Here is a 244,587-nt window from a genome sequence, read left to right as displayed (position 1 = left end):
AAAATATGTCATTTTTCACTTTAACTATCAGATTATTTTAGGCGGCAAATATAGCCACATATTAACTCAAAGGGTTCATATACAGCACGTTAATGACTGACTTTGGCGGGTTATTTTCAAGTGCATTTTTATAGACTCCGTAGCTAAGAATAACGGATCATGCATTGAACGCTACACATCATGAAGAGTGCCTAGATATAAAGTATCATGGCTAGTACTTCAAAAGGAAAATGAAACTCGAACAACTTTGTTAAGACTATGTCATAATAGAGTGACTCTAGTGACTGGTAACTGGGATCGAATCGACGAATCAAGTTAAGTATATATATATATATATATATATATATATATATATATATATGGTCAACCTAGCACAAATCTCGATAATAAAAAAATTGAAAACACCACAGACTTTAACTTATACATCTATTTACCAAAATTGATACAAAAAGAACGACATGTTTCGAAACATGCTCAGAACAAAGTTAGACAGTTGATCAAATCGCATTGTACAGACATTGATGTCAAATTAGTGTTTATCTCATTTAAAGTTCGAAATATGTGTGTAGTAAAAGACATGATTCCATCATACCTTAAATCTCGTGTGGTCTATAAATTCATCTGCACAAGCTGTAATGCTTGCAATATAGGGGAAACTCATAGGCACCTTTCTACACGGATTTCTGAGCATTTAAAAACCGATAAGAATTCACATATTTACAAACACTTAGCTAAATTTCCCAACTGTAAGCGGTTATGTGGCAACAACTCATTCAAAATTATCGACTCCGCTCCCACTAAACTCCAGCTTAGGATCAAAGAAAGTCTACATATCAATTGGGATAAACCTAATCTTGACTGTCCAGTGTTTTCTTTGTTGAGTTAATCTACTTTTCCTTGTGTGTTATTGCTAATGTACATTTGTCTGCTATTACTTGTTCATTTTGCGTCTGTAACCTGATGATGAAAGTCGCTACTTTCGAAACATGTCGTTCTTTTTGTATCAATTTTGGTAAATAGATGTATAAGTTAAAGTCTGTGGTGTTTTCAATTTTTTTAATATCGAGATTTGTGCTAGGTAGACCATTTGGAAATATATATATATATATATATATATATATATATATATATATATATATATATATGTATGTATATATATATATATATATATATATATATATATATATATATTTACGAGCGTACTATAATTTTGAAAAGATTGTCTGAAAAATGCATATATCAATTGAACAGAATTATTGGGAGGCTGATACTATGAATGTTGGAAGCGAATTACGATCACTACAACGTAAATCAGTATCTGATGTTTACAGAGACATTTGATTGATTGGAATCTAGGTTAAACATTGTCTGTGTTTGGCAACTACTTTCTGTCCCTTTATCAAACACATAAATTTTATACAAATACTGGTATTAATATATTAATACAATTGATCAAACATCTCTGTTAGATATTTTCAACATGTCAATTTTAGGTATAGTGAGCCTTCCATTTTCAATTCTGAACATTTTATTTTCGCTCAGAATCTTTCTTCGTAGAATAACTCACATATTTTGATTTGTCACAAAACACAACAAAAAAGTATACAGGTCGTCGTTCAGTTTTTTTCAAGCTTTCATCTTTTAAATTGCTTTAACGTCTCGAAATTGCTCCTTTTGCATTGCTCATCGAAATGGCCTAAAATTGTCTGGAGCTGTGTATGGGCTAAAATCCACATCCTCATAGCGTTTTGCATCGCTATGATATGATTTTTTTGCTTAAAATGTTGTGATATTTTGTAAATACATCTGGCAACAACAGAATGGATGATGTGACACTCTTTCCCTCCCTCCAACCCTCTTTATTTCTTTATGAATGTCTTCATGACTTGATATGTTTTGTAACGTTAACCGAAAACTGTTCGAACAGCCACTAATCTTTTAAAAATTTATTCTATTACATCTTCCAAAAAGTTTTGGTTCCAATTGTTGGCTTCTTGGACAATTTGAAACTCTCTCTTGGGAATATCTTTTCTCCAGGGAGTTGAAATTGACATTTAAAACAAACAAGTAGAGACTGTGTCAGACTATACTTCTTATACAACATTTCATCTATAGAAATGTTACGAGCTGAATAATCAGATCGGACAGTTTTATGTCACAGATCTGTCAAAATTAAACCCACGCAACAATTGAACAAGCCATGCTGTTAACAATTACCTAGTATATATAACATTTGATATAATTCAGTGCTTGGAACATTGATGTTTGATTATGCAATGAGATCGGGAGCCGAAAAATACAAGAAAACGAAGTTAATCAGTCTCTGGGTGCCAGTCATCGAATTTAATATACCTGGAACACTCATTCCACAGTAGGTAAACGTAACAACCACGGAGGGTCATATGACGTGCTCCCATGTGCTACTAACATATTATTTAACCCTTTGCAGTCAGTTCGGAGAGATAAGCATTCAGTGGACACGGAACTACACTATATATAACGGGCATTTACATAAAATTTGAGAACAATTGTTTAGGTTTGGATGATAGCGTTGTTGAGGTTCCTTTCCGTCTTATAAAATCTTGATCTGCATGGACCCTTGGCCCGGGCCCCACGTAAATCGTACGCGGCTGTATACAAACATATGCGTCATTAAAAAAAGTTTTATTTTTCTTGCAGTTGGCCCACACCTATACAGTTTACAATTCCAAATATGATTGTTTTTGCTAAACACTGGACATCCTTACAGATTTCTTCATCAAATGAACGGTAATGAACAATTATTATCTCATCTCTCTACAATGTAATGTATATAGGGAGATGAGATATGGTACTTCGCCCCACATCAGAAATGCGAGGAAGTGTATGGTGCGTCTAGTGTGCCACAAATCCTTAAATTGACATATGTTGACTTAAATTGTCGATTTCTTCCAATCAGTGCCCTAATTAATAACATGTGACATGGTCGTCCAATGAGAGCAAAAGATACCGACATATGTCAATTTAATTTGACATATGTCGATTTTCGGACTTTATGGCACACTATTGGCGTCGATTTCATCCAATTAGAGCACGAGAAACTTACACATGTCAATTTAATTCTACAAATGTCGATTTCAGGACAATGACCGTAGAAGTGTGTGAGCAATAAAGTGTGTCTAGAACGCCTCCTACACCCTAGTCCTATCTAGTTCAAACTTTGTGGGTAGGTGTCTGACCATGAAAACTCGTACCTGCGTGATTGGTGACTTCATAACTCAGATATCAAAGGTCAAAGCTCAAGAAACCTAAACTTGGTTGTAGGGAAAATAACTTAATTCAAGATATGTAAAGAATAATGAGACGAATTTTAAAATATCACAGATTTATGTGCTTAGGGGGGGGGGGGTGTCAAAAGGTAAATTCAGGTCAAAGGTCAAAATGGTTGTCACATTAGAATAGTATAATTTAGTTAATTTGTATTTGTATGACAGAAGAAGTCAATCTGTCAGCTGTTTATTTTAGAAAGTTTTTTTTTAGTAACTTTTACTTTAGTCAATGCTGGTTGTTGTTGATGTTGGAAAGTAGTATCCAAGGATGTAGGACAATTTACATAAACCCTAATCCCTCTATTCACTACAAAAATACATGGTAGCATAATTGAGTATGTATACAAAAGAAACATCACCAGGTCAGGGCATAGTATAATAATACAAAGGTACAGGGTAGCATAGCATAGCTAGTGCACACAAAAGAAACCTACCAGGGCAGGACATAGTCAAGATGACAATGTATTGTATTGCCAAGTTATGCAAATTGATACACTATTAATTATGTGTGACATCACATCCAGCCAGTGAAGTGAGTGTTGGATAAGATTTTTATTCACTCTCCAAAATACCATCATCGGTTTGAGTCCTGCTATATCTCTTAGCTGAAAAAGACGGAGCTACAATATTGTGATTTTCATATCATGGGGCACAGGATCCTATATGTAGGATACCTGTATTGAAGCCTGGGCTAGTATATTGTAATTTATAACTGGCATTTAACTGTGAAATCTGAAAACACAATTATTTCCTGGAGACTCCAGATTCACTCAATATGTAGTGTTCTGGATAGGGCAGCTTGTCGGCAGAGTTGGGATGGAAGTACATCACCTGACCGGAAAAAAATAAAGCTGTATTGCAGAGCTCGTCTGACAGTTTAAGAACTGGAACCATTGTAAGTAGAAACTTGTTATATTAATCTGTTCTGTATATGTAATATTTGGGAGGCAACCACTTTAAAGTTTGTATACTTTTGGAGGTGAATATGCATACAAAAGTCAGTTTAATTTTGTGTAGTAATTTTTCATTATGTTGGATAGTAAAAGTCACGCCTTAATTGACTTTCCTTAAGAAAGTGGATGTTTGCTATGATTGTAATAGTGATGGTAACTTTTATAGCATTACAAATTAATTCAAGTGATTTTGGCAGAGAGGGGTTATATGTTTAGTGGAGTGAACATGAGGTTAGTGTGCATAAGGGAGAGTTATGATGTGCTCACCATAGCTTTGGAGTAGGAATGTATATATGTTTGAGTTTAACCAATTTTTTGTTTGTATGTGGAACAAACTAAACTTTGTTCAAGATTCATATATGGCTTATTGTTACAAATTTTGTATTATAAATTTATGCAACATATTTAGTATATTGTATTTGGACAAAGTATTATCAGAGAATCTGATTGTGTATTTTGTTCCGATACAGTGCCACTTTCCTCTCACATTGGGTCGAAGACCGGAAGCTTTTGAGGATAGTTTTATCACCGACTATAACACCTACCACAACCTGAGATCAGCAACCACGTGTCAACAAGTATTGTCAACACCTTTAGGCAATATTCGTCATAGTGACAACTCAGAACTCATTTTTTTTTTAGATAAATGTTAAATCAGAATTTCATGATGTAAAGGGGGGAAAGCTCTTCAGAGTAGAAGAGGTAATCTCATTCTTTTATAGAGAAAAGAATATCCAATTAATATATATTAAGACTAAATTTATACGTGCCAGTTTGCTCTCTCGCAATTGAAAAAGATCCAGGGGTATCAAAACTTTGGAAAGTCTTAACCTTTTCAGTAGTTAAGCTAAATCTAGTATATGTTATCCTCTGGTAAAGATTGCGCCAAAGCAATCTGTTATCTCTAAGTATTCAGGAGTCCTACGTGTTCCTAAGCAGTATTACAGAACGCTGTAACCTTTATTTTGCATGTTCCTTTTTTTTTTATTATTTTAAGGAGAAAGTTCCTCCTCAATAAATACCTATTCACTTAAGAAGTTGAATTTATAAAACTTGTTCTGCATCATTAGTTGGTTGGAGTATTTCTTTTTTACATTGCATATTGATTTTGGATAGCCGCTAGGCGAATGTGTCGCATTGCCACGTGCATTCTTTTTGTGGGTGACAATTAAATGGGGGCCTATCCAGGAATTCTATCCAAGATTTAAGCATAAGCATTTTCTTTGACAGAAGTGAAAAATACATAACTGGTTGGTGTCATAAAATTCAACCTGTGAATTATATGTATATTAATTGTTTGTATTTACTTGTATTCGCAGACGAATTCCGCAAGAGCAGCTCTTATTTGGTCGGTCTACCTGTGTACTTCCATTCTAGCGTCTTACTGGCGGTCCCGACGAGAACTGAAGCAACATCTAACGTAATGTTGGTTGGCAAGTAGTTAATTGGGTTTTGTATTTTACATGTTTTATGCCAGACGTGAAATCCACTTACACAATTAGTGTATCATTGTTGTTTAATCGTACAACTGTGTTACCTATGATATGAAATTACATTGTTGTCGGATGTAACTATAAATTGCGCGCACTCTAAACTAAACTGCAGGCATCAGTAATTGGTTTCAATACATTGTCATTGTTATACATTAGTCATGACTAGTCAACTAGAGTTAGAAAAACTTGTGTCAATCGGAGAAAAGTTAGGCCTCAAAGGTGTAGAACTAAAACAATTCTTAGATGATGAAAGGGACAAGCTTAAGCAAGAACGAGATGAAGAAAGAGATCGAAGAGCTAAGCAAAGGGCGATTGATGCACACGAACAAGAAGAAGATAGGCAGAGACAAGAAAAGATAGAAAGAGAAAAGGCAAAGCAGTTAGAAATACAACTCAAGATAGAAGAAGCAAAGCAAGCCCAAGCTGAGGCACAAGCACAGATAGGCAATGGAGGTTATCATGGTAATGGTAGTGCAGCAAGAAGTAGACCACCTAAACTGCCACCATTCAACCAAGAGAAAGACGACATTGATGCATATATCAATAGATTTGAACGTTATGCCACATTGCAAGGTTGGGATAGGGATACTGTATGGGCCACAAGTCTTTCAGCACTTATTCAAGGTTGTGGATTGTTTGAATATTCATCACTTTCACTTGAGGATTCCAAAGATTACGACAAGGTAAAGCAAGCCTTATTACGTGCATACCACCTTACAGCCGATGGTTTTAGGAAGAAATTTCGTGATATTAGACCTGCACATGAAGATACAGGAACCAAGTATGTCACAAAATTAAAGAATTATCTCCATAGATGGATGGAATTAGAGGAAGTAACTACTTATGAACAACTCCAAGACATAATATTGAGAGAGCAGTTCTTGAACTCATGTAGCAAAGATTTGGAAACATTTCTGAAAGAAAGAAAGCCGAAGAACATCACAACAATGGGTGAATTTACCGATCAATATGTAGAAGCACATGGAGGTTGGTATCCTGGTCACTCCAAGAATAGTAGAAGTACTCAAAACAGTAATTCCACGAGGAACCAGAATCGTAACAACGGAAGATTCCACCATCACAATCAGAAGTTCCAGCAACAAAATCAGAAAGGGAAAACGTATTCTGGGCAGAGAAGTGAACCCAGGAAATGCTATATTTGTGATAAACCAGGCCACTTTGCAAGAGACTGTAGGACAAAGCGAATGCAAACCATGGCTCTTATGACAGATGTATTTAGTGACATGATGGAGAAACGCGCCTCAACTTTGACCGAACAGAACCTTCCAGACAAAAAGGAAACTGGCGGTGCATGTACAGACATTGGGGCATTCATGATGGTAAAGCCAGATCCTCATCTATTCCAAGCAAGTAAGAAGGGATTCTTCACATTAGATTGTGGTCACAAGTTAACTGTATTGACTCAAGTTACAGCCGCATGTAAAGATCAGAATTTATCGTCGATGCCTGTTCAAATGGGTAAGATAGGGAATCAAAGTGTTAAAGTATTACGGGACAGTGGATGCAGTGGTGTAGTTGTAAGATCTCAGTACGTCAAGCCCAGCCAAATGACAGGTGACGTTAAAACTTGCATCCTGATTGACGGTACGGTACGACAATATCCCGTTGCCAACATACTCGTGGATACTCCATACTTCTCAGGTTCAGTTTCGGCCTTGTGTATGAATGATCCAGTCTATGATTTAATTCTAGGGAATGTCCCAGGTGTACGAGAACCTACCAATCCAGACCCGAATTGGGAAGAGTCACAGACACAGGATCAACCAGTACAACCACCACCAAATGTAACCAAGCCTATGGCAATAAGGAATGATGATGACCCAAATACAGTTGCCGCAGCACAGACAAGGAGTCAGAGCAAAGCAAAAGAGAAGCCCTTTAAAAAGTTAAAGGTATCGTCCCCGATTGGTGAAGAGGTTACTGCAGACATGCTACGTGAAAAGCAACAACAGGACCCCACCTTGGAAAAAATCAGACAGTTAGCCGAAACAGGAGATGATAAAGTGAGTAAAAATGGGAGTACTCATAAATATGTGAAGTCCAGTGGCATTCTCTACAGAGAATTTAGTTCTCCTCGAGTGGAATTTGGAAACAGATTTAGGCAGGTAGTAGTTCCAGTTGACTACAGAGATCATGTATTAAAGGTAGCACACGAATCGATTCTAGGGGGTCATCAAGGATCCAAAAAGACGCGTGATAAAGTAATGAGTGACTTTACATGGCCTGGAATGCAAGCAGACGTTACCAGGTATTGTCAGTCGTGTGATGTATGCCAAAGAACCCTCCCTAAAGGTCGTGTTACTAAAGTGCCATTAGGAAGTATGCCGCTGATTGAAGAACCATTTCAAAGGGTAGCAGTAGACTTAGTAGGACCGATCAAGCCAGCCACAGAGCGTGGACATCGATACATATTGGTTTTAGTTGACTACGCAACTAGATACCCAGAAGCAGTACCAATGAAAACCATTGAAGCTGAGTCAGTAGCTGAGGAACTCCTTGGAATTTATTCAAGATTAGGCTTCCCAAAAGAAGTATTAACTGACCAAGGATCTCAGTTTGTCTCTGGCGTCATGAAAGAAGTTAGCCGATTATTGTCAATTCGCCGATTAACCACGACTCCGTACCATGCCATGTGCAATGGGTTGGTAGAGAAATTTAATGGCACATTGAAAGCAATGTTAAAGAAGATGTGCGATGAAAGGCCTAAAGATTGGGACAGATATATAGATCCCCTACTGTTTGCGTACAGGGAAACGCCACAGGAAAGCACAGGCTTCTCGCCATTTGAACTGCTATATGGGCGGACCGTGCGTGGTCCTATGCGGATTCTTAAGGAATTATGGACCGGCGAATCAGAAGTAAGTGAGACGAAGACTGTGTACCAGTACGTGTTGGACTTACAGGAACGTTTGGAGCAAACATGTCAACTAGCACGTGAGGAGCTCAAGAAGTCTAGACAAAGGTACAAAACGTACTACAACAAGAAAGCAAGAGTAAGAAACATGAAAGTAGGAGAAGAAGTCCTCCTCCTTCTCCCCACTGATAAGAACAAGCTACTTATGCAGTGGAAGGGACCATTTCCAATAGTGGAGAAAGTTGGTACGATGAACTACAAAATAGACTTTGGCCATAGGGTCAAAACATTTCACGCCAACCTGCTAAAGAAATATAACAGACGTGAAGTGGCAGCTACTATGTTCGAGATGCCAATACAAAGTATGTATGAAGTTGTCTGCACATCGGTTCTAGAAGATGAACCACAAGAGGAATCTGGTATATCTGAACTCAAATCATTTTCCACAGATGATCTTATACATCTTCCACCTATGTTTCAGAAGGAGCGAAGTACTGATGTGAATATCAGCGGACAATTAGGAAAAACAAAAACTCAACAGGTACAACAAATATTGACAGAGTTTAAAGACAGTTTGACTGACCTACCGGGGAAGACAAAGCTCGGTGAACATGTCATCAAAGTCAGCGATACAACACCTATAAGGAGTAAACCTTATCCAATACCACATGCTCTTCGAGATGATATCCGCAAGGAGATCCAAAGTATGCTGAGGATGGGCGTAATATCGCACAGCAAAAGTCCATACGCTTGTCCGTTGGTAGCATTAAAGAAGCCGGATGGATCTTTGAGGGCCTGTTGCGACACACGCAAAATTAACATGATCACGGAGTTTGATGCTGAGCCTGTTCCAGACCAGGAAGAGATTTTTGCAAAGTTATCCAAGGATTGCTACTTCAGTAAAATCGATCTGAGCAAAGGTTACTGGCAAATCCCAATGGCAAAAGAGTCGAAGCCATTAACAGCATTTGTGACTCATGATGGGTTATACGAGTTCAATATGATGCCATTTGGTCTTGTGAATTCTGGTGCTACATTCAACAGAGTGATGAGGAAGCTTCTTAAAGGAATTGAGAATGTCCATAGTTATGTAGATGATATCCTGATACACACTCAGACATGGGAGGAACATCTCCAGAGAGTAAAAGAAGTCTTCACAAGAATCAAGAAAGCCAACTTGACGGCTAGACCTACAAAATGTTTCATTGGGTACAATGAGGTGGAATTTTTAGGACATATTATAGGAGAAGGTAGAGTAAAGCCCAAACCTGACAAAATTAAAGCCATTCAGCAAGCAGAGAGACCAACTACAAAGACTCAAGTGAGATCATTCTTAGGGTTGGTAGGTTACTACAGGAAGTTTGTACCAAACTTCGCAGCCGTGGCAGTACCACTGACTAACTGTACGAAGAAAGGTGAACCAAACGTGATTAGATGGGGCGAGAGCCAGGAACAGGCGTTCCAAACACTGAAGAGTAAGCTTGCAAGCTCACCGATACTTCAGCTCCCCGACCTCCACAGAGAATTCACACTTCGGACAGACGCTTCGGATACAGGAGTTGGTGCGATCCTTCTTCAGGAGTTTGCAGGTGAAAAATTTCCAGTAGCCTATGCTAGCAAAAAGCTGAACAAGAGTCAAATGAGATACTCAGTGATGGAGAGAGAATGCTTGGCCGTAGTCTGGGCTGTACTCAAGTTTGAGCCATATCTCTATGGCAAGGAATTTGTAATAGAGACAGACCATCAACCATTGACATGCATTCGGAAGTCGAAAGTGGCAAATGGAAGGATAATGAGGTGGGCACTGGCATTACAGCCATATCGTTACCGCATCCAAGTGATAAAGGGAGCCGATAATGTAGGGGCTGACTACTTGAGTAGAAGTACAGAAATAATGCAAGCCAATTTCTTATCCTTCATCAGCAAAGAGCTGTAAGAAATTCATTTCCAATAGTGTATGGAAATGTGTGATTTCAGGAAGCTTAGGGAGAAGCAGAGGAAATTGAAGGAGATTTCAGTGCAGGATAGGCTGAAACAAATATCCTAATGTGAGATGTGTATAAATGTGTTAGACACATTTTATTAAAGGAGGGAGTTAATTGTCACATTAGAATAGTATAATTTAGTTAATTTGTATTTGTATGACAGAAGAAGTCAATCTGTCAGCTGTTTATTTTAGAAAGTTTTTTTTTAGTAACTTTTACTTTAGTCAATGCTGGTTGTTGTTGATGTTGGAAAGTAGTATCCAAGGATGTAGGACAATTTACATAAACCCTAATCCCTCTATTCACTACAAAAATACATGGTAGCATAATTGAGTATGTATACAAAAGAAACATCACCAGGTCAGGGCATAGTATAATAATACAAAGGTACAGGGTAGCATAGCATAGCTAGTGCACACAAAAGAAACCTACCAGGGCAGGACATAGTCAAGATGACAATGTATTGTATTGCCAAGTTATGCAAATTGATACACTATTAATTATGTGTGACATCACATCCAGCCAGTGAAGTGAGTGTTGGATAAGATTTTTATTCACTCTCCAAAATACCATCATCGGTTTGAGTCCTGCTATATCTCTTAGCTGAAAAAGACGGAGCTACAATATTGTGATTTTCATATCATGGGGCACAGGATCCTATATGTAGGATACCTGTATTGAAGCCTGGGCTAGTATATTGTAATTTATAACTGGCATTTAACTGTGAAATCTGAAAACACAATTATTTCCTGGAGACTCCAGATTCACTCAATATGTAGTGTTCTGGATAGGGCAGCTTGTCGGCAGAGTTGGGATGGAAGTACATCACCTGACCGGAAAAAAATAAAGCTGTATTGCAGAGCTCGTCTGACAGTTTAAGAACTGGAACCATTGTAAGTAGAAACTTGTTATATTAATCTGTTCTGTATATGTAATATTTGGGAGGCAACCACTTTAAAGTTTGTATACTTTTGGAGGTGAATATGCATACAAAAGTCAGTTTAATTTTGTGTAGTAATTTTTCATTATGTTGGATAGTAAAAGTCACGCCTTAATTGACTTTCCTTAAGAAAGTGGATGTTTGCTATGATTGTAATAGTGATGGTAACTTTTATAGCATTACAAATTAATTCAAGTGATTTTGGCAGAGAGGGGTTATATGTTTAGTGGAGTGAACATGAGGTTAGTGTGCATAAGGGAGAGTTATGATGTGCTCACCATAGCTTTGGAGTAGGAATGTATATATGTTTGAGTTTAACCAATTTTTTGTTTGTATGTGGAACAAACTAAACTTTGTTCAAGATTCATATATGGCTTATTGTTACAAATTTTGTATTATAAATTTATGCAACATATTTAGTATATTGTATTTGGACAAAGTATTATCAGAGAATCTGATTGTGTATTTTGTTCCGATACAGTGCCACTTTCCTCTCACATTGGGTCGAAGACCGGAAGCTTTTGAGGATAGTTTTATCACCGACTATAACACCTACCACAACCTGAGATCAGCAACCACGTGTCAACAAGTATTGTCAACACCTTTAGGCAATATTCGTCATAGTGACAACTCAGAACTCATTTTTTTTTTAGATAAATGTTAAATCAGAATTTCATGATGTAAAGGGGGGAAAGCTCTTCAGAGTAGAAGAGGTAATCTCATTCTTTTATAGAGAAAAGAATATCCAATTAATATATATTAAGACTAAATTTATACGTGCCAGTTTGCTCTCTCGCAATTGAAAAAGATCCAGGGGTATCAAAACTTTGGAAAGTCTTAACCTTTTCAGTAGTTAAGCTAAATCTAGTATATGTTATCCTCTGGTAAAGATTGCGCCAAAGCAATCTGTTATCTCTAAGTATTCAGGAGTCCTACGTGTTCCTAAGCAGTATTACAGAACGCTGTAACCTTTATTTTGCATGTTCCTTTTTTTTTTATTATTTTAAGGAGAAAGTTCCTCCTCAATAAATACCTATTCACTTAAGAAGTTGAATTTATAAAACTTGTTCTGCATCATTAGTTGGTTGGAGTATTTCTTTTTTACATTGCATATTGATTTTGGATAGCCGCTAGGCGAATGTGTCGCATTGCCACGTGCATTCTTTTTGTGGGTGACAATGGTCTAAATTGTGCGAAAAGTGTGTCGCGAACTCCTCCTAGACCGTAACTCCCAATCAAGTTCAAACTTGGTGTAGGTGCCTGACCATGTAAACTCATGCCTGTGTGATTGGTGATGTCATAGGTTAAAGGTCAAAAGTCAACAACCCAAATCTGTGTTAGCCATTTTCTGCGTGTCAACATCTAGGAAAAGGGCCTTAACCACACAATATGAAGAGAGTGATGGACAAATATGAAAATAGGACAGATTTAGCTTTTAGGGGTCAATGGTCACTATTGAGGTCAAAGGTAAATCGGCCTAAAATTGTGCGGCAAAGTTTGTCGCAAACTCCTCCTAGACATAAATTCCTATCACGCTGAAACATATTGGGAAGGCTGCTGACATGTAAATTGTGCCTGCGTAATTTATGTCATTGGTCAAATAGCAGAAGTCAAATACCTCAAAACTTTAGCCCTTATACTTGCTTGTCAGTACGTTGGAAAAGTTATAAAACCACAAGATATGTAGAAAATAAAGGGACAAATTGTACAATAGTACTTATGTGGTTGTAAAGGGTCGAAGTTGAAGGTCAATGGAGGCCAAAGGTCAAATTGGTCTAAATTGTGCGAGAAAGTGTTTCGCGAACTCCTAGATCGTAAGTCGGATCAAGTTCAAAACTTGGTGGATATGTGCCTGACCTTGTAGCACTGTGCCTACGTGATTGGTGACGTAATATGTTTATACGCTGTGATCGACACGAGATGTGTATGCTTGTATGTATTTTAGATCCTCCTGTAAGCAGGAACTCGCGAAGAAGCCTCATTGTCTTATCAAAGCCGCAAGCTGACCGAAATCAGTCTCTTACATTCATATTTAACGTCCATGATTATGAATTGTCAATTGTCAACAACTCTGTAACTGGACGACATATACATTAATCTGGGAGTGACTCGAACCGGGGACCTTATGATTGAAAGGCATCGGCGTTAACCACTGAGCTAACACTCCAAACTGAGCTAACACTCCAACACTCCAAAGATTGAACCTTGAATCTCCCTATTAACAGTTCCCTACATGTGTTGTGCTCATTCATTCCGAGTAGCCTACGGGAAAACTCGCAGACAATATACCACTGAGAAAAGCCATTTTCACCCGCCGTTTATGAGTTCTTACATGACAAAGGGAACAAATTACTAACATTGAGTGACCCTATCCTACCAATATGCTTAAATCACTGAACTAAAGCAAAGTGTAAATTCATCAGTGTAATACAAAAGGAGGTCCCAAATAATAGAAAATACGGTATTGATTTTGAACTTGATTGTACAGTAGTCTTCGTGGCATAGTATATACGTAAGATGATCATCGAGTACTTCATTGTATAGTGAGGTAAAATGTATAGTCACTGCTCATCGACGACGTATTCATAAATCTACGTAGGCTTATAGCGACTTTGACAAGTCATGCATCCATGTTTACAGTGATCGCGGTTATTTACGATGTATTGTCACAATTGGTCACAATAACATGCCGAACTACTGTGTGTTTTCTATCTTTGGAATATTAGACATGCCTATACAAGGCCCCTTTGTAACATACTAACTGGAGGAAGGAGGGCTTGGCCCATTCAAACCAACATAGAACCGAATACAGGAATCTTGAACCTTCATTTAAGCCCAGTTAGCTCTCAGAATTCTCTGTCATTCAAACCAACATAGAACAGAATACAGGAAATTTTCGACCTTCATTCAAACCAACATAGAGCTGAATACAGGAAATCTTCAACTTTCATTTAACCCCATTTACATTGTATCGTCCTATAGCTCTCAGAATTCTCTGTCCATTCAACCAAAATAGAACAGAATACAGGAAATCTTCGACCTACATTCAAACCAACATAGAGCTGAATACATGAAATCTTCCACCTCCATTTAACCCCATTTACATATCTTCCTATAGCAGTCAGAATTCTCTGTCCATTGAAACCAACATAAAACTGAATACAGGGCTCCGTCAAATGAACTGACTATTAAGTCGCTAACTTATGGGTAAAAAAGGTAAAAAAATCCGCTTATGTAGATCAATTCAGAGATTATTGCATCACAAGATAGTGATATTTAATTCAGGTGAAAAGAAGAATGAATTTTTCCAAACTACCTGATACATAAAATGAAAATTGCGAGAAAGGTTTCTGCGTTAGGACTGCTTGGGACAACACTGGTAAACGCATACCTTCATATTTTTTTCTTTTGTTTTTTCTCTAGCCCGAAGCGGATCAAGTTGATGAGTGAGGAGTGGGGTATGGCGGGGGAGTGGGGGTAAACACTCCCTTATCACCGTCGCAACAACAATAAAAAAAGCACATCAGTTAATATTGTAAGAGGAATTCTCAGGAATTTACAGCTGTTAATATTTCTTTTTGTTATGTAAATTAGTTGAACAGTATAGTGTCCTCTGTGATCCCTGTAATTCCTTTTCCTCTTTTCCTCAGATATCACTCGCCTGTGCTCTATAACAAGTTGAGATTATTATCTTACCAACAACTTCCCTGGTACCGAGTGACATTGCCACGGCACGGTGAAAGACCTACAGAGAACTGCCATGTAGTTTTGTGTGTACATATTTCACTCTTTTATTTGCCTGCAGTTATCCAAAGAGGGAAAGAAATTGCCAGCGATTTATTTGCTGAGCCATAGTGAACGCGTATTTAGGCCTATGTAGCAAACTGGATCCCCATCTAACAAGATTTTGATGAATTCCAGAACTCTTACACCCAAATTGATTAAATTGTTGTCTATTGCGACGTCATAGTGACGTTTAGGCTAATTTAAACCCTCTTTTCCAATTGGCAGAACAGAGATTGTTTAAATGCCTTGCGTTGTGTAGATCAGTGAACGGTTCATAAATCATTCATGTTATAGAGTAAGATGAAATGTGACAACTTTTCCTTTGAGCAAGAAACAAAAATGAGAATACTCTTACAAAGTCACTACTTGAGCATAAATTCCCAACTTAAATTGGGGTGAATGGAAAGGTCATTGGTTTGTTAAATTAATCTTTCCAATCGAAAACGGCCAAAAACAGGTTGGTCAGCTGATTATTGCCAACATAAAATGGGAGGAACTAATGTAATTGGCTTTGGCTGAAAAAAAATAATAAAAAAAAAACCTCACAGGCTCGACGACTGAACACTGGCCTGCAGATTCATCGTTGGTTGAAGAGATAATATGTAAAAACCCAAAATAGTGGAACTGGTACTCATTGGTTATATAAGTGAATGACCAGTGCCAACCTATATTGAATGGAACTGATGCAATTGATCGAATTTTATGTGCCACCCATATCATGAACGAAGCTAATGTCACTGGCTGTGTAAATGATTTTTAACAACCTACAAAGCGGGCGGATACTTCGCTGGGGGGGGGGGGGCAAACGTTCTGTGACAAACATAAAATAGCGAAACTAATGTAATGGAGGGGGCGGCGGAGGGGGGGGGGTTGTTAATGATCTGTGATATTATTTTCTTCAGTACTGTTAGTAAATGGAGCTGTATTGCCCAATCAATTGCAAGTATTACTGTGACGTGCGTATCGCATATTCATTAACAACATGTTAACATAATTCGTGTTGAATATACTTGCACAAACCAGGGAACAACTCCCTGCACAAACCATGTACATACATACACACGTATGTACTTACTGTACATTGTTAAACCACTGCTGGAACTACTTCATTGATTTGACAAAAATGAACTGTGCCATATTAATGGTGTCGATATAAAGCCTTTTTTTATTCAAACCCAGCCTCTATTCAATATATATATTTATATAATGCATGAATTGAAGTTCACACCATAGTATAGTTGTTTACAACTTGAAACCGTTGAACGAAAAATGTGAGGATCTTTGATCACCGGTAAACAATATTAACAAAATATGGCACAGAAAAAAATGATTCCAAGCTATAAACACCATTCACTGTCTTGTCTGACACGTTTGCTTTTAATATAAAGCAAGATGAACCAACATATGGCGGTACCTGACATTTGGTAGAAGCTGTCCTACATAGTTTGTACGCTAATAACTTTCTGGATCTCACCATGGTATATACTCGTGAAGTCGTGAAAAACCCAAGCAAACTGTAGATTAAATGTTAAACTAAATAATACAAGAATGTATATAGAACATGCTGAAAAGTGAAATCTATTTTTGTGAAACTTTTTTTCGGGCATTTTGTGTGTCACTATATATAATTGGAGATATTTGTTGCTAAAAGCTTTTTTTCCTCCTTTTGACAAGAAAAAACATGCTCTTCACTCTAGTAATGAATACTTGGTTAGTGATATGTTGACTTTATTTGAAACACGTGTCTTTATTTCGTTATTACTGTAACTGTTTAGTCCTTGAAAAGATTCGAACTACCAACCTTTGTTGATTATCATATGAATTTATAACAGTCCAGTCTTCATGCATACGAAAACTCATAGTGACCTACTTTCATCTCAACCCCTTCAATAGGGAGGATGAGATATTGCAGTTCCTTTGTCAGTTGGGCCATATACAGCTATGTCAGTTGCCATCGCAACAGTTCCCATGGTAATGGTTATTTTTCCTGAGAAGCTACCCTCGGGGGGGGGGGGGTCACCCATGGCGGGGTACCAGCTAGGGAGATCGGAAGTCCATGATTGAGGGAGGGGTCAAAACGTGTCTGTGTGTGCGTGTGTGTGTGTCTCTCTAGGTGTGTGTGTCGAATGCTGTGTCAAGCCTTGAACTCCAAACGGCTTAGGCGATTTTCTACAAACTTGTTGGGAAGGTACCCCAGGGTGAACCCTTGTCTCGCGGGCCCCGGAACCAAACGTCAGAGGTCAAATAAAACGATTTTATTTGTGTGTTTGTGTGTGCTATAACTCCATGGGGAAACATTGAGTTGACATGGAAACTTAACAGGTCATGGTAATGTCAAGTACTATCAACATCACTGGTTGCCATGGGAACCGAGGTGAAAAAGTAAGTTGGTCAAAGGTCAGATGTTTATATTAATCGCAAGGTTTGTGTCAAAAACTCCTTAACAGCTGGGCCGATTTTGTTCAAACTTGGTTGGAATGTACCCCAGGGTGGGCCCTTGTCTCACAGACCCCCGGAAACAAAGGTCAAATTTAGTTTAAAGGTCACTGTATATTTTTAGAGCAATACACTGTAAAAAAAAAAAACGGTTTGACGGCGATGAGATTGCAACCCCATGGATTGCCCTCTTGTAGTTTTCCAATTTGGAACATTTTGTGCGAATTAAGCCCTTTTGGAGCTCAAATGACGTTCTCAATTGAATGCTGCAAGATTAATTTATCAAGCTAGATTCTAGTAAAATGAATATCATTGAAACTAGGATGCTATAGTAAGACGTTGCTTGAAAGTATTGTAAACCCGAAGTAAGATGTGAGAAAATAAGTTACCTCTAGGGATAGGGGTTGGGGTCAGGGATACATACATACATAGAGATAATTAGGGGCCGGTTATCCACCCCTCCGTTTCTAACACAATGTAATTTATCTTCTAACAGCACATTCACTATGTATGAAGGTTTGATGTCAAATACAACTTACTTTTAAGATTTTTTATGAAGCCACCCAAGATATTGTTCGGGCACAACAAATCCGCTCTTTAACTCCATCCTTCTTAAATACCGCACATTGCGATTGTGCCCAAATATAATCATGACGGTGTTATTTGCAGCCAAGTGATATATCACCAAGGTCAGTATACCGGAGAAAGAAAATGGGTTGACTTTTTGAAACAGCTACAATTATATTATTTTTTATAGAGGATATTGTGCAGAAACTTGTAAAGTCCCAGAAAGCCAAAACAAATATGTAACCACTGTGGAAATCAAGGCCTTTTGTGATCACGTTAGTATGCACAGGGTGTGTGTACTTTTTAAGGTCGCTAATCTAGGAAAGAACCTAGGCACGAATCACCGAACGACTGATCAGCTCTCAACCCCAGTCTTCTTGCATCGAGACAGTGACTGTGTGATCATCGTCAGGTGTGTATCACGATTCCACTGGAAGGGAAACAGATACTACACATGATCTTAGCCAAATGGCTGAGAAGCCTCCGTCTGTGTGTAGGCCTGTAGCCTACCTTTTGTTGACAAGTCCTCCTTTCCCAATTTTCAATAGCTATGGCATCAAACAATATTGTTGACATACTAAGAAATGTCTGACAAAACTAGCCTTTTCATACCGAGCTGGAGCCAAATATGGTATAGAAGTTGATGTCTTGACGTTTATGCAGTGTGTCCGCATTTCATCTTGGCACGTAAACGTTCTCTAAGTGTTAGTCGCACGAATTGTCGCTTTTTGAAAACAACAGTCTGCGCAATAACTAGTCTTCAAATAAAGTCTATGAATAAAATTTGCATAAAATATTCCTTTTCGTAAAACGGGGAAAATCTTGTTTTGAAGATGATTCTTTTAATACGAATCTAAATGAATCGAAACAGTACGGTATACATTTTTATAAAAAAATATACCTTTTGCATACGAACGAGAATTGCAAATATATGCAGGTTGCGAACGAGAGGAGTAGGCGTATCAATTAAATATTAAAAAAATAAAGTTTAAAAAAAAAATTCTACATATAGGCCTACTACAAACAAACAAAAAGTGAAATTTGGCATATTGTTCTGACAAATGCAAATTAGTTTTATATTCGACAACACTATACCCATATTAAATCCATCCAACTCGTGGCTTTTGACTGCAACCAAAGAAACTATATTTATTACAGTTTCGAATAACATACCTTAGCTGACCAAAAGTAAACAACGTCCATTAGTGTAGCTGTAATATTTCATTTAAAAAAAAAAAAAAAAAATCATAATTTAAAAGAGAAAATCCGCTACTGTAGCAGGGGACGGATCCAGGTAGGAAAAGTCGGTCACTTGCCCTCCCCTCTCCACCCCCCCCCCCCCACTTCTGATTAAAAAACAGGGTTGTTATGTTTATTGCGAGACCACTAAAAGAAGGCAGTTTCCAACCTGTATAATTAATTCGGTGACATCTTTTCCACTGGGCTTGTCAGCAAAAGAGGCCATGTCTTAGAACAGACAGGGGAGTAAGGCAAACTCCAAAATGGATTAGCATTCACCAATCGAAGTGGGATATTTTTATAAACTTAGTATAATGAATTGCAGTAAATTAATACCTTTTATTGATTTCTACTAAACCAATTACCGTCACAGAAACAAAACAATAAGAAAACACGCAATTAATTGATGTCATGGCTTGTACGTCTTGTTATTGTCTTTATACAATATGAAAACAAACTCAAAATAACAACAAAATCATATATAATGAGGAATGCCACAATGACCTACAAGTAATCATAAAATTCATGTGCATATGAGACCATCGTAGATACATGATTCATGAGATAAGGGTTCAGAGAAACAGAATTGAAAACTTTAATTACCCTCTGCTAACCTTTGACCTGAAACAATACACATTACAGGCTCACCCAAATATGACTTCAATGACACCTCTTTGAGACGTTTACTGAACAAAAGGTGCAGGTGGTGGGGGGTGGGGGGGGGGTCATACATACTGATTTCATATACCAGTGTGATACTTTTTTAGAAAAGTCACCCAAGATAGAACCTGGGCACAAAACTCAAATTATTTAACTGAACCACTGATCCCCACGGCCCTTGCATTGAGACTGTGTGATCCTCTTCAAATGTGTATTACATGTCCGTTGGGATTGAATGCTTTGACTAACAATGGATAACCCGAAATCTTAAAAAATCCAAGATAAATAGACTCAATCCTATTAATCCATCTTTGAGAGTCACACACACTTGGGCAAAGAATTTCATATCGAGAAATAACGTTTCTTTTGACAAATTTATGAATGGACATTTGTTTTAACGCATAACAGCCTTTTTCCGCAATACACAAAATCATGTAATGCAACATAATTTATCAGACAAACCTTCTTATTCTCATATTTTTCAACTGTGAAGTGATGAGAATCCACCTCAAACTGCACAGAGAGTGAAACTAGAGAGCAAAATGAACAGCAAACATTCAACTAAAATGCATTAACACAACAAGTATTGACAGCTTCTCACTTCCGTGATGAAATGTTAATCACGAAAGCATTCATTCAGTGCAGCGAATGACGACCACCTCAGAAATCTCCTGTAGGTTTTTGGACGATAATTTGCTTTCAACTGATACAAAGATCTGTTCCATACCAGGTTATTACTGATCCCTCTGCATGCAAGGTTTCCAAGAGAAAGTATCTTTCAACGAGAGACCAAGATAAATCCCTTCTTCGGGAAATTCTTGCAGTCGATAACGACTTAAAAAAGGATGAATTTAGGCACAAAATTAATTCTGATATGTTGAAGACCGTTAAGTATGAAAAACTACTCTCAGTGCAGGTTATATTTCTATACCTCTTTTAATTTTTGAAAAAAGGAACCTTAAAATATGTGAGGTTCATCAATTAAAGTGACTGGATTATATAGCCTAATTCACAAACCATACAGTCAATTCCTCAATTACAACCATCAAAACATCGATGGGAAAACAATTCTATCCTCTAAAATGGCTTCTTTAAAAAATGCATTTCAAAATTATCAAGGATGAATGGTGTCGAATGTCATCCAAGGGGGTGATCTAGTCGATTATATGAACTTAAGAGAATTTGTGAAACAATTGCAGAAAACAAAATAGGAAAACTGTAGGAGGGTAGGCCCTTATAAAGGAGTATTCTTTTCTTGATATTTCAAGTCACATTTTTTCACACACTGACTCTGTTGCAAGTTGACTTTGCACAGTCACAGTTTGAACATACGTTAAGTCCATTGAGTAATGCAATGTCAGCCCATGCTGTATAGTGTTGGATGGACAGCTACCATTACCAGTCGTTCCATGTTGGCCTTGTACTACATTAAGTGACCGCTGCGTCTGACCACGACGCCACCAGACTCTAGAATGTAGAATCTATGATTCTCATGTGTGTGAAATAATCAGAGTGCTTCTGTAACATGCACCCTTCAGCTGTTCTTAACAGCCACTAATGGATCACATGCTAGACTGTGGTATTGGAACTCAGAGAATCATTTATCCAGCATCGCATAGCAAAATGCTATTCAGTTTGGTCAAGTTGCTATACAAGTGTAGAGATGTGTAGCAGTTTACTATGCAGGAACTATTCAAGGAGAGGTAAAGTTCAGAGACTTCGAAAATGCTACGCAGATTTTATTGATCACTAAATCGTTCCCTGACACTGTAAACTCAATCTGTTCACCATAATGATGTCATAATGACATCATAACTCACCACTGTTGGAATATGGTGTCATGACAGACAAAAGTCAGACAGGATAGGAAACAATGACACAGTTGTTATCTAAAATTGTTATATGGTGTGCTTCTACAAACTTTAATTAAGGCTAATTTAAAAAAAAAGGAATCACCACAATCAATCTGTTTTCCTTTGGTTCGATGAAACACATATAAAGAAGAAACCAAAGTTCTGAATGTCATCAAAAATACCTGGTACCCTAGATGAAAATGTTAACACATATACAGTATCTCACAGCTAATCATGTTTGACCCTTTGGCCAGAGTTTAGTTCAGTGGACGTTACTGTAAATCCAAACTTCAGATTCCATTCCAGAGCGCTGTTAATTCCTTGAGCAGTTCCACATCTCATTCATAGCCCCTATAAATGAAACCAAAATTTAAAAAAAATTAAAATAAATTCATAATTAACAGCTTTGTTTAAACAAGATACCAGCACAACATGAAGTTATAATACATGTCACTAATTAAAATTAACTTTACTCAGACAAAATATATCTAGATCTAGCATTACTATAGGAGATTTGACATCTTACTTTTCAGCAACTATTACTTCAAAGTTTAGGTACATCAATTTAGAATTTAATTCAAAGTTATTGTCAAATTTTCAATATAGCTTTATTTGTTAGTATGAAACAAACAGTTTGACACAGGTTCATGTGTTTAAACGTCAGTATTTACCTTCTTTTTCCACAAGAAGTATTACCTATATCCAATGTAAAGTTTTCATGGTAACATTTTAAGCCTGGAAATTTGATTTGTTCAGATAAATATAGACCTGAATATTAAAGTGATTTCTATCACCATGTTCCCGAGTTTGAAAAAATTGGTTCTCACATGTAAGCTGAAATATGGAGTACTAACTGCAGAATTACAATTCCAAAGTTTTATAGTAAATTTGCCTGGCTATATTTGAAAGTTTGAAGCTAGAAACAATTTGTGAAATTATACAAATTCCTTGTTAAGCAAGTAAGTGGGAGTTGTTCTTGCTTTAGGTCTTATTTCAAGAAAAAACCGAGGAGAGAATAAGCTGACAAAACTACTAATCAAATTACAAAGCCCTAAGATGATGGTATTGTTAGCAGACCGGACCATTTTCATCCTGTAAATCTTCAATGAGGGCCAAGATTGAAGTAAAGGCTCACAGTTGCACTCTCCATTATGAAAACGACCTTATCCCTAACTGTACAACTATTTTTTATTGGGGGGGGGGGGCACTATTGTGTAGTAAATAATCATGCCATTTGAGGTTATTACTAAATTTTGGGTCAATTCACAGAGATTGAGTTAACCAAAGTTCAAACAAAACCAAGTGTGTCCTGTCTTTTATAAACAAAACAGTGAATAAAGTCTTGGGATGCGTATGCGAGCAGACACAGACATTTATGTAACGGTGCTAGGCATAGTGATTGCTGGATTCTGATATCCCTAACTGTACAACTTTTTTTTATTGGGGGGGGGGGGGGGGCACTATTGTGTAGTAAATAATCATGCCATTTGAGGTTATTACTAAATTTTGGGTCAATTCACAGAGATTGAGTTAACCAAAGTTCAAACAAAACCAAGTGTGTCCTGTCTTTTATAAACAAAACAGTGAATAAAGTCTTGGGATGCGTATGCGAGCAGACACAGACATTTATGTAACGGTGCTAGGCATAGTGATTGCTGGATTCTGATTTGACAGTACAATAACTGTTACACAATCAAGGCAAATCTGTTTAATTGAAGTTTTTCATTATTTACTACACAACAGCACCAAGAAAAGATGGTTCAGACCATTTAGGTTGGATGCTTCATTCTACTTACTCAACCATGTGTGCTAGATCCCAACTGGTCTCTGACGATACGGGCGGCTCCACTCTTACACCGTCCTTATTAATGACAACTACTTCATACTGTAAAAAAGCAAGAACATCACAATGTGATATAACACAATCTAATAATAACTCTGACGTAAGTCAATCTTTTAATTTGTCGAACGAGGTGAAACACGGGACACCAGAAGAAATGTCATATCACACCAAATTGATCCAACGGGGTGGGGGGGGGGGCAGGGTGGGGTGAATCTCACAAGTTGTGCTGAAGCTGAATCTAATGACTTGACAGGCCCCAAATCAACTCATTATAATGTGAGTAACACTAGTGAAAACACAGTTGTTTTTCAGAATTTTTGATGGTACTGTACTCTTGTTAAGTCATTCAGAAGTCTGTGCAAAATGCAGCCTACAGAACAGAGTAGAGCCGCACTACAAAAGGAAAAAAATTAATCAGTAAATACAAATCATTAAATACGAAACAGCTGAATTTTTTTAAAGAATTAATATCTAGAGTATTTAACAGCATAACGTTGCATCTAGAGCTATTTTATTGATTAGCTAATTGAAAGTCTAAATATGCTTCAGAATTCTACATCATGGCACCTCTTTTTGTCTGGGGGAGGTCCCCATATTCTCCTACATGGGAGTCAGCTTCTACAAACCCAGGGCCATTGCCTTCCTTTATAAAATCCTGTATATCGACTCTGGCCCTTCCATGAGGGTTCCTGCCCTGACCTAAATTAGTCGGGAATCCTATAATTCATTTAATTCCAATGCGCACCGATGGACTGATGCTGTACACAACTTCAGACATTCTATAAATATCAAACAGCTCTTGCATGGATTTTGATATATATGATATTTTCCATATAATGTCATTTCCGGTTCTCTCAATAAATGGTAACATGCTATATCATTTGAAATGCCATGCCCTGACTTTTCAATTCAACTAACTCCAGTCACAATGGGAAGTCCCACACTACATGCCGCACAATTTAACTTAGTCGTATAACCAGTGCCAATATTACATGTATTTGACCTTTCTGAAATTCATTTTCAATCCAACTTCAACAGGAAAAAACACAAGGAACAAACATCACCAGAAATAGAAATGAAATTACAATGCAATCTTACAACTTCGGCAATACCAAACTAATTTTAGTTGCCAGCAAAAGCTGTCATTTATGGCATGAATCAGTCCAAAATTGCTTTTGAGTTTATTCGTAAAAATGCTGTTCTGTGTCCATGATCATCACTCTATCATCTATGGTTTAGTCTGGTTTGGCAAACAGTTTGCCAAAGCTCACATTGGTAGGTTTGTATCACAGAAGAGGGAATATTGCAACAACACTCATTCTCACAGTGGGCTGCTACCACACAACAACAGCACAATGTCTTTCTGCCCATGTATTTGTGTGCATAGTTCAGGATGTTAGGAGTAGCCACTTGCCAGAGTTGAACAGCTGTGTATTGTCTATTGTAGATAAACAAACCAAACCAAACTAGATAGCAACAGTAACCACCTGCTAGTTTTCCTTTCATGTCCAAGTATAGAACATTCCTGAAGTCACAAACCATGCAGCAAGTGACCACAGGTCACTAATTGCTTTATAAACTATAGACATCGTCTGTTCACATCAAATCAACATTTACCATTGTTACATTAAAGGCACTGTATCAATAGTCAGATGCTGAGGGGGCTGCAGCATTATGGGAAGCCTAGCTGTGTAGGGCACAATAGGCACTGCTGGTTGACAGAGATAATCTCTATAAGATATTGTATCAATAGTCAGATGCTGAGGGGGCTGCAGCATTATGGGAAGCCTAGCTGTGTAGGACACAGACACTAGACACTGCTGGTTAACAGATAATCTCTATTGATATTGGTTCAGACTTATTGCAGCTACTGCAAGCTTCTATTTTTGACTCTGTGCCAAACATACCTTAACTTGCATGTAGCAAAATGATATCAATCTGGCTGGTTCTTTACATACAGTAGGTTAGCATTGACAATTAACCTGTATATATGTACACTTCGATTCACAACAACATTCCTCATTTTCAAATGGACTCTTTTCTACAGGCGACCAATGTAGGACAGGCTACATCATGTGACCTACCTTGTTAAATGATCGGGCATCGCGGTAAAAGAGAACTCTCATGCAATGGCTTATTAAGTCCTTAGCTTCGTCCTCTGTCATGTTAGGGTTCTTTTCGACTGCATCTCTCATCATAGGCTAAAATGAAATGAAACAATACCAGTGACTGACTGTGGTCAAGAGCAACCGTTAGGGCTTGCAAATATGACCAGAATAAAAGAAGATCAGAATGAGATAAAAAGCAAAGCTCAAGTGAAATAATGTACTGTAAACCAAAACAGGGCGGTTGTCTTGTTGACTTCTTGAAAGATCACAGGAAGGAAGTTTGTGACCATATTGTACATATACAAAACTGCTGTGGCATGCCTTGATTGTACATACCTACCACCAGGTACTACTGGGATAACTGATCCAGTGTAGCATGGCAACATGATATTCAAGTTTAGCACATTTAGCAAGTACAGCACCTTTCATATTTGTCAATTTAAAAATATCTCAATTAAATACCAAACTTAGAAAAGTTACTTTAAAATTAAATGAACTAAAAACAAAACTACAAACAGTAGTCAAAATCCAAAAGGATGGTTGAAAGAAACTTGTGAGGCTGGAAATGCTTGGAATTTAAAACGGTCAAAGATAACATTTTAAGAAACAGAACAAAGGATGCTGGGAGGAGGATAATACTGAGCAGTAATCATATCAGAAGCAGTACACTGAGGAAAGTCAAGGTGTCATCCCAAACAGTTTTCTTTTTCCTTTCGACTATAGAATTTGCTCTCTCTCACAAGGATGTCTCATTTACAGATTTCATATCTAAACAGTCTTAGAATTTGCCTCAATCATTTTATCTCACTACTTGTTCTGTTCTAATTTCCTTGTGAATTCAAATTTATTTACTGTTTGTTATTCTTGTGTGGTTACATTTCTTTGCTATCGAAATGATCGCAATAAATTTGAAAATGAATGAACTGAAATAAAGAAATCTGCCATTAAAGTGTTGTTGGCCTATACTAGGTGTTGTAATCTGACTTAAATGGAATACAAAAAAAAAATTCAAACAATGTAATTTGGCAATTTAGCGTACTTGCTTAGCCAAGGATTACAGACAAAATTAGGACATTTTGATGTATGTTATATGAGCAAACACCATTTGACATTACATGTAACTTACCAGGGCTATGTATGCTCCAAACCCGTTTGCAACTGTGGCTGACTCATAAGCTGATCCTATTTTGTCAACATAACCTAAAAAGCTGAAACAAGGAAGGAAGAGGCTATGTGTTAGTCACTTTCACAGAGACACAAAGGCACAGAACCACAGACTTGATTCAAATGAGATGCGAAGAACCGCATTTCTGCATACACGATATTGTTTAGCATTAGTTTTTATATTGATCATCACAAAACACCTTCCAAAATGTCAGTAAAATAGCCTTTAACAAATGGTTGAAATTAAAATTAAAAATCTGTGTGACCAATAGGGTAACTTAGCTGTTTAAGTATGTTACTGCTATATTGTGCTAACTTTATTATCCATGTATGGAGTTGTTCACTTCTTACTATAGCACTAACTTCACAAACATGTCAGTTCTGTAATTATTAGCTCTGGGTCCAGGCACTAACCTTTCTCCTTTGTAGAATCCACCGATGGCTACAACATTCCAGAGGGGGTTGAACTTTGACCTTCTATTGTACATGACCCTTGTGAGCCAAGAGAATAAAGACTTAGGTGAGTATCCATGACCGTCATCCAGACACTCGTCCTCGATGCTGTGAAGATAAACAACGAATAAACTCATAACTTTATGTATGAACTCTTCTGTTAGTAATACTGTAGTCCATACAGACAGAATATGACACCCAATAAAATGAACAAATTTCAGAAGTGTTACGGCTCTGGGAGTGGACAGGCAAAAAAGTCGGGAGCAACTGCAAACCAATTTTGCGGACATTGCTATTCTCTGAACTGGACTCGCTGAACCTGAGATATCTGAATTCCTTAATGAGCTACTGTACATCTTCCATGCCTTAACTGAATAAGTTGTGTATAAATGGTAAAATAATGTATACATTGGTCTACAATGGAATCAGAAATATTTCTAGTCAGTTGAATAGTCAGTCAAATATACAGTGGTAAAGCTTGTTAACTATGATACCACACTTTCTTCAGACATAGAATTTACCCTAACAACTCAAAACAAAATTTTGGTACAAACTCAATGTTCTTCAATTAACTTTTCAACCCTAATACACCAAGAAAAGAGAGAGGAAAATAGAGAGAGTTGGATTCTTAATAAGTAATGAGTTGGATTCTTAATAATGTGTCCATCCAAATGTTTATTGTATCATATCTGACTGAATTTCCTCTCTTGATATATGTATTTACGTTGTTTCATATTTTTACCTTTGATCTCCATTCACAATGACTAATATTTTAATTAATTAAAATGTTTCCACATACTGACTTTTAACAATTGGCATCAAGGTATCCTTATCAAATGTGAAAAGTATCCAAAATGACTTCCTTTATGGTGTTTATCTGTAAGTTTTCCATATCTTGAAAGATCATTACTGGGACCTGCTGAACAGTTGAAAAACATACAGTTTAAACCTTAAGTGCTATGTTTACTCACATTTTCTGTTCAAGGACGTCATTTAAGAACTGATAGTCTGCATAATCTCCTGCGACAGCTATGCCTGTGCTATTGTTTACCGCTTTTACTCTGGACAAGTTGCGAAACCTTGCTAGAGAACCATAAGATCCCAGCATATCAGCTGCAAGAATGACTCCATCGTTGTATTTTACACCAAGGACAGAAGTACCAGTCACAGATGGGTATCTGTTGATATAGTTGAAATAATATACATTGTAAGTTAAAACAAACTAAGAGCGAACTAATGTAAGTACTAGTTCCAACTATATTTCCTTACCCCAAGATTACATTTATTTCTACTATGCATCAGCTGCAATATCGTCTGATTATGGAATAAAAAAAACACCTGTCTAAGAATTTGGTCTGTAAACATTTGACCAGTAACAAGGAAAATCAGAAAAGATCAACAAGATTTGGTAAACTTGAAATGATCTAAATATGACAAAGCAAGAAAAAGGGTTCAAAAACATGTTGCCTGACGATGTATACTTTGATAAGAATATTTTTGGTTATTACATTTATCTGTGATAGCATATTTTAACTCATATGTGTATTCAATATTGATTTCAAAGGAATTGGTCTTGATACCATATTTTTAACGCAGCAGATGTTGCAGTGCAATTTGAAAATTGTTATGAATGTACCATAGCAGTATTCAAAGTAAGCCAAGCTAGAACTAACAGACAAGTCTGACATGTCTTTCACAACACTTCCTAAGAGGATGCACACAGTCAATTTCAGATGTATTCCATCATTTCAGTGAACTATGCTATTAGTGGCAAGGATACAGTAATAGGCTGGTAAGGTAGGGAATGCCCAATCTAACCTAGTGATCTACAGTAATGGTAGGTCAAGACTAGTTTGACCAAGTTCTATTAACCTACGGTAGGCCTAGCAGTTATAAATTCTTTTACTATTGACTATAAGAAAAAAATATATATATTTTTTACTAAATGATGCTGCATATTACATAGAAAAACAGGCATGTTTTAGTATGACATTGCTTCCGGCAATTTTTTTTTCATGTAAAGTTTAATGTTGTCGCGGAACCGGTCTGTCACTGGTTCCTACTGCACACAACAAATAGGTTAGGCCTAGTCAAAGTTATGCTGCTCTAGTTGTCTGTAAAATTCTCGCTCCTCTTCTGAAGTTATATTAATTTCGTACGGTGGTATGTTAATACCGCTTCTTGGTCTTTTTCTATTACCATGCGTCCTGCAAAAGAAATATAACAACCCGGTCTTACGATTCTGATTACCTTAGGCTAGGCCTAACATTAGTGTTTGTGCTGACTAATGACGTTAGGCCTTACGTTAACTTAGCATATTAAATTGCTTAGGCCTACATTCGGACGTTGGCTAGGCTCTACATAGCATAATTTCAAAGCATCGCTTACAAAGTGCGTTTGACTGGGTCCTTTTGATAGGTCGTGTTACTACCAGGAGGATCATAAAAAGCTCCCGGTGATGGTCCGTGAGACCATATTTTAGTAGAGAACCCGGAAAACGAATCGAACGACATCTTTTCACAGCCTACGTTAAATGACAATGACTACGCGTGAAACAACTCTCTGTGCTAAACTTGAAGCTAATATACTTGGAACGCCAAAAGAATAAAAAGAAAAAATAATCTACATATAGCAGATATACATAACTATGCTGTCATTTCTCTCATGGTAGCAGTTCCTTTGTTCAAAGGAACTTTGAAACTATAGCCTATTCGTCTCAGAATCAGTTCTTGACGCGTCTACTAAAAATAAGTGTCTCGTTTCAGGATGCAGAAATGGTTTCATTATAATAACTTGCTGCTGATAATCTAAACTGAGAAGTGAACGAAAACAGGCACTGAGTGGGTTCATTTTGCAAGAATCGTTTGCGTGTGTACAGAATACAGATTTTCGCACGTTCATCAAACTTTGCATAAATAATATTCCGTTGGCAGAAGTTTATCTAAATGCTGAATATTATATGCATCTTAACGTTAAAGAACAACCTCTACTTATTTGGTGTGGCGAAGATATAGTTATTTTTCAAATATAGTGGTATTTGTTTAATGCATCTGGCAAAAGCAAAGTGTATCATGTTATCACAGCAATTCATCCGAAAATGCTTTAGTATGCCTTTACTATTTAACTGCCTTCTTCACAGAGGGAAATAATATTTCTACCAAAATGTTGCAGTCTGACGAATCTCTAAATACAGAGAATCTTGGCAGCTAAGCAAACATTCCTAATGTACCATGTTTTAAAGTTAATTCATCAAGAAGATTGTTATAGGACAGTAAAGTATTTGAAGAATATTTACCGTTCAATCATCGACTAACTACTGTGATACACTCCGGGGAAGAATCGATGGCATAGCCAGTCAAAATAGGTTACTTTAAATCAACCATATCTTGAGTTACGTACACTAACAGTGTGGATTTTTCCTTTCCATATAAGTACCACACTTTCTGCCAAATTCATTTCAGTGAAACGTCAATGTTGGACAAATATGTAGTAAGAGTGCAATAGAACAGTACACGTATAATGTCGCATGGTATGAGTACGAGAGCGAACGAATTCAAGGTCCTAAGCACGAGTACATAACGGTACGTACTTTTGCATTAGTGTCAAACAGCATTTTCAAATTGCTTCGAGTAAGAGAAAGAGTAGATCTACAAATCTAAGACTAGGCATCTAGGCGAACAGAATAGGGAAAATACAAATGTGTGCTCGGACGTTAGTAGAAAAGGATTGTAAGCACTAATAATTAAGTTTGCTGTCTGACGAATCTTTCTGTAACTCTAACCACCGGCTGTTCATTGGTGCTAAAGAACTTTCCCTATATTTTCGCTTAAGTGAGTGCTTTAACATGCACCCCACCCATCCGCATGTAAACAATGAAACACACTAATCTATGCAACTAATTAAATACCTGACTGAATTATATGGTAGGTACTTGTTACATTATGTCATGCTTATATGACGTTTATATACTTTCGTTGCAGCGGTCAAAAAGTCTTCATATTTGATGGATGTGCATTGTTTTTTTAATGCTGCGATGGACATAGCTTAATCCGTTTATCTCTTTCTCACTGATGGCCGTACATGTATCGGATTCCCATACATATATATCATTCAATTCACAAAACCCTAGTAGTAAGTAGTAAGTTTCCGGTTTTAATTAAATATCAAGTTTAATTTCAATTAAAAGACACTTATGTGCAGATTCCTTTTTTTCTTCCTCTTCCTTTCTCCTGTATTGTTTTTAACTTTGTTTTTACTTTTTGTAATATATGTGTTAATTGTTTGCTTATCTGCTGTAAGAGACGATGCATGTTTATTGCAGCAAGTTCATACGAATTAATTCCAATTGAAGTCCTAAAATATTATCTGTTAAATAAGAACAAAACTCAGCTAACAGCCTTCATCACCGGGCATGATGATAGAGATGCCCTGATTAAAAACTCCCTATCAGGTTAGAATAAAGTTAATGCAAGTTGGTGATATCAAAATGTTTGAACGAAATTTTAATGAAAAGTCACTCAAGAAAGAACCTGGCCACGAACAACCTAAGAAAACAGAATGACTGATCCGCTCCCAACCCCAGTCCCCTTGTCGAGACTGTGACTGTGTGATCATCGTCAGGTGTGTATCACGATTCCCCTACATAGGGAACCTAATGCTACACATGATCTTAGCCAAAAGATCGAGAATAAGTTTAAAAGCATCATAGCGCCACTAATATAGCGCCACCAATTTTGATTTATTTGAACCAGGATAGTTGCCAAACGGTACAAAATGTTGTTTCTATCGTGTAAGATGAAGATAACGGTTTAATATATCTGAATGAAAAATGGGAGAGAAATTTAATCGGTGCTTTTTGGGAACGTAACTTTTAATTTTTGTTACACAAAATATCTACTAAGTGATGTTAACATTTTTACGAAACCGTGTTTGAAAGACACAATTTTACCCTACTTTCAGTCGAAGTATAAATGATTTTTGTATTCAATATTTACCTCGTTGTCTGTCTCATATTACTGCATATGCTTCCCTATTATTCCATGCTATACACTAGGCATTCTCAATAAATGTTCTGTAATAGGGTCAGCGGAGAGAAAAACTGGTTGAAGCAACGTACGCGCAGAGAGAGAACCTAAATAAACGGGATGCATATTGATTACCCAGTTAAGCTAATATGGAGTTAGTAAGGTTTGGAAAATTCCCTTTAAAGGCATTGAAGACTCGCCCCAAAACTCGTGCGGCCATCTGAAAAAGTTAACTTTTCGTTGCTTGCAAGTGACGTATTGTTCGTGTCGCTACAAAAAGTAGACAGTACAGTAATGAAACGTGATACCTTGTTATCTTTAGCTAGACCTGAGATGTCCATCGCTGTTTTGTTTGTACACTGTGCTGTGCGTATTGACCGCAGCTGTATGTACTGACTGTACACTAGTGTTTAATTACCGATGGTAGCAAGCTGTGTGTGTGTATTTTCTGGGATCGATGGTGGTGTCTAACACCTCTGATACACCTCATTCGAAACTAGGCCAGATTACCGGCATTAGACGTTTCTGTTTGCTCTAGTTTTCACGCCCTTTAATGAATAAAAACCGTTTTCTTCTGTCTGAACCTACATATGATGTATAGTTTAACAAAGGATTGGAAGACAATGCTTAGATGGTTACTCTTCTATACGTAATACGAACTATCTCCATGTCCTTCTGGACTTGAACCCTGTGAATACAAAAAAGCGTTAGTGATGTTGAGGATTGCGTCTATGAATATTATACAATACGATAGAGTCATTGTTGCGAGATTGACAGACGAATGTTTGACCTGTTTAATCGAATGACTTTAAACAGAATTAGTCTTGATATGGTTAAGCTTGAGAATAACGAAATATTTGACTGCTATATAGTTATGTCCCTATTGCAGCTATTCTGGCGTCTGTTCCTCGGCGGAGGCCGAAATGTTAATGTTAATCTATTGTTTTAGATATGCTACTAACACAGCCACATTTTTTATCTGTGAACTTCATATTTAATAACAGAGCACCATCGGATGGCATTTAACATCATTTGTCCTTGGTAATGTTGTACTATTTTTTTAATAGGTTATCTAAATCCGTAACAGTCTTATATTTTCTCATTGTTTTCTTTCTGTTGCATCTGAGGGATTTGACATATATAATTGACAAAGTATTAGACTATATACCAGCTAATTAAAGAGTCATTTTTCAAACATTATAAGTGATAGAGAAATGTAATCTGGACTGAAAGCAGCGTTTGTTTTATCGATCCAAAACATATCAAACTTAATTTTGCGACCAAAGTCAACCTTTAAATGACATTTGAATGTAAACAGATCTATTTAAGTACCCGAGGCGCTCCGATTGAAGTGTTTACGAGTATCCCTATAGTAAAAGTCAAATGTTGCAAATTTCGGTTGTCCCAAGGAAGCGTAATTGAATGAACTACTGATAACTGATTACTGGTAAAGATTTTTTTTTATCGGAGTCTCGAAGTTGTCATGAAATCGTACTAACTGGTATCATATTATGATTCAGAATGTGGTGAATATATTGAATTGTTTACTAATGATTATCTGTCGCTAAGGAATAATGGCCATTAACTTAGTTGATCAAATATGGAACATGGTTTCTATGCAACACTGAACTCAACAAAAATATGAATGTCACTGAACTAGATATTAAATAATAGAGATATGAGCAAGCTGAAGTTTTGAGGTAAACTGTAATATCTTCACATTAAAGGTGTACCGTAATGTTCATATGCCTCTCTGTTTGAGAGTTCCTTGGTATAGTGTGGATCACTGTTGAACAGGGTGGATACGGACGGGTTTTTTTTGTGATAATAAAGAAAATTGATAAACATGACAATGGACAATTATATATGATACCTTTTATTAATTATACTGATGTAAGCCATTTTACATTTCTAGTTTTGCTACAGTGAGAAAGCTTGCAACTCACTGGCGTCATTATATCAGTTGATAAAGATAGGATTTAATTATTGTTTCTTTATCTGCAAATCAGATCAAATGTTAGAACATCTTCTGATGACTAACGTTCTAAGGGCACCGAAGATTATTAAATTTTCAATAAAAATTCAATATTGAGTGAAATCATCCCACATGTAAGTTAAATTAACACATCAACTGACATTAATTTATTGAAGTCATTAAATGGAAGGAGACAGTTAATGTACTCTTGTTCGCGGTTCTTCTTTGACAAAAACAAAACAAAAACAGTATTGATGTATCCGTATATGTATGTTTAATTTGATGTAATCAGAGCTTGGGGTTCGAATCGTAATTTTATCGTGGTCCTGGTATTATGAAACTATTCTGAGGGATGTTTAAACCTTACTTCCTCCTGCTTTGTATGTGTTATGTATATGTACATGTAATTTGATGTAAATCGTAATTGTATCGTGTTCCTGGTATGATTAATTCAATGTGAGGGATGTTTAAACCTTACTTCCTCCTGCTATATATGTGTTATGTATTTGTTATTTGATGTAATCAGAGCTTGGGATTCAAATCGTAATTGTATCGTGGTCCTGGTATTATTAAACAATCTGACGTATGTTTCAACCCAACTTCCTTCTTCTATGCTATATTACCTCTCTCTTCTCTCTACCTTCCTAAATTAATTTACTGAAGTCGTTAAATGGAGGGAGACTATTGTCCGCGATTCTTCTTTGACAAAAATAAAAACAGTATAGATGTGTCCGTACATATGTGTAATTTGATGTAATCAGAGCTTGGAGTTCAAATAGTAATTGTATCGTGGTCTTGGTATTATTAATTCAATGTGAGGGATGTTTAAACCATTATCTCATTCTTCTCTATTGTATTATCTCGCTCCTCTCTCAACCCATCTAAGCAGGTATGAATGAAGAATGCTCCCATCTGGACCCCAACAGGTATTTTACAGATACTCACCCCCCCCCCCCCCCCTAAGTGAAGTTAAGGACCAAACAGTTTCGCAAATTTCCCCCAATTTGATGAAAGAAACTACAATGAGTTGGGATAACTTAGGTGAGTTCATGCATGTGGGTAATGAACCTTACTATATGTGAGGTCTAATTTCACCTAAAGTCACTGAGACCAGGGAGTTGTTATGGCTGAGACATCAAAATGTGAAAAATATCAATATCGACAGATTTCCGACATATGTCTCATTTCACGAAATTTGCGAGTGATGTAACTCTGATTTTGCCATATGAAGAAGCTCAATCGGAAAACATGAAATGCGGAAAATAAGTAAATTAAGGTTTGAGATTTTAATCAAAACAGATGAAGCCGCAATGATGCTTTTGAAAAGGAATCTGCATGTCACCATCCTTTAATTTAATTAGAATCATTTGAAAAAAATCTTGACGTCGATCGATGTTTCTATGTAATTGATCATAAAGTGACGACGAAAAGACACTTGATCGAAACGAGACAGTCGGCATATATGGGTAAATGGTTAGTCAGTAGAGTAACAGTGGGTATATGTGGTAAATGGTTAGTCAGTAGAGTAACAGTGGGTATATGTGGTAAATGGTTAGTCAGTAGAGTAACAGTGGGTATATGTGGTAAATGGTTAGTCAGTAGAGTAACAGTGGGAATATGTGCTAAATGGTTAGTCAGTAGAGTAACAGTGGGTATATGTGGTAAATGGTTAGTCAGTAGAGTAACAGTGGGTATATGTGGTAAATGGTTAGTCAGTAGAGTAACAGTGGGTATATGTGGTAAATGGTTAGTCAGTAGAGTAACAGTGGGTATATGTGGTAAATGGTTAGTCAGTAGAGTAACAGTGGGTATATGTGGTAAATGGTTAGTCAGTAGAGTAACAGTGGGTATATGTGGTAAATGGTTAGTCAGTCGAGTAGCAGTGGGTATATGTGGTAAATGGTTAGTCAGTAGAGTAACAGTGGGTATATGTGGTAAATGGTTAGACAGTAGAGTAACAGTGGGTATATATGATAAATGGTAAGCCAGTAGAGTGGCAGTGGGTAGATATGTGGTAAATGGTTAGTCAGTAGAGTAGCATTGGGTTTATGTGGTAAATGGTTAGACAGTAGAGTAGCAGTGGGTATATGTTGTCAATGGTTAGTCGGTAGAGTAGCAGTGGGTATATGTGGTAAATGGTTAGTCAGTAGAGTATAAGTGGGTGTATTTGCAGTTTAGTTTCGCTCATCATAATCTGATACTCGTGGCCAGAACTAATTGGTTAGTTACGGGTAGCTGCGTTTATGAAAAAAAGCAAATGTCAAATGGAAGAAGAAGCACGATGTAAAAAGTGTTAATTGAAAATACTTGACGGTACAATGGTCTTGACCAACCCCATTTCATAGCAGAGATACCCATCCAGCAATCTTCCTTGCATCTAAAAGCTTTGTTGAATACTACCGGTCCAGGATGTCACACCGGCATACAGTAAGGAGTACTGATAACCACTATTCACGGTAACGATTACCGGTAAACCGTCTGGCCTGAACTCTGGGGACCATATCAGCTCTGTCAAGAGTATTTGTACGTAAGTAGAAGAATGTTGATGGAGATGTTGGTTGTAAAATATAAATTCCGTCGCAGTGGCTTGCCAATGCAGGAATGATATATACAACGAATTAAGTAAAACTTTAAGAGCTTAAACTTAAGAGCTAAAATAAATATTTAAAATCTCCAACTTTAGACTGACGGGTATCGAAGTTCGGTTATTAATGTTGTTTGTATGTCTTCTTTTGCATATCCAGATATTTTCGTACTATTAACAAACGCTGGCTACAAAAAATGTTTTGATCACACTTGTGTTTACATAGTCAAGATTTAATGGCCTTGATAACTATCGCAGACAACGTTAGGCATTGCCTAGTAAGTGTAGACCTATGTTTGGTACTAATGGCGTCGTGAGACAAGAAATCGGTTTTAGTGTCAGCGTCAACCTTATGGGAATATCCTTCGTTCGATATATCCTTCTAACTAATACATTCTTGTGCAAAGTCACCCATTTTCTCTACATCTCAGGTTACATGCCAACATGTAGCCTATAAATGTAATAAGGATACAGCCTAACTACATTACAAGAGGCAACGTACCAGCAACTAAGAAACCAGTGTTATGTTCCATAAATATTTTGTGTATCCGAAGTGTGTGTGTGGGTGTATGTGTGTGTGTGTGCGTATGTGCAAGGGCGTAGGAACCGGGGGCTGGGGGCGCCAGCCCCCCCCCCAGTGAAAAATATGGAGGGCGGAAGTATCATTCCGCCCCCCGCTTCGCAAGTCAGAAAACCCCTTTTTCATTTCCAAATGAGAAAAAAATCTCATTTGGAGCACCAAATTGCATCTAAGGCCAGGTGAAAATGCAAAATTATTTACAAAATGGAGTGGGTGTTGAAGTGTGCTATATTGCACCAAATTGCATCTGAGGCCACCTGGAAATGCAAAAGATTCCAAAGGGGAGGGGGACACCCCTCCCCTTAGACCCCTCCCCCAGGCCGGCCGTCAGTCTTCAGCCCCCCACTCAAAAGTACCTTCCTACGTCACTGCGTATGCGTGTATGTGTATGTGTGCGTATGTGAGTGGGTGTATGTATGTATAATTGTGATGCTCAATATTACATGAAAATACCTACTAATTACATCGTACATGTCATAACCAATTAAGACGAATCCTCATATTAATTCTCACGTGACATGCATACCAAAATCTCAAGCGGTAACTTCAAAACACTAACTATTCCCGTCGATTTAAATATTTAATTTAAACATCAGCCCTAATTTATGACAACGAAAACAAAGTAAATAGACTTTCAATCCTTTCCATATGGTGGCCAATGACTGTGATCAAACGAAGTTCAACAAGAGTTTAAACTTGATATCATGGAAACAAGTTATGAAGATGTTGACATAATTATATCTTGTAAGGTACAAAAAAAAAAAACATCTGCCGGCAGGCCAACATGTTATCAAACTCAATAGTATAGTTAACAAAAGGAAGGGGAAAAAACAAAGGCAAATCTCTCAGATTTCTTCGAAATTATAGATCACATTTTATAAGAGCAGGTACCAATGGGAATCAAATGAAACAAAATGAAACTGGGTATATGTTACATGTTGCTAGGCAACCATATATTGTGACGGGCATAAACCGAACAAGCTGTCCTGCGGACGTGTCTCATCAATGGCAAAGGGTAACAAGAAGCCAAGGATCGTATTCCAGGAAAGCAAATTTAATATTTGCCTGTTTAGCTCTCATATGTATACATACATGTATATAGTTTATAGTATATCCGTTGTTTCTTCCCGTGTATTATGAACGATCATAACCATGGCATACTTATATTTTTAATCGGAAGTATTTCGGAAGGAAGGAACGTGAACAAAAAACCCGGTATAACGCGTATAGAGAGGATCGCCTAGTGCCATTCAACAGGCATGACCGAGTTGCTTTTTGTGTATATAATTCTATAGTTGATACTTGTAGTTTATTTAAACCAGTCAGGGCATGTTGGGTGCATCGAATCGGCGAGAGTTGTATCCGATCATCTCATCTCAAAATAACAATGACCGTTTTCTTTTTCATTAATTCTGTATAGAGAGGATTAGGCTTTTGTGCTAAACTTCGTGAAATTAATCTGTTGCGTTCATATATTTTTGGAACTAGATTTGACAGCATATTGACTGGAATTGGATTATCTACGAGCAGGACTAACAAATCGTTGACCTAGTCATCGTAAGTCTCAGAAAGTGTTGGTTCTGTGTGTCATACCGAATTAGCTATATAGAACATCCAGTTCAGGCTTGTTTGTTGCAAAAGCGAAATATTTCTTCGGAATGCCGTGCTTCTTTGACTTTCTTTGGCTTGCACGCATCTTACATGCAAAGAAAGCAAAGAAATGTGTAGTAAAATAACTCAATAACTACGGAAAGTATATGAATATAGTGTCATAATAAAATAATCTGCGTTCGCCACCAATTAATTTTCCAAATAAGTGATGAAGGATTCTCTGACGGACACATGGAAGACATTACCCAATTAAATTAACTGATATAAAAGAGGGTATGTTCTATTGTTATCGAGTTTTCTTATAGGATATCTGAAGAATTACGAAAGTTATCAAGAGACTGTACTTTCGCGTCCTAACGTTATATACAAAACAGTTCAACTGTTGATTGAGTACTCCTTATATACGATGGTTTGATCGGTTAGGCTATTCGAGTATATCGTTATAAAGTTGATAGTGAAATCAGTTAAGACAGTGTTAGTCTCAAGGAGCATTGAATGTATTTTATTGTTCTTTTTTATTAATATCTATACGTTTAATATCATCAACTATATACACTACGCCAGCTCAGATTTTCAACATCGTCATTTTTAATGGGACTATAATATATGAACTGAACAAATATTGATCTCCATTTGAGTCACTTTGAAACTTTAAAGAAACATCAAACTTTACTGATAATTTGACAAGATGGTGGATAACGTGTTTAGTAACCTGACGGGACCTCACGTCGCGGAACAGGACAGTGGGTGGTCAGTCAGTGACATCGAGCGAAGTGCGTATGTGAGGGTGACGTACGCTATTATATCTCTCTTTGGACTGACTGGTAATGCTCTCGTTATATTCGTGCTTGTCCGGATCCCCTCGCTTCGAAACCGAACTAGTCAGTTCATCATCCATTTGGCCTTTACAGATTTCCTTACCTGTGTATGGATCATAGTGTTTAACCTTTTCCCGGGCTCACCGGCTATGCCGCCCGGTTTCCTTGGCGACCTCATCTGTCGTATTTTTATCAATAAATTTCCATTATGGGCGACTATTTTTGCCTCCGTTTACAGCCTCGTCTCTGTACATTTAGAGCGTTTCGTCGCCGTGGTTTACCCGTTTAAGTACAAAAGATTATTTACGCCTTCCAAAAGCGCCCTTATCATGCTTGGATGTTGGTTGGTTGGTGTTATCTCAAACAGTTACTTTTGGTTTGTTTATGAAAATGAGGATGGAATGTGTAGCATACAACCATACCCTCATTTTATCATAAAACGGCTGGTTGGAGTCTACACATTCTCGGTTGTGTACATCATCCCGATTACGTTTAACTTTGTGGTTCATAAGAAAATGATATCAGTTTTAAAGGACAAAGCGGCGATTCTGGAAAGTAAGGAAGTCACACTTGCGAATTTAGATAAAGGTAAGACAATAACAAAATGTTTGTTTTTTTGTTCAGTTGGTTGCATGGTTTAAAAGTCTCAGTACTTGTTTGCCAAATTTAAACTTCGACCTTTCGAATTTACTGCACTAAAGCTCAGTGAAAATGACACCATTTTATGCAATTTTATTGTCAATATTCATTATTTTTATTGAGTTATCTGTCGTTTTAAAACTTGAGCTGAATAAAATTTGCCAGATTTTTTAACGACCAAAATTTACAAGCCCCGCCCAACAGATCATGCGCCAATCAAATCTCTCTGTTTGGATTACGACCGTTAAGCCTAGGATTAATTTCCCCTTCGTGTCTAGCCTGTCTTAGGTCCCTTCTCTTGAATAGTATCTTTCTCTCGGTCTTAACGATGTAGCTTGCGAAATTATATCATTTTCTTCCTTTGCAATAAATAAACAGGTGTTTTCAGACTTTTCCTCCGTGGAATTGTAAATAGTGAACGATACGAGTATAGAACTGAATATAAATTTCTTTCGATTGCAACAGCTTTTCTCTATCAAACCCACCTGGGCAGAGTGCATTTAGAATACTTTTTAAGAAAAGTCGCCCAGGAAAGAACCTGGGCACGAAAACCAAACTACCGAACGACTGATCCGCTCTCAACCCCAGTCCCCTTTCATCGGGACTGTGACTGTGTGATCATCGTCGGGTGTGCATCACCATTCCCCTCGAAAGGGAACAGATACTACACATGATCTTAGCCAAAAGGCCGAGAAGCGAGTGCATATAGAATAAGAAACATTGAGTTTTTCGGAAGTTTTTATTCGAAATTCATCAGCAAACAGGCATTGAGACTTCAAGTCTTAACTACCCTACGTAATGCATTGCGCTGTATACGTGTACAACTGCATGTACACACGTTTTGTTGTTGAATAAGTGTCACGACTTGTGGAGGTCATATGAACTGCCACTAAGCAATTGTTAATAAGTAAAATGACCGTGCAACATTGCAGGTGTGCTTGAAATTTAATAAAGCAATAAACAGGCCCACCGGAAGCAATCTGAGCAAACTTTAAAATTAAAGGAGAATGGGCCGTGGAAATTTCGGGGAAAAACTGTCATATATTTTTTAAATAAATGAAAGAAACTAACTTGATCATGCTCTCCCGTTTATATACATCGACTATATGATCGACATATACATCCATATCAAATTTGTTTACCAGGCTTGACTAAGTTTGCATAAATTAACATCTTTCGGGAAGAATGAAACAAGTCCTCATATATATAGGCAACACGTATATCAAGGAAATTACGTCAAGTTTAGAAATAACTTTTCATGTCACATCTTATTCATGTCTCTTTCCTGTTTCTCTCTCCAACTCGTATAGTCCCTGGAGCGAAATCAGCCCGAAAGAGAGAAGCCTGGCAGGTGAAGGCGGCCCAAGAATTAAGCCAAACCCTTCTGGTTGTCGTCATAACATTCGCTATTTGCTGGGCGCCAAACCAGATTTTCTTTTTCATTTACAATATGGGTGTAAATCTGCCGTTCGACACCCCCATCTATCACGTTACGGTTATTATGTCTCTATGTAATTCCTGTATCAACCCTTTCATATATTTCTTTAGAAACAACCATTACCGAGTAGGTCTCATGAAGGCACTCAGCCCCATTTGCTGTTCAAATAAAATGAAACAAAAGTGGGGCTCCGTGAGGGCGGGTCCTCCTCCTACTAATAGTACCCCAACTAACTCAGTCAATAGTGTCGCAACTGTTAGCAGAAATAACTCAATCCGTGACACCAACGTCTAGGGGTCTGGATGGTATACACGACAGGGGGCCTTTAATTAATTACGACAGGGCCATTAATTAATTACGACAGGGGCCATTAATTAATTAATTTCATACGAGGGGAGCAGAGAGACTGAGAAACGTTGGTTATATGAAGGAAAGAACGAGAGAGAAATATATTCTTACTATATACAAATACCGTTTATCGAGTTATGTGCGGGCTAGGCCGGTAGGGTTCCGAAGTCAATTGAGGCCCACATACACGAATAGTGCAAAATTACCACGATGGGCAGAATTGCTTGTTTGCCGGGGTGAGATCTTTCGCGGGTCACCGAATGCGAACACTGTGTTTAGCATAGATGTGGACCACCCCGATATGTAAAGCATGGCTACAGTATTATGAAAGGTATCGTGGTGTATAAAAATGGTCTTCACCTAAAAGCGAACGAACTTGGGAATTGATAAAGGCTATCGTATGTATATAATGACGTTAGATTCAGTATACGGTATGTACACTCTATGCATGCTGTGAAATCCAACCATTATGTATAACACTTCCCCGTACTATTTGCCTAATTACTACCAAGTGCGGCGAGGATATTAGCAGTGTCCGCTTTCAGCTGAAGTGTAATTTATCCGTTTAGACGTTATTTATCTTTCAACTTGGTGTCAATTTAGTTAAGAATTTTGAATTTAAAACTTGTGTCTATAATATCCATAACTGCTTAAACACACAAAACGACTGACATGTCGTTATCGTTATCGTAATTATTTATTATGTAGTAAGAAATTATTAGTTGATTTGATGGTATTAGTCATAAATTCTTAAAGTTGCTCTGAACTATTTATAGATACCAATGACTCAATGGATGGTAGCTATATTGTACAGCAACAAAAAAAACCCTTTGTTATTTCAATCTATCGTACGATAAGACGTTTCATATACTTAAATGGAAAATAACAGATATCAACTTCAATGCCGGTCGATATATTTCTGAAGTAGATTTTCGTGAATTACGCTACGGAAAGAGATTTCTTCTCATCATTAAAGCCACTAACAGATCCTGGGGTCACCACTGTTCTGTTTCTCTTGATCCCACGGCTTTGGAATAAATTACTTGAATCCATCTAGCTCTCTCCTTCTATCGTGTCCCTCAAATCTACTCGGAAGGCTCATCTGTTTTCGTGCACTCAAACAACTTCTATATTTTAATAGACTGTATAATGTTTTTTATTGTTATCTTATTCTTTGTCTGTTACTTGTTTTGCCTATTCTCACTGTTAGGTCACTGCACCATGAGTATCTTGTTATAGGATGAAGATATATATATACTATTGTAGATGGGTTATGTTTTTAATAAAAGGTCAAGTTCTTGTTATCTACTAGCCATTGTTATCGATTAGTTTTGTTTTCGTATTTCATTATTCACAACACGGGAGATGGATGAGAGTGCAATTTGGGTGGGAGGGGAGTGGGTTGGTACATCATAAATATCGAGGGACAATGGGATGCGTGACTTTGATTTCAGAAACCAAACCACAACTTTATACCACAAAACATCCCATCAACATTACTCATTCCTCTTTGCATGTTTTATCAGATTCCAGTATATTAGTGATTTTCAACAAATGCGGCATTTTTTAATTATAGGCCTTTCATGTAACACATCTCAAAGGGGATAGTTTATTTGCAAAGAGAGTATAGTCCTAAATTTTATTTTCAAAAAGGGGCATTTTTAATTTTGGAAGAAAGGCACTTTTTTTTGTTTTTAAAAAACTTTGCTCCCGGCTACCGGCTTCACCGCTCCCGATTGATAGTATGTTAATATATACACATCAATCAGTATGATGGTCATAATGAATGTACTTTTATAATTAAGCCATGCGTATAATTAAAACAAGAAAGATACGTTTAGTCTCGAGCAATGAAACTACGGAGTCGTTATATTCCGTCGGTTTAATTAAACGTAGGAGAAAACGTATGGGATAAAATAGACTATAACTTTGATCAAATAAAGGGCCTATGGAAAGAAATGCTGAAGCTGTGACTTTATTAGATAGGCCTAGTTAATAATCTGTAAATAATAATAACTAATTAAAGATACTAAGATGTCTACGTTTGGAATTTATATATATTTTACGGTTTGTCTGTTATTTTAATCCATGCACGTAGGGGATTATACTAATTTAATAGAATATATTTTACATTGTATCACAAGACGAGCTCGGTTGAAACATGTACACAAAAGAACAACTCAACACATTTGTAACGATCTGTACCATAATATGCCTTGTTGTGTTGGATGGCATGCAATCAAGTGAAATTAAAGAGTGAAATTATGAGGACCAAAGTAAAGATAAGATCTTTCTTTTTTTAATAATTTGTTTAAATGTTTCTTTAATTATCATCGCATTGTTTTAAATTATTTTGTTAGTCTTTCGTGATATATCTTCCCTTTATGTTGTATGAAAGCGTTAAATCTTTGCAATGATCAACTGACATATTATATATATATTTATAACATCTCGCTCCCATTCTTACTTCTTTCTCCTATTGTAATGTAGCCTATATATCTTTAAAGTATATTGTTTCACGGTGAACGAACAGATGTCAATTGTTTTTTATTCTTTGGAGCATTTGAAAGAAAATAATGTGACGTCACTTCATGATGGTCATCAGTAATCGTTCAGTTACCTCCTTTAACAAGTGGAAGGCAAAATATGCAAATTTGTTCTGTTTTCTTTTCTTTTCTTTCCCCTCCCCACCTCCCCCTCCTACAGCCTGCAATACTAACGGAATAACAGCTAATGTCGCGACCACGGCCGTACAGGACTTACATAAAATCTAAAGTGATAGATTATAGGGAACTTAACAAATTTCCTCAATTGCCAAATTAAAGAAAACAACATACAAATATGGTTGAGGAAACATTGAAAAGAACGACTGTTGGAAAGCACGAGAGACTAAACACACTCCTATAAATTGACAATGCACAAGAAGAAGTAGAATTCAACTTCCGATTATTGAGCAACTAATGAGCGTAAAGTGTATGGACCAGTTCCACGACTTAATGAAATGTGATATATAGATACATAGTGTGGATATTATTAACATCCGTTCGACCCGGATCTTACCTCGCAGTTCATGCTTATCAATCCGGGTTGCGGTTTGGCAGTTTCCTTATTTCCAAAAAATATATGAGGTGAACATGTTAGCAGAATGTGCCAAGCTAAACAATAATGTTGTAGTTAGTCATTAAAACTACCGAGAATTACCCATCATCCGGACATGACATCTTAGTTGTCATTTATAGATGATAGGCCGCATTAATCCGGTTGTACTCTCATCCATAGTCATGTATGATTCATAGAAACAGTTCGTCTATATTTGTGAACCTGTACGGATGCTAAAAACCCACAATCCCGTCGGAATAAAAAATCAACTTTCATGACACTTATATTGTTGTACAAAATCATGTACTTCTTTCTTCATATGTTATTGACCCCTTCACATATATGGAGTAAATGATAAAATCAAAATGTAACATATTTAGGCCTACTTCAAGACCGTGTCCCTGCCTCTGTCTACGATTTTCAAACTATTACTCAAACGCATGCGCAAGAAAATGGCATGACTTAATGCTTAATACTCTTAAGAAAAACAGCAATGTGAACAAGAAAAACATCAAGTCCGTTGCAGAAACGGAAAAGGAAGGGCACCAGTTGATCCGAATTAGAAAGCTATATGTAAAATCAGGGTCATACGTGTATGGTACAGACATGCCAGCAACAGATTATCAAATGAATCGAGTCTGGACGAGCTAAAGGTACCATACCACAATCACAGAACTGCACGTCCGCGCGAAAGGTTAACAAAGACGTTAAATGTCCTAATGCAATGCTTGGTTTGGCATATTTGATTTGGCATATTTGATTTGGCAGATTTTGAGGCACCATAATCGTCCCCCCCCCCCTCCACCCTCCCCATTTTTATGTGAAAGAGCACAATCAAAGTTCAGATGGTGTGCAAATATGGAGGATTGAAAAATGATGTATTGCAGTTTAGAAATTATTTTGTTAAATGTTGATACTATTCCAAGCAGCATATTGAAAGGTTGGGCTTCAGTACGCTACACACTCTCCTCTTCCAGCTCAAAATGTATAAAGTCATGATATGGAAATTTGCAAGTGCCATGACAGGCCATGTCCTCAGCTATCATGTGGTCACGGAGTAGCATATGACAGTTCGGAAACCTCTATGCTTTAGTGGGCCCTGAAAGTGAAGAAGTTAGTCTATAAGTCGATTAAGAACGATTAATTGTGGTACGACAGCTGCAAAGGTATATTTCAACGCGCTGATAGTGTGTGCAGCTATTTAGATTAAATGTCTGTTCCTTGTCTCAGCTACATAGGAATATCCTCCCTTCCCCATATTTTTAACATCACCTTTCTCTTTCGAGAAAGCTTAAAGCTTTCTAGTGAAGTTCCAATAAATGTGGTTTATAATTAACGCAATTGTTACGTACACTTCAACGCTATATAGATACTTATCAACAGGATATATATATATATATATATATATATATATATATATATATATATATATATATATATATATATATATATATGTATATATATGTATATATATGTATATATATGTATATATGTATATATGTATATATATATATATATATATATATATATAAAGTGCGGTATGTTATGGATTCAGGTAATCACAAATATCACACATTTTGACGTTGATTTTTCGCATTATGTATTTTATCCGACAATTCGTAAATACAATATATATCAATTAAGCTTTGATGTAATAAATTTAATAAAAGTACACAATAAATCACGCGTCTGAATAGAGCAATTGATGTTATAGGTTAAACATAAATGGACGTGACTAGCGCCGTACCTAGGGGACGAGGGTGGGGTGGGTGGGATGGGTTAAAGATAGGAAGTGGAGGAGGATCACAGCTTTTCAGATATATAACAACGGGTTTCCTACATTTTTCTCATTGGTCAGTTAATAATTGAGATTAAGTTGAAGTGTTGTTACATTCAATGCTGGCCACAAGAGACATCAGACCCCATGGAAAACGCCACAAGTCACTAGTCGAAAAAGGTATCGCACTATAGCTACTACAAAAGCCGAAATTATGGTCACCAATTATCAACATGTTGTAAACTTCTTTTACTGTATATACGATATGGGCTGTTGGAATATTATAAATTAATGTTATAAATGAAAATATCTCCATCTATCTTTGATAATAATTTGATTGCAAGATTAACAGGTCAGCAGTGTTGCCTCCAACAATGCTAGATATTACAAATAATGGTCACGCATGATCAAACATCACAAAAGTATTTTGGTGCAAGCACTCAGCACTGAGAAAGCTCATCGTCCCAAATTACTGGGAAATGTTTTTAAAAAAAAATTTTTTTAGCAAGTTTAGTCAGCTTTTTGGAGAGATTGCATAGATGACTTGTAACATACAGACCTTATGCATTCCTTGCACGAAGCTTGGTTATTCACATAGTTAGGCATATTTGCGTAATAAATCGCCGTAGCCTATGTTTTTGTTTTAATATGGTATGCATAGACATTTTAAGCCACCATGTAGTACATAATGTATACCAGATATGCAAAGGAATACTAGATATGCAAAGGAATACCAGATATGCAAATGAATACCAGATATGCAAAGGAATACCAGATATGCAGAAACAAATACTTTGTCAATATTAAACTCGTTTCGCTTATAAATTGCACACGTATATTTCGTAATATTTTTTTTTTATATTATTTTCAAATGTATTGTATAAGTTTCGGTGAATTATAGACAGGTTGTTGTTATCTATGCATTTATATAATCTTCCATGACAATAAGGCTGTTAGGATGAAAAATGTTAAGTGGGAACAAAATGAATACAACAATCATATTTATAACCATCGGAGTTACTGCAATGAGCCTTTCCTGTGCAGCGTAAAAGTTACAAGACAATCGTAAAACATTGATTGTGTGTTATCACTTCCTGATCGGACATGATTCGGTGAGATCTATAAGAAACCTGCATGATGCACAACGTTATAAAGGTATCACAATTAGTTCTCATCGTTTAATAATCTTCAAATCACATCCAATTAATTATTAATAAGATTCAAGACAGATTCAAAATTAATCTTGAAATTCAATTTGAAAACAGAAATAAGCGATAGAGATTTTATACTCATTTCAAATGTTGATAATCATATAGTAAAATTGTAAATTCAAATCTTTAAATGCACTCGTTATTATCTATAAAAGACTGAGATACAATATCGGCATAGTTCTCCATCCAAGCGATATTTGTTTTCGTCTGGTCAATCGCCTGTTGGTAAGTTCTCGCGGCAGACCCGAAATCCCGACCCTCTCCGAACTTTTCAAGCTGCAAATTTAATCAAATATAACGGTTTCGTTACTCCAGTGAAATTTGGCGAAGTGACCATTATCGCAGTATCAAAAAGTGTAGAGGAGGGTTAAACAACTGTCGGCATTATATTTAAGAAATATAATGTACAAAGATAGTGGATTATTTAATCATACCATAACCGTACCAGGAAACAGTTAATTAAACATGGAACGTCAGGTTTCGAATAAAAATATTTTGCACTGGACGGTTCATTACCCGCTAATAAAGAGTTTACCACAAAACTGAGAGGGCATTTCCTCATACGTGAATATTTCATGACTCGATGAAAACCATAAAAAGTTACAAGTCAGCGCAAAATATAGCTTTACACGAAACCAAATTTAACCACGCGAGAAACCTTAAACAATATACCACGAATATGGTGTAAAGTATGAGTACCATATAAGAAAGAAAAAATAAATAAATACAGAGCACATGAAAGAAATTGTCAAAACTGATCTCACCTCTTCAAGATCAAAGTTAGTATTGAAATGGGCGGTAAGATCTCGAATGATGTAATCGAATGTAAAACTTGAACCCCCAAAGCTGCAGAAAATTAGAAATATGTATATGAATCAATATCAATAAGAATATTGTATAGATCAAAATCAATATCAATCACAATCAACATCAAACGACAATATATATGAAGGAAAGTGAAGATCCATCACTCTGAAAGGAATTGTTTACTTAAGGGCGGAGCAAGGATTTATAAAGGAGGGGTGTGTGGCCCTGGGGTCCTTGAAGCGGAGTCCCATGTAAGGAGGTCTGGTGCCCCTTCCAACCACTCCCTCCCTCCCCTAGAAAAATACAATTTAGATAATAAATTGTGCTTTCTGAGGCATATTTAGACTATATCGGTAGGTCGATAATTAGGTCTAAACACAAGGTTCTTTTAATATACTGTAACTATTTTTATATTTCTGTGTAAGGTTGAGACGGGGTGGGGTGTGGCTACCCCTACACTCTCTGGATCATTTACTCTGTTCTGTAATTTTCATAAAGGTAATTCGAACCTCAGTACGATCTTTAAAATATATATGTATATATATGTAATTGAGATTATTGTCCCAAAATGGTTCGATACCACCCGATTCACACCATAGTATCATAAAATAATATTGTATCATAATATATTATAAAACATCCGTGCACAATAATATTGTTGCATATAGTATTACATGATACATGGCTATATTATGATAACAATTATATGGTTATATTTATTTCATATTGCAATACAATATTACTATATACTAGCATGTTTGAATCGGCTGCCGGTACAATCAAGCAACGTTACATGTTGCATCACTTTACAGTCCTTAAAATGTATTGTGTATATATATAGTATCATAACAAAACAACCTAGATTGAAATAAACATTCCTCACTTTATGGGAAGAACTGATATTCAGACCCTCTTGAGAGTTAAAAGCTCAGTATCTCTAATAAATAAATATTCTTGCAAAAACTCGAAGTATTTGTAGCACGTTAAAATTGACGACTCTTAAGTTTCCCGCAATAAACATGTTTCATATACCCACCCGTAAATAAGAATAATGGCGCATATGTGAGGGGGTGTGCAATAAGAGTCACATGAGGGCAATTAATTTCATTCTGCAGACTACGGGACACTCGTAAAATGCAAACCGTGTCCCGTCTTTCTATATATACGGTCGAAACCGTAGCGTCAATCGGACGCATGCGCGGGCAGATGTATTGAACTCAGTTTCTCCTATAACTGTACATAATACCATACTTTAAGGCTACGTCTTTGACGCAATCGATTGGCCTATAGCACGTAAATGTCCATCTCTCTAACTCTAAAAAAATGTCTGTAGCAGAGAGCTGTTCCAAAGACACATTTAACAAATACCCTTTTACAATGCTAGTTTATCTATAACTGTACTGAGTCCAGCGAAATTATTTTCACTACATAGTCAACATTGTTTATCAAGTAAGTACAAGTCATTTGCTCGCGCATGCGTACGATTAAATGTTGTGGACGAGAACCGTTACTTTGTTGGTAAACAAAGGTGATGCATACATTAAACTATATTATACGCTTGATCTGTAATACAAATGGAGGAGATATTTTTTTGCAACGAGTACATCGACATAAGGGTCTTATTATTTATAACATATTAGTTCAAACTAAGGCTTCTCGGCCTTTTGGCTAAGATCATGTGTAGTATCTGTTCCCTTAGGGAATGGTGATACACACCTGACGATGATCACACAGTCACAGTCCCGATGCAAGGGGACTGGGGCTGAGAGCGGATCAGTCGTTTGGTAGTTTGGTTTTCGTGCCCAGGTTCTTTCCTGGGTGACTTTTTCTTAAAAAGTATTAGTTCAAACAAGACCGCCTATACATGAATACAGTTTGGCGTTGTATATAATTGGCATGCACAATTCGGCCTTAATTATACTTGGTATACAATTGTGTATATAGGGACGAAATCAGAGACAAATCAAATAAATTATTTATGCGATTTCATGGGTTGGCATTGGAACACTATGTGTGTATGGATTAATGTGGGTGCGTTAGTGTGTGAATGTGGAATATGGAGGCGACGTTTTGCAAGAGAGAGTGCTCCCCTATCGGTCCGTCACTCACTATAGCGATATTTATAACATAGCTGCAGGTTGCAACCAATGTTCAATTGCAGAAATATCTTCAGTATGATAAACGGACAAAACTTTAATAGAGAAAGGTATACGTGAAGTCTCATAGATATTGAAAAGAAAAAAAAAATAAGAAAAATAGGAAATACAAATTTACGTAAGATCGTATTTACTTTTCAAAGATATAATCCCATTCACTACGGAGGAAGTCCCAGGCCAATGCGCGTCCCACGTAATTCCGAGCAGTATAACGTAGAACGTAAGCAGCGTCTTGTGTACGTACAACGTTACTATCCTTTATATAGCCCAAGAATCTTGAAAACAAAAGAAACAAAGTTTGGTCATATCTGTTCACAACGTGAACGTTTCCCGGCGATGAGAAAGTCAGACTGGGTAAGGTTTTCTGGTAGCGTGGGAGTTACGTTTGCTTTGACTTTGTAAAAGGAGAAATAGGCCTATTATGATAACACCCAGTTGGAACAATTCTTTCTATACTGCATGTCATTTCCCGCTTTCAAAGCACTCGTAGTGTCAGTATGAGCAGTATGAATATCATGTTGCTATCAGATAAAGGGTTTGGGACTGTTTGTACTGTCACTCCGAGTGCTTTGAAGCATGTTGTGGGAGGACAGTTTAGAGAGGCATTAGAAATTGTCCCAACTGGCTGCATACATGATGAACTTTTAATTGGACATCTGGCTCAAGACAGCGACATGTTTAGTTAAGATTTTGTACCAATAAGTGAATTTGAATAAAATATACAGTGATGGGGAAGTTATATATATATATATATATATATATATATATATATATATATATATATATATATGTATATATATATATTTTAATTCCGGCGGCTTACCTACTAAGGATCCATGGTTCCGTACTGCATGAGAGGGCGTACAACCACTTTGATTTTTCTGAAGGATCGGTAGATTCTTGGTATTTCTTTAAGCCAAATTCCCATTCCAATGCACTGCCCACTCTTATGCCGTTACAATACACCGACGTTCGCAGGTTTGGTGAAACCCTTTGGAAAAAAAGAAAAGAAAAGTGTAACTGAGGGTTATTAATCAACCGAATCAGTTCGTGCCATATTACCCTGACAGGGTAATATTGCTTTGACCAAACTTATTTTGTCGTAGCACATGCAACTCCAAAAGACTTCCAAAGATTTAGCACCTGGCACTTCATTGGAGACATAGGTGGCGGAAGAGGGATCAATCCCGATCGGGGGGGGGGGGGGGGGAGGGTGCACAAACGTTCAAGGGCAGATTTTGATCCGAGAGAAAGACCAACAAAAAAAATCACATGCAAATGCCACGACAAAATGGAACCATCTGTGCCACCACGTGTACCACAAATAACTGTATTTTAATATTTTTGTGAAACTTTCCAATTACCATTCTTCAACAAAAGGGGCTTACAAACACTTTCTTATTATATTTCTAATTTCTAATATATTGCTAATTTCTAATATATTGCTAATTTCTAATATATTGCTAATTTCTAATTATATTTTGCTTACATTTTAAGAAATTGTTTTTTTTTTTTTGTAGGAGGCACGTGTTCCCCTAACCTACAACCCCGCCCCATTTACGTCGCCTCTGTTTGGAAGTCTCTGGCCTCAGATGTATTTTTTTGGTTTATGCTTGTTTGTCCATTTCTAAAGAAGCGAGGGTTTGGGGCGGAGGGTGGCCGTGGCGAGGAGGTCTACATGTTAAAGATAAAGAGAAAAGGATTTTTACTTGTCTGTGTCGTCCATAATATATTCATTGAGTTCACGAGAGGCATTAGCCAAACATCCACCGTGACCATAGTAACAAGCTGTATCAATGGCGTTGATTCTGTTATACCTGCAAACAAATTAACCGATGAAATTGTTAATTATGAAACATATAGGTGCATTTGAAAGCAGCTTTCTGACCCTGAACATAAAGTTTTATGCTACAAAATGATTTTGAAAGAAAGATTACGATTGGTCAAACCAAGACAAACTGATTTGTTTTTCATCAAATACCGGTAACTGTTGATAACGTTGCTTTAGTTCCCCGGCCTTTTGTTTCAGTTTCTACTCTTTATGTCATATGCTGTATAAACCTTGTAGCTGTGACTAAAATTACGTCACACCAGTGAGGACGCATGCAATGACGTCATGTAACACTAATGGAATCATTGTAGACATTACAAAACGGAAGTTATGCCAAGATATTATAAATGAATTGGATGTCCAAGCCCAAAAACGACGATTAGGAGATTCACGTGTTCTGAAAGAAATAAGCATATCCGTCCTTGCTAAATGAGACAAAAATTCATTACACAGTCTCCATGCTACATAAAGCATCACTTTCCACACTTTTTTCACACCCCGGGCCCTCTACCCTCGCCCTCCTCCACCCCCTCCCCCTACCAATGATTCCCCGAATTACGGTTTCACTTACTGCTCGAGAATGTTGTCCATAGGATCATCTTCAAAGCCAACTGCTTTGTAAAGGCTGTCGATTTGACATAACATGTATTTCTATATAGGAGTAAGAAAGAGAGAGGTGGGGAGAGAGGTTGAGAGAGAAATCATCTCTATACAAGAGTAAAATAAGCATCGAGATGCCTGTACGGTGAATTGAGGACGCATCTATATATGCAAATCTAAAGATTTCTATAGGCCAAATATGAAACTAAACCGCTTGTTAATGTGGTATAAGTGCTGCACATTGGAATTTTAGTGCGACACACGGATAATCACATTCAAGGTGAGCATATTTTATGATAAGCTTTTTACTGAAAATTGTACCTAAATTATCGATCTTTCTTAAAAAAGAAAGAAATAAAGAAATGATAACAATTTGACCCCCGTCTATATCTTTTCAGCACATGAATGTTTCTGATAAAGGGTACCGTATACTTTTTATGTTTTTTAATTTCTCTTCATGTTTGGAATACAACTTCACTATTCAAGACATCACATGTGCTCAGCTCTTTATTATAAGTTTCAGTCGAAAGTTAACAAAATTAAACACATATTTGAGCTGTGTTGATATAAAAAATTATTAAAATTAGTATTTATTAAAATGCATTGGTTTTGTTATTGTATGGCTATAACAGAACAATCTTGATAATTGTACCTCTAAGTTTCCGTAGCCTGAATACCGACTGAACATATTTCGGATGTATGTGAAGCTAGTCAACGCCGCCTCCCATGGAATATAATCTAGCTCGTCCTTGAGGTACTTGGTCAAGTCTAGAGCCGTATCGTAGGAGATGGTCCCTCGTCTGGCTAAAGTAAACGCATCATCTATGAGAGCAGCTCGATTCTCCGCGGGTATCATCTGTGAGAAAATGTTACTTGCACTTAATTCTTTGATCGCTATTATGACATAAATCAATCACGTGATCCGAAATACCACGACAACCTCCGAGTGAATGTTCAAAAGTTGGAAACAGTTTTGTAATCTCATCTTGTGTTCTCTTAAAATTTAAACGTTATAAAAAAGACTTCCCTCCCGGCCCCTCTCTTAACAATCCTCCCCCATTTCATGGTGTCACATTACACCCTCCCCCTTCCCACGCCCTCTCTTATCATAACAATAATGACGAGTAAAAAAATACTTTTCGGAATGTTATATCAAACGTATTCCCATATATCTAAGGAAGATGAAATCGGATCATCTTTAATGCCTAATTGTTGAAATATGTTCGTAGTGAAAGTAAAAACCAACCCCCCCCCCACCTCCCCTCCACTCCCAGTACTGTTTCTATCAGATTTTCTTTGATAATCGGTTACAATCTGTACAGCATACCTGTATACCATATTTCAATTAACTAATATGTTGAACTGTGTAACAAGGATGGTAATTAGCCTAATTGGCCTTTTTATAACTTGATTAATTTGCGCAGTATAAACTTCACACTATGTACTCGCGAAATATATGCACACACGATGATAAATTTTAACAAAGGAATATATATATATATATATATATATATATATATATATGTATATATATATATATATATATATATATATATATATATATATATATATATATATATATATTTATATTTACACTTTTATCCATGCTTAATTGATCGGCTAATCTTTGCCAGTTTTCAGCGTCATAGTTGACTCGGTAATATCCTAATTGTTTGGTGTTAATGATATACCAATCGGTTGACACAGCGCTCGCTTCAAGAGGAAACGTCACTAAAATGAAGAAAAAACATACATACATAAATACATACACACATACATACAGTGACACTGATATATAAGAAGACGACGAACAAACATGTTTGATGTACAGATAAAGATAGAGTAAGAAACATGTATATTTTCAAGCTCGTAACTATATTTGGCCAACATTTTACCTCTTTAAATTTCTAAAATGTTTCAAATATAATCCTGGGCTCTGATCCCACATATTTCTTAGCCATGCATCGAGGCATGTTAACTTATGCAAATCAATCACTCAATAAAACGGATGGGCTGAGAGGGGGAGAGGGGGAATGGAGAGGGGTGGGGAGGGGAGAGAGAGGGAATGGCGACAGCGTAATATTTGTATAAATTTGAAACATGGGTGACAATTATTTGATTTTTTAGCATATTTACGAGGGGGTAATACTGAAATCGCTATGTACTTCTTTGCCCAGGAGTCTCGAGCAGACAATTGATGTACTCCTTGGGCAGAAATGATTGTACTATACGAACAAGCAATAAGAAACTGTACAATCTGTCACAATGCACAGCCCGCGATTTCTATGTTTATTTTATTTTTATACGGTATAGATATGGTGGTTAAGGGTGGGTGAAAGGTAAATAACAACAAATGTTCAATTGCAATTACAATTCCAACTAAATGTATGCCATTTTGTATAAATATTAGTACAATTTCGATACCTCTTGCTTTAATTACGGGTAATGCATTTTTTTCACCATCAGTGATAAAAACAAAGTCAACACTTTTGATTATAATCATCGGTTCGTGTCACTTAGCATTTACTTGGCAATTAGAACATTGTGGTATGTCGCCATTCGGACGCAACACGCGATAGTAAATAATTCCTTTTTCTTTATCACAAATAAGGCTTGAGTCAGTAAAAAAGTAAATAAACTGCAGTAGGCTTTGTAGAAATTTAGAAATAGGTCAAGGTATAGGGGGTGGGGGTTGGGGTGGGGGATATGCTTGAAGGTGAAATCAAATCATGTTTACTTACACATTTCACCCTCTGTTCCGTTCATCCAATCATATGACGGATTCGTGAATTCCCGCTCTGTTTTATGCGTGTGAGTTAGCTGGACATACCATAAGTATCTATCTCAGACAAAGAATAGAAATAAAATAAAATAAAAAAATGAAAAGCAACAGGAAATGTTGCTTTGCTTACTACTTGTACTTGGTTTCCTTTTATAGAAATATTGACGGTTATTATTTCAAAAAAGAACTATGGACAATACAATATTAAAAGTTTAGAAAACTAAGAAAGTTACGAACACATATATAGAACTTTTAAGAAAATGTTACATTCTGCTTTCGTCTCTTATAGACTTGTTTCCCAGTGCTGAGCAACCGTTTGCATGCATATTGGTTAGTTACAGCTATAGATATTTATCTTATTTAAATATGATTATAATATAATATATATAGCTATTATAGATTTGAAGTAAGACAGTGTTCTGGATCATTGTGAACGTAGACAGTAACTTTTACAAAAACGAATGAAAATGTTTTACCCTTTAAACATTAATTTGTCAAACTTAGTTTATACTCCACAACCAAGAACACCATATTTGTTCTGTATTGGACTAAATGTTAAACGACTCTATGACATTGAAATTGGTAAATATTTGGTCCCCCATAAATCTCTCAGTTGCATAAAGGATATCCATTTTTTTTTAATTGATACTATATAGTTATTAATAATGGGTCGTGTACATAACTTACCCAAGGTCTCCATATTTGTCATCGACAGGACTGTTTGGATCTATCAGGAAATGTTCTTGCCTAGCCTCCAACATGTTATTACTACGGGTCATATGGACCAGAGGGTACCCCATCTGAAGTGTCCACGTGTCCATTATCTTCTTGACGTCGTATTTATCTTGGACCTATAGCAGCAACATGTCAGATTTAATGTTAGAGTGGATATAAGAAAGATGAGCTCGAAAATCGAACACGTTGCAATAATTAACCAATCTCTTATGTATAAAACCAAATATATTACCATATAGTGGACATGCAGGTATAGTATTACATGTAGGTTTAGTAGTCCCGTGCAGGTAGGTAGTCAATGCAGGTTTAGTAGTCTCCCGTTCAGGTATACGGTAATCCAAGCAGGTATAGAAGTATATGCAGATATAGTAGTCCATTCAGCTATATATGGAGGAATATTTTATTCCGTGCAGGTGTAGTAGCCAATGCAGGTTTAGAAGTCCCGTGCAGGTATACGGTAGTCTAATCAGGTATATAAGTCCATGCAGGTATGGTAGTCCATGTATGTATGGAGGAATATATTATTCCGTGCAGGTGTAGTAGTCCAAGAAAGTATGGTAGTCAATGCAGGTAGGCCTATAGTACATGCAGGCCTCATAGTTCATGTAGGTATTGTAGTCCATGTAGGTATAATATGCCATGAAGGTATAATATTCCAGGATGTAGAATAATCCATGCAGGCAAAGTCTTCCATGCAGGCATATTATTCCAATGCAAGTATGTATGGAAGCCCATATAAGTATATATCTTGTATAGGTGCAGCTATACAAAGTAGTACAAATGTGTGGAGGACATGTAAGGTATTGAACGTTATCAAACGGTGTTCTCCTGTTTATTAGAAGTTAAAAGATCTTAGTCATTAATCAATGTAGCCTTAAAGGATCATTCCAGAGTTTTAACAAATTTTAAAGTTGAATACATTGAAAGCCATTATACATACATTACTAGTATATTCATGTGCTATATATTAATCAACTTGAGCTCCTCTCATCTTTCTTTATTTGAATTTAGCGGTATCAACTGATTTACCTGGTTAAGAGAATCCCAAAGCTTGTCAGAATTTGCATTGCCTTCAGAGTAATGCGTAAGATAACGGAACAGTCCATCTCGGAATACTTTTTCAGTTAGTATACCATTCAGCATCCTCAGAATAGAGCCGCCCTTAAACAAAGTAAAATATATATATATATATATAATAAATATAATAATATATAAAAATATAATAAGTTTATTCTTGTCTGCGTTGACAGCTTATCGATGCATTTACTATAGAATATGCTGCAAATAATTTACCAAATTGCGCTTCTTTATACTAACATTAAGTCCCCTTTTGGGGGGTATAAAATGTACAACATTTATTTCCATGCATGTAAATATATATTCTGGGGGAAAAATAATTGTTGAGAACATTCTCGGAAGTAGAACATATTGTTGTGTACATATGATTTGAAATAAGCCAGTGAGTGGATGGGAGACAGAGAATGAATGTTGGTTAAGAATTTTAAACACAATTATCATTATAAAGAGAAATATATATGCTCGACTTAGTTCCACTTGCGCGGGTAAGTACAGCTACTATACGTGTACTTATATACTTCAGTGTTCAATGTAACGTACGTCTCTTCGTACAGTATAGGAACTTGTGAAACAAATTAAACTTAAAAATAAATCTAATCAATAGATACGACAGTTGATGGATTAGATACAACAACCGATGCTTTAGTCAGGCCTATAACCAGGCTGGGAAACGGGGTCTCCCACACACACCCGCCCGTGCAGAGTAAGGTGCCCCCATGTTTGCACAATGTGTACACAAAGTTCACAAGTCACACGGCTCAAATATTTTGCTCCTGCTAATGGCCCCGCCAACTAAAAATTGTTGCCTCTATATGTTTGGCTTTAGTGGAGAGGGCGTTGTGTAGGTACACGGTCAATGATTTCCACCCAGGATAGGCTCCTTATTAGTCCTCGTCGTCAAGTATTCCTCAACTCTATACCCTGGAGGAACTTTGATACTCTAAGCGTTACAGATCGTGCCAGACATATCTTTTCTTCTTTGTTACATGGAATAGTACACGTTCTAATAGTAAACATATGATTTTAGGCATATAATTATGAATATTACCTTAGAATATGAAATTCTGTCGAATATTTCATTAATTTCTTCTGGCGAACCTACGGGTACCCTGACAGGATGTGATGAACCCAAGGCGTCCAAAGTGAAAACACTTTGGACGTCAATGACCACGAACTGTTCCATCTGACGAGGGCAAACATTTCAAGAAAAGCATGAGTTCTCTTATACATTTGGCTTTACCTTTTCTAAAGTATCTACGTTACTGTGAGAGAACCCTCCCCCAAAAAATTATATATATATAAATAAATAAATAAAAAACAACAAACTACAAACTACAACAAAAACAACACCCAAAACAAACAAAAAACAATAAGAACCATAAAAACCAAAACAAAACAAAACAAAAAACAAAACAAACAAAAAAACAAAAACCAAAAAACGAAAAACATGGTTTTGTTTGTTTGTTTCAAGACCACTTGAAGTATTTTAAGTATACTAATTCATACTTATCTACAGTATTCTATTTTGACGTATTTGCAGTATAGAGTTAATCATATCTACCATTTTGAAGCATTTGTTGTATACGAGTAATACATACCATTTTCCAATCTGGCTCTGTAAAATCCACTCCGAGATACTCTACGTATGAAGCGAACCCTTCGTTCAACCAGAGGTCATCCCACCATTCAGGGGTGACCAGGTTTCCAAACCACTGAAAGACCAAAGAAATATATTATATGTTCATATATATATATATATATATATATATATATATATATATATATATATATATATATATATTATGCTCATTTTAAAGCAGGCCTACTTAAGAAGAAATTAAAAACAGAGTTAAACGGGAATGTAAAGCTGTTAAAGAATATTTCCCGATGATGTTACAGACATCCGCTACTTTTCAAGTGCTTGAGTCACATAGAGATTAAAATCAGATTGGAATGTGAAAGATCCATTCTTGACAAATATTGCAAAAAAGTGTTTTGCTCACACCAGTGTTGACTTTGTATAATTATTACAGTAGATCCCAAATTGGTCAATAAGACAGAACTGTTAATCTGTGATGTGTCTATTCCTTTCAAAATATGCGAGAAATTCAAATAATTGTCCACCTATATATATGCAAACCCGTCAGACCTTCGAGATTAATTTCACGCTGCATTTATAGGCATTACATAATTCCATATTACTTTGGAAAACGCTTGGGAGAATCTAAACTCCCAGAAAGGCAGTTTTGAGCAGTTTAGTATAATTTAGCACTCTGTAATATGGAGGCGATCCTGGTGGCGTTTGAATGACCTTTGACATCTTTGAATGCATTACGTACCTGATGGGCCAATTCATGAGAGACCACTACAGCAACGCGCTGCTTGTTGGCGGCTGAATTCTCTTCCGGGTTGTATAGCAAAGCTGTCTCTCGATAAATAATCAATCCCCAATTCTCCATAGCTCCAGCAGAAAAGTCAGGGACAGCCACCATGTCTAAAAATAGTAGTGTTGTTAACCCTTTAGTAATGTATCGTTTTAATGTTAAAGCATATTCGAAGTAAATCTTCGTATAATAGACGATGGCTATACACTAGTATTATATAGACTACATCTGAGAGCTTACATTGTTAACCGATTAGAAAAGTTGCATAATCAGTTAAATGTATGCATACATTGGGAAATATATCTACGTGACCTCGTTTTAAAAGGATGAATTTTAGGCTCAAGTTTAATTTTGATATGTCATAGACCAAGGAAAATTAGTGCTAGTAAGATCTCTGTAGCTAAGCATGGTTTTCAGTGTATTCACCTTTAAAATATGCTAATCTCTGGATTGCTCCTTTAAAGCCGAATTGCAGACGAAGCTGGCTGCTCAGGGCAGGCCTAATTTGTATTATAAGTTCTTATAACTCAACCAAAACATGTTCTGTTAGCTTCACATAAAAACAGCCATTTGTTAGGGGGGGGGGGTGGGGTGGTTGGGGGAACGGAGGGGAGAGCTGGTCTTTCAAATGTGCGCGTACACATTCGCTTTCTAAGTGTTCCGTGTGAGGCTTTTTGTGATTACTGGCTGAATTTGTTGTTGAATGTGATGACAACGTTGTTGGCGGTTGTAAGTAAATGTAATATTGTGCAACCATTAGTCTAATACACACATACGTCATAAAGTTGAATATAAGTAGAACTCAAGAGTTACTTGTTGCATTCATTACAAGTTACCAGTGTACCAACAGGTGAACGAGATGAGGAGAATGAGGAGAAGGAGGAGAAGGAAGAGAAGGAGAACGAAGGGAAGAAGAAGGAGGAAGAGGAGGAAAAGGAGATATTTACCTTGTTTCTCGAGTGGAAATTCTGTCTGAAAGTAGTCCTCGAAATAAGTCAAAATCCTATCACCTTGATCTAGAGCATAATCTGTCGTGTTGATAGCTTCTGGTCGAGACCACACTCGAAACTAAAGAAAGTAAATGTAACGGCGCTTGATTGTGGTTTATATAGAACGCAAGATCGTTCACTGGGGGTTACCTTATAAGCAAACTCACCCAAGATGGAGTCTGGGTACGAAAACCAAATGACACCATGGTCTGACATCCAGGTATGTCCATGTTGTTAAAGATAATACTCAAACTTCAAAAAAGTGATGTAAACAACCGTCGGTGAGGTTAAGAACAGGAGAATACTTACTATGAGACGGAGGGTATAGCAATGTAATAGATATTCCGAAAGTAATTAAACGGTGGTGGTTGCATTTCCAGCTTATGTCTGGAAGTGTACAGGCGCGGCACTGGTGGCTATAAGCTTTGCATGGTATATAATATATCTATAATATAATATCATATCATATAATATCATATCATATCATATATCTTACTATGAGAGGGAGGGTATAGCAATGTAATAGATATTCCGAAAGTAATTAAACGGTGGTGGTTGCATTTCCAGCTTATGTCTAGAAGTGTACAGGCGCGGCACTGGTGGCTATAAGCTTTGCATGGTATATAATATATACTATCAACTGTCAACTATTCAAATGCATCATCATTAGTGCGTGAGATATACAGATTCTAGTAATTGTGGCTTCGAAGGTACATTTCAGCAATCGATTAATTAATGCCCGCTTTACGAAACAACGTCCTTGGCAGACAGCCAGGGTACCCGTTTTGTTATGGAACGCAAATGGGGCATTAATTCGGCAAGAACTCAGCATTGGGGTGTGTACACTTTTATACACGATACAGACCGTATCCACGTATGGCTAGTTACTATCGTTACTACAACAGGCAAAAGGCATCATATGAAACATGTACGGTATAGTATTCGGTATCTCTTCCAATCGATAATGGATCACGGTAACCATAGTAACCGAGCTATGGGATAATCTTTATGAAACGATATATAGTACCCTTAAGTTCCTATAATGAAAACATTTCCGGTGATCATCTCCTTGCTTTCAAAGTTTAAGATTACGAATTCTAAGAGATTGGTCAGTAGGTTGTATGGAGCAATCTTTTCACATCTATAAGATATCGTTACCATAGTAAGCGAACTATAGGATATTCTTCATAAATGAAAAGGACATAGTATCCTTAAATTCCTTACTCTGACACCATTAACTGTGAATCTCTCCTTGTATGCAAAGTTTGAGACAATGAATGCTAAGAGATAGGTGGGCATTTTGGGAGTTGTCTTAAACGTTGTTTTCATCCAGCCTTCACCGGCTTCTTCGTGGGTTTCCGTTCGGAGCTCGATACCATTGGATAACGCTGTCATGTTCTGCATATGTATGATGCTAGTGTCGAAATAGGATCGGAAACCAGGCTCATCCCAGCATGGAAGTCCACGCCGTGCGTCTGTGGGCTGCATTTGTGACGTAGCGAGCCACCTGCAATTATGTAATAATTATGAGCATATCCGCATTAAAATTATGAACCAAGTGCGCGTTTGTGCAAATAATAATAGATAATCGTCATCGTAATCCTAGTCGTCGTCTTCGTCGTCATCGTCATCGTCATAATCATAATCACAATCACAATCACAATCACAACCACAATCACAACCACAATCACAATCACAATCACAATCACAATTATAATCATAATCATAATCATGATATTAATATTAATATCATTAATGGTAATTATGCATCAAAGAGAATATTCAAGTAATAAGTCCTTGTTGATGCTTTAGTTTCAGTGCAATTTGGAGCAATCTTTCATACGAATCATTCTTTATCATATATGTTTACCATATAAGGCAGCCATGACTTAACATCTGCTCGTGGATGATGTGCATGGGGGAAATAGTTTGTGCAAATTAAAGTTCCTGTACCTGGCACAAGTTTATACTGGTGTTGTGTAATGTAGCCTGCGGAACTATAGAGAAAAACAAAATAAAAACAACAACAAGAAACGCTCGAAGCTCAACTTACACCGTTTCACCGTCTTCGTTGATGTAGGAGCTGCGATAGAAACCGGACAAACCGTCTGAGAGCTCACCGACGTACTTGATTGTGACCCGGTAATCGGTTCCTTTCAGCAGCTTCTCCTTGCAATTGATGATCAGAAACTCATACTTTTCATCTTCTTCGTAATTGTCATAGATGTCGACGTTGCTTCCCACCGTTTTCTTGACGGTTATTGCTTTAACTTCGATATCCTTCATATGCATGACAATTTGGTCGATACCGTCTTCTTGTATGACGATATCGATAGCCACATTACCGTAGAACTTAAACCGCATACCGTCAGGACATTCGTTATACAGACACGGCTGTAATTCCAGTTTGTAGGATCGTGGGTACATAATATCGGGATTTAATCGTCCGTCCCAAATTCCATCGTCAGATGGGCTAAGCGTTGACCGCATTGTCGTTGCTTTCGATGTTCCACTCGATGACGGCTCTTGTGGATGTGTAGGCGTCGGGCTTTTCGGTTCTTCGGTTTCTACCGGTTTTGGTTCCGTGGTCGGCATAGTCGGGCGAATAGTTCCTCCAATGGGCTCGGACGAAGGACACGTCCTCTCGGGTACAAAATATGCAATTAAACCGACACCGACAATCAAACCGATAGCTGCAATACCGCAAAAGAGAAGAGTACCCGTGGTACAGTAGATTCCATCATCAGAATCTTTACTGGTGTCAGAAGAACTAGAGCCCTCTATCTCAAACTTTGATTTCCCGGCCATTGTTATAACCCTTGCTCAAGGGTCCTGTCTGTAGAAAGAAAAATATTTCAAAGGCTATTCCTGTGACAGACAATTGAAACTTATCTGAAAGAGAAATATATTCCATACCCATTAGTAGAAAAATACATGTTATTATCTTGTCTCTAACTCGAGATATGGTTGATTGATTGTAACCTATTAAGAGGGCTAAGTCGTCTAAAGGAGGGGTCTAATGGGGGGGGGGGTGGCGGGGGAGGGTACCACCCCTTTGAGAAATGTTGGTAAAATGGAGGTTGCTTACATGCAAAGTGGTGTTATATTTTGCAAGTTTTGAAAAAAAATTGAAGGATGCTTGAAAGAGCATTTTTTATTTTCAGCTTTATTTTACTATTTTAGTCTTCTTGTTGATTTATCCTGGATATATGCTACAGTTGGATTGTTTGTTTAGCTGGCAGTGTTCCCTGTACTCAGAATTGGATTTTAACATGCAATTTTTTTTGTAGAAATATTATTTTTCTCTGCGGATAAACGACTGTTAATTGTTACAAAAAAAACACAAACACATATACAGTTCAATTGTCATGCATGGCACTCTGTTGATAGATGCATGAAATTTGATCAATTTATTTATCTTACCCATGCAAACATTTATGACGATGTGTTGTAAACTTAATATGTAGAAAATGTCCGTCAATTTGGTTAAGCAATCAACTTTAGCCACCGGAAATACCCCTCTCAATTTCATTCTCTAAAATATGCATCCAGATATAGTGGCAACGAATGTTCTACCTTCGCATATATAGCGCTGTCTATCACTTTGTACACTAATAATTGACCTAAAAAGTTAGCCGAAGATACGCAACTCACCGATGTCAGACAAAAAAAAAACCTTTTCGGGGTTTCTGAGATTTTTTTTATAGTGCTAATCGGGGCCAGGAGAGGGAGAGGGAGAATGTAGGGACCACATTGCCGCCATTTCCGCATTCTCACGCAAAATGATGAGGGCAAATTTCCTACAATTCGGAACTTTATGTATCCGGAATATACTTGCAATTTTTTTGTGAATTAAGTCAATTCGTAACATAGTTTGCAGTTGGATTAGTACGGTCACCTTATAAATACCCGTTCAATGGTAACTTAATAACATTATAATCAGTGGCGGAGCTAGGGGTAGTGGTCGGGGGGCGAGAATGGTCTGTGGGGGCGAGAATGGTCTGTGGGGGCGCTTTCGACACTAAATTAAAACTTTTTAACTTTTTTGTGTGCGTAGATGTATCTTCAGCTTATAATAGGAACCATTTATAACTGAGTCACGTATATATATATTACTTAACGCTTATCGTCTTGATATTTTTAAGCTACCCCTACCTCGAATTCTCTGTACCTCTACTCTCAGCCAACATGAAGTTATGTTGTATTTTTTGCATGCATGGGAAAGATTAACAATCGCCAGTATTGTCGATTTAGCGTTGTCAAAAAGAATCTTTTTTCTTTTCTTCTAAAGGACACATTCTTTGAGATTTTAACCTTCCATAATATTTCCATACATAGAGATGGATTACAATAGACAGTAACAATATGTATCGATCAAGAATCGTCCTTTTAGGGACTATCAAGAATGTTTCAAGATGAGTGGCATCTATATTGAAATTTGATAATAATTATTATTATTATGGGGGAATACTGCATGGAGACCTTTAAAACTTTGTAATTTGGCCCATTTTTGCAAATATGATATGAAAATTACTTACGGATGTCTTTGATAGTGAAAAACAAAAATGACTCCGGGTATAAGAAATAATCCAGTTGTTTCGTAAGAGGACGAAATTTGTCAAATGAGCGCAGTAGGATATTTGTACCAGACTGCTCAGTAGGTGCAGTATGAGGATCGACTTTGATAAGCCTTTTTGACCTTTATGCCTCTATTATTTTCTATTTATGGTGTGTGTATATGCTAATTAATTCACATCCCCCCAGTTTACAAAGTTATACCAAGCATTTACTTTATTGTCAGTACACCAGGGACAAGAAAGATTGTATGGTAAATATGGTTTGTACTCGAGCTGATGTTGACTCTGCATTGGTTGTCGAAGGGAGTCGACTTTATGACGGAGGTGGTAAAAATTGATAGTATGAACGATAAGATGTACAAGTTGTGTATTGCATCATAAAGTGAATAGGACTGCATTTATACCTGGTGACGGACCTGCTCCTTGATCAGACAGATTTCTCGCTGTTTTATTTTTATTTTTATACATTTTGGAGAAATGAAAGCAATTGTTATCTTGTAATTTTGTAAAAATGCAACATTCATTGGCAATTCCAAAATTGCAACTCAAATTTTTGTTCCAAAATATACTAAAAAATTAAAATTACGAAGATAGGGCAATGTTTTAGGGGGTGGATGAATGTGTGTGGGGGTTGTGATTGGGGTGGGGTGGGGGGGTGGGGTGGGGTTAGCGTATGGCAAATGGCAATTGTTATATCGAATGGAGTGGATCATAGTTTTAATGTCACGGCGGACTCGCTGAGCTGTAACCTATTCGTAGATCATTTTGAAGAAACAAATTGATACAATGGAAATAAAACCATTACCCCCTCGGCGCCTCCACCCCACCCCCATTGGACAAAAAAAGAAGAAACATTGTTTATCATTTGCATTTATTATTGAATCAATCTTTGAGTGTAACATGTCGTGGTCAGACGCTAATGCTATATGTTCCCTAAGCTCATCTTGCGAATGACCTTTCTGAGATACATATATCCTATATCATTGCTTTTGATTGAAAAGTGAGCGGCGTACCAATCTCCACACATCTTAGACTTAAATGCGTTTTACATTATTTCTTTCCATATCTCATCAGTTTAAAAAAAAAAAGATAACTTTTACCCTTACACAGAATAACTGTGTTGGTTTTGAGCAGAACTCGGATCAGCAACATAGAAAAACATGCGATTATATTTGCACTGTGTCTATCAATAAAAACAGACAATTTATGATAACATTTGACCTTGAAGTAAACATATGTTACATGCAATTCTATAGTCATCAGATTATCAAACGTACGAAGAATTAAAGAGAATTAAAGAGAGAGAAAGAGAAAGAAAGAATGATTAATCGGTGATATTACAAATTGATTAATTATACCGTATAATGATCTTTAATATATTCCTACGAAACTGGATAGAACATCATCGGACAATTTGGATTTCTTGTTAAAGTATTTCATTGTAGAATATGTATAATAATAAAAAAGAATCATCAAAGTATACTTATATAAAACAATTATTTATGGTAAGACGAATGTTAAACCCAAAGAAGAAGATGGCTTGTAGTCTGTGATGACACTGTTATATTTCTGTAAAATTACCTTGTATAGATAAAGAAGTTAGGACTATACTGATATGCCTTTTTACTGTAACTATAAATCAAAAGGTAACGTACTAAAAAGAGGATGGGAAAAAACACACGAGGGTTTCGTGTACATATCAAAAAAAAAGTTATTCTTCAGCTTATTCTTGAAATTGATACTTTTATACTGATTCTTTAGATAGAAAATCCTCCTAAAACTGTATTAATTAGAATCGCAACCTGGAATTTTACTTTCCTATGTCTAGTTTTCTTGCCAGCTTCTTGGGTGGTGTGAGAGGCGGGTCAAGAGGTGGTTATAAGGGGGTGATACTGAGTTGATGTTAATTGGTAAATAATTATGTCATTTACATAGTGACATGGATTTCAAGAATGATTGGCCAGTATATACACAACAATAGTACTTTTAGCAACCCAGGTCCGCGACACTCGCAGCCAGCGTCTCTGCGACTGTTACTGCGTTTCGTTCCATCCAGGCGATGTTAGATTTAGTTTGATCAATAGCCTGCTCGTACGCTCTAACAGCAGAACCGAAGTTTCGTCCTTCACCAAATTTCATGAGCTGTTTAAAAAACACAAACGAAGACATGCATATTTTAGTCAGAATGTTATAGTTAATGTTTAACGTCTGGAAGGAACGCAGAAAGTTTGGGGGAATCGAAGGGGGGGGGGGGGGTTAGAAATTGAAACGAGGTAAGTATTACCTATGGCTTAATGTAGCCTTTAACAATATCCAAAATACCTTATATACCCCACCCCACAACCTACCCCACAATCCACTTGATAATCACGTACACTCCCAAACGAAACCTAATCCAGATGTGTTTAGAATGAACTGCTATGTTAAAAAAAAATCAGCTTCATAACTTAATGGTGTTAGGCAAAAGTTCGCAAGGGTTCAACTCAATGTTGAATCCTTTAAGCTCTGACACGGTTTAAGGTAGCTAGCTAGTCGGGTTTCTTCTTGCAAACACGTTTTGTTTAAGCATCCTCTGGATTTTTGGAACACAGAAATAGTACAGAAATAATAGGCAGTTCGCCCTGTATTAATTTATGTTATAATGCTTAACAGACTTTCTTTCCTTACCTCTTCCAGATCAAATTCGGTATTGAATTGTTCCGTGACGTCAGTTATGATGTTAGAAAATGAAAAACTTGAGTCCCCGTAACTATTTGAAAACAAACACAAAGAAATTGAGAAGGTGATTTCGTTGATAAAAGTTGTTACTGTTACACAACAGAATCGGCATACGTGTCAATTTAAATATTGCATTCGCGCAATGCGCCTCATTATGAGTAGCAATATGCATTATCATTTATATATACCGAATCAAAACGTGTAAAATGACAACAACAACAACAACAGACAAAAAAGATGCAGTTATTAGTCAGCTTTTATATCCAAATTTCATTAATATGCTCAGGATTTGATAAGAAGAGAACAACTTACAAATCGAAGATAGTATCCCATTCACTCCTAAGGAAGTCCCAGGCTAGAGCACGGCCCACGTAGTTACGAGCAACGTAACGGATTACGTAAGAGGCATCTTGTTTACGCACAACAGTCTCATCCAACATGTAGTTGAGATACCTGTATAGTTTAGTGAAAATAAAATAAATCCATCCATCAAGAGAAGCATCGAGGACCAGTTTAGGCCCCCGTTTTGCATAAGTTCTTCATTTCTCCCTTTACGAAAATACAAATTCACTATATTTAACTCCCCTTTTCTTCTAGGTCCCTAATGGACCCGAACTACCCGGGTGATGTCTCCAATGTTGCATCAAGCATTTGAGACACGTGAAGGACTGTGACAGTCCCTCCCCTTGCCCCCCCCCGCCCCCTGCTCAAAGAAACACATTTTTTTATCCCGTGGATAATAACCTCTCCTCTTGTGTCATGCACATGACCCTTGTAACATTGGATTACTTATCTCTGTCACATGGCAACAATTTGAAGAAAACAAGTTCACCTGCTTAGAATCCATGGTTCACTACTGCAAGAAAGAGCAAACAACCATTTGGACTTCTCAGCCGAGTCAGTTGAATTAATATACTTCTCCAGGCCAAATTCCCACTCTTCCGCACCGCCCTCGCGTATACCGTAGCAGTAAACTTGTGTACGAAGATTTGGCGAAACCCTGGCAACAAAGAACATTGCAATGCGGATAAAACATAAAAATGGTCATTTCGTCTCAAAAAAAGAAAGCTCCAACACCTAACAGCTGAATGTCGCTTATAAGAAGATGCTGCTTAATAAAAAAAATACTGCCATTTCATACATGCCTGCCACAGAAAAGAGCCTGTTACTTTTTAGAGCTACTCTCAAGCTGAAATAATATCAGATCATGATAATCAAGATTATCTATACCACTACCATTTCCTTCGTTCTGGAGGGGTGGGGGGGTGGTTTTTAAAATGTTTTTAGTGGAAGAAATGCAGCATGTACATAAACAAATAAATCTTGAATGAACTCGAATGACCTCGAAAAGTGATAATGATTCAGTTGAAGGAAAGCGAGACTCATATTGCTTTTAATAATGTGCTTTGATTTCAGTTAGCTCGACCATGCAGGAAGATATATATTATATAGCTCCCTCGCACGACATCTGACAATAGGTGATACTGTATTGGGAATTAATGAAATGTAATGACAATATGATACTGACTTCCCGAATTCGTATAGAGTTAATTACAATGTGTTTTACTTCAGAATGTCAGATTCGGAAGGAATAAGCAGTTATTTCAAGTATGTGTCTACTCTCTACGTGACGGAGAAATCTATAAAGATGGGAAAACACACATGTGTGTTTGATAACATTGGATTGTAGGTGCGTTTCTAATACTAGTTGTACTGATGAATCGCGCCGGTAATTGGGCCGCATTGTTTTAAAGCTTTATTGCCTTACGCTATACTGTATATGTAGTCTATGGACCGTTCTTCGTTTAGATTACTGAGTTTGAACGTGTGCACAAAATTGGCATATCCATAGATTAATCGCCTTCGAGGATGGAATCATTTATACCTTACGTCCAGAATATCATATGAAAATTAGACTATAGACCTTTCCATATAGGCTATGGGAACCTTTGTTTTCTGCTTTGAAAGGAAACAGATTCTTGTAGTCGTATTAAACCTTATAACTGCGTGTTGTAAACCCAAGAAGCAATTCGACTAGAACAATTTCGCGCCATTGTGTATTTGCGTAACAGACCGTCTGCGTTACTTCCCAAACCGCAAACCGACTGCTTTAAACTTGATCGTTTGTTAGTTACTTTTCATTGATGTCATCAGACATATATTCATTGTACTCTCTGGTAGCGTTTGCGAGACAGTCCTCGTTTCCATAGTAACAGGCTGTATCTACGGCGTTGATTCTGTTATACCTGTGATAATAGAAATAGAAATATTCATTATAAATCAAAGGAGCACGTTTGGTCGTGTCTTCACAACTGAGAGAAGAAGGTTCTTTTAGAGACTCGCCGTCCTTTTCAGATACACCGTATTTGCGTGTGTGGATAGCTCATAAACATTTAACCAAGATCACGTGATACTTCACTTGACGTAAATCCACCAACATAAATGCTATGCTACCAATCTCGATGTAACGGGACAGGAGTTTAGAGTGGATCGGGTTGAATTGGATGCTGTATTAATTTTTTTAAATCCTAAATTTTATTTGTAATTTTTTATTTATTTTTTGAGCCAAGGCTCTATATTTTGGTTGCATTTTCTTAAAACGTATTAAGAGCCATATCATTGTATAATAATGCTATGTATTGCATTAAATGTTTCAGGGAATACGCTTTATATAGAAAAGGCACCCAAGAGCCTTGGCACAAAAACCAAAGCACTTTCTCTTATAGGCCTACCTGACTGAAGTGATGTGGTGCAAATAAAAACAAACTGAAACTAAGCTGAAACTGAAACTTGACCCCCTCTCAATACCAGTTACCTTAATAATACAACGGGACTGTAACCAGTGTAATCGTTATCAAACAGAGGGGAATAAACTATCAGTTCAGATATGAGAAACTGTTACTCTTCCAACTGGGACTGACATTATGGCTTCAATAGTAAAGTAGAAACATATGCACAACAACATCAACATCAACAAAGACAGCAATTGTCTTTAATTTCGATTAAGAGATGAGTGTTATATAAGTCAAATGAACACTTTAACATAAGCTTGAAAAATAAAAACTCATGCCGCAATGTAAAAGTCCATGATAATGACAAACTGGTAGAACTAATGTTATATTTGCATACATGTACATGTATATGATGTATTACATAGAAAACGACTGTTCCATTTCCCGCAACGAGGAAAAAAATTACTCACTGATCTAAATGGGCATCATTTGGGTCATCCTCAAAGCCTACTGCAGTATAAAGGGTATTGATCTGGCATAACATATATTTCTGTTGGAAGAATTATTAAGAGAATACTATTAATACGTATATCAGATATAGATGAAATAACTCACAATTTAAAGATGGGGTAATTTACGGACGTTTTAGAGACATCTGTGACAAATTTCTCGTTCTCAATAAACAAACAAACATGCAGTATAGAAAAAAAAAAAAATTGGCTCCCCTTTGTCGCTTCTCCGATTATGAAATGAGGTCAACTTTAATTCTGCTAGAAAACTCTTAAATTCAGCATTGGATGTTTTATTTCCTATTACTCACTGAAATAATTATGGTTCTTCTTTTGTATTTGTGTCAACAAAGGTACGCATGGAGTTGTAGCGCGAGTACCATCAGCGTGGATGAGGGTACAAGTAGAATTACCCTAGCAGGTACGAATACGAGTCCCAGCACGAGTAAAGTACTTCAATTTTACACAACACATATTCTTATATCACCAAGCTTCACACCGATCCCGTGAAAATAGCATATCTCGGCGAGTTCTGGCTACCAGTTATGGTCAGTGAAGTTGCTAGAATATGACGAGTAGGCCTACAAAAAGACGCACTACAAGTCAAGTGTAGATTCAACATTGATATACACTGCGGCCAATATACAACTGCAGGAATGCAACATCGTTACTGTATTTACCTCCAAGTCACCGAAGCCAGCGTTTCGGCTAAACATGTCCCGGATGTAAGCGAAGACGGTTAGAGTGGCCTCCCATGGAATGAAATCGAGTTCATTCTTCAGGTACTTGGTCATGTCTAAGGCTATGTCATAGGTCAATTGTCCTCCTCTGGCCAGGTTAAATGCGTCATCAATGAGCGCCGCGCGGTTTTCTGGTGGCATTTTCTATAAAATGTAATTGTTACGGTACATGAAAGTTAACAAAATGCGGAAAATCATGTAGATATTTTTTTATTTGCATTCCAATATGCATTCCAATATCGAACGGAAGAGTTACTTTATCGGATATAACGGATACATAAATCTGGGGATGGGCTGGGGGTGGGGGGTAGGGTGGGGGTTGAGAGTGAGAGGTACATGTAGCATTGTAAGCATATTAGAAAGCTCTATAACATATTATAAGTGTTTAACATCGATATCGTTAAAATAGAATGTGAAGTTTTACCGTGTGATCGGCTTCGAGTTGAGCGGCAAGTTGTTCCCAGTTACTAGTTTCGTAATTCACTCTGTAGTAATTGTATTGTTTGATGTTAATAAGGTACCAGTCGCCATCGTTATAGCTTCCTTCCAAGTCAAACGATCCTGATGAGGAAATAAAAATAGGATAACTAACTACCTGAGTGTGGTTACAGAATTATACTAATAATTATACGAATAATATATAATAATAATAATCGTAATACTACTACTACTATACTACTAATACTACTACTACTACTACTACTACTACTACTACTACTACTACTACTACTACTACTACTACTACTACTATTAATACTACTACTACTACTACTACTACTACCACTACTACCACTACTACTACTACTACTACTACCACTACTACCACTACTACCACTACTACCACTACTACTACTACCACTACTACTACTACTACTACTACTACTACTACTACTACCACTACTACCACTACTACTACTACTACTACTACCACTACTACCACTACTACCACTACTACCACTACTACTACTACCACTACTACTACTACTACTACTGCTACTACTACTACTTCTACTACTACTACTACTAATAATAATAATAATCATCATCATCATCATAATAATAATTATACAAATAATAATAATAATAAGGTTCCTTCATGAATCCAAAACGAACGACTATACGTACAATGACAAGACACAGTATCCAATATATTATTTATTCACTGTTAAAACCTCAGAAACTGACAACTATAGTCCATTCGATCCTTTTCCTCAATAAGTACGTCCATTCGGTTGACGTGAATTTATAAATAGCAAATTTAATTATCTAGGTCATTGCCGGCAAGTCGTTTAGAGGAAAGCTGCGAACTAATTGGCATTACAACAGGTTTAGAAATGTCTGAAGTGACATCAAAAACATATCGACTTGTGGCTGTGTGGGGGGGGGGGGGTTGCGGGAGGGCGGAGGATACGCAGAGTATAATATAAGTGAAATGTCCTCACCAATCTCGCCCTCTGTACCGTTCAACCAATAATAAAGTGGATTATCATACTCCGCTTCCAACTTATGGGTGTGCGTCAATTGACAATACCAAAGGTATCTGTACAACGAAAAATAGAGAGAGAGAAAGTATAGAAAGATATGATATATAAGTCATAGATTTCCACCTATTTCTACCAATTTCATTATACTCTGCAGATGATACAAGAATTGGTTTCAATGACGTCATTCTGGTGTCGGGAAATATTCACTGGAGTGCTCCTTTAATTCTACACTGATTGTAATACAATGTAAACATGTCATTTCAGGTCATACATGATTTCCATTGAGTTTTGTGTTGCATGTGATGAACTGACCTAAGGGTCTGTGTATTAGACTTAATCGTCCAGTCACTTTCATTGATAAACCTCAGTTGTTAAAAGAGTTATTTCTAAACGAATAATAGTTGTATCGAAAGACAATCAGGACTACAAATCGCAAAGTTCTGTAACGGTCTACATCAGTTTAAAATTACGTTTGTGTCTAAATTCACCTTTTAATAACTAATATTCCCTTCGTGAAGAGCATTGCTCGAGTAATCTTACTGAATAACCTGGAGAGAATATGATTACTAACAGACAACCAGTCACAATCATGAACAAAATTGGTCTTTATGTGATGTTGTAATCATTGTTATGACTTCTTCTATTAGTATTGGTTACATTTCAACAACACTGATATATATTTTAATCGACTCCTGTGATTTAAAGAGTTGTCATCATTTCTAAAACAATGGATTAATATTAACAATTAGACATGGACTGGTTCATGTGTTCTTAAAGGAGCAGTTCAGACATTTAAATTGTAAACTGATTTCTTTTAAAATTTAAACCCAAAGCATAAAGATGACAGATATTCGAAGTAATCTCGAATCGAATCCAATGAAACACTAATTAACGTTCATTACCTAACGGTCCATTAATTAAATTTGGCTCTATAACTTCCATTTGATAGACAAACTGTAGGGTATGTAAGTTGCTGCATAAACTGCAATATTATATTTTCGGAAATGCTTTTGATAAAAGTGTCGAAACTTGGTGACTGCAACGTCATATAAGCTGCTGCCTAAATTACCCCCCCCCCATTCTCCCCCTCCCCCTTCTCTCCCCTTCCTCTGTCTCCTCTCATTATTTGTGATTATTTTGGGTGATATAGAACCCGAAGGAGAGGATACTTTTGGGAATTTGAGGCTATATTAATAGAGTAAATTCAGAGTTCGTGCTACATTGACCTTTACCATGCTTAAAGATTATCTTTAGATTATATCACAGAGATATTTGTGATGACCCCGCCAAACGGCTAAGAAAAATCTTGCTGTGGTTTATCTAACAGTTTTAAAAGTCGTGTCTGTGACGCCATATAGTGCCACAAGGATATGAACAGTTTATACTTTCTCTTTGTTGATTCTGTTTGTTCTATTTTCAAGATAGAATGTTAACGCTGAAGCCTATTCCTTCATTACGTCATGAATGGAACTTCAATATGTTAGATTCAGCATTTAACCAACATTGTGATAAATACGGGAAAAGTGAAGCATATGTGGCTCGTTGATGCCATATTTAGACTTGATCAAGTCCTCGGCCTTGTGTGTGAAGGAACATCTAAACCTGTGATATCTCCCAATGGAATGAGATGTTTCTTATTCCTGCTTAGGGATGTTGCTCATGACAATTATCTCTATCACATTGATCAAGACTGATTTGTTGGATTTGTGGCTTATTTAGGTTATTTACAGTTATTTCATAGCGTTTGTGGAGATTTACCATGTAAAGTCACAATCGTGAGCATTAGCAACTTTACAGACATGGTCCTGTATATATGGTTAATCCTTGATCAGACGACACTGCATTGCTTTAGGTAATAAAACAAAAGGTGATAACTATAGCTGACATATATAACGAGAGAGGTTCATAAAGGCGTATAACTGTAACATATAAATACGGAGTTTGCCCCCGAACTAATGATAAATCTCAAAGTCAATATTCAAGCTTGATAAAGATCCGCCATCTTTACTTATCAAACTAAGGCGATGTATGGGCAGCTCTTTATAATGAGATAAGAAGATAAAGCTATTTGACTTGTAAGTTATGATCTTTGAACCGAATAGATCGACGTGCCTTCATGACCCTTCGAATATATGATACCAAATAAAGTAGTTTTGTAACAGTCTTGAAACATCAGTGCATTATAAGTAAGATTCATTGTAGACCAGTGGCGTAGGAAGGTACTTTTGAGTGGGGGGCTGAAGACTGATGGACGGCCTGGGGGAGGGGTCTAAGGGGAGGGGGTGTCCCCCTCCCCTTTGGAATTTTTTTTGCATTTCCAAGTGACCTCAGATGCAATTTGGTGCAATATAGCACACTTCAACACCCACTCCATTTTGTAAAGAATTTTGCATTTTCACCTGGCCTTAGATGTAAATTGGTGCTTCAAATGAGATTTTTTTCTCATTTGGAAATGAAAAAGGGGAATTCTGACTTGCGGAGCGGGGGGCGGAACGATACTTCCGCCCCCCATATTTTTCACTGGGGGGCTGGCGCCCCCCAGCCCCCGGTTCCTACGCCCTTGTTGTAGACTATATACAGCTACAAATAAATGTCATATATTTTAATTTAATGTCCCAACTCCATTTGTTTTCTTTGTTCGTTATTTTTGTTCTTTTTACGTAGAGATATCAAGATAGGAAAGATATCCTTGCTGTACCGGTGTTTATTGGGTATATAATATGTATATGTTACCCTTGTATTTGACAGAGCTGCGCCTATATCTGTTACTCGTATACAAGTATACAAGTTGAGGTGCAGGCCATGTGCGGTTTAGATGTAGTACAGTCGTTTTCATTAATAACTTATTAATTAACTGGTAGTCCCAGCATATAAAATGATATTGATCAGTTGGTAGAAGACACGATTTGCATTCCTCAGACCAACAGGCCATGTTCTTATGATATCTACAAATACATATCCTGTATGAATATATACCTGTATTTACATATATCATTTTACAAGTCGATATTCCTTTATCCACATAGTGTCCCTTTCGTCACATACCGTATATCCCTATACACATTCACAGGATCTACAAATAGCCCTTTCTATTCATATTGTTATATTATAGCATCACATAGTTTAGTATTTGGAGATAGTTTTTTAGTTTTCTCACCCAAGGTCTATGTATTTGTCATCAACCTCGCTTTCAGGATCAATCAAGAAATGCGACTGCTGGACGTTTAGCGTTGACCCACTTCTAGTAACAGTGATCACAGGGTAGCCCATCTGCAGGGTCCACGTATCCATGATTTTCTTTACGTCGTATTGGTCTTGGACCTGTATTGTTGAAACAAAATACACACAGACTTTCATTGTTTTGGTTCCTAAGTGATCTTTTTACGGGTAAATTTAAGAACTAGTTGCAGACGGCAGTGCACAATAACGTCGTTATATAATATGTTGGCCAACTTCATCGTCGTCATCGTCGTCGTCACCATCATCATCATCATCATCATCACGAACACCACCATCGTCACCATCATCATCATCATCATCATCATCATCATCATCATCATCATCATCATCATCATCATCATCATCATCATCATCATCATCATCATCATCATCATCATCATCATCATCATCATCATCATCATCATCATCATCATCATCATCATCATCATCATCATCATCATCATCATCATCATCATCATCATCATCATCACGAACACCACCATCGTCACCATCATCGTCATCATCATCATCGACATCGTCATCACCGTCATAGTCATCGTCATCCTCATCGTCACCATCATCATCATCGTCATCGTCATAGTCATCGTTGTTATTATCACTTAAATAGTTACACCGGACAGTCTTGCGAATAGCTCAAATGACTAAATGTGTTTGTTTGTTTTTCAGAGAGACAGAGAGAGCGTTCTACGTTAACAAGTAGCCAGATTCAAGTATGACACCCTCCTTGACACCCTCAAATACTAAATGTTCAGCTTTATCAAAGATAACAGCGATTCTCCCAATATATATCGTATTTGTATGTATATAGGTCTATAAATACCATGTTCTTTAACAATAAATATGAAGTCAAACCTGATTGAGGGCATCCCATAATTTGTCTGAATTTGCGTTTCCTTCACTGTAATGGGTGAGATATCTGTTCAACCCTCTTCTGAAAGTTTCCTCGGATAAAATATTATTCAGCATCCTTAAAATGGAGGCTCCCTTTAAGAACAGAAAACTAGGTATTAATATACCATTGATATAGGTTAAAAATATAGAAGATAATGTTCACCTTCATTATCACAGTTAGGCATACATGTTAAAGGTATATATATATATATATATATATATATAGGAATAACGGAAAAACTGTTAAACAACTATGCTGCATTTAGAGAAAGGCTGGATCTCGAGTGAGATACAATAATTGAATTAGGTAAGTGATTGGAAGTAAAACAGCCAATGTTTGGTTTTTGCAGAGCTTTCGAGCAAAACTAGCTCTTCTTCAGTGCATGATCACCGAAAGTGACAAGGAGTAGCAGGAATTGAAACTGTTTTATAGAGAAGATGTCGGCATGGTTGTAAAGGCAAAGCGACTTACTGATTTCTGCTGAATAGAGCAGAAGTTTTAGAAATTCGGATTATTTTAATCGGATTATTTTATATATATATATATATATATATATATATATATATATATATATATATATATATATATATATATATATATATATATATATATATATATATATATATATATATATATATAGTCATGAGTGAACAGTTTTCTACTTTAATCACAATGCCATGATCTTGTGTACTGCATATTCTGTAAGTTTATGTTACCGTCTCTAACACCATGTAGAAGATATAAAGAGCAATAAACATATAACAATATTTGTCATCGTTTCGTCTATGTATAGTGTTTTACACCTCTATATGACGACATAAAGAGAAATACACAGAACGTGACAGAGATAATTTTGACAATTTCAATTCATCGTGACATATTCATGTATCAAGTTATTGGTGTCTGTGTGAAGATTTGCTTTGATTTTCAAACGTGCATGTGTATAGGGTGTGTGTCTTTAATTGTAATTTATTTAAATTAAATTAATTATCAAATATATAACGAAGTAAAAAAAATTATTATTTCGAGTTTTACATCTTTTAGACTTAGATTTTTTTAACTGTTGAAGAGTAATGCCAAAACATCACTATAAATAGCTTCATTTTTTTCATCGAGAGATTACATACCTTAGCGTACGAGATGGTGTCAAAGATTTCACTAATCTCCGCTGGGGAATTAACCGGAACTCTTACGGGATGAGAGGAGCCCAATGCGTCGAGTGCGAATACTCTATGGAGATCTTCTGCCAAAAATTGTTCCATCTAAAGGGAGAGAAATAAAATGGTATCGTTCTTGACTTGTCTTGAAAGAGTATGCATCTTTCAAAATTAATTCAAACTACTGAATATTCATTGCACCTCTTGTGCATTACGTCATTGCTGGTGGGTTGTTGAGATGTGTAACCCAGATGTGTTAGGTGAAGCCTACTACTAATCGGACTACTTTCATTGTATTCCCTGATCAGTATATGTACTACATCATCAACCAGGATAGGAGTGTGGCCGGGGACTGTCGGGTGACCGGGGTGGTCAGGGAGGATGGGGTGTCCGGGGTGGTCGGGGAGGGTGGGGTGCGAAGAATGGGAGATATATATCAACTGGAATATGTTATCTAGATATCTTGAAAAGAGTTATGAACAAACAGCCACTTGCTTTGAAGACGACTTAACAAATTGAATAATCCTTGCAACTATATTTTGGATAGGCCAGTAAGAAGACGAAAGTTTGTTATGTAAACTTATCCTCTGTGGTAAAGACACTTGTATTTATCACTTTTGGCTGCATGAGTTATACTTAGTGGAGATGCATAACCACGGTAACCAACCATACGTGTATAAGTGTATAGCTGCTTGCAAATGCTGTTCGCCAAGAGCAAAAAAAAAAAAATCATTAGAGAAATGGTCAGATTGTGGATTGAGGTTTGCTTGTTAATTACACTGACGATATTACTTACCATTTTCCATGTGGGTTCGGTAAAATCTACCCCTAGGTATTCCACAAAGGAAGCGAAACCTTCATTTAACCAAAGGTCATCCCACCACTCTGGTGTAACCAGATTACCAAACCACTAAACGAGGAGAGAGAGAAAGGAATATTGAAGTGACATTTTCAAAGCCATGTTACCAATAAATATTAAGGAGAAAAGGAGGAGAAAATTACAAGATAAAGGCTTGTTTCATATTGTTTCAATAACAAGGTAGCAGATTTCTTTGGTGAACGTGAGATTTGTAAACGTTTAAAGAAGTTTTGTTTTACTGTGGTAGTGGTATTCTATTCAGTAACAATACTGTTTTTTCTCCACATGAAAACGTCACAACGCAAACATGTATATGTGTCACTACAACACCAGCTTCATTTACAAAATGGCAGCTGCTTGACAACCGTTGTCAAACATGATATTTGACAAACGGAGGAAATGTATTTAGCTTCTTGTGTATAGCGGCTATTTCATATTTGACCTGTTTCACCTACAACCAGCAAGTTGAACACTATTTGTTAGTTTACCAGTAAGATGCCATTAGCTCGATATTATAGCTTTACTACTTTAACAAATTCATCAGATCAAGTTCGCATATGCAAAATAATCTAGGAATGCGATAACAGCCATTTTGGAACAATTTCCCTATGTTAAATATTGGTATATAAAAAAGTAAAAAATATAATATAATATAAAATAAGAAATATTTAAAAACATAAATAGAAATATGTTCAATTCTCATAAATGTCTATGCTGTTTGCCCATAACATGGTTTGTATCACTCACATGCTGAGAGCATTACTAGTTACTAAGCTTTATCAAATAGAACACATTGTGTTCACACATCTCATATCGGCAGTACTACTGCTTTTTGAAGCAGATCATGAGGAATGAAAAGTATGGAAAGAAATTGTCCCAATCGGCTTGCGATAACTTACATCTACTATGGAAGTGGTAAGTTTGCTTTCTGTTTTTTCTTTGGTCTCTTTCTTCCTCTTTTTATTTATCTATCTAATTTATTTTTTGGTAAATTACCTTTTTCACGATTTTTAAACTTTTCATGTAACATAAATATAACGGGGAAAAAAACCTTGAGAAAGAAAGTTTGTAGTGGCCCACTTTATGCAAAGAGAACTTACATATAATATAAAGCGACCTTCAGGGTTGTTAAGTATAAAGTAAGAGGAACGTATAAACAGGTTTAAGACTCTTTAGAAGTATATGAATTACCTGATGGGCCAACTCGTGAGATACAACCACAGCTACTCTCTGTTTATTTGCAGCTGAATTTTCGGCAGGATCATAGAGTAGAGCAGTTTCCCGGTACAGGATTAAACCCCAGTTCTCCATAGCACCAGCTGAGAAATCAGGCACCGCTACCATATCTGTTACAGAAAAGGTCATACAAAGCTCAAAACGAGATGGGAACATATCCCCCACTAACCCAAGACTCGCAAACATATATCTGTTACAGAAAAGGACATACAAAGCTCAAAACGAGATGAGAACAAATCCCCCACTATCCCAAGACCTTCGTCCTGCCCTTTTCTTCGTTATGACCTTTTTTAATTTTACCAAAATATTGTTTGTTTGTTGCTATAATATCATAATAACATTGCGTTTTTTATATTGATTTATCGATTAACCGGGAAAAGTGGCCGAATTACCTTGCTTATCCATGGGAAAGGGCACATCGAAGTAGTTTTCAAAGTATGTAAGAATCTCGACTCCTTGTTCGAGGCCATAATTAGCAGAACCAAGAGCGTCCTTTCTGCACCATACTCGGAACTTTGGAATGAAAAAAAGAAACGAGAAAACAAATTATTATTATTATTTTTTTAATGGATAATGTTGTATTTGAATCTCTATACACTAATTAGGATTTGGCAATTGTTTCTCTTACTATTTTTATATTCAAAGACATATTCCAAAAATGAAGAAATAATAAAGAACTGTCTTAATTTTGTTTTATATATCATAATACACTATCACGCAAGGTAAAGCCAAACTGAATTGATTTTAAAAATGATGAAGGCATTTTGTTATACGCAGATTAAGATGTTTAACAGTAGCATTTTGTTGCAACTCTTTATAATTCTACATGCAGAAAACATTAAAAACCAAGAAAACATTTCAAATGTACCATGAAGAACATTCCAATACAATAGAATGTAGGACACGGTGACATTATTAGTTACTGACTATAGTAATATACCTCCACATAACAGTAAGCTCGCCATACATAGTTATAGCCATATTTATGTTCTCAGCCACATTCAGTAAAATGACTTTAGTTTAATATATTTCAACATTTCTAGATGCAAATTTTACAGGCTGGCAGCAATACGACAAAGCATTCACATAATACTATCCTGTTCAAGAAGGCCCGTGTTTTATACAAAGTTATAAGGCGCGCCGTTTAGATCACTTACCCGGACGCCATTAGTGGTATTTTTTTCGACATAATCAAAATCTGAGACCACAAAGGCTAAGAGATACGTCGGCATTTTGGGGGTAGTCTTGAATGCGGTAATTTTCCACCCCTCTTCGTAGTCGACGGTTCCTAATTCGATACCGTTTGATAACGCTGTCATATTTTCCATATGGATGATGCTGGTTTCAAAAGTAGACCTAAATCCTGGCTCATCCCAGCAAGGAAGTGCGCGTCGAGCGTCTGTAGCTTGCATCTGAGATGTGGCAAGCCATCTACAAATGCAATGAATATTCATAAATATGTAAACTACTTTGCATACCGTTTAAGAAACTGTGACATGCATGTCATAGCTTTTAATCTATACAGTCCACACCAGATGTAAACTCAATTTTCAGTAGAGCATTACCTACTGTATTATCCTAGTGAGTATAGTGATATTGATAGATTCAGCCCCGATTCTTGTATGCAAAGTAGGCTTGGCTACGTTAAATACAGCTGTTATGGATGTTTTTAAGATTAGACTATGTGTTAGACTATTGTGAACTGCAACAGAGCATCTCCATAGACAAACGCATGCATGGCCAACCTTCGTGGTGTGAGCAGGCGGCATATTTTGTCTCCATTTTAAGAGTCAGAAAATGTAAGTTTAAATTGACGCAATTATTGATATAATTTTCCTGACGTCATATACACGCTTATGCTGTAGCCCTATCTCCTATTAAGCCGCAGGAATTTTAATGACAATTTGGATTCAAATGCATGATAATGCACATCCTTCACCCTAGAAATCAGCCTGGTAGGTTCAAAACACCGCTCCTTCTATATGCTTATCAATAACAATTTTACTACCATTATGTAGTACAATGTTATATGTTGCTACTGTATACGATTTTGTGTTCGTCTCTTACAATATGTAAGCCACTTGGAATAAAGCTTAGGGGAAGGAAGGGTAGGTAGGGTAGGGAGGGTAGGGGGTTTAGGTAGGGTAGGGAGGGTAGGGAGGATATATAGAGAGAGGGTCGCGCTTCATGACGTCTGTGGCTAACAGCCCTGTTTGTATTACCGGTATCAAACATTTAAAAATACACAATAGTACGGGGTCTCTGCAAGTACACGCAGATGGCTTCTGTCAGTGTATTTAGTAGACCCAAATGGAGATGTAGTCTTTTTCATGAAAGACGAAGACCTTCAAAGAAACCTCATTCTACGCTTAGCATGTCAAACTAGAGAAACCTAAATGGCAGATCACACCATTTTATATATAAAAACAAGTAGCCTTTCGAGTATAATAAATAGTACGGCTAATGTTTTTTTGCGGGCTTCCCCGTTTCTCCCCCCCCCCCCCCTGCACACCCCTGCCTCCACACCCTCTCGCTACGCCACTGTCATGACGTATTGCGTGGTTGAAACAGAGCCTACTGTTACGATCACTCAAAATAAAGATAACTTACACTGTTTCGCCGTTGGCGTTTTTATATGAACTTCTGTAGAAACCGGCTAAACCGTCTTGGAGTATCCCGATATATTCTATGGACACACGGTAATCGGTACGCTTCATAAGAGTTTGAGTATGGATAATCAAGAACTCGTACAAGGTATCGTTACTCCAGTCCATATATAACTCTGTGTCGTCTCCGACCAACTTTTTCACCGATATGGATTTAATCTCGATGTCCACCATGTGCATTACAACCTGGTCAGTATCTTCATCCACCTCTATGACGATATCGACCCAACCGTAAAATCGGAACCGCATAGCTTCGCCACATTCGTAATACAGACACGGTTGCAGGGTCAAATCGTACGATCGCGGTGTCATAATATCGGGATTCAATCGTCCGTCCCACACAAACGCTTCAGTAGGGGTAGGACTTGGATTTTCAGTAGAGGACATATGGTGAGGGGTAGAACTTCTTTGCGGTTCTGTGATCATATCTGATGGCTTCATGGTTGGAGAACCCTCCAAGGGGTTCTCTGTGGGTAATTCATCGAAAGTGCATGTACGGTCTGGGACATAATAGGAGATCAAACCGACACCGGCTATCAAACAGCAAGCTACTAAGCCACAAAAGAAGAGCGTCCCGGTAGAGCAATAGACGCCATCTTTCTTCTTCTCGATCGAATAGTTCGACTCTGTGTCTTCTACTTCAAATTTATTGTCCGCCATCTTCTGCGTGAGAGCAACGTCTGCTAAGAATGGTGGAAAAACAGAAACAAGGTTCAAAGAATGTATTCGTATTTAAATTCTGACTTCATGGTGATCCAGTTGCTGGATAGATTGTTCTTAATGATGCGTTAGTAATTAACGATACTAATATTCTATTTTGTATAGATACCTAATATGGATTGTGTGTGTGTTTTCTTTTACAGTGTATATATATGCCACTTGATCAATTACGAAACTTTTTACTATCCTACAACCGATTCAATTTGGAGGCTGAGCAAGTTTGTCAAACGTCATTACATTTGTGGCAAAGTTATCATTAATTATATTAATTTCGAAAGAATACGGAAATAGAGGTATATTTAAATGCTCTATCTTCTTATTCTTCCTCCTCTCATGATAATGAAATCTTATGCACCGATAAACCTATATATATACCTTGATATAATAGTTCAATTACAGTGTAACTGTTAGTATCAAAAAGATAGTCAACTTTAAAATATGCTACATCTATGGAATGCTCCTTTCAGGCTTAATTGACGATGACTCCCGTTCCCCGGAACGTGCGTATGTGCGAATGTTAAACCATTGTTTTATAAATGCTATATAACCTATCCGAAACATGTTCTTTTAGCTTCATGTAAACAACAGAACATCATTGAATGACATCTGTACCGTGTGTCTCTGACAAATATCTAAATGCACCGAAAACATGTCACTATAGAGAGGAGATGTAAGTCTAATGTTCTCCTGTGGACTATTTTCGTTGCTTCTGTTGAACTGACCTAACGGTCAGTGTGTTAGACTAAGCTGTTCATCCGTTTTAATCGATGAGCCTCAGATGCTTAAAGGGTCCCTTCTTAAAATTAAATATATTATATTAAATAATATAGAAATTCAACCTGGACTGATAGCTGCAGTGTTGTTATTAACTGTCTACAACTTATCATAATATTGTATCTAAAGTCAAATTTAAAAAATAATTCCGATATTTATCAAATACAAAATGAGTATTCGGGTTCATTTCCTATACTTCTCGAGTTGTGAAAACTGGAATCATAGAAATACATAAAATTCACAACTCGAAATGTTCAAGAATTGAATAATCATAATAATATTAAAAAGTGATTTAAATTAAATTAAACAAGTGATGAGAAAAGTATCAAAATAAAGAATATAGTGTAAGGTAACTTATTGCAATGTGTAAAGATAAAATCAATTGTGTCTTAACAGTTATTTCAGTTATTGTTTAATCTGTATAAGTTACATCTATATAAACTGTGAAGAAGAAAAAACTACAAAAATATAAATATCTATAAAATTAGAACCAATTTATACAAAGAAAGATAAAAAAAAAAAGTTATGAAGAACTTGTCAAAACACAAACTTACGTTTTGTTACTTTAGGATCTCTCAGTAGCGAGTGTGAGACCAGTATAAGAAGCGAGAGACGAATGAGGAACTAGAACTGAAATAGTTCGAGTAAGACCGTATCAAGATACGAAGACTTGGTAATCAAGATAAGTTTTAGTTGTCTTACTCAATGTAAACAGTATAACTTCTTGGACTTTGAACTGCCGTTGTTTTACAATTAAAAATTAACTAATTAATTCGTGATAGGAAAGAAGGTGGGGATGGTTTGGTAACCTAATGGTAAATCTTCAGAGTAATGCAATTTTGCTTTTATGTTTTATGGAGAGAGGGAAAAAAATTCCTCTAAGCGACTGATCATGACTTTTGAAGTTGTCGTAGAAAAGCGAGAAAAGACCAACTCACATTATCTTCAGTTAGAGTACTGTCAATATTACATAATTATTGGATTGGTTTGTTTGTTCTGAGTTGTAACTGGTTCACGTTGTCAGCTAAATAGTGAGTATTGAGGTATTTGCGGAGCAACTTTAGCACAGTAGCAAGCCAAGACCAAGTGATTCAGGTGCCCTTGGTAATCCATCATGCTTTTGTGCTGGTAGTGAACACGATTTGGTTCCCCACCCTCCTTCCCCCATTCTCCTTCTCCCATTCTCCTCCCCCCCCCATCTTCTTATCTTCAGATCTTACATTGGGAACGTCACACCAACAGGCCCGGCGGGGTGTGGGCGAAAAAATGTTGGCTGATGTCCGTCCTGCGAAAAGGTCCCCCACCCTTGTGAGTAATTCGGTTTTTTGAGGGGGAAATGGTGTGATGAGTTCCATTATTATAATTTCATGCATTTGTGTAGAGCGTATGTTTGTTAAGCATATGCTATACAATATATGTCATTTGCATGAATTTTTTTTTTTTGGGGGGGGGGGAGGGGGGACGTGGCTTCGTCCCTGTGCACGGATTCCTTCACCACATAATATCGTCAACATGTCGCAACTTTGGATAGTTTCGTATAACGTAAACTAATGTATGTACGTATGTGTCTATGTATGTATGTATCTCAAATATTAAACGCGTGAAAGACATTTGACTTCAGTATAGCTAAAATATTACACTTTGTACTTCTAGGTTTTCTTCTCAAATTTTAAAAGTTTGTAAACAAGTCTCAGTTGCGCACTTCATGTAGTCCTCAATGTTATAAGACGTTATTACTTCGTAAATCCAAAAATCACCACGTTCGTTATCACAAGAGGATTGAAAGTATAAATCATTTGGTGCAAGGGTTCATGCGTTCGGTAGGCCTACATAACATATCTGTGATAAGTTCTAAGTGGAATGTTAACCAAGGTAGGTGTGGGCTCAAATTATGCGTTCACCCCGGTGTTCCCAGTATTCTCCTCACTGTATCCGATAAGCATGCCCTTTGTGGGCTCGTATAGCAAGGTAAAAATTTAATACAAATCTCTAGAAGACATTGACATCCTTCATGTACCCCTGCCAAAAACTACTGCCAAACTAGTCATACTCCAGCCACCCCTATTGTTCCTCAGTAATTGTACTACCCGCCCCCCCCCCCCTCACATCATCTTTGATCTTCAGTTATACTCAGTGGCGGACTGGCCACACGGGCATTTGGGCAATGCCCGGTGGCCCGGTGGGCTGGGGAGCCTGGTGAAAATTATAGCCCATTTTCACAGTAGTTAATAGAATACAGACGGGCTGTGTAGAAATTTATTTTTAACTCTGGGAATCAGCTCATGAAATCACCATGTTAGTTAGTCTGTTAGTTCGTAACAAAAGAACGTGCTCTTGGCAACCCGTCTTTGCTAATATTTTTACGACAAGATATACAATTACGGTGACCAATGCATTCTGACATATACATAGCATTGGCAGAGAATACAGATTTTATTAATCTGCATGTCGTCCTCCAGAAAACGAGGTAAAAAAAGGTTAAATCTTGCATATTATTTGGATATCACTCAGTAGCTAAGTCCTGAGAGATTATGTATGAATAAAAATGACCCACATACAGTAGGGTGTTTCGTTAACAAATTAGACGAATGTTAGTCGACGACTTTGAGTATTTGTCCCCGGTTTACCGATTTCGCGAAATAGATCCCCACACTAATTGAATAGGGCGACAACGATGTGTGTAAGTATAGGGGACTATCCTACAGAAAATCATGATTTCCTAGTATAGAATGTGACATAAAGAGACTCAAGAGAGGGACATGAAGAGAGGGACACGGAGGGAGAGACGCGGAGAAAGGGGCGCGGAGAGAGTGATGTGGAGACTGGAGAGGAACGTGTAGAGAGGGACGTGTAGAGAGGGACGTGTAGAGAGGGACGTGTAGAGAGGGACGTGTAGAGAGGGACGTGTAGAGAGGGACGTGTAGAGAGGGACGTGTAGAGAGGGACGTGTAGAGAGGGACGTGTAGAGAGGGACGTGTAGAGAGGGACGTGTAGAGAGGGACGTGTAGAGAGGGACGTGTAGAGAGGGACGTGTAGAGAGGGACGTGTAGAGAGGGACGTGTAGAGAGGGACGTGTAGAGAGGGACGGGTAGAGAGGGACGGGTAGAGAGGGACGGGTAGAGAGGGACGTGTAGAGAGGGACGTGTAGAGAGGGACGTGTAGAGAGGGACGTGTAGAGAGGGACGTGTAGAGAGGGACGTGTAGAGAGGGACGTGTAGAGAGGGACGTGTAGAGAGGGACGTGTAGAGAGGGACGTGTAGAGAGGGACGTGTAGAGAGGGACGTGTAGAGAGGGACGTGTAGAGAGGGACGTGTAGAGAGGGACGTGTAGAGAGGGACGTGTAGAGAGGGACGTGTAGAGAGGGACGTGTAGAGAGGGACGTGTAGAGAGGGACGTGTAGAGAGGGACGTGTAGAGAGGGACGTGTAGAGAGGGACGTGTAGAGAGGGACGTGTAGAGAGGGACGTGTAGAGAGGGACGTCTAGTCATTCTATGCTGATCTTACACTTTTTCACCCAAGGAACTTTGGTCAAGTGCCATCGGGCGCTATGGAAGAGCTGCATAGATATTTGCTGAGATTTGATGATGCTGTCACTGCGGAACAACTACGAACAGAACTGTGAAACCTTGGAGAACAGTGGTCAACGCTGAAACAATCAGTAGCAGATGCTTATACATTGCAGGAGGACAGTGACGGTGAATCTGAACAGGACAGAGAGAGCTTATCAAGTGATTCATGTAAAGACTGTCCTCTCTGCTGCTACAAGCTGCTACAAGGTGCTCATGTAAAGACTGTCCTCTCTGTTGCTACAAGGTGCTCCTCAAGTTGAACCATTTCAGTGACCGATGCTTACAAGAGCATTCGGCTTGCCTAAAGGTGTTGCTAACGCTACCTGTTTCACAGGTGACAAGTGAACGTTCTTTTCTCTGCCTTGAAGAGAATCAAAAACCGTTTGAGAAGTACAATGACACAAGAACATCTTGAGGCGTTCGTGTTGATGACTGTGGAATAAAGGATCTTGGCCAAACTTGAAACTAAAATTATAATTGATGGTGTGGCTGCCAGAGGCAGCGAACTGCGTAGGCTCTTACTCTCATGGATATGACATGTGCTCGTGTTATTGAACATATATGTTTCAGTGTATTTTTTTTTAAGCATGTTGTCTCAAAATGTTTGAATAACTAAATAAAATCCGGTCTAAAACATATATTTTTGTCTATTTTTGTTTACGTGTTTAACTCATCTCAGTTTAATCAAGCGTTGCTTCTGGAAAATAATTTTGGGGTCTTTTTTTGACGGATTATTGTAAACTACAAAATACAAAAATATAGCACCATTTTGCATCTTGGCATTCCTTAACTTCCAAAAAAAATCGCAATGTGGAGGGAAACACCCCTCCCATTAGACCCCTCCCCCACCTAGACGGGGAACACTATGTAAGTAGCATATCAATGAATAATGGCCCGGTCTAGGTAAAACATGTCCGGGCCGGTTTTAAGACCCAATCCGCCCCTGGTTATACTACTACCAGCACAACCCTACCCCCACCCCAACGGTATCTTTGTTCTCCAGTCATTATACTACCAAGTGCTTAAATATTCACGCAGAGGGATTGGTTATAACAGTTTGACCATATATTCTCCTTAAAACCCTTCCTTTATATCCCCCTCCACCCCAACCCACCTCTTGATTCCAACACCATCTATGTCTTTGCGAACTTCAGTGAAACATTCAAACGTATAGAAGTAAATTCATGTTCTTTGTCTCCTGTTGTTGGTTTCAGCCAAGCCCAGCAATCTTATATCATCACAAGTCCTATCTTTATCTTGACTAAAATCGTTAAAGCGGAATGTAAACGATCTGTTTCTTTTATTACCTATTAAAACAGTAGATGAATATCAAAGGTTGGAATCACAAGGGTAGGGAGATCAGAAAAAGAGAACGACTATAACTTCATGGTCATGCCAAAACGACATTTTTGCATAATCATCTTTTGGAGTCAATCTGCTCTCTAACTGTTATCGTTTATGACGATAAACTAAACAAGTCTCTAGCCCCAAACTTAAACAAAATATTGATCCAGCAGCTTATCTTATTTTGTGTAAATATTTGCCCAGTTTGACTGTTGTGAGGTACTAAGTGTTACCCCGTTTATATTGATACGGTTAGAGGCGGCATGGTCCCGGGAATGAAGTAGAAGAGTGTATAAGCTTTATCTGATTGATACCAAGAGGAACGTGTACAAAGTAAACTCCATCAATCTTGGGACTTTACGGACTTTGAGACCAGCAACATGCACCCCTTTTATAATATCATTTTCAGTTCAGTCTCATGTGGAGACTGTGTGCAGAGGTTTTTCGTAATTTATACCAGATGCACGAAAAAAACACCCCGGCATATCTATATTTCTACATTGTATAACAAGTTGCTGTTGCATATGTCATGGCAAAACCACGGGAATAGTTATCAACAGAGTAAAATAATGCATTGCATGGTTTGGAAACCGTCTATACCATTATTTGTGTCATATCACATGTAGTTGGAAGAGTAAACCCGCGAAAAATGATTTCGTAGTCATGAATGAAATTCCGCTGACAGGCAATGTAACATTATTCAGGGTGTGGCGACGTATATTTCGTATACTTGGCACATTTTTCCACACACACACATTCGTGTATGTATGTAAATATATGTTTATATATATGTTTACATATATATATGTTTATATATATATATATATATATATATATATATATATATATATATATATATATACATATATACATATACATACATGGACATGGAACTAACCTTTACAGTGGTTAATAAATTAAGACTAGAGCACAAACATTAGTAAAATTGTCCCAACTCCTTTGAACTATTTCGCTCTTAGCCCGAGTTAGGCCTACACCTAAGGTTTCGGATGCACTTTGTCGCTAACAGCTCACTGCGTCATAATCTTCACAAATAGCTGATGAGATGGCTATACATTAACTTTGATAAGGAAGGTAAACAAGAACCAATGCACTCTAGCCTATGATGGAAGCTTAAGTCATTCAGCATCATGGTTATTAAAAGCAGGTATTCGCTTAGCCCCTCCACCCCTTCCACAAGGTATTACGGGTAAACTATCATGGTAAAAAGTGGCAGTTAACCTATCCGCTTACGGGTGCGGTAAACTCACTGATTGAAACGATTATAATGCAAAACACAACCTAATGTTATATAAAACTAAGAATGAATGTTAGGACTCAGTTTAGGAAACTCATTGTTCTTTCCGAAGCAATTTTCTCCTTGGGCTCTATTGGCTACTACATCTTTAGATAAGATTTTGCAACTTTTGACACTATAGTGGGGGGTGATTCCCACCCCTTTAATTCATTATGGTGAATTCAACCCCTAGAAGCAAAACGTGATCACGCTACTGTAGCAAAATAAAGAAATACACCCCCTCCTTTACCCCCTTCCTTCCCCTCACGGCAACCCATTCGGTTTGTATGTCTCAGAGATTTTGTAACATTGCAAGATCTTCTTTAAAGGCATTGAATACTCGCCCCAAACCGCGTGCCGCCCTCTGAAAAAAGTTAACTTTCCGTTGCTTGCAAGTGAAGTGTTTTTCTTGTCGCTACAAAATGCAGACAGAAATGAAACGTGATACCTTGTTATCTTTTATCTAGACCTGAGATGTCCATCGCTGCTATGTACACTGTGCATGCTGTGGGTATTGACCGTATAGCCGTATGCATTGACTGTACACTAATGTCTTATTACCGGCGGTATAGCAAGCTGACCTAGTTTCGAATGAGGTGTAACAGAAGTGTTAGACACCACCATCGATCCCAGAAAATACACACACAGCTTGCTACCGTCGGTAATTAGACACTAGTGTACAGTCAATACATGCAGCAACGGTCATTACCCACAAAACAGTGTACATAGCAGCGATGGAAATCTCAGCAGGGAGTTGTTATGGAACTCCCTGATCTCAAGTCCAGATAAAAGATAACAAGGTATTACGTTTCATTACTGTATGCATTTTGTGGCAACAAGAAAAAAACTTCGCTTGAAAGCAACGGAAAGTTAACTTTTTCACAGGGCGGCACGCGGTTTGGGGCGAGTCTTCCATGCCTTTAATGTTTTTGTTCTTACCCTCTTCTTACATGTTTATACGTACCACGATACGCAGTTGTGATTAGATATGACATTACAACTTAAGAAATGCAACGTTCGTTGGTTTTTACATCAAGTTATACCCCCAATACGGCAAATAGTAGATTCAAGTAAGAGTATGAGGCCGTGGTACTGAAGTTTGGATATTTACATAGCCTATATATACTTGAAGAATTCCTCAATAGTATTTCATGTCAGTTTACCTTCTTGTTTTGGACCCGATGATAAGAATTTTCAATGCATATCTGTTGGCGATGAATATTACTATTACTTCATACAGAATAAGTATATTCGTTATGTTATATCCATAGATTAATTAATCTGTGGTTATATCTGATAATTACGCCCTCTAATATTTCCAGCCTTGCATAGCGTCTCCGACCTTTTTTTTGTGCTTGCTCGCGATTAGACAAAATGAGGGCGTTTTACAAAAATGAATAAACTGACTTGTAGTGATTCATACATTAATACATCCATGAACAACTCACTGGTGATACGATACTGTGGGAAGTCTAACACCTTCCTGATTAATTGCGAGGGGGAATAATGGAGGGGGGGGGGGAGGACCGATGAGGTGTATGTGGAACTGAGGCAGGTGATATAGTAATTGACGAGGTAAAGCGTCATTCTTAAGTTCCAGCGTTATTCCAGAGGTCATTTTGTTATTTATTGTTTGTTCAATTTATTTAGTGTGAGATTTTGGTGTGAGTTTACGACAGTAATTGACAGTGAAAACAAATAAAAGTTAATGCTGCCCCCACTTGTAAGTTCACAATAACGTCACTTAGCGGAAGCGAGTTTAAAGGGTAACACTAATATCATTAACCGACAGTGTCGCTTGTAGGCTATAGAGTGCAAGGGTCCTCTGATATTTTACGAGGGCCAGAAGAAACCAAAGAAATACATGACAAAGCAATTTATGACACAATGTACAGCGTGCGCAAGGAGAGGGGTGGTAATTCTCCCACCTCTGATTAAGGGAGGGGGGGGGGAATGGTTCAGTCGGAGGATTTGTATTCAGCCGGGGAAGAATTGGATCACTTCTACGGGTGGACCGTTCCCCACCACCTTTCCTTTCTTTTTCACCCATATACAATGTATTTATTACCAAACCCTTGCGTTTCAAGGCTTCTTACATATATACCTAATTTATAGTCTACAATGTCTCAGAATGTACCATTTGATGATAAATGTTTCATCTCTGTGGAAAGACCCTCAGGACTCCCCCACCCCCACCCCCCCCCTTTACATAGGAGCCTGGTTCAAAGACCCCAGTGCAGCCTTCCTCCTTCATGAAATCCTTCATTCACCTCTGGCCATTCCACAAAAGTCCATTTTCCTTCATCAGTAGAGGGGAATTTTGACTCCCCCCCCGCACCTTCTCTCCCACCTTATAAATCCTGTCCACGTTATCGCAGATATATGCAATTTTTAGCATGAAATTACTCTTTATGCTCTACATTCTAGAACATTTTATTTGGGCCTTTAGGGCAACTTAAAACACATTTTAAGTTGGAGTCAATGTGTACGGACAACACATCATTCAAAGGACAAATATACAAAATAAATCAGAATCGATAAAGTATACTTTCAGCTTATACAGGTGACATTTGATGACGCATATATATATATATATATATATAGTTTATTATATATATATAAGTATATTATGTAATATATATAAGTATATTATGAAAATGAGAAATGCATATTTCGTTATCCCTAATAATGCCCGGGCCACCTATGACCCTGGTTAGTTTTAGCCCTCTGACTACCCCTCCCCCTCCCTGTCCCCGCTCTTCCTGCATGCTGCTAGTAGGTAGATAGCCACGACAGGGCTGCGTCCCTACTCCACCAGACTCCTACGCCATCCACCCCCCCCCCCTCCCCCTCGCCTTCTCACTCCACCAGACTACCACGCCTTAGAATCGAAGCTCAGAATTCATGAAATCTAACTTGGTATATGTGGGAAAGTCTAGTATATACTTTTTATGAAAAGGTCGCCCGGGAAAGAACCTGAGCAAACTACCGAACGACTGATCCGCTTCCAACCCCAGTCCCCTTGCATCGGGACTGTGACTGTGTGATCATCGTCAGGTGTGCATCACCATTCCCCTCGAAAGGGAACAGATACTACACATGATCTTAGCCAAAAGGCCGAGAAGCTAGTATATATGGATAGAATAATCTTAACTTATTTGAGTGATCTAGAGAAATGCTATCAAGAAAATGTAAATTGGCCAATGAAGTTTATTTCCTTTCGTATCGCATTGATTTCATTCTGTCAGAAAAAAGAAGTTTGTGAACGAGTTATTTCGAAACAGTTTAAATGCAAGGGCGTAGGAACCGGGGGGCTGGGGCGCCAGCCCCCCAGTGAAAAATATGGGGGGGGGGGGGCGGAACTATCATTCCGCCCCCCCCCCCGCTCCGCAAGTCAGAAAACCCCTTTTTCATTTCCAAATGAGAAAAAAATCTCATTTGGAGCACCAAATTGCATTTAAGGCCAGGTGAAAATGCAAAATTCTTTACAAAATGGAGTGGGAGTTGAAGTGTGCTATATTGCACCAAATTGCATCTGAGGCCACCTGGAAATGCAAAAAAAATCCAAAGGGGAGGGGACACCCCCTCCCCTTAGACCCCTCCCCCAGGCCGGCCATCAGTCTTCAGCCCCCCCCCCCCCACTCAAAAGTACCTTCCTACGCCACTGTTTAAATGTATAAGAAATGGCTCTCTCCTTTGCAAAATGTATTGAACTTTTCCACGTTACCTAAAATCATCAGTTTTACTTCATTGCCTATAGTTTGATGCGCAAATTAAGTAATACAAAACATTTAAATGAAATCTCTTGCAGGATGCTCTTCTCAAAACTATTCTCATACATTTAGAGAGTATTTAAATGAGCCGATACGAGATGTTCAAGGCAAATGAATTGGTCCTGAGGGCGGTCATTCCTGCAGTGGTGGCGTGTTTAAATACAGTGAATGCTAGTTGAAGTGTGGACACGAGAGGTTTGATTCTCTGTCATATTTTCAGGCAGTAACCTCAAAAGTATTACCTTTTTTTTCTACAGATGCTTCTCTGCCCCGAGGATTGTTTTAATGCATACATTATAGGTTATTATCATCTTCAGTAAATGATGAGTTTAAAGAAACTTGCTCACATCAATATTAAGTTAGTGAGGTTATCTTTTTCTGCAAGGCAAACAGGCAAAGATACAGTTGTATAAATATAGTTATACTGTATAACTAAACATTAATACCAGTGTCACTGTGTTTATGATGACAAACAATATATTTTTTTTAAATTGTCTGGAGATGATTACACTGTAAAAACAAAAGACTGACATTTTAACTCAAAAGGAGCGGAAATTCACTCCATTATAGACGACAGAAATCTTCGTATTTCAAAGCAAAAGTACTTAATATTCACTCTTTACAAAGGAGTGACCAAATGAGTCAATCACATGCTAAGAACGCTCACTCTTTCTTGGAATTAAGGATCAACCAATCAGTATGCGTTTCTTCGAATTCAGAAATATTTGTATTTACGCCATTTTTTATTCGTTTGCCTTCCCTCGTTCTTGTCGTTTTTGGTTCCTTGCTTTTTGCAAAGCAAGGAACATAATATATGCATTCAACTTGGCGCGTGTGTGTGTGCGTGTGTGTGACGGTTGGCTTGTGTACACGATATCTCAATAAGGAAATGATGTGAGTCATGACCAAACTGGATAGGTGGATAGCACATAGTAAGAGAAAGATCCCTATTGTTTTTGGTGCCCGCAAAGGTCTCCAAAGGTCAGTTAGGGTAAAAGGAATGCAAAATATTAAAAATGCAACAACTCCCAGTGCAAAAATCTGATGCAGTTGATGTTTTACGACAATCTGTGCATGGGGTAAGGGATCGTTTGCAAACATAACGGACATGTGATCAAAGGTCAACAAAGGTCAATTAAGGGTTAAAAAATAGTATTTTGCAATAACTTGAGAACAAAATGTCCGTCAAGGTTGGGAGTTACGCTATTGTAATCCAGTAGTCGACCCGCATATTGGTGACCTTTGACCTCAGGTTGACCTCCGGTGACCAATATTAGTTTCTTTGGTTTTTTGAATTTCCGTGGCCATAATCGGATGTCAAAGTACCTTCCTTACGATCAAAATTGTCCATAGGTTTACCCCTGTGCGACCTTCGTGTGTGAAGTTATCAGAGGTCAAGGTTGTGTTTTTAATAATTACAGTTAGGATGGTCGTATACTTGTTATGTAGCTTTCTGGAATCAGCGTGTCAAACTACATCTGTCCTTGAGGTCAAAAGGTCAAAGACCAAATCTTCAAAAATATGCTCATTTTAGGAGATACGTCGGAGCAACAAAAAACATTTGGTCAATATTTTGATATATGAAAGAGCTCTTTGTGCTCTATAGAGGAAACCAACTCCCGCTTCAATCGGACACCCGGTGCTCAAATTATAAGGGGGCCAAAGGTTGGTTTTGATACCTTATTATAGCAATAACATTGTGTGTGTGCATTGGAGCACATAACAATTTTTGACGACAGATTTCACATCATCGAGGGGAACATTTATGATAAAAATCACATAACAAGTTTAAGACAGTTCTGCTCCCTTGCAAATATAGGCTTATAAGCAAGGAACCATAATGCCCTTGGGCTCTTGTTAATCTTAAAACATGTCAGTTTCTCAGTGGCTTGAAGAAAGCGGATTTGGGATGTGATGGTATTCATTTGTTTGGAGGTAAGTTTATCAAAAAAATGTTGAAAGAACGTCCAATTGTATAGAATTTAGAAGGTCGCCTTGGCCGCAGGTCGTCGTTGCTAACAGTCGATTGGTTAGGCTCTTAAACGTTACCGGAAACATTTAACATTAGGCTTGACACGTACTATGCACATTAGCAAATTGGCTAGTTGTTTGGAGGTAAGGACTATGCCTAATGTTAGGCCTACAAGTAATTTGCCAGAAGTTAATGCAGCTAAGGTCCAGGAATTGTGTTTTTTCTTCATGAGCGTTTTTCTTTATTATTTTTTGTTATTTCACGTATCAAGATGTAACGTCACAAACTGAAACAGAGACAGCAGAATTACCAGGTTGTTTTTGGATACATATTTATTCACAGGTGGGAAATTCGGAATAAGGGGATATTTCCTGAAAGAAAATTACAAAATAATAATAGAAACAATCAACTTCGAACGACAAACAATTGCAATATTCAATCATAACTATCATGAATAGCAATAGCAGATAATAGATATGTATGTCACTTTAAGCAAAGTTCAATATATCAATTTAACTGCAATATACGGGAGAACAAACCTATACGGCTTTAAGATTTAGCGTTGACAGTACAGACAGCAATGGGTAATACTGTAGAAAACCAGTCAGAGCCTTAAAGGAATACTAAAATTAAACAAACTTGCCTTTTACCAGTTACCGTACTACAACAAAGATTAACCACTTTCACTATGTAATTCACAAGGGAATGCAAATATGGACAGAAAATCCAATTAAACTTTGACCTGTGTTGGAATATCCGAATCATTGATTACAATTCAGGTATGTTAATGATCCTACGCAGCAGAGAAAGAAGCTAACGCCAAAAGATTGCATGACCTTCTAACCCCTAAAAGGGAATATCCTGAGAGAGTTACAAATGCCTACTACACAGTGTATGGACATGCATAGCAAATGATACACCCTCCAAAGCAAACACAAGATTCATCTACTTTAAGATGGGGTACTATTTGTGAAGTTGAGTAACTTCTTCATTCACAGTACAGACAGCAATGAGTAATAATGTACAAAACCAGTCAGGGCCTTAAAGGAATATCAATAATTAACAATGTTGCCTTTTACCAGTTAATAATACAACAAAGATTTAACTCCTTTCGCTATTTAATTCATAGGGAATACAAAATTAATATGGACAGAAAATAAAATTAATCTATCAACTGTGTTGTAAAATCGGAATGATTGCTTACAACATGGATGTTGTTGGTCCTATATGCAGCAGAGAGAGAAACTTATGCCAAAAGATTGATTGGACTTGTAACCCCTAAAAGGGAATGTCCTAAGAGCGTTACAAATGCCTACACACAGTGTATGGTCCCGTTAGTCCAATACAAGAAGTAATGACCACATGTTGTGTTTGGTGTTAAGGTTATTATATTATCCTTCATGATTCAATTGTTGGATAGTTTTTAATACACAAAATTGACGGTGATGTAAAGACGTTATTTTTGTCAACTATAAAGTGTACCACAGAATTATAAACTTAACGAAATCTGTCCATTTTATCCATAACCACACATTTTAAACTGGGTAATAATGTTTTGAAATAACTTTGTCATTTCAGGTAGGCTGTGGGCACCAACGTTGGCCAATTTGTTAAGGAGAAGCCCCTGAAGTGTACCCAACCTTTTCTGTTGGGCCTAGGTCCAGACAGGAGGCCAACCCAATTCTTTTTCATTTTTGATTCAACAAGCTCACCAGTTTGGGACTCCATCACAGTTGCAATTGGCAGGATTTTTAAGTTTCATTTGTTTTAATCTTCATTTTGCCCTTCCGTTAACAGGGGTTAGTACATACGGAAACACGATGGAAGTTCAGACATAAAAGGATATATATAGGTCAGAAGAAAGATGATTTTTTACTGAAGACATTGTGTTGTCGAGATATTAATATTTTAAATTGACACATATTGTATTGCAAAAATGAACTTGAAGCAAACAGGTGCGATGTCATACATGTTGCATGCTCACTGACAGCATATAAGTAGCCCACTGGAAATGTTTAGAAACGACAGAAGCTGAAGCATGCATAGACAATCCTCGGACATATGGTAACTAGCCATAATTGAACTTGCAGGCAAGTAGGCCTACATCTAAGCCAAGTTATGATGTAAGGCCTATATAGGGTATCAGTAAGCTTAAAATTGCCCCTTAGTGACGTCGTTGTTGGAATGCTGTAATTGTTCAGGCAGTTTTGGCAGTCACACAGGGTAATATACTTTTAAGATTCATCCGATTTGAAATTTTCGATAGTAGGTGGCGGCAGCAGATACGCGATTCCCGTGGTCGTACAGCGTTAGAGGGATTATAAAGGGGTGCGGTATATTGAACCAGGGTGCATGTGTTATATAAATAAACATCTCTGTTTGAACACAGCCAGCCAACATGCATGTGCAAAGTGAGCCGGTTAAATGTTCATCTGTTTGTCCCGAGTCACTCTTTAAGAAACCTCACTGCATCATTTTTACAGTATGTATCGTGTGAATTAATAATATAGTTGGTTAGAGGAACTAAATTGTTCAGATTTAAGGTTGATTAATTATGCGAGATTTTTTTCCGGCATGAGATTAATTATAAAGATAGGTCTATGTCACTTGTTGTTTGGGGTGGTGGGCGGGGGATGAGGAGGGGGGAGGTTGGGATTATTGATGGGACTGGTCCTAAAAATTGGAACCGGGTACGCGTCCCCGCGGTTCGGTCGGTCTCCCAACTCGTCCTATATATACTAATGGTACTACGCATATAGGCTATGCGGGCCTTCAGTCACATAATGGTAAGACGCAGGGCCGGATTAAGCTGGTGGGAGGCCCGGAGCAAACATTTTGTGGGAGGCCCCGGACCTATATTTCAATGAAATATATTGGTACTGGATAACGCCGGATGAACTCACAGAAGACGTCAATTTTCACAAGGTGATAATGATAGAATAAGTAACTGAAACAACACACATAAAAACCAACAACATTTTCCTTTTTTGGGGGGGGGGGGGGTATATTTGCATAAAATTGCTAAAATTAATCAAGGGAGACAACAGTAACAGTAGGCCTATATTTTGCAACCAAAACTGTTTTACAAGAAAGTTAAGGCAACGCGATATTATACTTGTGCAAGGCCTATCCAACCTGTTCTTTCATTGCTCTGCACTAAGGGTGCTTTTATACATTACATATATATGAATCTGCTCTCCTGCTCAGGATCAGATCCTGTGCTCGAGGTCAAGGAGTTAATGCAGATCAGATCCGGATCCAATTGTGATCTTGACAATGGGGAGGATCATACCCCGAGCACAGCGGGGCCAGGGGCGGGAGCCCCCCCCCCCCCCAATCAAATGTTTTCCCATCCCAATTCCCCCCCCCCCTCCAAATGACATTGGTGGACAAAACAGTTTTGGACGAGATATTGGAAAGACACATCAGCCTTCTCTGTTGCTACTGCAGACGTATTCCCTGGCACCATATAAGGATATTTTCGCGGAACTATTTCGTCTCTGCAAAATCGCGATTGCAATTCCAGTATCAAGTGCGAACACTACATGAACATTAATGATGACAGCCTTGTTCCGAGCTGTGCCATCCAGTAGTACCTGCATTTCTTGTAGTACAAGTCAATCACATTGCTTTGTTGAACGACACGTTCGTGACAAACTATGAAAATAACTTCGTCGAATTAAGAATTGACAAAGAACCAAGTTTGGTTATTCGAATGAAGAGATGTGCGTACGCATTAGCAACATTACATTTTTAACCATCGTTCGATTCAGATCATCATCGAACGAATATATCTTCCCTACTAGTGTGTAATTAATGGTCATAATATCATCCATTTAGACTGAAACTTTTCATTTTGAATGTATTCTCATGCATGCACACGGATTTTTCATGATGGTGGCCATTTTGACAGATAAGTGATCATATGTATACTGGCAAACTTATTCCGAAATTACAGAGTGGTCACACTGCATATAGTAATGCACGATCCAATGAAGAAAACGTTTCTTTGTGTACTTTTCTTGATTGCCAGATGCCAGGAAATTGCATCTAATAGTGTTAAATTTCACAATTTTCCTGGGGAAGACCCCCAGACGCCCGCTTTGAGGCTCCACGCTTTTGGCGCTCTCATGTTCCGGCGCATATCAGGCGCGTATCCAGGATTTTCAAACCCGGGGGGCGCGAATTACTATCTAAGCGGAGCGCCACCATCGGTTGGCGCGCAGCGTACAAGAAAATTTCTTATTTTGATACCCCCCAGATCACCGGAAACGGCACTTCTCGGGCTTGAAATGACCAACCAGATGTACACTTTTTGCCTGAGAACCAAGTATTTCCTAATAGTTTTTTTTTTCCATCCATAACCTTTTTGAAGATTGTCAACCCGGCACACATCATGTTCGACCTGATCGCATCTCCTGTGGGTCTTTGCTTTTGTAGGTGATTCTACGTCACGGCCAACAATACCCGTCAGCCCCACTTTTCAAGGTTTTAAGCCCCATATTTGTTCAGAATTTGAAAATTCACATTTCTCGTGAATAAACTCACTTGAAAACAGACCCATAATGTTGTACAAAATTTCATCTATGGACAACCAATATAGAAAAACTTCCTTGAACCCCTAACAGACTGGTCAAAATTGCACGAGTAGAGGGAAGTGTGATGCAGAATGTTGGTCAGAAATTTTGGAAAATTCAGACACAGTTAATTTATTGGTGTAGAAATATTAAAACCTGTTATAACGGCTATTATAATACTTGGTTGAAGGAAATGAAAAAATAGCAGATATTTCCGAAACCGAACACTATACACATAGGCGTAGGAGACGCGGCGGAAGTGGCGGAGCTAGGGGTATTGGTCAGAAGGGGCGAGAATGGTCTGTAGGGGCGCTTTCAACAATATCTAAGCGGAGCGCCACCACTGGTTGGCGCGTAGCGTACAGAAAATTTTTGAGTAAAGATACTCCCTAGATCGCCGGAAATGACCTTTTCCGGGCCTGGCTAATTTGCAGATAAACGAAGAATAAATAGGTGTCATCTCCAAATTACACCAACAAAATGTGAGAAATGTCAATAAGTAGATGAGAGCGCAATAAAAAAGTCAATAATCTAGAATAAGTAAAAAGTGGTAAAGAGCTGAAAAAGGCGCCAGCAGTCCATTTGAGTCCGTCAGGGGGGGGGGGCATGCGCCCCCCTGACCGTATAGACGCTCCGCCACTGCGCGGCGGGGGTGAAGCCCCTAATTCGCCATTACTAATGTAAAAGAGAGTTTTGACATAATTGGACCTCCATGCTTTTTATACATCTACATGAGACATGTCGTTGTTTACATTAGCATCCCGCGGTATACTGCGCAATTTGAACGGACCGTACGGTACATGATGGCATGCGATGTATTAACCGATGCTTGCTTATATGATATTGACATTAACACGTTGAACGCGCGCGAAGCGCGCGGAAATTTTGGGTTGATTTTTTAGGCAAGTCGGACAGTTTTGAGGCTTTTCATCCTGGAACGCCATTTTCATGCTCACTGATATGATGTGATATCTGCTGTTTGCGTCACAAATTCGAACAGGCGCGTAGCGAGGAATTTGCCAAGGGAGGGCGAAGCCTGTAGGCAAATTATCTCAGCGTAGCGCCACCACAGGTTGGCGCGAAGCGTACAAGAAAATTTTGGCCGAAAATGCCTCCCAGATCGCTGGAAATGGCACTACACAGGACCATTTGTTAGCGCGAAGCGTACAAGCAAATTTTGGCCGAAAATGTCTCCCAGATCGCTGGAAATGACACTTCCCAGGCCTTGTAAGTTGCATCTAAGCACTTTCTTTTTTGAAATTACTTAGCGATATCATTTAAAACAATGCTGAATGGGGGGGGGGGCGGGCGGTCGCCCCCATCCCAAAAATCGTCATGTTCCCCAACGACACGATCGAGTTCGAGACCAGCCACAGTTGGTTTGTTAGCACAATTCTACACACGCGTTATGATAGACCATATATAGTATATATATAGATCATTAGTGAGAGAGGAAAATGGAAACGTCAAAAAATGGAGTTGTCGGTGTAAGGGGTAGGGTGAGTCAAACTTTTACGAAATCATTGATCCGTCACTGGCTACCCTTCAGCGCTGTAATGATGTCACTGTTCCTCTTTCTCTTCCCGGTGTCTTCGCGTTTTTCTTTTACTCCCTCTTTTTCTCCTTTTTCTCTCTTTCTTCTTTTTCTTTTCTCTTCCTTCCTCTCCTCCTCTTCTTTTTTCCCCTCTTTTTTCCTTTTTTTTTTTTTTTTTTCTCTCCTCTTTTTCTTACCCGGGGGGCGCGCGCCCCCAACGCCCCCCCTGGATACGCACCTGCATATCATGTTCATATTTTTGGTTGCAACTGTTCTCTTCAACAGGAACTCAGGCATTAAGCACCTGTTCAATTTAGGTAACGGAAACCGTAACGTTACTGTAGTAACAATTGTTTGGCGTGCGTAGTGTGTAGCTACCTAACAACGCTTCTAATGCCAAAGTAGTATAGTAGGTGAATACGTGCCAGACGCAATCGTATCGAATATGACCTGTCAAAACTGCAATATATACAAAAGACCGTTATCATATAGTTTCGCTTTTTGGCAAGTACACCTAGCGCTCCAGGAGGTCCCGAATATTTATAGATCAGTTGGCACCTCCGTAGCATAAATGTGTCAGCGCTGTGTCGTTACAGCCAATCAGATGTTACAAACACTTACTTACTGATGAATTACAAGGTATTAAGGAATTTTAATTAACACTTAAAGGCATTGAAGACTCGCCCCAAACCGCGTGCCGCCCTCTGAAAAGTTAACTTTCCGCAGCTATGTACACTGTGTTGTAGGTATTGACCGTAGCTGCATGTATTGACTGTACACTAGTGTCTAATTACCGACGGTAGCAAGCTGTGTGTGTATTTTCTGGGATCCATAGTGGTGTCTAACACTTCTGTTACACCTCATTCGAAACACGGTCAGATTACCGTCATCAGACGTTTCTTTGTGAGCGAGTCTTCAATCCCTTTAATAGAATGGTTGACCCGTGCTGCGTTACAGTTAATCATTCTTCGCACAAAACCGTAGTAGCTACACAAAAGTAACCATCATAGCGTATTGAAACACAGTAATGGAAATGGAGGGCAAAATCCAAAAATGACTACGGTTCTTAATGAAATAATCAAGTTAACTGCGTTGTATCTGTTCAAGTGTGCGAATATACGTTCATAATTTGAGCGTGTGTAAGTGCAATTAGAGCATGGGATCTTAATTGTTATATTCATACGCGAGCCACATAAGACGGCGAAAATCACGTAACAAAATATGCAATTCCTACAATCGAAGATGAGGGTTTCGATTAATTATGGAACGCGAAATGTGCAAACATATTCTGCTCTTAAAAAGTTAACTCTGTGTTAGCTTATAGTTCATCGATTTATATAGCTACCACTTTTAGCATGCTTAAAATTAACATTCTAAAAGTGTAACTTTTCCAGTGGTTGTACATCTCCTTCCTCAAACTGCTGATCCACATGGAAAACCCTAACCTCATGCCCACCCCACATCAAATTATATCTAGACATTGCGGAGATTTTAATTTGATAATCATATGTCGTATATTGAGGGGAAATGTTTTGAAGTTGGCAGTAAAATGCGTGTTGAAGTTTAAACATGGGTGACCATTATACTTGATATCTGGGATATTTAACGATCAGTAGTTAGCTATGATGGTGAGTTTTACCTCATTGCTGTTTCCTGTTTCATGTTTCCTGTTGTCTGTTTATATGATTACAGTTCCAGGTTGTTACGAGGTACTTATAACTCGGGAGGTCGAGTCAAATAGTATTTTGTATGATCTCATACGATCTTGTATGACTTGATGCAACACTGTTAACTAATCGCAGCGCTGCAGGGTCCACTGCAATTCTTAATTTTAGAATAGTGTTCACCTGGACACCCAAAGGGTAGAGAAGGTTAGGACGCACCGGTGTGAAGTTAGATACTTCCCCGTTCCTCGTTCGACATTCGCGAATGAGTAACTGCTACCGATTCTGTTACGTATTCGACAATGGTATCGACGTAACACTTCTGGCATGACGTAAGCTTTCTTACAAGATATTCAACATTTGGTCGTGGTAAGAGGTTTATCTATGGGTCATATACTCTAATGAATATTTAAAAGGATACCATGATGCATCTTTTCCGGTCCGAATAGTTCTTGACCAACTAATATGACCAGTACTTCACCAGTTTCTAAATTAATGTAACGGGACCTGAAAAAAATCACTCTAGGCCCTAATCAAGACTAGCACGCCTTGGACCACCTAACCAATGGGTCATAGGAATTCTTAACGCATTGTAGAAGGATACCATAATGCGTCTTGACCGGTCCAAAGCGTGTTTGACCAATTAAAATGACCACTAAATCAACAATTTGTTACATAAATGTAACAGGAACTGAAATAAAAACATTTGGGCCCTAATCAAAACCAGCACGCCTTGGATCACCAAACCGATGGTTAACATGAACTCTAAGGACATTGTAGAAGGATACCATAATGCGTCTTGCCCGGTCCAAAGCGTGTTTGACCAATTTAAATGACCATTAAATCATTACTCTTTTAATGACTGAAAAGGGACCACGAAAAAGCTTTGGGCCCTAATCCATGCAGCACCCCTTGGATCACCAAACCGATGGATAACATGAACTCTAAGGACATTGTAGAAGGGTACCATAATGCGTCTTGCCCGGTCCAAAGCGTGCTTGACCAATTTAAATGACCACTAAATCATTACCTTTTCAATCAGTGAAACGGGACCACGAAAAGCTTTGGGCCCTAATCCATGCAGCACGCCTTGGACCACCAAACCGATGGTTAACATGAACTCCAAGGACATTATAGAAGAGTACCACAATGCGTCTTGCCCGGTCCAAAGAGTGCTTGACCAATTTAAATGACCACTAAATCATTACCTTTTCAATCAGTGAAACAGGACCACGAAAAAGCTTTGGGCCCTAATCCATGCAGCACGCCTTGGACCACCAAACCGATGGTTAACATGAACTCTTAGGACATTGTAGAAGGGTACCATAATGCGTCTTGCCCGGTCCAAAGCGTGCTTGACCAATTCAAATGACCACTACATAATTACTTCTTTAATGAGTGTAACGGGACCACAAAAAAAGCCTTGGGCCCTAATCCATGCAGCACGCCTTGGATCACCAAACCGATGGTTAACATGAACTCTTAGGACATTGTAGAAGGGTACCATAATGCGTCTTGCCTGGTCCAAAGCGTGCTTGACCAATTTAAATGACCATTAAATCATTACTTTTTTTAATGACTGAAAAGTGACCACGAAAAAGCTTTGGGCCCTAATCCATGCAGCACGCCTTGGGTCACCAAACCGATGGTTAACATGAACTCTAAGGACATTGTAGAAGAGTACCATAATGCGCCTTGCCCGGTCCAAAGAGTTCTTGACCAATTAAACTGACCACTAAATCATCAATACGTTAATGTATGTAAATGGACCTGCAAAAATCTTTAGGCACATATCAAGGCTAGCACGCCTTGGACCACTGAACCGTTGGGTCATATGAATTCTTATTTATGGCTGCATGCAGGGACGTGGCTAAGTCCAGATGATTGGGGAGGGGGGGATTGTAGTGGCTGAAATTCCAACTGGATGGGTTTTGGAGCCGGAAAATTCCGACTGCTGCCTTGTAACCCCCCCCCCCCCCCCAGCACTTCTCGCCAACGATACGGTCACTGTCAGTCAGGCACCCTATCTTTCGCGACTGCACTTTTGTTCCGAACTTTTTTTCGGTACTGTTGTTACCACTTGCCCTCACTTCACAAAGTTATTAATCACTCTGGTTAAGCGAGTAAGTAACTGAGTTATCTGCTTGATAGGCTACATAGACTACTTACTACAAAAGCTATGTTAATGTAACAAAGAGGAAAACAACAAATTTTCAACAAATTATATTCGATGACATAGTGAAATTACCCCAAAATACAGTGCTTTTTCCTAGCGCGCTTAATATTATTTTCTTGGGGGTGGGGGAGGGGAGGGGTGAGACTATTTATCACTCACATGAAAAAAGGATTTGGATTTAGAGCATTTGGAATGAAGTGAACAATTCAAAATTTTGCAGAAAAATGTTGAGTTGACGAGATACGATAAGTTGTCAATTAAACATTTTGCCCAAAAAATATTTCAATTGCTCAGTTGGAATGAAGTGAACAATTGAACATTTTGCCAAAAAATGTCCATTTGACGAGATAAGGTAAGTTGTCAATTAAACATTTTGCAGAAAACTTTTCAATTGCTCAATTAAAGCAACTGAGCAATCCAACATTTTTCTGTTTTTGATAAGATTTTATCTTGTACTCTACACAATTTACTGAAAAATTTCACCTTATATGGCAAAGTGTTTCTTATGTTGATGGCACTTTTAAACTTCCGTAGATTATCATTGAGCGTTTTAACTGTATACGATGTACAGTAGTTCTATTAAGGATTTTTTTTACAGTATTCAAAATCGTACGAAGTTTTGTATGGTGGAGTATAAGAATCACGAGATACAATTTCTCAATGTGACAAGGAAAACGTGGTAAATATGACTGATTAAAGGTCAATTTTGACCGAAAATTTTAGGTCGCTCACAAATTACAAGAATATATGAAACTTAGAGTACGACAGTCGGAAAATTCCGATTGTCGCACTCAAATTTTACAACTATCGTCAGTTTTACCAAGATTGGGGGGTGAGACACTGTAGGAAAGCTTTTACAATTTTAGAACGTTACCTTTAAATGACTTCCGAATTCATTGATATGTCAGCATTTATAACACTTTAACTTGCGCAAATCACTTACGAAATTTCAGGCCTAATCAAAGAGGAAAATTGCAATGTGGGAGTTATTTGAACACAGTGGCATAAAGCGACAGTATCTTTCCAGGGCTAAAGCAAGGCTGTAACAGGCTTGTAGCAGGCTTGTAACAGGCTTGTGGCAGGCTTGTGGCAGGCTTGTGGCAGGCTTGTAGCAGGCATGCACTGTCATAAAAGCTCAACTGAAGCTTACAGCCGGACAAACAATCAAAGTAATGAACAATCCCGTAGGCCTACCATACATTAATGGCACATGCAGTAACGTTCAAACAAGGAACGAATAAAATTGTGACTATTTCCGATATTTAATTCATTTGGGAATACAAATGCGAAAATGCAGTTAAAATTTCAACATGCTGCAGTTTCTTTCATTTATCTGTCACTTAAGAATGTTAATGGTTCGACACAAGGGAGCAATCACGCTATGATAAATATGAACTCTCGGTCTTTTAAAGGTAATTCCATGGACAAGGTAGGCAGTCAGTTCGTACATAGGTATCAATTAGTTCGAGCCTAATGGTCAAGCGCTCTTTAACGAGAGAAAACTTCTAGGAAACATCCTGAATGAATTATTCAATCACAATCAGAACGCATGGTCCTTTATTCCGCTCCTTCACATTTATCTTATGAAGTATTGAGTAATATAGTGATATGGAACATCTTTGCACATAGATTGGTAAAATGTATCAATTGTACCAAATTAAAGTAATGTTTGCATGAAAATTTCTCTTCTACAAGTACATCTCAATCCAACTAGAGAATAAATGAGGAGGGTGGGGGGGGGGGGGGAGGGGTGGATATTAAGCATGTTACATATCTCCTGACTTCTATATTTCCATAATTGACTCAGCATATAGCCTAATTTATATTAACGGAAGAATTAATACATTAAATACAATTGTAAGTGATTAAAAAAGTGTAATTTTGACTAAACGCGAAATTGGCCTAAAATCTGGCACTTTTGTTAATGGATTGAATATATCTTGTGTATTTAGTAAAATGTGTGTAGCTAGATTATGGAAGTTATAATTAATATTTAGGTAAAACTGAATAAAAGGAAATTTGCTAAAAACTCACACTAACTCTGGTCTATGTTTGGTTGGAATAAACCCAGTGAAACTTCTTATGGTGGATCTGCCTTCTATACACTTCAACAGAAACTCCAACGATAAACTGAAAAATGCATAGAATGGCAGTACATTGGGTAACTTGGATTGATTCATTACCAACTATGACTAATGGAGATCATCAATAAATCAGAAAGGAACTTCGGCATAAAAAAACATGTCTGGGTAGAACTATTTCACTTGAAGACTGTTTTGCTAAATATACTATTAAAGTATGTTTATCTCCGCTTGACCCGAGATGACTGATTGCCTTAGTCAGCTCTATATAGAATGTAGCAGTGGAATCTTTCAGAACCTACGAAGGGGGGGGGGGGGGGGTAACAGCGTTCACAAACACTTTCATGGAGCGAGGCAAGAAAACTTCTCTGTTCTTTCAATCTGTAAATCTGTGACGTGTGAAACGAATAAAAGAAATGAAATTAAGTTCTATGAACGAATAATAAAAAAACGGTTTTCATTGCGTTGCCAGTCTTCATTAATCACTTCATTCTGAGAAATGGAGTTGCGCTAAGGTGCGTGCACGCCCCCCCCCCCCCCCCCAAAAAAAAGAGTGCTCTCTTAAAATGAGAGACTGAAATTTCAGTCTAATCGACTGAAATTTCAGTCTAACGATGGATGGGATAAGGGATCAGACTACTTAGACTGAATTCCAGTCTGAAATGTAAAGACTGAAGGTCAGTCTTAATTAGACTGAATACTCTTCAGTCTAATAGACTGAAAATCAAACCACTTTAGACTGAACAGTCAGCAGTTTAGACTGATTTATTGCAGCACCAGTCTTAATAAGATTGAATACTTTCAGTCTATTAGACTGATATCAGACTGAACAGTCGGTCCTTTAGACTGGATTATTACACATCACAGCTATACTGTCAATCTCATAAACTGCAAATTCTGGTTTGAACAAGCTTTTCTATTGATCCTCCGTGTTGGCTAAGTGCTGGAATTCTTCAATATAGTTGCATTTAAGGTCATCAAAGACAACATTCAATGATCTGTTAATGCAGGGGAATTTACTGAAAGGTGCTACTTCATGGAGTGACTTCGCTTTCACATCAAATCATGTTAGGCTATAAAGACCAGAAAATCGTTGTGACAGTCACACACAAAGTACATTAAAAATGGTATTCCATCAAGAAATATAATTGTCAATATCCACCGAACAGTAATTTTATTTCCACTAACCCACTTATATATTCTTATTTAATTTTCGTTATCATATTAAAAAAAAAACTACAATATTCTGAGGGATGTTCAACAAAACATGTTATCTTTCCAACAAACGTTCAAATTATAAAGATACTTTACATAACAGTGACATATTTTCAGTTCAATATTAATCTGTCAAATTTCTGCTTGAATTTGGCCATCTAAAATGTTCTTTAATTTTTTTTTGAAAAGGATTAGGTGAGCTGAGAACAGATCAGTGGTGTCGCCAATGGGTGGCCTGGGGAACCCCTCCCCCGAGAGGGAATTCACAAATAGACATATCACCAACCAAGATTCAAATGTTTGGCAACACCACTGCAACAGAAAGCACTTTAAATTCTTTGTATGTCACCGCCAGGTGGTAATACCCTGGAATTCATTGACAACACAGCTGTAAATTCGTCGTTATATACCCAGCTGATCCCATCTCTCGATCTCACTGAACTTTAAATTTTCCACTGTAAAGGATATAGTAACTATACGATCCTGCCTTTACAAAGGGATAGGATGGAAACACGACGATAGTACAATTGATCTGGTACATTGCCTTTTTTCCAGTTGTGAATCATTAATGTATAGTAGCAACAATTTCTTAGAATGATTTCAAAATGGGGAAAACATATGACAAATTTTCAGCAGGTTATTTATAAAATATTATGAATGGTTAAACTATATATCAGTGCGGTCAACATTTAGTACTTTGTGTTTCAATGATATAGATTGGCGATTGCTGAAAGTCATTATCCAGCACACACAAAACAAAATATTACAAGCAGTTGACAGAATGGCACTAACTTCATAATGGCTATTAGATAAACATGAATTATTATATACTGCATTCACGATTTCATGATATGGCATTCATATAAAGCAAATTTGTATGCAAAAACAGTACATGTGACTATTATACCACCCTCAATTATTTCTTAACTTTCTGATAGTAATCATATAGTGATTGTGATTGGGATTTCAATCAAATTTTGAAGTTTTATAAATTATCTGACGTGAATCATTTAATGTCGGCCTCTAGCTGAAAAAGAAATGTCACTCGAGAGTCGACTAAAAAATTGAAACAGTTTTGACTCATTACAATCACTCAAATTAAAAAAAAAAATTGGGGGGGGAATAATGAGGAAAGGATATTCTCAAATGGAATTTTCTACAGTTACTGACTTTATAATAATCAGGTTACTTGCTTTTCATGGAACAAATTATGGAATATTGTGCACAATAAATAATATTAGCTTAATTAATTGCTTAATTAAATAAACCTTCAACATAGTGAGTGCAGTGAAATGTGGGAATATTAAAGTAAACATTAAAATAACATGCTCGAAAAATCATACAACAAAGTTTTTTGGCAACTAGGTGTTTGTTTAATTACATTCATAATTAGATCAGTATCATTAAAAAACATTTTTAAAAACCAAAAATCAATTAAATATTTATTTCTGGAGCCCTCCCTTTTTATATAAAACTGTTGGTAAACTCTGGGTTATCAATTTAACGTTTTAGGGTATGTGTTAGTTACTCCTTAACCCCTCTCCCCCACACGACTTTACACCTTAAAGGTATTGAAAACTTGTCCCAAACAGCATGCAGGCATCTGAAAAAGTTAACTTTCTGTTACTTGCAAGTGATGTTTGTTCGTGTCGCTAAAAAAGACAGACAGTAATGAAACGTGATACCTTGATATCTTTAGCTGGACCTGAGATGTTCATCGCTGTATCATTTATACACTGTCATGTGGGTATTGACCGCAGCTGTATGTACTGACTGTACACTAGTGTCTAATTACCGACGGTAGCAAGCTGTGTTTGTATTTTCTGGGATCGATGGCAGTGTCTAACACTTCTGTTACACCTCATTCGAAACTAGGTCAGATTACCGGCATTAGACGTTCTTTTTGCGCGAGTCTTCACACCCTTTTAAAGCTACTCCATGCTGACACACGTGGTTCCGGACTACAGAGCAATAAAAAAGTAACATTCACTCCTTGAAGTTACTCCATGCTGGCTGCCCTTATAGATGTGGCAAGGATTCGGACGAGAGACTTCACTTCAGCATGGAACTCACAAAACTAGTGTTGTAGAGGGGGAGCATAGTCTATGTTAAATGTATGTTCTATGCCTCTGTCCCTGCTGGAATGGCCAGTTTATCTGCCACAATGAAGAATTGTTTGGGGTTCAATGCTGGCCCGAGAGATAGGATGAAAGGCTGCCAATATTGTCCTTGTCTGCCCTGTGCTGCGCTCTCAATATCTGTGCCCTCCTGTTTGGTGAAGATAAAAATAAACGTGATAAAGGACAAGCAATATGATATAAATCAAAACATTCTTAAAAAAAGATATGTTGAGAGGTAGAGTTCGATGTGGACTAGACTAATATTTGGGAGAGAATGGAGAAACAAGAACATGACTGGCATTGTACGAAGGAGATACATCAATTCACGATAGGCAGCAATATGTCATCCATGGCGGGTGAGATGTGTTATGTGAAGGTGGATTCAAATTCAACCTAACATTTATGGGTTATCATGTTGATTTTGGCAGGTACATGGTTACCAAGCAAGGTTTTTTGTTAGTTGTTTTCAGAAATTTCTCTTTTTAAGGATAAATTGTTCATGACATCTCCTGATTCCATTACATCAGCATAGAAAACCAGTGAACAAGGAATATGATTTACATTTTAGCCTACTGATTTCACTAATATGTCTATCTGCTTGTAAAAGAAACTGATTTCATAAGATTAGTGAATGGTAATATTAGTGTAAAATCTTATAATAAAGACTGATGGCCCACTATATGTTTTATAAAATAACAAAAGCATACCAATTCTTTTCCAGTTTCCACATGATTTAAATACAATGGTAATGGTTTAACAGAATCGTGTTAGCTTCATGCTGTAACGGCTGTAGCAGTAACTACATTTTCAAATAATTAGGTGCTTACAATCTATGCATAATAGTACTGTTTTGCAATTTCTTGAGCATTATTATGTTCAAGTATTTGTAATGAGGTTAACCTAGCCTAGATTCATTTGGGACGATTGAGTACATATGCAGGACAGGCGGGCTAATTTGCCCGATGATCTGGTACCGTGATAGCTTCATGCTGTTATGGCTGTAGCAGTAACTACATTTTGCAAATAATTAAGGGTGCTTACAATCTACGCATAATAGTACTGTGTTTTGCAATTTCTTGAGCATTATTATGTTCAAGTATTTGTTATGAGGTTAACCTAGCCTAGATTCATTTGGGACGATCGAGTACATATTGCAGTCCTGACAAGCGTGCTTATTCGCCCGACGATTGGGTACATATGCAGGACAGGCGGGCTAATTTGCCTGACTATCTGGTACCGTGATAGCTTCATGCTATAATGGCTGTAGCAGTCACAACATTTTTTCAAATAATTAAGGGTGCTTACAATCTAGGCCTATGCATAATAGTACTGTGTTTTGCAATTTCTTGAGCATTATTATGTTCAAGTATTTGTAATGAGGTTAACCTAGCCTAGATTCATTTGGGACGATCGAGTACATATTGCAGTCCTGACAAGCGTGCTTATTCGCCCGACGATTGAGTACATATGCAGGACATGCGGGATAATTTGCCCGACGATCTGGTACCGTGATAGCTTCATGCTGTAATGGCTGTAGCAGTAACTACATTTTGCAAATAATTAAGGGTGCTTACAATCTATGCATAATAGTACTGTGTTTTGCAATTTCTTGAGCATTATTATGTTCAAGTATTTGTTATGAGGTTAACCTAGCCTAGGCCTAGGCTAGATTCATTTTGGGACGATCGAGTACATATTGCAGGACAAGCGTGCATATTCGCCCGACGATCGGGTACATATGCAGGACAGGCGGGCTGATTTGCCCGACGATCGGGTACATATGCAGGACCGGCGTGCTTATTCGCCCGACGATCGTGTAAATAGGCCCCACCAATTATAACAATAGCCTAGGCTAGGCCCTATTTGCTATAGTACAGCCTAGCTAGGCCTACCTCGCGCACAAGCCTAGAAAAACCAACGTTACGAACTGCCAAGCTTTTATTCTGTATTAATTGGAAAACAACAAAAAACATACATACATACCCTCGAACACTGTTATCACTTCTTCGTGGAAACCTTTATTTGTAAGAAAAGTTCTTAAAGACTCAGCCATTGCTAATTTATAACCTTTACTCTAGCTTAGACATACGGTCGTCTGTCTCGTTCATGCCTAGCTGTGTGTACGGCGTGCGTACGTACAGTACAGCGAGTACCTGGCTAAGCGAAGAATATAGTAGTATATATGTACACAAATGGTAGCGCTCGTTGTCACTTATTTCTGTGCGGCGTAGTTGCAATTTTTCGGATGACGTAGGTGCATTTCTATTCTCTGATTGGATACATTTTTCAGTGGAATACAGAGACTGAAAATGGTAAGATGCCATGCCACATGTGATTAGCTGATTGGTTAATACAGTCAGTCCAAAACAGCGACTGAACGGTGTAACTGATAATATAGTCTAAGTAGGTGTTTCTCAGTCTAAGCTCAGTGTATAACACTGAAAAAAATTTCAGTCTCACAGAAGACTGAATTCTTCAGTCTATCATTTTAAGAGAGTGCGCGTGTGTTTCTCCTGGGTGGGAAGGAAACTTCGTATGCTGATGATCGTAAAGCACCAATTAGCATTAATCTTGCGCGCCAAAGGTGTTGCTTTTGTTTTGTATTACCACCCTGGTACACACAAAGAGTAAAACTTCAAAAAAGAAAATATTGATGAATCTACTGGATAATGATTGTGCATTAGTCATTTGTATTAGTGAAGCACTCTTTGGACCGGGTTAGACGCATAATGGTACCCCTCAACAATGTCAATAGAATTCATATGACCCATTGATTGGGTGGTCCAAGGCGTGCTGGTCTTGATTAAAGCCGTATAATTGTATCCTTCTACAATGTGTTAAGAATTCATCTGACCCATTGGTAAGGTGGTCCAAGGCGTGCTAGTCTTGATTAGGGCCTAAAGTATATTTTTTACATTAATTTAAGAACTGATGAAGTACTGGTCATTTTAGTTGGTCAAGAACTATTTGGACCGGGCAAGATGCATTATGGTACCCTTCTACATAGTCATTAGAGTTCATATGACCCATGGGCCATAGATAAACCTCTTTCCACGACCAAATGTTGAACATCTTGTAAGAAAGCTTTTGTCTTGCCAGAGGTGCTACGTCGATACCATTGTCGAATACGTAACCGAATAGGTAGCTCAGTTACTCATTCGCGAATATCGAACGAGGAACGGGGAATAAGTATCTAACTTCACACCGGTTTAGGACGCCCCAAAATGATGCAATAATGATGCAAGGGAGATAGACTTGGACATATAACTGATTGGCGGAAGATCATTGCAGCTTTATGGGTCACGCGGCCCTCGATGAGGATAGCTGAGGTGTGAAGTGAGAGGACAATATCTGATTTAAGAGCTATCGGTTCAGCAGCAACTTAGTACAGTTGTATAGACACGGAACAACTCATGTTATGATGTGACGAAGTTACGTCGCTTTCACTCCGAGTTCAAACGTCATCAGTATTCCCCGCCAAATATGCTATAAAATTTAGAAAATGGCCATCTATATATATACTCAAATGTTAACAAGAATTTTACTTCCACTCTAAATGTATACGAGACAATGAGACATTTATTGTCTATTTCAACCCTCCTCTAGGGCTGGCATGAATGTTGACGACCGAGACTTTCAGGAAAGTACTATGGCAATTTCAAGCACTTTGTTTTAACGTAATACCTATGGTCACGTGGTGCAACCCCTGGCGCATGAACACCACCAATGTCACCGTTAGCGGGCAGCAATACACACACACGCACACAGGTTAGCCAAGTTGAGACTAGTGGAACACTAGTAGTTGCAATTGTTACTCAGAGTTTCACGCGTATATATATATATATATAAATATATATATATATATAAATATATATATATATATATATATATATATATATATATATATATATATATATATATATATATATATATATATATATGAAAATCGTAATGAGTTGGAAAATCAAGAACAGTGAAAAAACTTTCAGCCTCCACCGGGATTCGAACCACGGGCCTCCCGCTCTGTACGCGGACACCCTAACCACTAGGCTATGGACGCTGATTGTATGTCCAGAGGTTCGAAACCGGTAAGGAAGATCGTAATTCCACTGTAGGCGTTTGTCACCTATATCGAACAATACTAGTTCTGTTTTTGGTGACATATTTTGCCCTACTCTAGAGATCAAACATGATGCTATCCAACTCGAAAATCATTTGTGATATATATATATATATATATATATATATATATATATATATATATATATATATATATATATATATATATATATATATATATATATATATATATATACACATATATATATATATATATATATATATATATATATATATATATATATATATATATATATATATATATATATATATATATATATATATATATATATATGAAGTGAACTTACCTTGTGCTTCCGCCATTAAATGTTATTTTGCCTTGAGTTTTATCCTGTGATGAAGAGTTTCCCAAAACTGTTACATACTTAACGACACTGACCAAACTCCAACAGTATTCAAAGTGATTATACTTCCAAGTCTTTATAACTCCGCCATTTTGAGGTAATTGTCTCCGTTATTAAACCCAGAAGTGTTCTAGTGATACCAAGATTCGTCTACTCTTAACTATGCGCCTTTTTTTGAAATTGTCCTATACAAGTTTGTTGGTATCAGAAACAGTGATGAAGTTGCTTCCAAAGTTCTGCTAAAACGGTTCCTATACAAGTGTGGAAGCGGTATGTACATACAAATGTTCTGTACATGTAAGCCGAAACACATTGTACTGTGCTTGATCTTTGAAGAAAAAAAACAGATATTTTAACTCCGATGCTTGTCTTCACTTTGCCTCTTAAACTTTGACTCTTTCACTATCTGTTCTTGTCAAGACTACAGCAGAGGTATACTTTTCAATGTTCCCTACGGGCTTATCCAAATCCCGACTCAAAGTATTGATAAGAATAATAGTATTATAGCAAAGGATTTTAATGCCGGCGCACATCAATTCCAAGGAGAACTATTTGACCTGTGCCCTTGAAGTTTGGAATTATTCAATCGATTTTCAATATATGCATTTGATTCTATCCACAAAAATACTTTATATAGTATCAAATTTCAAGATTTTTAATTCATAATGCTACCTTGTAGTCTATGAATCATATATGGGGTTTCGTTTTCCTCACATAAACTGAGTGGAGCCCCTGGAAGTGGCTACAAAAGGTACTTATAGAAAACAAATCCACAACAACAACAAAACCCACAACGGTATACATTGGAAGCCTGGAAAGAACCACGCTAACTTGCGTGATTGTGTGTGTGGGTGGGTGTGCGTGTGTGTGTGTGAATGAAGTTTCTTAGTACGCAAAGATTTTCTCACAGACGGTAGTACCTCGATATTGATACTATGAGCACATAACTTTTTACTTCATTGATAATGAATATTGTCAAGTTTGATTTCAGTTTACATTCAGTCACCATTTTTGATATTTGGTTTCTTGCCGGTCGTTGTCATGATATGAACACATTTATAGTCTATGCAACGAAATGTCTAGTAGAAGGTTTTCGATGCCGGTTAATCATTCATTTCACACTATAATTAACGTACATTTGTGGATATAAAGGAGAAAAGGTATGACCACTTTGCAACTCTAGAAACTGTCTAGAAAACCCAGAATGCAAAATGAATTGAGGTTTCGATGACTTCATTACGCTGCAGAAATATCTCCTGTAATATAAATGTCCTGCACAGGGGCGTAGCGAAGGTTTTTTTTTGTTTGGGGGGGGGGGTGTGGAGAATTTGATTTGCCGACGGATCTGGAAGTGGTGGATGAAATGGGGGAGGCGTCTAAGGGTAGGGGGTCTACCCCTCCCATTTGGAAAATTATTAGTTTTGAAACGCCCTTAGATGCAATCTGGTGCATATTTTAAGTCAAATTTGGCACGGAAGAAGCTCCCGTTCTCCTTTTCTCTATTCAGCTTTCCTTCTTTCTTCCCCTTCCGCTCTCTTCACCTTTTCTCCTTTTGCCGACAGACCCAAAATTTGCCGACAGCGACCAAATTATTGGGGGGGGGGTGGTGTGACACCCCCACACCCCCCGCTCGCTACGCCCCCTGGTCCTGCACCACGATGTACAATTACACTATGGCATGATAAACACAGGTCAGTTATCTGTACTTGACAATACACACCTACACCAAAAACAATAGAGGTCTTGTACTCAATGTTATGAATCCACACACAAAGTATGAGAAGTATCAGCCATGCCTTGAGGTATAATGTTTAACGGTTTTCAGAGTTTGACCGCTGGTGACCGCAAATCAGCTACAAATGACCTACACCAACGTTAACAATAACATGATTCTTGTATTCAGTATGGAAAATCCATATACATTGTATGATAAGTATCCATGATATTCATGAGATATCGTTTTTACGAGGTTCTCAATATTTGACCTCTCGTGACCTCAAATAATCTTTTACCTCCATTAAAACACAAGAGAGTTATTTTGCTCAATATAACACATCCACAGTAGGAGAAGTATCCATGCCTCCAGTCTTGAGATATACTGATGCCTAAAGTGTAGTCGCCTCACAATAAAGAATAATAACACGGAATTATAATGCACAGTGCAAGTATCCACCTAGAAAAAGGCTCTCAATGCTAAAAGCTTGTCGCATAAGGTGAGACACTCTTAGTCGTGTTAACATGTTCCACAATCGCGGTGCAGTAAACTGAAAAGAACTACCCACCCCCCCTCCTCCCCAGAGAATGGTTGGATGTTGATCCCCTGAGAAGTAACTGATCATTTGAAACAAGATTACGGTTCGGAATGTATTCTTGAAAGCACATCAGAGATGTACCACATTGTGAAGAGACTTGTATATAGACAATCAGCATTAGCTTGGAAGCAATCGTGTAACAGCGGAAGCCAATGCATGCAGTTCTTTACAGGATTGCTGTAATATTATGGTTTAATATTAGACTTTTTCGACAAAGTTAAAGTGCGAGCTGCGGTGTTCTGGTTGAAGACGAGACAGTTACATTGTTGGTTAAGATGGTATGCATAACAACGCAGAGTGCTTGACCTACGTTTGAACGTAAATGACAGTCCATCGTCGGATAGTTCAGACGCCCTCTAAAGTCACAGTTCATAACGTTCCAAGGAGTATCGCTATAATACAAACACAGGCCTGCATATATGGCAAGCCATGTGGGACAAACACTGCATAATATATCCGCGTATTAATTAGAATATATACGCGTATTAATTCGAATATATGTGTTGTAGCCTACATGTGTAAAGTTTCGCTTTTTGAAGTGATCTCGCGAGCCCGCCAAAACATTTATCGTTGGTATATGTACACAGCAAGAGCGGAAATGTTTTTTCGTGTATATTCTAATTAATCCGTGCATATATTGGATTTAATCCCCATATGTATTTTATTTAATACGTGTATATATTCGAATTAATACGTGTATATATTCGAATTAATACGTGTATATATTCGAATTAATACGCGGATATATTTAAGCCATATGATTGGCTAATAATATATACGCGTATATATTCCAATTAATACGGGGATATATTATGCAGTGTTTGTCCCACATGGCTTGCCATATGCATAGCGCCATATCACATATTGTATATGTGTATGGAAGCTGCACAGACCAAATGAGGTGGGGTGGGTGGGGGCATTTCCAAACTTGGGTCAATTGCTATGGCAACACTCTCGAAATAATAAACAGTTGGAAGTGTTTACAAATAGAAGTATGTATCACATGTGACTATGTGAACTCGACGCCAGTGAGAGTTTATTGAAGGCTTTGACATCATAATAACTATACACATCGTCAAACTTACACCAATGACTTAGAGATGTTCGTCCACACACTATACTTCCTTACTCCTGGTAATATCACGGTTTGTATAAATACTTATGCGTGACGGCAAGCGGACTTCTCTCTTAGTATGTCACTCAGTTTGCGCATGTGCGGAGGTTTGAATGGTGAAATATCTCGCTGTCTGGAGATTGAAAGTGTATATGACACAGGTATGCGTCCCAATTAACAATCGATACTTTATTATAGACCCTACACGAAACGGAAAAATGATAATAAAATAGAGGCAGGGTCCTGTGCTGGATTTCTTTTATTCCAGGAACATGCACGTAAGATTTCTGTATAATTGATATAATTTATGAAGAATATATGTTCTGAAATTTTAATATAAAAATCAATCACAATAGCTGCTTTATCAGTGATTCTTATAGCCTACAAACTCTGAGTTCAGCTTTAAACATAATAATCACAAAAATAGCCATTTAGACGTAACGAGAACACGCGTCCCTCCATCTTAGCATATAGTCTCAATTAACATGTCCACCAAACAATGGTGTGTTACATTCAAAAGATAAAAAGAAGAGAAAACTTGAATTGATTCCGTAAAGAGGATTTGTCCAATTTCCTCTCGAAAGAAGACAGCAGCCCCAAAAGGCCCCAGGGCACCAAACATATTATTCATCCGAAGAGAAACAAGAATAGATTTAACTGAATATCATTAGTCATGTATATAGTAGAACACTAAGACAATGACGACAGCAACTGTCCGGTACGGGGCCGCACACAGCAGCCCCAAAAGGACCAACCAAAATATGGTGTTATCAAAGCGAAAAGAGACAAGAATGATTCTTTCTGCGTTGGAACTATTACACAATAGGATTGACAAAAATACCTATGACAACAAATTTCGCCGATACGAGGCCTCAGACAGCAAAAGGGCCCGAAAATGGTTTATTCATCCGAAGAGAGACAAGGATAGAACTATATACTAACTGAGAATCACTATAACAGCAACTTCTTCCAGTACGAGGCCCCAGATAGCAACCCCAAATGACCCACTAAAATTGTAGGCCTACTCATACAGAAGTTTACAATACAGAAGTTTACAATACAATACAACACAATATACAATACAATACAATTACAATACAATGCAATACATTACAATACAATACATTACAATACATTTCAATACAATTAATCAGAAATACGATAGACATATGTGTACATGGGCGACATACCATGTTACACTGGTTACACAAGGTTACACTGAAGACATCTGATACAAAACATTGGGACGTGCCTGAAGGTATATCGTGAGCCGTTGCTGAAAAATGCAAAGGAAAGAGCATCTTGTATTCCTTATATATATGGAGGAAAGTGGTATCACACCCCTTTCGTTTATTACTTGAGTCTCTCTCAGTCCCTTAAGACCAACATATTTCATTGTATTCCGTTGTTTACCAATTGAAAGAAACACTTACTGTCCCCGTGAACTTTCCGTGATACCTTCGAGCGAAACCATAATAACCAGTTTCTGGGAATCTACGCTGTACAAACGGTAATTCATATGGGAAATACCCGATTTGCGGAAATTTTTACTTGTAAGCTTTACAGAATATATTTTTTGGCTCATAACTGTTTGACCTTGCTATTGATGTAAAATGATCACCATGAGAAAGTCCTGTCTTTTGTGTCACGTATATAACTGTATCCACTTGTGGCTTTAAAGATGTTCAGTAGGTTATATAGAGTCGAATAATCTTTACTAGTGCCAGGCAAGTTTCAAGCGAGCGTAACCAAGTCTCAATGAGCATCACATCGTCTCTCGTATCATTTCCCCATTGTGAGACATGCTTATTGCGCTTAAAGGTGCACTCGCTCGTAGATTCTGTCCGTCACACCACCCGATCCAAAACTAATATCAATACTGCCCTCCACTGATTCATCGACTAATCTCGGTTGTTTTGAGTTCACATTATGCGCATCGGATAGAAATGAGTACGGCTTCAAATTAATGTGTTGTCTTGACGACGTCGTTTTGGCGAATCAAGTAAACCGTGTTGCGATACAAAACATTTGCAACTCGGATGGGTACCGTAATTTGTTCACTTGGTAAAAACATTTGAGTTTTTTAATTTTTTGTCGTAACAGTTTTCCTCATTTGACCTACATACTGTTGCAGAGAGTGAGGTAAACTAACAAATTTAGTGTTAGTTTCGGTGATGTTTATTTCTTTAAACCTCTGATCGCCCAAGTTAATGTATTTGCAGTACATAAGGATTCTGAATATAAAAATATATAAATATAATAGAAACAGCCAATGCTCAGATATGTAAGTTTTCACAGAGAAAATAAAACAGAGTTCGGTAGATTAAAATCAGATCCATAAGTAAGTAGATTTCTCTGCAGCACACCCGCCGCTCTCTCGGGCAAACTAACCGACAAAACATTCCCTTCATGTTCCATTGTGTTAGACCTCTCAGTACAGCTAGTATATATTGTCGATAGTTGGTGAAACTTTCTGTAAGTCTTCATGATGTGCACCCTGTTGGTTTAAGAAAGAAATATTAATTAATCCGTAGCCTGGCACTTCACAAGTGCAGTGTCTCATCCGTATAGTCTAATTCATTTCTACATAAATCCACTCCATCATATCACTTGCTATGTACGATTCCTTAATAAAATATAACATCTAACTTCGTTTATACTTCATTATAGTACTTTATAAGTGAAGTATTCCGCATTATAGAATTTTCAGTTCATTGAGGGATAATTCATATATAACATGCTTATGAACCTCATCCCAGCTTCACTGACTTTAAGTTTGGAGTTAACGTGTTTATAAGATTAAAGACTGTCACCTGTATCGATCTCATGTGACCTTTGGCCTCTACAAATAATGCTAGGGTTCAAAGCACGGAAGTAACATGGTTCAACCAGGGAGTTGTTATGGAACAACTCCCTGGTTCAACATGATTCAACATGGTTTCCGTGGTTCAAAGTCTCAATAAAGTGGCCGACTAAATACGTATGGAGTCTATTCAAGCTCTTGTTGAATTTTCAGACTTTGACTTCTATTGACCTTGGCATTTGCCCTTTCAAAAAACCAAATGGACCAAATGAATTTCATGCCAGCTTTACAGTTGGGTGTATAATGTTTACAATGTTTTCACAGTAATACCGCTTTTGACCCCAAATGACCTTTGACCTCTACCAAACAACATATGGCTCTTCTACTCACCAAGGTGGATCGACTAATGAAAGAAGATGCACTTTTGGAGCTGCCGTGGGAAGAGTCTTCACGCTTTCAACTCATGTGAACTCAAATGACATTTGACCTAAACAAAAGCAACATGATCTGTGGTACTAAAACTAAAATGTGTCTACCTAGCAAGTATAAAGTTATACCACCGCCACGCACTTTTTGAATCGGGTCTACAAGACAATGCGAACCTCACACACACGTACGCACACACATGTTTGTATTACATTCAGACCGTGGACCCCATGCATTGTATTTTCCATTGTTCAAATCCACGTACCCTAACCTTAACAATACCCCATACAATAGAATTCTTCCGAGGACGTGGTGATTCTTTAACAATCACAACCGAGGACCTGAAATTCTTTTGTTCATGTCCTCGGTCAGATAGCAAAACAAACGCACCAAAACCATCGCATCAATTAATTTTCCTTCAGCAATTAAGGAATCACAAACAATCGAAAGAAGTAACAAGAAGATTAGTATGTATATAATTCTGAAAAGCAGTAGGCCTAATACATACACGTATTAACCAAAATCGCAGGATTAATGATATTAATAATAAACAGCCTTTCGGCTATCACCCTCGTACCAGCATGACAAAATAACCGAAACAGAGTCAAGCCCATGAAGGAAATTAGACTCTGCAAGTTGACAGTGCATAAATAATGTGAAGAATCCAAGGTCACGACCTCTTTGGAAATCAAGGGTCAAATTTAGCCCAATTCGTGCGAAAAGTGTGCAATCTACTCATATACCGTTAGTTAAACCGACTTTTATACTGGGTGTTAAATTTAATAAATTTCGATGGGTGTATGATGATCGATGTACCTCCTGACTGATCACATGATAATGGTCATTTGGGTGAGATTTGGATCCGTGAATTACCTACTTGTTTTATTTGCGAATTTCAGATGAAAACGGGAATTATGGCTTACGTGAACAATTGACGCGTTATATTTAATAGAGGGAAGCAAATAAATATACAAAAGGCAGCCTGAAATTTGTCCGCGACTTGTGTGGGTCTCGTTCCCAGTCCTCGAACCCTGACTGTCCGAGTACAATGCATCTTTCAAATATTGGTTACTTTACGGATTCGCGTCCTACATAAATATAAAAAACAAAAAACAAGAAAGCTACAGTGTGGTTTCGATGATGCATGCTAAATGAATAATACTATATGAATGTGACACGTACACTAGGCTGTAGGGTATAGGCCTACTAGCCAGGATGAACTTACATACTAAGTAGTACAGCAAAAAGCATTGAGATATGACTATTCACACTGGCAGCTGATGACCGAGATGGAAAATGTTCTTGTACTCAGCATACTGATTGATCTCTACCAAACTTTAGACAACAGGCTTTTATTACTCAATGTGGTACACCCAGTGCCGCAGGAAGGTACTTTTGAGTGGGGGCTGAAGACTGATGGCCGGCTTGGGGGAGGGGTCTAAGGGGAGGGGGTGTCCCCCTCCCCTTTGGAATTTTTTGCATTTCCAGGTGGCCTCAGATGCAATTTGGTGCAATATAGCACACTTCAACACCCACTCCATTTTGTAAACTTAATTTTGTATTTTCACCTGGCCTTAGATGCAATTTGGTGCTCCAAATGAGATTTTTTTTCTCATTTGGAAATGAAAAAGGGGTTTTCTGACTTGCGAAGCGGGGGGGGGGGGCGGAATGATACTTCCGCCCCTCCACATTTTTCACTGGGGGGGGGGGGCTGGCGCCCCCAGCCCCCCGGTTCCTACGCCCTTGGGTACACCTATACATTCCGTACATTAAACAAGCAGGCGCCGGGCGATTTTTACCCACTGGTCACCAAGATGTTGCGTCTGGTTTGCCTAGAAAACATCTCACTACACAACTTTACTACATACAAACCTGAGGTTTTCATTTTGCACTGAATCTCGACAATTGCGAAATACGAGGGAAAACTTCAACAACGGAAGCAAAGATATAATACCGATGATTCAAAAAGACGTATGTACAAACAGTTCTTGCCGTTTATAACACACCTTTTGTGCACAGGCATGTATGCAGTGACGTATGCAATTACCGACGCACTTAAGTCAATGGAGATTTGGTCGAGGCTTCTGATTTCTTATTTATGGATGCCCTTAAGCTAATTTCCAATTGCCAATGGCCTCTCTTATTCTTATGAGGTGTTACGCACATGTTATCTAATAAACTGGTCGGTGGGAGATATGGTAGAATATAAAAGGTTTCCACAATTTGAGCCCTGGTGACTCCCAATGACCATTGACCTCCACCAAAAACAATAGGCTTCTTGAACATAACATGCACAACGACATACTAAATATGATATTGGTCCAACCATCCCTTTCATTGCGTTTGCAAGGTTTCATAATTTGAGGAATTAATTTGAATGCGTGAAAGTAAGTTGGCCTGACGGTTCGATCCTAGCAGGATCTTCGTCAAAGGCTAAATGACAAGTAACAGTAACACAAAAACACGCACAGAACACAGACAGGTTAATGAGCATTGTGAACACAAAGAGATAGATGTAAGAGGATTAGTAGACAAGGGATGGAGAGAAGAAAGACAGAAAGAAACCAACATGGGAAGAGGAGAGGTAGGAGATAAACAGTGGAGGGACAAAGAGAGGATAAAGGGAAGGGGGTGGGGAATACACTGGAGAAGGACAAAGACAGAAAGGTATGGAGAAAAAGGGGTGGAAGAGAGCTATGAGAAGAGGAGTGATTGGGGGGGGGGGGCAAGGGGAGAAGGAGGGGGGACAGAAGAAAAGTTTGTCATGTCCTTAGAGCCCATGAGGTTGAATGGTGCGAAGACGTTGCATCCACATCCTCTCTCTGCTGATTCGTACCTAAGGATTCAATCCCCTTTAGGGACATGTCGTTAATGGTATGGTTGGGATGGTTAAAGTGTTCTCCAGCTGGGGTCTTAGTCTTCATGGTGTTGACTTTGGATCTGTGACCATAGAATCGCTTCTTGGGGGTTGTTTTGGTTTCGCCAACATACTGGATGCCGCAAACTCTACAAGAGATCAGTTATATGACATTAGTGGTAGTGTGCAAGTGATGTGACCCTTAGTCTTGTGTGTGAGTTGCATGCTGTGGCTGGTGATGGAATTGGATTCAACAATGATGCAGATGATGCATCTCGAAGTACGATCACATTTGAAAGTACCATGCTGAATGGATGTAGGCTTAGAAGTTAGAGGTGGAACAGCAGCTCGTACAAGAAGGTCTCGTAGGTTGCGGGGTCGTCTGTAGGCGATGATGGGTTTTTCAGGGACGGCTTGTTGGAGTCTATCTGATTGGAGGAGAATTTTGTGGTTGTTAGAGCTAGGTGATTTGCTGAAGAGGAGGAAGATTTGGGTGGAAAGTAACAACCAGGGAGAGCTTATTGTCGCAATCTCGTCCCTCTTTGTTCTTTACTGCCAAAGTAGATGATCTTGAAAGGGAGCGGACTCTCTGGTTAGCTTCACGCACCCTTCTGGCACTATGGCCCCTGGCAGTAAGGTGTTTTCCCAAAGCATCTGTGTGGCGAATGAAAGAGGAATTGTTAGAGCAAATGCGACGAAGACGAAGTGCTTGACTGTAGGCAATTCCAGACTTGCAGTGACGGGGATGGCAGCTTGAAGTATGGAGATACTGGTGTGTGTCTGTGGGCTTGGTGTATAAGTCTGTAGAGAGAGAACCGTGTTCCTTGCGAACAGTCACATCGAGAAAGTTAACCTGTTGGTGAGAATTATCAGAGGTGAATTTAATGGTGCTGTGGAAAGAATTGATGTGATTGATGAAGGTGAGCAGGCTATTCTCATCACTGGTCCAAACGAAAAAGATGTCATCAATGTTGCGCCACCAGATAAAAGGACGGCAGGGAGCTGTACTGAGCATGCGTTCTTCGAGGCTAGACATAAACAGGCAAGCAAAGGAAGGAGCCATCCTGGTACCCATGGCATTTCCGTGTCTTTGAAGGTAATGCTTGTCCATGAACGTGAAGTTGTTTTTGGTGAGAACCTGTTGCATGAGAACTTTGATGTCAGAGATGGGTGGACAAGGGTGGATCTTCTTAGACAGGGCTGCACACGTGGCTGCGATACCTTCAGCATGAGGGATGTTAGTGTAAAGAGAAGTGACGTCGAAAGTACCGATGATGGCTGTACTAGGGAATTGGTTCTTGATATATTCAAGTTTCCTGAGGAAATCTGGAGTGTCATGGATGTAAGAGTTAATCTGAGGAACTAACGTTTGCGACGGTTGCGCTTTTTTGTTTTAGGGAATAAATTTAGCCAACACAAGAAGCAAAGGGAAAATTATGATATAAAATAAACACGTGAAACACCGACGGTCATACTATCGCAATAGAGACCCTATAGGGTCTCTATATCGCAAGAGTAAAGAAGAAGCTACTCTAGAAAGTTCTAACGTGAAACATGTGTAAACATTGGACTAGTCCATTATTTTGATTCATCATTTCGGGCGACTTCAGTCCTACGGAGGCCTAGGTTGGTCGCCCAACCTGCTACGTTTGGAAGACCATCTAGCCTTCATTTATCAACTTTAACGTGAATATTGAATAAAGAATTGATAAAATTAGCATCTTAACCGGGGTAAACGTTTTTGAATCACATATTGGTAGACATGGGTTAGGTTTGCTACTTACACATTACAAGTATTTATGGTATTTACAAGGCTCGGTATAATTCTTTTTCCTGACGTAAACAAAACTCGCAGTCTAGTTCTAAACTAAAGATTAGTTGTGAAATTTGGCACGTTGTGTTCAATTCCACACATCTTCACGTAGTAAATATACCAAACACAAGTACAACCAAGGTTACAACAATCAGCTCGCTACTATACGTTATTGGAGCATTAACTAATTTCAGTTCCGCGCTTTAGAAACCGAGCGTTGATGTTAATAACTTCTGCTGTAATCTGAAAAAAAGATCATCCTAGGTTGTACTTGTCGAATGAAAACTTTAGTGGCGAATATCTGGAAGAATCATCCTTACAGAGAGATTATTTAATTACTACGAACGGAGGAGACAGATGACTTGAAGAAGTAAGCGTCCACGACGGCAACGTTCTGTTACTCGACTGATTAGGCCTAACATTACAACTAAGTTACAGTACAGTCTATCATTGATGGTAACCTATGCCTGTAGACTGTCTGCACTTTAGTCTCATCTCAATCCTATGTCTTCATAGCTAAACTTTTCATCATTCATTGCCAGTTTTTGAAGCCTTGGTGTCTGGTGAGCAATGCGATCTATCTGAATGTAGACGAGTTACACTAAACTGTTATCTAATAACTTATAATCGGTCATACTTTGTAGCGCTCGGTTGGCGTTTATGTCCTAGTACTTTTTAGTAGGATTTTTTGCCGACTTAACCCATAAAGATTCACAGGCCAATACTACTTACACTAGATCTAGGCCTAACCACTGCCTAAGCCTATCTACTGTACAGTACTACAGCAAGTTGTGCTGTTCAGATTCAGCAGGGTTCCTAATTACTAGCTTAGCATCAAATGTTTTTCAGTCACATTTTGTAAGGATATAGCCTTACCAAAAGAACAATCTAGGCCTACAGTAGGCTAGTTGATATTAGTTCCTGAAAGTTCCAAAAAAACGGAAATGATGTAGCCTAGTTACATAAGGCTACTGTAAACCAACATGTTTACCAAGTAATTGTCTGATCTAGGCTAAATGTTAGTTGATGTTTACATCACACTTGAACGTTTACCTCTGGTGATTATGTAGCTCACATTTTGACAAACTTTCAAAGGTGTTGCGAATGGGCTAGTCATAGAGAAGTACAGTATGGCACCTGTCTATAGGCTAGTTGATATTAGTTCCTGAAATTTCCAAAAAACTGAAATGATGTAGCCTAGTTACAGAAGGCTACTGTAAACCAACATGTTTACCAAGTAATTGTCTGATCTAAATGTTAGTTGTTGTTTACACCACACTTCAAAGTTTACCTCTGGTGATTAAGTAGCTCACATTTTGACAAACTTTCAAAGGCGTTGTGAATGGGCTAGTCATAGAGAAGTACAGTATGGCACCTGTTGCTTTTTTATCCCTTTTCTTGTCTGCTGTGTTTGATAACTATGTTAGAAAAACATAACAACAACTTAAAGGGTGTGAAGACTGGCACACAAAGAAACGTCTCACGCCGTTAATCTGATCTAGTTTCGAATGAGGTGTAACGGAACTGTTAGACACCACCATCGATCCCAGAAAATACACACACAGCTTGCTTCCGTCGGTAATTAGACACTAGTGTACAGTAATACAGGTACGGTCGATACCCACAACACATGTATAGCAGTGATGGACATCTCAGGTCTAGATAAAAGATAACAACGTATCATGTTTCATTACTGCCTGCATTTTGTAGCGACAAGAAAAAAAACTTAACTTGCAGGCAACGGAAAGTTAACTTTTTCAGAGGGCGGCACGCGGTTTGGGGCGAGTCTTCAATGCCTTTAAGTGCAATAGTGTATTTCTGTAATCTGTAGCTCGATCATTTATTAATTTGGTACAACCACAGCTTGGTATCAGAACATATTCAGGCAAGTGAAAATCCTAATAAGATCTAGATAAGATCTAGACCAGATAAGTATCAAAAAGGACATATTGTATATATTTAAAGCAACTTGCAGAGCTGTTAAAGTTTTCATACAATTTGGAAACATTTATAGCTCACTGGTGTTGTTAGTTGGACAAAGGCCTAATTGCATACTGTAATAAACAATTTAAATTGTAAGAAAGAAGAAGAAAGTGCTTGATGCTCATTTGGATTTTCACAGTAAATTTGGTATTGCAAAGTAGTACTAGATATGTACAGTATACAGTAGCCTTTTGTGTTGGCCTATGGTAGTCTACTTATAGACAGTAACTTTGGCTACATGCAGGCAATCAAGAATGTTAAAGACCTATATATTAGGCTTTAACCTTTTTTGGGCACAGTTACTTTAGACATTCATTTCATTTTGCTGTGATATGCCAACTTGTATGTTTATGAATATTTAATCGTAAGATAATTTTGTGCAAATTACTAGGGATACTGTATTATGAAAGTGAACCCAACCTTTATCTTCACAGTACCGTACAGTAGGTTACATGAGTTAATAAATCTTTGTGAAGAACAACTGCTCCCCCCCCCCCAACCCACACCAAACATCTTAGGATACTCTTGCTCTGTTGGGACGATATCTGGGTTTAAAAGTCATGTGGGTGGTTGGGGGAGGGTCGGGAGCCTGTGATGTCATGGAGCCAGTTGGTGCACATACTTGCCATTTTGATGTGAAACCTTTCCCTTTGTTTTACTTGTCATATTAAGAAGCAATAACACCATTGCCAATATGAGGTCATAGTATGTTTATCACTTGGGCAATTCCATGAGAAAGTGGACATGATACCCAAAAAATTAAAAGTGTGTGACAATAGTAAATTTGGTGTCAAATGAAAGCTAAGAGTCCATATTTTCCAGAATCAGGTTCAGAAATGCAATTTTCATGCATTTTGGAATGCAAATATATGGGTGATGAAAATTCAGGAGTTGATACAGAAAATTGAATGATGATTGGTAATAAAAACTATTCGTCACTGCTAATTGATAGCGAGTATATAAATGATATCAGCCACTACCATGTGAGAGTATAGATCATGGAAAACTGAATGGATAATATTTTCGCCCCTTCTCCTCATTGGTTCTGCTTCAATGGCCTTCGGTATTTTTGCCACTTGAAATGTCCTTCCGTTACCGAAAATACAACTTTTTTTAGTTTTACAGGAAAAGTTGCAGCATGATTAAACTGAAAGTTCATCTTCAAAGCAAGTTTAGATTGGCCAACAAAATGAAATAATTAGTTTCACCCTGGTCCTCTTCGTTTGTTCATTATGATTGATTAAAACCTGTTTTTCCGTTACCATTTTGGTAAATTCACATGTTGACACAATAATAAAATTGTCAGAACCAACATTCCAATGTGAACTATAACAATGTATAGACCATCAAAAGCAAAAATATGGAAGTTATTTCTAACTATCAACTAATCACATTATGTTAATTAACTGTATGTCAATAACTGAAAAAGCGAAACTGAAAAAGTTGAAGCAACTATCACTATATATATATTCAACTGAATTTATTCTAAAATGATAATCAACTGAAGCTGAAGTCCTACTACTTTAGGAATAATCACCTGCTAATTAATGGGAAGTGATTGTACTGTATCTAAAAGTACAAACAAACATGTGATATTCTTCTTTGCACACTGTAACTGAGTGGACCTTTTGTCCTTCCGTTACCGTCCTTCCGTTACCAAATTTAACTTTAATTAGCACAATATTTCTAGAAAACCAAAGCAATAATTTCAGAATGGAAAGTGGTACAGTATAGGAAACAGTATTGGGATAACATTTCTCACCTCTAAAATAAGATTACTCCATAGAATTCACAGAGTTTTACAATAAACTCAAGACGTGTGAAAACCCTTGTCCGTTTGCTGTCCTTTCGTTACCGACCTCATTAATATTCATATTTCAAAAATGGGAAGGGTTTGTGTTAAATAAAATATGTGAAAATTGAAGTACGTACAGTAGTTGTAGCTAGTCAATGATGACAATTATTTGTTGTAATTAATGGGGATATTCATGATATACTTGTTCAAATGTCAGAAAATTAGTCCCAATGTCCTTCCGTTACCATGGAATTGCCCACTTCATTAATTGAGACTCAAGGGCACTAAAATAAGAACACTATATTTTTTTGTATTAATGTTTGATATATTTATTAATTTAAACAGCTCATGCATATTTATACTGTTGATCATGATATTCTACTGCACAAACTATTGTACATTACAGGGCTTTATTGACTGAATTACAGTAAGAAATATTTTAGAAATCATCTTCAGTACTGTACTGTATGTTAACATTAATTCCATCAGTTTCTATTTTAAAGAATACTTTTTTTGGTGAAGGTCTGCAAGGATCCATCCTTTGCCCTCTCTTTTATTTATTATATCGATTAAAGTAATCAAATGTTATGGTCCATGCGACCATGCAACACATGCAGTAACATGCCATATTTTACTGTACAATGTTTGTTGAAATACAGTACATTCATGCTGACGAAAGTAAACTCCTGGGAGAAGCCCAGGCAACATTGGTGAACAATGAATGACCTCTGTTCTGTTTCCATGGCTGTGCAGTAACAACTGGCCTTAGAAATACTGTAAATAATAAAGTCTGATGCTATTGTACAGCAATGGTATTTAATTTCTTACCAAGATGAAAATTCTGATCAAGGGATGTCGGAACTGTGTAGAAATCAATCGCGTCACACTAGAAAGGTCTTCAAGAGTGTATGAAAATCTACACAATATGGCACGTACAGTAATATTACTGTAGACAAGGTTTTCAGTGATTTTAAATTATCTGAATTTTGAATAAAGTATTAAAGGGTTTCAATTTTTTTTTCTTTTGTGTATGCCAGTATACAGTGAGTTTGAAGTTTTTTAAAATCCAGTAGAAATATTATATATTTATAAATAGTACCACAACATGTAAAACAATGTCATTCAACAGAAAGTATAAAATAATACAGAAGAACATACAAAACATTGTAAATGTATATATATACATAAAATATGTATAAGTAGGATTGTAAAACAGTATCATTAATTAGAAATTGTAAAAAGAATAAAAAGAGCTGCACTATAAACAAAAGAAAGCAAAGTCTAAAATGACTGTAAGTAATATTATACTTTTCTCCCTACTACCATGGTTTCCCTTAAATGTTAGTTACAGTACAGTGCGAATGTCCCCCTACTGTACAAGTCATTGGCATAGCGATTGTCCACGTAAAGACTGTAATGGAACTGAATTGATGATTTTTATGTTTCGCAGGTACTGTAGCACTGTGGGTCGCTACATATTTTCTTCTCAACGGCACACCATCCAAACCAGGTCATTCAGTCAAATTAGTTTGAGGTGAGAAGAAGATGTCGAAGACGTACGTGAAATGTCCCAGTTCTTTGGAGGAGCTGATAGCCAGTCTTCACATTTTATTTGAAGAGGATAATGTCAACATCGAAGAAGTCCAAGAAGTCATGGAGAATTATAAGAGTAACGTAGATGACTGGGGAAAGTTTGCAATCTATGACAATCACAGGTGAGCATGTTACTAAACTGTACTAGTTAGTCTTGTAGGAAAGGGGAGAAATGGGGAGGTTGGGGAATTAAAGGTAATATTGCAGGAGAAAAAAAATGATGTAGAACTCCACAAAAATACTGACCAGTGTGTGTCCATGGGTGTTCATGAAAGCACAAGTTGATGAACACATGCTACGACAAGAACACGTTTTCAGAGCGTCAATTACTGTACAGTACAGTATATAATGTATACGTGTGGCGGTGGTTGATGAATGAGAATAAACATCTGTACAGACACTCTATACAGATTGGCATGTAGACCGAGCTACAGTAAAGTACATGAAAACCTTGTTGCAAGGTCTTGAATAATTAACAGCACAGCATGTTCATATATACGGTGTTGCATTGCCGTTCTGGTCTGAGGTCTAACAGCTACAGACCAGTGCTGTGTGTTTTCAAACAAACCTATGTCCATGTTAATGACATTGACAAGCAAAATGTTAGCTTGAAATTTATCTGCCAAAGGCCAGAACGCTACGAAAAAATGTACCTCATCATGGTGGCAATGTGATTGTAGGAAGCCTGCCAAAAGGGAGGAGAACCTGAAGGAGATTTTCTGTCATCTACGCTGTCAGGATATTATATGCCCGAGCTGTATCATGTGTGTGTTCATTATGGCATATAGAATTATAAGGATATACAATAATGCAGACATTGTGGCTGGAATTCATGAATGTCTGCGTATGATGCCAGACACGCCTACAGTACCTGCTCTGTTTTATTTGACTTCAGCATAGAAAAGTACACAGACTATCTACCAATATTATCTTCAGCAACAGACATTGTTCAAAAGACTGATTTTTTTTAGATTTTTTTTTTCCACCTTCTTTATTGCACCTGAGTGTACAGTATGGTATGTTGTCAACTAGGAATATCATTTGGATTGTTTGCACTGTACATCAGCTCTTAATTGATCATTCACGATCTAGGTTTGCTTGTTTACACTGCTAATGTTTCGCATATTTATAATGCAACTGTGCAGGTACAGCACTAATGGTAGCATTTTGTGGGTCAGCGTGCACTGGGAGGATCTATTGACGGTTTGCCAATATGCGTACGTGTACACTTAGCGTTATTACAGCTCCGTTTTAGGATAAATTTTGTCAAGATACAGTCTGTGGAGACTACTGTAAGTGATATTTCACTGGATATTGAAACCATTCCCAGTGTAGAAGTTATAAAAAGTGATCTTGCTTGTACAGTAGCTAATAGGAAACCACTTTAGACACTTGTAAAGCATTTAATGTGAGAAGTCAGGGAGAGGATTAAATCCTGTCAATCAGGGAACCTTCTCCTCGCCATCACTTTTGGTGCTTCTGAAAGTTTCTTTCCACACGTGCCTTGACTATACAGTAACTGCATGACATATGAATAACAAAAAACTTCAACTTAATGCACTTTATACTGCTGTATAATACACTGCCAGGTTTAATCTAGAAACTGGACTTTAATAAAAAGGTACTTTGTTGTTATATGTCTAGATGCTTTGTGCTGTTAGATCAATACATTTACTGTATCAATAGGGTAGACAGTGAAGGTCATTGTGAATGGAGCAGCCTAGTCAAAACCTGGTTAGGGCTACTGTACAGTATATATGCACAAGATTTTAATGTACATACAGAACCCAACTTATATCTAGGTATTGATATGGTCCTGTAAGTTTGACACTTGATCTTGATCTATTTTAACTTGCATACAGTATACATTTGTGCGCAATGGCATCGGGAAAACATTTGAGTTGATCAAATCTGCTGTAGTTTCAAAACGAATTTGAAGCATAGATTATACAGATTTAGTAAAATTGCAATATATATTTGATTTATTTGCCATAAAGGAGTGTATTGCCCCAAGATTTGAGGATGCCATTAAATTACCATGAATTTAAACAATTACAAAACTATTTCTCTGATTCTCCAAATTACTTCCAGGCCTTTACGGATATTCAATTATATATGTAATAAAATGGCTTAGTGAGATCAAATGCTTCAAATGAAGTGAGCAGTACAAATGGTGAAAATGATTGACCATTATTTTTAAGTTAGCATATTACATATTTGGTATCAATACGTACCAGTGATAACATGTACAAATGGCAGTGTCATGTGTACATATTTATTTGTATGATAAAGTAGTGATAATATTGCGGATTTAGGTCATTCCGCTCTAACCTGTCTCCTACAGTATACTGTACATACAGTATACTGTACATGTTGACACTCCTACATAGCTTACAGTGTATCAACTCATAACACTGTCACACTGCCCTGAGTGCCCTCCTTCTAAATCTTAGCTTTCTGTGCTCAATATCCCAGAGATAGTACATGTGGCATTTAAAATCTTTATTGCTGTTTCAACAAGCTTTAATGTACTGTAAGTACAGGTGGTGTGGTTGTTGTCACATGACATATTATCATAAAACTCATAACTTTGAATGTTTGGCATTCAATGTACTATTGTGGTATTAAGGGCAACAAGTCAGCATTTGGTGGAGGTCAAAGGTGGCGATATTGGAAATCATCCTACTGTATGTTCACTGATCTGTTTAACCAAGTTAGTTTGACATTCTACAATCTTGAGTGCTCAAGTACTCACTGATGAGAGAAGATAAAGTGCTTTGGAGTTCTCAGAAAACTTAACATCCTTTTGCCATCTGCTCCAGTTGTACACGCCATCAACAGCAACGTACATTATGTGCCTACAGTATGATATGTAGATATGTGAAGTGCTATCTACAGTAGGTATCATTCCAACAGAAATACATTACAGTATGAATGTTAGAAGGATCTAGACATGAGAGCACTCTATGCAGCATAGCCAAATATGCTGGTTCATATAATACTAAATCCTTTGTGAACTATTCCCACTTGTACAAACCATTTTAAATTCTAGAAAAACAAAGTTTGAATGGATTGTAACTTGATTTACTGTAGTCACATGTACTCCTACAGTATCATGCAAACTGAGAATTATAATTTCAAAGTTTTGCTTTTTGACTGTACAGCACTGTTTAAATTGAAACTTTGATAAGTTAAGGTATTAATGTACTCTTTTAATGTACAATTTTAGTATGCAAGAACAACAAAAATATTTACCAATTTTAATCAACTCAAAAGTTGCTTTTACACTTTAGATCCTTCCAACACATGGTACATTGTATGTATAGTACATGTGCTAGCCTGCTTTACTATAGGGCGAACTGCTGTACTGTACTGGAAGTGCCTGAGCTACTGTACAGTAAAAATTGAAAACTTGCTATTTCACAACAATTTGCCAAACTGTTGAAACATTAATATTTCAGAACCATATAAAGTAGCATACTCTGACAGATAATGTACAGTAACTTCTCCATTGGCTAAATAAATTGTCTAAAGCCTTGTTAAAGTTTTCTCTATGGTGAAAGGACATGGTGGCTATTCATGACATCCGTCATCTTTCGGTTTCTATGATCATTGACGTTTTAGAAATGAAAGCCCAAATGATTCCATCAATGTCTGAGTCACGGAAGCCTCTTTTTAACACATCAAGTAAATAGATTGTTGTGCTGCTCTTTGATGGCATTTACGTTCTAAAATTGCTGAACAGGTTGCCCTCAATTTCACACCACATGTAGAAATTTCAGTTACTGCAATCAACAGCCAACCGATATATAAAACAAGAAACCTTTGAGAACTAATTAATTATGACATTTATAGTTTATATTCACATAATATTATTAATGTAATTGGAAATTTTGAAAGTAAATATTTCAAGTTGAAATAGCTTGCAGCTAACACTATTGGAGCTAATAAAGGATTATATACAAGGTTTCATTGGAGGTAATGAAAGGTACCTACATGCACTGTACGTATGATCTAAGGTTTAATAATTATAATGTCAGCTTTGTCATATAGTCCTTAACCACCTGTACAGTACCATACATTACTGTCAACTCCTAAAGTAACTTGAGAATTATCCCAAATTACTACGTTATATTTGAAACAAGGGATGGGAAATTACTACTTACGTATGTGAGGAGCGTTTCATAGATAAACCCCCAGTGGAAAGACATCGACTAGCCCTTTCGTAATTCAAGAATAGCAAAGCACCCCGAGATGAATCGAGGATAGAACAGTATCCATGCCAGTTTAATTTCTACAGTTGTATGTGTTGATAATTAAATACCTTAGCTTACAGTTGATAACATCAATTAGGGAGGGATTAGATATCTATCTCATCGTCAAGAAAACTGTAACTTGGTACTTACAGTACACAGTACTAGGTCTTTTGGGAATGGTAAGGAAAGTCCCAGACTGGAATATTTGGCAAACTTCTAATACACCAGGCAGCCACTTATAAATTAAAATGGCCTCACAAATGTACAAACATGCTGGTTGAAGCTACAGTACTGTACTTCACCCAATTTCTCCTTCGTTTGAAAGGAGGCTGAGAGTTGACAACAGCAGACAAATCAAACTGGTTATAATTGGTGCTTCAAGTGTGATACACTTCAAATGAAGATGTAACTACAGCCACTGTACAGTAGTGCAATGATTGACAGTGGTTGCTCACAATACTAGGCATAAAACCTAAAATATAGGCAATATATACATCTATGTACAGTAGCAACACAACTTGAATCATAGGGGCCTATGGAGTAAGTACTAGTAAGGTGATGGATTCAGTAAATGTACAATAGCGTTTAATAATATGGAGGCGATACTGTCAGTAGTTTAAAGGGTGTGAAGACTCGCGCAAAAAGAAACGTCTAATGCTGGCAGTAATGTTATTAGTGAAAAAAAGTTTGCGTCCCAGGGACGCAAGCCCCCGAAAAAGTTTGCGTCCCATAAAAAAAGCTTGCGTCCCAATCGAAAACCAATTACGTTTATTGTATGACCTTATGTTACTAATACTAGTGTAGTATCACAGCTAGATACTTTGTGAATGTTTTACACAATATAGGGCAGAAATGCTCAGTGCCTTAACTTCGCTATTTTTCAGGGGCGGCCCTTTTTTCGACCACCCTGCCGTTTCAACCCATTTTCACCCCCAGTCCCCCTCCTCCATCCGTCCTTCTACTTCCCTACTCCCCAACTCCGTAGTAGACCCGTGCTTTGACCTTGCAGCGATTCCAACAAACAACTCTTCAAAAATCCCAGTTCCTACAGTGTGCATATCTTTCGCTAAATTCCAGTTCACTGGACATACTACTGCATGTACATGCCTGTTCGAGCTTCATTTTCAAATACACATGCACAAATCCTTAAAATCTGATCCAACATTTATCCTAGCTCTTTGCAAGCAATAATCTATACGAAAATTACAGTAGGTCTATGTGAATAGTTTTTTACGCAGTGTACATTTAAAAAAAAATCAGTTCAATGTTTTAAAGTACAGTAGTTGTTTACACACGAATGTTGCGCCAAATAACATTTACTGAAGCACGTGGTTGATTGGACCGCGAAATTTTTTTGCAACCGAAACTACTGATGGTAAGAATGCACATTTTACATAGCAACTATTAATACAGAGAGAAGAAACATACTGTGAACTGAAATATCCTGTTCAGGATCAGAGATGTTAGCTTCCCACAAAATTCATAGATTGTCTCCACATATTGAACATTTTCTGATCAAAACAACGATTAAAATATTACGAAGCCTCTTCGTTGTCAAAAGGTATACGTACTGTATGTGACAAGGCCTAATGTTATGATATTGGAGTGCAAACACATGATAGCCTATACCGCACAAAACTTCACTACAGTATCTCTACACAGTTGCAAGTAATTGTTGTTAAACAACATACTCTGTGTTCACTGAGCACTACAGGTGCAAGAATTTTCACAGACAATGGATGGGGACTTATAACCAATCAAATCACGGGAATTTTGGAAAAGCATCAGTCTATTTTTAGAGTGAAAATCTCCATAGTGGGGTGTTGTTAACCCTGTACCTTGCGGTTGATTGTTATGATATATTTATTTTCAAACAAATTCAATGATCTGTTGGAGTTGGAGAAATTTTGCTTCTTGTAAAAAAGAAGTTGTGGTTTTTGAAAAGAAATAATGTTCATTCCAAAATGTGTTTTGACAGTTTTGTTATGTTTTTCGTTGACCTAGTTGTGAGTGTGTATACTTGGGGTATGTTTCTCAAAATAAAAAGTTTGCGTCCGCGGGACACAAGCAATTTGAAGATTTTGCGTCCCTGGCCAAAACATTGCGTCCCGGACGCAGAATCCTGCGTTCGTAACAATGCTGGCTGGTAATTTGACCTAGTTTCGAATGAGGTGTAACAGAAGTGTTAAACACTACCATCGATCCCAGCAAATACACACACAGCTTGCTAACGTCGGTAATTAGACAGTAGTGTACAGTCAGTACATACAGCTGCGATCAATACACACAGCACAGTATACAAACGATACAGCGATGGACATCTCAGGTCCAGCTAAAGATAACAATTAATTCAAATTCAAAAATTCAAAAAAAAAATTCAAATAAACTTTATTAAGCACCAAAAATGGGCAATTAAATGCTCGCAATAAGACAATACAATGATAAGATGGAATAAGAATAATACAAATAGTATACATGAAAATACACTAAAAGGATACCATACAATGAATTGCACATATTAATTTAATAGGATAATAAGATTCAAACTATTAAGAAAAATAAGAATTGCAACTGACAGAAGGAATAAGAATCAAAACTCTCGAAAATGGTCAAACTATAAGAATCGAAACTAATAGGAATTTAAACCTAAAACTAAAAGATTGAAAAACCTATACGACAGTCTAACGGATCAAAAACGAAAGGATCAAAAATCAATTTTGAAAACAATGAAACTTTAAAAGGCACCTATAAAGCAATATACTGCTCCTAAACAGATAAAAAAAAAAAAAAATAATAATAATGATAATATGCATAAGAGAAAAGAGACTATAGTCTAGTACCCTAAAAAGGTGACCCTAAAAACATTGCACAAAGCCTAGTGTATTAAGAATGAAATAATCAAACATAAGAATCGAATTATGAATATTGCACAATGAATCTAACGAAACGCTGCCTATCTGGTGTAAGTATTATTAAAATGTGTGACAGCCATCGGAACGAAGGAATGTTTGTAGCGGTTTGTACCAGCAGCTGGGGGTCTCATCCTACCACTCCGCCCAGTGAATCGTCCAACGAGATCACTGTGTAACGGGTGATCGGTGTCATCAAGCACGGTGCGGAGCTTACGTTGAAGGCAGGAATTATAGAAAGAATCGAGCGACTGCTGATGATTCCCAATCAGACGTTCAGATTTCCTTATTATGCTATTGATTCTCTTCTTGTCCTGTTCAGTAATGCTACCATCCCAACACACAATACAATAAGTGAAAATGCTGGTAATGACGGAACGGTAGAATAATGACAGAAGGGTATGTTCAACATGAAATAATTTCAATTTCCTCAAACAGTATAGACGAGAATTTAACTTTGACATAATTAGATCTATATTATCTGACCAGCTAAGTTTGTCATTAACAACAACCCCTAAGTATTTATAAGTATGAACCCGTTCAACTGGAGAGTCAGAAATTACAATAGGATCGGATATACACTTGTTTAAGGTATCACGTTGCATTACTGTCTGCATTTTGTAGTGACACAAACCAAACGTCACGTGCAAGCAACAGAAAGTTAACTTTTTCAGATGGCAGCACACGGTTTGGGGTGAGTCTTCAGTGTGGCAAGAACAAATCAATGACGGAAATTCTATGGACGAATGGTTCTATTTCGTGGTTTGTAACCTTTGCTGCTGTACATGATCCATTACTGTATAGAGACTGCATTATAGGGTAGAGATTATTAACAAAAGAAAGATGGCCTACGGTACTCTTCCACTTTGAGTGACTTGACTGCTTCAACTATGTATGCACAGTATGTATTGTGTACAGTACAACACTGTACTGTACTGTATACACATTATGTATTGTACATGATACAACACTGTACTATACTGTTACTGTATACAATTTATGTGTTACGTAGAACACTGTACTGTACTGTATGCACAGTATGTATTACGTACAGTATGTCCAGTACAATACTGTACTGAACTGTTTGTGCAGCTGTATAGTAAATCCTACTGTATTTATGAAAGAAATTGCTGGTTAGGTTTGTACAGACTCTACATTATCTGAGGCTTTGATCTGGAGATGGGCCATGCACCACATCCAGTGACAGCATGACATGCAGTGTAACCAGCGGCAACAAGAGAATTGGAATGGTACAGGTTAGAGAACTCCCATACTGTACTATTGGATAATCTTTGATGACTACTGGTACACTTTACGTTATACACTAATTGGTATTGTACTGTAAGCTTTATTATCAGTTTGCCATTTTGTCATACAGAACTGTAGCTTTGGAAATTATAACTGCTACAAGTGCGACTCTTTGTACTGTACTAGTGGTTTGATACAGTTTTATTGTAAATAGTGGTTCAGCGCAGTATAACCTTACTTTTTACCTAAAGTACAGTATACTGTACAATGCCAGAAATGGCAAACTTAAAAAGTTCTCTAACTTGTGGGTCAATCAGTAATTATCACTCTGAGAGTCACAAGTATGATCACCATGCCTGTTATATCATATCTAAAGTTAATACATACAGTTGTTACTTCATTCCTCTCTTTACCTGTCTCGTATGCATACTGTACGTATGTATACTCAGACCTACAGACTGGTAAAACTCTTGCAGTGCGCCCTCAATGAGGTCACTGCCCTCTTTCTTCCAAATCAACCATTTTGAAGTTGTATAGCACAGTAGGTATATATAGAGATATATATGAAAGCTAGGTCATACAGTACTTAGTTTGTCATAGTTTGTTTAAATTTCTTTCTTCCTGCAGCTTAGTTTGAAAAGGTCAGAAACTAACATCCCCTGGCCCTGTCAAGGCTAGTAATTTTGACGTTGTCTGCACACGTACTGTAGTACAAACCCCAAGTGTATTCAGTCAATATCATGTCAGTTCTAATTATAGCACGGTCACTTGGCAGAATATTGTTCTATTGCCAAGTTTCAAGACCGTAGATGCATTGTTTGCTGTTCATTCTTTCTATATATTACAAATTCTTTGACTAGAGACACTAAATGTGCGATTTTTTTATGACCCTGCAGCATTTCCACTACCCATAGTGTACACAGAGATTGTTTACAGTAGATGGTTTAGTATTAGGTTAATTCTTCCATGTTGTGGATTTTGTGCAATTATACAGAATTGTCCTCGTCTCAATACATTCATAATATATATCTGCATTTTGATATTTGTGTTAATGTTACAAAGTCTGTAGTGTACTTAAACTTCTGCGGTATTTAAGATTCATTTATGCAACAACGTATATAATACTGTACTTTAGTATGAAGATCTACTTCTTTTCATCTTCTGCAGGTACACAAGAAACTTAGTGGACGAAGGGAACGGCAAATTTAATTTGATGCTCCTCTGTTGGGGTGAAAGTCAAGGCAGGTGAGAATTCAAAGTACTGCACAAGGAAGACACCAGTGTTTAAAGCCTTCTCATACATTGACCCCTAGGGACAAGGAAGAAATATTCACAACCCTCCCCCTTCCATCAACTAAGGATTTGTTACCAATGACCTCAGCCCAACTATGGTTGGGACAGAGGTCAGGAAAATTGCTATTTTCTTTGCCCCAAAATGGCACTCTGGGGCCTTTTCTGCCATTGTGACAATTTGTATTTAAGGTAGTAAACCTTTTGATGATCCCATTTGATTTTTACAAGCCCCAATTTCTCCCCAGCTCTTTAAGTCTTTCTCTGGACATCTACAGGTTTTAGAAGATCTGGATCATTTATGAGTATTGGAGGAGAAAATCAAAATTAATTGGTGTTGCCTTATGTGTCTGATGAATGATTGGCCAGTACTCTTTCATCTACAAGAATACCAGGCTTGGAATACCCTCTCACTCTGCAGGAAATTTTGTAGTACTTTTCAGTTTCCCAATAATTTACTTTACACATATAATACATCTCTTTAAAACAAAACAATCAACCAAAGCTTTCCATCCAAACATCCCTTCAGAGTGATTATTTCTTCATTTTAAGTAATCTATGCATCCCTAACCTGTAGAGGAAATTTATGCCAACCCATTCCATCCATCCATCCATCCCCTCCCCTTCCCATCCCTCTCGTTCCCATCTCTCCCCTTCCCATACCATCCCTCCCCTTTCCAGTGTAGCATATACAGTGTCGCACACTGTAAGGCATACTTCATTCATCTCAGATTCAAACCTCATGTCTGTTTCTGTAGACTTGGTGTGCAGTACTGCTTCTTGTCCCACCCTCCCCTTCTCATCCCTCCCCTTCTCATCCCTCCCCTTCTCATCCCTCCCCTTCTCATCCCTCCCCTTCTCATCCCTCCCCTTCTCATCTCTCCCCTTCTCATCCCTCCCCTTCCCATCCCTCCCCTTCCCACCTTACTGTAAACAGTATAGCATACTGTGTAAGGCATACTTCGTTCATCTCAGATGCAAACCCCAAGTCAGTCTCTGTACAACTTCATGTTCAAGTTGTTTCTCATGTCCAAGAACTTGGCTTCAGCTACATTAACTGAAGGCTGATGCAACATACTGTACATATATATGGCCTACATATAGAAAGGAAATGACTTAAGGTTCAGGATATTGTCTGTGGATGGTATTACAGGGTACCAAACAACTTCTAGAACATTCATTTGACCTTGAACAGCTGTGCCAATGATGTGGCATCTAGGTCCTAGCTCAGATGATTAAATTCCTTTCCATTTAGCTGGAAATATACAGCACCTGAAGTGTATCATCTTTTCTACCTGATGTTTTCTTTGGCTTGTGTTCAATTCTTCTATGGTATGATGGTGCTTGATTTGAACTTTGATACTGTATTTTTATCTTTTTTTTGGGCTTCACCATGGAAAGGTTATATGGGTTTAAGGTGTGCAAATAGTTTAAGAATAAATAATAAATAATATATTAATAAATAAAGTAGCAGAACTTAGTAACAGTCAACAGTAAATTAACCTGTCAACAGGGTGTTGGAATAATGGCTATAAAGCACTTACAGCGTCACATACTACAAGAATGTAGTGAAATGATGGTTATGAAAGCTTGATTTTCATGCAACACCCCCCTACCCCCCTTACTATTAACATAAACTGTCATCCCTTCCCTAAGACCCTGCCCTAGACCATTTCCCACAAGGGGGATGTATCAGTCATTAGATGAACCCTGCACCCCCCCCCCCCTCTTCCTCAAATTCAACTCTGAATACTGTAGGGGCCCAAACAGCTACAGTATACTGTACAGATACAGTACTACAGTAGGATAAGTGCTAGCTAAACTACAGGTACTAGGATAAGTGCTAGCTATACTACAGGTACAGTACTAGGATAAGTGCTACAGTAGCTGTACTACAGTAACAGTACTAGGATAAGTGCTAGTTATATTGTACAGTACTAGGATAAGTGCTAGCTATACTACAGGTACAGTACTAGGATAAGTGCTAGTTATACTGTACAATACTAGGATAAGTGCTAGCTATACTACAGGTACTAGGATAAGTGCTAGCTATACTACAGGTACTAGGATAAGTGCTAGCTATACTACAGGTACAGTACTAGGATAAGTGCTAGCTATACTACAGTACTAGGATAAGTGCTAGTTATACTACAGGTACAGTACTAGGATAAGTGCTAGTTATACTACAGGTACAGTACTAGGATAAGTGCTAGCTATACTACAGTACTAGGATAAGTGCTAGTTATACTACAGGTACAGTACTAGGATAAGTGCTAGTTATACTACAGGTACAGTACTAGGATAAGTGCTAGCTATACTACAGGTACAGTACTAGGATAATTGGTAGTTAAACTGTACAGTACTAGGATAAGTGCTAGTTATACTGTACAGTACTAGGATAAGTGCTAGTTACAGTATACAGTACTAGGATAAGTGCTAGTTATACTGTACAGTACTAGGATAAGTGCTAACTTTACTACAGGTACAGTACTAGGATAAGTGCTAGTTCAGTAGGCCAGACTCGAATTATCCAAGCTCAACTAAGATCTGAATGTAGTTTAATTGTTGGACAGCCCTTGTGTGATATAGTGCAGTACTTCTAACTGCATCGATGTGATATACAGTACATTGTTTAGTAGTACTATACTGCTGGACAATTATACTGCTAACATGGCATCTCTGTTTGAATTAAGTGAAAAAGCTGTTTAGCTAAGGCACCATTTGTATTGATTTGTACAAACAGTTGTGCTAGATCTGGAACTAAATTAACATCTATGTCACGTTTCGTTGGATATCATGAAGGCATATTCTAAGGGGAATCAGCTTTTGGTTGTCAGTGATCATTGTCACATGGCATAAAATGTCTGTGTTACAAACTTGTCAGAATGACATTAAAAATGACTTCATTTTGTTCATTTGTTGCTTTGATGTGGTTTAAAATTTATATTTGTATTTGGCTGGCTACGGAAGCATTTTTGTTTGCCACAGCTTCACCACAATGTTGTTAAATACAACATAAATCCCTAATATATATAATGCTCTCTGTTGATAAAGCATAAGTGTATACTTGGACGGTGAATCATCGTTTAAGATGGGGACAATGAGGCAGGCTCAGCTAATAGAACTGCAATGGGAACGGGAGCAGCAGACGTTGACACGTTTGCCTCAAAAGTTCTCACAACTGTCCATCCTTAAACTTATAATTAAAATAAGTTTCACTCTATTAACACTAAAACAGAACTAATTCCCAGCAAACTTATTATTTTTTTAAATTCTCGTTTGTTTTTATGTTTTCTTGCTTATAGCTCAATTCACAGCCATTCTGATGCTCATTGCTTTATGAAAATGCTGGATGGCACTTTAACAGAGACGCTATATCACTGGCCAGAGAAGGCATCGAAAAAGAGACCCATGGAACAGTTTGCTGCTAACGATTATCACGAAAATCAAGTCGCCTACATCTGTGGTGAGTGTTGGCTGCCAGAAAAAGGCTATATAGCGAACCAAGCATGTACAATATGAACAAGAACATTTCGAAAAGTTAAAGAAATTAATTGAAAGTATGTTTTGTCCTTTAGCTTGTTCAAGTCTCAAATACAAGTTATTGGACAGAATTCTATGTATGCAGATCCATAGCTGGGATATCAACGCTTACAAAAGTCTAAAGATACTTTCACAGGTTTACGTACAGTACAGACTGGAGTTTTATATCACACAGACCGACTCTCTGACATACAAAATAATCTACCTAAGGTAGATTAGATGTTGACTATTCTGATTACAGCTTTGGAATCGCCTTGTCCAGGCTGATACAGTATTTGCCAAACAGTATCTACATGAGATAAAGGACATTCACTTTGTTTGCTGAAGTTGACAGAATATAATTTGAGTGGAAATTTTGTTAATAAAATAACCCATTTTACTAAATTTTCTGCTTAAAATTGTCTAAAAACTAGTTGTTTTCCTTCATGTGTTCTTGTATTAAGCTAACAGCTTTTCAAACGCTCGAAATTGGAAGTCAAATACAGTACAATTGTTTGCTATCTGTGTATAAACAGTGCCTATTTCAGCGTTTGATTTTCGCGGTATACCAAACATGACGTCACACGGTGACCAGAGGCTCCTTTAGGTCAATCTCTGTTTTCAGACATACCAGAGGTGCATGTCACATGACTCCCCAAAATTTCCATTTTCGTGGTCGTTTTTTGATGGTTTATAGTAGGTTTTCGAACATTATTTTTTACACATGTTGATTATGGGTATGTAAACTCCCAAATTAATGGAAAATCCCCCCAAAAAATGTTGTCTCCTTAGTTGGTCTTTAAACAGAAGATGCATTCAGCAAGATGACCAAAATCTAGGAAGATTTAAAAATTTCAATGGAGTACAGGGATTAGTTTAGTAGTCAATTTTAAGTGGCAAAAGTTGAACTTTTGTGTCATATGAAAGACTAAATATTTCCTTATGATGAAAACTGCTATATGTACATCATCACACTTGCATCTATCGTAGCAATTTGAATTTGCCCATTTTGTATAGCATTTCTTAATATATGATACAGTAACTGACTATTTTTAATTATACCCTGAGAATTCTATACATTATTAACTGTTAAATAGAATACAGCAAGCTTGGGAAAGCCTGTTGTACTAAAGCTAAAAATGAGTGAACATGTACAGAATCAATGCACTACTGCATGGGGTGGTAATACTGCAATACTCCAGCAGATGACATGAGCAGTGAATTTTTACTGTTGGACCTATAAAATGTGGAGGTCGACATGGTAGTAAATTCTTTTTTTATTATAGAAGAAAGGGAAAAAGATGAGCAAAACAAGGGTTGTAGCTAACGTACAGTACAGTATCCAAGTGTTTGTTTTTTTTTGCATCCTTTTCAACGAAAGACATTTTTGCTTCCATCTACCGCACTTACTTTCAACCCAGAACAGTTTTAGCTTTGAAACCCTACGACCAGTGAATTTAAATTTGTGAGGTCAATAGGTGATTTTTGGGTCTGCTTCCCAATCAGTGAAGAGCAATCAGTCGTATACAATTTTATAAGTTTATTGGAGCAGGATGTATAAAGATGTTTGTATAAATCTAAAAAAAGAGGGCAAATTTTGTTATTTAGAAATTTTGATAATTGTTAAAGTGCCTAACTAGATTCATATAACTGTTAAAGGACGAAGACTACTGTATTACCCCTAGAAGTTTAAATACTGTAGACATTGGAAATATTTTACACTATACTGTACAGTGTATCGATTGTAAACCTGTCATTTAGTGTTTTAGTGAAACCAACTGTAAGTACAGCAGTTCAAATGTGAGACTTTGCAGTTTACTGTTTTAATATCATATCAGTGACCTCCTCCTACAGTACAGTGTAATAACCTTATAACCAGCTGGAAAATTATGTACTGTACATTTTGTTAGTCTGTGGTACCTAGAGGGTCAGTTTTGTATGTACAGTAGCTGAGTCCTGCGTTAAACTGCTCTTACAGTAGGCGACCGAGAGAGAGAAATATAGAGCTCTCCTCTGCTAAATACATTGTCCATTTCAATGTTGCGTGCCTGTATTGTCCCTAGTTTTGGGAAGAAGATGTAAGCTTCAGTACTGTAAGGGATGTTTTATCTTTGACTTTTTGCCTACAGTAGTCCACAATGATATCTTGATTTCTGCGAGGAGAAAATTGTGATACAGTAGCTGTGAAAAATATGACATCGCCTGTATTAACTGACCCTATTCTGTAATTTATACAAAGGGCAGTGGAAGCAAACGATTGTTAGTGTTATTGAGTCTACGGTAGTTACAGTATATGACTTCAAGATGTTTTTGTAGATAGTGATCACCAAAAGACAAGACTTATTTCAGGGAATAAGTAAGTGTTTAAAGTTGGTGCAAACTTTGGAAAGCTCTGAAGTTTGTAATAATTAAGACAATCATGTCAGTGTGTAAGGAACTTGCTATATCAATCTTTGCAATTGAATGGCAATATGACCATTTTGCATAATAATCATTTTGCCATATAAATGCGATACCTTATACATAAATATTTGCTGTATTTAGGATTTGTTATGTGAAGATATTGGTTTGTACTGTACTTAGGTTGCTTTTATTAACTACTGTTAGGGTGGTGGAATGAGGAAGAAGGTTGATAGACTTTTTGACATGTTACCAATTAAGTTATATGATCAGTTGGCCTACTGTACTGTACATAACTACAGTATTTAGTATTTTCTACAGGGCACAGTTATATATGACAGTAGGTCAAAGTGCAGTTACTAAGCAGTTTAGAGACAGATTATTAATAGTTCAAAAACTGTAAGTGATTCAACTTACGGGTTTGCTTTGAGTGACTAATTGCGAAATTTAATCAATATTTTAATTAAACGTTTGCTACTGTACGAACGCCTAAAATATCTTTCCTCATTAAAACCGCAGAAGTTCCTGGTATTTCCTCTCACTAGACTGTGATACTTGACTATTTCCAGATCATTCTTGTATGTGTACATGCAGTAGTACTGTACTAGGCTATGTACTCTAGAGGCTATTTACAGGGTATATGTATATAGTACTGTACAATGAAACTTCTTGTTAAACATACATTTTATGCGTATGTTATGGTTTGCTTTACACAGTTTAAGACTTTCAACTGTTGATGATAGTTAAATGCTCATTGTCAGATTTGAGGTTACTGTTTTGAAGTGTTTGCGATTTGTTCATTTGTTCATTGATGTAACCTTTGGAAAAGTGGCCTACTATCTATAGTGAAGAGGAGTGAATGATAGCACGCTGTAAGACTTTCAAAGTCTGGCAATTATGACTCCTTACCAAATTAATTCCTCAACTTTCATAACTGTGTTACTACACCAACCTGTACATCTCAAATTTCTGATAAAGGAAAGAATATTATGAAAATCTGGGCAATTTCTGTAGGCGTACTGTATCTCATTTTGTGATTACCCCCACATTTAACTTTGTACTTCATTCACCATCTATTTATTGCAAACTATGAGAGTACTCTCCCATTTTGTAATTTTACCATAAGATTCGATAAGGAAAATTTAGGAGCAAGTCCTCTTTAGTGTTTAATGTTCTACAATTAATACATTATTTCTGAACAACAGCATTCAGCAGATTGTGTATGTTATGTTCAGAAATTCATTGACAAGAAATTACAGTTTGAGGATTTGATATTAGTTTAACGTTAAGACATCACTTTGAAAAATTTACTGTATCAAGTACAGGAAATATGAGAAGTTTGGTTTTCTTTTGAATAGATGAAAAAGGCCTTCACAGAGTGGAAAATAAAAGCCATACAGAAACTGCCTGCAGCCTTCACCTGTATTCACCTCCCTTTGATACCTGCAAGTGTTTTGATCAGAGGACAGGAAAGACTTTCAGTACCAAAGTGACTTTCTGGTCCAGGTTTGGAAAGCGGACACCTTTCGTAAGTGACATAATGTAAATTGAATATTTAACTTTGATCATAACTTAATAATAGTTACGGGACATAATAGTGGTACCTGTACATACTCTCCCCCATCTTGAGTAGTCAAGTTAATGATCTGCATGCATGGTTATTAAAGTCTATTAGTATCCAAGGCTATTAAAATGTCCCACATGTCTAACGCTACTGTATGTGAAGATGTAACATGTTATGCTGTTTGGACTGGATTGTGCAAAACTGTTGTTGAACTGAATCCACTGTAGTCTGCATTATTTGAAGTAGCCTCTCAGTTTTCTTTTAATAGATGTCTGTATTATATTATACTACAATATATACAGCATCTAACCAGTATATCTTGTCTATACACTCCTCAAGGCTCTCCACCAATATTGTGAATTCATGAAACTGGAGTTGTCTGTAAACAGACTTCCATGGTCATGTGGTTAAGCTTTTGACTGTATTACTTGATTTAAATTTAATCTCAGTATCATAGGATGGGATAGACACACTAGTAATTAGCCATTGCATGATTATAAAGTTATCTTTGCAGCACACACACAGAGCTGAAAGTTCTTTAACCTCTAGCACTATGAAACAATCCAAGAGGTACATATTATGCTGTGATAGTCAAACTGTTCTCTTTATAGAATAGCTTGTACTTTAGATGATGAATGTGACACTGGGATAAGATAAGACTCAAAGCTCTCAGTTACATTGGATTAGAAGGATATTACAATGCTATCTTTGTTGTTTTTCCTTTTTCTGCTAATAAGATGACACACGATAAAGACCTTACCTCCTGTTCAGTTTGAAAATGTAAATATCAGAGAAAAAGCACCCGTGTATAATTAACCCAACAATTAAGATTAGCATAGACAGATGTGCTGAGATTAGATGAGAACAATGGAGTTAAGAGATGAACGTTCCGGCATATTAATGATTTATAGCTAAAATGTCACTCCCATGTTTAAGTTCCAAGGAACCAAAATGATAAAGATTAGAAATGCTATCTTTGTTGTTTTTTTTTGCTAATAAGCTGACATATGATAATGACCGTATCTCTTGTTCAGTTTGAAAATGTAAATATCAGAGAAAAAGCACCCGTGTATCATTAACCCAAAAATTAAGATAACATATACGGACGTGCTGAAATTAAATGAGAACAATGGAGTTAAGAGATGAATGTTCCGGCATATTAATGATTTATGGCTATAATGTCACTCCCATGTTTAAGTTCCAAGGAACCAAAATGATAAAGATTAGAAATGCTATCTTTTTTGTTTTTTTGCTAATAAGCTGACATATGATAATGACCGTATCTCTTGTTCAGTTTGAAAATGTAAATATCAGAGAAAAAGCACCCGTGTATCATTAACCCAACAATTAAAATAACATATATACGGACGTGCTGAGATTAAATAAGAACAATGGAGTTAAGAGATGAATGTTCCGGCATATTAATGATTTATGGCTATAATGTCACTCCCATGTTTAAGTTCCAAGGAACCAAACTGATAAAGATTAGAAATATTAAAGATTGCTGTAAGCGTCGTTGTAGGTATGTTGACGATGTCTAATCGACCAGAATTACAGTACTTCAGTTATACGTAACATTCTGAGGTTTTTTAACTTGTATACAAATATCATGAAACTGTGTCTACCATGCTGTTTACACTTTTCTAGTTTTTCTTCTGTTTTGATGACATATTGTAGACTTTGTAAATGTTTTATTCAGAACGCAATGAGCTTTTATCTGAAAAATTGTGTTTGCTTTAGCATCACAAATCAGATTCATGAAGATAAATCCTATTCTGTCATCAAATCCAATGAAAAGAAAAAGAATTATAGTTAAAAGCTTTATACAACAAATCTATTATTACAAGGATTTGCAAATATAGGCCCGTACAAAGTGGATTGGAGCAGGTGTAAAATATTAATTACTCTCTAAGATAACACTTTACTACAAACACGCCACTATTTTCGCATCAGTAAATACTGCAGTAGTTGTATCACATGAGCCTGTGTGTTGTTGTATACTCATAACAATTTATTTTGTTTTGTTATTTTTAACAGAATGTGAACGGCTGTCAGTCAGCGTGCATCACAGCAGAAGGTGACTAACCAACGTACAGTGGACTACTCCAAAACCAGCAGCTAATTGATCGATCAGTTCATTGACAAAAGACTAAAAAACAAAACAAGAAAGGCTTCAAGGAAAAGCGAGAAAGCAAAAAATAAATAAAAGTTGACAATTTTGAGCTTTTAGCAAGCTTTTGAATTACTTTAATAGCTTCAGTTGTGACGGGAGAGGAAGGAACTACTGTATTACACATTGAAGATTTCTGCTTGGAAGAGTTTAGTTAATGTTTAGTGTCCAGACTTATTTACTCAAAGTTATCTCAAAATTTGCTTCATGATGATTTGTCTTCCATGTAATTTGAGATTAATAATGTTCGAATTTTATGTACATCTGTATATAAATAATATTTTCAATCTGAAATGGCATTTTAGAATGCATGAGGGTGTATTAAAATCTATGTGACCTGTCTTCCATTACGTTTCAAGTTTTTTTCTTTAATTTTCATGTGATCATAAGAAGTTTATATTTAGTTAAATTAAAATAACTACCATTATAATATTCACATAAAAATAACAAGGTATGTTGGGTATAGCAAAGAAATATTGCAACAGGGTTTTATTCCATTCCTAATTTATGATACTTTTAACAATCCTGCCAAGTTATGATCAAATAAGAAAAACATGAATAGTGAATTATTGAAATTGTTCTGCCTTTTTCATAATTTAGCTGAAGTAGATTCTTGATTTTTCATATAATGGTCTCTGTTCTGCATTATGGGGTAAATACTGCTGGGAAAGTGTCTTGGTGCAGATACATTGAGTAGTGTATAAAATTAATTATTCATGGATTTACCAAGTTGACCTTTCCCTTGGTGAAAAAGATTAAGAAAGTTGTTTAGTTTCATCTATTACAATCTTAGTTTGAATAATACTTGGTAATAGTTCTTTTTGGCTTTATCCATAATGTGGTATATTTCATCAAAATTAATCATTATTTGGGACATCAAGTCATCATGTTGCAAGTCATGATGTACAGTATGCAATGTTGCATACATTTTCAGGGTTAACAATGGTCATATGGTAATGTAAAAAGAGAGCAAAACATTTTCAATTATTACCTTTGGCTGTTAATCATTCCTCAATCAAAAAGCAGGTCAATTTTTTGGAACACATCTCCTCACCAGCCTGATATATTTGAACATGAAAAAATGAGATAAGCTTGTTGAACAATACAGAAAAAAAGACAGATGTTACTGCAAACCTTCAAGAATGTTTATACAACCTGTTAAAAGTACATACATTTATGTTGCCTAGTTGACTGATGTGGTGGCATATAGCATGTGTTTGATTCCAGACAATGTTATCTGCTTGCCTGATACACTAACCTGACTTTTGCTTCTGCTAAATGAGTCTCTGAATGCTGATGATATTTATTTAACTTCTACAACAGCAGCAGTATCAGGATATTACTTAAACTAGTTTATGTGTCATTCCATGAATTTTGAACAAACATGAATTAGTTACTGTACTAGCCGTCAGCTCAGTAAAAACGATTGAAAAGTTGGTTAACAATCATCTTTGACTAACTTGTACCTTTGACATTATTTTCAGTATTTACCGATTTTACAGTCCCGTTCTTGGAATGTTTAATTGCTCACTATAGTGGAGGTAGATTGTGTAGAAGTTAATTGCTTGTATGCTTCTTGTGGCGTTTTCAATTCATGGTACTGCCCAAGTTTCAAGTGCGACAAAACACTAGACATAGGGTGTGGATCCTATGATCTGCCTGCAGTTCCATTCCAATTGTCTTTCACACTTATGCATTCTTGAAATCTATGTTAATGTTTTAGTAAAAATCATTTCATGTCATAATTTGTCCACAACTGGTTACATTTTCATTGTTTAAAGTTGAAGAATATCAAGTGATCATACTGGTTTTTAGCCTTTATTCATTGTGTACTTAGACTGTTGAAGCTCAAAGAGTTCTAACCATTTCTATCCTTCCACCAAATGTCTGTATCTAGAGAAGTTGCTTTAATCAGTTGAACAGAGTTCGTAGCTTGGATTTGAGGCTTCTTTTATCAAGCAAGACAGTGATTGAAAACTAAGCAGATATTAATATCCTGCCAGATAAGCATTCGATGGGATGTGAGTTCTATTTTGACAACAACAACAAATCCAAACAAACAGCCACCCGTTCTGTGAACCATTGACAATCCTGTTTATAAAGTAATTCAATCTCTGTCGGCTGAGACAAACAATGATTGTAAGAAACATTTTCAAAGTGAGATACTTAGTTTTACAACTCTGCATCTCTTAGGAATGAGTAATGTAGAAAGAAAAGCTGAAGTAATGGCTGCACAGGTTGCGATTATAACAAACTGGAAAATGTGACTATTTTAAAATAATACTTCATTATATATTGACTTTAAGTGCATGTAATATTTTAGAACTATCAGAACAAGATATAATTATGACCATTTGGGGATTTGTGGCAGTAGGTTTAACAAAACAACTACAATATGTTTGAAAAGAGGTACAGGTGGCTTTGTATATAATAAATATAAACACCCACTGAACAAGCACTTGAGGTGCCTTTCAATCATAAGGTCCCGAGTTCGAGTCACTCCAAGATTAATGTATGTAATCCAGTTACAGAGTTGTTGACAATTCATAATCATGGACGTTAAATATGAATCTAAGAGACTGACTTCGGTCAGCTTGCGGCTTTGATAAGCCAATGAGGCTTCTTCGCGAGTTCCTGCTTGCAGGAGGATCTAAAATACATACATACATATATTAACTTCGTCATCTTCAAAAATATTGCCAAGTAGAATTAATTATCACTTAACTATTGAGATTACTTGTGATTTTTAATAGCGATGGTGTCCATTATACTTCACAATGTACATTTCTTGTAGTAGAAGTAAAACTGTATCATGCTTGTCTGCTCTGCCCAAAAGTGGAAGTACTACATTTGAAGCTGTCCTTACAGATATTATCATTCAAAGTACCAGTTAATCGCAACATTAAAAGTTGAAAACGTGCATGGGCTGAGACTACACTGTCATATATTGTAGGTATTGGACCGTTATGAAAGCTGTCATGTTTTGCAAAATTAAAGTATGGTGTTTGAATTTGTCTACTGTTCCTTAATACTTGTTAAGTGTATGGTGTCTGTAAGGCACTGCTCAAAGATCACTTAAACCAAATGGTCTTTGAAAGTATATTTGTCTGATGAATTTTTTGTTGTACACAAAACAAGTAAATTAAATGCAAGGGACAATGATCGCACATGTATTGCAGCAATATGATTAACCTCTTTCGTGAATCAAGCAGCTGATCCTTAGATGTCTTGTTAAGTATTGTTTGCCAGATGTGTAAAGGCATTTACCCTGGAGTATCCCCATCTCATCATCTGTTTTCTTCTCGCCTCTCATACTTTTAACTCGAGGAGAGAACATGATTCCTAATCACTGCCAGTTATTTGCTTAAGATTGCTTGCTGTTATTACAAACACATAATTTGCAGGCGGCGGTTATTAAAAGGTCATTTGCAATTAAAGTAGTATATAGTTTTATTTTATTATAATTTGTTTATTTATTGTTTTCTCTTTGTGATTCATGCATTTGTTCGGAATACATATGTGATTTAAAGTGAGATCCACAGTTTCCACAATTGGAATCAGTGGCATGCCATTTTATGTAAAGAAAGTTCTGTTATAAATACTGATACAGGTAGGTTTTATTTTTGGTTAAGTTCAACAACTACTGTTACCCATTGTAGTGTTATCAAAGATATTTTGCTACCATATTTGCTGCTACCGTGGACAAGGCCGTTTTAGACCTTTATGTTCGATTGCAGTCACCTCTTTCCCCTAAAATGAATTTTTCTAATGTCCACTGTATGAAAAACTTCATATCATCATGTATAATCTAAGATTCAGTTCTGCCTTATTGCATATGTAACAAGTTAACACCATACATTTGTGTTTTGTATATTAAGAACACATAACAACATTGTAGTTGAAATCGTTTCACCACACACAGTGAAGGAGATCCGGCAAAAGAAGTCCATGCATTGTTTCCGATAAGGCAGAAAACACAACGGAGTAGCTTCTTCTGTAGTTCTTCAAATTGGTTTGGAAATATGCACACATTCCGTCTAGTGAATTCCATTGTATACATTTTTATTCCAGTGAAATTATTTCTGTTCATCTTTTGGTGTACAACAGATGGTAACACTTGTTTCGTCTCATGTTAAAAATTAACATTTGTTGCATTCTGATGATTATAAGATTACCTAACATGTTAAAAATAGGCCAATAATCAGCCTAGTGTTATTTCTTTGTCATGGTTGCTGCTCTTTTGATTATCAACACTATATTAGTGTGCATCATCGCGCAGTATGAAGTAGTGTCTTCCCTCCTTTAATATAATATATCTTATTTAGCAATTGTTAATCATTTAAGTTTTAGGCAATAAAATTGCTTTTACTGTGTACTAACTATGTCGCTTCACATCAATACTGTAGATATTTTAATTACGATTCCATATCATTTTGGCTAAGTTTTGGCACATTTTCGGAATCAAATTCTCATTAGGATAGAATAGGAATTGCTGGCATTGGCATTATTGGTAAAAAAAAAATTTTTTCCCTTAGCATGTGAATATCTTAAAGGCGAAGCAAGCACAACCAGCTTCCTCCAAACAACAAAGAAAACGTGTTCCAATTGCAAATACTATGGCCTTAGTGACAAACTTTGAGACTTGATTAGCCTGTGATTGGCACTGTTGTCATTAACAACACAACGTTTTTCTTAAATCCTTTCCTTAAATAAAGGGCAAATAAAATGCAAAACCTCTCAATGGCAATGTGACAACACATATTGACAATATGGTATTTCCTTGATATGATTTTAACAATGGTATCTCCAAACAGGGCAGGATATGTCTTTGCTTTTAAGATTATTTATTTATCGCCAGTATCTCATTCACGTAGGTTGGGTTTACTTCTCCTCTTAGGTTGATATAGTCTACGATTATATTTATATGTAAATGTCGGCATCAAATTAAAACTTATTAAAACAAAAATTGCCAGTTAATTGAACTGGTTGCTATACTTATTCTCATTTTCAACGTGTTTAATACAAAGTAACAGCTTTGCGATAGAATAATATGCTCGTGTTTCAAGCGTATATTGGTTAATATTTGATATGAGGAATCTAATTATCTAATAGTTGCTGGTAGCAGTATACATCGTGTAAATTTCATTATCAAATAAAAGGAAATATTAAAACATCTGTAAAGAAGAAAAAAACAATAAAGGGGCAACATTTTCAAGTCGTCAACTGGTTCGTGTTGATTGGGTGTTTTTATTTTGTATATGTCTGTCTTCCACAATTTCAGTGTACTTTGTATATAGTTACTGAATATGTTATTACACTACAGGTATCACCACATGAAGTGGCATGCTCAAGATTTCAGAAGTGGTTCAAATTCTGAAACTCAATTCAGTTATAGTGGCTGAACGTACATCGAAGGACCAGAGGCAAATAAAAGGATTTTAAAAAGAAGGGACTGGGCTTGGAGTCGTTGATGACGATCACATGTAGGCGGATCTGAGGGGAGGAAATTCAAGATGAAAAATGATGGATTCTGAGCCCAATGAAGACTATAAATTAGGTCTTTTATTAGGTCTGTTATTAGCTTAAATGCAACTTTGTTCCAATTATAAAAGTGGGTTTGTATGTGTGGTGTACACCAGTAGGAGTAATTGAATTCGTCTCCGGCTAAATGTAAGCACTTCTCGACTGAACCATTTTCTCTCGACCGACGATGGATGTGTTTGGGAAGGAGTACATTATTGACACGTAGATCTTTGATTGTGACATTGGACACGATCAATGTAGGCTGCAACAGTGAAGTATAGGCTATACAGTCCTTGGGGGAAATGAGACGAAAAGTTAAAACAACAATATATGCTTAAAATGTCATGACAAGGTAAAAACTAAATTCTATTAGACTTACACAAAGGCCATGCGACATCGAGTTTGATAAATTAAGAAATTTATTTTTAGAAATTATCGATATTTTATTGGTTAAAAATTTGGGTTTGAATAGTAAACTAATTATTCACTGGCAAATTAGATTAAGTACATAACAAGTCTCTCGGTCTGCGTTATATCGTCATTTACTACACGTGTCTTTGAGATGTGTCGTTAATAAACGCTATATTGGCCTACTATATAGTTTATGTACAGTTTATTCAGCCTATAACTCTCCTCGTACGTGTCAAGGATTCTGGTCGAGGGAAGTAGAAGTTGAGTGGGCGGAGAAGGGGTAGACGGTGTTTTTCTGTGTAAAATAATTGTTCCCTTATCGAATACTATGCATCAGCCCTCACACGAATGACGTCACAATTCCCTATCTCTTAAAGGTAGTAATCAACGTTTGTATAATAAAAGTGTAATACAGATACACATCACAAAAATAATTATGCAGAAAAATCACTCACATTGATAAATTTGACAGTGGATTGGGAATCCGGTACGTGCCTGGGCTTGGCACTTGTGTTCCTAACATGACGTCATCATTGTCTTGTTTTGAAATCGCATTTTCAGATATCCATATTCAGATGCGAATATTAAAACGTTAATTTCTAATTAGTCCTTGAGGTTTTCAAGGTGATGAGGATAGTTTTGTACATAGATTTTCTCATAGATTCAGAGGAAGTTACTCTTGATAAGTTGGATTTTTCGTGTCATGGCCTCTTTAAGAAAAGTAGGCTTCATGTCTGTATCAATGGAAACAGGCTGTTGATTGTTCTGTCAGAAACATATGGAACGCCCAAAAGTCTGGTACGCCTTTTACGATACTTGTAATAAACACAGACCACCCAACCGACCCCAGAAATATCCATTTGGGGTTGTTTTGGTATGAAGGTCATGATATTGGCTGTCATTTTATTCATATGTTATCGCAGATTAATTAATTGAAAGATTCCAGTTTAATCCTGTTCTTTAATGCTTTCAATTTATTTTCATCAGTTTTCATACATCAATGATAACATTCAACCATGTGTTCATAAAAACAATGTGAACTGTCACAAAACAAAAATTCAAATACAATTCAGCGACCGGTGCAAACATCTATCTTCATTACAGACATAGACAGATTTTAGAATAAATAGATTTTCTATTGAACTCAGTATAGTTAAAATGCATAACCGCCTCTATACTAACATGGAAGTTAATGGAGATGTTTGTGTAAGCCCTGTTGTCAACACTGTCCAAAAATTCGTGTACCGTAGTATAGGCCTACTTAACATATATCAACCAGAGGCTATCAAGTGGAACGGTAATTAAAATACAGAACAAACAAGCTTCAAACCTCTTTCTCGTAGAAAATGATAGAATAAAAAAATTAAAAAAACTTTCATCCCAACATTTCCTACGAAAGAAATATGCCGCCGGGTCGGCGGGATTCCCATTTCAACGTCCATAGGCTATGATCCTCAAGTGGGTGAGAGCTTCCGCTACAGACATGGCCGGTAAACATTCGTACCTCTTCATATTAAAGGTTTCAAAATATAGACATAGACCATGCACTGACGGTAGATTATGCATCACATGTTTACGCCTGCTTTTTTTTGGGGGGGAGGGGGGGGGGGGGTTGTCGATAACCCGTTTCATATACCTCCTGAGCATGTGTATCCTCATGGTTGTGTGTATAAGATCAAATTATCCAAAACACATATCCCACACACCTACACGCATATCATTGAAGTATATCTATATAATATTTCCGTTGTGCACGAAACTTCTTAGTCAAACCATGAAGCTATGTACTCTTCACACATTAATAAACATTAGTAATCTAACTAAAAAATCAATGTACATGACTATGGTCATTTATTCAGACCATGCAGCTATGTAATATTCACACATTAATGTATAAACATTAGTAATCTAACTAAAACAGAAATGTGATGGCTATGATCATTTATTCAGACCATGCATCTATGTACTATTCACTTATTAATGTATAAACATTAGTAGTCTAACTAAAACAGAAATGTGATGGCCATGATCATTTATTCAGACCATGCATGAACCTATGAACTATTCACACATTAATGTATAAACATTAGTAATCTAACTAAAAAATCAATGTACATGACTATGGTCATTTATTCAGACCATGTATCTATGTACAATTCACACATTAATGTATAAAACATTAGTAATCTCACTAAATTTTCTATGTGATGTCTTTGCTCATTTATTCAGACCATGCAGCTTCTTTTTTCATAATAGCGAGTTACAACAAAAGGAAATGTCGATGTCTTATAATTCATTGTAATGCAATGTCAACATTGGAAGGCAAATATCTAATTTAATCATTCCAGTTCGATATTAATTGAGTAATATTTTTCATGAGAAATTTAGAGTGAAAAGAAAATTTTAACATTCCTCATTTTTCGTGAATTATTTTTTATTAGTCGTTATTATCGAACTTTATATCACCAGGGGTATAACTAGTAACTTTCACATTATTATCTCTATTGTTTAGTCATCTCTTCATACTATAGGCGATGTAGGCCGAGTTAGGTTGATGTAGACCGAGCGAGGCCGGCTTATTAATTCCGAAAAAGATTCGGGAACTGACGGATCCCGATGTTTCTCTGGGAGCGGTCAAAGGTACAGAAAAAACCGCCCAAGAAAAGCAGATTTCTGGCGAATAAATTAATACTAGGATTTAAACAATATGAGATACTTCATACTTAATAGGTTAAAATGCGTATATTAATTAAGTTAGACATTGTACGACATTTGAAGAAACAAAAATTCCGGCCACAAATTTATGGAGGTATTTTAGGTAATTTAGTACTAAAAAAGGTCTCACTATATACCAACCCAGCTAGACAACATATTTTCCACGTATGTTGATTCCGTAACTAGTTCTCATCGTTGTTTTTTTTTTTTTTTTTTGTAAAGAGGAAGTTGTGACGTCATGCAAAGTCCAGCATGAAAAACTGTTGGATTCCGCTGAGACATCTTTAACTTCCATGCAGGGTTTACTTGCCGTCTGAATTAGATCAAATAGAACCAAATCGTCATCTTTATCCTCAACAATTATTGAGATACCTACCAAAACACATGAGAAAAGCTAAGAACAACCTTGTACTGTTTGGGAGATATCAACGGTTAAAAACCGTTTTAACCGTTAACGTGTGATGCCACCGGTGTATTTATCCACACCGGTGGTGATGGGGACTTGAAGAAGGGGCGCTTTCTCGCCCCTGGCGAAACTAGTACCTTTTTCGACCAACATGAAACGGCGCCTATGTCATCTGAATCTGAGAGGGGGGGGGGGGGGGTGCTTCTGACCTAACATCACACCGCTGTTGAGCCATTTAACCGGCATATGCCAATGTGTCCCCTGCACCCGGGATGGGGGGGGGGGGACGGGTGTGGGATGAAATCTTTTTTTCCCTTGTGTTTCTCTGTTCAGATGTTCACTGTGAGGTGCTGTTCATGGAAACAATGTCAGTGGTATCATAAACTTCAACATTTTGGAATCGGCATTGTCAAAGCCCATATCTATCCCCGCAACTTATTTAAAAAAAAAACACATTACATTAGAGAAACATAATAACTTAGTAGTATATTGATCGGTGATTCCATATAGAGCTGTCATCGTCTCTTCATTAAAACAATGATACAGTACAGATGGCATATGATTTCTATTTAGGGAAAATATTCAAACTGGGGATCGCGAAGCTTTTCAGGGTTGCCAAAATGTTTTGAAGGGTCGCCAAGAAATTCCGAAGATAAACAATTGCCGATTCTTGTGAGGAAAAAAAAGGTGGAAAATGGTGAACATAACTTACTTAAAAAGTTGCTAAAATATTAAACCATCTTGTCGCTCAACACTCTTAATCATATACAAATATCTCAATAGGGAAGGTGATACCCCCTCCCCGTAAATTCCTTCCATATGCCACTAGAGGGTCTTCAGTGATAATGACAGTGAAATTTGTAGGGAGATAGACCACGGATGACGATTGAGTTTACCCCTCCTTTAACCTTTAACTACATAAAGAGAGACAGAATTGGAGAGAAACAGATACCCCAACATTTTACTCAGGTGTACTAAGCTTTGGAACCAGACTGTACCTATATAAACACGTACCTGGAACCTATACTTTCCACGTTTAGTAATCAAAAAGGGCAGTTGCCTCCGTCAATTGCCAACGACTAGGTTTAGGTCAAGACAAATACTACAAAGTGTCTCTGTGGAATATTCCACTCATTTACGTAGTACGTGAATTGTCAGTAAAGTAAAGTATTAAAGGCTAAACTACATTCTGCTCTAGTTCGCAAGTTTCTCCTTTGTTTTGTAGTTTGATGGAATCTTAAATATATCTTCGGAGGTACCCGCATCATACCAATATTTTTAACTCCAGAGACATAGACAGTCTTAGAAAACTTCGATTCAAACCCTTGAAATTTGTTAGTCAATCTTGGCAATTACTGTCCATTGAACACTGTTACTTCGGTTGTGTAAAATATTATACAACTTGTATAAACTTTTACACAACCGCTGTTTACTATATGAACCTACCAACTGTTGTGTAGTCAGTGTACACAATTCTAATTGTGTCAAGTTGAAGCAACAGTTGTGTTCTCGTTTTACACATTGGCTTTTTAATTTTTTTTAACATAAAGTTGTGTAATCGATTTTTACAACAGTTGTGAACCCCTTTAAGCAATAGTTGTTCAATATCAAATTTACTAATCACTTGGGTCACAGTTGATCACCCATGCAGATTTAAATGCCTTGATACAAATCTCGCACTTCCTCCTAATATATTGTGCAGCATGCCTGTAAAATGGAACTGAAAAGATAAGAAAATCATATTCGCAGGTCCAAAACATACTGAGACAGTGATTTCAATGAACCATGTAAGCAATGGTAATACCTTTATTTACTGAAATATGGATCATACAATTATGACCTTTCAGTACTTAAAAAAATACAACTATTGCATTAAGATTTCACTATCTTCTTTGCTCATGAGCAGAGGAGTATGTGGCTGTTAAATTTCAAGCTAGCGGTCACGACTGTTCATGAAGTGAGTTTATATGCCTCATCCTCATATGGTGATATATACTTTAGTTGCAATAAGGTGAGGCACCATTGGCACTACAGCCTCAGTTACTTGAAAATGCATATAGCAACCTTACATGAAGTACAGTAAATTTATATCATTGAAAGCAATCCATTTTAAATGCGGTCATATGTTGTATGTAGGAAGCCAGAGAGGTTAACCACCCTCAGCAATATAAGCATGCCAAATGGCGCATGAGACAAAAGTGCTTCATATTGAAAAATGAATTCCTTGCTTGATCTGTAATGACAACATGTAGACAATCAATTGTTCAAACATTTTATTAACGTAACTTGAGCTACAATATTTCACTCATTGGTTTAATGCAGTTTATGCATGACAAGCTCATCATGAAAAGTTGAGACAGAAGGTAGCAATGTATTATGTTAATAAACAGTTCAAGTATAAAGTTCTATACATTGAATAACCAGAGAGCAAAGCTTTGCAGGTTTGTTACATTACAACCAACTAGTAGGCCTATACAAATTATGCAACTGATCTCATTAACATGTAAATAACGACCCGAAATATACAATATAATCCACAATAACCTACCAAATAAGAAATTTATGAGCAGAGTTACTTATGTTTGATAAATAAATTGATCATTTTTTCTAGTAAATAAGGATATGTGAATTATAAAATTAATTGTAAATAAATATTGAAAAGAATTATTCATACATAAAATAGGTGTGATGTTACTGCATTAAAGCCACTCACATTTCCTCAAAACTTATGTCATCTATGCAGTAATGCACACCTAGCCACTTTGTGCAGGCCAAGGAATTTTCAGTGAAAAGTTGTCAATATTACTGGTGAGATTTAAAAGAATTATCTGAAAGGTGAAATTTTCCTAGCAGGAGTTCAAATCTAGTGTATTCCTGTAAACTTGAGTTCATTCTTGGTTCACTTCACCCACCTTTACTTTGAAGAATGAATCAATTGTTTCTTTCACCTTCCTAATGCAACACTTAAAAATTAAACCTACCATGCATTCATACCTGTGTATAGATACATCTACACTTGCCCACAAAGTGGACCAAAATACATCCACTGTTGAAATTCAGTCAAAAGTTTGAGTAATGTTAGAAAATTATGTAATGCAGAATTCTTGCGAAAACAAACAGACCCATGAGGTCAAAGCTTGGCATGGAATTACATTTAGTTCCATTTTGATGAACTTCTTTCTCAAGGTGTAACAACATTCTCTAGAAATAATACCAACACTGAAATAGAATGTTTCATCACTGACACTGAAGTTAAGTGCTACAGTTTACGTCCCATAAATAGTCCTCCATGGAAGAAGTCACCGTCCTATTAAGATTTTAACATCCCTGTATCTCCATCAATCACTGCATTTACTTCATTATAGGACTTATGAGCACTCTCTGAGGTCAGGTCTCCCCACGGGTTTTTAATTGAACTGTCCAACGACCCTAATGCTTTTTGTAAATAGCTCATGATTCAAAAGATCTATCTTCCCAGTATTTATGTATCGTGTTAACCTTCTTTTGAGAATGACCCACAGTATAGCAGCTATCAACTCTTGAACATTCTCTGTTTTCAAGAGTTAATAGATATGTTCAAGAGTTGATAGATGACCTTAATATAGATGATGTTGGTATATAGGTTTATATTTTAAACTGGCCAAACAATCTCCTCTCTTTTGTAAGTCTTACAATGAGCAAACACTAATTGGCATTCAGGACACACAGTGTCAAAGTATTTGAGTTAATGTTGTGCATGATATTGCAAATGAATAAGGAGTTCAGATGCTCTAGTCTTATTAAAACACCTGAAACAAGTTAAAGAACCAGTTTCCTGATTTACCTGAGCATTTGTCTCAATTCTTACTTTAACATCAACTGCATTCTTCTTGGCTTTGAATTCTTCAATTTGTTTTTTTTTAACAAACTTGATCCTCTGCCCCACTTTTGGTACCAATTCCCGTATTGTTGGTACGCCCAGAAGAAGAAAAGCATCATCATACACTTCATTGTCTATAAAATAAACAGTATTAATTATATTAGTGGCTGCATGAGCGTGGCCAGACATCTCAATTTTGGGGGCACAGGGCGGGCACAACCTTGAGGGGGGGGGGGGGGAGGGAGCACAATGTTTATTTGTGAATGCCGTCCTGGGGGAGGGGTCTAATGGGGTGTCCCCCTCACCTTCGATTTTTGATAATTAAGGGTCCTTAGACGCAATATGGTGCTATATTTTGCAACTTGAAGTAACTTTTTTTCAAGAATTTGCGGGCTTAGTCTGTCTGATATTTATGTTTTAATTGAGACGGATAAAAAAGTTATACAAAAAATGGAAATTAACCCTTTTGCTTTGATCATGTTTTTAGATAAGAGTGTTGAAATTGAAATGCATGCAGTTAGTGAAGTACACTGAAAAAAATAAACTACTCAATATTGCCAGAGGCCTTGCCTAGGAAGGCCAGGTAATAAAACTTAGCGAACTCACTTACTGCGCCTTTTGAATTCGTAATAGTTTCGTATATATAAGTGCGTAGCCTGCTGTATGGAAGGCGCCAAGTTAGGGAAATATTCTAAATATTCGACTGTAAATACCTTACCTAGGCTAGATATTTTGTTTAGCCCAAACTGCTTTGGTCTAGCGTTACTATACTAAAGTTCTTTATTTTATTCCATTTATTATATATTTGATATCAAATTTTCAACGGGACCACAAGAACTAGCTTCACCCGACGTTTTGGGTGAGGAATTGTCCCATAGTATCGAAAAATTACCACATCGACCTAGCCTTCAATGATTCTATATAGTATTTGTATACCTTATGACGTTAGGGCTAGGCTAACTGTTAGGACTAGGCTAGGCCTAACGTTACGGTAAGGTAAGGCCTTACGTTCATCGTTCGGCCTATAGCCTTTGTACGTATGCGTAAGCCTTCCTTTAATTTTGAAGATAAAACGCAAAATTTACGATTTCGTATGCTCAGGCGTCCTACTTTATACGTTGCCTTCGTTTACCCTACTAGTAGTGCAACTAACGTACCAAAGGTATAGTACAGCATAACAATGTTAGATCTAGCTAGTAATGTTGCTGGGCCTAAAAATTATTCTCTAAAGCAAGTCTAGCCTATAGGCCTAGCTATTTGTTTAATGCTAAGCTAGAGTCGTTAGGTTAACTCCATAGAGAATGAATTTAGCTTAGATTAGCCTGGACTGCTTAATTACGCACGTTACATACCCAAGTTAAACATAATACACAACCGGCACTACACAATGTTACCTTACACAAGAAATTAACAATGAAGGTTTACTATACTTAACTCTGTGACAGTACCGTTATTTTCGTCTGCCGATGACGTCATCAATGGTTTGGCTCAGATTTTCCCATAACATATCTTTTCATCAGGGTTGTCGTTTTCTTGACATTATACAGTTAGTTATATTGTATCACCGTTGTACTTCAACATTATTACATAGGCCTAGTACACGATACTGTTCGACGTTTACTGAAGCTGCGTGAAACTAATTGAGTGCTGATTCAATTGTGTTAACATGGTTGCATTCTACGTTAACATCGTTGCAAAAAAACTGCGAACAATGGATGTAACCACATCGTAGCGCAGTCGACATCGCATTACTGCATATGCAATTCGCCTGTTTAACGGGATGGCAGGTTGCACTGAGGTTTAATATATATATTCGTATCTGCTTGCAACTTTGTTCATTGATCTTAGACATAGAGGCGGGAGTGGGGATGGGAGAGAAACTAGAGATACATAAGAGAGAAGAGAGGTGACTAAATTTGGGGTGTTGCAAATATCAAACGCCCTCCCAGCCCCCCCCCCCCCTCCCGTCCACACACATTCATTCATTCATAGTTACGGTATTCTTGTAACCATGGTAGTGATATCAAGTATATTTACTGCTTTACAACATATCCTCGTAATCTAAAACTTAAAAACGAAAACAAGCCCTGAGCTGTCTCATACAGTTAGTCTCATACAGAGCTAACCGTCTAGACTGATTTTGTTTTAAAGGACTCGTGACCATTTTGCATAGTTTATTGAAGAAGTTAGGTAGTTATCAGATTTTAGCTTCAAGAAGATAAACACAAATATTGGAATTCAATGTCATTAAAATCTATTACTTTACTTGCGGGTTATTAATCAGTAGTGACGAATATACTTTCCACTATAACCTAAATGATTGTCGACCTTGAAATTCGGCCTACATAAATGAGAAACTAATAATTAAAAATCATTAATCGCTGTATTCTGTCCATTATTTAATTTTATTGATATTAATGTACTTTTTTAAGAATTGCCAGCAAAAAAAACCCAAAAATAAATATTAATTGAAAACTTGTTCCACCGATAACGTCCCTTTACATCGAGAATGACGTCACCGTGTATAATGATGACGTGTTATGCCAGGTGAGGCTATCACGAGCCTTGCGCATGATTCTGTTCTGTTAAAAGGGTTCATGAATGATTTTAAACTGTGTACCTGCTAAGAATGTATACTAGTCAGAATCTTATAATTAATAGGCCTGGAAGCGATATAATTAATGGGCTAATATATAATACATACTTAATTAATTTTCTTATCCTTTATAGAAAAGCAATTATTTATTTTTTGAAATTATATTGGAGAATAACGTCTAACGTAATTAAAGAAAAATTACAAGTAAACTTAAGCTCCAGGATGATCGCATGATGGGATTTAGAATTGAACCATCGACATAGAAGTCCTAACTCAGATCACAGTTAGGTCCGTACATACCAGTTGGGCATCCTTGAATAAGAAGTGAAAAAGGAGATTATTTGATGCAGTCATTTCTACTAGATAGGTTATGATATAAACAGAGATTCTTAGCGGGGAACCAAAACAAAAGTGAAAACGGACATCGAATGATTATGGAAGGACGCCCTTACACACTATAGTAGAGAAAACGTTGGCAAGTACTACAGTGTTTACTATATGGGAAAAGATGGAAACATGGGATGGGCTTCTTCTTTTTCTCTCTCAATAAATTGCAAGTACAACCTAATTAAAAAACCACATATTCTAAACGTTACAAAAAATTAACAACATGTCTCTTGGGGACCAGAAATAAACAATGTTTGAATTCCTTGTCAATCATCGACATTTATATATAGTCAGTGAAGGGTAGAATTTGCTTCTCAAGTTAAGCAAAAACTCTTTTCACTTTAAACGTTTAATTTGAGTTAATTTCATCCTCCATTCAAATTTAATATTAAACTCAGCTGCTTGTCACTTTTATTATTCCAAAAAATGTTGAAAACTGCACATAGTCTCTCTGTACTATAGTACTTGCTAAGTTTACTATATTTCAGCTTGAGATCAGACTCTTGCTAATAATTAGGACTTAATTAAGGAAACTCTTCAGTAAATCGAAACCAAACGGGCATAGGCTTTCTTTCTGTACTGAGCGGTCGTATAGCCTTTAACTACAAGCTTGAATGTATGTCCAGATGATAAGAGATACTAATAAGAGATAATGTTAGGTCAGCCTTGATCTTGGTTGCCATGGTATCTACGTATAAATAAAGACTTTGATTGACCATCCTTGAACAGTGATTGTGTGTGACACCCTATAGTACCTTCAATGGTTGTTGTTTTCTCGTGAATTTTATCAATAAATTTGAAACACAAGACTTGCCAAATAGATACATGCTGAATCTTACTCCTTTTAGGAAAATCATGTTTCAATGACAATGTAGCTAGCTCTATAAAGACTGTACAGTAAACGTCACAACGGTTGCTGCCCATATAAGCGAGGGCTCACTCCTATATTTACAGAAAACGTGGCGTCATGCTGTTTCACTAGCACTAGCACCGACGTTGCTACCAACCAACAGATTATTGTATTAGCAAATATTGGTTAAAAGTGAGGAAGACCAGAATACGATAATGGCTATTTTTTTGTGTCCAACTTAAGTAGATCATTTGGAACAAAATTACCTAGAACAAATTCAGTTTAGTGCCAAAAGGGACTCCCCCATCCCCCCCCCCCCCCTGGATAGGCCACAGCTATGTAGTGTGTCGATGAATCTGAAAAGTTGTAAGGATGATTAGTGCAGTCCTGTAAAAGATAAAAATGTGTAGAAAAGACAACCAAAAACTTACTTATGTTACAATCGACGCCTCCAATTCCGTGGAAACAGGAACAACCGTATGGATCCCTTAAGCAAAAGAGGATTCCCCTACAGCCAGGATAGGCGAGTCCATTTGCCTCGCAGAGGTGACTACCATCGATGCCAAAGCCAGCTGCAACTATTGATGGTTAAAATGAATACTATTGATATTTTATGTATCTCAATTTCAATGGCAAAAGTACATGAAACTGATGAGAAATTCACTGCAATGTCACAACCAACGATTATGTAATTCGTTAATGACAATCTTAGATAAAGAAAAGGCTTCGAATTGGTGACATTACAACTGCTCTACCAACTTAACCAATCCCCTTCTTCGCTTCTTATGTCATTTCCACCCCCCATCCCCCCCCCCAACCATTCCTCTTTTGGAATTTCCGGACGTTTCGTCCATGATGCAAATTGTGCCCCTTCCCCCTAGAACCACCCACTCGCCTTCGTTTGAGACATGTTTTACTGCATATATTTTATCAATATTACTTCATCGTTATAGTCATGTTGATTTCATGCCTTCCATCTTTTTATACAATAATATATTTTGATAATACTCAATAACATAAACAAAGCCATGTTAGCTTAGTACTGTTTCCCTGCAAAAGAGGTATATATAGTCATTTTGACGTAAATTTCACCTTTTTATGTTCAAACGTTCACCACTTACCGGTATCACAATCTTCCGTGACGGTGGTGAGGCCAGGGGCACAATAACAGGTGCCGTCTTCATCGTCACAAACTCCTCTTCCAGCTGTGCACGAAGGCGGACACTTTTGATCGCAAGTCGCTCCAAACGCCCCATCGGGACAAGCTTGAGTAAAATCAAATCACACCCAGTTCAAATTTAATATTTAAGTATATCTTGTACCGGTATATCGCACTTGATATTTGTACGTAAATAATTAGAGAACAGCAATAACCCACCCCAACCCCACCCCCAGCAAACAGCCAGCCTCTGTCTGGCTTCGAAACCAGCCGCCAACTTCTATGTGGGGACTGCGCAACTCCTATTGGTACTGAATTAGTGTTCAAAGTTTGCAACCAGGAATAGAATTTATCAATTTCACTATAAAGATCGCGTCACTGATCTATCGATCTTTATTTGTTTTGTTCATGACGTATATTGGGGGCGTTTGTTGTTAGGAGGGGGAAATTTGGTTGTCAAAGCGCCCCCACCTTCCGTAGCTACGCCGCCGGACGCGTAGTATCTGTATACTTTACATGAGGGGGGGGGGTAACTAATGTTTCAGTCCAAATCAAATTGATGTATGCATTCCTTCTTCCTAAGAATAGAAATCTTCTTCCTGCAATAGAAATATTAATCACACCGGCAAAATGAATAACATAATTTTGAGAATGGCTAAGCACAATAGGATAATAGAGTAAAGTATTAATATGTAAGTTAAATTCCAAAGGGCATATCATTCCACAACAAAAGGCGTTTAATGTTTGATATTTTAAGCTGAGTAAAACTGTGGTATGGCCTTTGAAACTTTACCCCTCTTGATAACACGGAAGGTAACTCGCCCTTCGTGCCGCCATTTCTTGCTGAATGCTTCGTATATTCCAGCTTCCGATACTGTTATATGCAATTCTCCTCTCCACTTCTTGCGACTATATCCATTATGAGTCCAGACGATATCACTTGGATAGTCGTATTGAACCCCTAAGTCAGCAGTCTCACCTTGACTGATTGTATAAGATATCTGACCGATTGGTTTCAGATCTATATTTAAAACAATAGAAAACAATTCTTTATATTATTTATCATTAATATTAATTATTAAACTTCCTTGGATTCCCCTAACAAGTCCTTTGGTATGTTTTTGGAATTCGGTAGTAACTTAGATTTTTACGTCGATTTGATATTTTTCTCCTTAACTGGCATCAATAGGCTTCCGTAGATAACATTTAAAAAAAATCCTGAGACGTTATATCTGCCACAAACCCATAATAGCTAGCTATAAGAGCATGAAAATGCCGGCTCTGACGAGCTGACGTCACCAAATATTTCGCGAAAAGGAGCATTCTAGATTTAACATATTTTAAAGCAGAATAGATTACATTGCAAGTCATCATTATAACATTAAAGGATGACTCAGGGTCGAGGCATAAAAGTGAATTTAAAGGATTGTAGACAGTTCGATTTGTCCAATTTTTATTTCTTTCCCTCTTTCATACGTCTGCTTTAACAGGCACATTTTGATGTATATCCCTCTTAAGGCAGGTAAGTTGACTTATTCATTAAATGACTTATCACATATTATATGTTATCAAATATATTTAAAAAATTGCTACCATAGCAACCGATACCTTACCTAAATCAGGATTTGCAATCGCTATGATTTCTTGTGTCTCAGTAGAAGCCTCAACCGTTACCACGAAGGCACCGGTCCGAGGGTTTTGGCCACTGCCACAACCCTTCCCACTTGACATGCACAAAACTTGACCTTTGCTCCCTATCTGGAAGCCAATATCCGTGACCTCAAAATCCAGCGGTAAGTTACCCTCGTATCTTTCAAAGGTGGTTGAATCGAGCCCTGCACTTGTATCAGTGTCGGGAAATGCGTAAATCTTCACTGGATGAGCAAAGCACTTTGTAACCAATGGGTTCTTTATGGCAACAGTCGCATCACTTGCTGTGGGCAGACGGTAAACGTAGGTTAATTTGAGTTCATAAAATGCGCCAACTGCAACGTACTCCAAGTACCAAAGATTGCATGAATGGCCGTGATCGCTCCTGCTCACCACTTCCAATCTATACACATTCCACACCACAAAACCCTCACCCGCACATACATCTGATTTGTAAAGAAGGTTCACTACAGCTAATATTCTATGCACTATCAACCAATTAATTAATATTATTTAAGTTAATGAGTCAATAAAGCCAGGCGGGTAGAAACAACCTCAGTGTTATAGGTATAGTCACTCAATTAACACATAATACACCACGCTCATGTAATGTGTGTGTTTTGTACGAAGCAGTCGGTGTACTCCCCATTAGAGAAAGAACAATTTCCTCCCCCAAAAAATTGATGGAATAAAAATATAAAGAACTCAGAGACTACATGCCCCCCCCCCCCCCCACATAACAAAAGAGAGAACATAACAAGAGGGGAGACGGAATCAGGTCTAAAGCTTTCTCGAAGCAATAACACAAAATGTAGCTTAAATGTATGTTAAATCTTTCGCTATCGATAAAGCCTCCCGCTCAAGCTTTACCAGTTCAGTCGGAAATTTATATTAGTCTGTTTTACCTCCATGGTCTGATGTGGAAAGTAAAACGAGCGTAACTAAAAACTATGCTTTGATCAAATTTCTCACCAATACTAGTAAATCCATATGCTTGCAGATGAACGGTAGAAAATATGAGATTTGCAAGCAAAAACACAGCCCCGTGTGCCGCCATTTTGATTAGCCAGACAACTTGTTGTTGTAGCTTCCTTTCAAGCAGTCGAAAGATTAAAGTAATAATAAATACAATTATAAAAGGTTAAACTTTGAACAATTGTCAGAATTCTATTCAGTTTAACCGGTGACCATGACACTCCAGTTGTAAAGGGTGTTACGCTTCCATAGTTCCTTGTAACAAACGGAATATAATCATATAATAATTAACTGCTGTATGTATATGTGTACTGACTTGGTAAAGTGTTTTTTTCTCCCTTCGTATAACCAACCGAGGACCAGTGGCCTAGTTCGTTATCACTAGAGTAGAGTTCCTCACTTTATAGGAAGTCTACACTGTTGTAGGGAAAGGTGCCCTCTTCACTTGGTAAAGTGTTTTTTCTCCCTTCGTGTAACCAACCGAGGACCAGGGACCTAGTTCGTTATCACTAGAGTAGAGTTCCTCACTTTATAGGAACTCCACACTGTAGTAGGGAAAGGTGCCCTCTTTCTTTAGATGTTTGTGATTTCGTTGGATATGAGTTCTGAATTTGCGTAGAATCTGACTACGGTCAACCCTTCCAGTTCACGTTTGATATCATGAACGCCCCTATAAACACACCCCTACCCCACTTCCCCAACCCCTCCCCCGTATTACCCTGCAAGAACTCATACCGACCGCCTCAGAACTTTATATATTGGGAATATTATATCTCTTGCGATAGTACTATAGCAATACTGCAGTAATAACTTATCTAGAGGGCGAGGTATATAGTCGGTTAACGGTGCAGTCGAGGAACATGGGGTTTCGAGTGAGGTTGGTAAATTCAGTTAGTAAGTATTGCTCTATGTTGTAGATGGAGGACGTGAAACGTAAAGAACAGCGGCAAGCTAGCCTTTGAGTAGGTGGCCGAGGAAAACCGAATATTGTAAAACACAGTCACAAAATAGGCCAATCCTAGATCAGATGATTATTTTAAACAAAGTCAACCAAACATAGACATGCATGTGTACGATAAACCAAACACTCTGCACTCTCCACATCAGTTCCCTTATATTGAGACTGCATAACGTAAGTATTACCATGGCGCTGTTACGTCACGCGAATTACCACGGGTCACCCTCTTTAAGGAAACATACACTGAACGTGATTGAGAGATCTGCATTGTGTATATGTATCTGAAAGGGACAACTATCTCCCATAATCTTAGCCAGAACCAGAAGAATTGAACCGACCTTGTATGAATTGTTAAAGTATCTATATGTATTAGCCTATGACCTTTATATTGTCAGAATCTTAGCACAAGATCTCTTGTTGACCGTTGACCTGGATAAAAAACTAACTTTCGTCGGAATTGAGCCAAAACGGGTTCTTATTCTTATATTTGTAGGTTGAATATATGATTTGCCCAACAGTTTCAAGAAGTGTGGGAAAGGGAGGAGGAGATTAGGGTCATAGAGAGCTTATCCGTTATAGGAAGGAGGGGGTCATAGAGATATAACCTATCCGGTATAGGGAGGAGGGGGTCATGTAGATGTAGCCTATCCGATATAGGGAGGAAGGGGTCATACAGGTATAGCCTAACCGGTATAGGGAGGAGGGGGTGGGTCATAGAAATATAGCCAAACCGGTATAAGGAAGAGGGGGGTAATAGATTATAGCCTATCCGGTATAGGGGGGATGGGGTCAGATAGATATGGTCTATCCAATAAAGGGATGAGGGTGGGGGGCGTTAAAGCGATATAGGGAGGAGGGGGTCATAGAGATAGAACCTATTCGGTATGGGGAGGAGGGGAGGGGGGTCATAGAGATGTAGCCTATCCGGTATAGGGAGGAGGGGGGTCATATAAATAAAGTCTATCCGGTATAGCGAGGAAGGGGTGTCATAGTGATAGGGCCTACTTGGTATAGTGAGGCGGGGGGTCATAGAGATATAGCCTATCCGATGTAAGGAGGAGGGGGTCATACAGATATAATCTATCCGGTATAGGGAGGAGGGGGTCATACAATACAGCCTAACCGGTACAGGGAAAAGGGGGTCATCGAGAGATAGCCTATCAGGTATAGGGAGGAAAGGGATCATAAAGATAGAACCTATTCGGTATAGAGAGGAAGGGGGTCATGGAGATAAAGTTTATCCGGTTTAGCGAGGAAGGGGGTCATAGAGATAGGGCCTATTTGGTATAGGGAGGAGGGGGGTCATAGAGATATAGCCTATTCGGAACAGGGAGGAGGGAATGGGGTGGGGGTCATACAGATGTAGTCTATCCGGTATAGGGAGGAGGGGGTCATACAAATAAAGCCTAACCGGTGTTGGGAAGAGAGATATATATGGTCTATCCAATAAAGGGATGAGGGGGTCATAGAGATATAGCCTATACGGTAAAGGGAGCAGGCGGTTCATAGAGACATTGCCTAGTATCAGGCATAGGGAGGAAGGGGGGTTATAGAGATATAGCCTATTCGGTATAGGATATGGGTCATAGAGTTATAGCCTATCCGGTATAGGTAGGAAGGGGGGGGGGGGTCATAGAGATAAGCTATCTGCTAATCCATCAGATAATGAAAGCCTGCACCATTCGCTAATCTCCTTTCCAGTATATTATTTTTCATATTTTATAGTATGTTGCATTATCACGTATACAAGCAAAATACCACTGTAAATGATATTGCGCATTTAGTTTGGTTAGCAATGCCACTCATGATAGTTTTATGTGTATTTGAGATAATTACATATATGGTGCTAAGCCTGGGTGTTAGTCATGTTGTTGTTACTAACCATGTTACTCGTTATACCTCAAGTTTTAGCGTAGTAGTTATGCCATTGTGTTCATAATATATTTAGTTTGTGATTAATTAATTGTGACCGTGCGTTTGTTTTGGTTTTCATGAGTTTTGTAGTTTTGTTAGAATAACAATAAACGTAGAGATTTAACCTGCGTTTAAAGTGCAGTAGTCTAATGTGAAACAACGGTTAATAAATATATCTTTTACGTCCATGTGTCTTATGTAGGTCCTATCAGTTTCATTATTAGCCCCTATATCAGTGCCCCAATGTTTTAACTAAAAATATCATCGAGGCACAGTCCACTACGCGGCCCACACACTCATTTCATCCACCCCACCCCCCGCCCCCAGTATTTTCTTGCTACGCTAGGCGTCAACCGATGGTGGTGCTCCGCTAAGATAGTGTCATGATGGTCCCTTTTGGGAAATAGCCCATTTACTATAACTTTATTTTAAAAAGAGCCCTGGTATTAACGCACATCAAAGCACTCCTATGTAACAATTAAAGGATACATAATAAACAATAAAGGTTTTGCGGCAAGACGCTTAAAGACTCCATCAGATTTATCCATGTTCAGTCATTTATGCCCCCACCCACCTTTTAATTCGGAATGACGCACCTGCATCACATGTACAAAGAGAAGCAATGGTCCGGAGTTTTGCTTGGTCCAAAGGACCAATCAACGTACGTACTTGCAATTTCATTGAATTCAAAGAACAAGGAATTTCCCGCTCTTCTTTACAGGCATACAGACAAATCAAAACAATGCATGCGTAGGCCTACAATTCTGTAGAAGGCTTGCCCAAGTCCTCTTATCCATTTTAACCGGATTTCCCCTGATTAACTTGTGTTGAATAAACCCCAGTTTGAATGTTATGTTAATTAGATGCTAATTTTATAAGTAGAGGTATATAACGTATTCTGTTCGCGCCAATCACACAGACTTGTCAAACAGCATTGCTTGAAGCAGACGCATGTAGGCTCCTATCCTACCCACACATATGACCTATGCAATCCCATAGCCTAACACGAGGCTCTGAACACCGCGTAGACATTAATTGTTGGTGTACCACCATCACAACGGTTTGGAAACGTTACGTGTTGCGAAGAAGCAATCATTTGAAAGATTCTTGTAGAGTAAACGCTCTCCAAATTGAGAAAGGAACTATCAAGAATACAGGATGGAACTTCTTAGGGTAAGTTTTTGTTGTTTTGAATGATTCTGAATATCTGCAAAATTCCCGCGCTTCAAATAGATGGCGTTCTACTACATTGTTACTTCCGTATTTAGTGAATAAACTTGACAATTGTGCTGTGTTGCAATCAATCGCACTGCATACTTCCACTTTGCAGTAAGGCTGTAGAACGTTTTTAGATGATGCTTATTTTCAAAGACGTAGGCCTATAGCTCACAAACTTACTACAACTTCATATGTGATAAAAACAAATTATCGACTAGCTTAATTAATACATGAACGTCAATTTGGACGGTTCACAGTACATATCGTAGCTAACCTTGGCTTCCTAAAGTAGGCTAAAAAATGCATGACATTGTCGCCCCCATTATTGTCAGTATCACCACCATATATGTTAGAAATTCTTATGATTACTCAGATACAAACTTACGCTCAGCCTCAAGCCATCTTTCTTCCTTGAAACATTTGACTAGTTTATCAGTCCATCCATAAACTGTGATAAATATATGAAAGAGAAAGGTACACAGGAAAGGTACTCAGTTATCGTTTATTTTTTTTATTTTTCAGCAACTTCTTGGCACGTAAAAAATTGGATCATACGCAGTCCCTAAATACTAAAATGTTTTAACATTCAGCTATTATGTTTAACATAGAGCTGTATACATTCAGAAAGTACATTGTGAAATACTTATGTTCATAATAGGCAACCCAACCTAGCTATACCCTCAAACTTCTCCAACTCTCCTCCTAGTTGCCGGAAAACTCGTCGCAATATGAACGTATGTTGAGCACAATGTACATTAATACCTCCACGTGTATGTTACTAATTATATTCTTCCCCCCCCCCCCCTCTCTCTCTCCCTCTTGTCGTCTTTGGTGCACCTTGGGTCATGTGTTGTGGCTTTGAACGTAGACTCCTTGCAGCCGTTTTGCAAACCTAATGACACGTCATATGATAAATGAATTGTTTGTAAGACTGCACTAAACATTTAACCCAACCACCAACAAGAGCTGCGTAACTCGATACGACGTACGTTTTGTATGACTGTTTATTTCATCAGTGAGCTGCAAATTATTATAACTATTAAAGCGGCACAGTGTTGGAAACGCCCCACCAAAAAAAAAAAAAAAAATAGGTATGGAAAAGAATGCGTGTGCAACTCTTTTTACTGGACTAAGCTATAACTTTTAAATGTGATCCAGGAAAAGAGCCTGCGTTTGCACGAAATTCAAAGACAACTTGATCCACTGTCAACCCCTATTCCCCCTTAAAGGTATGCTGTATTGGCCCCAAATATGCCAGAAATTAAAATATGGTCACCATTAATCGAAATTTCTAAATTGTTTTTATTACCACCTTGGAGGAAATTTACCTCATTGGGACATTCAGTCATATTGCATGCTACTTTATAATGTGTGGGCACAACTGAAATAATAATAATAATAACACAGTTCTTATAAAGCGCAAATACACACTTAAGTCTCTATGCGCTGAAAGAGTAAAGACCTCCAGGAAAGTACTTTTTGAAAACGTCTAGCAATTATAGCTCGCTATAATTTAGGCCTATGCAAAGAACCTTGAGTCTACAACCATTACATCACGCTTTACTGAATTAAGTAAATCTGAATACAGCAAATATGTTTGAGAATTTTTCAAATGCTTCGCTGTGATTTTTTGTTTTCAAAGTGAGCTTTTTGAATGTTATTAAAATACCTAGAGTCATCCTAAACACAACCTATATGATTGTATTAGAACCCGTGTGAAATAGATTAAGTTTGTTCATTGCATTGTTGACCCGGAGGTGCTTTAAAACTATACCAGAAATGTTTGTAAATTAATCCGTTCATACTGGTAACATCCTTGACGTGCTGCAATTACACACACAGAGACATAAACAAAGTACACAGATAATTCTTAAATGAAATGTGTAGTATACGTGTTTGCTCGATCGGTAGAACAACAAACAATTGTGTCTGGAATGTTGTTGGAGAAAATCTCGATACTCGAGAAAACCTGAACATCAAGAAAGTTACGATCTGAAGAAAAAATACGGTAATTGCAACTATGAGGAATTGTCGGAGCCAAAGACGGAAAAGTTATATATTATATTTTGGAATTGATTGCATTCTTTGTAAATAAAATAGTTTGTTTTTTGGTTCGAAGCATTACTGTTAAAAAGTTGACTTATCAACGAATCATCCAGTCATATAGAAATTCCTCTCTTTTTGTTTCTAGGTTTGTTTAATTATGTAGGTATTTTTAGCAACATGGAATGACACGATATATAACTTGCATCAGTTTGAGCTAACGTATCGTGTTAGAGATATAGTTAACAGAGTTCTGAGGCCTATAACCATTATATCACCATTCTGTACACAGGGTAAATATGCCAGCGACAACAACTCATCATCGTTCTTGAACAACCTGCAAAGCTCGGGAGAGAAAAGAGTTCGTTTCGAGTTATCTCCGGAGGGAGTAAGTAACCACCATACACCAACGAGCACTACTCCCCCACCACCGGGATTTCAGAAGTCTAACAATGTGGAGTTAATACAACAACACCTAAACGCTCTGTTGGATAATTCCATTGAACAATCAAACGCCAGGGCAAGAGATACGCCAGGTCACGTGACTGGATACGTACCGGACATTGGCTGTTTCGGTATCCAGACGTACGGAGGGATGCCAGCGTTTCAGACTGCCAAAAATTACGATTATAATTCAGAAGGTAAGTTCAGCCCACTTTTATTTTGAGGTTCCAAAACGCTGCCCACGTTGACATTTTAGGTACGTTTAAGCTTTAAAGAAGAAGGTATAGGCTGGGTGTCCATTTTCTTTGTGTTATTAGCCCTATCTGACGCCCCTATACCTCTTGTCCCATTATGGTCATCGTCTCCGTACGATCATCACTGAATTTAATTTGGGTTTCTCAATCGCGATATTTTTGATAAGCAAGAGGAAAAGGTGTGGTAGTACCGAAGTTGCAATCTATTTACCTTTGGTATTCACATTTGGATACATAATAAATATGAATATGTATATATAGAGATATCGATGTATATATAGATGTACATATAGATGTATATATAGATATTTATATAGATGTATATATAGATGTATATATAGATGAATATATAGATGAACATATATATATTCAATACCCTCCAATGTGAAACGGGCTCAAGAAGGCTTAAAACGTATTTCTTCGTGTGTAACTAAAGTAACAGTCATCATTTAATGACAGCCATCATGTAGTTATTGGAAACACTTCATATTATTTTTTATTCTCCGGTTATTCTTTAGCAGCTGCCACCGCCGCCCTCCAAAGCATTCTCAAAACTCCGATTAAGAAAGAACTTCCATCACCAACTCTGAGCCTGGAGTCGAAACTGGCCCAGATGACAACAAGCATGCAACCTCCTTTACAACCCAGCCCTCTCTCGCCCCTCTCTGCATCCCCTTGGACTGCCTATCCGGTTTGCACAAATCCAAAGGTTAGTTCCCAATTGTGCGGGTGTGGTCATTCAAACAGATATCCACTCTCAGAGACGACCTTGTCGATGATGTTATTACATACATGAGTTATTACATACATACATTGATTACATGTAATCATGATTATATGCGACCGCAAATGCGCATAAACAGACGCACAAAACTGGATAAACAAAAAGCGCTACCGCATATTCATGGGGTTTGTTTAATAACTGAAGGGATATATAGGCGTGGATCTGAATAGTTGCCACATACCGCTTTGAGATCCTATATAGGTTAAAAAAAGTGTGTATTATTTCGGTAAAAATTGGCTGATCATATTGTATCTTGACGTCGTTAGATCGGTTACTAAGCAACATTAAAGATTACATAACGCTATTGTCAAATAAATGGAATAACTCGTTCATAAAGTAACAACAGTATATTAGAAAATAAATCACGACCTTTCTGTTTATTTTTGATTCAAAGGATGCTGTCACCTTACATAACATTGAACGTTACCTTAATGGCACTATGTGTGGCTACAAAGCACCTCCTCCCACCCCCTCGACGCCATTTACGCCCTCCTCGACGCCATATACAACAAAAGATGCCTTCACCACCCCCATGAGTGATAGAAGTAGTAGTTCTCACAGTACACCTTCTGAGACTTCCAGCCTCTGGGGTCACGTGTTTTCACCGACCGATATACCTCGTTCTACCACACCGTCACCCCTGGGGCTAACCCGTGGGCCAAGCCCAAGTCTGTCGGAGTCGAGTGGAATCGGATCCACCGAGTCGAATAACGATCGTGTAGATGCATTAACTGATCAACTGGTAAGTTTTATTTATCTTACTCCTCTCTTACATGTCTCTCTTCAATAATTGCACTCCAATATATCTCAACTTGGTAACATTTTAACACTTCGCCCCCCCCCCTCCCCGCCCACCATTGTCGCACTGCCCGGTCGATGTCACCTTCCTCTTCCTTTGGAATCAGATACCATTCTAAAGATCTGAGCCTTTTGATTCGTCTGTATTTCCATCTACAAAGAATATTGTGGTTTTTAGAGGACTTTTCTTTGTCAATAAGTTTAGTTACCAATAAAAGAATTCATTTGATGTTAAAGCATTTTTAGAAGATATAACCCGGTAGTTGAATATTTAGTGACTAAGTTTACAACTCCGGTATAAACCTCCAAAAGTCTGAAATGATAGATGAAGACACACTGTACCATTACTTGAAAGTGCTTGAAATGAAAAGACACGGAGTTTATATAAACCTGTAAGCTTGAGCAAAGAGTTTGAGGTAACTGTAGACATATGGCTCGATTGATTTCTTCATTCTACCACGTGGTGGTTCCCACCCGTTCTCCCACCCGTTCTCCCACCCGTTCTCCCACCCGTTCTCCCACCCGTTCTCCCACCCGTTCTCCCACCCGTTCTCCCACCCGTTCTCCTCGCTCAGCTGTCGTGACCGAACTATATATGTTCTTCGTGTTTTAAAACCAAAAGTAAACCAATACCATTTAATTCATTTTTTTTTCTGTTTATCGATCTAGGCCAACTTTACGATGGGGAATACCATTGGTAATTCAACAACTAAATACACCCCACTTCCGGCTAATCATAACACTTCCGGTGTAACAGCAGCTGAGGTCCAATTACTCTTAGAAAACAACAGTGAACTGGAAGCATTAGCATCGAAGATGCTTGAGGAGAGAAGGCTGTTAGGCCTTACCAATCTCCTTGGAGGGGCTCCAGTCTCGGTTGACCCTGATGCGTATGGCATGGAACAAATGGCCAGTTTGAATAGACAGGCAGCTGGTAACTTTTGCATCTTCACTCATTTTGGTTCATCTCATATTTCGATTACTGTCAGTCCTTAGGTGCACAAGAAAGTAGTTTGATCGCGATAGATTCAAAAATAGATGATCAGTGTTCACTATTACTTTAACAGACAGTTAAATGACTAATACAAGATATTTAATGAATAGTATGTTTATTTATATTTTTACTTCTTTTTGCATATTGCATTACAGCCATGGTTGAGCCTTCATGTACCTGGAGTGGACAGTTACCGGCTAAGAAACATTGCAATCCTACTTACTCTTGCAAGGTATTTCTTGGTGGCGTTCCATGGGATATCACAGAATGTGAGTAACACATCATAGTACATAAGCTACACTTACGTTATATAGCGTTCGGACCATGGGATCCACAGACCGTGTGTAACACATAAGCCTGAGTTATCTTGTTTTCATATCATTAGATATTCCAGAGTGTTGAGTGACACATACATCACCTAAACATTTCACATAGGCTAACTACCTAACACATCCCACATTACCATGCGTTTCACAAACAATGAAAGTTAAACAACTAAAGCTGTATAGATTGTGTTATTGCCATTTTATCTTGTGGTATGCTGTGAACGAAAATGTTACAAAATTTACTGTATGCTTGTGGTTATCGTTTGGGAGGTTGGGTTTGTGGGCTTGAGGAGGGGAGGGGCTGAGATATCATGTCGTCCAGGAGAGGAGTATAAGGGCAGGGGTAAACCTCCCCTATGAGCAGTGGCGTAGGAAGGTACTTTTGAGTGGGGGCTGAAGACTGATGGCCGGCCTGGGGGAGGGGTATAAGGGGAGGGGTGAATTTTTTTGCATTTCCAGGTGGCCTCTGATGCAAGTTGGTGCAATATAGCACACTTCAACACCCACTCCATTTTTTAAATAATTTTGCATTTTCACCTGGCCTTAGATGCAATTTGGTGCTCCAAATGAGATTTTTTTCTCATTTGGAAAGGGAAAAGGGGTTTTCTGACTTGCGAAGCGGGGGGGGGGACGGAATGATACTTCCGCCTCTCATATTTTTCACTGGGGGCTGGCGCACCCCAGCCCCCCGGTTCCTACGCCCTTGCCTATGAGAATTTTGGTAAAAAGGAGGTTGCTTATATGCAAATGGTGCTATATTTTGCAACTTTTGAAACAATATTGAAGAATTTCCGACGGTTTAGCTTGTACCGCTCACAAATATTACATGTCCATTTAATGTACACTTGGTAATTATTGTTTACACAACACGACTAACGGACAACTGACAGGGTAAATTAGACAATGAAAAAAAAAAGCAAAGAAAATATCAAGCGAGCTTTCCAGGCCCTATAGTTGTCAGCCCTGCTGATTTCTTGGTTGTATCAAATGAAACTAGAGCATGATCCCTGATGAAATGTTATGCAAGGTACCGTGGTTTTTGACTGACGCCCCCTGCCAAACAAAATGTCTATATAGGAATCACCCCCAACTAAGTTCTGGATCGCTCAGTTGGTCAGTTGATCAGTTGGTAGGGTGCTGGATTTTAACCCAGAGGTCACTGGTTCGAATGCCGTTCTCGCCATAATTTCTTTGTCGTTTTCCATACATGGTTACTCCCTGGTTGCGACATAATTGCGCCATGGCTGCACCATGGTTGCGTCATGGTGGCAGATACTTAAAATACAAATACTTATAAAACTATCATTTGCTTTAAGATTATAATAGTTTGGTGTTTCTTCTCCTCGTTTTCAGTTGAGCTACATACCAGCTTCAAGTTGTTTGGAAATATTAAAGTGGAATGGCCAGGAAAGGATCTTAAACATCCCAGATACCCTCCTAAAGGAAAAGGTATAGGCATGTCTTTTGTCGGTGAATGAAATTGATTGCTTCATAAATATGATAGATACTTTTCTGCAGCTTGAGGTCACAACCACACCCTTACAGCATTTTCTGAATGACAACATCTTCAAAGTTGGTGGTATTTTGTGAATACATCTTGCAACAGCAAAGTGAATGTCATCACGCGCGGCAACAAGGCTGAAAATTTTTCAACTCATTCACAGAGGGAAACAATATCATTTATCCAATATTTTCCCGTTTGAGTGACGAGTGAATATCAAGATATACAAATGGGGCTTTTCAACAAATAGTGTGTCATATAATAAGCCACCGAAATGTCTCTTTAAATATCTCACTTTTCAGATTGACTTTCATTGAAAGTTTGAAATCAATTGCTGACGTCACAGCAGGTAGTAATGTACCTATTATGGCAAATCGAATTATTTTAACCGCAAAAACTGAATTAACGTCACTCCTCATCGTTGCCATTATAGCCTAGCCTAAGATCTGGTAGCATTCTTGCACGGCGCCCCCTATCTCCCCTATAAGATCACCATTCTCCTTCTTCCGAATTTACCAATCAAGAAGCCTATACACGCGTGTTTATAACAGGATTTTTTTTACCTTTGTTGTTTCACGGTTGGGCTTGCATGCTTGGTGGACTCTTTCACATCAATTGATATTTTTATCTTTTTTTTTTTTGTATATTTTTTTGTATCAACAGGGTACGTGTATGTACTCTTTGAATCCGAGAAGGCCGTCCGAGCAATGTTGCAATCTTGCACTCATGACTTTAGCGGTGGTGGAGAATTCTACTTCAAAATTTCCAGCAGAAGAATGAGAAGCAAAGAGGTATTAACTTTTTTTGGGAAAATTATGCATTTTCGTGCAATAATTTAATAAACAAACTTGGCACTGTAAACGGTCGACCAACATCAGATGTCATGTGGCTATCCAAAATAATCTTGATATATTTCAGGTTTCACGTTTTTATCTGAAAAATATTGGTTTAATCTTCACTATTCTGATAATGGAAACTGAAATTACTATGATAATGTAACCAAATATAGTTTGGCTGTTCTTAGAGTCATTTCTTTGATTCAAATAGGTCCAGGTTATACCCTGGGTGATCTCAGACAGCAACTTTGTACAGTGTAACTCACATCGACTTGATCCTGACAAGACCGTCTTCGTTGGCGCACTCCACGGTATGATGAATGCCGAGTTCTTAGCTTTAGTCATGAACGATTTATTTGGGGGCGTGGTCTACGCTGGAATCGATACAGACAAACACAAATATCCGATTGGTGAGTTTGTTCATATTTTTTTGTGGTTAGTGTAATGTTTTATCATATTATAATTAACATTGTCAAGTCGAGAAGTATTTGCCTTGTTTCATTTTGTTCCTGTCGTGCGATATGCAGTACGAAAAGGCCATTATTATATATATAGTATAGTACCCCAAATATGACACAATGTCAACTATAACGATCAAAATTGAAATTGACTCTGTCCTATCTTGGAGAATTACTGAAAACCGACATATTTATTTCATTCCCCACGTACCTGTCCTCCAATAAACATACCTGTATGCACTCCAATCTCCTGTAACTAACCTATAACCAATGTAATATTTAGAAAAGCATTTCAACTGACCCACTTCAATGTCCATACCTATTTCTTGTCCCTTCCGAATCTACGATCCTTCAAAAATTTCCCACCCATATTATTCATATTGAAAGTTTTTTATCATTCTTGTTCTTGGTCGCATTACATTGCAATGTCTTGGGGGTCTTGGATAGGGAACTACGCTATACTACGCTACACTACGCTACACTACGCTACACTACGCTACACTACGCTACACGTCATTTATCGTTAGCAACTGAATGACATAAGATGTTTGTTAGGGTATGTCAGCTTGTGACGTGTTGGAAGAGAATATAGGTCACTTGGTCAACGGCCACAATAAAAAAACCTTCGTGTTACTACACTGACTGGCTAGCATCGATCAAAAAAGATTTGTTTCCTTTCATAATTCATAAAATATATGTAGCATAGCGAGTTGTGTAATGACATATTAAACCTCCTACACAATGTTTCATATATGTTTCAACAACGTTAATCATATAATATTGGTCCTAATGTATATAAGAAAAATGTTCCATATTAATTTTTTGTGCAATTTTTTCTCTTTCTACTTTCCATAGGTTCTGGCCGGGTAACTTTCAGTAACACACATAGCTACATGAAAGCCGTCAACACTGCCTTCATTGAAGTAAAAACACCAAAATTTGTGAAGAAGGTATGTCAAAATCTAATGTGAAAAATGGGGTGCAGTGGTTCTGTTGTATTGTTAAAAGTGGATTCTTTGAGGGTTTAAAGCATACTTCTGGAAGGGATAATATAATTACCTCAAAATTGCTGACAAAGTGGCAAAAATGTTTAAAATTCATCTAAAACTTTTTTTTGCGGTTTCTCCACAGTCAAATTAGTAGCTATTCTGGTGACTTGCTCTGTGTGTTCATATCGTTGTCACAGTGAAACAGATTGACCAACTGCGCAGTGTTACTGAACTCTTTGTTCTTTCCTTTAGTGTTGTATGTATTGGAAGAACAATGGCAAAAATGCGGGGGGGGGGGCCGAATTGAGAGGGCGGAAGGGGGGGTGGGGGAGGTATATGTTCATTTTAGAAATATTTCGGCGTCCCTCACACCAATAGTTTTCGTTTGTTTCAATAATATCTCCTAAACTGTTTTTCTCTGTAGGTCCAGATCGATCCCTACTTAGAGGACTCACTCTGTAGTTTGTGTAGTTGTATCACAGGGCCATTCTTCTGCCGTGATCCAATTTGCTTCAAATACTTTTGTCGATCTTGCTGGCTTTGGCATCATTCCGTCGGACAACTCAAGGAACATAAACCGCTCATGAGGAGTAGCAAGTCTAAACCTACCGCCTGTGAAACCGCATTCGATTTCTAAATAATGATATGAGTTCTATACCCATCGGCAAGTAGAACATACAAACGGCTTACAACACAAGGAAGGTATTATTTGTACCTATTAGTGTGCAGATGCCTTACAGTAGTTACCGCACACTGGCTAAGTACTAGTATGAAATCCATATCATATAGTTACCAATAGTATAAAATATCATTAGTATCGTATTTATATTACCTACAGAGATCATCAGTATCATATGGATATCACCAGTATCATATCAGTATGACATAGATTTATTACTGGTATCATATCGATGCCAATATAGTATCATCACCATAATGCATATATATATCAAATTAATATTACACATAGAAATCTACGTCATAGAAAAAACTAGTGACATAAGCTATCACTAGTATCATATGTATATCATATCAACGTTACATTTATATAACACTAGTGACATCGAATTATCATTGGTGCCATTGGTGTCAAATATATATCTATGGTGTCAATTAGATATTATTGTCATATAGATATCATTGGTGTCATATAGATATCATTGGTGTCACAGAGATATCATTGGTATCATAGAAATATCGCTGGTGTCGTATTAGGGGTGTATGCATGGTTGATCACAGTACATGGGAAAATAATTACAGGATGGGTTATTACATCGCGTCAGCTCAAGTCGACTTGGACGAATCCAGAATGTCAAAACTTTCAATTGATAGCCCTTCATGTTTTAAAGGTATTTTCGATATTTTACACTCGTACAAAATATATTGTTTAAATTATTTTATAGAAAAGGTTTGTATTAGTACATCGAGTGTATTTCTTATATTTAATTATCAAAACCGGAACACTTGACACATAGAAAAGGAAATATTATATATATACATTCACAAAATATTTGAATATATAAAATAAAGGTTTAAAACCATATATCTACAAAATCATATTAACATTTGCTTTTTCATATCTATTGTTTGACTGGGCACACATTTTCATATTTTTGTTAAGAAATGTTTAAAAATATTATGGTTCAGAACACCAGATTTATTTTCTAACTGACTTTAAAATTTAATAAATATATTTAAAGGGTTCATTTTAAGATTAAAAGTTATTCGACGCATCCAGTGTTCTTTGAAAGTTTGATATACGCGTTGGTAAAATAATGAGTGCATTTGATACTTCGAGATATTGTCTAATATCTCACATGGTACTATATTTTTCTGACTTATGTTAATATTTAGCTTGCTATAAAATTAGGCATGTAGATGTAAGGAAAAAGAGACCCAACCCTCTTTTTGTTTTCTTTAAAAATATAAAATAAAAACAAAGACAAAAAAAAAAAAAAAAACGAAAATTAAAATTTCGATGGATTTTAGACGGATAAATGAACTGGAACGGATAATTGACAATGAGACAACGAATATTTAAGTTTTGCACAATTTCGTCATTCCTCAAAGAAAATATAAAAAAAAAATCAAATAAAAAAAATATTTTACATGTTTTATGCACCAATTACCTTGGTCTTGTTTCAGTTATATGTTGTCTGTATATAAGTATTAGATTAAGATGTTGAACAAAAGTTTGAAACTTTGAAAAGAAAAAAAAAGATAACATTTTTAGGTCAATATTCATTCTTTCTTTATTAATTGGTAAAAGAAAGGTAACATATCTTTAAAGATTTAAATATTAAGTAACTAAAGCAATATTTGAAATTAAAAAGAGAGTAAACAAACAAAGGGGGAGAGCATTGTTTTGCTACAAGCTGAATTTTAGACAAAGAAGAGACGTCCCAGGTGGATAACAATTTTTAGGTTTACGAAAGAAAGGAAAACACTTTTTTAATAGACTCGTTCAAAGGCATAATTTATAATGATTAAAGATGGAACGATAGTATACAATAGGAAGAAAAGACCAACTATTGAATTATAGAGGTTAATTATAAATAATTTTTTATAGTCCTGTGACGTTATAGGGCACGACTGCGGTAACATTACAGATCGCCCTTTTTTAAAGATAAAAAGCTTCATGCTCTAAACCAGAACGGGTCTCTTTTGAAAGAAGTAAATATAAAAAAAAACTCAGTCGAAAGCGATCTAAATATCCTTTCAAACTGGGCCTTTTAAAAAGAATTAAATTGTTGTTATACCGTTTTTAAACAAGAATTATTACGTAGTTTTCGATTAAAAATTCCCAATTAAATGCTTAAGTCTTATAGGAAAGTATTAAAAGAGTTCAATAGTTCACTCAATAACGCTAGCGCTTATCTTAAAATTTAATTTCAAAAACTAGATTTCGTTTTTTTTTTTATAATTTACATTTGATGTTCTAAAAATGGTTACAAGGTTTTCCTTCTCCGTTTTACCCTATTGGTTTTTCAAATTGATGTTAACATTTTTAGTGTTTGTAACTTTTTTTTGGAAAGACATCACTTTGTCTTTGAGTGTTACCTTAAATTTATGTTGTGCATAAATGTAAAGCGCTTTTTCTACTTTCCAATGAGGGATGACGAAATCTCAAAAAAAAAATAAAAATAAAACAATATTTAAAAAAATAAGTGTTGTTTTGTGGTTCTACAGTTTCCAGTGTGTTTATCTTTTTAGCGGATTCCGATATACAAGCAAATAACAACGTAACTTGGTTATCAATTTTCTCACGATTGTTGATAGAGAAATCTGCGATCCAAGAGCGTACGTCAAGAGCCAGATGTCCTTTTCAAGTCAAAGTACGACTTTGCTACTTTCCAGGGAGCTTTGTTCCATTTACTGTGGTTTAGGGTATAGCGTTTGCCTATTGGAGACTATAGTCATTGGGATGCCATAAACTATGACGGTAGGCAACGGACCTATGATCCACTATGTTGGCGAAGCTTTGTGTAGAACACAGGCAGGTGCTTGACAATCATAGCATAAACTCATCGCATCAAAACTACGGACGATAGATTATGAAAACTGGAAAAATTTTCATCGAAGATCCTTTCAAATATTGTGTATATATATATACACGAACGCTATAGGCTCCGAGAAATGATGTGAGCTTTATCTGTACGGATCCAATGTTGATAAACAACTCAGACAGACATGTACACACGGGAGGATAATTATATCCCTATCCATATCATGACACAGCACAACGTAAGCGAAGTGTGGTGTTGGGGGAGGTGGGGGGGCAGTCGCTTCCTTAAGATGAAACAAGTGGGGCGTTAGCGTTTCATAAAGGGACGTTCAATTATAAAAAATATACATGGAAAAGTCTCCCCATCCCCTAACCCGTAATTTGAATCGACCAATGTTACAGACCGTAATTTTAAAGAAGTCAAAAGTTTCTGATAAACCACTCGTAGGTTTGAAATGAAATGTTGACTTGTTCCTACTAATTCAAATTTTGGTATCGAAAAAATTCAAGAAAACACTGAAAAATATAGATTTTTGTGTAAATATTTCAAATACCGCAATCCAACACAAAACCTTCACAGTTTGAATGCAGTAATCTGAAGATAAAATTCGCAATTATAAAGAAAAAAATTCGAGGAAGAAGTCGAAACTGCGATAGGCGTAAGGCTAAAAAAAAATAGAGAAGAAAGTTAAGATAAATATTTGAAATTTAAATATGAAAGTCGAATTTCCGAAACAGAAGGCGAAATCACGAGAAAATCGTCCATCTTTTAAGAAATATGAGCAATTCGGAGATAATTTGGAGATAAATAGTTGAAATTTCCCGGCAACGTCCCATTTAGGACCACCTGCAAAACTGAGCCTACCGGGGGAATATCCCCAAACTCAAACAGTTTCCCGCCAACGCACATTCCATATGTATGATGAGGTTCATCTTAATTAAATATAAAAATTCATGCAATATTCTCAGAATTGACGCAACTACATGTAGGGCCTACTTGCAGCCTATAGATTTTGTTGAGTTAGACCTTCTATAGAGGACGAATTACCGTTTATTTCAGTGAGTCCTATATATGCGACTCTATTCTGGTGTCAATGGATCAATGAATTTGGGAACAAAATGACGATGTGTAAATGAGGTACAAGGTCCAAGATTCCAGATTTTCTTCAAAGACGGTAAAAAAATAGTGAAAATGTGAAACAATAAGAAATTTTTGACCTAGTTTTGCTAATGTATCAGAATTATTCATATTTGCAAAATAAATATAGGCCTATTTACGTTGAGGGGACCAGACTTGGGTCCAATTTTTCCACTGTGGTGGGGAAACACATGCCAAATGGAGAAGAATTGCCCCTCAGCCCTTGATAACATTTTATGGTAATTTTGATTTCGAAATTGTTTCTGCAAATGTGAATTTCACGGAAGTAGGCTATAAACAAGCATGTACATGTATGCGTAAGGACATCTGAAAAGTTGAATGAATCCATTGGTTAACAGCTTATTGAATGTCTAACTAACTTCAAACTGGGAATAGGTGCACCACAGAATCATCGAATTCCGTATCACAAAAATGCAAAGAGGTTGACTTACTATCGCAAGATTGGTTTAAATTAGCTTCAGAAAAATGGTGAGGAAGTTAATAATCTAGTAGTGTGACTTCTCTCTGTAAAGGTGCTCGTAATTGTTGTAAAAGAAATGAAATATATCTCGTCCAGCGGTCAGGGCATATTACGCCCTTTTGTGTGTAGGTCGTATTCACTGGTACCAGTTACACGATAAAGTGTAAGATAGGTCTACGTAACTTAGTTGTCATGAACATGTACAGTATGTACTCTACCGAAGGTGGGCAAAGAGCGGCCTTCGTGCAATTTTATACGGTCATTGGAAGGCTCCAAAACCCATAATTTAGTGCGGTCAGTGGAAACTTAGCCTGTAGGCTGTAGCAAAGTAAGACATGTTTGAGCCATAGTATGACATATATAGCCTACACCCCCTCCCCCACCAAACTTGTGATAGACTAGGCCAAGTATTTTGCAACTTAACAAATGGATATCATGTAGAGCTTCCTGATCTTTTTCTCATACTGTAGATCTGTATATGTCCATTTGACGATGGGTGTAGGTATATCCTTAATTGTTGAGGCATGTTGATAACATACTTAATTTCACAGTGTCCTGCCAAACCAGGTTTGTGTCCCCATGCTTGCTAGGCCTATATATGCCATTGGCCTACTGTAGGCCTTCACCGTATCTGTAGTAATGAAAGATCTAGGCATAACTGGTAAGGAAATATGAATGAAAAACCTACTGTAGACTAGTCTACCTAACGTTATCTTAGACTAAATTATACTACATAATAAACTAGTGTGACAAATACTTATGGAAGCCTAGAGTAATGGTACTAAGTTCATGAATCAATAGTAAATTTCACCAAAAATTAACCTTGATTCATTGCCATTCTTTGAGATTTCTTTTTATCTTGCCAATAAGAAAACTTTATGTCCCTCTGCACCTAGGCTAGTGTTGAGAATGTCTTTCTGCTGTTAAAAATGTGTGTTTTGCTCTTTAGTATTTTGAGGTGCTAGTGTTCAAGAAGCGCTTTAGGATAATTACAGTATACAGTAAGTACTGTAGTGTTCTCAGTATGAGGCAGTTCCAGTATAACATGTTAATGAGATCAGAAAAGCTTATTTGTGCTTTTCACATTGCATTTTGCACTCACATGCTAAATATTCATTTCTTGCAGAGATTCAGATTCTGTGGAGATCTTGATTGCCCTGATTGGGTGTTGGCTGAAATGAGCATTCTATCAAAAATTGTGAGTTCCTTCTAGGGGAATTAATTTTGCTTTTCATGTTATAATTTTTAAGCTCTGTGGCTTTGTTTGTCACATTATCATAGGTACACATTGAACGTAATTTGTTGAATGTCTTTATATAACCTACTTGGTTTCTGTGAGAGTCGCCAGTTCTAAATTATGCTTTTAAAGGGAATTTGTATATTGTATGTGTTGAAAAAGGCATTCAAAAAAGGTGCAATTTACTTTACGCCAACGAAGATAATGTTCATCTGGAATCTTTTATATGCAAATTAGATAACTTTACTTTTGAATGGACAGGTGTGTTTTTAGACATTGAATACACTTAGACTGCTACACTGTATTTTGAATTACGCACAGTAAATATGAGTGTAATTTTATGAACCTTTCATTTATAAATCAGAGATTATGTGTAAACATGAAAGAAACATGTTAAAGTGCTTTGTAATCAAATAGTTCTGGTTTTGTTCTCTCCTTTCAGACATCGGTAAAGATGAAATTACTTTGTGCCCAAGTCATCAAAAATCTGCTTGGAGAAAACATTGATGTAAGTTTCTCTCCTTTACTTAAAGAAATGAATGCGCTAAAGTGTGGACCTAAGGTACTGTACAGTGGGCTGTTGTCACAGTTTCTAGAAAGGCCAAGTCTAGAAAAACCAATATTATCATTTTATGCAGATTATAATGATGCTACTCAAAGACGAACATAGTGTACATACTCCAATGACAGCGAAATTTCAAAATGATGGAAAACATTTATGCATAATTATGCATTTTGCACCTTGTTATCTATCTCATGAATTTTTTTTTTAAATTATTCAAACTATATTTAGTTGTGTGTACCTACAGTAGACATCTGCAAAACAGAATTTTATCTTTAATGTTTCTTAATTTTTTATTAACTTGAATTACTCTTGTAAAGCATGTCTTGTTTGCCTTCCTAGTACGAGAAAGTTCATAAACTAACTTCAGATGCTAAATATGAGATTGGAGATGTTAAAGCCAGTATTGCCGCATTGACTTTCATACTATCAAGTGCAGTCAAACACAACGTTGATGGAGAGTCATTATCAAATGAGCTCCAACAACTGGGTTTGCCCAAAGGTAAGATTTTCAAATTCAATAATAAGCAATAATAAGCAAATATTTATAGAGCGCTTTATGCAAAGGCCTCAAAGCGCTTAAACAAGTACACAAATATGCAAGTCAAATCACTGTAAATTTTTGGAATAAATGAGTTTTTAAGAGACGCTTAAAACAGTCAACCGATGGTGCATTGCGAATTGAAGATGGTAGATTGTTCCAGAGATGAGGTGCAGCAGAGATGAAGGCTCTTTCTCCATACAGTAAAACTTTGGGTTTGGGGTATGGCTGGTGGCAAAAAGACACTTTGTAGACGAGCGAAGTTGGCGTTGAGGATGATACTGAGGAATTAAATTTGTAATGTAACCAGGGGCAAGGGAGTGTTGTGATTTGTACGTTAAGAGGAGGAGCTTATAAATTGACCGTTGTTTGACTGGAAGCCAATGGAGTGATTGAAGCACTGGAGATATGTGATCATGACGCGATGAACATTATATTAACCGGGCAGCAGAATTCTGAACAGTTTGAAGATTTTTCAGTGTAGAGTCAGGAAGGCCAAATAAAAGGGAGTTACAGTAGTCAAGCCTGGGCATTATCAAGATATAGTTTCAAGATTCTCAAGATATAGTCCTTTTACACTAACCTGTTAAAACAATTTTATGGTTGTCTTTGTGGCTTCCCTGGAAACATGAATGCTGCTTTTAAAGGGCAGGACAGGTAATAAGTACTTAATGGTTCCAAACACACACCTTATTCACATGTGGTTCCTAGGCAGTCTGGAAGACTGTAAAACGTATGGAAAAAAGGAGAACCCTCTTTTAGGGATCTTGAAAGTCCTTGAATTTTGAACTTTAGTTGGGAAATGCAAGGAAAAAAAAAACTAAATCAATCGGTGCTGTATTTTTAGAATAACTCACAAAAAGTTAAATGTATACTCTCATGTGATTTGTAATTTCTGTGCAAGCCTTCATACAAGTTAGCAAAGACATCAGGTCTTGCCATACAAATAGACCATACGGGGGATAATACAGACCTACAAGTGCTAAGACTAATGTTAGTGTGTGAGATGACATTTCAAGTATAAATCAAACTGTGGTCAAATGTTAAGACCACGGCATGCCATGTTTGTGATTCATGACCTTTGAACGTCCTCCTCACCACATATTAATGGTAAAGATTAACACACATTATGAAAAAGTGTTATAAAGTCCTACTACTGTATACTGTAGGTAATTGACAGTAGCTTAACATTAGGTCATCATAAGTGTGTAGGCTTCATAGTACAATAAACCATGTTTATCGCCAAGAATTGATTTCGTATTTTTTGGTTTCTTTTTTCTTCTTCTTTTTCAGGGAGTTTTCTACTCGCCATGCCCACAAGGGCTTTAAGATTACTTCCGTTCACATCTGTTATTCTTATTTATTTGACTTATTAATTGTATCACGAGGTGAAGAGACAAATAAAAGAAACAAATGAAATGAAAAATATGGATTGTTAAGATTTGGTGCATTTGATGGCATTGTGTATCTGGCAACCTCAGATGGTTGCACCATCATGAAATATTAATTTTGTTTACAATGTACTTTAAACTAAACAAGGTTATTTATAAGCATCAGCAATAAGTCTAAGATGTGCTGTAAAATGTTCAGATGTTGTCTATATCTAGTCTGTTTTGAAAACTAACTCTGTTTCTTTTATTCATCTGCAGAACATTCCACCGCCTTGTGCAAGACGTATGAGGGCAAACGAGATGATGTGAGAAGGAAATTTAAAGATCAGAGCTTTAGAGGTGCTTTATTCTACTGTTTTCCTTTTTTCGTCATGAAACCTGTATAAGTTACAGTTTTAACAAAAAGTCCCCTGTCATGTGCAGTATTCAGTGGTGTTGAGGGATCAAAAAGTTGACTTCTTTTGTTGTATGAAGAAAGTGTTCCTCTGGTTTAAGTGAAGTAACAGAAAGGCAGTTGAAACACTTGCCAGTCTGTGCCAGCAGTTACTTGTTTTCCTGTGATCAAAATCTGCTACCAACTTTCCCGTTCTGGCCAGTCATGACTAAAGTTGGACACATAATTGTAACTTGAATAATATAAATGGTGTAATGTTTAGATTTATGTATTACCCTTTTCTTTATGTTGTTTGTTCATTTCATCCAGTCTGGATGGAGTAGAGTAGACTAGACGATTGATTATGAAACTTTCATGGAGTCAATAATGTAGTTATACATAACTACTTAACTGGCATATTTGTCTGATCTATTATAATTGGTTACTCTGTCATTGTCTTTGTATTTTCCAGTCTCCAGACTAAATGTCTAAACCTGGCTTTTTTACTTGGTTTATTTATTACACTGTCCTAATCTCTGTCCAGTCTCCAGACAGAATGGAGTAGACTAGAGAGTATATTCTGTGTATAATAGCAATATTTGTCCAATTTTAAATTTGTAGCTCTGTCCTCACCTTTGTCTTTTTATTTTCCAGTCTCCAGACTGAATGAAGTAGATTGTGGTGTAGATTATGTCTAAAACTGGCTTTTCTACTTGATTGATTAATTACATTGTCCTTATCTCTGTCCAGTCTCCAGACCGGATGGAGAAGACTAGAGAGTATATTCTGTGTATAATAGCAATATTTGTCCAATTTTAAATTTGAAGCTCTGTCCTCATCTTTGTCTTTTCCAGTCTCCAAATCGGATGGAGTCAGCTGTAGTGTAGATTATGTGTATAACTGACATATTTGCCTAATTTATTTATCAGTCTAGTCTTTCCATTTGTTCCAGTTTCCAGACTGGATGGAGTAGATTGTTGTAAAGATTATGTGTATAACCGACATATTTGCCTAATTTATTTATTAGTCTAGTCTTTTCTTTTGTTCCAGTTTCCAGACTGGATGGAGTAGACTGGAGAGTAGATTATGTGGTGAGCTCCAGCAACCTACATGAAGTCAATGTACCAAGCATCCAATTACAACTGCAAATTGCCAACCCAGACACTGAAACAACAGACACATCAGCATTTACAGTGTCAGCAAATAAATTCAGGGTCTTTCTAAATGGTATGATTAGATTTAATCTTTTTGATGGGGTTTTGCAAATCTAGTCAATGAAAGTAAAACTAATAAATCTAGTTTGGGAACATTGTATCTGCTATTTTGTTTAATAAATAAATAAATTAAATAATGTCATTACATAATGCATCCAGCTGGGTTTTTTTTTGCAATGTTAAAAATGCCAAAAATTGTAAAGTATTCTTTCTGTAGATGTCAATTTCAGCATATATACCATTAGAAAATTATATTTCCTGTTATTTTACATATTCCATAATGTGTTAAACAATTTATGATATTTTTTAATGGAACATCTCCCTGATAAAATTTTGCTTTATGTAACATTTTTGTATTTCTGAGTTGACTGGTTAAAACAAAAAAACTACCGTATGAAGTAATATATTTGCTCTTTCAAAAATTTGATAATAATGACTTGTCAGGCAGTTGTTTGCAGTCAGGACATCCAAACGTCTCTTCTTTTCTGTGTTCTAAGTAGTGATGCAGGCTTGGTATGCAAGTTTAATGCAGTCTTTCAACTGGCACCTGCAGGATGGAGAAATGGTTAAAACAAAATAGCCATCAGGCTTAGTGCCTTAGACCATGTATTTCTGAGGTTCCAATTCAGGGGTCAAGAAGTTCTTTGCTTTTGCTAAATTACTAATTTCCTCAAAGTTTGGTTTTAATTTAACAGTCTATTTTCTATTAGCGATTGGCTTCTGATTGGCTTACACATTAAATTATACTGCAAACACAAAAGCGAGGAAAATATCACTACAAAAGTGAACAGACTTTTTAGATTTAAGGATGAAAGACACAAGCAAATTATCACCGAAGATAGGAGTCAAAAGGAACCCTTTTATTAGAGGACAATTAGTGCTGGTTATTTTTATAACTTATAGATTTTTCCAACTATTTTTCATTGGTGACTGGATTCTTTCCAGTTAAAAACTAGGTCAGTCTACTAAGAGACTTATGCTATTACGTACTAGGAATTATCTATCAATAGATCAGCTGACAGTTTACTAGAGTACCAGTTACTGGCGAAAGCGAATTTTACACAGATTCTAATATTCAAAGCATGTAGGCTAGGTATAGTTACTTCTCTTCTGAAAGTGATGTAGGAGAAACTATAAAAAGTTGTGTCGATGGTCTTTTTGAAATAACCAGACTTTATGAAGTTGTTTTCAAACATCTCCTTTGACTTAATCATGGAATGATGTAACTTTAAAGTTGCCATGACACGAAAATTTCAAAGTCCTATATTTTGGGGATCCATCTAAGCATGTTCTCTAGAACATATATCAACCTTTCTGCCAGTTAAAAACTTGGTTTTTCCAGTCGAAAAATGAGAATTAATTTACCCTCTTTGGGAAGGAATCACAATCAACTATAGTCACAACTATGTCTTTCTTTATTTAAAAATAATTTTTACTTTTGTTCTCTCTTTTCAATAACGTTTGGTTTCAGTAAACATTTTGTCATTTGCACATACTTGATGTGGATGTTAAGGGATTCAATCCTGGTATATATGGAGAGATATTTAAATAGAGTTTTTACTACTTTTTGCTTATTTTTCAGATTTAAAGGAAATCCAGAAACAGATGGAGAGTCTTAGTACAGAATGAGCTTACACGTGTATTGCAAAGTAGGAAATGAACGTTGATCTTGGAGTTTTTATTGGATTTCATCCCACTGTAGACAATACCAGCAACAATAAAAACAATAAAAGAGACCTGGGGATTTTCCCATATCTGCAAGATTTATAGAGTCTGACAGAATTGAGAAAGTCTACAAATAGGAAGGAGTCTCATATTTCAAAGAGTGAATGCGTACACATTGTGTTGTTAACATGTATTACTGTACTAAATTCGTAAGCAACATTATTGATGATACAGTACCTGTGCTGTTAACAAGTAAGATGCGCACAAAAAGATTTAAGTGCTATTTCACGGTACACCAGAGAAGATATTTGTTTAACTTTTAGATTGTATATAGAGAGGTATTGTAGTCTATATTTGTCACACGAGGTGGGTTTTTCTCACAGACCCTTACAGCATACAGAGCAAGCAGGGAGGGTGGAATTAATGCACTTGAAAGGAAGTGGTACATTTTATTTTTATTTGCATCCTCTTTTCAGCTACTAGAAACAGATTTGTTTAGTTAAAGGATGACTTGAAGCAGGGATTAAGCCTTGAGATGTTTTATTCCAAGAATGAGAATTTTGATAGCTAGTAATGTATCTATTGGTACTATTTCACTTTGAAATATGTGTGGATACACCTGTCGTAAATTGATGATGTAGGCTCCACAGTTTAAGCCTCACTTTTAATGTTAATGCATTGGTTTTAATAACTTCTAATACCTCAACGTCTATATGAGTAGGGTCTTTTACTTCATATGAATGACAGAGTCCCCTTGGCTGACATTCAACACCACTTGGCCTTGACTTGTAAATGTTAATATTATTATGAAGCCATAAAAGTGTTATCCTTTCCAATCAAGTTTTGACCTCATGGTCTGTGTGTTAGACTAGGAATTCCAGCCACTTGAATTGATGAGCCTGAGATATTTGAAAGGATTTCATTTCCCAAAAACTAACTATGAAATCTCTGGTTTTTAAGGGTCTAGAAAACATCACACTTCAGTTATGTGCTTTAAGTCATCCTATACTGTTTTAATGAAAGGTTTGTGTTTATATGTTATTGTTATTATTGGAAGAGTCTACTGCTTCAGTTCCACTCAAAAACAACAACATTGGTTACATTTACTGTGAAGGTAGAAGATTTAAATTCAGCCGAGCCATACTATGTTTACCATTACATCATGAGTTTTGTTCAAACTTGAAATGAACTAATCAGTGAGATAGAAAAATGAAGAAATGAATTTATTACAAGCATCATTTCAGGCCGAAAGCTGTAGTCAATTCTTTGTGCAGGATAAACTAGAATATATGAAATAAGTGGATTATGGCAACTTTTTATCCAATTTATTCCCTGCTGGTTCCAAACTTCCTCATTCAAAAATGATAGGAAAGATATTAAAGGAATGTTGTTGTTTCAATAGCATCAATGATGTAAAGATTGTAACAAGAAGTTACATATTTAGCAGCTTACGTACAGCCCTTGTTGGGTGACAATCTAATAGGCAAGATTATCACTTTATCAAAAACACATTTGCTAGCTGTTTTCAAAAGGGCCAGTAGTTTCAATGTAACTCCTAGTCGATCATTAAATGAAGTGGACCTCATCAGTGTCCAAACCATCCATGCAGACCAGTGGTTCCCAAACTTTTGGGACCCCTATAACCCAAACCACCCTCTCCTCCCTAGCCCATTAACTCCTATGTACCTTAAGCACCAAAAGAAAATGGTTCACATTATTACCTTGTGTGGTGGTGTATTAACTGTTAGTTAGGTTGTTGTACACTACAGTTCATCACAGCATGTTACATAATGCTTTAGGATCAACAAGTCAAATCACTTCATGCCTCCAAACTGATTCTGTTTCCTCTGTTTTGGTTTTTTTGGAAAAGCCAAGCACTACCATGTATCAGCAATAATTTCTTTCAGTCTGGAGCAGTGCCAATATTTCCCCCTACTCCTTCCCCCCCCCCCAATAGTTCATTACCTCCCCAGAGGTAATTTATCCCCAAGTTTGGATTCACTGATGTAGTTGGAAGAACGCAACAAAGAAAAGCTGGAAGAAACTACTCAATATCATTTTTGTACTTTTATTTCCTGAAAACTTGTTACCTTTAAGGAACAATTGGTAATAAAAGAATTTATATTATTAAAATTTACATCATGTTATAAAATTTTCAGTTTTTAATAAAATAAAAAGAACATATTAATCGACTTATCAATATCGTCTCCATTTATAATAGAAAGTAAAAAACAACATGAATTTTTCCATTCCTTCGACCTGCTGCCAGGAATCAAGTAGAATGTCCAGGGAAACATGGGATTAAGAAACCCCAGATTCAACCAGTTCTTGATATTTGTTAGTGACAAGCATACCTGTCTCCTCAATCCCAGTTATGACTCCACGTAGACACTTTAAAATGTACCAACTGTTTGTTATTCTGCCCCCGTCCCAGGAGTTTATGGCATGCCTTCTAATTGTGCCCAGTTATCAGATCTGCACTCCAAAAGACCCATGTTTGCTTTGTGTGCATTCAGTCATCCCCCTACTCAATGGCAGAAGACTGGTAACATGAGAAAGGAATAATTGACAAGGCCGACCGGACTACTTACCTTGCCCAAATGCATCTCCAAGGGGAAACGGGGGGGGGGGGGGGTGGACAGGAACGAGATCATGGGTGGAGATGAAGAGAGAGAGGAGAGTAATGAAGGAGGAGAGAGAGATAAGAGAAAGAAAGAGATAATGTCTCCTGTCATCCTCGCTAGGTGCGGCGTAGAAACAGCCAAAGTGAAGAGCAAAGTCCTGGCAAGGCTCTGGTCTGGAGACCTTGGGTGCCAATGAAAGAGTCCTGTGTGGCTAGTACAGAGAGAAAATAAATAGTCTCAACCAGGTCACAGATAGAGACAGCATCCACAGGGACTCTGAGAAAACTCAGGAACACAGAACAATAACAAAGAGCCAGTCCCAGTTGGTATGGGGAATAGATGGAAGGTGGGATAGAGAAAAGCATATGACCTGAATGCTGAGGAGGAGGAGGAGGAGGAGGAGGAGGAGTAGGAGGAGGATTCTGTTGGGAGGTATGATGCTGCCTCCATAGGCTAGCATCCAGGGCTGGAAATATTTTTCAGATGGCACTTAGGCTTTGAGGAGCGCGCAGAAAAAAAGTGACCAACCCAGCAAGTGTGTCCAAACTGACGTCCACCAGGGAAGGCGTGCATTTTTACGAGCAGCTGTTTCATTGGATCGGTATTTTCCCACATCATACTGTGGTAATAAGTGCTGAAAGTTTTCAAAATTAATTTCATGGATGTAGCAACCATCAAAGTTATTTATGTATATATATATATATATATATGAATGAAAATTAAATATTTCAACATGGCTACCGGAAGTCATAACTGGGGTTGTGCGGAGACAGATAAGAGACAAAACATAGTATATTAACATATTCCCTGTTTTCAATTCTATTTAGTACAGCACATAATGCTGCAGTAAAGCAGTGACTTATAATATTTGATTGTTTGAGTAACAAACTTATTCAGAATGTCCACCGAAAAGGTTGTTGCTTTATTGTTGTTGGACATTTTCCCTTCTCGTAAACCCAGTGTAGACTTCAACTACATCACACAACACTAATAGAAACTGCAAAAACTCATGACAAACGGTTACCCCAAAAATGGTCAAAGGAAATGAGCTGATTAGAAATCTTTACTTAATGTCATAGAAATGCCCCCCCCCCTCAAATTCAAAAGTGTAGGATGTTTATATTAGGGGGATAAAATTGTTAGTTGCTACTTTAGCTTTCTGTTTTATTCCCTTATGCTCAATGTTGACAGTAGCTACTGAAGAATATCAGCTAATGCTAAAATTGGAAATTACTTAAAATCCTATCACAGAAAATAAATTAATACACAAAATTATAAACATTGGTTAAATCAGACACTAGAGACTATGTATCCCCTTTCTATGTTACCATAGCTATAAGTGCTTTATTCTTTGATATGAGGACATATATTGGGTTACCCTGATTTTTGGAGTGGGTCTCTATAAAAGCACCATGATACTGTTCAATGTTTCCTTTCTACTTATTTTTTCGAATTTCCTACATTTTGCATTCTTCGGTTTGATTAGCTGTTTATGAATATTTGGTTTTCACCCTCTTTGATGTAATTTTTGATGTAAAAACAATATAATTTATTATCTTCCTTCCAGGAAAACATTTATTACCCTGTTTTGTTACAAATACCTTCACATAGTTTATCAAGGAAACAGGGCTCCCTATGACCAAGAAACAACAACAACAACAAAGATTGCAGACGAGAGATAAAATGTAGTTTAAATTCCAAAGTTTGATTAATATATGGAGAATACATACAAGTGTAAGAGATATACTGTACCCTTATTTTCTACTTTTTTGGTAAAGAAAAACAAATATTATAGTCACAATAAAAGTAGCACTGGGTGGTAACTTCATGTCAATCTGACCAAACCATGTTGATAAAGGTTTACAATCAAATTTATGGAGAAATTCTGTGTCCCACAAAATTCAGATTTGAATTATTTTTCATTGAAAAACCTTTGAAGTCTGCCTATTGTCATCATTCCTGATCAGAGGTGGATCCATGATTTCTAAAAATGAGGAGGAGTGGCCCTGAGGTTGTTGTAACTGACCCTAATGTAGGGGGTGGGGAGGGTGGGGTCCTCTCTATCCTCCAAGATCCCAATCCCTCAGAAAAAATTGTTGGTTGTGAAATGGTACATTCTGAGCCATATTTATCCTGTAAAGTATGTCTTTAATTAGGTCTACATGCAAGGTTGTGCTATTATCCACTTGTTTGTGTGTCCAAGTGTTTGTGTATCCAAGTGTTTTGTGTGGGCTTGAAAGGAAGGGAGGGGGAGGGGGTTGTATACCCTTGCTGGTGTGACAGACTAAAATTAAAAGTTGCTTAAAGCCACCCTACACAGTACCAGCAGATTGTGGTGAAGACAATGCAAACTTCTAGTTTGTAACCACACAGCCATTTCAAGCATGTGCTTTTTGCAGATCAAATATAACGTTAAACTTAAAACAGTTTATATAAAATTACGATAAAACAACAAAGATAGCACCCTCCTTGCTTTCCATGCTACACAAAGTAGCCATGGAAAATACAAAACATGCCACACTGGCTGTGTGTGCACATAATATAATGCTAACAACATTTTAGTCATCAATAAATGAACATTTCAGAGGTTTATATATCCAACCATAAATCTCTCACATTCTGAACAGTGTAGTAAATGGAAATGAAGCCAAACATCCATGCATGGTAGACTTCAAGAATTTTGAACAGTTATCTACAAAATATTGGAACATTTTACAGACAGTAAAGCTGATCAAACCATCACCCTACCACTTGATCAAGTATTTTGTCTTTATGAAGGAACAAGATCCTAAAGAGTGGGGGGAAAAACCCCTTCTCATTCTGTAGAATTATTTTTCCTCTCAGCAACACTGTAAAATAGGACAGTGCTTATTGTTAGGTGTGCATTTCCCTAAATTCATGATCATTTTTTTCCCCCTTGCTGTTTCAAACCAATAATCAGTTCATATTTAGAACCAAAGGAATCCAAGCAGGGCAAATTTGAAAACCAAGTGAATATATCTGCTTCACATTATTCGAAACTAATTAAAAACCGAGCAGCAGTTCGCCTTTGGAAACCTATTAAATGCATCAGTTCACATTTTGAAGCCAAACAGCAGTTCACACAGGTCTGTTAACCACAGTTTGTAAAAACTAGCAGTTAGACTATTTAGTCAATAAAATTGTATTTTAATTATCTCACAGAGTTTTATAAAAGTAAATAATTTGTTTTTTTACAAATCACACAAAGTTTATGACCAGTACTGAGCATGCACACACAAAGAGAAGAGCCAATAGGCCATACCCTGCAACAGTGAATCTCCATCGTAACGTTTGCACCCAGAGCCGTCCAAAGTCGTGGTAGTCTAGCGTACTGTTTGGCTGAAGCGACCAAAACATCCTACGCCGGTTTCTGGTCCTCGTCATCTGTTGGCTGAAGAGAGGGAGCCAGACGGAGGGGATGGTTTGTGTCCTCGGGAGAGGATGAATTTGCTTGACTCCTCCATGCGCTTCTCGTCTTTGCTTCATCTGGGCGGGGAAGAGTTTTCGGAGGGCATTGTTTAGACCTGCCAAAAAGAGGTGCCAAGAAAAAGAGAGATTTGGTCATGACTTGGCTTCAAAATATCTGCAACCATTTCTAAAAGGTGATGTGGGGAGGGGGGAGGGGTAGGTAAACTAAGGGAGCAAAATTTAATTTTACTTGTTTTGTAATCACATCTTATTTTCAAACAGGAAGAAATATGAAGTACTGTGTTAATTAGGAATTGTTCTTCAGTAATATTGTACTCTTCCCTCCCCGGTTTATGAACTCTCCCCACTTACTCTTCCCTCCCTGGTTCCTTTACCTCTCCAGACTTACTCTTCCCTCCCTGGTTCCTTTACCTCTCCTGACTTACTCTTTCTTCTCTGGTTCATGAACTTTCCCCACTTACTCTCCCCTCTTTGGTTCATGTCCCGACTTACTCTTTCCCTCCCTGGTTCATGAACTCTCCCGACTTAACTCTTCCCTCCCAGGTTCCTTAACCTCTCCTGACTTACTCTCGTGTGGAATGGTAACTTGGATGACAGTCCTACAAAGTGGACATGGTGTAGACGTCGGGTGAAACCTCTTCAGCTGTCGCAGGCACTGCTCGCAGAAAAGATGTCCACAAGGGGAACAAGCCCTCGGGTTGAAGAACAGATCCAGACACACAGCACAGACGGTATACTCTTGCACAGTCTTTTCTCCGAGTGAGAGTCCAGTCACCTCTTCAAATTTGGAAGGTGGAATGCCCTGTATCATCAACACAGAAAGACAGAGAGAGCAAAGTGACATAACGGTTTGACTTGCATTTTATGAACACCTATACTTAGATGGTGACTACAAGTACATATAGAACAGCATTGCATCATACTTAACTGTACGTACATGATGCAATGTAGGTCTCACGTCACATCAAGTCACATTACGTCATATCAAGTCACATCAAGTCAAATCAGGTCACATTAAGAGTAGTCCTGGTTTCATATTTTGCTGTAGTGGTGTACTTAGTTTTCCCTCCTGTATACAGACAGTTTGTTTTAATAAGGATGATGAATCAAGTATACATATTCCATTCAGGAAACGCTGAATCAAATCTGTCTACTTTCTCTTGATTATTGTACATTGACTATTTTTGAAATAAACAATGCTTGTCCATGATGAATAGGCTCAGTCACCACATAAAAACGTTGACATTTCAAACCAGCGAAAAAGTTGCTAATGTGTACATGTCCTGTCCTACCCTATGAAGACATAAAACCATTTTGTAAGACTAGTGTTGATGTTGTGTAACTTATTACGTCTTGAGCAGAACAACCTGAGTTAAAGCAATGTCATCATCTACAATAAACAAAAGTAAGGCACCAATCATGTCACTATGTGAACATTTATGCAGAAAAGAAAAAAAGTCAATATTTCAGGGTACTGTTTACAGAATTGTGAAAAATGTATTAGCATTCCTCTCCTGCAAAGCTTGCCTTTTTTTTTCCTTTTTAGCATACCAAAGCTCTTTTTCAGTAAATATATACAGAACCAATAGGTTACTGTAATTTTAGGGTTGGTGCTACTTTTAACTTTCACTTCTTGTGACTTACAGCAGCACTTGAGATGAATCCAGTTTGAGTACAGAGACCATTTCAAATTGCAATGCTCTAATAACTTTTCAAAGTCCCCCACCCCTCCTCCACCCCCCTCTTTCCCCAACAATTTTCCTACAAGACTAAAGTGTACACAGCAGACCTAGAAATTCTAGAAATTAATACAAAGACAGTTATCCTAAACTTTAGGTCTCACTCAACTCTGTAAACAGACATCATTAATTCAGTTAATTAAATAAAATTCTCCAATTCACAATTTTTTGGTTGTTTTGTCATTTGATTCCAGACATCTAAAGAAGTAAAACATAGAAAGGCTGTCGGTTTCACAGAACAATCAGCTTTGTGTGATTTGATCTCAGCAGCAAATGTTTACAACTATAGTATTGATACGGTTGCCTAGCAACAGCAACAAACAGTATGAAGCCTTTTTAACTACCAAGGGTGGCTTCATGCTAAATATCACATGATCTTGTGACACATCCTAAGCCAATAAGAATGGAGACTTTCAATACAGCCATAGATCTGTGAAGTTACCGTACCGTATTGTGAATCATCCATGTACTACGGTATTCCAGTTACCATACTACTGAATGTATGCATGCTCATTTCTAATTAGTAGTACTACATACAGTAAAGTACATGAAGGTGGCCACCCTATTGACAGTTCAGCGCTGATAACATCCTCTTAGCTGTATTCTGATTTAAATTCCGACTCTAAAATACATTTCGGGTGGCAATTCGCAAGGTCTGAATATACCTTTGGACTACGAAAGAGGCAAAGTTTCAATAGCTTTTTACTCTGTGTACTATTTCAGATAGACATGTAACGCGTGGTATTAAACATTTGATTACAATGGTCGACATAATCTATACCTCCACTGTCTGTACGCCCCCACACTAGAAGAGTTTGATATTTCTCACAGCAGGTGATGTTTTCATTTTGAAAGAAGGTATTCGCAGTAGTTGTGCAAACTGCGTAATTCCAGGGCTTTGGAAAAACATGTGTAAACTCTGAACTACTACTGTATACGGCTTGTTAAACAATAACTTGATCAATTTTTAAAGGAACTGCAATGAGAGTACCATTAGTAGAGTTACCGTCCACAGTGTAAGCGACACAAGAGTATGTAGCTACTGTACGTACTACTGCACATGTGCCAAAACTATCACAAAGTTTCAAATACTAAATTATACTTTATTAAGCAGTTCTAGACGGATCAATTTGAGTTCTGTTTATAACTTTATGACAATTTTTCTTTGTTCTTCCCAAGTTTTCATTGTGACAAGCTATGAAAGATATTGCAGTCACGTCTTAATTTCTCATGCAACTGTTCCATGGAGGGATGCTTTCTTTTTATGCTTCACTTTATAGTCCTGTTAAGTTTCAAGTATGCACATGTTACTCTGAGAAAATAACAATTTACAGTAAACCACAAGTGGGTGCCTGAACTTGAGGAAGCCCCTCCCCCCACCCCCACCCTCCTACTGTTAATCAGTTAGTAACTAAGAATTCCATTTGATTCGCACATAGTTTCATGCCCAGTTATTTTGATTTAACAAGTTTTCATTACATCAACTACAAATCCATTGGTTACTTGTTGAACAGTGATCTAACAAGCAATTTAGTGCAGATGTACTGTATTGCATAGTTAAACCAATCTTCAGATTCGACACCCTTTGCTACTTAACATAGTCTGAAGACTAAAATTCAAAAGACATCCTTAAACCACATTGCCCAGAATGCATCATTTCTGTTTTTTTTTTACTGTACCTTGATATCCTGGTCCAGGACTTGGAAATACATATTACCCAGGATGCATCATTTCTATTGTTTTTTACTGTACCTTGATATCCTGGTCCAGGACTTGGAAATACATATTACCCAGAATGCATCATTTCTATTGTTTTTTACTGTACCTTGATATCCTGGTCCAGGACTTGGAAATACATATTACCCAGAATGCATCATTTCTGTTGTTTTTACTTTACCTTGATATCCTGGTCCAGGACTTGGAAATACATATTGCTTCTCTTTTTCAGTTTCCTCTTCTCTCTCTTGCGGCGGTTTTTCTCCCGTTTCAGCTCGGCCCTGGTTTGACTGGGATACGTCGAGGAATTGAGTTCCTCCAAATCCTCCAACATATCCCAGCCATGTAGGAAATCTTCCGGACTCTCTTGCAGGTGTGGCGGGGGTGAAGACGACGATACCTCCAGTTCCTCCTCTATGGTGGCCTCGTGACTCGAAGCATCGCCTAACGAAAGATCATCCCTGGCGTTGGGTAGTGGGTTCCTCTCTGCCAACAGCAACTGGGCTCCCTCTATGTCCGAAGTTTCGATACCGTTTACCGGTGGTTCGGTGGAGGTGTCTTCTGGGGCCAGAGGAGGCTTGTCTCTCATTTTGTTGTCGGAGCAGTTGGAATGCACTTGTGGGTGGTATATCTGGCAAGAATGACTGCAGTATTGCACTTTCCTCTCCTTCTTGTCATCTCTGAGTCTATTTGCTATATAAGTGGTCACAGTTTCCGTATCTTCGTTGAACATCTGTAGAAGAAACGGATCGTTTTCTGAAGATGTGTCGTTCCATTTTTCGGTATTTGTTTTAGCGAGAGAACTATCGTTCAAAGCGGCTCTCCCGTGTTGTTCACAACCACAGTTTGTCATTAGAGCACTACTCTGTGCGAGGCTGCTGCTTTCCTTGGTCAAGCTTGAATGCCAACAGAGATCCATGTTATGTAACTCTGATTTTCCTGTTACTCCATGTTTCGAACAAAGGGACACTGAAACCTTATGATTCTCCAATGGCATGTCCCCAGCTGGCTTCTCCTCCACCTGAAAGGGTTTCACCCGTGCAACTGGGGGAGAGGCCATGAAACAACGGTCCGTTCGACTCCTCACCAGATGGACACAGGGTACAGCAGGGTGGAGTCCAAGCCCACGGGTCGCTTGCACAGTGAAGTCAAATGAACCTAGGCTGCCTCCACATTTGAGACAAAGGAGTTTGCCTTTTGTCCAGCTGGCCTATAAATGAAACAAAATGAAGAAAACAAAGAGGAAAAAGTCATGGATCTGCCTTTCTTACGGTAGCATGTCAACTCTCCATCGACAAAAAATACATCTAGGCAGTTTTCGCCGAATCGATCCCTTTTTCTTTTTTAAACTGACAATAACACATGTGTTTCCAATCGGTTTGAAGATTCGTAATTACATTTCTCTGGCAGACCCTACAACTGTATAACAAGCTGATGGCTGCTTGTCTTTTGCTACTACTCCACAGGAAATCCTCTATATTTAGCAATTTACCCAGTCAGACCTGCTCTCCTGCCAATTACTCTGAAAAACATCCTCAAGCCCACCGTGACAAGCTGCTATCTGAGTTTAAGGTTCTGCACTATAGCGGATTTGTGGTTCCAATGGGGGGCTTTGCGCAGTGCAAACATGACCTAATTCATAAATAGGTCGGTAGGGGCATTAGAAGCTAAGCAGAGGGAACAATTGTCGAGCTTGTTTGCAATAGTTCACCTTACAGCTTATGCCACTATGCTGAAGGAGAAAAAAAATAATAATAATAATAAAATTTAAAAAAAAAATTCAATGCCAATAGTTTTTTCATTTGGGACTATGGTAACCTGATTGTGGTAGAAGTTTTCCATTGATTTTTAAACAGTTGCCTTGAATAGAGACAGTGATACATATAAATGGGACCCTCCCACAAGATCAGGTTACATGTCAAATGAGGTGGAAAATACCAGCTAAACTACACTTTTATCAAAGATTTCAAAATTGTACACACAAAGCATCGTACATTACTGCAGCTACACTGTATTTACACAGCTCTGGAGTCCATGTACTAATAAGGGATATCACTTTGAATATACAGTATATATAAGACTTAGATGCTCAGGTGATGTGTTTAATTAAATCGTTGAAGATAAACAAAACCAATTTTGAAAGCGTAATGTGTGTCAAATTCAGAGATCAAATCAATGTCAAAAAATCCCCCATTGCATTTACCTACTATATTACTACAGTATGGTGGATTCTCTCAACATCCACTACATCTATGAAAACCCAACAAAAACATGTTGAAAGAACCCCAGACAGAGAGTATCATTAAAGATTTCAGCGCCACGAGACTTACTCTTAAGTCAAGCAGATTTGTAAGCTTAGACATTTACACTGTGTAAATGTCTAATTACACATGAACATGCCCCAAAACTGAACCTCTAAAACATTAAAACAAAATTACACCGAAAATGGACCTTAAAGTAAAAAATATGAAATGCTCCTCGTCCAGCATATTAAATTGTTGTATTCTAAAACTAATATTGGGTTTGGATATTATAATGAGTGAGGGGCTTACATGTCTCCTCATAATGTTTGCACTCTAGCATGCGTACAGTAGAGTGAGAAGCGGTAAGCTAGGTTCCAACAGGAATTAAATTAGTAAATATTGTGAGCCGTCTTGAAGGTTCTAACCTTTGTTATAGAAAAACTACCGTGTGTTCCTGAAATAAAAAATTAACCTGGCATCTCCAGAAATTGCAACAGTTTTTTTTAAATTTGACAGGATTTTGCTCAATACAAAAAAAAAATGCCTGGTCATGAGTATCCATAAAAGAGAAACTTTTCTTGAATAATGCACCCCCTCCCCCCACTTGTCATGATAATGCACCCCACCCACAAGCTGTACACTAGAGAGTCCACAACTGTAACTTCAAAGTCATGCTAAGTTAAGGTCAACACAGGTGTTCATCATACATCTATCACAATGGAACTGAACATGGTCACGTAGGTTTGCCTTCATTGCAATCGCAAAGATGCCTTGCTAATTAACATGAAGTACACTAGGCTTAAAACTTGGATGGCTAGAGACATTGCATGACAAATTTCCAATTGCAAACAACTGACATCTTTTTAGGACAATAATCAGAGGCAAAAGTCCAAATTTGAAATTCCAATAGATACTCTTGGCATACTGCACTGTACAGTGCTTAATACTGATATACACAGAAAGAACTGTCCGGGCAACCTAATTTCCTGTACCCCACATACAGTTGTAGGACCCTATTTAATTACTCGCCAATTAGTCTATATTACACGGAATATTTAAGAAAATGCTTGATCAAATTGGAAACTCATTCTGAGAAACACCCAATATTTATAAACATTCTGTGCAACTGGCAGAAACTGACAAGCAACTCCAAAAGCTGCTGTACATAGGAACAGTACTATTAAAGAATAGGAATTGAAGTGGCAGATATTACTACAAGATATGGTAGAGGGTTGGTCGACTGCAGTATATACTGTATGTAATACCAGTACTGTATACTATACATATATGTCTACTAAACATGTTGCAATACTGTACTCTATGTGCTAGACGATGTGTTTACTGTTTACACTGTATTTGTTCATGAAAATGAGAAGATTTTCTGTCTTTTTTAAAACATGGATCTTTTGTAAGTTAATGTGTACTACTACTGTACAGTGTGATATACTGACAATTAATTTCTGTACAACCAGCTAATATATATATATCAAATAAGATCATTTATAGTGCTTTAAGTATTGTACTTACAGACTGTAGAGTACATAGCTGTCAGGAATATGGACTACGTACACAGTACCAAGCTCCTTCAATATCCCTTGGTTAATACATTGGGATTATCTGCATTAGTGCAAGTAATCTCTTTCATATGACAGATTACATTACCTGACACCATCAAACACACTCATGTCTGTAAAATTGATAAAACTAAGCTGCAGATAATATATTTCTCCATCAGCATGCAGCAATACAGAACTAGTGTTTGTGATGTTCATAACGGAAAGATCAAGTTAATGTTTAGTTAGTTCATCATCTTTGTGGTTACAGTATTAGGTGCATAACCGCCCCCCTCCCAAATCAGTCTCAATAATCCCCTGAACGAACGAGACATGATTTAAGGCCTCTTCTGATGACAGACGATTTGAGACTTATTTGGAAAAGAAAACTATTTCACTCTGCTGGTCGAACCCCCCCCCCCCCCATCCCATCATGTTAACCCTAACTTAAGGTATGGTTGATTGAAGTTAACCTATTTTGACTGGTTAAACCCTCATTTCTGCCCCGGAGTGGATCACAGTTAGTAGTTGGTGTATGATGTCATCTGGGATAATGTTCTTCAAGAACTTGACTTTCCAATTATAATCTATTTTAAATGAATTAAGTAAGTATTATAAAAACAAAGGAAACATTTTTACAACAATTGCTGTGATGATATCATTCACATTGCTTTTGCCAGATGCATTCACAAAATATAGCCAAAATTTGAAAAAATTCAAATCATCACCAGAGTGAGACAGGAAGAACAATGTGACTGCCTTCAATAGGGGCATGAATGGGGCATGAATGGGGCACGATGAGGCACAGCCTACCTACCACTGGTACTTTAGTACGTAAACTGCCACATGACCTGAACCACGGTGTGTACTAAAGCGCCCCAGGTTATGAATTACTTAGTTGAATGCTAACAGGACATTTTTGGAAGACATTAATAACACTTGAAAGTACCTTAGATCAGTTTAATTAATTTCTTTTGTATGAGTTATTATAGCATACACACATCCAGTATGTATGCAGACAGGTCTGTATGATTATCAGGAAAAATTGATCAAAGTCTGTATTCTATCCATTTCTATGCATACAGTAGTATGTGGACTGAATAAATTAGGTCAAATTGGTCAGTCATACAGGTGATACTGATATGACCTCTATCAGGCTCTACGATGTATAAAATTGAACTTCACCAAATTACATATCTGGTAAACTTAAGACTACTGTATGTATATAGTAGATTGCCCAGGTGCTGTACTGCTGCCAAGTACACAGATTGATCAGAGCTACTGTTTATTAGTTGCACCATACAGTATACTACTGTCCGGGGCAAATTTGTAATGGTCATGCAGCTGACCAGTAAACCAAAATGTTAGGCCTGATTGTCCAAAGGACTACTAGAAAAATCCCATAAGATTTACCCTGAATATGACAAAGATGTGGTGGTTATATGCACATGCAGACTTGACCTAATTGTTAGTCATTTTATTAAACAAATTCAGTGAAACTCTATACGCGGTACTTTGTAATGTAGAGCAACAAAAACCAAAATACCAACAAAGAATTTAGACACCTACTAGAAACCACAACAGTAAAAAGTCAATGGCCTATATTAGAGTAGTACAGCTCAGAGGATGTGGTTGGCTATTCTGTACTGGACAGCTGTTATGAAAGTTGCAAATTTATGTATGTTGAGTCATCATGAAAATAAAGAGATATATTGTTTGGCTAGCTACAGTACATTGTCCTTAGTTGCCATCATGGCTAGTGTTAGTTTTCTAACTAGTACTTTTAATGTACACAAGTACTGTACATTACTGTGCATTTGTAACAGTAGGACCTAAGCTATACAATAACTTAATGTTGCTAGGCTTGGCTACACAAAATAACTTACATTTATGTTGGGACTACAGTAGGCTAGGTTTCAGTTGCCTTTCAGTTAGCTTTGGGGTACACGTCAGGACTGGGGGCGGCGGTGCATGGGGGGGGGGGGGGATTTATGACGTGTTATTCTTTAGTTTTTATTTAAATAAAAGTGAAACATTTGTGGCTTGCACTGGGGAGGGCATATTTTTGTGGGTGGGATAAAAAATTAAGGATTATGTTTACCGACTGGTCGGATTATTAAGGTTGTATTGTTTGTTATTTCGAGAATTTAATTCAATTATATTTTGACTAATTTGACACAAGTTTCATTGGTTTTATAGACTGTTTGGGTGATCTTCCCTACCCCTTGCTGGCATGACCCTTGCTTAATAAACTCAACCCTCTTTTATGAGTGAGCTATAATCTAAGCGGCCTTACCAATGCATACAGCAGTTGCATAAAGTATCTACTGTACGTGCAATGAACAGCACACAGAGATAAAGTCATCGGTAATATAGAAGTACATTGTACATTACAGTCTATATACATGTGGAAAGTTCCATAAAGCACAAGTCCGCCTTTGCTTAAAATATTTTTCTTTCTTGGATCTAAATTGCTCATCCTAAGTTTATAAAAACTTTCTGAAGATGTGCTTTTCTGGTTAGATCATTCAAATTATCGTAGACATTGGAGAAACCTAGATACAGTACATGTACTGTAAGAAGGGCAGAACTAAACGTAGTGTTGACACTGTATGTTTAATAAGTTATTCAGCCAAACAAAGTTCTGAGGGAAGACAATGTTTCTATTTTGCTCTTCAAAGATAGCTTCCTGCCCTATGCTTCTTCCCTCCCCCTTCCTATGCCCCCCTACTCCCTTCCTATGCCCCCTTCCTAACTCCCTTCCTATGCCCCTCCCTAACTCCCTTCTTATGCACCCTCCCTAACTCCCTTCTAAGGCACCCTCCCTAACTCCATTTCTATGCCCCCTCCCTAACTCCCTTCCTAAGCCCCTTCCCTAACTCCCTTCCTATGTCTCCTCCCTAACTCCCTTCTTATGCACCCTCCCTAAATCCCTTCTAATGCACCCTCCCTAACTCCCTTCCTATTCCCCTCCCTAACTCCCTTCCTACAGTATGCCCCCTCCATAAATCCCTTCATATTTACTCCTCTTTTCCTGTTAGTCCCTTCCAGTACCCTCAAGGGTGACCACACTTGGGTCCTACCGGCATCTTTTGCGCCAATATCGTAGCACTTTGATACCTCAAGAATAACATGGACTAGATGCTATGTTACAGTAGTGCACCCTTTATTTTGTGATCAAATTTAAGATCTGTGCTTTAGAAATGAGTTTTCTTGAAGAGCTTTGGAAGGTAAAGTATGTAGAGATCCCACTCTAGAATACTTTGTGCCAACAATTTATAACTTTGAAGCCTCGGGTGGCCTAGATCTATGCATGTAATGTAACTGTACGTGTGAACAATTAACTCAGGCTTTGGAAATTTAGTTTTCACTCTGCGCTTTGGAAAGTATACTTACTCACTCCTTACCCCTTTACAAACAAAACCAGCCAATTAGGTATATAGGTCCATGTATATTGTTCCTGAAAGCTGGGACATTCACAAAATTGGAGTTGAAGTTCAAAACAGGACAAATACACACAGTAAGCATGGATTTGACAACACCCCTACCCCTACCCTGCTATTATTATATATCAATGAATATAAACCACAATATGCTTCCTTGTTGACTTACAAGATATTCAACAGCAGAGATCAAACAAAGCCTCAGATTGATTAAAAAAAAGTTAAACATTTCAAAGAAATCAATCCGTTGATGTTTACAGACCTAATCCACGTTCAGGATGCTGTCTTTGTGTACCGCATTATGCACGCGCTTCCTCACACATATTTTAACAATTTCTTCTCGTTTTAACTGTGACACACATGACCATAATACAAGGCAGTCTATAAGTCTCAGCTTACAACATGTACGTGCATCTCCTGCATGGAATGTGCTTCCTAATGCAATTCGAACTGCAACTTTAATACTTTCATGTTTTAATAACAAATACATTCAGCATAATTATACTTATTGATCAATTGGATATATATGTTTCCCCCAATTATAATTTTTTTTTTTAGTTCTTGCATAATTGCCTCACAAGCCTACCAGGGTTTTTTAGATACCTTTCTTTTGTAACATAAATTAATTTGCAAAGTTCTATATCACATTATTTCCAAATATTGTAATCATTGTACTGTATGTTACAAAGAAACAAATGAAATGAAATGAAAGGAAATAAAATGATTATGAAATGAAATGAAATGAAATGATATGAAATGAAATGAAATGAAATGAAAGTGTGAATAACATATGACCTTAAAACACACTTTAGTACAGTATCTTTGTATACCTGTTGTTGTGGAAGGTTGAATGAATGTGGTTGAGTTAGCCTAGATCTCTCAAAAACCACAAGAAATTGTTTTTTATTTGTTCAATGGTACTTACTGTAGTCCCTCTTGATTGCAAGAACTCTGCCAAATAGTGAGTTAAGTAAACTGATCTTCTATGACAAGCTAAAGCAGGTGAAAGGAGTCACACCGCAAAATGCTGTCACCACCGTTTATAAAATTGATACATGGATAAAATATATATTGCTAAATACTGTAACTTTGTTTTGATGTGGTTACAGATGGATAATACTTTATATTGAAGACTTGTTTCGATCTAGACCAAATATTAATTTGACAAACTACTGGTTTATGATAAAAATACACACCATTGCAATAACAAATGAATCTAGGCTAATAAACTTAAAGAATAGGAGCAGGCATAAAGTATATCTCTCCCTAACAAGGTATATCTGGTACTGCTATTGACCATTTAACCTCTTCTCTCCCAAATCTAATGCACAGGTTAGGCCCAGGTGCATCTCCAATGAACTCATTGTACAACAAACAGTTGAGTTGATACCTGCTCATAAATATACAGTATTTTGTGTAACAAAACTATTAAAGCAATACTGTATAAAGTTCATGTGTCTTGCAAACACAATCATTCCTCTAATTTCGTCTAAATTTTCATGCCACACTTTTGGGATGTACATTCTTTACAGATTCAGTGCAATGTATTCTTCAGTCAAGTTGAGTATATTTAATTCCACATGTAAAGAAAAATGTAAAAATGAAAAATGTAAACAAGTCGGCGTTATAACAAACAGATTACGTTAATTGATTCTACTGAGTGCTGAACAACCTACCTACTGTACTGTACAGGCTGTAAATAGCAACCACAAACCAACTGCATGTCTATTAAAACAGAAAAGCATCATATACAGCTTCACAGTACTTAGTGCTTTCCATACTTGAGAAAGCAGTGTGCGAAATGGAATGTAGATTTTCATTAATACTGCACTCAACACTTTGAAAAACAAAAGAACTGAAAAAGACAAGATATAAGGGTTGTACCTGTGGTAACCACGACAACGGCAGCATATGCAAAGGGGGAAGAAAGCCATACCTGATCAAGTTAAAGCATTTTTTACCAGGGCCGATGGAAATTCCACAGCAAACCCTCTCTTTGCAGTTTCTATTCAACTGCGCTGCATGTTACCCACTAATTGTCATCACATCTGTAATTACCAATTTAGTTCCTCTCATCTACGGGGCTTCCCGCAGGAAAGCCAGAGTCTTGTCTATTTGATATGCAGTATATGGCCAGGCACACTGTATGTACTCTGTCCTTGCTATCAAGGGTGCAGTGTAAAAAGTAACTTGATCTCTGGGAGGTCGTATCCTGCTGATAGCTGTGAAACCAGTCAGAATGTCTGTCTGACTTGAGCTTTACACTGCAATATGCTACTGTAATAGAAATAAGATTGTTATGCTGTACATACAACCACTGCGGCTTTACACATGTATTAACTGTACATATATATCCGTACACAAGTTTGTCAGCATTGCAAAATGCACAGTACGTAGTGCACAAGTACTGCGCATCCTACAATCCATAAAGTTCCTTTCTGAGAACATTTGAAAGATGCACTGTTGGTATCTTTTGTGACCTGGTGTGTCCTCCTCAGTTATTGTTTAACCTTAAAGTGTTTTCTTGCAAAGAAGACTAAAATACTGTAATATCGGAGTATGTATCGGTACAGTTCACAAATTACAAATATTAAAAGTATATGACAGAAAAAACAGCCATGTTTAGCAAAAGTGAACCAACGAGCAAAAACCTGTACAGATCGAAGATGGAACATTGCCCATAATGACTTTACAACATTGCTCACTGCTCTCTTAAACTAAAACCTCTAAAAGAAGATTGAAGACCTGTAAACATCTTGGTTTTGACAAAAGTGCCCAGTGGTATCTAACAAGAGGACCTAAACCAAAGACCATTGTCATGTAGTATACTGTATATTAAAGGCATTGAAGACTCGCCCCAAACCGTGTGCGGCCATCTGAAAAAAGTTAACTTTCCGTTGCTTGCAAGTGACGTTTGTTCGTGTCACTACAAAATGCACACAGCACAGTAATGAAAACTCCAAAACTTACTGGTTTGGATATTTACGAGTGACGAGCTTACCTGTCTCGCCACAACCTTAGCACCCTCATTCTACCGCGCCTAGAATGTCCTGGTAACCTTTTTAACACTGTGCACCCTCTGTGACCCGGCTTCACGGGTCACTGCCCATCCTTCTCATGAGACCAAAGCCCTCCAAAGTGGTCTCTGCCTTGGAGTTGAGTAGTAGTCCTCCCCGACAGAAGGGGAAGACTACCCCCTCGACTCCTGAACTAACATCGAATTCTGACGCTACTGACGGGAGGGGGAGTACTTCCCCCCAGTAGGGAGGGAGACTACCCTCTACGACCCCGTCCACGTCTGACCCCTTAACTCTAACAAGGAGGCCTAAAATAGCAGGAGATACTCTTAAGTTAGGCCCAACGCCCCGAACACTGTAGTGTAGATGTAGTGAGGAGACAGGTAAGTCACGAGAGAACCGAAGTGAGAAGAACATTAGTTCATAGAGAAGGGGTTATACGACACTAAAAACCCCAGTAACTCACAGTGGAACTAGGTTACTACAAGTTACTACACGTTACTACGAGTTACTACCGGTTACTACAAGTTATTACGAGTTACTACCCGTTCCTACACGATACTACGTCAAAAAAAAAACAAATTTTTACCATGAACTCACCGATAAAATTAGGTGGCCGGGCGAGGACTCGTTCGGTGGAGGCCCTTCCTTTTTTTCTCAGGTCTCTTGGCCTGTACAGGAAGGTGTATAGTCAGGTCAGTGCGACCGCTCCTCCGTCCGGCTGCGTCCCACCCCCCTCGGGGGAGGGAGGCGGGAATGGAGACAGGTAAGCTCGTCACTCGTAAATATCCAAACCAGTAAGTTTTGGAGTATTTACTTCGCTCCTCGCTTACCTGTCTCGCCACAACCTTAGCACCGAGTGGCACTGCCCGATGGTGGGAGGCCCGAGGGGTGGGACCTAATACCCGCCGGACCTCGCATCACCGCGCTACAAAACGCCGTCTCAGCCTGTAGAGAGTCCGAAAGGTAGCAGGTAACAAATGTTGTTGGCGTTCGCCAGGCTGCTGCCTTGAGAATGTCCTCCACTGGGACTCCCGCAAAAAGGGCTGTTGAGGCCGCTACTCCCCTGATATCGTGGGCTCTCGGTGTAATTGTGCCGGTTGTAAACGGGCGGATGATTTCCGCCAGCCATCGGGAAATGGTGTCTTTGGACGCCGCTGAATAAGGTGCTCTCGGTAAGATGAACAAGGTCGTGGTTGTTCCTCTAAGGTGTTGGGTCTTGTTTAGATACCATTTGAGAGCTCGGACTGGGCACCACAGTTTATCCTCTGCGATTGAAGAGAGGGATTTTATTTCGGGGATAAAAATGTCCCCCGGCAGGAAGGATAGGACCTGGTTTTTGGCTAGGAAGGCCGGATCGGGGACCATTCTTACCCCGTGGTTCTCGAACCTGATATGGTTCTGTTTGGTGGAGAGAGCGTGGAGACAGCTTCTTCTTCTTGCTGACGCCAGAGCGATCAGGAATAGCGTTTTCTTTGTAAGAGATGCCAGCGAGGCTGAGGCCATGGGTTCGTACGGCGGTTTGGTGAGTGTTTGCAGCGCTGCTGACAAACTCCACGAGGGCGCGAGTCGCCTGATTCGGGGGCGCCTGTTCGCCATCCCCCTGATGAGCTGGGAGATGTCCCTGTTGCTGCCTGGGGTGGACCCATCTGCAAACCCACGATGTATAACGGTAATTGCCGACCTGTAGTTCTTGATGGTCGACACTTGCTTGCCTTCCTCGAAGAGGGAGTGAAGGAAGTCTACCACCTGTGCCAAAGAGGTTTCGGATGGCAGTACCTGTCTGTTGTGGCACCATTCCCCGAACTTGCGTAGTCGGGAATCGTAAGTAGCAACGGTTGTTGCCCTCCTGGCGTCGGCCGCGATCGCGGCAGCCGCTTCCGAAAAGCCCCTCTGTCGAAGGGAAGTCCTGACAACTTCCACGCAACTAGTTGTAGCCCTTTGATGTCTGGGTGGATGAGGCTCCCCCGTCTTTGGGACAGCAGATGGGGCGTGTCCGGTAGGATCGCTGGGGTGTCCATTAGAAGTTGTAGGAGCTCCCCGAACCATGGTCTGCGGGGCCAGAAGGGGGCTATCAGTATGACTCTTCCTCTGGAGTGGCGGATCTTTCTCAGGACCTGGCCGATCATGCAGAGCGGCGGGAAGGCGTAAGCTTCCAGATTGTTCCATGGGAAGGACATGGCGTCGATGTGGTGCGCCCTGGGGTGGAATTGTCTGGAGCAAAAAATCTGGAGTTTGGTGTTCTCCGCCGTCGCAAACAGGTCCACCATTGGTTTGCCGAAGATTTCGAAGATCCTGTTGCATGTTTTCTGGGACAGTGCCCACTCGTTTGGGTCCATCTGTCCTCTGGATAGAGCATCGGCCATCACATTTAGTTTTCCGGCGATGTGGGACGCCCGTAATGTCATTCCGGAGTCCTTGGCTGTCATCAGGACTTCCCAGGTCAGCTGGCATAACCTCTCGGAGTGAGTGCCCCCCTGCCTGTTTATGTACGCTACCACGGTGGTACTGTCCGTGAAGACGGTGGTTACTGTATTTTTCAGGTGTTCGTGGAACGACTCTAGGGCCCGTTTGACAGCCAACATCTCTAGTGAGTTGATGTGCCATGACTTTTCTGCTGTGGACCACGTCCCCCAGGCTGTCAAGTTCTTCCAGTGGGCTCCCCACCCTGTCAATGAGGCGTCCGTCGTGACCGATGTGTTTGGCAAACTGGTGGTGAAGGGGACCCCTTGGTCCCAATTGCCTGTGTCGTGCCACCATTGTAGATGGGGGGTGATGTCTTCCGATCGGCGGATCGGCGCTGTCTGGTCCAGGGTTAGTAGGTTGGCCGTTTTCCGCAGGTGGAGTTGCAGCGGACGCATGCGTAGTCTGCATAATGTCACCACGTCGACCAGGCTGGACATTAGCCCCAGGGCTCGGAGCCACGTTCCTGTGGGTGACTCTTGTGACGATATGATCTGGGCTGTGGCCGCTCTGACTGCCTCTATCCTTTGTTCTGAGGGACTGGCTATGCCTGTGGTGAGGTCTAGTCTGGCCCCCAGGAACTGGATCGTCTGTGTTGGTGTTAGCTGGGATTTTGTTTGATTGATTATCCAACCCAGTTCCTGAAGGGTCTGCACCGTTTTCTGTACGTTGTGTGCCGCGCTGGACTTCGACTCTCCTACTATGAGCCAGTCGTCGAGGTAGGCGTACAGCGTTACTCCTTGTTTCCTGAGGTAGGCGATTACCGTTCCTGCCACTCTTGTGAAGACTCTTGGTGCCGTAGACAGGCCGAACGGGAGTGACCTGAATGTAAATCTCCTTCCGGCGTATTGGAAGGCTAGGTACCGCTGGTGACGTGGATGTATTGGTATATGTAAGTAGGCGTCCTGTAGGTCTACGCTTGCCGCCCACATGCCCTTTCTGAGCAGGGGTAGGATTAAATTTAGGGTCTCCATACGGAAACGTTTTGGTTCTACGTAATTTTTGTTGAGGGGTTTTAGGTTCAAGATCGGGCGCCAAGACCCGTCCCGTTTTTGTGTTAGAAACAGGGAGGAGCGGAAGAGGGGTCCCGCCTCTCCCGACACCTCTACAATTGCCCGCTTCGCCAGCAAGGCTGATACTTCCCCTTCTAGTGCTGCTTGTTGGCCGGGGTCGGTGGGTATTGGAGTAGGTCTTCCCCCCTCCCCGGAGGGCGGGGCGGAGGTGAACTCTATCTTGTACCCTTGTGAGATCGTCTCCAATACCCACTTGTCCCCGCCCAAAATGTCCCATTGCTGGGTGAAAAGTGACAGTCTCCCCCCCACCTGCGGCGTTGCAGTGGTGAGGTGGGCACCCCTAGGGCCGGGCGGCAAACGGTGGTCTAGTGGAGGAGCGGTCGCCGTCCCGTCGGGTCGTCGCCGGGCTTCTGCCTGAGCCTCGTGTTCCCCACGGGCGAGGTGGTCGGCTAGTTGTTCCTCTTGATCTGCCCCGTGGGGTACCTCTCATGGGTGTCCTGAGGGACGTTCCTCTGCCTCCTCTGGTTGGTCTAGATTCTCTTAGGCGGTGCGGTCTTGACCTGAATCTCTCAGAGGAGCGGAATTCCGATTTGGCCAATGTCTCTCTGCGTGAGACTTCCTCCTGGAGTTTTTGTTGGAAGCTACCAGCGAAGAGGTCGTCTCCCAAGGAGGGCAGGGCTAGCATTCTCTCCTTAGCTTCCACGGACGGCCAGCGGATGGAGGAGATGACGTTTTTCCTTCTGGCCTTGACTGAACGTATAGCGACTCTAGCAAACTGGTCGAAGGCCAGTCTCACAAGCGGTCCGAGGAGTAGTAAAAGTTGGCCTGCCTCGTTTCTGGACACGTAGGTATCGTCCTGTGGAAGTTGTTGGTGATATCTCATCAGCACCTCCGCGGTCAGCATGAGAACAGAAGTAAACTTCATTCCGGAGCGTGCGGCCAGGTCGACATCAACTAGGAGCTCCTCTAGCTTCTTCTGGCTAGGATTTTTGAAGATGTGTGAGGAGGAAGAGCCCTGCTCGGACCTTAGCTTTTCTCTAGCCTCCTGCGGTATGGTCGGGCATTTGAAAAGGGTTTTCCATGCTTCGTCTGGGACCCTGATGGCTCGTTCCGCTTTTGCCGGGAACGCGGTCCACCTCTTTTTGTCCGCGATAGCCTCGAACCTGTCATAACAGGAGGCGTCGACTGGAATGGTAGATTTCGGACGGGTAGAGGTCTCCCCTGTGGCTGTGAGTTTGGAAACTCGGGTCGGTTTAGTTGTCACTTCGGGGGTGTCTTCGAACCCAAGGTGTTTGCGGAAGATTTCTGCCACCCGCGTGGTTAGTTCCGGGGGTAAACTGCCTCCCGCCGTGGGAGCTTCCTCTTCCTCGAAGATGCCTGGGAACTCCTCTTCCAAAGGGTCGAACTCCGGGGGGACGTCAGAGTTGTCCTCCAGACCCGATAGATTTACGGAGGCTCTGCAGTCCAGAGTGTCCTCTCCGAGGGTGACTGCCTCCGGTTCCAGGGGGGGTTCCGGGACCGTAGTGGTCGTTGTAGCCGCTTTTTGGCTCCCGGCTTCTGTTTCTGCCTCAGCTCTCTGTTGTTCTCTCTCGAGGAGCGGCTTTAGGAGACCTGTCAATTGGGCTAGCCACGAGGGCTCTTCCTCGTGACGCTGTTTGTGTGGTCGATACCTCCTCTTAGCCCTACGGTATCCATCATCGGAGGAGTCGGAAGACTGGTCTGATGCTGGCGACCATCCCCTCCTGGTACCTCGTCTGGGGGATCGGGACCGTGATCGGGTGCGGTCCCGTCTGGCCGGGTTGCGTGAGGGATTCCTTCCTCTGCTCTCTCGGTCGGGGATCCCAGCTGGGGATCGTGATGGCTGTGGTTCTCGGTCCCCGCTCCGGGACCGGCTCTGGTTGGACAGCGATCCTCCGGCCTCTGGCTCTCTGCTGTGCGCCCCGGAAGGAGCTCGAGTTGGGCTTGTCGGTGCCCGTGGCACCTGCCTCTCCGGCGGGTTATTTCTCTGCGACCCAGATTGGGAAGCCTTCTCGGTGCCGGCGAGGCCGGACTTTTTCTTGGGCACTTTTCTCTTGGCCGGAGCCTTGCCCTTGTCTTTGCCTTTCCCCTTGGTCATGACTGATCCGGACGTCGCCGGGACCGTGGGAGGCATTTTCTCTCTCTCTTTCTCTCTTTCTCTTTCTCTCTCTCCTTCTCTTTCTCTCTCTTTCCCTTTCTCTCCTTCTTCCTCGGCCCCTACTGGGCCCCTCTCCAACACCTCTCCTTCTTCTTCCTCTCCTAACTGTGCTCGGTCTCCCGTTGTTCGGGACCCACTGGGGTTGGGGAGCAGGTCGAGTTTATCCTGAAGTTTGCTTCTCTGGCCTGCTAGCCAGGTATCAATGTCTAGCCATTGGTTGGGGGTGAAGTTGATACACACTAGGCAGGGGTCCCTCCTCGTGCACGTACGGCACTTGGGACAGAGATCGTGCTCATCCCAGGCCCTCCCTGGCCGGAACATAGAGCAGTTAACGCACTTCAACTGGCTTCTGGACATGACTGAAAAACCCCGGTTAAGGAAGAAGAATCTAACAAAACGATAGGAGAGGGAAGCTAAAAAAGGGGGAGAGAAGCAATAAGATCTGTGGGAAAACACACTGGGCTTAACACCGTGCCTCGGCTAGAGGCCCGCGGCTTACAATGGTAACAATTAGGCCTAAGCCGACCCACAAAGTCTAACTAACTAGCAAGTTAACGAAGGGCAGGGAGGAGAGAAGACAACGAATTAACGAAAATAACGAATAATGAAGGCAGGAGAATAAAAGTGAACAACAAAATTGAACAACTAAACAGTGGGTGAGGGAAAAGCGTGATAGCGTGTGTAGCCTAAAAAGGCGGGAACTAGCGTAACTACGGTAAACAAATCGCAGAACTGCTACCCACGCAAGTTTTCTGCACAGAAAAAACGGCGCGAGCGCCGTTAACAAAACCCAGCCCTAAAAAGCCTCCCAAGAATAGGAAAAGGATACTTATCGGGCTGCAACGGTTAGAATGCTTCAGCAAACAGTAGGTGGAAAAAAAATTCCGATTCTAGGAACCAAAAATGGACAGAAATCGATGGAATAATATCCGCTCGAAAAAAAACGATGTAGACGCTTTGGTTGGTAGAATGAGAAGGATGGGCAGTGACCCGTGAAGCCGGGTCACAGAGGGTGCACAGTGTTAAAAAGGTTACCAGGACATTCTAGGCGCGGTAGAATGAGGGTGCTAAGGTTGTGGCGAGACAGGTAAGCGAGGAGCGAAGTAAATCGTGATACTGTACCTTGTTATCTCTAGCTGGACCTGAGATGTCCATCGCTGTATTGTTTGTACACTGTGCTGTGGGTATTGACCGCAGCTGTATGTACTGACTGTACACTAGTGTCTAATTACCGACGGTAGCAAGCTGTGTGTGTGTATTTTCTGGGATCGATAGTGGTGTCTAACACTTCTGTTACACCTCATTCGAAACTATTGTAGGTCAGATTACCGGCATTTGACGTCTTCACACCCTTTAAATAAGTCTAAAATGATACGTGTTTACAGTATGACACTTGTTCCCCATTATATTAGAAAATGATCATATTAATTTGTGATGTGATGGTCATGCTGATAACGCTGCTTTTATATTCAAGTCATATTGGCAGATATTGCATTACCAAGTCAAATTTATTTTCGTGGTTCATTTCATGACTTATATTGAAGCCCATTGTGAAAGCACAAACATAGAAAATCAAATAACACCACCTGTGTAATTAAAGTTTCTAGTTGAGATATTCGATCTTTGTTTTAGAGGTCTTCGTTTTAAGACACACCCTATTTACCACTACATTATTTACACCAGAACAGAAGATTGCAATGCACACAGACATTAATCAGTGGTTTGAGTACTAAATGACAGGTACAGTGCAGTACTTACAAACACAACAGTATGGCTACCGAAATGTTACCCACAGACTCCACAGTTCGACTATTACTGTACGTACAGTATCTTCAAATTGGCAGGTAGTTAAATACACTGTATGCTACTGTTTAATACGAACAATTCATGAGAACCGCAACCATGAATGTTACAAACATTAATTGTAACATACGCAGTATACCCCCTGTCCAGGTTACAATTTACATTAATCTGTAACTACAACATGAGACATCTTCCTGTGAAATGGTACTAGAGTAGTGGGAATCCCAAAAATGAATTATGCACACATTACTTCATTACAGTTACATAACTTTCATGACATTAAAACATGCTTCATTCAATTATACACAGTAATGCCTTTAAGGTAAATGAGTGACTATTATCTCACACCATATCAAGAGTACTTGAAGCTAAAAACTTAAAAACAAATTCTTTTGTATTTGAACACTTCAATTGTTTCCCTTTCACTGAAAATCCCAATATACGAGGAAGGTAAAGTACATACTATACAGATACAAAATGATGTCTATTTGATTCTAATAAATCTTGAAGCATATTATACTGTATCAGATGGCACAGTGAATACTTTGGTGACAGAAAGTTCTTCTGAAATTTAAATTGAAAGGTTTACCTTGGTATTGCACCGACACCTAGCTGGTACTGTCGAGTCACAATGGAGTGGTGGTGATGGCTGTATTTCTACATGTACGTACAGTAGGGTATGATGTTAGACTCAGCACTTAGCTTAGACAGTTGACATTGTGCAAAGTAAGCGGGGCCTGAAGGTCTCTCTTTCTTCCCTCCCAGCAGGGGTAACTTTTGTATCAGAACAAAGCCAGACCGACTGGGTGATTCTGTACCAGTCGCACACCTGCAATTTCAGTATCTTTGGCTGTTGCCCATGGATGACATTCAAAGGCATAAAACATTGTCTATTTGATTTTTGGGGGGAAGGTGGAGATTACCAGAGTGGGGTCGAGTTTACAAATTGATCAAAGGCGAGATGCTTTCACCCGCGCGAGAACAGAACCGTGCCACGTGACGTAATGCGACAGGATTTACTGTAGTACTGTATGTAGCGGCTGATAAACAGTAGCACCTGCGGTGTTTGGACCACTTGATTCAAACTCTCGGTTCAAGAGTGCGAGACAAAACTCCAAGATTTGCACCAGTTGTGCTCCATACCGAGCATGTTAGAGACTAGAATGATGAAACCAGAGGTGTTCCTGTGTTCTTACAAGTATACAGGACATGAATATGTTAGACTAGAATGATGAAATCAGAGGTGTTCTTCTGTTCTGAAGTATTGTAATTTCAAGTTTGCAGGACATGAATGATATGTTAGAGACTAGAATGATGAAACCAGAGGTGTTCTTGTGTTCTGAAGTATTGTATTTTCAATTATGCAGGACATGAATCATATGTTAGAGACTGGAATGATGAAACCAGAGGTGTTCTTGTGATCTTATGTATTGTATTTTCAAGTATGCAGGACATGAATGATATGTTAGAGACTAGAATGATGAAACCAGAGGTGTTCTTGTGTTCTGAAGTATTGTAATTTCAAGTTTGCAGGACATGAATGATATGTTTGAGACTAGAATGATGAAACCAGAAGTGTTCTTGTGTTCTGAAGTATTGTAATTTCAAGTTTGCAGGACATGAATGATATGTTAGAGTCTAGAATGATGAAGCCAGAGGTGTTCTTGTGTTCTGAAGTATTGTAATTTCAAGTTTGCAGGACATGAATGATATGTTAGAGACTAGAATGATGAAACCAGAGGTGTTCCTGTGTTCTGAAGTATTGTAATTTCAAGTTTGCAGGACATGAATGATATGTTAGAGACTAGAATGATGAAACCAGAGGTGTTCTTGTGTTCTGAAGTATTGTAATTTCAAGTTTGCAGGACATGAATGATATGTTAGAGACTAGAATGATGAAACCAGAGGTGTTCTTGTGTTCTGAAGTATTGTAATTTCAAGTTTGCAGGACATGAATGATATGTTAGAGACTAGAATGATGAAACCAGAAGTGTTCTTGTGTTCTGAAGTATTGTAATTTCAAGTTTGCAGGACATGAATGATATGTTAGAGACTAGAATGATGAAACCAGAAGTGTTCTTGTGTTCTGAAGTATTGTAATTTCAAGTTTGCAAGACATGAATGATATGTTAGAGACTAGAATGATGAAACCAGAAGTGTTCTTGTGTTCTGAAGTATTGTAATTTCAAGTTTGCAGGACATGAATGATATGTTAGAGACTAGAATGATGAAACCAGAGGTGTTCTTGTGTTCTGAAGTATTGTAATTTCAAGTTTGCAGGACATGAATGATATGTTAGAGACTAGAATGATGAAACCAGAGGTGTTCTTGTGTTCTGAAGTATTGTAATTTCAAGTTTGCAGGACATGAATGATATGTTAGAGACTAGAATGATGAAACCAGAGGTGTTCTTGTGTTCTGAAGTATTGTAATTTCAAGTTTGCAGGACATGAATGATATGTTAGAGACTAGAATGATGAAACCAGAAGTGTTCTTGTGTTCTGAAGTATTGTAATTTCAAGTTTGCAGGACATGAATGATATGTTAGAGACTAGAATGATGAAACCAGAAGTGTTCTTGTGTTCTGAAGTATTGTAATTTCAAGTTTGCAAGACATGAATGATATGTTAGAGACTAGAATGATGAAACCAGAAGTGTTCTTGTGTTCTGAAGTATTGTAATTTCAAGTTTGCAGGACATGAATGATATGTTAGAGACTAGAATGATGAAACCAGAAGTGTTCTTGTGTTCTGAAGTATTGTAATTTCAAGTTTGCAAGACATGAATGATATGTTAGAGACTAGAATGATGAAACCAGAAGTGTTCTTGTGTTCTGAAGTATTGTAATTTCAAGTTTGCAGGACATGAATGATATGTTAGAGACTAGAATGATGAAACCAGAAGTGTTCTTGTGTTCTGAAGTATTGTAATTTCAAGTTTGCAGGACATGAATGATATGTTAGAGACTAGAATGATGAAACCAGAAGTGTTCTTGTGTTCTGAAGTATTGTAATTTCAAGTTTGCAGGACATGAATGATATGTTAGAGACTAGAATGATGAAACCAGAAGTGTTCTTGTGTTCTGAAGTATTGTAATTTCAAGTTTGCAAGACATGAATGATATGTTAGAGACTAGAATGATGAAACCAGAAGTGTTCTTGTGTTCTGAAGTATTGTAATTTCAAGTTTGCAAGACATGAATGATATGTTAGAGACTAGAATGATGAAACCAGAGGTGTTCTTGTGTTCTGAAGTATTGTAATTTCAAGTTTGCAGGACATGAATGATATGTTAGAGACTAGAATGATGAAACCAGAAGTGTTCTTGTGTTCTGAAGTATTGTAATTTCAAGTTTGCAAGACATGAATGATATGTTAGAGACTAGAATGATGAAACCAGAAGTGTTCTTGTGTTCTGAAGTATTGTAATTTCAAGTTTGCAGGACATGAATGATATGTTAGAGACTAGAATGATGAAACCAGAAGTGTTCTTGTGTTCTGAAGTATTGTAATTTCAAGTTTGCAAGACATGAATGATATGTTAGAGACTAGAATGATGAAACCAGAAGTGTTCTTGTGTTCTGAAGTATTGTAATTTCAAGTTTGCAGGACATGAATGATATGTTAGAGACTAGAATGATGAAACCAGAAGTGTTCTTGTGTTCTGAAGTATTGTAATTTCAAGTTTGCAGGACATGAATGATATGTTAGAGACTAGAATGATGAAACCAGAGGTGTTCTTGTGTTCTGAAGTATTGTAATTTCAAGTTTGCAAGACATGAATGATATGTTAGAGACTAGAATGATGAAACCAGAGGTGTTCTTGTGTTCTGAAGTATTGTAATTTCAAGTTTGCAGGACATGAATGATATGTTAGAGACTAGAATGATGAAACCAGAGGTGTTCCTGTGTTCTGAAGTATTGTAATTTCAAGTTTGCAGGACATGAATGATATGTTAGAGACTAGAATGATGAAACCAGAGGTGTTCCTGTGTTCTGAAGTATTGTAATTTCAAGTTTGCAGGACATGAATGATATGTTAGAGACTAGAATGATGAAACCAGAAGTGTTCTTGTGTTCTGAAGTATTGTAATTTCAAGTTTGCAGGACATGAATGATATGTTAGAGACTAGAATGATGAAACCAGAGGTGTTCCTGTGTTCTGAAGTATTGTAATTTCAAGTTTGCAGGACATGAATGATATGTTAGAGACTAGAATGATGAAACCAGAGGTGTTCTTGTGTTCTGAAGTATTGTAATTTCAAGTTTGCAGGACATGAATGATATGTTAGAGACTAGAATGATGAAACCAGAAGTGTTCTTGTGTTCTGAAGTATTGTAATTTCAAGTATGCAGGACATGAATGATATGTTAGAGACTAGAATGATGAAACCAGAGGTGTTCTTGTGTTCTGAAGTATTGTAATTTCAAGTTTGCAGGACATGAATGATATGTTAGAGACTAGAATGATGAAACCAGAGGTGTTCCTGTGTTCTGAAGTATTGTAATTTCAAGTTTGCAGGACATGAATGATATGTTAGAGACTAGAATGATGAAACCAGAGGTGTTCTTGTGTTCTGAAGTATTGTAATTTCAAGTTTGCAGGACATGAATGATATGTTAGAGACTAGAATGATGAAACCAGAGGTGTTCTTGTGTTCTGAAGTATTGTAATTTCAAGTTTGCAGGACATGAATGATATGTTAGAGACTAGAATGATGAAACCAGAGGTGTTCTTGTGTTCTGAAGTATTGTTATTTCAAGTTTGCAGGACATGAATGATATGTTAGAGACTAGAATGATGAAACCAGAGGTGTTCCTGTGTTCTGTAGTATTGTATTTTCAATTATGCAGGACATGAATGATATGTTAGAGACTAGAATGATGCAACCAGAGGTGTTCTTGTGTTCTGAAGTATTGTAATTTCAAGTTTGCAGGACATGAATGATATGTTAGAGACTAGAATGATGAAACCAGAGGTGTTCTTGTGTTCTGTAGTATTGTATTTTCAAGTATACAGGACATGAATGATATGTTAGAGACTAGAATGATGAAACCAGAGGTGTTCTTGTGTTCTGAAGTATTGTATTTTCAATTATGCAGGACATGAATGATATGTTAGAGACTAGAATGATGAAACCAGAGGTGTTCTTGTGTTCTGAAGTATTGTAATTTCAAGTTTGCAGGACATGAATGATATGTTAGAGACTAGAATGATGAAACCAGAGGTGTTCTTGTGATCTTATGTATTGTATTTTCAAGTATGCAGGACAGGAATGATATGTTAGAGTCTAGAATGATGAAGCCAGAGGTGTTCTTGTGTTCTGAAGTATTGTATTTTCAAGTATGTAGGACAGGAATGATTTGTTAGAGACCTAAATGATGAAACAGGAGGGAATGATATGAAAGCCTCAATCTTCCCAAAACTTACTGGTTTGGTGATTTACTTTGCTCCTCTCTTACCTGTCTCCATCTCTACATAGATATGCACTTTCCTTTCTACCTTAGCTACATGACTGGACACATTTTAGCACTGCGCCCTCTATTCCTACTTCCAGGCACCTCACACTTTTTCCTCCTCCTGTATCTACCCTTCAGAAGTGAAGCTACCTGAATTTTCTGCAGAATTTGCATTTGACTGTTTGCTATCGGTTTCTTTACACTTTGAGTAACAGAGGAGTAAGTAAATGCCACTGGTTTAGAGTCATTTAAAAACAACCTTACAGAACTGAATCTACTAAAAGCATGCTAGCTCAATGTAAATTGATACGTGAATCTTACAACACAAAACATAGCAAAACAGACCTGATTACATATAACTGTGGTAAATATCTCATGTGTTAAACCTATTTACCCGTCATATGTATGTACTGCGGCAGATGGCCTACAAGATTCTCCAGGGTAGCAAACTAATCATATCTTTATGGTACTCACTCTAAGGAATGTTATTTACATGAATTAAGCTGTTTGTTGGACTACACCAAATAAGTTAAACTCACCTTTAATTTGAGCGATAAGTGCGTCTCCCTTTTCCTCTCCTGTACCTTAAAAATATTCTGGCAGTTAATATCCCAGACAAATAAACACAAGCTACAGTACAGTATGTACGTCAGGAAGTAATTGAGTGTTTGAGGTTCATAACGCAAGGATTGGTTTTGTAATCTCTCGGACTTAAATGACTAAGTGTTGGAAATACAAATATTCTGTCTACCAAAAAGTGCAATTTTGCAGAACTTTGTGTTACAAGCAATTGAATCACTTTGTGTGTTGAATTTTGCTATATAGCAAAATTCAACACACAAAGTGATTCAATTGCTTGTAACACAAAGTTCTGCAAAATTGCACTTTTTGGTAGACAGAATATTTGTATTATATGGTATTCAGCTCCATGTGTGCGTTTAACGATGTTTGACAATTGTCACGTTTGAGGGCATGAGAGGAAAACGTTCAATAATTGCAATTATAACAGCAACTCAGTTGAAATAGCTGAGGTGCACAAAGGAGACCCACTCAATTATTATTTCTCTCAAGTAGCTAATGTATCAGATCCGTACTTATTCTGTTAATTTATACCGTTGAATCAAATTCATACTGGGACGTAAGACATCGAAAGTTAAAAAATACCTCTTCAATGGATTTCTGAATGCAAGTCGGGCTCTGAGATTCTCCCTGTGGGCACAAAGAGCAACCAGCCTCGAGTTCAGCTGCATCTCCCTGGAGTAAACTGTAAAGGCAATGTCTACACCTCAAAGACGATTTCAGTTGATGACCAGCGGCAGCATCAGCCATGGCTAATGATGGTCACCTACATCAGGAAAGCAAATAGAAATGATATTACATTTGTTTTGAACTACTGTACCACTGTACCAATGTCATGCTGTTTAAGTCACTTTGAAGTTTGTTTTGGCATCACTCTCATACTAGAGCCATTTCAGACATGTGGTAAGTGGGAATCCAATGTTGTTTCACTGGAGAGTAGCTTTTAGTATGTACAGTATGGTACACCGCTCAAGCTATGAAGTACTGTTGCAGTGCTGTAGCCTAAAAAAAAGTAAGCGTGGGGGTTGATTTCATTACATCATTTCAGTTGGGAAGAAAATGAGGAGGTGCTCAACTGTATGGACACAGATAGGAAATTCTCCTGTAGTTAACAATATAGCAAACATTTCTATTCATATTTAGTAACATACTGTAACAAGTTGCATTGTTATTGAGAGCAAACAATATCCGTCATTAAAGGAATGCTGAATTTGGTCCCCAATATGCTAGATATTCAAATATGGTCACCTTTTGGTCAAAATTCTTATACTGCTTTTATTATAACTTCAAGAAAATTTTCCTCACTGGGACATGCAGTCATCTTGTGTGTTCCTTAAAAATGTCTGACAAATATTTGGAGAATAAAGACCTCCAGGAAAGTACTTTTTGAAAACTTCTAGCAATTACAGCATGCTATAATTTGGGGCCTATACTGACTACTGTACCTTTAAGTCAATGGCTTGAGTCCCATTCTATTATTGTCATTATTACACCGGTGCTTATATAGCGCAAAACCCCAAGGTTCAATGCGCCTAACAAAACAAATACAAAACACGAAAATAAAATTGAATACACTTAACAATCTATAGGCTTGTTTGAAATAAAACGTCTTTAACGCTGATTTGAAAGTGCTGATAGAGGTCTAGTCTTTGCAAAGTCCTTAGAGGATCATGTGATTGTTGGATTTATGTAGCGAAGACATGACTGGGATATATACATGTACAGTAGTCACAACATGACTTAGAAAAAGTAACAGATGCACAGTCAGCAGTCATTGAGCTAAGTTGTGTTTTCAGTATCTCTTCCTCTACATTGGTATGGTCGGCAGGATTATTGTGCATTATTGTCCATTGACACAGCTTCTCTCAGCAAGCAACCAAGTGCCATATTCTTCTATTATCATAATGCATACAGTTCACCAACAGTATATAGCTAAAATATTGGTCAAGTATCCAGGAGATTTAATGAGCAATATTTTCAAGTTTACTGCCTGGTTAATAGTGTGAATACAGTACCATGTTTCCACAACCCTGTGTCAAGTTATTTTGGGCATTGCCATTATCATGCATGAGGGATAGGCCATATTTTAGCCATTCTCATTGTAGAGAGAACAAACAGACAGTAGACACAATCAGTGATACTAATGAAGCTAACCATCAATTTCAAACACAAACTGTTGAAACAGATAACATTTGTGACTAAAATGATGGTTCAAATATTCCATAAGATTTCCTGAAACATTATAATGGTGGCTTCCTACTGTACCCAGAGTGTTTCTTGTTGAGACTGCAGCAACAAGGCCTAATGTTATGACATTTGTGTGCACACTTCTGATCATGTAATATACAGTATGTAGTGCAAAGTCAAACTGCAAACATTGCTACCCTTTACACAGTCATTTAAACAAGAATGTTAAACTACCTGTATGCACCAGTAGCATGAAGTTCAACAACATACATGTGTGTTCAATGAGTACTGAAGATCAAAGAATGTTTGCAGATGACATTTGGTACTTAAGGGACTACTGCACTTAGCACTATTTGATCAAATCATGCTTGTAGTCTCACTAAAAAATCTAAACATAGGCTTCAAAATTTTCAAAATAAATTGATCAGGTTTACTTTAGGTCTGAAAGTGTGTGATCAATACTATAATTCCTCAGCATTTCAAACTTCCAAATTGGTTTTCTGTTACGTGTAGAGTTAATTTAATTCTTTTACAGTTGACTCATATGTTAAAGATAATTACTGTAACTAACTCTGCTCCAAGCTATCTGTCTAACTTGACAATGTCTAGCTCGTTGCATAGAACTAACTAGAGGAACTTAAAAATGAACACTGTTTTACAACTCATTTTTATAGGTCTATTCTAGTTAAAGGCAGTCTACTTTTCTTTATTCTGCCAGTAACTTGTGGAATTCTTTTCCTATGGAACTTCAGAGCATCACTAGTCTTCATGCATTGAAATGGGAATTAAAAAAAAAAAATTCTGGACTTACTAATTGCCAAAGGGTCTGGGGATTTTATATATCCTATGAGACAAAGTTTATTGTCTTGCTTGTTTTAAGATTAAAGGATTTATGTTTTTTAGTGTTTTCTCTTTACTTATTGTTTTAGTGTTTTGTATGTATGTACAGTGACCACAATGGGAATAAGTCTGCCAGACAGAATTTTCTGTGTTATCCTTACACTAATTGTCTTGTATTGTCTTTTATACTTTGGTGTGAAATCAAAGTTAATCAAATCAGAATGAGAAAACTCGCTTGAAACTTTTTAGCATGGACATCTCCTTAGGGAACTAACAGATATGTTGTTAGCTCTGTACAGAACTTTTATGATACTTTAATCATGTGTTAGGGAATCCTGTGCATAAATAAATTGTGCGTATGAGGTTGCGTCCACCAGTTGCAAGTATTTCCAAGACTTTCCATCCGGGATAGCTAAAAAAAATTGCCCTCCAGGATGAAGAATCCTAGACTGACTATGATGTGTGAAGTATAGATGTTTTTTTGGTGGCCAGTTTTGGTCAGTCTAGCATTCAGCAGAATAATGATGGGCCTGTATGTTTCATTTACTGTTGTACATTGACATGGGGCTTGATGCTGGATTTTTATACCGTAAAATGCTAGATGTTGATCTTACACTTAATTAGCATACTGTAAGTGTTTAGATTCCTGTCACATCAGAGTTTGGAATATGTTGTACATATATTCCTTACTGATTCACTTAGATTTTCACACACACACACAAAAAAAAAAAAAAGTAAATGAAATAACAGAAAAGTGTCTAGGAAATTTTAGACAATGGGAAAAAACAAAGAAATTCAATTTAATTTTAAGTCAAACCAGGGGCCCAGCAGTCTACCAACTGAGCTATCCAGCCCTTAGTTGGTGGCGATCCCTCTTTAGTCACTGCTTCGCTTGGGGATGCCAAACTGAAGCCAGAGTGCCTTGCATACTGTATAACCAGGGCACACCCCCCCCCCCCCCTGTTTCATTTGATACAACCCAGAAAGAGGCAGGAAAGGGATTTCAAGCAAACTAAGTATTTTGTAGATAAGTCAATGAAGAACAGAAAGCAACTGAGAAATTTCAGACAATGGAAAAGAGCAACGAAAATTTGGCAATAACATGTGTCCTCTGCATTACAAGGACAATGCTCTACCATTCTAAGAAAAGAAATTGACAGTTTGCAATATTGCTGTCTTGCATTACCTATCCAACTACGGTAGCATAGGCCACCTGACACATATCACAGGCACAAGCATAGCTTTCTGATTTGAATGCTAGCCTTTTTTCAGACAGTAAATGTTACACTCATCAGCATACTACTACTGGTACTAGCCTAACTTGGTCCTTACTTAGGCCTAAGAAAGGACACTGATGTTATTACTAGTAACACAGGCTATTTTATTATAAGGCCTAGGCATGCAGTACAGTACAACCAATAGTGTGATTTGAGTAAAGCCTTCTTTATCCCGGCTAGAAGTTAGTCCGTACCTACCCCAACAATATAGATAAGGCAAAGACTAGGCTAGGCCTACTGTAACTTAGTAACTTATTGTTACTGTTAGTGTTAGGTTTAACCTAGGCCTACAGCTACTATAGGCCTAGACTTCTGTAAGTTCAATTAGCGATACTGATTTCTAATACAGGGAATAGGCCTAGCACAACATTATTCATAGTAGCCGAATGTTTGTCTTGGTTTAGATTCTAATACTGGAGTGATGTACTATAATATGGTGTAATTCAAGAAATATGGCAGGGTAGGTTACACAGCGGCATAAAAGAAACTTTTTACATGCTTACGGAGATCGATGGGCAGATACTTCTTGTACTTTTCAAGCAAAGTCTTGCGAAGCTCACTTAGGATGACAACTCCATCAGGCCTGACGTATAAAGTTAACACACAGTAGTAGTATGTACAGTAGCAAGGTGATTCGTTGATTCAGATAGTTTTTCATGTAGTGTTGTACAACTTAGATTGTTGTTTACGCTGTGACAGCTAGATTGTTACGCGCGGTAGTCCTCAAGGGACAGATCAGGCAGTGGCGGCGGAACCAGGGGGGCTTGGGGGGGGGCTGTCATATCCGTAAGATTAATTAATGAATGTTTGAATGGAGTGTATTTACATAATATGTCAAAGTTCATGGGGCAGTGGCGGCGGAACCGGGGGGGGGGGGCTTGGGGGGCTCAGCCCCCCAATGAAAAAGTTGAGGGGGCAAATGCATGATAAGCCCCCAATATTTACCAAGGCTCCGAAACGTGCATCTGCCCATTTTTCAATGCATACTTGTCGATCTGTCCGATGCACACGTATACTCTATAGGTGTAATAATTTTAGTAATTGCTGGGGGACCCTCGGCCCGTCCCCTGGCTATAGACCACATTGTCACCCCAACCGCGTCTTCACGCCCCGTGAAAAGTGGAAGCAGTGAGTGTGAGTACCGGTAAGCGTAACACAACTTCGTCTTAGGCCAATGACTTGCCTCATTTCAGCCAGTTCTCCAACATCCCCTTACTTAGTGGCGGAGCGTCCATATATACAGTCAGGGGGCGGATGCCCCCCCCCCCCCCCTGACGGACTCAAATGGACTGCTGGCGCCCTTTTCAGCTTTTCACTACTTTTTACTTATTCGCGATTTTTGACTATTTTATTGCGCTCTCGTATACCTATTGACATTTGTCATATTCTGTTGGTGTAATTTTCCGACAAAATGGCGACGACACCTATTTATTCTCCGTTTATCTGCAAATTAGCAAGGCCCCAGAAAGGGTCATTTCCTGCAATCTAGGGAGTATCTTTACTCAAAAATTTTCTGTACGCTCCGCGCCAACCTGTGGTTGCGCTCCGCTTAGATAGTGTCGAAAGCGCCCCTACAGACCATTCTGCGGCCCTCCCTGACCAATACTCTAGCTCCGCCACTGCCCTTACTACACTCAAAAACATCTTTGCGAGTACACTACGAGTAATAGCTACTCTCTTAATAAACCATCGAATATACAAATTACAATGTTTTACAGACTTTTACGTGCAATCTGAGAAATTGCAGGCTTGAGACCCATATTTTAGGGCTAGGTATTCGCAGCATAAAACACTCGGAAAGTGCCGTTTCCGGCCATCTGGGGGTTTGAAAAAACCCAAAATTTTCTTGTACGCTCCGCGCCAACCGATGGTGGCGCTCCGCTTAGATAGTCTCCACACATTAGCCCCCCCAATAATTTTCCGTTCCGCCGCGCCTGAGATCAGGTTAGATCTAACTGTGTTAGTAATAAACCAGTGGTATGCGCAGGGGAAGGGAGCTGGGGAGGGATTAGTCCCCACTGCCCATCGTCATTCGAGTAAATGGTTCAGCCGGGGGATGTTTGCAACCAGTCATGGGAAGAAGTAAACTACTACGGTGGGTGTTCACGTGACCAGTGTACACCTGTGTAGCGCCCCTCCCCGTAATTCTTTTCAGCCTGAAGCAAAAAGTTATTACAACCTTACACAGGCCTATATAGAACTTATAATAGAACTAATATATTGTCTAAATATGCCTCAGAATTCACCACTTGGTGTCTCATATTTTTTTTTTCGGGGAAAGAACACAATACCCCTTAATTACATGGTAGTCGGCTTCAATGACCTCAGGTTAGACCGATCCATTATAAAATCCTGCTTCACCAATTATAATTTATTATTATTTATTAGCACAGTGTTGCGGTGATAGAGCCATTTATATAAGACCTAATTTATAGTCTAAATATGCCTCAGAATCAGTTTCGGTCATGGCGCAGGCAAAGTAGGCCATTGCCTAGGGCCCTGCAAATTTTTGGGCCCCGCGCGTAGGTAAACTTCCTGTAAATGTACACAAGTGTATGTATCAATGGTTCATACATTCCTCAACGACCCATGCACGCACATTGATTAACAGGAACTCATTGAGACTTCGCAAAAATGAAATTTTGAAAGTTTAATTCGCATGATATGTAATCAGTAACTGGTAATAGCCCACCCCCCCCCCCCTACGAAAAGAAAAAATAATTATGGCCTATGGCCCGCATAGTCTTAATCCGGGGGCACAATTTGGCATCTGAATGTTTATTTTGTGGGAAAAACCTAAGGTCCCCCCCCCCTGCCCTCAACATATGAGTCGGTTTCAATGACCACAGGGCATGTTGTCAAGCTGTCATCTTAAGAGTGTAACTTGACAAATTATCAAATCTAGAGTTTTCACGTGTTATCAAGTTATTATATCATCTTGACTACGTCACTGACAGTTGTTTGTCAAATAATTATATACTAGTATACCGTTGGTACGTCTACAGTTGTCAATATTTTGACATACTGGTTATGGGTAACATATAGGCTATATCAGCTCCATTTGGATAGGCTAACGCAGCAACTCAACGATCTGACCAGTTTTTATATCAAGTTAGTCAGTAACTTGACAACTCGACAAAAAGGAGGCTTCGACGTGTTGCCAAGAGGAAATGCCAACAGGGTAATTTGACAATGTTTTGTGAAGACATAATGTTAGCGTGAATTGTCAGTTCTTCGGACACTTATCATATATTTACGCATAGGCGTAGGAGCCTCATTTGATTTGGGGGGGCTGTAACGACTTGCCCGAAAAATATAACCAAAATTTTTTCGCGCGCTCCGCGCGCGTTCTACATGTTAATGTACATATCATACAGGCATCCATCAGTTACTACACCTGCCAATAACATAAAATCATTTTTCGTGTTATTACCCTTCTATATTGGTTATAATTATTGGGGAAGTCCTTACAATAATAATGATAATAATATCAGTTTAACCATTGAAAAACACATTGCAAATTATTCTTCTTTTTGCAGTAGGTGCCAGTGGCGGAGCGATGGGTATTGGTCAGGGGGGGAAGAGAATGGGTCTGTAGGGGTGCTTTTGACACTATCTAAGCGGAGCGCCACCACAGGTTGGCGCGGAGCGTACAGAAATTTTTGAGTAAAGATACTCCCTAGATCGCCGGAAATGACCCTTTCCCGGCCTTGCTAATTTGCAGAAAAATGAAGGATAAATAGGTGTCATCGCCATTTGTCAGAAAATTGCACCAACAAAATGTGAAAAATGTCAATAGGCATTTGAGAGCGCAATAAAAAAGTCGATAATCGCGAATAAGAAAAAAGTGGTAAAAAGCTGAAAAGGGCGCCAGCAGTCCATTTGAGTCCGTCAGGGGTCATCGCCCCTCTGACTGTATGGACGCTCTGCCACTGGTAGGTGCCCGAAAAATTCTCAGCATATTGCCCAAATTTTCACCAAAAAAATTGGAAAAAAATGCAAATTATTATTCTTTCAGTAGGTGCCCGAAAAAATTCTCAGCATATTGCCCGGATTTTCACCAAAATATTTGAAAAACACATTGCAAATTATTCTTCTTTCAGTTAGGTGCTCGAAAACTTCTCAGCATAGACCTATTGCCCGAATTTTCACCAAAAAATTGAAAAACACATTGCAAATTATTATTCTTCTAGTAGGTGTCAGAAAAATTCTCAGCATATTGCCCAAATTTTCACCAAAAAAATTGAAAAAAATGCAAATTATTATTCTTTCAGTAGGTGCCCGAAAAAATTCTCAGCATATTGCCCGAATTTTCACCAAAATATTTGAAAAACACATTGCAAATTATTCTTCTTTCAGTAGGTGCTCGAAAACTTCTCAGCATAGGCCTATTGCCCAAATTTTCACCAAAAAATTGAAAAACACATTGCAAATTATGATTCTTTCAGTAGATGCCCGAATAATTCTCAGCATATTCCCGAATTTTTACCAAAAAAACCCCAGAAAAACATATTGCATATTATTATTCTTCCAGTAGGTGCCCGAAAAATTCTCAGCATATTGCCCGAATTTTCACCCCAAAAAATTGTTGGGGGGGCTGCAGCCCCCCCAGCCCCCCCGCCTCCTACGCCTATGTATTTACGGTGGTGCTGGAGGAACAGACAACTTGACTTGTCGCATAACCTGACAAACCGTCAAAAAACGATATTTGTCGAGTTGACACGTGCACGTTACCCTAACGTGATATGTGACGTAAATGTCAAATTGTCGGTTTGCTACGGTGTGCATAACCTGACAATACGTCAATCGAATAAAATCGACTGGACAAGTTACGATAGCATGATGCATCACCACGAAAAAACAGTCAAATTGTCATTTGCGCAGATTGAATTAAGGCATGATGCGGAGCCGGGGTATAGTGGCCTACTGAGTAGACTTCAGTGCATGGCTAATAGAATAGTTGCCGCCAAATTCAAACCGTCTGACCAGTCAGTGCACAGTCAACTAAAAGGGACATTTTTTTTTCAATTTCGGGTTCAATGTGGTTAACTTTCAAAAGGAAAAAAAATCTTTTGCTTTGATAACTTTAGTCTGCACAATGCAGGACGTACCCCTAAGTTATCCAGGCTTGGTTATATATCTGTAGTGTGGCCCTTTTAAGGTTGACGATTACCACGCTAGTAATCGTAGATGCTGCTTTGCTAGATCTCAGCCCCACCTTTATAGGTAAGCTTCCATCCACTGGCCAATTCTGCGGCGATAGAGAATTCTGAAACACTTCCATCCTATAATCCGTAACAGTGACATATATTTAGACGAATACCGTGAGGGATTTTAGGTTCAATAGTTTGCTTTTGTCAGTGTAATTGTAACGCCGGTAGGGCCGATGGACCTGTATGGATAGGCTGGCGGGGGGGGGGGGCATGTGGAAGAGGTATGGTGAGGAGAGCCGGATAAAGTGTTTTGTCTGTTTGTTTATAATGCGACCTTCCTGCTTTAACAGGGATATTCCATTCGACAGAATCGACTTACAACCGAAAGTATACAGTTGCTGGACCCCTACACCAGGGGGAGTCTGAGATGGTGGTCCCATGCACCTATAATTTTTACATCAATGATTTTCACCACCACTGATCATTGTTCCGGCTCCTACCCCTCCCCTCCATAATCACAATAATGTGTCGGGATACTTAAATTGCATACAATGCAATATACAGCACATGATCTGACAAACGATATCATATGTTTATAACGAAAACAAAAGAATCGTCCAATGAGTAGGCTACGAACTTGATGTGTCAGTTTTTAGTAAGAATATTTCGGGATCATAGTGTTCTGACCGCTAACATTTCGTAACTTTTGTAAGATTAATTGCTAAAACAACATTTTCAAGCATATTTTTTTATTTTGTTTTTATGATGGTGATTGAATGCCAATTCTGGTAATTACGACATTTGTAACAATACTGAGTTTCTAGTTTTGGTCAAAATATGACTATTCAATAATAAAACACCTTAGTTCAGTTAGTGTTTCACTAAGTGGCATAATCATTAGCTCCCAGTGTCATTTTTGATGAACTTACTCCGTCAAGATAATTTTTCATATAAAATCATCAAGTATAAATGCAAGTCGATCATATTCAAAATCTTGAAATTTGCCTTCGGTATCTGATATTTAATTTGATTAGTCATGCGTGGCAGCGAGTTACACTGTATAGGAAGAGCGTTCAAAATCGATAAACACATAGTCACCAAAATCAAAGGAAACTTTAAACGTGCGTGAGACCTAATTATTAAAACATTGACGACATTCAATATCCAGTAATATCACACAAACTTCTGAGCATATACCACTGAAGCGACAAAATGTGAATATCGCTTAATTACACGCTACAAATTGAGAGACGCTTATCGATGGCGCTATTCTTAAATCCACCTTTTTAAGAAACTTTAATTTAATTTACACACTTGTCAGTTTCATATCAGAGAAGTATAACGACTCCATGTTACATAAATGTTGCTAATATAACACATATAATAGCTTAGGCCAAGACACAT

General features: G+C 37.9%; 11 protein-coding genes and 3 pseudogenes across 19 annotated transcripts; 6 read left to right on the top strand and 8 right to left on the bottom strand.

Moving 5' to 3' along the window:
• The first annotated feature begins 3,421 nt into the window (after positions 1 to 3,421).
• Positions 3,422 to 12,722, top strand: LOC139966142 (uncharacterized). Of its 2 annotated transcripts, none has more exons than XR_011792484.1 (2): positions 3,422 to 11,507; positions 12,036 to 12,722. XR_011792484.1 is itself a non-coding variant. In XM_071968868.1 (2 exons), the coding sequence occupies exon 2, from the start codon at positions 5,913 to 5,915 to the stop codon at positions 10,563 to 10,565; it is 4,653 nt and encodes a 1,550-aa protein (XP_071824969.1). In that variant the 5' UTR covers positions 3,422 to 4,203; positions 4,732 to 5,912; the 3' UTR covers positions 10,566 to 12,722. The 2 variants fall into 2 exon arrangements, 1 of the variants encoding a protein (XP_071824969.1); XM_071968868.1 differs by having other exon boundaries at positions 3,422 to 4,203; positions 4,732 to 12,722.
• Positions 12,723 to 19,991: 7,269 nt separating this feature from the next.
• LOC139966141 (proteasome subunit beta type-4-like) lies at positions 19,992 to 30,241 on the bottom strand. The gene is made up of 7 exons (XM_071968867.1): positions 30,052 to 30,241; positions 28,635 to 28,841; positions 27,625 to 27,771; positions 27,173 to 27,254; positions 26,023 to 26,139; positions 23,892 to 23,980; positions 19,992 to 22,446 (listed from the first exon to the last, which is right to left on the bottom strand). Exons 1-7 carry the CDS (start codon positions 30,174 to 30,176, stop codon positions 22,434 to 22,436), a joined length of 780 nt encoding a protein of 259 aa, XP_071824968.1. The 5' UTR covers positions 30,177 to 30,241; the 3' UTR covers positions 19,992 to 22,433.
• Positions 30,242 to 38,932: 8,691 nt separating this feature from the next.
• Positions 38,933 to 44,680, top strand: LOC139966146 (somatostatin receptor type 4-like). The gene is made up of 2 exons (XM_071968876.1): positions 38,933 to 40,843; positions 42,205 to 44,680. The coding sequence occupies exons 1-2, from the start codon at positions 40,126 to 40,128 to the stop codon at positions 42,624 to 42,626; spliced, it is 1,140 nt and encodes a 379-aa protein (XP_071824977.1). The 5' UTR covers positions 38,933 to 40,125; the 3' UTR covers positions 42,627 to 44,680.
• On the bottom strand, positions 41,518 to 41,594 carry LOC139967134 (U2 spliceosomal RNA; annotated as a pseudogene).
• A 4,130-nt stretch (positions 44,681 to 48,810) lies between the features above and the next one.
• Positions 48,811 to 66,831, bottom strand: LOC139966145 (aminopeptidase N-like). 2 transcript variants are annotated; one of them, XM_071968874.1, is made up of 18 exons: positions 66,667 to 66,831; positions 64,182 to 64,964; positions 63,353 to 63,635; positions 62,087 to 62,207; positions 61,095 to 61,249; positions 60,354 to 60,467; positions 59,804 to 59,938; positions 58,708 to 58,839; positions 57,631 to 57,794; positions 56,903 to 57,000; positions 55,756 to 55,892; positions 54,814 to 55,017; positions 54,133 to 54,212; positions 53,440 to 53,547; positions 52,554 to 52,721; positions 51,865 to 52,005; positions 49,532 to 49,613; positions 48,811 to 49,043 (listed from the first exon to the last, which is right to left on the bottom strand). In XM_071968874.1, the coding sequence occupies exons 2-18, from the start codon at positions 64,934 to 64,936 to the stop codon at positions 48,894 to 48,896; spliced, it is 3,027 nt and encodes a 1,008-aa protein (XP_071824975.1). In that variant the 5' UTR covers positions 64,937 to 64,964; positions 66,667 to 66,831; the 3' UTR covers positions 48,811 to 48,893. The 2 variants fall into 2 exon arrangements, with proteins under 2 accessions (XP_071824975.1, XP_071824976.1); XM_071968875.1 differs by having other exon boundaries at positions 64,182 to 64,960; positions 66,667 to 66,817.
• Positions 51,223 to 51,434, top strand: LOC139967138 (U2 spliceosomal RNA; annotated as a pseudogene).
• A 728-nt stretch (positions 66,832 to 67,559) lies between the features above and the next one.
• On the bottom strand, positions 67,560 to 118,637 carry LOC139966144 (aminopeptidase N-like). 4 transcript variants are annotated; one of them, XM_071968869.1, is made up of 18 exons: positions 118,182 to 118,637; positions 84,883 to 85,621; positions 83,430 to 83,703; positions 82,665 to 82,785; positions 82,228 to 82,382; positions 80,974 to 81,087; positions 80,148 to 80,282; positions 78,981 to 79,112; positions 78,046 to 78,209; positions 74,847 to 74,944; positions 73,829 to 73,965; positions 73,345 to 73,548; positions 72,626 to 72,705; positions 71,559 to 71,669; positions 70,256 to 70,423; positions 69,736 to 69,876; positions 69,373 to 69,454; positions 67,560 to 68,847 (listed from the first exon to the last, which is right to left on the bottom strand). In XM_071968869.1, the coding sequence occupies exons 1-18, from the start codon at positions 118,195 to 118,197 to the stop codon at positions 68,692 to 68,694; spliced, it is 3,027 nt and encodes a 1,008-aa protein (XP_071824970.1). In that variant the 5' UTR covers positions 118,198 to 118,637; the 3' UTR covers positions 67,560 to 68,691. The 4 variants fall into 4 exon arrangements, with proteins under 4 accessions (XP_071824970.1, XP_071824971.1, XP_071824973.1 ...); XM_071968870.1 differs by having other exon boundaries at positions 84,883 to 85,618; XM_071968872.1 differs by lacking the exon at positions 118,182 to 118,637 and adding an exon at positions 86,987 to 87,142.
• LOC139967135 (U2 spliceosomal RNA) lies at positions 95,695 to 95,771 on the bottom strand (annotated as a pseudogene).
• Positions 118,638 to 129,631: 10,994 nt separating the features above from the next.
• Positions 129,632 to 159,516, top strand: LOC139966140 (cysteine dioxygenase type 1-like). Of its 2 annotated transcripts, none has more exons than XM_071968865.1 (6): positions 129,632 to 129,933; positions 134,792 to 135,056; positions 144,515 to 144,592; positions 147,943 to 148,103; positions 151,918 to 152,087; positions 154,161 to 159,516. In XM_071968865.1, exons 2-6 carry the CDS (start codon positions 134,887 to 134,889, stop codon positions 154,206 to 154,208), a joined length of 627 nt encoding a protein of 208 aa, XP_071824966.1. In that variant the 5' UTR covers positions 129,632 to 129,933; positions 134,792 to 134,886; the 3' UTR covers positions 154,209 to 159,516. The 2 variants fall into 2 exon arrangements, with proteins under 2 accessions (XP_071824966.1, XP_071824967.1); XM_071968866.1 differs by lacking the exon at positions 129,632 to 129,933 and adding an exon at positions 129,974 to 130,126.
• Positions 159,517 to 169,444: 9,928 nt separating this feature from the next.
• Positions 169,445 to 174,977, bottom strand: LOC139966139 (tyrosine-protein kinase receptor Tie-1-like). Its single transcript, XM_071968863.1, has 6 exons — positions 174,822 to 174,977; positions 173,813 to 174,133; positions 172,993 to 173,220; positions 172,162 to 172,305; positions 171,472 to 171,618; positions 169,445 to 170,115 (listed from the first exon to the last, which is right to left on the bottom strand). Exons 1-6 carry the CDS (start codon positions 174,904 to 174,906, stop codon positions 170,072 to 170,074), a joined length of 969 nt encoding a protein of 322 aa, XP_071824964.1. The 5' UTR covers positions 174,907 to 174,977; the 3' UTR covers positions 169,445 to 170,071.
• Positions 174,978 to 178,602: 3,625 nt separating this feature from the next.
• LOC139966136 (uncharacterized) lies at positions 178,603 to 190,314 on the top strand. Of its 2 annotated transcripts, none has more exons than XM_071968859.1 (11): positions 178,603 to 178,869; positions 181,250 to 181,598; positions 182,177 to 182,364; positions 182,834 to 183,181; positions 183,907 to 184,171; positions 184,387 to 184,500; positions 185,911 to 186,006; positions 186,722 to 186,849; positions 187,106 to 187,304; positions 188,208 to 188,302; positions 188,766 to 190,314. In XM_071968859.1, the coding sequence occupies exons 1-11, from the start codon at positions 178,855 to 178,857 to the stop codon at positions 188,976 to 188,978; spliced, it is 2,010 nt and encodes a 669-aa protein (XP_071824960.1). In that variant the 5' UTR covers positions 178,603 to 178,854; the 3' UTR covers positions 188,979 to 190,314. The 2 variants fall into 2 exon arrangements, with proteins under 2 accessions (XP_071824960.1, XP_071824959.1); XM_071968858.1 differs by having other exon boundaries at positions 182,174 to 182,364.
• Positions 190,315 to 193,319: 3,005 nt separating this feature from the next.
• Positions 193,320 to 202,640, top strand: LOC139966138 (COMM domain-containing protein 4-like). Its single transcript, XM_071968862.1, has 7 exons — positions 193,320 to 193,473; positions 194,592 to 194,663; positions 195,145 to 195,210; positions 195,607 to 195,766; positions 197,455 to 197,535; positions 198,620 to 198,796; positions 200,366 to 202,640. The coding sequence occupies exons 1-7, from the start codon at positions 193,471 to 193,473 to the stop codon at positions 200,410 to 200,412; spliced, it is 606 nt and encodes a 201-aa protein (XP_071824963.1). The 5' UTR covers positions 193,320 to 193,470; the 3' UTR covers positions 200,413 to 202,640.
• LOC139966137 (uncharacterized) lies at positions 202,503 to 238,694 on the bottom strand. Of its 2 annotated transcripts, XM_071968860.1 has the most exons (5): positions 238,534 to 238,694; positions 234,312 to 234,492; positions 210,159 to 211,187; positions 207,090 to 207,324; positions 202,503 to 206,617 (listed from the first exon to the last, which is right to left on the bottom strand). In XM_071968860.1, exons 2-5 carry the CDS (start codon positions 234,474 to 234,476, stop codon positions 206,292 to 206,294), a joined length of 1,755 nt encoding a protein of 584 aa, XP_071824961.1. In that variant the 5' UTR covers positions 234,477 to 234,492; positions 238,534 to 238,694; the 3' UTR covers positions 202,503 to 206,291. The 2 variants fall into 2 exon arrangements, with proteins under 2 accessions (XP_071824961.1, XP_071824962.1); XM_071968861.1 differs by lacking the exons at positions 234,312 to 234,492; positions 238,534 to 238,694 and adding an exon at positions 228,278 to 228,714.
• LOC139966135 (uncharacterized) lies at positions 224,019 to 226,975 on the bottom strand. The gene is made up of 2 exons (XM_071968857.1): positions 226,715 to 226,975; positions 224,019 to 226,244 (listed from the first exon to the last, which is right to left on the bottom strand). Exon 2 carries the CDS (start codon positions 226,240 to 226,242, stop codon positions 224,050 to 224,052), a length of 2,193 nt encoding a protein of 730 aa, XP_071824958.1. The 5' UTR covers positions 226,243 to 226,244; positions 226,715 to 226,975; the 3' UTR covers positions 224,019 to 224,049.
• Positions 238,695 to 244,587: the final 5,893 nt, after the last annotated feature.

Source organism: Apostichopus japonicus, chromosome 4, assembly GCF_037975245.1.
Source record: "Apostichopus japonicus isolate 1M-3 chromosome 4, ASM3797524v1, whole genome shotgun sequence".
Classification (NCBI taxonomy): domain Eukaryota; kingdom Metazoa; phylum Echinodermata; class Holothuroidea; order Aspidochirotida; family Stichopodidae; genus Apostichopus; species Apostichopus japonicus.
Note: the sequence above shows the minus strand (reverse complement) of the source record. Positions and strands in the feature narration are given on the sequence as shown.

Coding starts and splice junctions, on each gene's coding strand:
- LOC139966142 (XM_071968868.1), top strand. CDS start 5,913: ATGACTAGTCAACTAGAGTTAGAAAAACTTGTGTCAATCGGAGAAAAG.
- LOC139966141 (XM_071968867.1), bottom strand. CDS start 30,176: ATGTCGTTCGATTCGTTTTCCGGGTTCTCTACTAAAATATGGTCTCAC. Junction 28,842..30,051: donor GACCCAGTCAAACGCACTTT/GTAAGCGATGCT, acceptor CTATATCAACAG/ATACCCATCTGTGACTGGTA. Junction 23,981..26,022: donor ATGCCCGATCATTTAACAAG/GTAGGTCACATG, acceptor GCTTTTTTACAG/TATGAAGTAGTTGTCATTAA.
- LOC139966146 (XM_071968876.1), top strand. CDS start 40,126: ATGGTGGATAACGTGTTTAGTAACCTGACGGGACCTCACGTCGCGGAA. Junction 40,844..42,204: donor ACTTGCGAATTTAGATAAAG/GTAAGACAATAA, acceptor CAACTCGTATAG/TCCCTGGAGCGAAATCAGCC.
- LOC139966145 (XM_071968874.1), bottom strand. CDS start 64,936: ATGGCCGGGAAATCAAAGTTTGAGATAGAGGGCTCTAGTTCTTCTGAC. Junction 61,250..62,086: donor ATTTCCACTCGAGAAACAAG/GTAAATATCTCC, acceptor TACTATTTTTAG/ACATGGTGGCTGTCCCTGAC. Junction 49,044..49,531: donor CTAACTTTGATCTTGAAGAG/GTGAGATCAGTT, acceptor TTAAATTTGCAG/CTTGAAAAGTTCGGAGAGGG.
- LOC139966144 (XM_071968869.1), bottom strand. Junction 79,113..80,147: donor ACACCATCTCGTACGCTAAG/GTATGTAATCTC, acceptor CTGTTCTTAAAG/GGAGCCTCCATTTTAAGGAT. Junction 73,966..74,846: donor CGGTACAGAGGGCGAGATTG/GTGAGGACATTT, acceptor TTTCCTCATCAG/GATCGTTTGACTTGGAAGGA.
- LOC139966140 (XM_071968865.1), top strand. CDS start 134,887: ATGTCGAAGACGTACGTGAAATGTCCCAGTTCTTTGGAGGAGCTGATA. Junction 148,104..151,917: donor TCAAGTCGCCTACATCTGTG/GTGAGTGTTGGC, acceptor TCTTTTGAATAG/ATGAAAAAGGCCTTCACAGA. Junction 152,088..154,160: donor TTGGAAAGCGGACACCTTTC/GTAAGTGACATA, acceptor TATTTTTAACAG/AATGTGAACGGCTGTCAGTC.
- LOC139966139 (XM_071968863.1), bottom strand. CDS start 174,906: ATGGCGGCACACGGGGCTGTGTTTTTGCTTGCAAATCTCATATTTTCT. Junction 173,221..173,812: donor GATTGCAAATCCTGATTTAG/GTAAGGTATCGG, acceptor TTTTAAATATAG/ATCTGAAACCAATCGGTCAG. Junction 171,619..172,161: donor CACGGAAGATTGTGATACCG/GTAAGTGGTGAA, acceptor AACCATCAATAG/TTGCAGCTGGCTTTGGCATC.
- LOC139966136 (XM_071968858.1), top strand. Junction 186,007..186,721: donor ATACCCTCCTAAAGGAAAAG/GTATAGGCATGT, acceptor TTGTATCAACAG/GGTACGTGTATGTACTCTTT. Junction 186,850..187,105: donor GAAGAATGAGAAGCAAAGAG/GTATTAACTTTT, acceptor TGATTCAAATAG/GTCCAGGTTATACCCTGGGT.
- LOC139966138 (XM_071968862.1), top strand. Junction 195,211..195,606: donor TGCTTGGAGAAAACATTGAT/GTAAGTTTCTCT, acceptor TTGCCTTCCTAG/TACGAGAAAGTTCATAAACT. Junction 197,536..198,619: donor TAAAGATCAGAGCTTTAGAG/GTGCTTTATTCT, acceptor CTTTTGTTCCAG/TTTCCAGACTGGATGGAGTA.
- LOC139966135 (XM_071968857.1), bottom strand. CDS start 226,242: ATGTCCAGAAGCCAGTTGAAGTGCGTTAACTGCTCTATGTTCCGGCCA.
- LOC139966137 (XM_071968860.1), bottom strand. CDS start 234,476: ATGGCTGATGCTGCCGCTGGTCATCAACTGAAATCGTCTTTGAGGTGT. Junction 211,188..234,311: donor TTCAGAAATCCATTGAAGAG/GTATTTTTTAAC, acceptor TTTCATTTATAG/GCCAGCTGGACAAAAGGCAA. Junction 207,325..210,158: donor TCCTGGACCAGGATATCAAG/GTAAAGTAAAAA, acceptor TTGATGATACAG/GGCATTCCACCTTCCAAATT.